The sequence below is a fragment of the Pagrus pagrus genome (assembly GCF_965226575.1).
Source record: "Pagrus pagrus genome assembly, chromosome: 6".
Lineage (NCBI taxonomy): Eukaryota > Metazoa > Chordata > Actinopteri > Spariformes > Sparidae > Pagrus > Pagrus pagrus.
This window is the reverse complement of record NC_140190.1, coordinates 7,900,675-8,189,032: the sequence shown is the minus strand read 5'-3', so window position 1 is coordinate 8,189,032 and position 288,358 is coordinate 7,900,675. Positions and strand designations below refer to the sequence as shown.

General features: G+C 42.7%; 8 protein-coding genes across 16 annotated transcripts in view; 4 read left to right on the top strand and 4 right to left on the bottom strand.

Annotated features, from left to right (window-relative positions):
• Positions 1 to 9,449: 9,449 nt before the first annotated feature.
• pdgfra (platelet-derived growth factor receptor, alpha polypeptide) lies at positions 9,450 to 26,978 on the bottom strand. Of its 3 annotated transcripts, none has more exons than XM_084354801.1 (29): positions 26,805 to 26,978; positions 24,572 to 24,645; positions 24,185 to 24,478; positions 23,339 to 23,599; positions 22,832 to 22,971; positions 21,786 to 21,948; positions 21,188 to 21,380; positions 20,438 to 20,553; positions 20,058 to 20,354; positions 19,702 to 19,968; positions 19,433 to 19,563; positions 19,139 to 19,307; positions 18,841 to 19,030; positions 18,589 to 18,704; positions 18,331 to 18,457; positions 18,021 to 18,217; positions 17,290 to 17,384; positions 16,750 to 16,882; positions 16,331 to 16,435; positions 15,486 to 15,596; positions 14,980 to 15,136; positions 14,181 to 14,341; positions 13,772 to 13,887; positions 13,164 to 13,286; positions 12,949 to 13,060; positions 12,762 to 12,861; positions 12,437 to 12,542; positions 11,459 to 11,694; positions 9,450 to 11,366 (listed from the first exon to the last, which is right to left on the bottom strand). In XM_084354801.1, exons 2-29 carry the CDS (start codon positions 24,627 to 24,629, stop codon positions 11,219 to 11,221), a joined length of 4,422 nt encoding a protein of 1,473 aa, XP_084210927.1. In that variant the 5' UTR covers positions 24,630 to 24,645; positions 26,805 to 26,978; the 3' UTR covers positions 9,450 to 11,218. The 3 variants fall into 3 exon arrangements, with proteins under 3 accessions (XP_084210927.1, XP_084210928.1, XP_084210929.1); XM_084354802.1 differs by lacking the exon at positions 26,805 to 26,978 and adding an exon at positions 26,205 to 26,308; XM_084354803.1 differs by lacking the exon at positions 26,805 to 26,978 and adding an exon at positions 25,475 to 25,494.
• Positions 26,979 to 32,472: 5,494 nt separating this feature from the next.
• On the bottom strand, positions 32,473 to 33,846 carry gsx2 (GS homeobox 2). Its single transcript, XM_084354893.1, has 2 exons — positions 33,366 to 33,846; positions 32,473 to 33,128 (listed from the first exon to the last, which is right to left on the bottom strand). Exons 1-2 carry the CDS (start codon positions 33,739 to 33,741, stop codon positions 32,788 to 32,790), a joined length of 717 nt encoding a protein of 238 aa, XP_084211019.1. The 5' UTR covers positions 33,742 to 33,846; the 3' UTR covers positions 32,473 to 32,787.
• A 66,477-nt stretch (positions 33,847 to 100,323) lies between these two features.
• Positions 100,324 to 122,819, top strand: LOC311258062 (E3 ubiquitin-protein ligase LNX-like; the record flags this gene model as incomplete). Its single annotated transcript, XM_084354110.1, has 4 exons — positions 100,324 to 100,372; positions 115,493 to 115,576; positions 122,015 to 122,529; positions 122,771 to 122,819. The coding sequence occupies exons 3-4, from the start codon at positions 122,075 to 122,077 to the stop codon at positions 122,817 to 122,819; spliced, it is 504 nt and encodes a 167-aa protein (XP_084210236.1). The 5' UTR covers positions 100,324 to 100,372; positions 115,493 to 115,576; positions 122,015 to 122,074.
• A 5,079-nt stretch (positions 122,820 to 127,898) lies between these two features.
• Positions 127,899 to 150,520, top strand: lnx1 (ligand of numb-protein X 1). Of its 2 annotated transcripts, none has more exons than XM_084356047.1 (10): positions 127,899 to 128,684; positions 138,467 to 138,723; positions 140,619 to 140,774; positions 142,751 to 142,959; positions 143,160 to 143,588; positions 144,899 to 145,033; positions 147,027 to 147,204; positions 148,311 to 148,557; positions 149,238 to 149,396; positions 149,489 to 150,520. In XM_084356047.1, exons 1-10 carry the CDS (start codon positions 128,593 to 128,595, stop codon positions 149,622 to 149,624), a joined length of 1,998 nt encoding a protein of 665 aa, XP_084212173.1. In that variant the 5' UTR covers positions 127,899 to 128,592; the 3' UTR covers positions 149,625 to 150,520. The 2 variants fall into 2 exon arrangements, with proteins under 2 accessions (XP_084212173.1, XP_084212174.1); XM_084356048.1 differs by having other exon boundaries at positions 127,901 to 128,684; positions 138,467 to 138,717.
• A 181-nt stretch (positions 150,521 to 150,701) lies between these two features.
• Positions 150,702 to 175,178, bottom strand: fip1l1a (FIP1 like 1a). Of its 6 annotated transcripts, none has more exons than XM_084356053.1 (13): positions 175,086 to 175,178; positions 173,263 to 173,326; positions 171,474 to 171,556; positions 170,998 to 171,096; positions 170,785 to 170,885; positions 170,501 to 170,586; positions 168,530 to 168,629; positions 168,343 to 168,442; positions 164,303 to 164,357; positions 160,384 to 160,430; positions 159,509 to 159,695; positions 150,952 to 151,095; positions 150,702 to 150,849 (listed from the first exon to the last, which is right to left on the bottom strand). In XM_084356053.1, exons 2-13 carry the CDS (start codon positions 173,313 to 173,315, stop codon positions 150,708 to 150,710), a joined length of 1,197 nt encoding a protein of 398 aa, XP_084212179.1. In that variant the 5' UTR covers positions 173,316 to 173,326; positions 175,086 to 175,178; the 3' UTR covers positions 150,702 to 150,707. The 6 variants fall into 6 exon arrangements, with proteins under 6 accessions (XP_084212179.1, XP_084212176.1, XP_084212177.1 ...); XM_084356050.1 differs by lacking the exon at positions 175,086 to 175,178 and adding an exon at positions 173,552 to 174,028 and having other exon boundaries at positions 150,702 to 150,846; XM_084356051.1 differs by lacking the exon at positions 175,086 to 175,178 and adding an exon at positions 173,552 to 174,028 and having other exon boundaries at positions 150,956 to 151,095.
• Positions 174,105 to 266,862, top strand: scfd2 (sec1 family domain containing 2). The gene is made up of 9 exons (XM_084356046.1): positions 174,105 to 175,023; positions 175,221 to 175,389; positions 185,922 to 186,049; positions 191,468 to 191,643; positions 215,646 to 215,940; positions 250,691 to 250,836; positions 256,687 to 256,821; positions 261,698 to 261,817; positions 266,415 to 266,862. The coding sequence occupies exons 1-9, from the start codon at positions 174,210 to 174,212 to the stop codon at positions 266,505 to 266,507; spliced, it is 2,076 nt and encodes a 691-aa protein (XP_084212172.1). The 5' UTR covers positions 174,105 to 174,209; the 3' UTR covers positions 266,508 to 266,862.
• A 901-nt stretch (positions 266,863 to 267,763) lies between these two features.
• rasl11b (RAS-like, family 11, member B) lies at positions 267,764 to 270,148 on the bottom strand. The gene is made up of 4 exons (XM_084354680.1): positions 269,856 to 270,148; positions 269,694 to 269,750; positions 269,507 to 269,583; positions 267,764 to 268,985 (listed from the first exon to the last, which is right to left on the bottom strand). Exons 1-4 carry the CDS (start codon positions 269,968 to 269,970, stop codon positions 268,488 to 268,490), a joined length of 747 nt encoding a protein of 248 aa, XP_084210806.1. The 5' UTR covers positions 269,971 to 270,148; the 3' UTR covers positions 267,764 to 268,487.
• Positions 270,149 to 285,480: 15,332 nt separating this feature from the next.
• Positions 285,481 to 288,358, top strand: part of usp46 (ubiquitin specific peptidase 46) — an 11,677-nt gene continuing 8,799 nt past the window's right edge. Inside the window, exon 1 of the mRNA XM_084356171.1 lies at positions 285,481 to 286,031. Coding sequence (XP_084212297.1) covers positions 285,996 to 286,031 — 36 coding nt within the window. The 5' untranslated portion in view covers positions 285,481 to 285,995. The remainder of the gene's footprint in view (positions 286,032 to 288,358) is intronic.

Sequence of the window (288,358 nt, the reverse complement as noted above, 5' to 3'; positions counted from 1 at the left end):
AGACCCAAAATCAAATACAGAAACACGCAGAAAAGAAAAAAAAAAGTAAAAGAAAGAACTCAAAGCAAACGCTCAGTTTTTTTAATGCTCTCTTGCCTCGTTTCCTTCATCATCTTCCATAAAATAATTAATTTCAGAGTCCTTCTTTATACTGACGAAAAATAACTTCAGGCACCAACTCCCAAAAAAAAGACAAATATGGATGAGGTTGGTTAAGGATGGAGGATTTGTTTATTCATTAGTAGTCTATCTTTGGGGTTTTTTGTTTGATCTCTGATTGCAAAAGTACATTTTATCTCCTATCGTTCGATAGTCATTAATGTGGCTGTTTTCATGTCCTTGCCACTTGCTTAATAGTCGTCACACGTAGCATATCAAAGAGATTTTATAGGAAACTCTCAGTTTGACCAAAACACTAATGGGAGAAATAAGTCTGTATTAAATATGTAAATATCTGGTTTAATTTAGGCATTCAGTTCTGTTTTTTTTCACTCCGACTTTTAAAAACATTTGACAGATTGCGGTTTGGGAGACGGAGCAACTTTCGTGACTGTACGCAGTTTATTTCCATCTCAGTCTGGCATATGAAAAGAGTATATCTCGCCCCCTTGATCCCCCGAGGCTCCTACAAGGCACCAGCCCACTGTCACTGGTCACATGAATGGGAGGGTGTCATCCTCAGGCTACGGCCACAAGTCAGAAAGCACATGACTACTACATTGGTTTTGTTTGCTCACATGCATCCCCACAGACAAGCAAACAGACCAGAGCGAATGCACACGCTCGCTGAAGATACTGTAAGGCGCATAACAGCTCTATCCAAAAACAAGGTTGTAAACAAGTCATAAGCACAATTTCTTTAGCATTGTTGTATTCAGGTCGAACCTCTACAGAGCCACAGGAAGCCAAGACCTATAAAGTACGGGAATGGGGAGGGGGATCAGCAGAAAAAGAAATAAAAAGGCAACAATCATCACTCTGTGCAAAGTTTCTAAGATGCCTGTGTGTGTTTCGAGAAGACGGGGAGGGGTGGTGGGGGGATGCAGATGCCGTGGGTCTTGTTGCTTTGCAGAAGTTTGGAGGCAGCGATCTGCTTGTTTCAATGCATTCAGCCTCAGGGCGGACAAGGCAGAGAACATAATGGAGATTATTTCTCTCCATAAAGCTTCACACAGAGCGAATTCGGTGACACATATTTGATTATTTTCTTCTTAATCTACGAACGACTGTGTGTGCAGAATGGAGGGAATGCTGTAATGTGAGGCGGGCTGGGTGCATTAATGTTTAAATATACAATGTGACTGGAGTGGTGTAGGCAACAGTGGAACTGAATAGCCTGGTGTCTGGTGTCCTCAAGAATCACCGTTATATAGTCCAACACCAAGTGGTGCTTGTCAGACTATTGCATCTCGTCAAATTAGCTTCTCTTCCACGGATAATAACCATGAAAAAATCTATGTTGACATATCCAACAGAAATATATTATCAATATATGTAGATCTAATATATTAGCATTATAGTTAATGAGAATGAAATGACTCATTTCACTTTCAGAATTTGATAAAATGTTGTGACTAAATTATTTTATCCCCATTCCTGTTAGCTGGGCGTTAAACTGGAAGTTAGCCAGCTTGGCCGGCAGAAGTGTCTAGTGTGCATGCTCGCACGACACGGAAGATCTGGGGAGTTTTATACCTGGGAAATCAAGCATTTTTGGCTTCAAAATGCCACTGAGCAGCTCACATAGCAATGAATGGGGGTCTGCTTCCAGGGCTGTGTGCAGATTTAATGTAATGTCCTTGCAAAAATCCTACCCCCACCCTCCAGGCCTCCCTCCACAGCCACCCCTCCAAAACTGCCTGACTACAAAGGCAGACTGCCCTGTAGCTAGCCACGGGGAGCTGTGCAAGTTCACTAGGTTCAACGAGCTCTCTTAGATTTTTTTAGTCTAATGAACACATAATAAACAAACTGCTTCACATGCCACAATCATATAAACCTTAGCAAACACATACCTCAGTGTGAAAAGGATACCTGGCACGACGCTGTAGGTGTAGGTGCAGTTCGGTGGAGACGCTGAAGGAGTCTGTCGCTGCCGCAGCTTTGTTCTTTGTCCCAGGCTCTGTGCACTTATGCTAACTTTAGCAGCTAAAGGAGCGTATTGCTGCCACAGCGGCTCTTTTATTGGGCTCAGGGTCTCTGCTCTGATACACGGTTAGCTGCTGAACGACACCACCACTGCTGTTCCCTCGTTCTTGAGCTCAGGGGCTGTTAATGTGTGCTTAGTGCCTGCTAAGCTAGCTAGCCGCTGAAAAGCAGGCTCAGCGGCTATGTACTGTGAGTGCAGCACATCGCCATCATTGCTAACCAAAAGAGTTACCCAACTACCTCACATGTAAGAAAACACCTAATATTGTCATAATGAACGTAAACAAGGCTATTGTTTTTTACTCACCGCCATCAAAGCTAGTATGTTCGCATTGCGAAATTCACACAGCCAATTGCAGCGCTTCTGGTGGTGGTTTATACTTCCACAGGCCAAGAGATGAAAAACGCTTGAAGAAAAGAAAGAGTCAAAGTGAGCTGCCGCGAAGAAAAGGAAGTCTTGCAGCTGTGGCGATGTAGAGAGAATGGAGGGGATCGCTGACAGCAAAGTAGCAAATATAAGAAAACTTACATACCCTAGCTTTAAAACAGGGCAATAACAATGTTTTCACCTTTGAGTCAGGCCTGAATATCACACTGATTGTTTGTTCATCTTCATATGTAATGAAATATATATATTTAATAATGTGCTTGCAGTGTATTATTGAACATATCAAATTATATATTAAATATATTTTATATATAAATATGCACAATTTTATTATTATTCATACAGCATATGGTAAAAAATATGTTATATATATAATATATTATTTTGTAATATATGCCAAATATTTTAAGTGATCGATTTTTTTTTTAGATTTGTTTTATATTTCTAGTGTTTATCATTAATGTATTATCAAAATGTTCACTTTATTACATTCTTTGAGCAAATATATTGGAATGTATTGTAAAATATATGTGGACTCTTTCTATATATTTGAATGTGTTTCTAATGTATTGCATTATACATTTTATTATATGTTAATATACGCTTATTCGGTATTGATTCATTATTTAATCCAGAGCAGTGAAATAAGATAAACCATGGCTCAATCTGAGTAATTTATGAAATGGGAAAAAACTAATGTATTTTTCACCCAGCAGACAAATATAAAGTAATAGTAAGGCAAATATAATGAATATAGACACAGGACTAATTAAAGTGTTTGTATTACATGCAATTGAATTTCAACCCTGATAATTTACAACACTAATCTCGTCAGAAAACATTTACATTTATGTGGTGATAAAAATAAGAGACAAAATAAAACTCTGTACTGCAACAAATTCGGATTTGTTTACATCTCTCTTCTGCTCTCAGACTCTGATATTTGACGGCTTATTGTTCAAGAGAGAATCATAATAAATATCGTAAGCAAACGGGTAAAGCTCCGATTAGTCATGAGCACAATGTGACCCGACAAAAGTTGGCATGGTAACAAAGTAAATAAAAGGATGTCTTAAAAGTGCTGTTTGGAGTCCTGTACTGCCCCAGCCTCCAGCGCTCTCATATGATTCCTGAGAGTAAACTCTCTTAAGTCATGAGTTAGATGTTTCCTGTCATGCAGCATGTTCCCAAAAACAAGGCCTGTGTGATTACAGCCATAAATCTGAGGCTGAGATCAATGGGTTTCTGCTCTTCCTACAGCGTTTATTTGTCATATGTGTGTGCGTGTCACTTTACAGTTTGAGGTTGGGCTGCAAGAACCGTTTCTGCAATCTGAGGGCTGTTTATTTCCCCATCCAATGTTTTGAATCAATGGCAGTATCTCTTACAGACATGGTGTTTTAATCTGGATATGATGTCCCCCTTGTTAAACAAAAGGCCTGGGAAGCACATGCAGACCCCTCAGAGTAAAAGCTTGAAATGTAACACCGGCCTCGAGGACACACAGCGGCCAATGCGCAAATCTGTTTTCTAACGGATCGGTCTAAACCCTGGACTGCTCCTGGGCCTTCTCCCAGAGGAGCCCAGGATGGAGACCACACGGATGGCAACAAGGTGTCGAGTTTCACCAAGGAGACTGATGTTACATATCAAACAAACCAAAGAGATGCTTAATCTAATTGTCTCACACTCACTCACCCAGCCAAATATATCAAAATCAGATTCCCTCTCACTCTTGCAAAGTAAAACACGATACAATCAAATTTCCCTCCATCTCTTTCATGACTTATGATCTGGCGAGGTCTCGCTGAGTATTTGCATTGTTAAAAGAGATCTTTATTTGTCATTCTAAATCAAATTTAGTGTCAGTTTGATTTTCAAAGCGTTTACATGCACCACATATCATTGGCTTGAGCCTTGTTTGCTGCACAGACTATTTGCTATTCAGCCCCCCCATCAGCAGCTCAAAGCAATGAATTGTTCTTATGGGAAGGAGCGTCAACCAGAATCACATGATTGGTTACATGTGTTACCTCACCCCAGCAGTTTGTTTTTGTATGCAAGGTTCGTTTGATTGTACCCCCTTCGGACAAAAAAACGCTGCAGGGCACTAACTGTCCTGAGCGCCTCGGTGTATTAGCCTGAGAAATGCTGCAAACGGCGTGAAGTGTATCAGCAGCGCACCGAATCACTTTATAAACAAACAAGTGTTGACACAGTAAATAATGTGAGTTTTTGTCTCGCCCCTCTTTTCCCATCAGCAAGATGGCTATCTTTTCACATTTGCACATTTGTTGGATTGATTTGCTTTGCTTCAGCATGTTTGCGTGTCGCTCTGTTAGTCGGTCCCACACTTTGGTCAAGACTGAAATCCAACTGCTGCTGAGAGCTGCAGGAATGTCTCACCACTTTAATGGGTTTTCTGTTAAACGCCCCAAATAAAGTCTATGATTAACACAAGCTTCAAATATTTTCAAAATACGCCGGGTAAATACCTCCACATTTGAATTAAAAAATTAGGAATTAAAAGCATTCAGGTGTCTTTCAAAAGGCGGATACTAACAATGGCTAGCTGAGACTACAGAAGCTGTCGAGGACATTAAACGGAGGCTCGTCTAGCCTACTCACTAGTCACTCTTTACAGGCGGACATGAGTTGAAAACTATCCTAACTAACTTTACAACTTGTATATTGATTGATTTATAGTAAACTGACTCCTGACTGTCACTACTCGTCTGTCCAGTCCTGTGCGAGCTCCCCTAGGCTTTGTAAGTTGCGGTTTGGAGCAATTATTGAGCCTGCTTTGTGCTAACACCTCTCTGCCTTAAGGGTTCAGCACAAACAGAAGATACAAAGGAAAAACCAGCAAAACAAGGCTGAATTAGTAAGACAAATGAGGGAAAAGTGCTTGTTATTGTTCAAGTTGTATAACTGTGAACATGTGGGTAAAGTTATAAAATAAAGCCGTAGGAGCGATAAAATTGCATTCTTCAAGTAACTGTCCTCTTACAGGATGTTATTTATCGCTGTGCGGTTGCAGTTAAATCCACAGTTAAACAGCATGTTGGCAAACATTTATTAGATTAAAGCTCTGGAAATGTCAGCCTCATGGTGTGGTTATCACGTCATCTGTAGTTAACACAAGCTTAAGATATTTTCAGGTTTTGTTCGGCCATAAAATAAGATAGATAGATAGATAGATAGATAGATAGATAGATACTTTATTGATCCAGAGGGAAATTCAAGTTCTCCAGTAGCTTATAAACAATAAAAATAAGGCAGTAAATACCCCACAATTGAATTAATAATCATGAATTAAAGCATTTACAAGTCTTGGATAAAAAGGCGGATGCTAAAAAAAGGCTAGCTGAGACTACAGAAGTTGTCAGGGACATTAAACGTCGTCACGCCGAACACAGAGGCTCATCTATTCTACTCACTAGTCAGCAAACTTAAGTTGCAAACTGTTTTCTGACTTTCTAACTTTGAGACTGATCAATTTAGAGTAAAGTGTGTGCAGCACAGTGTAGTAGGATGCTTAGTGGTGGTGACTTTGAAGTCATGCTACCATGATGTAACTAACCCTAACCCTAAAATTTGCTTTATTCTTCTGGCAGTCCCATATATGCTGTTTATTTTCTGCAATAATCCAAAATCCAATGACAAAATCCCACTGGCTTTTTGAGGAGGGAACTAGGCCGATGCTAACTTGTGGTTTAGCTCACAAAAACATGTCGTCCCTGCTGCGCTCTATTAGATGAATTTCCTTGAAAGTTCACGTCCCACAGATGATGAATCCTAATGACTATGGTGATCCCCTGATGTTGCCTACAACGCCACCAGCAGGTTGATATTTGTGGTTTTTAGGTTAGATGTCTCAACAGCTAGCTTGCTATGAATTTTGCTGCACACATTCAGTCCTTTCTGATTAACTGTAAACACTTTGGTAGTGCCAGGACGTTTCATCAAACACCATCAGGTCAGAATTACATTTCATACCTAGAAAGCTAATGAAATTCCCACCAGCCTCAGCTGTACCTTGTGTTTAGCGCTAATTAGCAATTGTATGACTCCACCTACCTGTTTAGCATGGCTGCATTTTTTTAGTCTTTTAAATTTCTGTAGTTAATTGAAGTCTCTTTTACATGTTTTTGTGACACAGCCTGAAAGAGTTGCGTTGTATTTTATCTGAACTGAAGCTGTGAATATATAGAAGGAAATTAATTCTCATCAGATACGATTGTGTGGGATTCATTTCCATAAATGCAACAGTTCTGCCCAACTTACCGTTATTTTACTGCGGTAAGTTCATCACAACATGCTTTGCATGCATCTCTCATGTAAAGCAAAGTTCAGTGAAGGGCACATTTGTTATCATTATGGGGGGATCTCCCCTCCACCCCACACACCACAACGGACTTCATTTTCCTCTGGAACAAAGCCCCCTATTTGTTGTTCTGGGCACACTTGTTTCTTTTCAGACAAAAATAATACTAGAAAATATTATTCTGACATATTTAGAAGAGAAAAGAAAACTGGTTGTTCCATTTGTGAGCTCTTGCTGACTGGTCCAGTTAATGTCTGACTTTGACAGACTCAGTTATTTCACTAAACCCCAGATGTAAGCATTCTTTCCCTTTTTTTGGCCCAGGTGCAAGTATTCATCAGAGAGATATTTTTAAGTGTTCCCTTTGCGCTAGCAGTTCATTCCTGCTGCAAAACAAACCTGCATATAACTGTCTGTTCTTAGCACACTGATACTGTTTACCAGTGGCCTCAAGTGCATCTCTGCTGACTGTCACTACTTGTCCTTCCAGTCCTGTGCGAGCTCCCCTGGGCTTTGTAAGTTGCAGTTTGAAGCAGATATTGAGCCTGCTTTGTACTAGCACTGCTCTGCCTTAAGGGTTCAGCACTTTGGGCAAACAGAAGATAAAAAAGAGAAACCAGCAAAACAAGGCTGAATTAGTAAGACAAATAAGGGAAAAGTGGCTGTTATTGTTCAAGTTGTATAACTGTGAACATGTGGGTTTTATGAAATAAAGCCGTAGGAGCGATAAAATGCATTCTCAAACAAGTAACTGTCCTCTTAACAAGATGTTATTTATCGCTGTGGTTGCGGTTAAATCTGCACTTAAACAGGATGTTAGAAAAAAACATAATTTAGTATATTGAGGCTCTGGAAATGTTGGCCTCATGGTATTGTTTCCACATCAGCTGCAGGTGAACAGCTGTGGCCTGATGGAACATAAAGCTCCACATGTCACACCTGTCGGGACGCTGTGAGGACGGTTATGTTCAGTGTGAAGGCCCACACGCTCTGCAGGCTCTAATCATCCACATCATGTTTACCTTCATCCTCTCCTGCTGCTAGTACCCACCAAGTCTGCATTATCTAGATGCTACCTCCCTCTAGTGGAAGAAAATGGTCACGACATGTCACGCTCATTGTTAGCAAACACAGTGGGGCTGTCTTTGGGAATTTCAGATGATAAAACAATTTTAAACATCAACTACAAACCACCACTAAAGCAGAGACACTGAGAGAACTAGACACCATCTTTCATGACTGAGTACATATTTGCTATCTGTTGACAGTCATGTAGTGAGATCACTGCCCTCTGATGGTTGTCTTTCAGATTGCAGTTGTAATAGTGGGACAGCTCACTCTACATACTTCACTAGAATATTTCCACTTGGTGCTGCTTTATACCTCCACTTCAGTGCATTTCACAAAGAGGTATTGCACTACATCTGACAGCTGTAGTGCAGTCAGTCAAGATCTTATACAGAAAATGTGTCACTTTTGTTACTATATTTCCTTTAATTGTAACTGGAGAGGCCCCAAAAGGTAAGCACTTCCAATATTTTATAATAAAAGATAAGCATATACAATATTGTATAATAAAAAGGTAAGCATATTCAATATTTTATGATAAAAAAGTAAACATTTCCAATATTTTATAATAAAAAGGTAAGCATATCCAATATTGTATAATAAAAAGGTAAGCATATCCAATATTTTATAATAAAAAAGTAAGCATATCCAATATTTTATAATAAAAAGGTAAGCATTTGCAATATTGTATCATAAAAAGGTAAGCATATATAATATTCTATAATAAAAGGTAAGCATATACAATATTTTATAATAAAAAGGTAAGCATATACAATATTTTATAACCATATCCAATATTTTAGAATGAAAGAATTTGCATATACAGTATTTTGTAATAAAAAGATAAACATATATTTAAAATAAAAGCTCAAAAATTGGAGAAAAAGTCTTTCGAAATTCAAACTGCTTTGTTGTTTTCCTCGTTATAGCCCCAATTAATTATCTCGCGACCCCTCTTTTTTACCTTGTGACCCTTTGGCGAGGGAACAACCCCTGTGTTTGGGATCACTGGACTACTTGTAGAGAAAATTAGTTCCATCTCAATCGCCTCAACACATTACTGCATCAGTATCATGTGATATTTAATAATAGATCCGTTACTAGGGATTTTTTAATTTGAGTACTTTTGCTTTTGATATTTTAAATTTAGCTGATAAACCCTCTATACTTTAACTTTAAATGCAGGGTTTTTAATTGTAATGGAGCAGTTGTACTGTACTGGAACTTTTACTTATGTAAACGATATGGATATTTCTTCCACCTGTGGTTGTTTGTGTGTATAAGACAGTGCTTTACATACAAAGGGCGTTTCCTTTTCCAGTCGCGTGTTATTCATACTTTTTCTTCTTTTGCGTCCAATATCCTTGTGTACAAAAATACACAATACAATTCTTTATTTGTTCATTTTTTTTACCCATCCCACATGACTTGGAGCTCATGAATCTTTTTTGTATTGCTTATGATATTTCTGTGTGGTTTACTTAAAAATCATGGAGACTGAGAGGACATGAATTATTTTACATTATAAATCATTTATTGAAATATAAATCATCTGAATGTACATGATGTAACATAATGAAACAGTATTAAATCATCATATTGGGTGTGATTACCTATAATTACAGATTACTGTACCGTCAACGACACATCACTCACCTGCGGCACAAACATTCACATCCACACTGCTTTAAACACCTAAAGCCAAAGCAAGACTTATTGTTTGCTCTTTTTTTTTTTTTTATCTCACTCAGCCTCGCTTACTCTTCTGCAACATCCAAAACCGAAATGGAAAAAAAGGAAAAGTGCAACAGCTGATTTTCAGATTATATCACAGTTAAGAGAGAGAGAGGAAAAGGCAGTGGCACAGCTGGATTACAAAGAGTTTACACATAACTGATGTATAACATCAGATCAACATGAATCTCTAGTCCATCTAGTGTCTTATAGTCTTATAGTATAACTAGAACCTGCTAATAGACTTCAGGACAGTGGATAAAATACAAAACTGGAGGACACAATGCGCTTTTAAAGCACTGCTATTGGATATAATTCTTCCTTTTTGGACATATTTTTTAATGTTTGCTTCGATGATGAACTTGATTTCTCTTTCACCCCCTCTATGTATACAAGAAAAACATGACAAACTATGAATATTTCTAATGCAACTTTGTGATCCACAAATATTGTCAAACACCAGATGCTGTCCACTTGGATGGCGAATGTTTTCACATTAATTCCTACTGAGGAAAGGGTTAAATTTTCCCTTTGTTTCGATTGGTTCATGGGCCTCACTGGGGAGAATGAGGGTGCAGAAGCTGGATATGTGCTTACATAAAATACTGTCCTCCCAATAACTCTCTCTTATAAAACAACTCTGGAGCTATTTACAATACAATCACACTTCATTTTTTCGAAATGGCAGACATGACTTCAGTCTCTATCCGGGGTGACTTTTCAGCACATTATGTTGTGTTTGGGCGAAAGGTGAGAAGATGCATGCAACTCAGAAGCTCTATTCTCATAACCATTCAAGCAGCTATGGTCAACATCTACTCGGTATTCACATAAAATACATGTTTACATAATGATGAAGTAAAAAAATAAATTTGAATTACTGCACGTATTTAGCCATTGAAAACATAATATGGTCATATACAAATAAAAATGCACACAGTCCAGATTTTGTGCTTTTTAATCCGGGTATTGCTACTGATTGTGCCAGCATCAGGTGCTTCTCTTGCAGCAGGTTGAGTGTGAAGTGAGTCTACCTGCCAATGCTGTTGCTAGTATTGGACTCATATAGTTTAGTGCATCTGTAGTGGTTAAATACATATCATATGTATGATATCCTGTGGTGTTCTTTTAGAGTTGCTGACCAACATGTTGAATTTGTCCCTTCTTGCTTATATTGCTGTTAAAAGAATGCCCGTTAGCATAAAGCTCTGCAAATTTAAAAGTCAATTCTGTTTTATCGCGATTGTCCGACGCGCAGGCTCGGTGGTTCCTTGAGTCCTCAACGCCACTTTTTCATCGATGCTCGGTCACTCCTCCAACCCAACAGGGGGCAGTGTCCAGGGAGAAGTAAAGGGCGTACCGTTCTGTCACCACAGACTCATCTAGACAGCGAAGTGGTTTTGTTCTGTCCTCTGTAGGGGTCAGGGAGGAGGAACGGAGGGGTTACAGGGTAGACAGCAGAGTCTTTGGTTGGTTTACAAGTCTTTCTCCAGTTTCCTGTGTCCCTACACCCCTTTTTCTTTGCAACCTCTGCTCTACAGGCGGGGTAGTTGTCACAGGAAGCTGTCCTCCACCAGGTCACTACAGTCCAAACACATCTCATCCAGCAGTGTGATGTCCTCCAGAGTCTCGCCCTCACGCTTGGCAAAAGTGGAGCTGCTGGAGCCTGTCTCGATGGCGCTCTCCTCGGACGTCTGAGAGCTGCCGGGGACATGAATGACACAGGTTAGCACAATCTGCGGTGTGATATAGACAGTGTAGAGTAGTTGAAGTTAATGTCTGGTTTTATTTACCTGTGTCTGTTTCTCTTTCCATATTCATCGTCAGATATGGGGTCCAGGTCGGGGAGGGGAATGATGTAGCCGCTGTCTGAGCTCAGCCGCTGTTCGTCAAAGCCACTTTCCCGGTCCTTCAGTTTTCCCTGGTTCTTGTAGGTGATGCCGATGTAGGCGTCATCGTTTTCCACACACACCCGAGTCACAGCGGGGTGGTCACTCTTCAGGAACTCGTGGTTCACCCGCTCATAATGCTGCACAAGACAGACAGATACATTAGAATTGACACGACATGTTGCTGCACAGAAATCATGATGATAGAAGTGTGAGCACAGATTAAATGAAGCTCTGCAGTGCCGCAGGAGAAATGTGGCATGAGTGTGATCACTAGTTGTGTTCCCAGCTGGATGGTGCGATCCAAACTGAAAGTCACACAAGCCCGAGGTGCTAAAACAAGAGTGTGTTCCTCCTCTGCCCCCAGCCATTAAAACTCTGTGAAGGAGGCAGAGGTAAAGCTGTTTTGATGTGCCATGTGTGGCGTGGTGTTTAATGGGGTAATTAAGGTTGCGGGATGGAGGCGAGAACTGGGGCTGCGTCATTACCCAGACTGAGGCCAGCCGCTCTGACAACCAGCTGCTGCATTTGCACTCTAATCTCTTGTAGGTTTTCTGTTTTACAGAAACGCAGAGAGCCCACAGAAACTCTCCTAATGCACTCTCAGAGGATGTGGAGGGGGATTTAAATGACCAGCCTGCTACTTTAAGAGTGTATTAAAATTATTTTCAACCTGTACTTTAGTTGGAATAAAGTATAGGTTGAAGCACGAGTGGGGACATTCTGATGACATCCAAAAAAAAAGGCAGAAAATGCAAAGAGAAAGAGAAGAACAGAATGTGCTGGTCCGACCCCGAGGTCAAGAATGAGAGGTGGTAAATTAGAAAACAGGTGTTAAAAATTCAAAGAGGTCCGGGGACGTGAGAGGTCACATAGACTCACCCTCCTGTAGCTGGAGGGCAGCAAGGAAGCAACAGTGTCACTCAGACCAAGGAAAGAAGGCCTCTTCTCCGGCTCGCTGTTCCAGCACTTCATCATCATCTCGTACCTGGAAAAAGCAAAAACAGAAGTCGTTACAGGAGAGAACTGCACAACCTGTCCTGCACTTTGCAATTTCGCTGTGACTCATGTCAGCCGCTGTATATCACAGCCCAGAAAAAAAGTGCTCTGGGTTTACAGCACGAAGCATTCCTCATCTGACAGGATGTTAGGGAAGCTTTATGTCATGCACAGCAACAGTACAGCCATCAGGTGAATGATCACGTACACGTCAGGAGGTGCTTGCTCTGGTTTGGACATCCTGTATCCGCTCTTGATCTTGTTGTAGAAGCTTGAATCCACGACCATCCCGGGGTATGGGGTACCACCTGCAGATCAAAACGGATTCTCATTAGTTTGTCAAAAAACTCCAGTATCAACTATTTCTGTACTCTAACATGTATGCAGGGGCTCACCTAAGGAGAATATCTCCCAGAGCAGGATGCCGTAGGACCAAACATCACTAAGACTGGTGTACAGGTTGTCAAAAATACTCTCTGGTGCCATCCACTTCACCGGCAGGAAAGTCTGTGTGATGACAAAGAGGAAATGTTCAGTCACATATGCAAAAACCATTATGGAGAATAATGATAAAGCTATGTTTCAGGCTTGAAGTGATAAAGTTACTTACACTCCCTTTGGAGACGTAGTTGTTGTCGTGCATGATGTCTCGGGCCAGTCCAAAGTCGCAGATCTTCACGATCTTGCCCTGAGATAGGAGGACGTTCCTAGCTGCGAGGTCCCGATGAACGCACTGCAGAAAGAGAGCAAGCAGGTGATTAGCTGTGCCATCCGCTCCCAAACCAGCACAGTTCGCTCTGAACTACGGACTGCATCTATTTCTGTATGTATTTCATTTCAGCCGAGTTCTTTTTTAATGCCGTTTCATATTGCTTTATAAAGCACTGTCTTTGTGTAAACATTCCAGTTGGAGGGATGGCTGTGACCACTGGATATTTAGGGATAATAACTATGAAGCTGAATGAATAGCCTCTGGCTGCAGCCTGTCCCTGCCTGGTAATTCTAGTCCTGTGCTGCAACTATATTCAGCCCCTGGCCTGTCTCCTGAGTGGGCTCAGCAGCCTTCACGGGACTGCTTATCACACAACTGCTGATTTCCTCAGTCCCCTTTTGGACCCAAGCAGGGGAAAACAGGCAAATAGAAAGGCCTGCTGGAGCTACCTTAGCAGTACGAGTACATCTGTGGAGAAAAGAAAAAGATATGAGGACTAAACTTACATTTTTGGAAGCCAGGAACTCCATGCCTTTGGCCACCTGGTAGGTAAAGCTGAGCAGATCGGTGGTGGTGAGGCCCGCGTTCATGTCGTCTGACAGCAGCTCCTCCATCTCGCCCTCTGGTTTCGAAAACACACACAGAAAACACCATGAGGCGGTCCACCAGTGTATATTCATGTATTGTAAATATAGTTGCTGGCTGCTGAAACCTGCTTTTTGCTAATGGCAGGGAGAAACTGGGCATTATTATGCGTGTGCTACAATTATCCTCTCCATGTAATTATAGGGCTGTACCGGGCTTAAATTCTGACAAGGGTGGACCCCTTCAACCAACACTGACTCAAACACAGCACAGAAGCCAAGCAAATACAACTGAGAGGAGAGAGTGAAAAGGAGGACAAACAGTGCGTACCACTTGATCCTTTCTGAGAGGGCGGGTGGTCATAGTTAGACCCCTGGATGTCTGAGTACTTGGAGGAATTGCTCATCTCCAGCATGGGCACATACTGAGTGTTGTCAGCCTGCTTCATATCCATGTAGTCCCCTTTGCTCTCGAAGGACAGGATCACATAACTGAGACAAGAGAGACACAAGAGGTACTGGTGTGAGTGATGAGGTGAGGACAGGTTGTGAGCCATAAAAAGACTCATGGTGATTATGTTATACATCCTATTTAGTTCCCTTAAACCCTCTCTCTCCCTATGCCTGAGGTCGGAGGAAGATGTGGTTGAGTCTAACATGGTAGCCAGGACTAAATCATGTTATGGTCAATTCGAGGTGTGGTCAACTGTGAGTCATCCATCAGCGCAGATGAGCCTCGGAGGGAGGGAGAGAGAGAGAGGGCTGCTGTTTCACCACGAGCGTCTGGGCGGACAGAATTAACAGGTACCTCCAATGCAATGAAATTAGGCTGAAAGCTGAGACCACTTCAGCCTGCGATTTGATTTGGTGAAGACGCCAGACAATCTCCTCAACCATGGAGAAAATGGCGATAGAGTTACCGATTAGAGGTAGGGGGGAATGTGAGTGAGACAATTGGGCAAATTGCTGTGACAATGGTTGTAATACTTGGGAGTGGCAAAGTGGAAGTAAACTGATGCAAAAGGCAAATGTGTTTTTGTTTTGCTAAACATAAAAAGTGTGAATTACAAGGATAATTCAGCATAAAAATAGAGCATTTGAATGCAAGCTCAGAAACATATATGCAGTACCTCCTGCTGCTCTCATCTGCAGGGTTGATGCCAAAGATGTCCAGCTCTTTCTTATTATTTTTCTCAGGCGTCAGGCTGAGGAAGTTCTCCCTGTTCTTGTGCAGGTAGTTGACGAGGTCCCCGTAGAAGCAGTACTCTGTGATAATGTAGATCGGCCCTGGGAACAAACACAGCAGATAAAGATGTGCATCGGCGTCAGTCTGCAGGCTAATCTTATCAGAGGCTCGTAAAGGCTAAAAGCACAGTCAAGAGGGCAAGCCTCCGCTTTCCCATAAAAAGCCTGTTAAAATACCACACCCACCAAGAGCTGAGGCAGTCAATCTTTTTGGCTGTTAGAGCTGTAAACGTGCACAAATGCCAAATCTGAGTGTTTTTGGGAGCGTTAACGTGGGTGTTACTGTGTGTATCCTTGTAAAGTGCTAAAATTGAAAAGAAGTATTAAGCTGAACTGTTATTTAACAGCATGTGTTTGCTTTATCTCTCAAAACTGTGTGTGCAGTATTCACCTGACTTGGTGCATGCTCCCAGGAGGTTGACGATGTTGAGATGTGGTCCAAGATGAGTCATGATCTTCAGTTCAGACATCAGGGCCTGCTTCTCACTGGAGCGTGCCGTGGCTAAAAGAGGGGACAGCATCCGTGACTATCACACATGATCAAACCAACCAACCAGCCACGCATTCAGCCATCACCACATCTGTCATCTGAATTCGCTCAATCTTGATCTGAATCATCTTTTCTTTGTAAATTCTTTGGTACAGTATCATCACTTAACAGCTGTTGCCAAGTACAATGTTCAGCAGGTCAGGTACTGCTACACTTCCATCTGTCCCTTTTTTCAGTGCTGTTGTGTGCCACTGATTAAATTCATTATTTCAGTGTTTTGTAGGCTTATTAATTGAAGCACCCGTCTTCCTCCTGTTTGGCAATTTGGCACCATTAAATATACTGTATGCTGAATAAGGATTTATAGGATTTCTAAGCTGATTTATTGACATTTGTTTGCAATGGGTATCTGAAATACTGGGAAAGTTTAAGTCACAAAGAATCTAAAGATATGAGTATCCTGTCTGTGTGTTCAGACTGACTGTGATGATTTTTTGGTCTTTAAAGTATCTTATTTGCCTCCATGTCTCTGCTGCTTCACCTGATGTTCATAAGTGGGCCAAATCAGATGACCTGACTACAGTAACTATCGATTAGCATGCACCTGCCTTTTTCACCTCACATACTACGTAGCATCTTTGCCTCTGGTCTCTCCTTCAACCTAACCGGTCCCTATAACTGGCGAGCTTCACTGGTATAGAGCAGCATGGATTCTATGTCTTGTTATTGTAATCTGTTAAACTCACGTTTCAGCATCTTCACTGCCACTTTCATTACAGGTTGGGAGCGGCTGAGTCCATATGCAGTGCCCTCCACCACCTTCCCAAAGGCTCCAGAGCCCAGAATACGACCTGAGAGAAACACAACAGAGGTTCAATTATCAACAAAGTGAAACGGAAGAACCTGCGCAAACACAGGCATACAAACAAATCCATGCACTTTGGATGCCTCTGCTTTCTCATCTGTGACTCTCTGAGTGGCTGAATGTCCCCTTGTTCACTGAGTCAAACCAAACCCCCAGCCAGCGAACCCCTACTGCCAAAGCCACATTAGCTCATAACAGCCTGACTTCAAAGAGGGAGTGAGACATCCTGACCGGAACATCCCTGCAGGGAGGCTGCAGAGCTGACTGGCAAGGGACTGCAGATTAGGACGGGCAGCTCACCGAGCACTAGTCTGTCGCGGGGGAACTCCCATCTGGAGTCATAAGGAAGCTGCATGGGATCCACGTAGATGTACTCATGACCGTCTGGGCTCACAGACTCGATGACCCTCCAGCGGATCTCATACCGTGGTTTCTGGAAGTAAAAGGACACATGAAAGCTAATTAATTATTGTGTCAAGTCAAGCCTGGGGATTGTTGGACCTGCTAGTGGGTCTCATAATCAGCTTTTAGGACAATTTTATGACACTTACAGCATTTTAAAACAAAGATAAACGAAGTTTCATGTATTATCTCAGCTGAATTTTTAACAATTGACATTCAGAGTACAGTGCTGCTTGTTAGGTCCCGAGCCAGTGACAGTAAACCACTAATATCATTCATTTTAAGAATACACTCTAAATCTATAAACATAAGTCTGCAAGTTTAGGTTTTATTTTCCTCATTTGTGAGTTTGTCTGATAACATAAACAGGTGAGAAAGTAGAGGAATAGATGAAAGAATGAATATGTGAGAATGATTGCAGACTGATTGCAGCAATACCTGTTTCCAGATAACAACCAACACAATGAGTGAGATGATGACTATGACCAGCAGCACCAGCACAGCAGCAGCTACTGTCAGCTCTGGGTGAGGCCCTGTTTGGGAGGAGAGCCAGTGGTTAAATATGTTAGATGGAGAGCACATTGATCACATGTGGCAACATGTGTCTGATGTAATGATGTAAAGAGAAATGCTTGCAGTGAAGCACATTCTATATTTTGCATAACAAATGTCGTCTATCAGGCCTATCAGGAGAGAGTTAAACCCCCAGGGTGGACCAAAAGATATACAGGGAAGATAACATGGAAGTGGGGGATGGGGGTGGGGGATGGGGGAGGGGTCCAGGCTGGTTTAAGGGGAATGAGGACGGGGGTGTGTGGCTCATCTGGAAGGAGCAAATGGCCTAACAATCTCTTGCTTCCCTGAATTAACTGTCAGAGCGAGAGTCCCATTCCCATGGCTAAAGCACAGCCCTCTATCAGCTGTCTCACCACAAACTCATAATCTGACAGCTGCTGCAACACTGACAGCACTGACAACACTCTCCACCCCCTGAATACACGGTCACTAACAAAGCCTGTCACACTCTGAGTGTCACAAATGGAAGCAACTTCAGAGGAAACAAGGTGGAAACAACAACATCAAATGTCAATTTAAACACTGGTCACAGAGGAAAGTTACAGTACTTCACAGGAAACAGACATGGATGAAATGTGTGTGTGTGTTCTTACCGTTGGACACCAGTTTGACCTCCCTGCTGACGGCTGCCATTTCATTCTTAGCCAGGCAGCGAACCGCCAGCGTGTTTTCCAGATGACCAAACATGACCTGGCTCTCCAGGTTATCGTCTTCGTCAAAGTGTGCGTCCATTGTGACCTCTGTGGAGTTGGCGGGGAGGGGTGCCCAGGAAGACGAGTCATTGGCACAACTTTATGGGAACAAAGGAGAGAGCGATATATGATCGATTCGAAGTTGTAGTGACGGCATGTAAGTTTGGAAGCATTCCTGTCGGCATGTTGTGCTGAAGAAGACTGAACTTACTGTTTGATGTTCTTGCAGATGAACCACTCCACCACCGGAGTGGGCTGTCCTCTAGTAATGCACACCACAGACTGGCCTGTGGCTGAGCCATGGTGGATGTCCATCAGGTCCACAATGACTGCAGGCACTGTAGGCAGAAGGGGGAAAGCAAAAGTGTGTATAAATACAGTATGTTAGAAAAAGATAGACTGTAACCGGGGCTACAGGATTGTGAGAGGAAATAAAAGTAATGAGGGGCTTGGGGCATTCTTCTCTGACCTTTGACCTCCAGGATCAATCCGGCAGTGCGAACTTGGTCTCCATTCTCCACTCGCATGGTGTAGTTCCCGCTGTCCTCCTCCTTGGCACGGATCAGGGTAAGAACACTCATGTAGCTACACAGAGCAACAGAACAAGAAAATGTTGTAGCTGCACAGTGATAGTCAAAGTTCACAATCGCACTTAAACCCTAATGACAGGCCTGTTAACTTTGAGCTTGTCATTAGCTCAGCTGTTGTGTGGGAGTCTCACCTGGTCTCGCTGAGCTGCCGGAGGCTGGTGGAGATCTCCGCTGTCACATCGCTGAGCGGGATGCCGTCTTTGAGCCAAGTGACACGTGCGCTGGGGAAGGAGCTGATCTCGGCCCTGAACTCCCGGACCTCATCCAGCTCTGCTGATTCATAGTCTCCGAACTCCGGCGAGATGGACATGAACTCGCTCGCTGTTAGAAAAGAGGAGAGACATTCATTGGTCCCCAGAGGAAAGAGCAGAATCTATGAAATAATGCCTCATGTATTTACTCTAAGTACACAAAATACAGCTTTCATACCAAAAACACGAATAGCTAGCTGCTTTGTTTGGCTGTCATTGGTGATAATATCAGTAATGGAGCAGGAGTAGATGCCGCTGTCCTTCGTTGAGGCCTGAGGGATCGTCAGGGTGTAAAGGATCTCCTGATCCCTCTTGTTCTCATGCACGGTTTTGACAGCACGATTAGCCTGTCAAACACAAAGAAACATCAGTTACTTTTGAGTTTCAAACCACCTTGAAAATCAGGCTTAGTGAACAACCGTAACTCTGGTTTGAATTGTTTTTTTGTGCACAGGATGACTTGAGCCCTCACCACTTTGCCAGGGTATTTCCAGTGGTCTTCCAGTATCTCAGATCCCCGAGCCAGACAGGTGACAATGAGGGTGTCTCCCACCAGCAGAGCAGTCCGTTTGGCTGTCAGCTCAACATGCAGCCCGGCGCCCCCTGAGTATCAACAATTGACAAGGTCAGAATGCCTGTGAGTTGACACATATCCACCAAAGGAAACACAGAGCAGACAGACCAGCTTTGATAGGTAGAACACCTCTACTGAAACCTATTTACATGTTGACAGACACACACCTGTCCAGCCGTGGACGATGTATTCCCCGCTATAGTGTTCCTCTCCGTTTATGAGGGCCTTACAGACGTAGGTTCCTGCTGTGAACACTCCCAAAGCGCCCCTCTTGCTGTCATAAACACTAGGCACAGGCTGCTGGGTGTCAACGTTGACCAGCGTCACGTTAGCACTGGGATCAGACACTCGACACTGGATCTCCATCTCCTCGTGGTCGGACAGGACATGGTTGCCGAAAGGAACCGGCGATGGCACAAACGGAACATCGGGATCTGAGTTGGAGTAAAGTAAGTTCCTCAGGCAAGATAATAAAGCCAAATAATAAAAACACACAAGCTCAAAGCTGCTGCGTACCCCATACCTGGCACATAGACATAGATGCTGCTGTCCTCTGTATCCTCAGTGTTATTTCTACTGTAGAAGCAGGTGTAGTAGCCTGTGTGCATTGCAGAGGCGTTGTCCACAGTGATGGTGGTGACAAACAGGCCGCTGTTGTCCTCCTGTGTTATCTCAGGCACATCGAGCGGCGTCTCCCAGGCTAGTTTTGCCTCTCCTCGACAGGTCAAGGTGAAAGGAGAGTGGAGGGGCACAACTATTTCCTCTTCCCGTGGCACCAACACTGGAGCTGAGGATGGTGGGAACATTGCTGCAGTGGGGGCTGAAAGAAAAACAAGTAAAGCGCTTAGTCATAGATCATAAAATACCTATTTGTTTCTGTATCTGTCTGTCCGCTTATCTTACCTTTCACTTTGAGGTTAAAGGAGAATTGAGCAGTGCGAGAGCCGCTGAGGGCAGTGATGGTATAATTTCCGTTGTCTTTCACCAGAGGCTGCCGTAATGTCAGAATGCTTTGATACCTGCGAGAAGAGTAAAAAAAATAAATATATACTTAATGTTGCACATACTTGTGTTATCTAAAGTAAGCGTTTTGGGATTATATCCTTATCTACTTTCTTGCCGAGAGGTAGACGAGAAAATCAATGCCACATTAAATATGAAGCTGGAGCCAGCAGGTGGTTAGCTCAGTTTAGGATAAAGACTGGAAGCAGGGGAAAACAGCAACAGCCTGGCTCTTTCCAAAGGTAACAAAGTACTATTACCAGGACCTCTAAAACCCTCTTATGTCATCTACTTGGATGGAAAGTTTTGAAATGACACACTGGGGCTTTACATGGGGTTATGTGCCGGACTATTCCACCAGGAGGTCACTACCTACTGCCATGCAATAGTCCCTCACATAACTGCCTGTAAAACTATGAATTGCTGTTTTAACATTTTGTTGCTTGTTGATTTAACAAATTAAATAAAGCATGATAATTAGCGAGCCTTAGAGCCTCAGTGCTAGTCGCTAATCCTGTCTCCAGCTTCATATTTACAGTACAGACATGAGAGAGGTATCGATCTCGTCACCTAAGTCTTGCCAATAACGCAAATACAATGTCAAATTATTTCTCGAAATATCTATTAACAAATCACAATCTTTATTCTCACCTATTCCCTTCGAGGTGGCTAGTTTTGGTGAGGACGTAGTAGTTCCCCTGTAAGGCTTTGCCGTCTTTCAGCCACATGACTTTGGGGGCTGGGTAGGCATCAATGAGGATGGTAAACTCTGTCTCCTCTAAAAGGCTGACAAACTCCATAGCTAAAATCCCGCTGTGGTCCAGTGCCACGAAGGAATTCTCCTCTGACGGGACAAACAGAGAAGAAGAGAAGAATTAGCAGGTGATTATGGATGAAAATTGCCAAAGAAATTGATCCAGTGTGTGAAGAAATACAGAGGGACAGTGAAGTGAGGTGAAATGAAGGCCTGACACACATCTGTTGAAGCCATCCCATAAAACACAGCAGCTGATGTTGAAAGCAGAGGTGAAGCTTTACAATCGGATGGTAGAAAATGACTTCCACACACCACCACCAGCATAATGTGCACATATGTGAAACTATGACAATTTCATCTGAATGATGATGAGAATATTAAATTTGGACTAAGTGTGTATAAATCAGCGTCAGGAGCACTTACTCACATTATTACAGTTCTGCTGGAAACTCGATACTAAGATGTCCGGAAAATGTGTCTTGGCAGACTTACCGAAGACGGTGACAGCCACGCTGCTGACTCTGACCTCTCTGCTGAGGGTGTGGGTGACGGAGCACTCGTAGGTGCCGCTGTCCTGAGCAGTCGCTTGTGGGATACTGAGGGTGTAGATAACCCGGTCAGGAAGAATCTGCTTCATCGGAACGGCATCCACAGCCTAAAGGAACAGAAGATGAATTTGAGATCCTGGTAATAAGATATTTGAAATTTTTAACTCTCAGTGTTTTTCCGTTTTAACAGGTACAATGTCTAAGAGTCGCTGTGTCGCGCTCGAGAGGCTAATGTTTAAAACACTTGCTAGGCCACAGGAGATAAATCAGGATCACAGAGCCTTTTAAAGGCCTGTAATTGCAACTGAGACCAAAACCAGGAGTCAAGACTGCAGCGTTCCTACCCTCACCGTCTCTGGAAAAGATCTTAGTGGAATCCCATGCAGAAAAAGAGACAACGTGCTGTAAAGATTAAAAATCCGAATATAAATATAAACAAACATAAATTGCGCATGAAACTCTGTCGGACCCTCGCAGCGAACACTTCAAAAGCATTAAATGTTTAGTTGGCTGTCATGTGCAGACAGCATCTGTCCTACACGTCTCAAGGTCACCAGGGTCAAGTGATTTACTATCCTTGTTTTTCTTCTTCTCCTTTTGAACCGCCTGCTCCCCTCGAGCCATTTGTCCTCAACTTTAACATTCCCACCAGTGTCCTTCACATGGGGTTAACTCCAGCGGGATCTGCTTGGCGGTTGTCCTCATAATGAAGACACAACATCCCGTCGCTGCTTTCCTAACGCATACTTTGCAACCACTAAGGGCCGTCCTCGGAGTTATATTCCACATCCACCGCTGCTACGTTTAGGTCCAAAACCATTATTTGCTAATTTAAGGCTCGGTGCTGCCGGGTAGGAAATGACATGGAAATATGACAAGGAGTTGAATGAAATGGGGCACGAAGGCTGAGAAGTCATGGCTCATTATGGATGAAGCCATAGAGGAGGTCTAAGCTGAAATTACACAGAAAGGAAAATGCTTGCATCTTGCCTGTTTTTTAGGGTGAAGCCATTGCTGCTCCAAGCGCGGGCCGGGTGGAGCCACACAGGTGACGTTAAAAGGCTGCCCTGCTCTCACCGTCTCCTCACTGGCTTTTACTTCGACGTCAAAGTCCTCCATCTCCGCGGGGGCTAGAGGGACCACCAGAGATTAGATATCAGCGCCGTCATCTCACAGGTTCCAACATAGTGACAACTTGATTACCATGAGCTCATTTATCACCGAGTGGTGGCTCACTAGGTCGTCATTACTCACTCACACACACACACAGAGTGAAAACAGGCGTGTTAAGTCATCTCCCCCCTGTGATAATGACATAATATCATGGGTCTCATGCAGTGAGATCACCATGCAGCCCTCTCACGGTAAACAGAGTCGGGGAGTGTTTCCAGCTGTGCAGATTTTAAATTCTTATCCCATCGTTTTATTGCTTTTTGAGAAAAATATAAAAGCTCATTCCAAGTTTACTTCATCAAGAGAGTACAGATCTTGACTTACATACAGCCTCCACAGTGTAAACGGCGCTTCTGAACGTCACGCCGTCCACGTTGGTTTCACACAGGTACTTCCCGGGCGAGAGGCTTCCAAAGAAGCCCATCTTGTTGTCGTAGTAGGCAGGCATCTCCTCTCCACTGAGGACACTCCTCAGGATGACGTGAGTGTAGGGGTCCGACACGCGGCAGGAGATGGGGACTCCAGTGGTGTCCATGGGGACCGCCAAGTTTATAGGCATCTCGGGGACAAATGGAGCCTGGGCATCTGGGTGCATGAGGGAAAGGAGTGGGGTCACACATGGGATTTGGTTTGATTGAAAAGCTTTACTATGATTTTTACTCTACATTCCTTTAAAGGGGCTCAATGTTGCAATTTATAGCAATTTACATGGATTAATCACGTTTTTTTTGGCCGATATGTGAGCCGATTGTAGCGTTGCGTGACCAATGACACCTTCCCCGTCTCTGAACTTAGAAAATGGAGTTCGCTCACATAAACTAACCACTGGCTTCCCGACACAACATAGCGGAGCCACTTTAAAGTGGGACTAACTTTTTTTCCTAAAGAATTAAACAAAACAAATTATTCCTCGTTCAAATGAAAGTTTATGAGCAATAAAACGCACCCTTGCTCAGTTTAACACACGCAGAGGTGTTACAGCCTCACTAGCGTACGGTAGCTAACATTAGCTCCTGTTAGCTAACTTAAAATAATGATGTTTTACTATGAAAATGTGCAAAATTTTATGAATGTATGATTTCTACAACTTATAATTTTTCCTGCTATTACGTGAAAGCTAACCTAGTCTGTCTTTAAACCGCCATACTGTAAAAAAAAACCCATATTCACCTGGGACAAACACATATATTCCCGCCTCATTTTCTTCCTCTTCCGGGTCGTCTTCCGGCTCGCTCTCCGGGTTTTCATATGTACACATGTAGTACCCGGTATTCTCCACTGTCGCGTTGTAAATGAAGAGCGTGGCCGTGTAGTACCCGGGGTACACGAAGGTGTTTTTCGGCAGGGGTTCAGCCCAAACCACGTTTCTTTTCCCGGTGCAGCTGATGTTGAAGACGGAGTTGGGCTGCAGGATGAACTCCTCTTCATTGGACACGATGGTTGGTGGCGACAGTCCGGAGGTAACTGAAGGATAGGATGGAAAACATTGCAGGAAATGTCGAAATAACAATATGTATGTACATAAAACATCTATTACATGCATATTAGTGTCTTTACCTGACACCAGCGCCGCCAAGATACCCCCAAACACGACATACGCCTTTACCCCATCCATGACTGGATGTTTTGTCCTGTAAAGACAGAAAAGACGAGTTATTTAGTCAATTAGCAAAGCAAACATGTGCGTTTTGTTTAGGCCATTCCTGATAAGATATGATACCAACTGTCTCCACATTCTATCCAGTATTTGCTCCATAAATCAATTTGCTTATTGACAAGTACAACTGATCTATGAGCAGTTTAACAGACCCACAAACTACTTAACAGCAACATTTGTGGTCACCCACTTCACTTCATTGCTGATAAAGTAACGCTATAAAGTTTGTCACAGGATTATATAATTGTTATTTAGTGAGATGAGGGTTAGGGCTGTTAAGTCCGGTGCGTAAGGAGAGTCCGCGGGGCGGTGGAGAGGGTGGAGAGGACGGAGCTCCTTTGCGCTGCGCTGCCGCTCCATGTGAACATGAAGACCGCCGCTAGAGGGCGACACAGGCCACGCTTTGGAGGCGCTAAACCTGCTCGGAGCTCATTATCTCCAGTTTTCCCACCCGACTTTCTAAAGTTTTGTTCCTTTTCGTCTGATTGAAGAAAATGCTTTGAATTTATTTGACTTAAATCTGGAATTTCCTTAAAAAAACAACAAAAGTACCGCGTTTCTTGTTTAATCCAGCCATATTTTAAACTAAATGACTAAAGGACGCCCAATTAAGACTTTCTCAAGTTAAGTCCAGACTCCTCACATCTCATCACAAAGATCCTGTCAACTTTTGTCTATAGGAGACATTCCTCTGGTCTGTCTGTCTGTCTGTCTGTCTGTTTTCATCTGGGGCCACACAGTTTGAGGCGCTCACTCAAACAAAACGCTTTAATTTCCACAAATCATAGTCTTCATAAAACAACCATCTAAATCATCCGTTCCTCCTCTCCTGAGCTAACTCGAACAGTCTTTCATTTGACTTTGTAACGCTGTCTTCACTGTGGACATCTTCCATGGACAGTGTCCCCGAACAATGCAGCTTTTGGCCCTTGCAGCGCTTCCTGTGGCTGTCCGCTCTCATCCGAAACGAGCTAAATTATCCATGGGCAACCTTGGTTTGTTTGACTCTATAATTAGTGGGCCCAGTCCACACAAAAGTACATATCGGCGTGGGAATCAGCTGACAAAATGTTTTATCCGTTTTGACGTGTTTGCGCACACGCCTCGGCTCCAGCGTTTACAATAAGGGGATCTTTGCCTCGGCTTGGCGGGGATCCTCCAGCCGCTGCGCGTAAATCTGACTCTGGGTGAGCCTGGAGTGGAGTGGCAGTCAGACTGCTCTTCTTTTATCCCCCCCTTGCTCCCACCAAGAGGCTCAACAAATGTGGCACATAGCAAATGCAACAGCAACAGCTGATAAGGCTTCTCTGCCCCCCGCGGATGGTGATGTGGCTCAGTTTATCTGCGCGTCAAAAAGTTTGATTTCCATGGAAAAGAGCATTTAAAAAGACAACTGTGCACCCCCAAAAAAGCACTTTTTGTCTAATTAAACTAGAAGTTTTGGTCACAAGCTGTATTCCTGTGCAAAATCCCTTGGTGACACAGCAGTGGGTGGTTAATGAGGAATGCGTCGTGGCTCCAAACCGCACTCACTTCTTCTTTTTCTCCCCCTCTTTGAATCTGAACCCTCAGACGGACTCATTCCGGTGCCGATTTTCCCGTTTTAATTCCTCACATTCCTCCTCGACCAGACGAGAAAACAATGTGATGTTCGATTGCCCAAAATGTGGTTCCCATTTATTGCCAGGCAGCATCCCCACAATGGTTGCCTTCAGTCTTCGGGGGTGACACCTCCAGCTGTGAGGCCGAAACCGAGCGCTTCTATCCAGCAGAGTCAGCGACATCTCCCTGCTCGGCGTCCAGCGGTGAGACCATATGGTGCGCAGGGGAACAGAAATGTCATCTAAAAGCATCTGAATGCATTGCCCGGTGCAGAAGTTGCATACAACTCTCAGGGCAACGGATAACTCTCTGATCAGAGGGATAAAAGTTTTTTAAGAAACTTTTCCCGAACGGAAAATGATCTAATAATTGGATTAACTAATTAAATCTGCAATTAAACCCTCAGAAGACCTACAGAATGTGATCTGTCCGCTGGAAAAAACACCCCCAAACTTTTTTTTGTTTGTTTAAAAAAAGACTAAGAAAAATGGGCTTCAATCATCTCTCGGCTGCCTACAACCTTTCAATTACCTTGTAGTAATCCCCTCTTTATATTCCTTTCGTGTAAGTATATCCACAGTGAATTGGCGGCTCCAAAAGGCGCAGTGAGGGTCCTTTGCAGCGGCTGTAATCCTCTGAGGTCCTGCGCTGTGAGAGCATATGTGCGACCCTCTGTCCGCATCCGCGACCGTCCTCACAACTGCGCTCCAGCTAAGCGACCTGTAACTGATTCAATGTTACAGTCCACCCTCCTCCTCCTCGTCCTCCTCCTCCTCCTCCTCCCCCTCCTCCGAAAAAAATCATCTGGCTCAAAGTAAATAACTCTCAGGAAATGACACCCCCCTCTCCTCCCTTCGAGCGCTCGACCCCTTTTTTTTTTTTCAAAGTAAGAGTCCGTTTTATTTAGGGGGGGATTCGGACGAGTAATGTTTGGGAGGAATGGCGTTTTTAATGCGCTTTTATGTGGAGAAGAGAACTTTTGGAGCGCAGAAGAAGGTCTGATGTGTTTTCTTCGTGTTGCATTCACTGTCCTACCGGCTCAAATGTTTAACTGAGTTTTTTTGTTTTGTTTTCTCAAGCGTTAAGACAGAGAAAAATGCGACGGCACAGTACGAATGCGCATTTATTGCTCCTTTTTCTTGCATGACGCGTGACGGCTGAGTGGATGGACCCTCAGCTCCTCTGCAACCGGTCACAAACTGGGAACAGTGGAGCGCCTAGCTCATAGAGGGCGCTCCAACACCATCATATCACAGGCCACAGCTTTGCCTCTCTCCTCTCTCTCTCTCTCTCTCTCTCTCTCTCTCACACACACACACACACACACACACGTATCACTTAATTGTAATGCAGAGAAATTGAACCATCAGAGGTCTGTTTATTCTTTCCTGCACCCTGTTTACTGGCACACGTGCGTCAGCTGTTTACCGAGTCCTAAAACACAGGCCTTTTCTCCTCTGTTCCCCCCGAGGCTCTGCTTCAGGGGCATCACAGGAATAATGAGCCCCTATGAATCACCTATCTCTGGGTAGAGGAGAGAGGGGCAACGGACCGGTGTCTCTCTGTCTGCACGGAGCAGCAGCAGAGCCCCGGGGCTCGATGATCAACCCTCCCCTCACCCTCTCCTCACCCCCCCTCCAGCTCCGTGCAGCCGCTTTGGCGCAATTACTTCCACATGTTGCCGAAAAGAACAGTGTCCTTGTTCTCCAAACAAAGGATCTCAGCTTCATGAGGAACAAAATCACCTCAAAACTGTTTGAGGTGATGGCTTCTCACTTTTTTCTTCCTTTTTTAAAATTTTGAATAAATGCAATATGACAGAAGACACATTTCTACCATCACTAAACTTAAAACAACTATTATTTCTGAGAATAAGTCAGTAAAAGTCCACAGTAAGGTTTGTCTTCTGCACAATATTGCAACTACCTATCAGTGAAAAGTCTGCTGGGTTGTGTTCTTGTCTGCCAAAATGACGATGAGGCACTTTTGAAACATCTTCTTTCAAAATTTGCTCCATTATGTCTTTGCATAAGTGCTGAATTTGGTGTTTGGACGCTCAAAGTGAAGATGGAGCTGGGTGGAGGTGGTTGGAGGTGGAAACCTTCACAGTTCACAGCCTCTCTCATCCTCTTCATGGTGACCTCGCCTGTCATGACTCCAACTGTCCACCAGGGGGCTTTGGTAAAATAGCATTCTGTATCAAAATAAGTGATTTTTTTTTTCACCTTAATTCAAATGGGACTGTAATATAAACTATGATGGATTTCATTTTAAACGAGCAAATCGAGCATGATGAGCATAATGTCGACGCACTGTTGCTGCTCTCTGTGTCAGAACTGTCAAACTAAAACCCGACAGTAACAACAGCCTGCATGCGTCTGAAAACTTCACTTTGCTGTTTAAAATCAAAGAATATGAATATTTAGAGTTCAGCTAATTCCTGCTAATCCACGTTGTTTTCCTCTAAACGTTGTTTTTCAGATTAACTACCACGATTAGTGATTTTCTACTGTCGATATCCGTCTCTCAGGTCTGAAGGGTGAAGTGTACATACAGTATAACATATAACAGGCCTGTAAGCACACCTGGACACAGCACAGGCCGCCCTGCAGTCACACATGTGGTCTGGAGATGACTCCACGGACTGTCTGTCGGTGGCCTCTGGGCGGAGGGCCCTGTCGGAGCTGTCCAGCGTGCTGAAGTGTGTCTTTACCCGCGTCTGTCCCTCAGCCAGGACCTGACCGGCTGTCTGTCTGTTTGAATCATAAATACACAAATATATGAATATACGTTTTATTTTTCAAGAGGTCGGACCTCGTTGAGGCAGCGGGCTGCAGAGAGCCTCACAGGCCTGGCGCAGAGCTCTCCAGGTCCATGAGCGAACCAGGAACTGGAGGTGGAGGTGAGATTGAATAGATTTAAACACAAAGAACAGCGTCCTTGTTCTCCAAACAAAAGATCCCAACTTCATAATGAACAAAATCACATCTGAGCGACTTTCTTCACTTTTGTCTTTAAAGAACTATAATTTACATGGAAAATGACAGGTTCATTGAGTCGAGAGGCGGTTTTAAGGCCAAAATGTGCTGAAAATATATTTTTTAAAATTTGGAATAAATGCAATATGATAGTTGTTTTTTTTTTTACATAAGTCATGAAAAAGCCCAAAGTTATGTCTGTCTTCTGCAAATCGTTGCAACTAAATGTCACTGAAAAATTAGCTGAGTCCTATGAGCCACTTTTTAAATATCTTCTTTCAAAATATGCTCCATCCGGTCACATGCCGCATGCAGTGCTTAGATGGTGTTTGGAGATGGAGCTGGGTGGAGGTGGAAACCTTCACAAAAACAAACAAGCAAACAAAAAATATGACAAAATCCACTCCAGATACATGTCGAATTAATAAATGAAAAAACAAATTTAAAAACATCATTGATATTTTTTTTTAAAAGTACAGAAAAGAAAAAATGAGCCTAATGAAAATAAACTCCACTCTTCCTGTGTGAATGTACCTGATCTTGTTAATGCAAAGTTAGATTTACCCACCGGACTCTAACTTTGACAAGGTCATCAATCTGATTAAAGGGGCAGTATGTAGTTGAAGAGAAGAAACTCAAACTCATAAGTTTAATATTTACAATATTAATGAGGTAACAAAACAAAGTCTGACGTATTTATTTTTTCCATAACCAACTAAACAAGCTGTTCTCAGTGAAGATAAGTTCCCCAGAACAGTGTGAAGCTAGAAAAAGTGGCAGGGTCGGCCAAATATAAACAAAGTAAAACAGTATCAGTTTGTTTATTCAGTCATGAAAACAAAGAGTTTGTTTACTTAGTTTGTTTATGCATAAAAAACAGTATGTGAAGTTCTTTATCTTCTCATTAAAACTACAGACTGCACCTTTAAGTAACAACCCCAACACAGAGATTAGCACTTTGACAACACCATTCACAAATTAGTTAATTATTAATAAGTAATTCACGATCTAAATAAAGTTGTAAATCCAGTAAAAATGAGAACTTTCTCAGTGTAGTCTGGTCAAACTCAGGGGTCTGATAGCAGCAGGTCATCGCCTTTTTTTAACATGCACGTTTAAAAGTACAAAAGTTTGTGAATTGTTGGATTTTCAGAAAATGTTCATGTGCAGCAGTGATGGTTTTCCACGATGTAAAGGAGGAAGTTCTGGTTCCTGGACGTGTCGCAGCTTCAGACTGGAGGCGCACACACTCCTATGTTGCTCTGCCGGCTCGTTATAAAGTGGACGTCTCTTCGCTGGAGGACAACGCGGTTCCCCTGTTTGCCACACCGGCACTTCAGCTTCTCCTCTCCTCTATCTCTCCGCATGAGACAGCAGCTGCAACCGGCTGAAAAGCGCTCTTATTAATTGTCTTTTGTCATGCGTAATTGCCACATTTTCAATGGTGGCCGAGGCCCGACGTCTCTGGAGTGCTCTCGTTTGGTGTGCGCATTAGTAGGTACGCTCGCTTTTCGTCTTGAAATGTACATCACGCACACTCCTGCCTCGCTTGATTTGTTTTAGTGTGATAAAGCGATGTGATCAGAACCTGTGCTGGAGAGATCCAGTCGACCTGGACGAATAGATCGACCATCACAGTGCGCTTCAGCCCATTATATAGCGGCCTTACAGTCCGAGGTCACGTCCTGAGGGGCTGTAAAGGGGACGTCTTTCTGCCAAACTGCGGTTTATTCTATTGTCAGTCGCTTTAAATGCTGCATTGGTCTTTAACACCTGCAAGGGAGCCCTAATTCGATTAATTGGAACTTCAATATATATTCATTAGATGGCTTTCCCCCAATAATATATGATCATCAGCGGGATGTGAAAGGGGACCATTTATTCCCGCTCTGAATGGGCCTGTATGGGACCAAAACTTCACCTGCTTCCCCTCTCAATTAGGAATGTATCCCAAACTCTGACAGAAACGAGTTAAATTAGGCGTCAACTAATTTCCAATGGCCCCTCCCACGTAATCCCCCCTCAGAGTCCTTTTCCATTTGAGCGTGCCCCCTTTAATTCACCATAAGTTGAAAGGTTCAAATAGTGCCTAATGAAACAGTGACTAAATCGCTCTCTGTCGCTCGGAGGAACCCTGTAGCTGTCTCTCAAAGCTCTCTGAGCACACAGCCGTCGGGGGTCTCCGGCTAAATGCGTGAGTCCCAAGGCAGGACAATCTAACCTGTCAAAGCCTTTGCCCGCTTCTATATGTACTTGTTCTGCGGTTGCGCGCAATAGCAGCATAATCAACCAACGTGGGACCGAAAACGCAATTAAACTCGCTTTGGACAAGTGAGAATCTTTTGAAAAGCGAACATTAATGGACTGTGGGCGGCTCCCCGGGGGCGTTATCGGGTACCCTTTTGTGGTCAAATCTAAGGAGAAATTACAGCTACACTTTCATATAAGCTCACTCCATCTATTCTGAATTAAGCAGCGTATATGGTGTGCACGGAGCTCTGCCATACAGGCCTTCCTGCTCCTGTGTAAGGGAAACGCACAGCGAGCATTGGCTCTATGAAACCTGACAGCGTGGTAAAGACAGCTTAATAATAGTAATGGAGGACGACTGCACTTTGTGTAAAACTTTTCCAGAGTGGCCACAAAAATAGAAACACCTGCAGTGAAATCGGATACAAAACTCCCTTTGAGAAATGGTCGTTTTTGGATGACAGATTGGTGCAACTTTTATTTATTTATTTACTTTAAAACAGATTAGAGTTTATACTTTATTGCCTTACATTAGAAGGTGTTTCACATATTATGTCCAGTCATATGTACATCTTTGTACACTTTTATTTCGCACGATATCACACAGGAGATGCATTATTTCCCCCCATTATATCACCACAACTGGAGGACCAGTGCTTCCTGCTCAGGATTCAGTATGTCCTGAAAAATAATAATCATAATTTTATGATATAATCGTAGCATTATAGTGTTTGCAGTGTATTTATATTATCTATATATATTTTGAAATGCAAAAATGAAGGACATGTATTCCTGTGGCCCATTTTAATTGAAGTGTCTCACCTTGTATTGATGCAAAAGTTCATATATTCTTACTAAGAGTGGAAATATTTAATCTGCAGCACGAGCTTCATCATTTTATAAGAGCACACATCATTGATTATAGTAAGTCAACACACTGACAGCCTCTCAGGTCAAGTCGTCATCTTTATTACAATAAATACACATACACATAGTTTACAAATTGTTGCTTACAGGTTCCACACAGGGGCTTTTTCATGACCGCACGACCTCACTGACAGTGATGGGATATGGAAATATTTACTGGAGATAATTAACCAGACAATATTTCACCACAGCGTTAAACATGGATTCACATTTTTATTTTTTATTTTTTTTAAAGTAGGATCAACTGGAAGTGAAGAATAATTTTCTTCTCGGGCTTCATGCGGGAGATGTTTGGCCCAGAGGTTGCGTGATAACCTGTATGAAGTGCCAGCAGTGGGAAGTGGGGAGTCACGTTTCTCTCAAATGGGTGACACCTCTTTCTCCTCCTCGGCAGAGGCCGGAGATAGAGACTCCTCGTCCTCTGACCTTGAATAGTCTGTGTGGCCGGTTGTGCACTTGCAACCGCTGTGCGCGCTCCTCTGGGTGGCTTTGCCCTCCTTCTTGTGCTTCACCCTGCGGTTCTGAAACCAGATTTTCACCTGTTTCTCGGACAGGTTCAAATACGTGGCGATTTCGATTCTTCTGAGTCTCGACAGATACATGTTCGTGGAAAACTCCCTTTCAAGTTCCAGGAGTTGCGTGCTTGTGAACGCCGTGCGCATCCTCTTGCCATTCTGTATGTGGCTGCTCTCAGAGGCGCCTGTTGGAGAAAACAAAAAAAAAAACATTTACGTCAGACTTTTAGCTTTTACATACTACAAGTTTAAACTCAGCCGAGGATGCAAATGGCACAAAACATCGCGCGTAAATCATGTGCGTAAAAGCCGAGTTGACATTCATTTAAACTGCGTGAAAGTTCACCATGAAGTGTAGCGGGACTATCAAACAGGTGCCGAACAGCGATGTGAGTTGAGGGTGAAGCAAACAGGTGTCTTACCAATAGAGAGACAGTGGTATCTCCTGGGATCTGTGACGCTGAAGGTGGGCGTGCAGACCGGTGTATGTCCCGGGTGCGCGAGTGCCGGAGACTGCTGATGCGCTATCCTCTGACAGTACTGCGCCTCCGCTCCTGGAAACTGACTCTTCAGCATGGGAATGCCGCTGCGGGACGAGTGGATGTGGGACGTGACGCACAGCGGGCAAACACAGAAAGTCCCAGTTTTCCTGGACGGGCACACCGGAGCGGTGACCGTCATGACGCTCGGAGAGTGCATGCTGATGGGAATAAGGAAGTCTTGTCCTGGATGCTCAACCGGTCCAGGTCGCACCGTATCCTTGATTATTAAAGAATCGACGTAAAAAGACCTCGACATGGTTGCGCAGCTGAGAAGTGATCGCTCCGTGCACAAGATGATAGCTGTTTCTCATCTGAACCCCTCGGGATCTCCAAAGGTGCTTATGTTTGATGGTTCAACAAAAGGGACCCCGAAGAGGGCTGGCCCTGCAGCGTCACCCACGTGCGCACCCGTCTCCAAGGGTTTATACTGTCAGCGACCCAAACCACGTGATGTCTCCGTGGGCCTCCAATCACAACTTTGAAGAGATTCACTCTTTTTATCCACGAATTTAGAAAAGTCTTGAGCACAAGAATAAATAAGCAACTGCACTGAAATATTTTTTTCTTTATTCTTTTTTCTTTTTTCTTTTTAACTATCTGCACTGATTCTGCACTGGCTTTCTTCAGCAGACTTAAACTGTTCACGACTGAATCATTTTCAACAATGTGAAACAATTAAAGCTTTACAAATATATTGTTCTACAAAGATGCTGCTGAACTAATATTTATTATTTATACATGTTGTGCAACTTGGATTGATAGGATTTCTTTGAGGAACTGGTCAGGATGAAATCTTAAAACCTGATCACCAAGTAACACTTATTAAACACATCAGATGCGTCTGGAGCAGCTGGGAGGAGAAGCTGTTGGAGCAGGTGCAGTGAAAACTGGACCGGAAATAAACCAGCAAGACTAAAAAATGATATCTAAACTGAATATCTATGTGATGGACTTGATCCAGACCTACTTTCACTCCACAGTCAATTTATTTCCCCCCTAAATGCGATTTAAGGAATCGTGCACGCGACTATGCGCGCTAATTGCCTCGCAGCCTAATCAGACTTTGAATCCGGTTGGTCCAGGTTTCACTTCCAGCAATTAAAGAATTATGAACTGATGGCGAGTCTGGGCCGCGGTTATTTGATGGCGATTAGGATTCAATTAGAAAGTGTTTATAATGGCCGGTCTGTGCGGGGGTAAACAGGCAGCTATTTCAGAAATGCGTTAATCCCTCATCTTGTGACAATAATTAGCGAGTTTGATCCCTTAGGCGGGTCACCGGTAGGTTTTAGCTTCTGCTTTCATCTGCCAAGTAACGCCTCGGACCTTCAGACAAGAGGCGAGCCGTCATTATAGGTCCAGGTCCAATACTGTCTGCTGACCTCAGACAGAACTAACACATGCATTCACATACACAACATGCTCAATGGGTCACTTTTTTTCCATTTTTTTTTTTTTGATTTTTATTTTGCTCCTGTTTTTTTCCCACCTCACTGTGGAGCAAACACATGATTGCAGCAACCGAGGCACTTATTGAACTGTGAGATCAAGAATTAGAAAGTCTTTAAAATCCAACCGCAGTAATGATCAAAACAAACATGTCTGTCACACGGACAGTAATTGCTCTAATAAAGTGAATCCAGCGTTTGACGTGAAGACGCGCGGAGTTGTTATGGTACAGATAACAGTCTGAAACAAGAGGGAGAGAGACAGAGAGGGAGAGAGGAGGAGAGGAGGAGAGAGGGAGAGAGAGGAAACCAAGCGGAATGATGCGTGGCGCGCGCCCTCATCACACCATGCGAGCTCTAATATTATTTTTCCATAATTCTGCACGATAAAATTTCATTGTCTATTAAGTAATCCCACAAATGAGATCCTTTATGAGGCTATAATGAGGCCTAATTGCCAGGACTAGTGGAGCCACGTGGAAGGATTTAGGAAGCATTAAGCCGTCGGGTACTGAGCACAGGCTGTTACCTAGCCATTACTTTCATAATTCAAGGAGAAAATTAGTCCATTTAAGGGAAAAATCCTTTGATTCCCTTTATTCTGCTTGGTGTGACAGGGCTGCAGTTTTTTTGTCCGCTTCGGTTAAGAAGAAGCCGGTGCAACAAATGGAGCCCGGTGCAGTATCGCTCACTGTTTAAAACTGTTAGATTATAAAAGAAAAAAGAAAGAAGAAGAAAAAATAAAAAGAATTTCAGAAATGCCTAAAGCTCTCAGGGCCCCACCTCTCAACTTGCCTCCTTTTTCTCTGCAGTGTTGTGCGCCTTTTACTTTATAGTGCTCCACTATTCACCCTCTTTTCAAATCACGCTGATGGGCAATTAATCACCGGACTATTCAACGACAGCAAAATGAAATTCAAACAGGCAATTTTTTGAAAGAAAAGTGAAGTCTCTTCAGACGTTGGTCAGCCTTAGTTGAGTGGAAAACAACATTTCTAGAAAGAGAGTTTTGCAAGTGTGCAAAGAGGAGGAAAAGGTGTGTGAGTGTGAGTGTGTGTGTGTGTGTGTGTGTGTGTGTGTGTGTGTATGTGTGTGTGTGTGTGTTTGAGCTCCTCCCAGTAATAAAAAAACACACAAACTTGTTAAAGTGCACTGCTAAAGTTCCCCCCTCTCATTCACATCGCATCCCATGCCATATTATACCGTGAAGAAGTCCATTAATGTTTTGTTGAACAAGCGTCATTAACTTGTATCAACGCCTTTTTACAAACCTTGCATTGTTGTGCAGGGCCAGTCTGCGGCCCATCTTGGCCAATACAGTGGATGATTTGCCCCTTTATTAGTTACCAGGCAACAGATCCTGAATACCAAAACTCAAAGGAAACACTCTGGTCCTCCATATAGATCTCAATGGCGATGGGGGGAAAATGAACAATGATCCTGCGGACAACATAATGCCACGCAATGACTTTTCATTAACAATTATCTGGTTGATGTGAATAGCAGCTGCAGTGGCTACTCTCCATCTCATGGTTTTGCAGAGAAAAGGGGAGCAGGGGGAGAGAAAGAGGCTCGCCAAGTGAATAGCATCCTGCAGGAGTTTAGGGGGTTCATGGTCTCCATGAATGTGGAATCTAATTTATATCTGGGTGAATAATTAGGTTTCTATGCAAAAATGAGTTGGAAATAATTACGTTTTAAAACGCCGTGACAACTTAGCCCGATAGACAAAGAAAAGCAGCTCCTTTTAATGTCTCACACCGGGAGATTATGAGCTCTTTCAATTAAGATCAATAAGCTAACGTTTAAAGTTTGGTGCAAAAAAAAAAAAAAAAACGAATCAGGAAACAACTTCTCTTTCAGTTGCATCCCTATCCTAGAAAAACATCCACAAACTGTGTCTGCGATTGGGAACAGACAACACAGATAGGGAGCACGGCCCTCGGTCCTATAGAAAAGTAAAGTGACAGCCTCAGTGTAAGAAGAGGCTGCTGAACAAAGCCGGCGAGGGCCCTGTTGATGGCCTATAGAGATGTCCTGCACCAGGCTCCCTCTAATTAGGGAGACGCTTCTCAGTCTCACAGAGCTGCTCAGACCAGACACTCCAGACTGAAGTGTGCCCCTGCGCCAACGAGTGCGTCTGGATGTCCACACTCGAAGCAGCATGTGTATGTGTCTGCGCTTTATGGCAGCACACAATTAACGAGCCTCGAAAATGAGATAAACACCGACTGATAGTGACGCCGATCACGGTTAAGTTCCCGGAGAAACGTCTTTATTAAAGCTTATTGTTGGAGCCCTGATGTGTCCCTCGGCCCTCTCTGTTGTTTCCAAAAGACTAAGCAAATGCCATTACAGAGGCAGCACGGAGCAGCCCTTATCTCAATCTTTTCTTGCTTGAGTTGTCAAATAGTCCTGAGATCCATTCTTTCTGTAATAGGAAGCCATTTCATTGTTGGTCACTTTGTAGTGCACGTTCTCCCTGCAGGAGTTATCAGCTGTAAGGACTCGTTACTGTGCTCCGAGATCAAGATGCTGTTTTATCTTCGTTAATGATTGGCCTTTTACCAGAACGATTTGGGTGCAGAATGATGATTCTAGGCCTTTTCAGAAACGTGCTCATCTCCACAGATCTCATCTACACATTTCTACCATGGACAAAAATTCTTACCCAAATTTACAAATTGAAAACAGCTGTAGTCAAAGATGGAAACCAATCAACTGCCCCCGAAACCAAACCTGAAAGGTTCTCACCCCTCCTCTGCTCACAACATCCTGACTTCCCGTGAAAACCTAAATCAGGAAATGTTTCAAAGAGTGAATGACAGGAGTCCCTCCACCCGGTTACCCCGACCAGTCTCTCCCTCAGTCTAAAGGAGGTGATATTGTAGCCCTTTTTCTCCCTTTGAAAGGGGAAATCCCTGGGATTGAGCTTGTGTGCTGGAGCGGAAGCAGACTGGAATGTGTGCCGGGGCCGCATCTTTTGTCGCCGGCCAGGGACGTGAATAGACATGGGCCGAAATCTCTCTGTCCTCTGTTTATCAGACTGTGAAGAAGCAAATAAACCAAAATGTTTCATCCGCATGTTACCAGCACCTTATACCTGTCAGTCATGTTTTTTTTCCCCTGCCCGATGGGAATAACTTCCACTGAAATGCGTCTCTAATCCAATCAGCGCATAGAACACAAATCCAAGAACCTGTAGCCTTTTAGTTTTAGGCACCTTTACAAAATGTCACAATGTTACTTATGAATAGAAAATGTTCACGTGTGATTGGCTTTTTTCACATGTGAACTTACATTTTAACATGTGGAAAGAAAAGACTGTCACATGAGAACTTGAAATTTACATTTACACCTGTGACATAGATAGATGTCAATTACATGTTTTTCACATGCGATAGGATGTCCTTAGAGGTGAACTAAAATTGTAACGTGAAAATAACTTTCTTTGCATTTGAATGAAATTTCCACATGTTAAGTTTACATTTTCACATGTGAACTACAAAACGTGGGACACTGAATCACGTGAAATGTGGTTCTTCCCGTTTGAATTTCACATTTTACATTTTTTTTCACATGCATTGGCCATTTTCACATGTGAACTAAAATTTTAAAATGATTGTCTTTTGTTTCACACGTGGAAACAAACTATGACACATAAAATGACAAAAAATGTGCTTCTTCACATGCATATTCCACATTTTGACACATTTTCACGTTAAAATTCTGGTTCACATGTGAACTGAAATTTTATTATTGTCACATGTGATTGCGTTTTTTTTTAACATATGAATGAAAATGTCCACATGTACTATTTACATTTTCAAATGTGAATTACATACATTCATGTGTTTTTTTCCCACATCCTCTTTGTTGTACTGCTGATCTCCACAGTTCATGCCAAATGTCAACAAGCAGGACAGATCAAGACTTTCATGGGTCCAAGCTGCTTAAAGGGGGACTTTATTTTTAAATAAATAATATTTCTGATTTATTTTTTCTCTGTGTACCCACTTCAGATTTAATATTGATTAGGAAAAGTGTCATGTTGAGTAAAGTTTGCCATTATGTTGATTTTCACTGTTGCTTGTTAGTGTCTCTCAGGCAGCTCGTCGCTCTAACCTCATCCGAGTTTTCCCAGCTGAAATAGATTCTTCAAACAAATGGGAAAGCCCACACGTTTCTTAATTGAGATGATGCCCACATTTCTCCATCTATTATTGTGGCTGTGGTGTTCCTCTAATGTGATTTATTGGAAGATGTTGAGAAGTTTAAAGGGAGGTGGAGAGTGAGCTGTCAGGATCCAGGCGCACTCTGAGACTCTGTCTCATTCTGCTCATTTGAACAATGAAGAAAGCATCGATCTGAGTTTTCCTCTGTTTTTGTCTTCATCAACGTTACAGCTGTTGGCATTTCAGTGTTCATTTATATTCATTCCACTGTTCTGCAATAACACAAGCCAGCGCAACTGAAATTCTCATGAATGTGTTCCTTCCTTCCCTAACCCTGGCTCTTTTTATGATTGGATTATCAGATTAATGTATGTTAATTGGCAGTAGGCAGCCACAGACAGTCTTTTCTTGACGAGGGAAGCGTCAGTGTTCTCGTGCTACCCTCAGATATAGAGCTACGACAAAGCTCTCAAAACCTGCAGGAAGCCATTTTTAGTAATGTTGACGATCCAACATTATATGGGATACAATTACTTCAATGTAAACGTAACTATTCTGTATATTTTTTCACCCAACTAACAGTAATCATCCATGGAGGGCATGACAAGGTTTAATAGCAGAGAACTCATAACGTGTTGTAAGCCCCGCAGAGCTTATTATACAACAGGCGGCTAATTGTGCGGTGGGTAGTTTGGGGCATCACATGAACTGGCTGGAGTTTGGTGGGCAGCTGCATCCAACCTCCAGCTCAGTGAGTCAGCAGGCGCAGCAGCGGCACAGAGACGCCCTCCACAGGAACACAGCCTGGAGGTCGGCTTTGTTCTGTATGTGTGATCTCTGCTGTAATTCATGTGATTCTGTTTGAATTAGAAAGTGCTGTAATCCCAGTTTGAGACTTTTTTTTTTCACATTTATGTGGAACATGCTAAATAAAACAGGTACAGTATTACTGTCAAATTAGGTTATGGGATATAAGGTGTCTTAAATCTCAACAAATCTTCAAATGCTATATGTTGTATTTGATGGCAACTTCTCCCATTAAAGTTTCAGAGATTGAAAGTAAAACCACAGCAACAAATAAACAATAATTAATAAATAAAGTGGGTTTATCTTAAGACTGTATTAATTAACTAATTAACCTGTCGGTGTATTATTTATACATGGCCCTGTTAGTTCACACATACTCATTTCTTATAATAGAAAAAATAAAATCTAAATATTTAGATAAATCTACACCAATTCGGCTTTTTTTTCGTCAATGTGTTAAAATTCTGAACGAAACATAGACATTTCCACAGGAGACATTTTGACATGTCGCAGTAGTAAAAACCACAGGTGTGAATAATGAAATTCATGAGTTCATTCTGCTTCATTGAAACGCTGTCATGTTTTATGCCTGAATACAACAAAGCCATCGTTCATGTTATAAGTCATACCTGTGCTTTTCCTACTACGACAATTCAAAATGTCTGCTGTGAAAAATTGTTATTGTCCAAGCAAATGAAGAACAGCAAAGTACAGAAAAACACATTTTCAATAATGTTTCATATATTTATATATAAGTAAATCTTAACTTTGGGACAGGAGAATTTCAAAAAATCCCCAAATAATACATTTAAAAGTATATTACTATTATTACTACTATAGTCTGTAGCGTGTGCCATAAACATGGTTTAACACAGGGTTGCCCAAACATTATCCCTTGGCGGGCCAAAACTTATACTTACTGGTGGACTACGGGCCAAATAAAAAAAAAACTAAAAAAAACCTACTGTTATTGTATTTAATTGTATTGTAACAATTCAAAATGGTACTATGGGCCCACATTCCCTTAATTTTCTGACTATCTGTGCAAATTTTACCTCATAAGAAATAAAACAGCAACATTTTTTTTTTTTTTTTTTTCACTAGAAACAACTTTTGCCAACTTTGGTTGAACCAGTGGTGGAAATTCGCAAAGTATTTTTGGTTTAAGTTTTTTTTTTAACTTGTGCTTCACTCAAACTTTTATTTGTTGTGCTACATCACCACATTTCAGAGGGAAATGTTCTTTTTATTACACTACATTTATCTGTCTGCCAGTTTTTATAAAATATATTACGTTATTATAGATAAAACTACCTCACAAAATTCAAAATAGTTAAAAACTAAAAACATTAAAAACACATTAATGCATCAGTAATGATATTTAGATAATGTATATGACAAATGTAATACTGTGCTGTAATTGGTACTTTAACTTGTGATACTTTGATATTTGTATATCGTAGTATTTCTACACTATCATCAATGTAAACTGTATCTGCCTCAGTTTAACAAGACACTAAAAAAATCACGACATATTTAGTGAAGACGAATGTTCAGCACACAGTAAATCTTTCTCCACTCCACAAGCTCGACCCCACATGTCATATTTTATAATACAAACAACAATAAACACTTTTCATACAGCAGTAAAAGTGATTAGAAGCCAACATATAAGAAGTCTGATTTTTCCCGGTAACACATGACCAACACCTTGTTCATGACCTCAATCACCTGTACAGCCTGTTCCATGCAGGCGCTCTACCTTTTATGTAGCGCAGTGATAAGTAGCCGTGCCGCTGTGCTTTTCACCTGGACAACTGATTCCACAATAGCTTGATTGGCAGGAAGTACTTGTTGAGTTGCTTGTGTAATCTGCAGTTTATGAAACCAGGTTTTGAAATAGAAACTGTACATAAAGGTGGTAAGCTTTGAGTACAAGGAGAAATAAGGTTTGTAATTCTCTGCACTATCCTTGTCATTATCAGCCATTCATTGCAGGATACTATTTTTTCCCTTTGAGAGTAAGTTAATTCATAGAATTTAACAAGTGTTTTGCTTCACGCCGTTTGCATTTCCAAGTGCAGCGGGCGTCCTTTTCAACGCATCTAGACGGCGGAGGTCAGGGCCACGAGCTCCTGTCTGCATCGTCCCGGCTCTGCGCCAGCCAGATAAATGGAGCGAGTTGTTTGTAAGCTGGCTGAGCTTTGTGTTTGCACAGAGTCACAACTTTGTATGGGGTTGAAGGGGGAGTTCGGGGCGGCCACTGAGATTTGTATGCAGACTGCGTTGCCCGGGCACCCCCCAGGTCCACTCTATGTCCTCTCACCTGCCTGTTGCAGTAAATCATAGAGCTATCAAGCGAAGCGTGTTGATGGGCCTGCACGTGCAAGAGCTTTGCTGCACCTGTCATGTGTGTGCGTGTGCATGTGGGCGTTTGTTCTGGAGAAAGTGAAGAAAGAAATGTTTTATCTGTTTCTATAGATGTTTACTTCACCTTTTTCACGCCGTGTGATTCTTCTTGCAGGCCTGTGGGTCGCTGATAAGAGATTTTTGGAGATCTGCCTAATGGTTTGGTAAATGTGTCCGTCTGTGTGTATGTGTGTGTGTGTGTGTGTGTGCACGTAGGGATGGAAATCATGGTAGCTGGGTGTCAAACAGGAGGTCTGCAGATGCCTGTCCGACTGAGAGCTGCGAGGTCCCTCCCTTTGACAGAGTATCCATTCAGAGTCAATGAGCTGGGTCAAAGCCTGCACGTCAGGCTGCAGCTCGGCCTAGCACTGGGGCGGTCCAAGAGGTCAGTCTTATTCACATGGCGCTGTCATGCAAATGAACCCACCCACGCTTAAACAACTCTTGGAATTTTTATGTCTGCTCTCTGGCCTTTTTATTCCTCCATTTCCCCCTCTTTTCCTCACTCCCTCTCTCCCTCTCCTCCTCTCCAAATCTCTCTCCGCTGTATTCACGAAGTCATTGACGAGACATTCAAAGCTTTTTAAATTGGCCAGCTTCATTGTGCCGGCACTAAAGTGAGGGGGGACGGAGAGAGGGAGAGTGTAAAGAGGAGTGGGCCTAAATATACTCCGGTCTGAAAGTAGTTAGATCATGTTCTTTTCATGGTCCGATTAGAATCAAATCGATCCCCCCGCCCCTCCTGACACTCCACGGTTTGAAGAGGAGCAGCCGAACAAAGATTTCCTGGCAGAGACAGGGGGAATGAATGACCAAACCTGAATGCTAAACACACTCTTAAAAGTCTCATTCTGAAGCATGACAATGCCCAAGAGAGTAAATTTGTTTTAAGTGTGAGTGAGCGATGTTTGTTTGGAAGGAGAAAAGATATCTCTACAGTGAAGGTACTGTAGGAGCATCTCTGAACGAGACCTGATCTGCATATAAATCAGAAAAACAGACGTCAGTGGAGGATCTTCTCCAAAAAAAAGGCTTTAAGGATTTCAGACAAAGGTCTTTTATCACAAAGAAGTATCTTTTGACGAAAGTGTTATTTTGTTTAATCCATAGTAAGTCTTCTTCAGGAGTGAGGTTACATACACAAAATACAAAGAAGTGGACCGGGGTGAGGAGGCTGGAGGTTTGGCCCGTGGTGTCTGATGAGGGAGAGGACGACCGCTGGACGCCGTGACTCTCCTCCAGCGAGGCCACCGCTGAGGGTGAGGGGAGGGATGGGCAGAGGGGTTTGAACTTGGTGACACCCGTCCTGCACCTGCAGCTGTGGTAATCATCAGCCTATTCTCCCACCGAACGGCCAGAGCGCTCTAGTTTTATTGGTTTCTACTGCGTTTAAAGCAAGCACCTAATGCACTAGTACTGTTTTTTTTATGTTTTTTTACTATGACTACTATTACTAGGGAATTCAGTTGGTTTTAAAAAGGTTTACTTCACTTTAGAAGTGCAAAAAAAGTTCTCAATTAACCCTTCAGATTTTCTGAAAAAAAAAACATAATCACTATTTTTTAAAATTATTTGTACAGTTGTCAACAGGGAGTGACAAACACGATTTTGATCCCGTTTGAATTGTGCCATGAATCACACATATGTTTGACAATTTAAAACATAATTTTTCAAGTCAAGAAAGTCACAGTTTGTCATGAAAAGATAGGAAAATAAAACCCCTCAGTGAACCACAGTTTCCTGCTCAATTTATGTCACTAACACCGACATGGCAGTCGCCTTGGCAGAGAAAAGGTATTAAAAATTAAACATCATATGTGTAATTCATGGTACAATTCCAACGAAATGAAAAAAAAAATTTGTCTCTCACCGTCGACTACCATGCATAATCTTTTCTGAAATAAGGGACCATGTTGGTCCGGGTCTTGACTTCGCCTCTCTATACTGACAGGTGATTTTATTATTTTGTCCGCCCCGTTTATATCAATCATGGTAGGCTAAATAACAGTAACACCTCTCTGTATAATGCACTACATTTCAAGAGCACCACGGACTACTTTCCCCACAATGACCATAAAGTTGAATCAGCAACGAGAGACTTTGGGACTGCTTATATCTTAGCTAGGTACGACTAATAAACTGGCAACTGAGTGTAGTTTCCATAAATATACTGAAAAGCAGAGAGATGCAAATAATCAATATCCTCATTCCTGTAATTAAGATTGAACTGATTCATTGATATGTCACTGTGTGTTATCGGGGCCCCATCTATTCCTTTTAAATAGCCAGTTAAGCTATAGTCCGAGCATACAATTGATTCATACTTCAATAAAACTCCACAGTCGATCTCAACGAGGCTGCATAGCTTTACCCACATTAACTAATATTCTGTTGCTTCCTTCACAGCTCTCACATTGTACCCTGGCATGTTATTTTTTAAAAGCTAATGATAGATCATTTATCCTAAATTGTTTCTGCTCCTGTATTATTGTCTGTATGCATGCCTCCAATTCAACTTTATTGATCTGTCCATTCATGCAAGCAGCAGCCTGTCAGTAGATCACTCATTATAAAGTGTTGTGCAGCCAAACTTTCATTCAAACACACAGAACTTTATTTTAAATTCTACTGGACATCCCAATTCTTCCAGAGATCCCAAATGACACGAGGAACTTTTGGGGAAATGTTTATGGAAATGTGCACAAGACATCTAGAATATTTACACCTGATGGATCGGTTATGCAAACAGTGAGCAAAGTTTGTGGTTTAAATATTTCACTCAGTGTAAACATTGCATACAGTAAACATACAGCAAGAGAGCAGCATAAACATTATTTCAACAGGAAGCACAATACAAACACACACATGCAACCACAAATGATGGAACACAATATCCAGCTGAAATGCAATTCAACATCAGGGAGCAAAAAAAAAAAAACACTCATGAGGCAGAGAAACGAACAATTTTCCAAAACGATAGTATGTTTTCAAATTGGCTTAATTTCAGGTGCTAGATTATTCCAGGAAGAAGAAACAACGTATTTAAAAGCTTTTTTTTTTTTTTTCCAAATCATTATTAACTCTTGGGACCAACACCTGTAGAATATCGCGAGGCTGCTGGCCATGTTGTTTTTGTCTTTTTACACCTGTACACTGATGAAAAGGAACCGGTCCGAGCCGGTTTTTATTAAAAATACAACACATCTGGAAGATATTCAGAGATGGCCATGTAGCAGCAGCATACACGGTGCAGTGGTGTACAAAATCCCTGTGGCCAGTAATCATGGCCAGGAAAATAAAATCACTGTGTTTTAGAATACGACAAAATAAAAGATAATATCTAGATTGTTATTACGTCAGTGACAAAGTTATGCCTTTGATCATGAGGGTAAATGTTGGAAGCAATAAAATTTGACCATTTTACAAACAAACAGGCCAACTGTATCTTGTTTCTGTAGAAATGCAGGTATGTTTTTGCTGAATGGGGAAATGTTTTAAACTGTAAAGACAGAATTATACCGTTAATTTTATGGGTGGTACTTGCTTGTGACATTCACACTTCACCAAAATTGGATATTTTCGAAGTGCGTGCTTGTTTTCTTCATACTATGACTGTAAAGAAAAAGTTTAAATACTGTTTCTTGATTTACGGTAAATTGATGTATACTATGTTGACCTACTATTTTTTATTTTATGGTCTTTGTTGCTATTTAACAGTTTTTTACTGTAATTTCTACCAATTTTCTTTTTTTTAATAGTGTGATTATAGCTAAGCCCCACTGTTGCCTCTTTTACATATAATTTAATACTGGCACATTCAGTTTAAACTGCAAAGATAGATGTCCAGTAATATTGTGCTGTTACTGGAGTGGAGTCATCACTATTATTAGTGGTTCAATGGTGTACTGTGTCCAACTTCTTTAGGCACCAGGTGCATTCAAGAGCAGATCGATGTAAAACAATAAAGCAAAAAAAAAGTCAACGAAATCAATGCCTGGAGGGAGAAACAGGATTTGTTCCTAAAAAAAGTTTCATACAGGCTGATTTTAACGATCTTAAGGGGAAATAAAGGGAAGAAACTAGATGTTCAGAGGTTTTATAACTGAACATCTCTCCTCCTCCTGATGGTGAAACAACCAGGCGAATAGTACACCTCTGTGCACCCCTGTCTGTTCGTCAGTCGCGGGAGCCGTCTCCTCTTGCAGCACGTCGCATGAAGTTGTTTGTGTTCTGAATCCTAAGAGAAGCCAAACAACACTGTAGAGGTGGAGGGACGGAGGGGTGGGACCACCCTGCAGCTGCCCCCTTCTCTCTCTCTCACTCCCACCTCATCCCTTCATTCCCTCTCCTATTCATCCTGCAGCTGCAGTCTTGTGCCCCTCTCTCTCACTCTGTCATACAAAGTTTCTCCCTCACTCTCTCTCTCTCCTACTCTCTCACTCCCTCTCCCTCTCCCTCTCTCTCTCTCTCTCTCCCTCTCTATTTGTCCCCGAGACACAAAGATGGATGGAGAAGCTCCTGGAATGGGGCGCACAATAGGTTGTGCCACAAGGTGAGCAGCCTCAGCTGCATACGGCCCAGTGCTGCAGCCTTTTTTAGCTCCTGCGAGGCTCCTCACCCGGCTTGAGTATGCGTGTGTGTGAAGGGGGGGTCTGAGCGGCACAGTATGGCAACAGATGCTTTTGTTCGGCCAAAAGTCTGAAAGGGGCCTTGGGTGGGGGGCTTAGCAGTGTCAGAGCACAGAGTCATTTTTCTCTCCTTTTTCTCTCACTCTGCCTCTCTTTCTCTGTGGCTCCCTCCACCCAGCTGTGCCTGCCGTGGCGGCTGAGCAAGAGGAAATGTGAGGGCAACGGCGTGATGGAATACGTAAGTGGGGCGCGCGGTTTTGGCCTGTTTTGTGGGCGACTTCATTAAAGGGTCGTTTATCTGGCCTGTGATCCCATTGTCCCGGGCCTTCTTTATCAGCCCCGGTGTGTCAGGGGGGCGTAATTGGCCGATTGGCCACGGTCTGCACATGCTGAGGTGATTTATAAAGCTGTGAATGGAGCTGACTCCTCTCCGGGCAGCGCTCCCTCTCCCATATAGGAGACAGCGCAGTGCAGAATAACACTGACTAAATGCAGAAGAAATGTGAAAAGGATGAAACGTCCCCAAAGCTCTTTGTGCGAGTGTGAAATCAGAGGCTTGAATAAAAGCACTGTGGAATCACTCTTTCTCTTGTCATCTATTTTCTCTCACCTTTATACTCGATCTGACTTTGTTGTTTCTCCTCTTTAGACCCTGTTCTGCTCTCGACTGATCACCCGCCTCTCATACTTTTTACATTTTCATTTCCTCTATATTTCATCCAGTGAAGCATGGCCAGAGAGTAACCTCTTTACCTCTCAGGCAATCACATACAGCGTTTTTCCCCAGAAGTGAAGAAATGAGGGGAAAACTCCTTATTTTTGTCCTTTGATTCTTGAATTTTGTTCTTTTTCTCAATTGTTTTGGGGAAAAGATCTCAAACTAAGCAATTTCACATTGTTGCATGTATAAGATGAACTTACATTTAAATGAATACGAGACGTGTGCAGTTTGGTGACGTGGTGAGCTGCGTCGCCGTGCAGATTTTGTGATTGCAGGTGGGAGTGAGTGCCGGCTTTATGTGGTCTCATGGTGTGTTGAGGTTGGCTCTTAATGACCTCCTAATTAAAGCAGGCCCTCCTCTCAATGGGCTGATCATGTAGTGGAGGTCAGAGGTCATTTACAGGGCTGCTGGTGGCCACAGCTCCTGCTCCGTGCTAATTGCCCTCCAATATACACAAATGAACACGGCATCATAATTCTGGCAGGTTGAAGTTGACGGTATACATGCGTCCTTGTGGCATTACCAGAATAGACTTTTTTATGTTATTACCATAACCTTTTGTTTTTATTTCATCCAGTCTCTCCTCTCTGAGTGCACACAGAGACCAGCAGCCTCTCTCAGGGACTTCTGTATTGTCCTGCCATCAGACTTGGAGCCTGAGTTCATTAAGCCAGACTGAGTGTTTGTCCAAAGGCTAGACGAGACAACTTAAATCTCCAACAAGTGTTTGTGGACCTGCTGATAAGGTCTGCAAACACACACCATTTTCAGGAGGATTCGCAGACACAGACACACACTCACTTTAAGAAAAGAATTACAGACGTGTTTTAATATGAATACAGAAACTAATACAGATTAAAGGTGCACTATGTAGTTTTTGGGGACGAAATTTTAATCAGAAGAGAAATATCTTTGACCGATTTTTTTATGCCTAAACAAACTAAATAAACAAACTCTCTTTGTTTTCACGACTGAATAAATTGAATAAACAAACTGACCTTAAAGGACAACACAGCTTCATACTGTTTTACTTTGTTTATATGTGGCGGACCCTGCCTCCTTTCTAGCTTTAAACAGATTTCTGGGGACCTTATTTTCCTCTGAGAATAGCTTGTTTATTCAGCTATGGCAAATATAGATATTTCTGAGTTTGTATTATTACCTCATTAATATTGGAAAGATAAACATTTTGAGTTTGAATTTCTTCTCAAAAACTACATAGTGCCCCTTTAATAAGGACAAGTCTTTTTCAAAGATGTTGTATTAAGAGAAACTTAATCCAGAAATCCAACATGAAACACGTTAAATGGTGAAGTTGCAAACTCTTAGCTTCGGTTTCTAGCTTCAACAGGGCTGCAGGCGCCTCAGTCCACGGAGGAGGAAAGGCCAGGCGAGGAGGAGGGGCCTGGCTCGGGTTTAATGTAGCTGATTGTGTGCCCATGAAAAAAGGAACAGTTTCTTCTGTGTTAATTTTCAATTTTGTTGCTGTCTGTGTGCCCAGCCTTTGTGTCCAATTCTTCTTCCCTCCCTAAACGGCACCACCGCCCCTCTCCTTTTCTTTTCTTTTCACTCCTCCTCTCGTCAGGCCGTCTAGATTATGTTGCTAAGGAGATTTTTCTCTTTCTCTTTTTTGCTTTTTTCACTGTTTCCCATTGATTTGGTGTTAATGCGTTTTGAATGCCCCTTGGTGTGTGCCGAGCGCTGGGGGAGGAGGGGAGCACAGGGTCTTGCCGAGTGGAGGAATTTCAATCTGAAGCGGTTAGGTGGGGGTCCGTGTGGGTTAAGGCCCAAAGAGAGGCACTCAAGTGAGAACTGAAGTGGTTTGCAGAGCTGAGGAACCTCTCGGGCAGCCACTCCCCCTCTTCTTCCCCCTCTCTTTTTCAGGGTCACTCCTTCATTGGTAGCCCACAGGTGCACTGTCAATCTTTCCTTTTCAGACCCCGAAAACTAAGCCATGAGTAAAACAAACATATTTTTCCCCTCAGTGGGAGAATGGGAAGAAATGTGTCCAGCAGCCTGCGATGCAAATTAGGTGCATAACAGCTTGAAAAATTCAAGTTTCGATACAAGTCATTGTTGGGGGTCACAGTTCAGGAGATTTTTGGAACAGAAATGACATCATTTCATTGAAATAAAGGACTTTCCACTAGTATTCATTGGCCACGTTCCCGCCCTAAATGGGTTGGGTGAATCAGATCATTTGACCGAGTCATTATTGTGCCTAAATTGAACAAAACACCACTAAGGTGGCAGATCTGAAAGCGCCCACAGTACATGATTTTGTAATGAGTTTTGGAAGAATGACAAAATGTGTCTGACAAACAATACACTGACAAAAAGGGGTGGCAAATCGCTCATACGGGCCATTTTGAAAGACAAAATCGAAGCAACTATTTTTAAGTTCTCAGGACAATCGCTGAGTACTACGTAGTGGCCGTTAAAAACATGTTCGGCAACGTGTAAAAGTACACATGAATTCAAGAAGTACACCACAAATAATACAAAAATGACACACCATCAGTATGCGGTGTTGTGCTGCAGTAAGCCTGTGTAACCTCAATAACCCCAATTTGCCCCTCTGAGCTCTGTATCTCCTGCCTGATGATAACAGAATATGGGATGGATCGCAAACGATTCTCTCGGCCTGTTTAATCTCCTCTGGTCAAAGAGAGACTGAAGATTATCGTGATTTTTCATCGCAGTTGGAACCAAATGCGATTGCTTTGATTTTGATAATACAGGATGACTCACAAACCATGTGCTCACACCATACATGATTACTCTCTCCTAAATAGCCTAGTAAAACAATGATATGATGTATTTTAATGACTACATCGTCGGCCCAAGTGAAGACAGACAAAACTTTCACCATTTCCACCACAGGAGTAAGTGCAATACCTCCTGCTTACGGCATCATACCTTCAGATGTTCATTTTCTCCTCCTCTCATGATTGAATCCATTGAACCGTGTAATTTGCTTACTCATCTCTCCCACTCTGTAACTTTCTCTCGGTCTCCCACAGAAGCACAAACACATCTGTCCCTGCCCCGCAGCTGTGTGAGAAGCATCCCCTCATAATGACCTCTCAGACCATTTCATCTGCGTCGGCACTTAACATAATTAGACTATCAGAGATTTGCCTCCAGCAGAGGCTGCTGTTCCTGGTGAAGCTCTGACTTCTACCAGCTGTGCATATTATTTGTTGTGCCTTTAATGAGGCTCAGTGCAACATCACAGAAGCAAACACTGAGTAACCAGAGGAAACTACAACACTTAACCCTAATCATATGTCATCCATCCTCACAGGCTTTCTCAGTTACCTACTATAATACAGGGCTGCTGGACGTCTGCTGGTTCTGTTGTCTTTATCCAATTTAAAATATGAATTGGATCTTTGAATTTAAATGGTCGATAGTGTGTTACATATAGTAAATTAAAGCAGCTATAAACAATATTATCATATTAACAATAGATCATACATCTATGTACGACCCTTAATGGGACCGTGATTTTCTAAATGAACATCATGCTGTATTGAAGAAGCCTTGAAACTAGAGATTGAGACAATGAACACATTAGGGAACTGTTTACTGAGGTAATAAATCAAGTGAGAAGAAGGATCATTTTCTCATAAGCAGCAGGGGGAGTGTTTACAGCCGCTCCTCTGACCGCTAGTCACAGTCATGGACCAGCCCGCCGCTGATGAGCCGAGTCAAACTGAGTCAAGCCAAACTAGCACATGAGGAAATGCCCTGAGTTTAAAGTTAAGCATCTCTCTGACTGCCTTGTCTGACAGTCGGTCCAGTCTTCCTGTTTAGCTCCGTAACAGTTTCCTTGCTGAACCGGTATCTTCATAAAAAATGCAGCAACATCATTAAACTCATTTGGTTCGAGTCCATCACGTTATTTAATTCATGTAAAAAGTTAAACCTTCAAAAGTGTAAGTTTAAAGTTAAGACTGGATCACAGTTTAAATTGGAGTTTGAAGTTTTGGTGCGACAAAATTAAATGTAATTTAATTTTTAAACTAAACTGAGGTTTAAAGAGAGATTTAAATCTAATCTCTCTTAATTTTAAGATAGTTTTAAGGTTTGGGGCAACAGAATGTAAACTTAAACCACGATTCAAACAGGTTTAAACGGTGATCCTTGTTGGTGCAATCCAGCAAAATGTTGGAAAACAGTCAAAATACAGTGTAAAGGTACAATTGCGTGCAGTACTTGTCTTTGACACACAGAATTTCAGTCAGAAATGGCAACTAGAATCAATGATAAGGCAAACTAAGACTATACACAATGTTACCTCTGCAGGTGAGATATATAAATTGGTATTTTTGTCTGTTTTCTCTATAGATTACTTTTTGCAGACTATTTTCCCAATTGAACTTAGAAGGTGAGAATATGTCAGTGTTGTGTTTACAGCTCTTTCTGCTGAACCCAAAGTGCTCAAACAACTTTTCCTCAAAGTTAGTAAGCAAATTGTAACCAACACTCGTAAGCACAGGTCTGCTCATTTTAAAATGTAAAGTAGTTGTCTCCACACACATCTCTTCACTGTACGTCTCGCATCGTTAGTCTTGTAGTGCGACACTAATGCTCCAGGCTGAGGTGGTTGTCTCCGTGTCAATTAAACCTATTCTACACCAGCGCCAGGGTTGACCTCTGACCTGTAACCCGTATTTAACTAACCCTCACCAGTGTACTACAAGGAGACAAACACTCCCAGCTGCTGAGGCTCTCAATGGCCTTTAAGCAAAGGGGAGGAGAGTCTATTTGGTAGCTGCAGTCGAAGTAGGCTCAAGATTCTCGTAGTACACTTAGGAAGTCACTTGAGACTGTTGTGTCAGCACAAATGCACAATGCACTCTCAGGGTGTTTTTCAAGTGAAAATGATGAATTGTATTTTGATTAAGCCATCATATAAGAATGCCTCTGATGAACAGAATAAGATCATTTATTTCAGTTGTTCAAAGTGAGCTCCAGATTTATTCCAGCTCCAAAAAAACAATCTTCATGTTGACATTCCTTGATGTTTGCTCTTCCTCCTGTGTTTATTTTCAGTCTTTGCTGGGAACCTCTCTGTGTGAACACAGTTTATTTATGCCCGGCTTGTTGTGTCAGCATAAATCACATAATGTGTGTACAGAGAAAAGAGAAAGACAAATCACCTGACACATTTCTGATCTACTCCTTTATTTAGATAACGACGCCGGTTTCAGTGGGAGAATAGAGGGAATTACAGATTACCACGTCGCTTCATTGTCAGCTACGGTCGGCCCTGTTTGTTTAGTTGGTCTCCTCTTTGATTGGATAATGACACCCTGAGCTATAACGAGAGACATAGATGAACAAAGAAACATTTCGCTCTCAACATGCACACCAGCAATTATCTCTCCATGCTTTGTGCGTGCTGATGAACTGTAACCTGTCGCCTGAGCAAATATGAGTCTCAGAGGAAGACGCTGATGATAACTGCACGCTAAATGTGATGTTATGAGTTTAAACACATTCGCTGTGATGTAATCTGACTATCGGCTTGAGTAACTGTGTGCAAATCAAAGTATTTGCCTTTTGAAGACTTTAGGTTTGAACCCAGGTTTGCATTACATTACATTACATTAACTTTATTTTTACATGTCAGTTATGGTCCAGGTCAAATCACAAATATATAATAAAACAGTCATATACATCAAAACACTGTGCTTACTCTGATATTGATAGAGTAATCATATGGGAGTTTCATGATCACTCTTATGAGATAAAGACTGAATGAGAGTAATCAAGTTACATTACTTTATTATTATGATACTTGGATTACATTAGACTACCTTTTTTTAACAGGTAAAAAGTAACTGTATCGGATTACATTTATAAAGTAACCCTCCCAACCCTGTTTGACTCCATTATATATATATATATATATATATATATATATATATATATATATATATATATAATGGAGTCATTTGTCATATATATAGTCATATATATATATATATTACATATTTCATGTGTTATCTCAACAACTTAACGCTCATGATTGTATAAAGCAAAGTTGGCCAAACTTGTTGGCCATGGGCCGAAGAAAGAAAACACTTGTACTGTAATGATACGATGCAGATGCAAAATTAATCTAATTAATCTAGGATCCCAAATTCCCCTTAATTGACTGACTTCCTGTGCAAACTCACTCTGCCCAACATGCTCAGATTATTAAAAAAGGAACAATAAGGCTTCCTAAATATTAAAGAACATTTTTATTCAGGAAAAAATAAACCTGTTTAAAGAGCATTTCATATATTCTTCGTCATTTATTTAAAAAGAAATTTCATGAAAAAACATCCCATGGGCCAAAACAAACCCACACTTGGGCAGCCCTGATGTAAAGGATATTAATACACTGGCTCAGGAACAGTTTGTTAAACCGTCGGGAGACACAGTTCATCTGCGAACAATTGCGTTGTGTTTTTATTTACTATGAATAAAATACAATGTATTTTTATTTCATGCAGTGCAATAAGAATTGTATATATTTAACAAATTATCTAATTAAGATATGCTAATGTGACATTGCATCCCAAATTGAATTTAAATACATTCACTTTAATTCTGTTTACCTGAGGATTCACATGTAAAAGGACATGGAACAAGATAGAAGTCTTTAGTTTTAACTTTAATGACTCACAACTCAAGTAGGTGTTATTTCAGTACATACTTTGATGCTCTTATTTAAGTAATTATTTTGATAAATACCTTTAGTTCTAATCAAACTCTGATGTGTATAAAGTAACTGGTGTCTCTGTCTGTATAAAGCAATGCAGGGTTTCATGGGTGGACGGTGTTGACCATAGTGGAGGTTAAACTCAGTGCTGTCCTTTTAAAGTCCTGTGGGAAACTCGACAAACATTTCACTAATGTGGACGCCACTTGTTCAGAGACAAATTCACAGGACCAAAAATGTTTACAGTTCAACACGTTTACAACATATGCATGCACTGACTGCTGATGCCACCTGTTTTTCTTCTTTTCCTATGCATAACACACACGCAGACAAGAACAAGCACACACACATATCGGACACACACACACACACACACACACACACACACACACACACACACATACAGATCCAGCGCAACAGTAGCTACAGCAGCTGCAGTGGGGTGCCATCACTGGTCATGTCTTCATACGTTTGATCCTTTTGGCCGGGAGCTTTACTGCTGGAGGAGAAAAAACAGCAAAACTGAGCTAATGTGTGTCTTTGTCCTCCATGGGAGGGGAGAGCCTTTCTTCTCCCCAAGTACAAATCGCAAGACTTTGGCTGCATTCTCCCGGGACAGAGGGAGGCAATGGCGGAGAGAAAGATCCCAATCAGACATTGATCTGAACCAAACTAATCCCCCATTGGTGCCAATGTGACCTTAAAAAATCGGCTTAGAGCAGCTCGGTTAAACTGGACACGGTTTTCTATTTAAGTGGCCCCAGCGCAGCCCACCCTAATTTTGCCACCCACAGACATTAGTAGAAGAGAATTAAGACACATACATTCATAACACTTTTCATTACAGCGAGGGTGGGGCTGTGGGTGGTGTATCTGCCGCCCTCACACAGCGAAGCAGCTCTACATGCGGGATAAGCCCGCGGGCCTGATGAGAGGAGATGGGATGATATATCTCGTGTTTTATCTGTGAACCTCTGCTAACTGTGTTCATTGTGCAAGTTTTGAGTTAGAGATTTTTTTTTTTTATTTTCTCAAGTATGTAAATTTGAGGTCTTCTTTGGGCTCATGAGCTGCAGACAATGGATTTGGAAGTTTTTCTAAACTATATAGATAGAAATGTATAAATATACTTATTTTTAGCTAGGGTGCCTCACATTGGGTATTAGTCTTTGCTTTGACAAAGGAAGACAAGAGCAAGACATTTGAAGTTAAATTGGAGTCAGAAGTAAAACCGAACCTTGAAGCTCACTGTGATCTGGTATGTTTCTGCCCGTGCTTCAGTGAGTTTTAAACAGGACTCTGATGGACAAACAAGGTAATCCAAGATGGTCTGCTCTAGAGATTGTCCACCACTTGGGTCCAGACTGAAATATCTCAGCAATTATCAGATGGCTTTTCTTGGACATTCATGGTCTCCAGTGGATACATTCTCCCAACTCTGATGATTCCTCCAGTCCCACCATGAGGTCTGAATTTTTGTTTCTTTTTAGTGAAATGTGCCAACGACTATTGGATGGATAGCCATGAAATTTGACTCAGACATTCGTGTCCCCATGTGGATGAATTATAATAATTCCATTATTCATCGGGTCAAAATGACAACGTGTCCATTACTTCAGTTTTTGATCGATTACCTCCAAAACTAATGAAATTCCCATCAGCCTCAGGCATTTAGCAGACGCTTTTTTCCAAAGCAGCTTAGAGTAATTCAAACACTGATGGCGGTGGCTGCCATGCAAGGTGCCCACCAGCACATCAGGAGCAGTTTTGGGTTCAGTATCTTGCCCAAGGACACTTCTTCATGCTGACTAGGGGAATGGAACCAGTGACCTTCTGGTTACAAGGCCCTGGCTCAACCCCTGAGCCACAACAACCATGCTCTTCCCCTCCCGGTCTGAGCTGATATTAATTGAGTGGTACCAAGTGCAGAAAAAATTTCAGGCGTCACATGCCATCAATGGGGGAATTGCAACACTGAAATATGTTACAATGCGGGACTGTCAAACTGTTCAAAAATCAACAATAACAATGTAACGTTATTTAGATAGCTAGTTAGCTACTTAGACATCAGCAAACTAGCAGTTGTTTCATGCTTATTATAAGGAAAAAATCCATAATAGAGTTCTAACAAGCCTTGTTTTTTTGGAAAAACCTCCACTGTGCTGCTCTTATAGTATCAGTTCAAATACACAGTATATAAACATACTTTTTATGATATTAGTTCATTAGTCTAAGCTTCAACACAGATATAGTGTCAGCAGGAAATTTACTGTTAAAAAGAGTCAGAGGTCAAACCCAGCCCTGGTGTTGACTCTTAAATGCACATGCCGCAGAGAGTTTTAAAAGTTAATCATCCTGACAAATTATGCAATACTGACACAGTTTTGAAAGAAATCTCAAACTTTAAAACATTCTGCGACTCTGTTTTGGTCCTCCGATATATAGATCTGGCTGTCGCAGTAAGCTCATGCTGGACTTGGACAACAATAAAACACGTGAACAGCACAAATTCTCCTCGACAAAATGGAAAAAAATCTCTGAACACAAAACATTTGCCATGTTCTGTGTACCAGCCAGTGTCACATAAGCCTCCCTTGGCTGCGACTAACATCTTCACTTCTGCTTCTGATTAGAGAGCGTGAGCCCCAACAGCTATAATCTCAGCTCGTCTGCGTCTGTGCCCGCCTGTCTGTCTGTGAATGTGACTGTGTAGGAGGATAGCGCATGAGTGGAAAAGACGAGGACTTTGTTTCGGGGGGCCGTTATGTGCTCAACAAACATTAAAGAGGCGAAAGAAACGTTAAAGATGGCGATCTGTGTTGTGGTCTGCTGGCTCTCGGGCCTATCTGAAGACGTGAGACTATTTTGAGCGCGGGGTAGAAGTATCTCAGCTTTGTTAGAGAGCCTGAGCCCATTGTAGACATGTAAAATCAACCACAGCAAAACCAACCATATTCTGTGATTTATATGAGCTCCAATACGGCCACGATGCTCCACCGCCACTTCCAGGGATCAACGGCTAAACCAACAGCCAGTAAGAGGCATTTGGGGTTGCTGGCAGTGGGCCAGGGCCCATAGAGAGGGTCCCATTATGAAGCCAGATCCTCCTTTTATACAGCCCACACCACAAAGACTCCACTGACAGACATCGCACTGAACACAGTTACACATGACACACATATCGTGCTTACAGATTCATTTCATGACATTACTCCTGGCTGACACATTTTTTTGTAACTACAGTCGCAGTCCAACCGCACACATGGTTATAAATCCCAATGGGAAAACATTTCATCTTTGAATGTGAAGAGTTTTGATCACGTTGCATCTGGGAAAAATATGAGATTTTTGTTTGTTTCCTTCAGTCTTCAGTTCGGATCACATGGGCAATTATACAAACCCTGACGCTGCCCAGTGAGGTGTCTGTTTACTGTTTAGTCTGCACCATCGGACAACACAGGCCTGGCCCGCGTCCCTTCTACTACTGTGCCTCTCTGCAGGGAGGCAGTGAGTGTGTGTGTGCATTTGTGTGTGTGTGTGTGTGTTCCAGCACCGTCATAAATCACTCTGTGGAGTTCTTCCTAACGTCTGGCGGACACATCAAAAGACTACCCAATCAAGACACGAGCTGTAATCTCACCCACCTACAGCAGGAGAACAGACACACTGACTTCATACACTCGAGCTCCAAACCCTGTCATGTCAGCGGCTGTCACGGTCACACATTTGTCTGAGAAAGAGGCAAGGCGGCACACACCGAGGGGGGATTTGACTGCTAATCTGTTTGCAGGGATGCAGGGGGAGGATTTGGTTGTCAGTTAGGGTCATTCGTAGGTGAAACCCATCGTGTGTTGCCTGAGCCAAGTGACCTCAACTTTACTGAACTTGGAAAATCAGTGTTAACAGTCAGTGTAAGCAGCCCGCCTGTGGACTGGCCCCCAAAACACAGTATTCAATGATTAAATGGTGACAGAATGGCAAAAAACTGAAATTGTGATTGCTTTTTCATGCTGTTATCTGTCAAAAAAACTCCTCGTATTCCACAACAGACGCCATTGTACCTCTACACTGGAGATCCTGAGGTGGCAGCGATTTGATTGATGGCTCATTTGAGCAGATAGGAGCTTCTATGCCCACACTAGACCCCGAACCAGCCAATGAGCGATCGTGTAAACAAGTGGCCCACTCTCTCTTCTTTCTCCTCTCGCCTGAGCCACTTACACACCAAACTGCGGATGGCTGATGCATCATGTAGCCAGTGAGATTTCAAATCTGATGGTATATAGTTTATTAGAGGTTTTAAAGCCATAAAGTTGGAAATTATGCAAATGTGTGTCGTTTTTATGTGTTTTGCTCTTTGAATAGGCTGTTTTTCCACCTACGCACTTATTTTTTCTATGTTATATGCATAAAGTCAGTGTAGATAATGAAATAAAGAACGATGATGATTTTTTTGCCCGTTAGCCAAAAGTTTTTAGCCAGGCACCTGGATATTTCCACAGAAAAGCAAGTGTTTTTCCATTTTCAGTGACATTGTTGTTAAACTGGAACTTGGACCATGTAAGACTATACGATGTGGACCCATTGTGCTTTCCAGCTAATAGCTGCAGTTCCAGGTCATCTGCAGGTTTATTTTTGCATGGAAAAAATTTACTTACAGAGCTTCTGACAGCTTGGGGAAACATTCAGCTTATAACCTTTCCAAAGAGCCCAAAACCATGCCTGAACTCCAAAGGGTTCAAAAACAGCTTGAATTTACTTTGGGCTAGACTGGGATAGGATGTTTTTACATAAATTTCAAGGAATAAGAACAGGTTAAAACTTCAAAACAGCAGTCATAGCTCATCTTGTGCTTACAAATAAACGTCAAACAGAACTTTATATCATTGATCAGTAATACTGTTTGAAGAGAGGTCCAACCTAAATAACCAACCGTCAGTTTTGGCCGAATCATGGCCACATCTGACCCGAACTCGTCAACAGTGACGATCTCAGCGACAAACCTTTCTCTCTGCTTTTTCCATGTTAGTTCCAGATCAAAGTCCAGAGTTGAGCGTTGTTCTTGATTGGGTTGGAGCACAAGCAGAGAGCTCGCCGGAGACGCACACTCTCAGGGTAAATGAGGCAGCTTACAAAAACCACACCACTCTTAACTCCTAGAGAGAGACAGATGCACTCGAGACTATTCTTAAGCAATCTCAGTGCGTCTCTTCAAGGAGACAAAAGTAGAGGAGCACCAATTACGGTACGTTATCATTCTTGGGGTCAACAAAGTACTGTAGAGATGCGAACAACAATAAGAGAAAGGGTGGATACTCGAACCAGCACTGTGCAGTGTAGAGGAGAGATTCAGGACAGGCTGTAAGTTGTTACAGGATATAATAAGGCTTTGCGTGGTGCTTTTTTGTATATTGAAGCTGGTGCACAAGTGGGAACAATTTTTTAATGTTTCATAAGAAAAAAGTGATGACAGCTGTGTCAGAGGAAGGTGCAACTTGGAAACAACGAGGAGAACACACCTCACACTGTCTGACTTACTGCTCAAATATGTATTTGGTCACAATGTTTCAGGTATATTTGCAGCATAACAACACATCCATAAATATAGGGGCTGCCTCCATCGCCCAGTCAGAGGACTGCAGAGATAGATGTGACTGATGATCACCCTGAATGATGAAGATTAGAAGGAATACCTCAATATAATAATAAAGGTAAATCTCAAGCAGCACCCATGTAACTTAAAGCACACCGAAGATCACAAAATAGAGAAGGACAAGTCAGTTTAAAGGGTAACTCATCTCTTAAAGGGTAACTCAACCAATTTACACATTATAGTGTCTTTACAGGTCTTGGGGAGTACTCCTGCATATGTGAAAAACACACTTTAATGGGTAAAGCTGGTGGAGTTACCCTTTAAGAGATGAGTTTCTGTCTGTGTCTGGCCCATCCCACATGGTATAACGAGACACCATCACATTGCAAAAAACAAGCATCATCTTCCGGAAACACAGCAAAAAATAAATAACCACATACAATATTAGTGAAACAGTCTACAGTTTATCTTATAGCCACATTAAAATCTTCTCTTCCTAAATGACTGTATACTAACACATCATGAATCTCACATTGATCCAATGCTATTAATTTACTGTCTTCCACCTCTCTCATCCCTGTGTATCTGTGAGGGACTCATCTCAGTCCTGTGCTCTCTGGCAAAACCCATCTCTACTTGAAAAGACAAACACTGCCCTCTATCTCTGTCCCGTGGAAACGCAGGAACACACTCCCCACCAGTTCAGATAAACAGCATGATGCATCTCAACTGTCACCAATGGCCTGCAATGACTTGCAATTATGTATAAGGCCTCAGATGATTTTATATTTTTGTCGTAATAGAGTTTTGTGCCCGACATTTCCCCTCACTTGTTTATAGCTAAGAGACTTATTGCTGCGGTGCTTTTGTTGACTCGGTGAGGAGTGTGGTCGGTGAATCGATAAATTGTTTCCTGGAGGGAGCCAATAGCATTTCATTTACCAGTCCAATGACAACGTGATGTCTTTTCTAACCTGGGGGTGCGCATGTCTCCGGGGCCCTTCATTCAGCGAGTCCCACTAAAACAACAGCCATTGTGACGCTGTCAGCCTGATCTGCATGTCAGCGCAGTATTGCTTTCTCACAAGCTCCGTTTTTATTAGTGAGGTTTATGTAAGCAAAACAAACATTTTTTCGCAAAGTCCTGCTGGAAACAAAACATTCGACATGTCCGCCAGGCAAATGGGAGGAAGGGTATTAGGTCCAGGATATAACTGAGGATGTTACTGTTGCCTTAAGTTGCAAAAACAAAAAAGAAGGCCTTCAGAGCGAAGCAAGTTAAAACTTTTTCCCCTATTAATGCTGCTTTAGAGCAACTGGCAAACGTCCTAGAAGCAGTGTTAAGCATGAACGGAGGTATGAAATATACATAACCATTAAAATGCTGCTCTGATGTTTAAACAGTAAAGTGAAAGAGCACTCATAAATTACATTATGCATAACCTTATTTATTTTTGTTTCCAGATAACATCTTTTTGTTTGGGTCAGATTTTTTTGTGCTGAAAGAATAGGTTCAAAATTGTCCGTCTCAAAACAGCAGTCTGTGCCCATATTGAAAGAGCTTTTTAATTAAAGGCCCTCCCCTAATGCACTTTCAATAATGGGAGACAAAGTATAGACTCCTGCGAGACTATTATGAAGCGTCAGCCGTCCAAATGAGTCAAATCATGTGGTTATCTTCCAAGCGACAGCCTTTTGAGCACAAATTCTCCCTCTTTGTGACTATCCACCCGCTGCAGCTCAGCAGGGAGAGGCAGTCTGGGGAAACACATGAGGAAATGTCTCTCTAAAAAATGTCAACTTTGGAAGATTTTTACTTGTTATTCTTCTGCTGAAGCCTTATATTAGTTTCAGATGAGTTTTATGCATAATAAGTACTGTGGATTTGTTTTTCTCTCTTCACTTTGAAAGGAAGGGACAAGCGAGCACTTTCCTTGTTCATGTTGGCACCTTTTCTGTTTTATAAAATTTAAAAAAATTTAAAATTTGAACATATCCCTGAACAAAACAGCTGCAACAATTATTGCACAATTGATTTATCTGTTTACTTACTAATATTTATTTTAAGTGGGACAAATGTATAGAACCAAGTCTGCATACTAGCATCTAAAGCCTATGCTCCTGTCTCTAGATAGGCCTTTATACAAATACACACATGTCAACAATGAAAAACACACAAAACACAAAGGAGGATTTACCGAAGGGTTGCTGTCTCCTAAAATATATGATATAAATTGCTGTGTGTGAAGTTTTTGATTGTTGTTTTTTGTGTGTGATAAAAATTCCCTTTAAATAATTAATAATTAGTTTAAATAATCTGAGCATGGCGGACAGATTGACACTTTGCAAAGGAAATCAGTCAATAATGAAAACTTTGGATCTTACATTTTCACAATAAAATACAATACAACAGTTGTTTGCTTTTGGCCCCCTGCCTACCATTAAGTTTCTGTTCCCTGAAGGCCCTTCAAGGATGTAGGTTTTGCTTGTAACCACATCAAATGAATTCAAATGTGAAAAGATCATGGAAGTATTTTCAGTCTCTGTTGCACCAGTTGTACATAATCTTTCCCAAGTTTGTGATAAAAGTCCTACCTAAGTTTTTATGAAATATCCTAGTCGTAAATATTCAATATTAGCCACGTTAGCTTTATCAGTTACTTCAGTTAGCTACGTTACAGTTACATCTGGCACTCTGGCTATGCAACCGATTTTAATTAAAGGGTAACTCCACCAGTTATCCCATTAAAGTGTGTCTACAGGTCTTGGGGAGTACTACTGCATATGTGAAAAAAAGTAGTATTAAGCCTTTTGTGGCTCCAGAGGAAGCTGCATGTAATCTGATAAATTGCCTCCAGCTTCTTCTGGAGGCCAAAAAAAATCTGTACACTACTTTTTTTCCACATATGTAGTAGTATTCCCCAAAACCTCTAAACAAACTTTAAGCTGTTTTTCCAAAAACTTGTTCTGTACATTATCCACTAACATTAAACTTCTGCTGAGTCTGACCGAGTCCTCGAGGAACTGACACAGTTTTCCTAAAGCTGAGTGTAAGACATGAGACATGAGAAAATAATAACAATGTTTTCTGTATGAAAATCATCATAAACCCTCAAAGACGCACGTCAAACTGTAACAACAAACTCGCACTCTCTCCTAATGAGTCTGTCGTCTCACCTGGCCCCCCCGACGACCATTTTCCCCAACCGCTGACGCTCCGCTTTCATATTACCATTGTATTCATTTCAGACGTGACAGCTCATCCTGTCTAATCCTCCTCTGCTGCCGTCTGGTTTCCACGGTGACAGCGTTGAAGCTGTGTGCCTGTGGTGGCTCCTGGGGGAGGTGACCTATTACAGTGGATGGGGACCGGCTACAAATGACAACGACCTGTCAGGCCCTCGTGATAATCTGTGTCATTTCTTCGATCGGCCTGACCTGCCGTTTGGCCTGCGGTGAGATTAAAACCATCGCTCTGGTGGAAAATACTCATCTCCGGTCGTTTTATGACTTCTTCACGCCTTTAGGAGAGTTCAGACATCCGTAAAAATAATCAAATTATAAAGGTCAATTGTTTAAGTTGGATCATTTCGGAGCTCAGACAATAAAATCTGTAGGTGAAGATCCAGGGATTTACAAGTTACGTTTCTTCAGTCGTGAGCACCGCCTCCGCTGTCTGCTGTTTCCATGTGGGAGGTCAGCTTAGTAACCTAACTCCACCTCTCCCCTGTGTGAAGGAGGTGGGCCGAGATAAGGCACTTTAATGGACACATGCTGGGGAATTTGACATGGTTGTCGGGGGGCTAACATTATCCACGGATAAAGCGATTTCTGCTGGGGCTGAGCCTGTCACTTCCTGTTCTCACTTTATCTCCTTACTAGACTGATAATTTTTTCTACGCCTAAACAAACTAAATAAACAAACTCTTTTTGTTTTCAGGACTAGAATAGACAAACTAACCTTAAAGGACAACACGATATCAAGTTGTTTTGTCCTTTTTACCTTTCTAGCTTCAAACAGTGTCCCTGGGACCTTATTGTCCTCTGAGAACAGCTTGTTTATTCAGTTATGGAAAAGATAAATATTGTATTATTATGTCATTAATATTGTAAATAATAAAATTCTGAGTCTGCAGCTGCATTGTGCCCTTTAAGCCTTTTCTTGCCACCTCTCATCTACTAACTCCTCAATTAAATGAGGTGTCACTGACGCTCGGTTGTTCTCTGTCTCCTGATTCGGTAAACTAACCCTTTCTTTAGCCTCTGCGGGTTAGAGGTTAAAGGTCAGGAGGACTGGTCTGTTGGTATGACCTGCTGTAAACGCCGTCACTTACACCGCTCTATGAATCATTCAGTATCATGACTCTCTGGATCATCACTCTGCACCCTGAGACAAATCTCACGTTATGATCTATGTGTATTGTTTTGCAGAGATATCTACTGAAGTTAGCATGCTAACCAGCTAGCCCCATCCCGCTCCAAAGCTCCTGCGCTAGCGGTATAAACACCGACACTTCTCCGGCTCTCTGAGCTCCAGGTCTTGTCCGCTAGCTGCATGGCTAACTGAGCTAACTAGCTAACAGCAGCTACAGTTAGCAGCAGTTTGGAGTTATTCAAGTGATATGCGGCACCTGATTTGTTTTGAGGATGAACGAGACAGGTGGCCAATTCTTACATATTGCACCTTTAAAATGGTGGCTCGTGGTGTAAAGCCGTGTGTGTGATCTGTGTTGCTGTTTCTCCGTGTCCTGCATTCCAAACATGCAGTGTTTTATGGCCGTTGGTGTCGGCGGTGGGGAAAAGCCAAAATCCAGGCCGCGTCTGCTGAAGTCATTAGGTTTGTGACGGACAGCCTCTGAAATGTTTTACTGTCAAAGGCTCGGTGCCCGGGAACCCCCGCCCTCTCCCATGTGGACCCCCACAGCCAGCCATACACACACACACACGCACATACACATTTTTCGTGCTCAAAATGTACACCCAAGAGCAGTCGACTGCGCACACATTCTCCTCGTTGCATAAGCTGACACGAAACACAACTCGAAGCATAACACATCAGGCATTTTGGCACACACATGGCACACGTATGCCTCATATGAGCTCAATAATACATTTTATGGTTGTCAGCACCCCCAAATCTTAAAGGAGCACGATGCAGTTTTAGGGGAAGAAACTTTAATCAGAAGTGAAAGCTCTTCATTGCCTGATGTTCATGCTTAAACTGTCTTTGTTTTCATGAGTGAATGAACTGAAGAAACAAACTGGCCTTAATGGGACAATACAATTTCATACTGTTTTACTTTGTTTATATCTGGCGGACCCTGCCTCCTTTCTAGCTTCACACAGTGTTCTGGGGACCTTATTTTCCTCTGAGAACAGCTTGTTTATTCACTTGTGGAAACATTAACATTTCTGAGTTTGTATTATTACCTCATTAATGCTGTAGATATTAAAAATCTGACTTTGAATTACTTCTCCAAAGCTACATCCACCCAGCCCCCCCATGCCTCTGTTTTTAGAGCATCTCCGCTTTGAGCTGTTGACCAGAACACAGACTCCCTCAGACCTCGTTGTCTTTCCCATGAGCGGGGATGACCACAGAGGTCGTCTCTCTGACAACAGAAGATGAATGGTGCGCTCGTCTGCCGACTGACCAGCGTGAATATCCGTCATCGCGGCCCTGATGTCAACCACTTTCACAGAGGTGTTTGCTAACCTCTAATCCTTTGGCCACGGTGGGACTGTGACGGCTCTGCGTAAACACTGAACATACCCTCACACGGACACATGCATACCTACAAATAGGCCGCGGCTTACGGCTTATGTTTAACCTCCTAATTAAACATGACTCATTTACAGTGTTGTCAGGAAAGACTAGAGACAACAAGCGGGAGTTGAGCCTCGGTATCGCTGCATCTGTAAACACTTGGATGTTGTAGTAAATTGAGCATCTTCAAAGCGTCCGAGGATGAGCTGTAAAGCGAGAGATTTTCTTCTGATTAAAATGTCGAGGCATTTAGTCAGACATGGTTTAGCAGCTTGAGGTTGTAATAAATGCAACGAGGACAAATGAAGGCTTTTATAGGGTGAAACCACAGGAAAGAGAGGGAGTTTCAGATGGTACACGGTGCAAGAATACACCCTCCTCTCTCGTCGGACTGTTTACTCCTTCAGCCCTGCGAAAAAGTCCTGATCCTAGGCATTTTTAAGAGAGGTGTCATGGCAGGGGCTCTGGCGTTGATGATGCTAAACAGACTCCAGATGTTGAAGGAGAGCAGAGGACAAGAGTGCAAGAGGCCTGACAGAGAGAGAACGAGGAGGGAGAAGCCAGCGAGAGACGCCGCCGGCCCCTACCAGGACCCCACAGGGGACGTGACTAACCGCCGGGTCACATCCGTCTCCTTCTTTCAACATAAAGTCGTTCCTGTCTTTCCTCCTTTCCCCTTCGCAACACAGCAATACGTGTCAAAGCCTTTCCTGGCAGCATTCCTCACATCCAATCCTCCTCTCTCTTATCAATACCATATCTGCTAAATTTACTATTTCCGCTGCCAATTTGGTCCTAATCTGGTCCTTTATTCTATGTTTCATCCCTTTCCTGCACCCCTCTCTTTGCTTGTGAGCATACTTCATGCTTCTTCACAGTGATGTCTCTGTCTGCCGAACACAGAGGAATATATTTACTGGAAAACATGAATGCAAATGAATGCAGGACTTGGGTTTATTCTTGCTCAAAGAGCTGGCTTGTTTTCCTGACAGCCCTGTGAAGCGGATGAGGAGGAATCTGCAGTTTCCATCAATCGACCCTCTGAAACATACACACTCGTGCACAAAACGCTCCTGTATTTCTGCTACATTTGTACCAAAGCTCTTAACTTAATAGGACAATTCAGTTTGCAAGGACAGAAATCAAATCAGGTTGAGTGATTTATCTGCATGAGCATTCTGCATTTGTACGTTTATGTAAAAGTGAGCTGAATATGAGCAGATAGAGTGCTGCTATTTCAGGAATATGTGGAATTGTTCCATTAAAAGGATTTATCTTGGTTATCAGGGGCTTGGTAATGCAGAGGCACACACACACACAGAGCGAGAGTGCTGCAGGAAATCTGTGCGACAGTGCCATCTACAGAAACACACAGCCATTTCCTGCAGCATTTCATGGGCACAATATCCACCTCTCTCTCTCTCTCTCTCTCTCTCTCTCTCTTTCTATTAAGCATCTTTTTATGCTGTCTTCACTGTTAAACAGTTCAAGCTGGTTCAGTTTAGAAACCCTCCATGCTGCCTCAAAATATGAAACTTTCACAGTTAAGTTGAATAGTGAAAGTTCAATAATCCAGTATTTTTAAAAAACAGTGTTGACAATCCTTGACAGATGGCTTCAAGCTGGCTTATTTTTCTCCTTTTCCAAATACATAAGTCCAAATCTTATCATTCAGACGCTCAAGTACAACATAACGTGTAAAAACATTCATTTTGCAGGGTTTTTTTGCTGTTTATTCCATTTTTAGACTCGTTTCGGTGTCAGAGTTTTTGTCGGTGAACGCATTTCCTTCAATTTATTGTTTGATCAGTGAAAATATGCGTATCTTTGGTCTTTCCTCCTCTCTTTAATATCTTGCCAAAATCCCTGCATTATTGGAAAGTCACAGAGGATGTGAGTACGTGAATGATCCCCGGATCAGTTCTCTGCTTCAAAAGTCAGTTAACATACAGCTGTGTGGACGCTGTTCAAGCCAACTAAGTGTAGTTTAAATACGTCTCATCAGGCTTTTCCCACTTAATTCAACACTAACCTTCATCATGGTTCGCCTGCGTTTTGTCATTATGAAAAGAAACAACTGTGACTAAGCTGAATAAATATTAAAGACACGCAACAAACTTCTATCACAAATGTTTTCTTCAAGGTATAAAAAGAGGGCTCTCTGGAGAGACGATGCATGCTGGCAAGTCTGTTAATATGCTGATCATCTTTCTTTAGAAACTTTATTTAATGAGTTATGTAAACTATCATCTGCAAATTAATTCAACTCAAAAGTAGAAAAAGCAAAACTTCATTTTTCAGGTCCCCAAATTTCACAATAATTACAAGAAACAGTTGGTTCTTTGAAATCATCCCCAAATTACCATAATAATTAAGTATTTGATGATGATATTCTTAATAAATACCTAGCCAGTAAATATTTTTAATACATTGCCAGGAAATCTCCTTAACTTTTCGCTGATCATTCCACTTTAAATTCTTACTGGTTTGTCTAACTTCCCCGCAGCAGGCCCCTTAACTGAAGTGAGCTGTTGCAGCTTAAGTTAAGCAGAAACCAGCTGATAGTTTCTCGGAAATGTATTGAAGAAATTACCAACTATTTATTAACTGCTTATTGGAAGATATCAGAATCATGTTGCGATAATTATCAAAACATTTTGAGGTAATTACTGTGGTCATTTGTGGGTAATTTCAAAGACATTTCTAATATGTGACTTAGTAATTACCAACTACAATATGCAGTATTCTAAAATACCAGAACTACATTTGAAAGATAACATATTTAAGATTTCTGCATTAAAAAAACACCTTTGTTATATATTTTATTGAGTTGTGCACTTTTCCCACAGTGTTCAAACTCTGAGAAATCCACAGGTTTATTCCAGGAGAGAGACTGATTGAGCTGGAGAAATGACATGTTGTGAGTCCAAATGAATTAACCTCAAATAAATAGACTGTACACTGTAAACCCAGATTTAGTTTAAATTAAACTTTTGCTTGTTAATTATTCTTTAATGTTTTGTGAAAGCCCTCTGCCTTTGCAAAATCAAATTAGTTGTTTGCACTAATCAGATGAATTATGCAGTATAATGATCATGTTAACTGAGTATGTTAAGTTTATGTAAGGGAAGGGAGGGGCCTGACCTGCAGCAAATTAGCAGACTTCCCAGCATGCATTGTAAAATGAGAGTTAAAACTCTCCCTCTCCCATAGTTTAAAGAAAACATGACTGAAACTTGATGTGGGTCCTTAATACATTTCAATATAAGTCATGTTATTTTTTTAAACTTTTTTTGGTGTCTTTTTTTGTACAAGAATGAAGACATCGCTAACCAGGATGAAGGTTATTATTGAAGCACATTTTCTTAATTAGTTGAAAATGTGGAAAAATTGGTTTTATTTACTTATTTTATGTCATGTTTATTTAACTTAAGTTTGCTATTTTGTACAACTTAGACTCCTGAAAAGAAATAATTTATGTGAAGTTATGATTTTGAGTTTGTACATCTAAACCTGTTTAGTTTCACCTTGTCTAACAACTGAAGTGGTTTAAGGAAACCGGTTTCCACGCAGTTTTCTAGTAAAGCCGACGCATTCGGGATAAGAGTGTACGGTTTTTAGTACAGTGCATGTGTGTCTGTGACTGACACCAGTCTTCACACATGGAGCTGCTCATGAAATTCACCGTCTCATGACCTGCAGAGCGGAGCTGGAAGGTGCCTGATTGAACACATCTTCCCTCCTGAATCCCACCTGATTACTGAGCCGCCTTCCGCTGACCCTGCCTCAGACGGAGTCACACCGGCCCATTGTGACTAAAAGACTTCAATCAGAGCAGTGAGCCCGAGCTGTAATGACTTCCATCACACGGAGAAAATTGGACCAAACTCCGGGCTGTATGACTTGTGACATGTAGAAAACGCACAGCCGTACCACAGAACCTCAGACAGGTACGGATGGACTCGGATACAGATTGACAGTACGAGCACGTTTGCAACCAGCTCAAGCTTATTTCTGTTCTCCCTCTTCATTTCTCTTATCACTGCCTCAGCCCCGTAAGCAGTACAGCAGCAATGAAGATGCTGCAAAATAAAAAGCGCAGGTGTGTCATTAATTATAAATTAATTAATTTCCTCCTGACTGCTCACACCTATCTGATTATACCTGAGGGCCACACACACATCAACCTCCCGCAGACCATCGATCAAAAAATCAAGGGATGAAGCTTCCAACTGCAAAGAAAACCTTTAAGAATCAGACTACCCACTGAGCGAGTCGGAGGATTTATTGATCTACCTGATAACCTGAGATTGAATGCAATCAAACCTTTCACCACTAGAATTACCCCCCTCTCCTGTGTATTTTACACACTGACTTTTCTCAGACATTTTGGGCAGATCTTCCAGTTTCAAAACTGCAGCTCCATGTCATGATAAATGGAACCTGTCCATAATACATCACAATACCAGACTTGTCATTGCCTTGTCAGTGGTTTTAGTTAAACGACCAGAAAGCTTCAGATTGTTTAACTCTGTTTCAATCAGTGAAATTCCCACTATAAATACATGTCGCACTGCCACACCACAACAGCAAGAGTGCCTCATCTCCCTCTGCTAAATATTGCAATTGACAAAAAATCACTAGTCAGCTGAGCGGCCATGTGTTGGTGGCCAGAGGGGAATGTTTACGGTCAGGGTAAACTATGGACGGTTATGTATGCAATCATCAAAAGATACGAAAGGCTCGCCAAGGAAGTTTGTGTTCCTGCAAAGCTCCAGTCCAGATGTTCAGAGAGAGGGAGGAGGTGGAAAGACAAATATTAGTCTACTGGAAAGCTCAGAGGAGTGGGCTCTGGGTTGGAAAACATCAACAATGGAGAAACAGAACACAAAAATTTGGTGTGGAGACGAAGGGAACAAGACACAAGATCGGGGCATATCTTCGTCACTTGGTTGAAATTCTTTGTTCAAAATATATAAACTGTAAAAGAAAAAAGTACATCAACATGGGTGTTTGGAAAGACAAAACTGTTTCTAAGCACGCTGACTCTCTACATATTTATGCTGCAGGACCAAGAATGACATAGCAAGTAATTTGTGGTGGGAAAAACAGAGTCAGCAGCCAGTGAGAGAACATCTCTATTTTAATCAACCCCGCGGAAAATGTAAATGGAGAGTTGTCTTAGATCACTGCCTTGAGGATATCTGTGTCAAAGGGATGACTTATATTGAGGTCTGAAGGTATATATAGACCTTTCATCATGGTCGTGTCTTAAGTAATCAAACGCTGCACAATACCACTGAGAAAAGAGGGCGAGGCAGTGAAGGAAGCCTTAGTTCTTCAACCCAGCGGGGATCATGAACTACATTTTAAGAACTATCGTGTCGATGCATGTGTGTAGGTGTTCATGTGCATGTGTATTTTTATGTTCATGTGTGATGTTGTGAACTGTTTTCATGCTGTGAGACAACCCAGTCACAAGAATAATGTTGGCACTTAATTGCAAAACCATGGGCATGTTGAAGCTTTACATTTTTCTCTATTTTGGGACTTTACGTTTCTTTAGGTCTTATTTTTCTATTTATATTTAGTGTACACACTGTGGTTGTGCTCGGTGGGGGGGTTGTAGCCAAAAACACAGCAGGAAATTTCCCGACTTTTTATCACAAATATCCTTTTTTTGTTGTTGTTTTTGTTGTTGTTGTTGTTGTTGTTGTTGTGCCAAAAACATGCCACAAGATTTCCTGACTTCTCGTCAAAAATATAAATTTTTTTATTGACAAGTATTTGCACAAATGTCAATATGGTAAGAAGCCTCTGACACACGCAGATGGTTTGCAGAAATATTAACTGCCAACATTTTAGCACTTCAACTGGGCTGCGTGACTTGAAATCAGCGTGTATTGTGGCAGAGATTTTCTCCATGTCAAGGTCGTCGCTGGTCAGAGATGTTTATAAAGTTCAGAGGCCGACCAACTCAACTCACCCTCGTCATCTCCACGCACACCAGCTCAGGGAAGTACCTGCAGTACAGTATACCAGCGTCTCCGTGCCTCTGGGGCCCTGTCGAAGGCAGGGCTCTGGGTGTTAAGTGACACCGAATTGAATTAGCAAATAAAATGGACAGGCTGTCGCAGGGTAATTTACCATGTCAGGGCAAATCAAATTATCCCTGAGGTGCAGATGGCAGCGTATCCATTACCACAGCTGAACTGGTAAACGCAGGCTGCTGTTATCTTTAGATTCCCAATTTCCTTTTGCTTTGCTTTGTGTGGGAGGGAGCATGTTAAACAGCGATGATCAAATAATCAGTGGCTGATTAAACAAGATTACCACAGAGGTATTTAAGACACTGAAGGAAGGCAAGACAGACAATCTCTGCCGCGTTTTACGTCAGCGCTTACGCAGTATTCGCAGTGGTGCCAAATCACGGCTGTCACAGTGCTCGTTAAGACTGTAAACATGTGGAAGTTAATCACTGGGACACAGTTGATTGATAAGGACATTCTGTGACTCTTGCAAATCAAATACCATCCATGGCACAATCCAGCTCTGATGATTTGTTGGATTAGATATATAGGACTAGCCATTCAATCACAAGACGATAAAACACACGATGAAAGGAGTAATACGATTCATAAAGCAATTAAATCGGGTTATCTAGAAGCACATAGGTCTACAGTAGATAAAAGAGACAGCGTGATATGTTGAATGATTTCTGAATGATGAAATTTGAAGGGTGGAATATATTTCTCAGAATGTATTTATCTTGACTTGTTTCAGATATGCGATATTATTCTTTTCAGTCCGATCAAGAAGCAGAGATAATGTAATATCAAGCGGTAACCATCTGTGGAAGTTCTGCCACAACTTTGTTGAGTTTGGACATGAATAATAATATTCAGGCTGAATCCAGCATATAAACTTAAACTGTCTGTCGTAAAATATAAAAAAAAAAACAGCCTCTGGGTGCATTACTGCCATGAACTGGACTGGCGAGACTGAGGGGAATGTCATTACCTTTGCAGGCATTTGGCCATAATAAGTATTGGACAAATTTAAAATTTACGGCTGGGGGGCCATTAAAGTCATTACAGATTATCATAAGAGACACCGGCACCGTAATAGAGCGGACAACAAGACTTTGTGTCCACCCTTTCTGGTGTTTTGCTACAAAGTGGTAACGTCTAAGCCAGGTATTATGGTTATAGTAGTTATAATGTCTGTTACCGGCCACGCTATCCCTTTAAAGACAGTGGACTGGTAACCTCTGTGTGTGTGTGTGTCTCCCAGTGTGTAAGAGAGGCAGCAGCCTGTTTCTGCAGTCACAGAATAGATCATGCTGTTATTACTTAAGTCAGCCATAAAGTCTGACTGTGTGTTTGCTGCCACAGAAGAAGAGAAATAAAGACTAAAGTCCCTGTTTATGCAACGCTGCCACAGCGTCTGGTGAAAAGCTAGTTACCAGCTATGAGCCAGGCTGTAGTAAATCACAATAGCAGGTCAAAGAACAAAAAGCAAGCTTGAAAACTAAACTAGGTACAAACCAGGAAAAACGTGAGGACACAGGCAGCAAACTCAGGTAAAACACGAGGAGAAGACAGGACCAGGGAACCAGCGAGAGACACTGGAGACACAGAAGACGCACTGACAGACTTAAATACACAACAAAGGGAAGACTAATAAGACAAAGGTGAAACTAAGAGGACAAAAACAGGAAGTGGAAAGTCACAACGAGACACATGAAGCTCAGCGTTAGTTCGGTACGCATTCGTGCGACCTTCCTCCACCCAGTGGCTAGGTTCTACTCACCAGAAGCAACACCCCCATCATCAGATCTCCAGGATCCTTTTCCATCTCCATCTCCATCACCATCACCAGTGTCTAGACTCCATCAGGGGGTTTCCTATTCTACGCACAGCTTCATCACCTCCCTAAATATTACTTCATCACAATGGAGTCTGACCGCCAAATACTTGGCTTCAATCTTTGGTACACATTACAATAAATCTTTCATGTTCACTCAAAAATGTACCAGCCTCTCCTGATTGAAATGATGATAGATAAAACAAGAAACACCCACACGTTGAAAACATATGCAATCATGTTAATCAGCGGATCAGATAATTGATCGCAGAAGGTTTTATTTTTATTATTTTGCTGCATTTGGTGGAAAACGCTACCAGCAGTAACAGTGAACTGTTCCCTGCATTTGCAAGCCATAGTAATTACCCAAAACCACCCAAACAACACACAGTTTCCTCACAAGCGTACCTCATCAAATGTTGTTTACATGTTTTGTCCCCCTACTGTTTAAACCAAGTTGTCTCTGGTTAGAGGGACCTGAAGGCATGCACCAAATGTTTCATTTGTCAACCTAATGGTGACAACCTTATCAGGATTCTTCCTCTGGGAACCATGAATGCATGTACAACATTTTATGGCAAGCCATCCAATAGTTGTTGAGACATTTCACTCTAGCTATGACTGTCAGCTGTGAATGTCAACCTCATGGTGGCGCAGGAGGAAAGCAAACTCATTAGGATCCATCCTCTGGGAACCATGAATGTCCCGAAAAAAATTTCATGGCAGTCCATTCAAAAGTTGTTGAAATATTTCTGGACCAAAGTGGTGGACGCTCCATTGACATTGCCATCCACAGGGCCTAAAAACATTATTATTTCAAGTGTTTCAAATAGCCTAAGATGTCAGCGAAGAGAGCGTAAGAGTCAAAATGTTGATCTAGTGAATTTCATTTTTGTGCCCTCCGCAGGCTTCTTCCTAGAATGATACACCGGCCTCTCGCCCGTCCCCTTACCCAAATATTTAGGTTCCCCTGATACATCTAATAAAACTGTTTAGAGTGTTTCCCCAGTGTTTCACCTCAGAGGAAGGACGTAAACTCTTTCACAGTGCGGGGAAAAAGAGAGGAAGCGAGGAGCAAAGAGAGATTGAATGTCCGCGCACACCTTATGTAAATATTTGAGACATCTGCAGATTCTGGGTAACCTTTTCTGTCTCGGAGAAGATTAACTGTTTCCTGAGATACGCTCTCGGCCTCACCTTTCCAATAAATAGAGTCTCATTTGCCATCGTTATCTCTACGCCGTGTATCTGCTCGTCCTTGTCCAATCGTATAACTCATAAACCTCACAGACTGTTAGGGGAAATTGTCATTTACTGACTTTTGCCTTTTAAAATACACATTATAATAAGTGGATAAAGTAAAAAAAAGTGAGATAGAGAGATGAATGGGAGCGATCTGGCACTCTACTGATCGTTACTGTCTTTTCAAACTAGGAGAGAATATATAACAGCTCTTGTACAATCAAATGTCTGCTACCCTCCTCGTGCACACGTGTCTGCCTCCTTCCCACTGGTGCTGAGGCACTTACATAAGTGGCATCACTGATATTAATATTTAAGGTTTGTTTTGGGGATGGCACTCCTTGTTTTTTTGATGCTTGGCTTTCTCCCGTGATGATATTTCAATTGAGCTGTTACATCATCTAGATCAGGGCCACAGCTGAGATAAAAGAGCCCTGTGAGCCATTAGTGCAGGAAGCATGCTGCAGTATGGTCCATGTGATATGCATTAGGAGCTAACTGGGGTGGCTGCTCATTAATATCAATGTTCCCCTCAGATGTGTTTCCAATAACAGAGCGATGGACTAATCATTAATCGGCTGAGGTTATTCATCATCAGTGGATTTGTGCACCCATCTGAGTAAAACAGCGAGCCTGCGCAAGTGTTAAACTGAGGTCTGATATCTTTTTTTGAATCAAATCTCTGCTTTGCTTCCGATGCTCCTGTAGATGTGAGGAATCGAAGATAGATGGGGACCTCAGGTGGTCGGCTGGCCGGTGGCTGTGACAATACAATCCTCGCCTCACATCACAACCTTAGAGTCTGTTCTCAGGCCACGGCTGACTGAGCGCGCTCCTCCCTGTCTCCGAAGACGACGCCGCTCGGACGAGGGAGACGCTGCAGGCTCAGTCCACCTTTCGGCTCATTGCACAGGCCTCGCCATGAACACACCATCCTTGAATAAAAAGAGCTCGGAGATTCATCGCAGTTTGAGGCAGAGCTGAATGTCTAGGTAGATGTTTCTGTTTTCTGTCGTTATGTGTGTTGGCTCGTGGTATGTGTGCACCAGTGGATACTTACTCTAGCGTCTGTGCCAGGCGGAGTACTAGATTTAAGATTTGGGACTTCAGTCAGGCTTATGACACAAAAATAAAGTAGACTCGCAAGACTCACATATTGATATTCTGGAGCTGACAACACATTATGGAGCAAAGTGCGACAGTAACATCACATTGCTAATCTCAGTAAGAAGGGATTAAGACCAACAGGAGACCTGATTTAAAACAACTCAGGGGTCCGCTGCGTTGGGGATGTGTTTAAGGTAATAGGATCCAGGAAGTCCAGTCGGAGCGAGACGTTAATGACTCTCAGATGCCACAACGCTGTATAATGGTTTGTAATACTCACAGGACACATTTGAGAACTTAAGTTATCATGCAAATCTTTGTTCTTTCAACACAGTGATAGCAAGGTAAATAGTAGATAAATGGTGTTTTTGGTGATAACAGAGGTGCTTGCATGTGTTTGCCAGCCAGATGAGGTTGGTTCCCTTGACCAGACCAAGGTTTATTCGTTGTTTGAGAGTTTAATGAAATAGCCGCACGATTTAATGATTTTATCCCCATTCAAGTTAGTCGGGCGCTAAACTGGGTTCGAGGTTGTGTGAACCCCGCAGCTGAACTGTTACCGTCTCTCACCATGTTAAGCTAGCTGTAGATGCCCAGTAAAAGCATTTGAAATGTAGGCTGGCTGCTCGCGACATCACAACGTCCTGTTTTGTATTTCTACTTGTGTTACAGGATATGTACGCATACGTGTGCAAAGATCTGGAGTTGTTTAAAGGCACCTTTAATCAAGATAGCTTCGCTGAGTAAAAGCAACACAACAAAGCAACTTGCCTAAAACCCCATTTTAATGGTCAGCAATACATTTTTATCAAGGATCTGAGGCCTGACTCAAGACTTGTTTTCATAAAACATGACACTTGGCTTGCACTTGCCACAAAAGACTCGCAAAAACAGCTCTAGTGCCAGGCATGCCAACTCGTATTTACTCCTGATGGGGTCTTTAAGCAGTGAGCATAACTGAAGATATCACCACCCCTTCTTTCTGCCCAAAAAAAGAAGCAGTTATGTTTTTTTGTTAAATTATGAAAATCATATTCCACAGCCTTGAAAATTGCCTGAGCTAGATAATCTGTCACACTGACAATGTGGCTGTAAATTTTGGTTTCGTCAAATTGTGTCTCTGTAATCATTACTCCGCTCTCTGGGTTGAATATTTTAACATCAGCCTGCTCATTATGTCGGTCTGGTTATTGTGAGTTACCTGACAACCTCAGGAGGTAATGAGAGTTCTGCCAAAATGTAATCCCTCTAAAAAATATGTCGCCTCCCAAACTGTATTATCTCTATCGTGTCTTTTTATTTAGCAGGTTTTTGTGGCCAGAACAGCAGTTAATTTCAAGCTTGGTTTACCGCCATAAATTTTGTGCCTTAAGAATGACAAAAAATAAGTTAATGTCCACAGATCTAATTACTATTGGAATACATTACAATGGCAGGAAGAAATATAAAGCTGAGCTGTAGAGTAAAGCCCTATAGAGGGAATTTAAAATGATGCTGGTATTCTCCATTGGAAGTCTTTAAGGATGATGGTCGCCGTTATTAACGTCTTTAGTGTGTCTATAAAACATGAGCTATCGTGAGCGACTTAATCAAACACATTCCACCAGTCGTTCGTGCAGATGGAGCTGAAGCAGTAACGTCTGGCGAAACACCCAGACTCACATATTTCATGTCACTAGTTAGTCTCTTTGTCTCTTTGTCATGTGCTCTTCATTACACCGGTGTCCTACTATTCTGTCAGCTCTGGTCAGGACTATGAGTAAGATGGCTGCCATGTCTGTCTTCAGTACCCTGAGGGGTTCTTTCCTGTTTTTACATTTTTTAACACTGAGCCCTTTTTATACCTACAAGCCTCAATATCTCCGTCACCTGTCTGAGCCCAGAGTCAGAGGACAGGATAGAGAGTGGGTCCGTGAGAGAAAGAGAGAAGAAAGACTTTCTTTTGTGATCAAATTTTTATTTTTCAATACTGGAGGTTACATCAAGCATGACAGATTATGCTTTTGTATATCTACATACACTATGCAGCCCATTCTCACTCCCAATCCATCAAATACAGCAGCCTCGTCAGTGGCCCTATGCTTGTAAGTTAGGCTCTGTAGGTACATCTCTAGTGTCACTTCTTGAAGTGACCCTCAAGTGCAGTAGTATAAACGGCAAGAGAAGTCCGGGTCGGGGGATGGATGGGTCCTGGTTGTTTGGTTAGTTACCAAGAGGCAAGAGTGATTTATTTTTAAATGATGTTACTTAAGTAAGGTAACGGACATTAATGATGTAATTTACCTAAGTTACATGAGTTACAAGATAGAATGCAGTATTTTTGTGCCTAAACCTAATCAAGTATCTTGTATCCTAAACCTCATCTAGCAGTTTTGTAAGCTAAACCTAAGCAAGTAGTTTTTGTGCCTAAACCTCATGTAAAAACAATGAAAAAATAATATGTCCTAATATGTTAAGTGTTTGTCAGTTTGTCAGTTTTATTTTGAAAGTCTCACCACATTTTGCATATGTTGATTAGTGCTTACTTGAGCCTGGAGCCCCTTTACATGCAAAACTGACAGTAAGCAGGTAGATAAAGCATCATATTTTGAAGCTTAAGGCCACTGATCAAGCTGCCGTATTTAACGAGTTGGGAGTGCGAAGATGTCGATAGTATGACCTTCATCCGCTTCCCAAAAAAGGGCTCTTATTTGCCGCTCCAGTCTTGAACGTTCCCCCTCCTTCCCTCCCTCACCGTCAAGGGCGTATGGGTAACGCAACCACGAAACAAGCCTGAAAAAAGTAAATACATCTTTGAAATAGAATAAATTAATGAAGAAGAAAGATGAAAGGCCATTTTTGTGACAAATTATTAGAATACCGCAGCTGTGTTCTCTCTTTTTTCCTCGATTGATTGAAGTAATTTCCCTCCTTTGATCTGCATATTGAACCGTGTTGATGCATAATTTTTTACATTATTAATATGCTGCCGAAAGCGAGGACGTGTGATACACTGCAGAACACGTAGTTCCATCAATCTGGCTTCTTCCTCACGTGCTGGATTAACTCGCGGGAGCAACACAATCTTCTCCGTACCAGTTGCATTTATAACATGCTGATTCTTTTCCTCACCGAGCGAAGAAATAAATGTAAACATTTTAATCTAAACTATGAAAACACAACACGTGTATGTGAAGTTATTACATGAGACATTCTGCATGTTGTGTAACATTTGTTCATCAATTATTGAAGCGTGAGAGTTACAGCACTCTGGACCTTATTACGCAATGCAGCAATCCCAAGATCACTGGTGCTATATTCAGACATCAGGTCACAGGACACCACTGAGGAAAAAAGAGGAATGAATACTTGACATGTCTTTAAGATATGGACCTTTACACTCTGCTGTCTCAGCTTTACTGCTCGGTTCTAGCTGAAAAAAAGTCCAAATTATTAATCATTAAAAGGATTGCTTTTACCCGGTCGAGGCTGGCCGGCCATGTGAAATGTGGAAGGTGTGCAAAGGTATGAAGGAAATTACACAATCCAGTCGACTACCCAAGTTAATCGATTCTGACAGATTGTCAATTTCGTTTATGAGAGAAACTTTAAGGTTAACAATTGCAATTAGGTCTGACATGCGGTGGGTGAAGGCAATCAGCAGGGTTAGACAGTGGATCTATAGAAGTGTATATGTAATTAATGCTTTCAGCTGTGCCCAGGGCCCTCCGCCGAACAGAACAAGCAAATTGCAAAGGCTGCTTTAAGGCTGGGATAAGCACAGCTGCAGATGTGGGTATATTTTATTGAGTGTGCAATTTCCCAAGTCAGCCCCCTTCCCCTGCCTTTCCCATTGCGCATTTGAGTGCACTGCCAGTAGAGGAATATACACAGAAGGTGAGTACATGCGTTAATAAACTCACAATCCCTTCCTCAGTTGGTATTCTTGCATGTGTATCACTGTGCACATACAGTTACCCGTCAGGCCGTGTGTGGCAGACGTGACAAGCCATCAGAGCCGCTGTGGCAAATGAAAGTGATGCTCAGGAGGAGAGATGCCTGGAGGAAGGCTGGGAATAAACAGCCGGATCTGTGACGCACTTTGAAGCGCACATCTGAGAGGAAAGAGGGAGGAAGGAGAGGGGAAAAGAGCAAGTGGTGAGGGGACATCACGGAGTAGGAAGGAGCTGGTTTTCAAGCCCTTATAGAGATGAATCTGTAACTGACCAGACAGCAGGTCATCTTTCAAATGCAGAGTAGCTGAACTCTGAGGACTTTCACGTGCTGCGGGGAAAACCCTTCATATATATACACATAAGAGAGAGCCTAGAGCTTGACCTGCAGAGCACAGTTTCAAGCTGTTCTCTGATGTCAAAAATGTTCTGAACTCAACGTATTTCCTTGTAACACTGATGAGTAAGGTGGGTTAAGGTAGAAGATGATCAAGATGATGAAATGTCAGATAAGACGCCCAACGCCCAGAGGCAGAGGATGACACGGTGACTACAAGTTGTTGTCACATGAAAAAGAAAGAAACGGAGGTCCTCATGTGGCAGATGTGATGTGATAAGAGAGCTCGATAGTTCAAAGATAAACTGCAGTACAAATATAGGTTTTAAAGAATGTATTTACTGCAGTGTAGGATTAGGGTCATGTTATTGTGCCAGCATGATAAGAAGAGCTGAGATTACTGACATTCTTATCTAAAGCCCACCACCACTACAGGCAGGGCTAGTCCACTACACACAGAGGAGTTTGTCGTATGTGTGCACACTGTTATCAGCGTATGCACGCACATGTTGTGTCATTGGAGACTCATGTTTTTTTTTATACAATTAATTTTCTGAAAGTTTTAAATCTTAGTATCAGAAAAGTTGCTGCGGAAAGATTAACTTGACCCCCACGTAAAGATAAAACACGTCCACTGAACATCAGAAATGCAGGACCGTTTCAAAGGATAAAGAGGCAGGGGCAATGTGCCATGAGAGGTAAACAACAGTTTGCAGGTGGTTGGGTAATTTCACTAATATTCTCATTGCATGCCATCTAGAAAGGAGGACTCATAATTGAAATCATCTGGTGCAGTGGGTCAGAATAAAAACCAGCTTTCCAGGCTCTCTTGCACATGGTTGACCCTACCTGCGAATGCTAAAGATCACAATGTCACAGAGAAACACTCTCCTCGAAATTACATTTATATACTATATATTCATTGGGCCAATTATGTTTTGAAAGAAAATGTAAGTGCTGCCTGCATTTAGCATAATGTTGTGTTTGTATCCATGTTTACTAGCCTGTAATCTCCACTGCTTGGTTGTCAATCAGCCGAATTGCAGGATACCAAGTGCGGGATGTGAATTGCGCCACCCACTTGCTTACACTCGTGCGCATGGACTATACAAACAAAATGGGAACCCACTCGTACAGTTTTCATCCGTGTCCATTTGTTAGTGGGTTGGTTGGTTGGTCATTTTTGGAGATCCGGGTTAAGGGACAGATCCACAACTTTTTTGCATTCCTTAACAAAGCGAGATAGGGTGTAAAAAAAAAAGGTATATTTAGGTGGCTGGTATCTGCGTGAGTACTATTTGATGTGGGTCTATCGAGTTTGCATGATGGCATGATTGAAGTAAAGGTGGGGAAGGCGATTCTGGAGAAAGACTTGTTGATTGTTTAGTCTCCTTCCAAGGTCGTCAAATACTGATGCTTAACCCAAAGCGTTCACGTGCATCATGTTTTGCTCACGGAATAAATTGATTTGTTTTTGCATCTGAGAAGCCTCCTACTAACATTGTGCTTCTTGTGCACCATTTTTTACTCCTTCGAGACCATGATCATTACCGAACCCTAACCAGGTGCTGTGAGTGCCTGCATCAGATATCATGTTACACAGGCAAATATTGTATGAAAACAAATAAAACACTCAACAAACACTTGTGAACACGTTCGGCGTCACCATTTTGAAACATGCAGATTGTGGTAATTAACAACGTTTCCTCATTATGATGACAGAAATTGTAAGCTATACTGCATTACGTTCTTTACAAAACAGATGTTCTGTTGAAAATAGTGTTCTCTTATATAAACATAATTTCTGGGAGACAGGGTGTTGATTTAGCATTTATTTACCTTTGACAATGGAGTTTGGGCAGGGCAATTTATTTTCTGTTCCAGACACTTTCGAATGATCTAATATACAGTATGATGTCATCTAATCTGTATGAGCTCATGTAACTTAAGATAATAGCCTATATAAACCAACATGGTGTCGATCTCGGGGAAGTTTTCAACTGTATTCACATATCAGAAACGAGTGATAATTCACCAACGTGACGTGAATGCAGCATTGTATTGGTAAAAAAGTACGACAATGGAATAAAGTACACACAACTTTCCTCTAACTTTCACAGTTTATGTAATAGTCTGAATCATGCCCAGCCTTAATGTGTGTGTGTATGTGTGTATCACGCCTCTCAGGTCTATGGGTTGTAGTAATTAGGTGGCTGCTGGCTGCGGACTACATTATTAATAACTTTGCTGAAAACACAGCACACACACACACACACACACACACACACACACACGCACATCCACCCTGCATAGAATAATGGGCAAATGAGCAGGCAGAGACCCGCCGAGTCTCTGCGACAGATCAGACGATCTTGATCCTTTTAGGGATGAGAATGCTCTGAATGCAGGTCTCCCATTATCGGACGGCCGAGTGATGCAGAGCACAACCCCATATTAACACTAATCGTTTAAATGTATTCGCCTGCACAGTCTGAATGACTAAGCCAGGGAGCATTTGTCGCCATCCTCGACGCATTTAATGCCGTTAAAACAAGATGCTGGATGGTTCGGTAAACACCGGCGTGATGAAAGAGTGTCATTCAACAGGAATTATAAGTAGGAGAAGTATTAGTGTGTGTGTGTGTGTGACTGACTTAGTTTATACAAGTGTGCATGTGGCCCTCTGAGAAGCCATCTGTGTGTGTTTGAAGTGTTTATGTGTCTGTGTGTGTATGCCCGGACCAGGCTGGTGATAAGTGATAAAGGTCATGGGGAGTGACAGGGTGGACAGCCAGCGGGAGTGTGTCAGTAGTCGGGCAGGGTGAACTCTGGGTTATCTGCCAGGGACTTCAGCTGGCACTCAGGACACAGCTGCTCCTTAAAGACCAACTGCAAGGTGGCAAGCTGTGGGGATACCATGAAAACTGTGGGAGCCATGTGGACTTTAATGTGACTACAAACTTACTAAAACAACAGGACTGCACATAAAGGGTAATTGTTGTGTCCCCCGACATGAGTGACACCTGCGACACCCAGTCTAAATTAGAGCCAAGGGGACCTTTCATTTTATCGCTTGATCACAATACGTGTTATGTCTCATTTTTCCATTTGAACAAGAAAACTAAAGAACAATACGTGTGGTGTTATGAACAACACAATCGGCAGAAAAAATGTTACCACAAAGAAGTTAAAATGTAACTTTTCTTTATATTGCTACATTTAGTTAGGTTACATCTATCCTGACTTAGTTTGGGGTTTGTTGGTGGAGTGCTGCTTGGCGAAAAGGCTTTTTTTGCAAAAAAAAAATCTTTTCCGAACCCTTACAAAGTGTTTTTTTGCCTAAACCGTGCCAGGCTATAAGCACAGCATTATTGTCACAACCTAAAATTGAAAATTGAACCTAAAGAAATAAAGTAAAGTTTCAACATATCCCCGGTTTGCAGAAACATATGCACACACATGCACATGCACACACACACACACACACACCCACACACACACACACACACACACACACTCACACAGACTCACAATGTCAAAACAACACCAACCACGCTGTAGCGGCTTGTACTTATCTTACCTCTGTTACTATTCACTGGTACATGTAGGCATAATGTTTGAATCTCCTCCTTAGTCCTTACAAAAGTACTGCTTTTGTCTTGCGCTCTTAAAAATTGTCATTGCATCGAGTTGCATCATCTCTTACCTTCAAAGATCGGGATCGGTAAAGTACATTACCTGTGTGCCTTTGTGCGAATGACGAACAAAGCGTTGCTGATGTCCAATGTTTTTGTCATTGCTCGATAAAGTGCCCACAGGGAATACTTTCATTTGCAGAAAGTTAACTTTAGTCACTTTTTATCACTCTTTCCCATTCAAGTCAGAGAGCTCAGTGGAGCTCACAGCATGCCTGCGTCAGTTGAACCGATTATGATGAAACCTACGTGGCTTTGATTATCATCAGAGTTTTTTGATAATTTGATGTTTCTCTGGTATTAAAGTAGTGGTGATAAGAAAACTGCTTTGCCTTTTTCAATATAATAAAACAAAACTTAAAAATCAGACAGTAATAAAATATAGCAAAAATACCTCCTATTATCTAAACATGTAAAGGCGAGTGAGCTGATGTAGTTGAATGTATAAAGTCACATGCATTAAATGGAATTAAAATACTAGGTTACTCTAGTCTGTCTCATTACTGAAAATAAACAAGTGAGCCAGGCTCATGATTGCAAACATGCACATGGCTCGCTCCTGAACCGCATGTTTCCACATCCAGTATGTGTGTTTGTACTATATTTAGCTCAGTGTGCTGTCTCCACATTTAAACTGGATTTAATCATGTAAACACGCTGAGATCATAACAGCAGTCATATAGGTTATTATGTGGAAGAGGCTCAGCTGTACACTGACCTCTCCTCCTCCAACATACGTCCCCTTCTCGACCCTTCATTGTGGGTTGAAGTCCTTTATTTCACTCCACTCTCTCTCTGCTTATCTCTGTATGTACCTTTCAGCTTTCAGTGATACTCAAGCTCTCCAATAATCCAATCAAACTGTGCTCCACATCTCACAACATACCGTTACTTTTATTACTCCTGATTTTCCTCGCTTTAGATGGGACTAAGAATACCTTTTAGAGTCAGCTTTGAAAGTAGAATGATAAATGCACATGCTGTACACAGTCATCTATGTCCTATTATTGCTTTCAAAGATTGGTGGCTGCTTAGGAGGTAGAGCAGGTCATCCATTAATCAGGAAGCAGTGACTCGATCCCCAGCCTCTGCAGTCTACTGTACATGTCCAAGTGTCTTTGGGCAAGATGCTGAACCCAAAATTGTGTCCAGTGGGTCTTCCATCAGTGTGTGTGTCAAATGAATAAAACCTAACCAAGTATTTTGTTCCCTAACCCTAACCAAGTATTATTGTTCCCTAAACCAAACCAAGTATTTTTGTTCCCTAACCCTAACGAAGTATTATTGTTCCCTAAACCAAACCAAGTATTTTTCGATCCCTAAACATAACCAAGTATTGTTGTTCCCTAAACCAAATGACATATTTTTGTTCCCTAAACATAACCTTGTATTTTTGTTCCCTAAACATAGCCATGTAGTTTTGCTCCCTAAACATAACCAAGTATTTTTGTTCCCTAACCCTAACGAAGTATTATTGTTCCCTAAACCAAACCAAGTATTTTTCGATCCCTAAACATAACCAAGTATTGTTGTTCCCTAAACCAAATGACATATTTTTGTTCCCTAAACATAACCTTGTATTTTTGTTCCCTAAACATAACCAAGTATTTTTGTTCCCTAAACATAACCAAGTATTTTTGTTCCCTAACCCTAACCAAGTATTATTGTTCCCTAAACCAAACGACATATTTTTGTTCCCTAAAGATAACCATGTATTTTTGTTCCCTAAACACAACCAAGTATTTTTGTTCCCTAAACACAACTACACACATACACAAAGACTTTCCTGACCATCTTTTTGCAAATGGATCCGACCAGAGGCTCCATTACAAGGATTTGTTTCCCAATGCTGTGATTTATTAGGCTCTAGAGGAGAACCTCAATAAGCAGTGGCCCCTGGGTGTATTAGTTCTGTGTTGTATGGTTAATCTTGGACCCAAAAAGAGGACTCACAAGGAAAAATGCAGCCGTGATCAGAATGCAGCTCACGCTATAAAATGTCAGGTTTACAGCTGGTCAAATTGAGTACGACAGGATCGGGCATACAACAGAAATCAGAACAGACATCATCGGCAACAGGCAGCCAGAACAGGCAACAGGTACAGCGAAGGGAGAATGACTCAAACCCTGAAGCAGCAACACAACATAAACAATCTGGCAAACTACAATGCTAACTGCCCCCTATATATCCTGGGGAGCTAATGAGCAAACGAGCAGCAGCTGTGCAGGCAGGTGGCTGATCACAAGAGCAGTCAGGTGATTTAACAGAGGCAGGGAACTTCTGACAATGCCTACTGGGCAAGTATGGCATGACTGAGTCTGAAAAATAACAGAGCACACAGGCACAGGCTGGGTCACGACTCAGTGGCCGAATCTTCAGAAGTTTAAAGATGGAAAACATCATAATGTGGCAGTCGGAGGAGGAGAAGAGATGCAGCCTCATTTTGTCTGAATTCAGAGGACGCAGCCAGCGAATTCTTTGCATCTGTTAGTTTCCCCATAATCCTTTTTCACAGCATATATTTTGGCTTGTCATAAAAAGCAGGTGTTGCGAATATCATTAACCATGGATATGTTCTATTCAAGTGTCTAAGTGAGATATGGAAGTGTGACTGAGCCAGAATGAACGATGCCAGGACCCTGACACTGAAGCAGCTAAATGGAATTCATCCATTATTCATTTGACTATTTACATGTGCACTTTTCAGACTGTGACAATGGCCGTGGAGAAATAGGCTGACTGTTTGATGGAGCATTTAGGTGATCCACCACAAAATCATGGAAATGGGAAGAAATCAAATGACAGTGTGTCAGTGGTCTGAAAATTGTCTTTAGGTGCCAGTATGACAAAATTAGCTAGTTAGGCAGCTTGTTTTTGGTTTAACTCTGGTTTTCCGGTACCATAAATCTGGCTCACTTAAACGAGGTGCACAATGGTAACAAATGCATGTTGACAGGGCAGCCTCACCAAATACACAGTTCTTTAGTTTTGCAGATCGAGCAGCTCCAAACGACCCATATTCATGTTCGTTATGAAGTGGCACCTCTAGTGGCAGTAGTAATTACGAAGACGGGACGGAAGGATGGGTCGAACAAAGGCAGAATTTGTTCTGATTCCCATGTGAAACCAAGCATCAACATTGAGTTATTTTATGTGCATCACTTTCAAACATACGTATTTTAACCCAAACCATGATCTTTTCCAAAACCTAGCCAAGTAGTTATGTTGCCTATACATCAACAAACTGCAACCATGTCACAATGTAAACTACCTGATGGCAGAGGTCCAATAAGCCTGTCGCTGATTTATTCAACAGGTACTACTGACCAATCATCCCACTGGAAAAAATGAGTTGTCATTCAGTTGGGATCCTGACACAACATAAGGAGAAAGATCTATTTCGGTGGGGGCTTTGGGTACCCGTGTGACATGAGATACAACCCAGGAAGTCTAGGTTGAGTGACAGATTGAAGGCTTCTCAGACACAAAGAAGAGAGTTTTTTTTTACACTTCGAGACAGGATTTTACAACTCTGGAGACATGTCATGGCTGCAGTTACTTTATCTTTCGTCCCTACGGTTGGACCCCCTGCACTGGACCCCTGCCGTGCCACCAGACTGGGTCTATTAAAAAATATGAGGTGGCTCCATGAGTTTAAGTTTCTCTGATCCCACCCTAATAGATATTTTTATTGATCAGTAGTCATCCTTGCCTCAGAGGTAGTTGAGGACACAAACAGCCTAATGAATGGTGATTGAGGCTGCAAATTAATTATGCACGCTGTTAATTAGCTCAGTGAATACATGCCGCACTTTGGCCAGATTATTCATTTACGGATGATACATTTATTTTCCATCCCCGTCTTCGCCTTACTTTTAGTGCTTGGATATTGGATTTTGATTGGCTGGCAGGAGTCCATTTAATTCACAAAACAGAAAGTAGCTTTGGTAAGGGACCCTGACATAAGCATGAGTCTACAATTCAACACATGCTGGAATAAAATCCAAAATCCAGGTATTTTCAAGACTGTCATTAGGCACTGACACCCGACTCATGGAGACCTGTACTCAAACTACAGAGTGGAAAAATTCTCGCTCCAGTAGAAGGACACTGGTCCCACCTCACCTTCACACCGACCTCTGTTCACCTCCAAAAGCTGTTGATACTAACGCTGCTGGTTTATGGAGAGTGGAAGCTGTTGACAGGCAGCTCCCCAGAGCGCTGTTAGCGCTGTCAGCAGCCGCTCAGCAGGAAATGCCCAGGCTTCGGGCCTATCAATGGGCTCTTTCAACAGGCACACACCAGCTCTGTTCATGCCAGGTAAACACAACGTGATCCCCACCTCCCGTTGAAACCAGAATGTATTACCGAGTCTCTGATATGCCACAAATCTTCTATCAAAAATCCTCCAATAACAATAATTATGGTTCCATATACAGTCGTTTATATGAGTGCACCAGACGAGGATTTGCTGCGTCAGGTAAACAAAACCATCTCCAAACACGGATGAAAACACTCTTGCTTGTTAGGAATTATGTGATTTGAAAGTCATTTTTGCTCACACCTGTATGCAGAATCATCTGGGTAATTATAATGAAGTGAGCTCTGAATTAAATGAGGCGAGGGACGCAGAGGGAAGGAGAAGAAGGGAAAGCGTCTGATGAGGGAGAGAGGATGAATAAGAGCATTAATTGAGGACCTGCACTGACGGGGATAGAGGTAGACGAATAAATGGATTTAGAAGTAAAGACGGGATTGAAATCATGATAATCATGAAGATTAATTCACTGCAATTCCAATTCATGTGTGTGTTTTTATTTGATTTCTGAGGATACATTAACACATTTTTCACAAGGGGGGCTTTGAAGTTAGTATTGATGAAGGGGGGGTTGTGTATGTGTGTGTCTGGGTGTGTTTACGAGACGGAGACAAGACGCAGACGGAGATAAAGGGAGAAAGGAACGGGAGGGCTACATCTCCCTCAGACAGCTGTTTTTCGTCGTTCTGCTTCACGCTCGGTCCATCTTCCTCGTTAGTGGCGACTCGCGCTGCTTTCATCAGGATTTCTCACACATCTCAGAGTTTGGAAAAGCAGTTTCTCCCCTGTGTGTGTGCGTATGCGTGTGTGTGTGTGTGTGTGTGTGTGTGTGCCTCCCGCCTTTTCGTAAGTCACCTTCCGGCAATCGCTCTGATTGCATTTGAGCCGGCTGATGTGATCCGGAGCCAAAAAAAAAACAGCGCAGAGCTGCCTTAATGAAGGCTTTGCATCACGTAAAATATGAAACCAAACACATACAGGTAGACTCTGAGTGTTGCATAATGTGGCTAACCTGGTGAGTGGGAGAGCTTAATGATATGAAGCAGGGCTTTCAGATGATCTGATTATCATACTGAGTCATTCCCCTGTAGGCTGTGAGCCTTTCACATAACCTTGTCTAATCACTGATCTCCCACATCAGAAGTGTCAAGCGGCTCACATGAATTCCGGCAAATCAAAAGGCGGCACACGGGCTGCACGCTGAATTATAAGTAAAAGTTGTTGCTTGGACTGGAACAAGGTGTTCTCCCCTTCCCTTCCTTTTTTTTTTCTCTCTCTCTCCCTGTCAGTCTGCCTCCTTCTCCTCCTGTATCACTCCCTCACCCCTCTCTCCCCACCTCTCCTTGCCGCTCTGATAAGAAGACAAAAGATAAACAACCCCTCCAGCATCTGCCATCGATCGCTCCGGGGTAAAGGCTTAATGGCTTGGCTCAAAGTAATAACACTCCTGGAGTTCTCTCAACTGATGGGAAAGATAGATCCTCTCCCCTCGGTTTGTACGCAGAGAGAGAGTTTGTATGTGGAAGAGGAGGTGAAAGCAGGAGCACGGAGAGGAGGGGAAAAAAAAGAAATATGCACCCCGAAGAAATACTAAAATGAACAAAGGGAAAGTTCTTTTGGTGATGCAGGGAGTGTGTCGTTAGCCGTGCCCTCCCTGGCCCAACACTTGTCACTCATCTTGATGAGCTGTCCACGCTGAAATAGTGTCTGGCTTGTTGTGGCTGAGGCAGCAGACATCCCTGTAGCCACTGTTCTTATCTAGTTTGTTTTCTTCGTCGCTGATTTCCAATTTCCTTTTTATTACAACTTCCCGGCTTCTGATTACCACAACCCGGCAGCAACCCCTGAGAAACAGATATTCTCTGTTCCCAAAAAGAAAAATGTCCCAAATACAAATTCAAAAACCCAATTTTCGGGCAAACAAGGAAACTGAGGCAACACACATGCTGATAATGTTTAATAGGATTTCATGGTCACTTTAATACAATGCGGTACATCACTGTAATACAATAAAGGATGTGCGGGGACTCACTAGTGAAGACAAGCATATCTTTTAATTCAGAAAAACAATTCACTAAAAAATGACTAGTGTTATCAGACACGTTATTAAAACCTTTTCTCTAATGTGGATTGGGCTTTGGAAACGGAGGGTTGCAATTCAGATGTTACAGCTACACTTTGCTAAGCTGTGATGATGAGGACAGGAAGAGGAGGAGCGTAAATGGGGAACAGAAATAAAAAGCACTACAGCAAGTCCCATCCTCTTTAATGCCTCTGTCTTTTAGATTGGTTTCCCTCAACATTGGCTCTGACACTTTCTATAGCTTAGCTCTCCAGACTGTCCCACGAGACAGTGACTCCTGCTGCTTTCCCCAGTCAGCGGCAGCAGCTTTCTCTCCTCTAGAGTATTTAAAACATTAACTGGGGTCCCGACTCACTGCAAACATGTGTCAGACTCTATCACCCTCACATCACAATTCCCAGGTGCTGGTCCAGAGTTAGAGCAGCACCAGGAGGACTGTGAGGGCTTGAAGTTTTGCTGGAGTGACACCACCTTCTTTGCTCTAGGAAAGCTCAGTAACACAGAGTTCTGGTAATTTGGACAATTAGGGAACTAATTAGCCACTCAGTCATTACAGTGACTTAGATTTCAGTGGTGTCAGAGATTGAAACAGTGTCAACCTCTTACTAAAAATAACGTTTGCACTTCTGGTGACTTCAGTAATTCATGTGGGTTTAGAGCTGCCACGGCACGCACTGTAGCAATTCTCAAATTGGCATTAATCCGCTTAGAAAATTGTGTTTACAAGACTTTCTTCCATTTACTTTTATTGAAGGGATTACTCGGCCTCAATCGTTCACTGGGGTCAAACGCCATGAGTTCGTTGATGAGGTGACAGTGAGCAGAGACAAGCCCCCTCTGCTACTGTGGGAACAGGCGCGACCTCCGACCCCCGACCTCACCGCTGAGGCTCTCTCCGGTTGGCTGTCTCAGCGGCTCTGCGGGCCGCCTGATCACAAACACTCACCTTGGGCAGGATGGGCTGTGATGGATGGTTCCCCGTGAGCCACGAGGTCAGCCCAGTCAGCCTCACGCGGAGTCAACCGGCTGACCTCGCGTTGGTGTGTTTATGTGGATGCGCGTCTAGATAATTCATGCAGCAGTTCTGAGGGTTTTGTTTGGACCAGATGGAATAAGAGGCGGCTGAAACTTGAAGGGATTGAGAGCTTAAATCTGCAGGTGTCAGGTGGGCATTGCTTAGCAACAAGCAGAGACTGCATACTGCTTTTGTTTCACTTCTTTCTCGATGATTTAGGAAATTGAAGCGAGACAAAACTTGTCAATATTCAGCCATGAACACACAGCCACGTGCGCGTCTCTGTGTGCGCTGATTATTCAGCTGATGGCCTTGAGTTCCTCCTGCCGAGTCGCACTGCGGTAGCTCCAGTCTCCGTGATGATATCTCCCCTCTTAATCTTCAAAGTGAGTCCTGACACTCATGAGAATGTCCCCCGGCGTCAGCCCCGACACCCTTCCTCCACCCCGCTCCGTCACGAGCGCGTAGATGCGCATATACATATGGGAGGTGGGGGGCGTTACATAAGTGTTCTCTGATAAATGGGAGCGCTAGCCGGCTAACACGTCCTATCTCTGAGATCAGCAGGAGGTGGCTTAAAGATGATGCAGAGATGAAGAGGAGTTCAAAGAGAGAAGCTACACCTGGTGTATAACCGCTGATTACTGCATTATTAGGCAGACCACTTTGTAAATGACGTTTTCTGGAACATGGTTCTGTGTAACAGGGATCTAGCCTTTGATTTTACAGCTGCAGCAACGTAGAGGAAAAACAGCTGCTCCTGAGCACGGTAGTGTCCTCACATGATGGAGGTGTGATACTATGATTCATTAATGACACACTAATGAAGAGGAAGCAATGGGAGGTATGCATGGCATTCACACACACTGCCCTTTTAAAAAATCAACCGGCGACAACGCCCACATCAGTGGCTCCCGGTGTCACACACAGGGCAGGCTTGATTGCAACTTTGCGAACACAATGCCACAGAAACTGAGAGTAGTCCACCTTTCATCATGAAGGGCGTCATGAAGGTAATTGCTGATATTTCCAGAGGTAAAATTAGACAGTAGGCTGCTCTAAAAGCCCTATAAATGGAAGCAGTCCTTTTGTTCTCCCTCCAGAGAGAAAGTCACACAGTCAGACAGGAAGGCAGATGAATCGGTTTTACAGCCAGAGTGGAAAGGCTTTTAACAGAGCCCTTTAACAAACTCTCATTGATGGCTTCCTGTCATGCAGCCATCACACAGGAGCTCACTCGAACGATATTTACCTACAGTGAGCTTAGCTTTGCGGCAGATAAGGCACATTCTGTTTTTATTTCGACTAGCTGTCTCGTAAAATGAAAGACAAGTTACTGTGGTCTCCTGTGTGCCGGCTGGCAGAGGAGGGGTTCTGGGTAGGAGAGTATCGCTGGAGTTAATTATGAGAAAGGTCTGTTCTCTGTTTGGAGGGAGAGACAACAGGCCAACAATACACTGCGAAGATAAAAGCACGAGTAAAAGGAGCAGGCGTAAAACAGAGAAGCAAACAGACAGAGATGTTTCTCCTCTTCAACCTGCAGTGTACCAGAAACAATCAAAGACTTGCTGTAAGTGGAGCCAGAACTGAAATATCACGCAGAGATGGAGACAAAAGAATAAGACGAATCCTTGGATGAAGTAGTGCGAGTGCAGAGTGATACAGACAGAGAGAGAGAAGAGACTGACATGAATAGTGACTGTACAGGCTGCAGAAAATTCGATTTTCCCCTCAGTTGACGACCGATGAAGTGTCCACACTGAAGCGGTGAGTTGTCTTTAAGTTTTAGCCCTCATGATTACAGTCCTGAATGACCCTGCCTTGTTTGGTACATGCACTTTTGAATGAACGGTCGCTGACAAGCTCATGATGTTTCCTGGGGCTTCTTTACAATAAAAGCCATCTCGGGATTTTGCTATTTAAACACACTCAAAGTGAAGCACAGTCACATGACATGTTAGACTTAAAGGTGCAATATGTAAGAATTTTAGTTTAAAGATCAAGGTTTAAAATTATCAACATGATATCAAGAAATAACAGTTTTGATTATTATTGTGTGTTATGGCTATGGCGAGGCCGTCTAGCAGTGTGTTGCAGAGAAATATGTTGAAGTTAGCATGCTAACCAGCTATCTCTTAGTCATTTTGTACCACAAGAGGTGATAGGCTGTAAGTATATAACTGGGCAGAGTGAGCTAATTTGATCGCTAGCTGCGCTGTTAGCTGAACATACGAGCTGCTACAGTTAGCAGCATTTAGGGGCTATGGTTTCAACCACCACTACCAAAAAAGAAAAGAACAGAAATAACAGAAGTAATGAAGACTATGCATAATAAACTAAAATAGGGTTTGATTTTATGAAAATTTTAAGGTCAGTAAGGAGAATAATCTTTTATTCAAAGGCAAAAGCAGGACTAGGTGTTCAGATATTGGAAAATAAATAGTGGGAGAAACTGGAAGATTTTAATCACAAAACTAATCTGAGTTATGGGAGGATGATTCATGCATGAGTTGGGGGGGAAAGCAAGCCTATGTTCAGCTTTTTGGGTCGTTTTCAAAGAAATATGTTTAGGAACTCAAGTATGCCAAAAAAAATAAAAATGTAAAAATGTTCAGTGGAGCAGAAGAGCAGAGCAGAGTTTGTGTCTTTTGTTCATTTTATGCAGGTAAATAAGGCCAGAAACAGACACAGGCATCAGCGCACACTTGTACAAACTCTCACGCATTCACACACATGTACGCCCATCCTGAAGCACCGGGAGAATAATCTGCAGTTCAGGGGTCTGACTTGGTTCAAAGGTCACATATTGAGTCTGTCCTCGCAGCGACGTTCATCTCTGACACCTTTGAAGAGCGGTCGTACATCATGGTGGGGAGTCCTGCGTGTCAAACGAAGACCTTGTGTAACAAGGACCATCCTTCCTGTTTGTGTGTGTGTGTGTGTGTGTGTGTGTGTGTGTGTGCACTGTTGGTGAGAGGGGGTGGACATCATCATCTACGATCTAGGTCCTTCCCACATCCTGGATTATTTCACCATGTCACGGGTGTATTTGACTCGCATCATGTTATTTAATAATGTGTTTACATGTGTGTCTGCCAGTGGATGCACAGAGGAGATACATTGAATGTGCCTCAGGTTGGCTACCATAGTGGCCACTCATGAATCACTTTAGTGTTGGTGATCGCTTTGGTGTTGAGTATTTGCATTGTGATGTTTTAAATGTCTTTTATCTGTACAGAACTGTATTTTATTTCACTGTGCAAGCACCTGTAACCTTGTTTAGAAAGGTGTTATATATATATAACCAAAGAGGTTCATCAGGAGGTTCCTTGCTCCAAAACACTCTGTCCACAAGAGGTGGTGATTGAGGTTCTTCCTCAACGCCTCCTCTTGAACATTTCATCCAGCAGACATCCTCCTACATGTATGTTGGAGTTACAATGGCCGCCTTGGACCAGGTATCCTCTGCTCTGTCACCTGTGGAACATCAGGCCACTTTCTCTCACTCCATCAGGGATGACATGGTCCTGTCCTGTCTATCCTGGCAAAGATCAGACACACCCGCGTCATGTTCTTCTAGACAGAATCAAGACCTCTGCTACAGTGCTGCTGAGCAAGATTGTTGATGTTGCAGCTGGACAGCTTTGTGAGCTGTTTCAGCTCCGGCTCATCTGTCACCAGCTGTTGAACCTCCTGTCACCACTCCAGTCCAGGATGGTTTCAACTTGCCTGTACCTGAGGAGCAGGCCTCTCCTGTGGTTCCACCAAATCCCCCTGCTGAACCTACCTCGATTGAGGTTGAGGCCAGGGTGGATGAAATGCCCCACCTGGAGATCCCAGAATCCTCCACAGCACCAGCCATTGGAGCAATTCCAGCTCCAAAAATGTTTCTTTTTTGGCTATAGAAAAGCTTAGACATTATCAGTCTTCCCGTGCTTACGAGCAGCTTTACTTTCCCATCAGCATGTAAGTTTGGACGAGGCCAGGGATTGTGGAGCCAGCACTAAACCTCGTTTGAAACAATAAACTCTCAACTGTCAAATTATTGATTCTTTCTGTTGTTCTCTGCTGCACTTGTGGTAAATAAAAAGCTTTTTATCCCTCTGAGAACCATAGCCCACTTTCTTTTTCCCCATCTCTTTCTGCAAGTAAATCTGCTCTACTTCTGTGTCTCGGTGCAACATATGAAGAACCTCCCATGATAAGACACAACAACAATGATGAAGTAGAGCTACCTTCCTTCACCGGCCCATTTTCAGCTGCTTGATCTATGACCCTCGTTTGCAGTTGTCCGGGTTTCTAACATTTTCTGATGGACGATCTGCAGATTCAGATATTTCCTTCCTCTCATCCACAGCTGACACATCTCTCCCCCTCTGCTGCAGCGCCTCCACTCTCAATCCCTCAATCTCATTTTCCTTCGTCCATCTCTTTTGTGCTCCCTTGCAGTTTTCTCCTTCCCTCTCGGCTATTCCTCTATCTCCCTTCACGCTCTCTCCCTGTCCCTCCCTCACAGTGACTTTGTGGATTTTTGCATCTCTGTTACGTAATGGCACTCAGGGGACGAGGGCACTTCAATCAATACTTCAAACAACCCGGCCCACCCGGAGGACTCGCTCCAAATGCCACGTGACAACATGACAGGATGACATTTGAAGAAGGAGGGGAGAGACAGCCCCGAAATACCTACTGCTACCAGCGGTGCTCAGACTTAGGGGAGGGATGGCTACGACTGGGAGGAAGAAACGGAGCGAGAACACTGATGAGAGAGATTAGAGACCACTGGAGAGAGGAAGAAATTTTTGGGAAAGTAAGAACAACGGGCTGATAAAAACACACTCGCTTGGGGACACGAGCCCAGGGTGATTCATGTGTCTCACTGAGATAAAAGCCAGATGAATAAACAGAAATAGAATTATTCATACTGTGGCGTCAGAGGGGCAATGAAACTTAACTTTAAAAGGGTAGTAAAGTGGCACACACTTTGTTTGGTAAAAATACAGACACGTGTGCGTATCCCCCTCTGCAACCCAACCCAATAAGGATTTCCATATACATGATATATACATGGTAATTATGGCCTACAGCCTGAAGAATCACTGTTGTCTGGTATTCCTGTTGATGCTGAGCATCATCCCAGCGTCGAGCCCTCCGTCCGGGAATCGCTCCATGCTCCCAGCCCGGAGGAAGGTGAAGACTCCGGGCTACATAAATCTCCCACTGCTGCCTTGCTCATTCTATTTCAGGCCTAAGTGGCCGCAGAGACCTGACTGTAATTGTGCATTCTCATTGTATAAGTCTATATTTATTTGAACCACCCCCCCCCTTGTGAAGGCACAGTGTCCTCCAGTCAGGGTTAATCAAGTGAATCAAACACTGGGAGAGAGTTTGTGTGGAGGACGCAAAGAGAGAGGGAAGGAAACGCACAGAGGCGAACTCATCCATCCACAGTTATTACAGTAATACGTTTAACTGTTATTTATTACACTAAAGCAGAGAGAGGCCTTTTGCGCTTTAGTTTAAATGTCATGATAATTACAGGATAACGGATCGCTCGTGCAGTCGAGCAGAGGAAGTAGGCGGAGCTCATGTGTGCATGTGTCATATACACAGAACGTGCATGCGAGTATGAGTGAGTGAGACGTCACAAAGTGTGTGATATGTGGAAGATATGTACATTTTGTGGGGGAAAACAAAACGAATAAGGTTTCGCAGTCAGGATGACTTGACTGGTTTATTTCAGGAGAGCACAGCCTGATGGTGTCTCTCTGTTGTTTGAGGCCAGTGTGTTTCAGATTCAGACCTCCTTGTTCAGACCCGACCTGAATCTCTCAGCCTCTGGACAGGGTTTTTGTTGTTGTGTCCCCAAAGTTGTAGATCATCCTGACAGAGGAGGTTTACAATGCCAGAACAGTAGTGTACTGTGTCATAGCATCTGGGTCATACATGAACATGTGTTTGTGTGATGAATACCTGCTGTTAGATGAAGGTAACATCAGTAATTAGGGTAATGAAGATACAATTAAACCGTACTGATTTCACTGGCAAAGTCATGTTCATATTCTTGGATCAGAGAGGTGATCATTTATTTCAGACCAAGTATTAAGTCAGATGGAGTCACACATGGACAACATTTACAACAGCTGTAGAGTCCCAAAGGCCTCAGGTTCACTGTTTGTGCCTTTGTTTTGTGGTAATTTGATTTATTGTTATTTTCGTTGGTAGTTTACTCCACTAAAGCACAAACTGAAACAGTAAGATCTGTTTTAATCAGCATGGCTCGCCTGCCCAGACTGGAAAAGCTCAACAGCTAATGTATGGAATTATTGGACTGGTGGATTGTACCAATCAAATTTGGTACACACATCCATGATCCCCACAGGATTAACTGTAATAACTTCAGTGATGCCCTGACTTTTAAAAATGAACACTCTCCCATCAGCCTAAACTTTACTTTGCGCTAATTAGCAATTGTTAGCTCGCTAATACTCTGAACTAAGCTGCTGAACACTGATGACAATGACTGTACAGAAATGATTTGATTCATTTTCACATCTTTGTGCACACATTATGATATAAAATCTCACAAGTGACTTCGCATGATGACATTTCTGCGTACACCGTCCTCATACAAATGTGCTGTTATCCTGCCACACACACCTCTGAACACTTCCACGCTTACAACATGATGAAACACTTCAATACAGATGACCGAAGACCTTGATTCTGACACCAGCCTCTAGCCACATTCTTAAATAAATTCACATTTAATTAAATTATCACTAAACTAACTTTCATAGTGCAGGTGGGCCTGAATCGGTGGCCATGGCTCATTTAAGCCCCAGGGCCCCCTCATTGGTTACACCGGCCCTTTGCAGAGAAAACCACAATGAGACATGCTATCTGAGTATATCTGCATTTTCTTGTTTGAGATTGTTTAAGTAACTATTTTCTCTTTTCAATCTCCAATCAATTTACCAGTGCAGAGACTTCATAAAACTGCATTATCTAATCTAAAGTGTGTTAAGTGTAATTTGATTGCTTTTTTTTATCCGGCAGTTGCATTTTTGGTGTTTGTCACTCAGTGAAACGATTGAGTTAAATCGAATTAAATTATATATCATCCTCTTGCAATTTGCCAGAAACTCATGGTTACACCTGAGAATAAATCCCAAACTCAAAGCCTCTTATATTTCCATTCACTCTAAGTCACCTCCAGCAGTTTGAGCCTTGTCCAACAACACACACTCATTTGGTGCCATTTTCCACAGCTCCTAACTTAATGTATTGTATTTAAGATTAATATTGCCATCAAAGCCACATCATTACTTTTGTGTCCATTCATTCACAGCCAGGAGGTGCTCCGAGAGACTGTGTAGGTGTTCAGCTGTTAATACAGCAACAGTACATATCACAGTGGGGTGCTGTTCAATCAGAGACAAAAACTTGTTCCGGCTCTGATTCATGAATTACTCACCGAGATTTTCCAGAAACAAGTCTGAACCAACATTAAATTGTAAGTGCTTTTGGAGCAAAAAAAAACATCGACCGCAGCAGGGTTGCCATTTCCAGAACTCTGAATGGAGCAATTTTATCCTATTTTCACAAACACCACAAAGCTGACAATTAGTGAGTCATGGTTGGCGAGTGCTTCAGGTTCTTAGTCACCATGGTAAAGAGCTCAGGCGGGCGAGAGTGAAAATATGAAGCTCTTCAACAGCTCACTGTGGAGGTAACTACCTGCTCCATCACCCTCTGGAATATTAAAATCTGATTCACTGTCAAAAAAGTTTGAAAATGATTGTTGTCTTGTTTCGTAGATGCATGTTTGATGAAAGAAAGCGGTCAGTGCTAACATCAGTGACAGATACACTTCGCTTCCTGTGATAATAAAAGCCATTCCATGTTTCGCCACTAGCAGCGGTAAGAAATGTTCGGTTTAGTTCAGCAGTAGCGCTGAGGCACACATGCATGTATTGTTTCATGCGACTCTCTCATGCATGTGAAGGCAACTTAAATCCTGCGTGGGAATGGTGGACTCCGCCACTACAGCTGACAAAGCAACACAGAGATGTCCAGTAAAAGAGCTGCTGAGTTGACTGATCAAATGCATGCAAGTGCAAATTGCTGAACATTTTATTTCCACTGTTTACCCCTCAAATGTCACCACAAAAGTTTTACTGTGTTTTGACATCTGGTAAACCTTCACTGGTCTCCCTGGCACTGGTTTCAACACAGGGCTTTTTTCATTCTGAATCCCTGCAAACAATGAAACGTACTGTAAATAAACAAACGGCTTATTACTGAATAGAAATACATTGAATGATGATGTTACCAATAACTGTATCAACTGTGGGTTTTCATGGAAATATTAAAGGACACCTATTATGCGTTTTCATTTTGTCCTTCAGTGTGTTATCTAGGTTCTGCATGTAAAAGATTTCGAGAGTTCAAAAGCTCAAAGTCAGCACCAACGAGAGCTCTTTTCTCCCACAGAAAACACTGCTCCTGAAACACCTCATCAGTAGTCCCACCTTTAATTCTGTGACTTCTTGACATCACACTACACCACCATGTCAGACATTTGCATAATTTATGCCTATTTTCACAGTAGAAGTGAAGGTCATAGCCGACTGGAGACACAGTGAGTGGTGCTGGCTCATGCTTGTGTGAGCTGACCAATCAGAGCAGACCAGGGATTCAGGAGGGGGGGCCTTAAAGACACAGGAGCTACATCCCGAATCCCGTATAAACAAATGTTACTGTGAATCTATTCCCTTAAGCTGTTGTTAACAGGAGCGAAGGCCACTGACATGATGTTCTGGTTGTGTGTAATCAATTTGGATAAAGCCACTTGGTCACACAGTTGCATTTATGGGAGCACTGTGTGCTTGTTTCTGCAACTTTGTGACTTTGGCGGTAGTTTATTCGGCTGCAGTGCAGCCCTGAAGCAATACAAACTGCACTCGCCAGTCATGAGCGCTGTAAAATGTCTCCTCAACAGGCCAGCATTCAGCAGAGGTAAGTAATGTCTTTGCAGTGAGGTATACTTTAAAGGCCAGCAGAAGTCTGTAATACTGTACATTGGGTGAGTTGTGTACAAGCAGAGTAATTTAGATAGCTGTTTTGCTGCCACACTTTTGTTAAATTATCTTATTTGACCTTCATTTAATCCGGATGGTTTCCTGCAACTGAAATCTCATATTTCAGAGAGTTCTGGTTAAAATTGGACCGTCACAACAACACAGAGCAGGAATAAAAATGGAGGAAAAACATTAAAAACCCACATTTCTATGTGACTTCTGCATGATGAATGCTCTGTCGTGCACCTCTCAGGCTCTGGCACATACGTCTCCCCATCTCTGTCACATTGGCTGTGACTCCGACCGTCGACTTCACAGGCTGATCCATCAGCATCAGCGCTGACCTGTACGCGTGCCATCCATCATGGCTACTTCGAAGGCGTTAGTGATGGCCTCGTCAGCGCCGTATGCCCGTGTTCAAACTCTGGGAGGCGCAGACAAGTTCCTGGAATTCATTTCATTTGGATCAGGACTGTTAGGATAATGATGATAAACATTGCTAATCCCCCTGTGTGCTTTGTTCGGGGTATTAGAATTGCAGAGTTGATCCATTGATCATTTCCCAGAGGATTTGGAGAGAGTGTGCGACAAAGCACTGAATTTATTTCGGGATCCACAGGGCATTGGACAGAAGTTGTATGTTGTGTAAGATAATTTTTTTAATTGCTGCGTGTTTGATTAATCCAGACTTTGTCTCCCACAAGTCTTCTGTCAAATTATTCTTTCTTGTTTCTTGAATCCTCGGCTTGATTGTGAGATGCAATCAGTCGTTTCTTACTCACAGGCATAACAGGAAGGGAAGGGAAGATTTTTGCTTGGATTTTTCTTTATAATGTAACTCTTTCTATCTCAGTTCGACTCAAAGGCCATGGTCAAAACGGGAGATGGAAAAGATTGTTATCTGCTAACCTAATTTGACTGCGTCAGATGTTCATGTGTTACCGGCCCACGTGTATCTCTCTGTGTCTGCTAAGCTACCTACAGTATGATTATACCTCTCTGGATTTTTAGCTGTGTGGTTAATTATCACAGTCGATGCTCGCAGAGCTGAGGGAGCAGGCTAAACTGTTTGCCTGCATTCGGTCCCAGTTCATTTAGCTGCTGCCCGCGGGACTGAAGCTCTTTATTATGAATGAGGCGCCTCATTGATGTGCCTCAAAGTCAGAGGCTCATTAGAGCTAAATACTGTGTGCTGGCTGTAGTTGCATCTTGATGACTCCAGCAGCAGTAACAGTGGCACTCTGTCCAAACTCCATCACTTTGAAGACAAGTCAGGCCTCTGACATGGCTGCATTAAACAGCCCAAACTGCATTTTTAACTCGAACTGCTATAGAGAGATTTATTTGGAATTCTGCACCACGTGTGTTATCAAAAAATCAGCAGCTGGTTCATTTAAAATGTGTATATGATTGGATTTAAGTTATCAAATATGCAGAGCCAGCATTGAATGCACAGTACGCCGTCTGCAAGCTAATCCGAGCTCCATCCATTAAGTTTCTACTGCAGCTGCTGTTAATGTTGCCATTTTCAGATCACACTTAGACAAATTGTGCTGGAGAGTTCAGTCTTTGCTGAGGTTTTAAAACTATACAGCTGTTATATCTACACAGTGTAAACACCACGTGCAAGTTGTGCATGTGTCAGTGCACATGTGCTTAATCAGCTCTTATATATTTAATTTTTTTGCATCTTAAAGGAATAGGTTGACATTTCGGAAAATATACTTTTAATTAGTTTATTCGATGAGAGGATTGTCAACACTCTCATATCAGTCCGTGCCCTGTGGCTCTCACCCCCATCCTGATGAAGTGTTTTGAGAAACTGGTTCTGCAGCACATAAAAGATAACATCCCTCCATTCAGTCGTCATGCACCTTGGGAATAAAAATGGCTACATCAGAATGCTGTTTCAGCTCGGCATTCAATATAATCTCACCCATGAAGCTGAACATAAAGTTCTAGGCTTGTGTGCGACACTCTGCAATTGGATATTGGACAAACGCAGACAGTTCAGATTGGCAGTCACACCTTCTCTATGTTAGTGCTCAACACCGGTGCAGGTGAACAGTTTTTCCCCCTGCCGCATCAAGCTGCACAGAGCAGATCGGGCCAGACAGGAAGTTAGATAGCGGAACGGCATAGTGCATCCCATCAATTTTCAAAATAAACCACCTGGTGCAGACTTTGGATCTACAGCACACGAAATGAACACAACTCTATAATATCAGGGAGGCACGACGTTCCTCTTCTGAAACACGTTGCATGGAGGACGGAACAAAACCATGTCGTACACGCAGGCTAACAGAGACGAGCCCAGAGGAATCAAGGGGCTGGGTTCCTGGGAATCAACATCGCAGAGAACCTATCATGGTCAAACAAAATGTGTTGACTATTTTGCCATGTCATGCTGTCAGATTTTGTTAGTTCTGGACAGAGCCAGGCTTACTGTTTCCCCTGTCTCCAGTATGTATGTCAGGCTAAGCTAACTGCTCCCAAATATACAAAGAGTATCAAATGAAAGTGCTGAACCTTTTCATCAAAGGTAAATACGGTAAAATCCATGCCGTGTATTAGCTGAGCGGTTGACGCAGTGACATCCAGGCTGCGCCATTAGGCTCATAGGAACTCAAATCCATTTTTACAGCATACATAAAGCCTCAGCAAAGCTTTGCTTACAGCAGTGCAACACAGATCAATAGCAAAACATGACGGTGTGAACCCTCTAACGAACCACATGCTGTGCTACGACTGTGTGTGATGTGTTACCTCTTAGCCACAAACACTCTTACATAATCGTTTTGTTGTCACAGTTTGACTGGAATAACACCATCGATAACACTCCACTTTCAAATGAGCGAAGCCGAGTACTACACGGGACAAACTGGAGCTGCTTTCATTAAAATAACTTAGCATAATGTGCATAATGACTGAACACAGATGCTTATTTTATTCTATTAAAAATGACAAAAGAGATTGAAATGAATTCAGTCTGTACATAATTTCCTACCTCACCAGTTCGCTGCTTCCCTTTTATTGGTCGGAGGCCACTTTGCTGCTCCTTCTCGTGTTGCTATGAGCAGCCGGCGAATATTAAGCCGCAAATTAACACAACCTTCATTTGTGGCCCGCTCGTTGCATAATACTAATAAGCAGGGAGTCCTGCATAATGTTTGTTTTCATTTCTGTGTGTGTGAGAGAGAGGGGAGGGGGTGAACGTGATGAAAAGAGAGTACATGCACAAAGCTCCCTTGGGGGTTGTTAACATGTTTATATGTGGGCTATGTCACTGTTCCTCTTTCTCCTTCAATTGACTTATTGATCCGCTCTTAATTATGTAACAATTTCAGTTTAAAAATAGGCCCTCGCCACAGTCAATAAGCATCTAGCCGCCCAACTCATTCCATCTATACCATGGGATTAGAGGTCACATAAATGGGATTACCACCAGTCCAAGGACCCCCTTTTTTTATTCACTCTTTCACCTCCTCTGAAATAAACAAACCACTTTGAATTTAATTTCAAGACAGGCGGGTTTAAGACGAACGAAACTTCTGAGAACCTGCTCTTCAGTTATCCATTAGGGTCTGTGTGAGAGTGTGTGTCCTCCCTTGTCGTGTCAGCCAGCGGTTCGGCTAAATGGCTTTGTTCTGTACCAACCTTGCTCTGTCACCGTGCAGCACAGGAGCGCTGGCAGATAAAGCAGAGCACAGTCACGCTCGGCGAACCTGAGATGTCTGATTACGCCTCGACTTGTCGAAGAGACAGAGAGAGAGAGGGGGACTGGCAAGAAACATCTGAGGAGGGGACATGAGCTCTCTGAATCACCAGGGACATCCTACTCTGCGAGGCCTACAGTAGTTGGCATTTTATTTTAATCCTCCTACAAAAATACACAGAGAAGAGATTACGTTAATGCAGTATGTAACCTTTGCTAAATCCAGAAATGTGTGCGTTTACGGCGGCTATATTCAGTCTGCCGGCGCGTTAATGTTTGGTAACTGCCTGTGTTTGTACATGATAGGTCAGTTTCTATTTATGTCCGAGCCCCCTCCCACTCTAAGCCCCGTCCCCTCCATCCTCTCAGTGATGCTAACCTCCACGTCTGCTCGACGTCACAGGACAGCCACAGGGGAGGTCGAGGGAGGGAGGGAACGAGGGGTAGAGGGATGAGGAGGAGTGGGATGAAAGGAGCTGGTGTTGGAAAGAGCGCAGGAGAGGGAGGAGACAGGGAAGAGGGGGAGGAGAGGAAGAGGCAAAGCTCCAAGTGTGACCTAAGTGTCACTCCTGGCCTTCCCTGCAGGTGGAAGAGAGTCATTTTACACAATTAATCTGGCTTTGTTTTCCTCACGTCCATCTGACCATCTCCTCCCTCTATCGCACTTAAAAGCCTCCGGTCTCCGTCATCTCCGCCTCCCTTTATCAGCCATGTCGGCTTTCTCCCTGCTTCCACTTCAACACAGCAGCTCTCCTCCCTCCGTCTCCCCCGCATCATAATAACTTAAGATTCAAACAGTGTTATTCTTTATCTGACTCTGACCCTGTTTCTGCTAAGCCTTTCTCAGAAGCTCCGGCAGTGAATATCTTATGTCACCCTCAGGTTATGAAAACCGTATCTGCCTTGTGTGTCTTGCAGATATTTGTAACAGGGCACACGCTGTATGGGACACACAAGAAGACAAAGATATACTGTTGAAAAAGACTGTGAAAGAAAAGTCTTACTAAAGAAGAAGAGGGCGAGATTCTCAAGATGGATTAAACATTCAGGAATAAAGTTATAGATTATCTTTAGATGGGTCTGTGTGTGTGAGAGATTTACAGGGGGGAGGACATGAAGACACAATATCAGAGCATGGCATGAATATTAGATTTTGTCATTTTAGAGTGGTGTTGATTCGTTGCTTATTTTTGAATGCAGAATTGAATCCAATCTACAAACTACAGCCACAAAAATGAACTAGTGGAATGTAACTAAGAAGATTTAGTCAGTTTTTGTTCCACTCCACTACCTTCATTTGACAGCTACAGGAAACAGTGACTTTGCACGAACACAAAACAGATGATGAGTTAAAATAATTCAAGCTTAAATTCCCAAACATGACATAAAGTAGCTGGCATTAGCTCCATCTCAACCAGCTACAACAATAAAATGCTGTTAAAGCTGCCATAATCAAAGTTTCTACATTAACAGTGAATCACATGACTACTTGTACGTGGAAGGAGTCACTCCTAGTAGCAAAAACAAAAATAACTATCAACCAATTCTGCATCTTAGAGTCTTTAAGCTATTTGTTATGGTTTGGTTCATACTCATTGCTATGACTTGAGCTGCTATTTTCAGCAAAAAAAAAAGCTCAGCTCTGGATGCTAATTGTCCAGCACCAAACAGCAGGCAAAGTTAGCTATTAGATGGTAAACATACTGGAGCCTTTAGTGGCTAAGGGGCTAATGTATTCAAGCTAATATTTCCTTCAGTAGGTGGTGGAGACCAAAAACAGTTAAAAGAGTTAAAAGGAGAGTGGACTTACTAGCAAGACATTAGCAAGGAGGCCATAATTTCAAATTAATTATAATATTTAAGTCCTTTTAACACTTTGGTCTTATATTTGTCAAACAGTTAAGATAGTTGTACCTATCCTCTCATCATCTCTTAACAAGAGCAAATATATTTTCATATTTCCCAAAATGAAACTATTTCCTTAAAGTGGCCAGAATTTAGCGTCATCTATTGATGAGGCTTCAGATTGCAACCAATAAAATACCCTTTCTATCTTTCTACTGTATCGCTGTCTACAACAGTCTGCTGTATAACTGCTGTATAACGCGGTGCAGCAAGGACTGGTACCAACCTCTGTAGATATAAAAGGCTCATTTTTAGGGATTGAAAACACAAGAATTCTTATTTTCAGGCAATTACACACGCATGAAAATGTAATTATACATTTTGTATTTCACTTCAGCCTTTACATGATGGATCTGAAAAGCCAACCACTGCAAAAATTATTTGTGGTTCTGTTGAATTACTCATATACTGTAGGATTATAGTAAGAGCAGCAGTAGTGCAGTAATACAGGTATAGGTGCTGCTCTCTTATAAACAAAGGTACGATATCTCTCCTCCTGCAGTATTTCTTTGACACGGCTGTTGTCCGGGTCAATGTGAAGCTGTAAAGCTCAACCCCGAGGCTGAATGAGAGCCATCAAGATGCTTCACATCAAAGACCGAGTTACCCACTGGTGGCCGGCTTAAGAGCAGAGCAGCTGCTGTGACTGGAGCAGGAAGGACGATGGCCAGAGCGACACATCAGACTCTACTATAGCAACACGGAGAGACAAGCCGTGTACAGTGAAAATCAATACAGCACAGAAATACTGCAGCAGTGGCAAGAGGCTTCACAGACAGTCAGAAAATAAACCTGCACCAGGTTTCAATGTGTCACCGACAGGCATGTGCTGTGACAAGAGGCATGAAATTAGAAATAGATTTCCATGGCAACAAAAAGGCAAAAATAATGGCTGTCAAAAAGTCAACAGAACAATCACACTGATCACATGAATGTGATTCTGCGCAGTGTGTTTTCATGTCCCGTTCTGAATACATGAATATTTCCTCCCAACAAATAAACATGTTGCATCTCGCTGCACTAATACGTTTTCTAGAATCCCTCTGGAAGTTAGCGCCCGCAAAGATCTAAGGCTGTTTGGACGTACAGCTAAGCGATCACAGTAGGGTAGAGCGAGAGGAGGAGAGATCTGTGAATATTTATAAAGCTTAATTCATCCGGCGCTCGGCAGTCCTCCCCGAAATGATGTTTGCTTTCAGAAACACTAAACAGAAACAGGCCCTCTCATGCCTCCCGTCCTTTTATGCAGGTTTTTGTCCTCGCTGACCGTGTGTGCTGTGTCCATGCGAGGTGCTCATGCATGTGGATTGAGGGTTGCATGGCAGCAGAGTGGACTGACTGTCTAATAAAAGGATGAGAGGATTACGGCTGTGATGAATGACTCCGTCTGTTCACATTCTTGTAAGTCCTGGTCATCTGGACTGTTGCATCATAAGCCCAATTTAATCACTCCAAAATACTATGAAACGATTGGACTAAGACCATCGCGGGCCCTAACAGGCCTCTTTTTACTGTATGCTGCAACCTTCCCCGACTTTTTTACATAACCGTCACTAACATTATGAAAGATGGACGGAGTGGGATGAAATGACATTTCTCAGGTGAGGGTTACGCTGATAGGAGAAGACGTTCAGGCGATACGGGGGAGCAGCCTCCACACAGATCCTGATGCAAATGTCATGGACAATTAGACTGTGGATGCTCTCCACTTGTCATCTATCCTCAGACGGTTGAGTAGGTTTTCACAGCTCTACAGAGGAAAAGGAGGTCCTGCTGGGAGATGGAGGACTCATCGGGGAATGGGAGATGAGAAGGGTTATGGTGGATTCAGCAAATGGAGCGACTGATCTTTGCAGTTTATCTGCAGTTGTTAAGAAACGCTGGAAGATCAAAGGGACTTTTGAATCCTGCTCCATATTTCTGCACGTTATTGCTTCTGGATCAAATCCAAGCCGGTTGTATTTAAAGGGGCACTATGTAGTTTTGGAAGAAGAAATACAAACTCAGAATTTTAATGTTTACAATATTTATTACGTAATAATGCAAACTCAGAAATATTTATCTTTTCCATTAATGAATAAACAAGCTGTTCTCAGAGGAAAATCTGTTTGAAGCTGGAGAGGTGCCAGGGTCCGCCAAATGTAAACAAAGTAAAACAGTATGAAGTTGTGTTGTCATTTGAGGTCAGTTTGTTTATTCAGTCATGAAAACAAAGAGAGTTTGTTTATTTAGTTTGTTTAGGAATTAAAGAAGAATCAGTCAATGAAGATCTTTCTCTTCTGCGTAAAAAATTCTTCCCCAAAACTGCGTAGTGCACCTTTAATTGCACATATCCCCTGTGCTACTTCTCACACTACGAGACATTTTAATCAGCCCTCTCTCTCCTGTCACAGCACCCGCAGCCAATCAGGCTAATCTGTCGTTACCAACGGCAACGTCTGAGTGACATACGGAGTTGGCAGGGGTCGCTGGTAGCCTCTCACACTGGACCGGGATAATGAGACTGTCCCGCTGTCAAGCATCTGTGGCCCTGCTCTAGTTTTCCTTCGATAGACACTCTTCAGTACACACATACTCATACAAACACACAGTCGCAGTCACTCGTCCAGGCTTTTATGAGCAGTGACAAACACATTTTTATTCACTCAGAGGCAGAAATATTGAAATTAATGTAAAAAGTAAACATTTCGGCTGCATGTGAAGCCTGCGTTAGATTGATGGCTAGTGTGTGTGTGTGTGTGTGTGTGTTTGTGTGTGTGTGAGGGCCTTTAGTGTGTGTCTCAATGCCAAGGTGTAGTTTTGGCAGCAGAGAGATTAAGTGCATTCATCTTCATTTGCTGGCTGGCGTGAGCTCTGTTACCTGCTGGAACAGCAACGCTCTGCTTCCCCCCCGAGACTCAGACCACCAATACGACGCTGAAAACTGAGCCAGACGCGCCGCTCGCTTCCTATCTCTCTCCCTCTCTCTCCACCCTCTTTCATTTCCCTCGCTTCTCGCTCTGCATTCAGCTCAGCATCTGTCCCTCTTGTCCCACATGTACAAATGTCTCCCTCTTTTGTTACAGTCTGGCTCGGAGTCACTGTGACATTTGACAAATAGCATGACAAATAACACCATCCAGCCCGTGCACTTTGAATGATGATGTTCACACCAGTGATTACTGCTTGTAGAGCGGCTGACAGATCAGGCATGCATGTTCCTCACCCCGTTTTTCTCCATGTCAAAAGTGGAGCCCTCTTTTTGACACCAGACTAATGACTTATTGAATACATCATTATTCCCCCATAATATTTTGTCAGAGCTGGAAAAATGAATATCGACTGGCCTACTTTGTCACCATGGCCGCCTTTTTGTGCAAATAAGACTAGCTGCAATAAAAGAGTAGATGAAAATGCTGCAGACCTCTTCCCTTCTGATGTCTTGTCTCAGTGTGTGGCTCCAGACTGAAGTGTGCTGGAGGAGGGTGGGGTTTGAGTAGGTGGCAGTGGGCCAGAGGTGTCAAGGCAGGCGGTAATGGATAAGCCCCCGTCTGACGTGTGACGTTTTTCGTGCGTATCTATGTGAAAGCAAAGTGTTTGTATGTGCGACTCTGGGAGTGATGGAAAGCCACAATCTATTACTGCGGAGAGCGAAAGAGCAAAGGGAAACAATATGAGACAGGGAAACGATCTGAGACAGATTTGTGTATTTCAGATGCCACCTTGAATTAGGCGGCTGAAGATTACCAGGAGAAATTGAAAATGTTTTACTCGGAAAATGTATTCATGAGAAAAAGGGAAAAAAAACACAGCTGTGGTGAAATGGCACTGCTTGTATTTCTTAGATTGAATAAAATGAGAAGAGGTACAATAGAAAGAAGAGAAGAAGACAGTTCAGAAGTTTTCTGAGGCTGTACCACAAGACGGGTGGCCAAATGGGATTGCAGGAGAGAGGGCTGCTTCTTTTTTCGGCGATGTATGAATGTGCGTCATTTGCCTGCAGTGCAAAGAGGGTGACGTGCCGAGTGTTCTTCATTCGGGTTGTTGAATAATTACACAGGGACCAAGTCTAAAAGCATTATCTACTGTACCAGCCCAGTTGGGCTAAAGTTCTCCAACAAACTACATCTAAAAATAGACAGGTCTTGTCACATAGATGAGGAAAGTCTGAACTCAGAGCCGTTGTAGAGGCCCGGTCTCATCAGATTAATGTAAAGGTAAAATCTGGTGTTTTTCTAACCTGGATGATGCTCGTATATTTTTGCCCAATATAAGTTTGGTTATGATGAGCGGTGGAAGAACCATTCAGATCCTTTACTTCGAAACCAATACAACAATATAAAATACCCCATTACAAGCAAAAGTCCTGCAGGAGAAATCCTGCTCGAGTAAAATTATTAGCAGAATGCAGTGAAGTAAAAGTACAAAACATTTGAACATGTACTAAATTGAAGAAGTTCAGAGGAAGAAAAATCCCTAACAGCTCATAGACATCTGATATATGACCCGCAAATACAAACTGCTTCCTGTAAGACGTCGAAGGCCAAATAGGTTGGAGAAATGAGAATGCTCTCCAACACTGTGTTTTTATTTTAAAAGCTTGTTATATAACCCACCGTGTGAAATTTCCATCTTAAAAGTAACTCTTAACTAAAGCTGTCAGATAAATCTAGTAGAGTAGAAAATAGAATATTTCCCTCTGAAGCATGAAGTAAACATAACACGGAAATACTCAGGTACAGCAGGTGAGTAAATGTGTTCGCTTGCTGTCCAACACTGATCACTATAATCTTTTACTCACAACTTGATATGTAAAGACACTGACTCGAGAACAACACTGATCTGTTCAGGGAGAAACCCAGGAAGAAACCACCTCACTTATCTTTGAGTCAGAGCTAAAGGAAGCACAGAAAGATCCATGGAGCTATTAGAGTTAACGTGCACCGCAGTGTAACAACCGGCCACAGCCGAGTCCGTCTTTCTCATACAGTATATCAGTCGATAAGAAGACCAAGAGTCTGCAGTCCTGCTAGTGATGTTGTGAAGCTGCACTTAGAATACAAAGCAGTGTTTTGACCAAACGTGTGTGAAAAACTTCAGTAAACTAACGTGCACAAAAGCAAAGCTAGCATGCTGATGGTTTGCATGTTTGCCATCTTCATTTAGTGTGTTTAGCATGCTAACAAAGTATAACGCAGGCTGATAGTAATGTCATCAATTAAGTATGTGACACTAAAAATGTTTAACCTGAGGGGGAGCAAGAGGAAAAGTAGGGGGATCATTGAGTTTCATCTTCTAGGGACCATGAATGTCTGTACAAGATGTAAGAAAATTCAGTTTGAGCCAGAGTATAGTGGACATGTTGCTAAAATAAAAGCCCATTGTAGAACTGATCATTGTATCTTCTGACAAACACACAAGCTGTATCGAAAGTGAGCCACACCCTCACAATAATCAACCAAACGAACCAGCATGTACGTGTGAATAGAGCCGGTATGTCAGCCTGCAAGTTAACCAGGAAGTGGCTGCTGTGCTGTGCAGTTTGCTACAGTAGCTACAGGGATTTCCAGGGCATTTTTTTTTTTTCGATTGGATTTACAGTAAACGCAACTGGGTGTTTATCTGCTCGATCACAGTAAACTTTTTCTTTCTTTTTAGAAAGGCTCATCTTGATCATTGCTGCTCCTGCCGCAGTCGGCATTTCTCAAATCTCTACAACAGAGATCGCAAAAAAGTGAAAAAAGTTGTATGAGGACTTTTGAGGCTCCACAGGAAGTTGCAGGTAATCTCATAAGTTGCCTCCAGATATGTCACTCAGAAGCTAAGGTGCATTGTGGGTAATGTAGGTGCCAAGTGTTTGAAAAACACTCCACTGGTCTAGCATTGCACTCCTATAACACTGCTGAAAACATTATGGACAGTTTTATTTCCACGCATTCTTCTTCCTACATTACCCACAATGCAACTTAACCACTGAGCCACACCACTGGAGGCAATTTATCAGATTGCATGCAGCTTCCTCTGGAGCCACAAAAGGCTTCATATTACATGTTTCAATATGCAGTAGGTCTTTAACGTATCAAATCAGTGGAGTTAATCTTTAAAAATATGACAACAACACCCAGGCTGGCCGATACTGGAATTTCCCTTTCGATGTGGACTGCACAAATCCATGAAACATTCACTCGTTCGGTATCATACATTCAGACTAACACAGCATTGCAAATCATTTTCATTTTCAACAGAACTGCAGGGTAGAATTAATAAATGAAATACAGCAACCATAAGGGCTCAGTGGAGATAGGGGGCCATAAATATATTATAAATGTAGTTATACTCTAGTTCAATATCATTTTTGAGCGAAGAGCCGTCTCAAGGTAGCTTTTTTATCTAAATACATCAGTTGAAGGCTGGTTTGGGCTGAATTGTTGCCCCTTTTTAAACAGACGAAGGCTGAAAAGGCTGAGCATGTCTGTCTTTTGTTGGACAAACTTTGCCTTTTTCTCGGTTCGACCCCTAAATTTATGCTCACAACACCAGAGCACATGCATCTGCACACACTCACACCTGCACCCACACACGGTCAGTGTTCACAGATCGCATGAGAAGGACGTGAAGGAGGCCATCTCCGTGGTGATGGTGGAGCCGGCTCGGTTGCTTCTATTTGATGACCTTCTGTCCCCTGCTCCCCTCTTCTATATTCAAGCTACGAAGAGCATTTGCATTGGTGCCATGAAATATGGATGCTGTGTGGAGGGAAGAGAGGCGGGCGACCTTTCACTGCCACATGAGAACTGTTAGAAAGAGAAGCTGATGAAGGGTATTTCAAAATTTGAGTTAAAAGGGAAATGTTCGATGTCTTTGTATCAGCCGTTTCTTTTACATCCTCATCTGCCATCTGAATTCAAGTCACTGCCGGGGACTTAGAGGAAAGTGTGTCAGAGGAATGTGAAGCACGGCTAAGCCGGGAAGAGATGAAGGCAGCAGAAGAGTGTCTTCAGTGTGTGTGTGTGAGAGAGAGAGAGAGAGAAAGGGCTAAGACAGAGGAGAGAAGGTGTCCTAGAGAGGCAGGAGGAGATTGGTTTCACCTGCATCACAGTGTTTAGATAAACTCCAGCAGCAGGGAGCTGAGGACTCAGCAGAAAATGAAACAGGATGCAGGTTCAACTCAGCACTTCAAAGAAAACTTAAGAGTTCATGAAACTCAGAATCTTTGAATCACTGTAGCAAAACACACCATATCATTCGGTAAAAGAGCTATTTCATGGGCATTTCCTACCAAGTGGCACATCCTGCTGTAGTATATTACTGTTGTTCATCAGATAAAATACCTTTATCTCTCTACATCCATCAAAGTATCACAATCAAGAGTTTCTGTTCCTGTAAACACACCTGTTGCATGAGGGTTGTGAGTGATATGTGAACTCACACTGAAACCGGGCTGCATGTGTAGTGCGACTTCAAAGAATGTAAAATTTGAAAACCGCAGGCAAATAAAACAATTTGCCTTCATGCTCAACAGGTCTCTCCTGTTCATTTTGATCACAGCAAAAAGCCCCATTTGGATTAGATATTATTCTCCAAAGGAGGTAGGGTTTTTAACATCACTTGCTTTGGTCTGTGATTTTAACCCCCTGGAGCACGGATGTGAGTAATTTTTCACCCCCGCACAAGTAATAATTACAGCCGCAATTGCCTACTGTTTTTCAGCAAACTCAATGGCCCTCCTGGTCCCCCTCCATCCAGTGCAATCTCCTTATATTTCATTTTTTTTTCCCGTGGGAAGAGTTTCTTTGTCGTTCCAATTAAAAAGAAAATACACTGAGTTTGTAATTTAACTTGAAAATTGAAAACAGAATCAGAGGTGGGACTACTGACGAGGCGTGTTTTCTGTGGGAGAGAGGAGCTTCTGTTGGTGCAGACTTTGACCTTAAAACTTTCAAGATCTTTACATGCACAGGAACATAAATAAAACACTGAAGAAACGGGGGGGGGAAATGTCTTTCCTTTGAGGAATTTGGTCTAAAACCAAACCAAGTATGAAACAAATTGAAATTTTGACCTGGTGATGGTGCTCGATGAAAGGGTAAGGGCTCTATAATGTTATTACAGGTAATCCCAAGGGGAAAATTTCACAGCAATCCAATAGTTCTTGAGATATTTCAGTCTGAACCAAAGAGGAATGCTAACGGCTGGACCGACATTGTCACACTGTTAGCATGACTAAAAAGATGGTGTAAAATACAATACACTTAAACCCTTCCTTTGACAAGTAATAAACTAAAATATGGTGGGTTTTATTTCATTTCCATGTATTTTCCAGCGTTTCAGATACAGTGCTACTTTCACTGCACTAAAGTCACTGATATTCTGTGGCAGCCTGAACGCAGATGATAAAAAAGCATTAAAGTGTCGTGTACATCACAGTCTATGTTAATATGTGACTAGCAAAGTGGGCAAAACTGCAAGTGCTTTGAGAATATTCATCACATATTGGATAAGTCGTGATTCAGCCCTGCTCGCGTAACAGAGTGACTCATGAAGAACCGTCATTTTGTGTCTGCAGTTGTGTTTGTCTGGAGCACCTGTGGCTCACAGTCTCATGGTTTAAAGAGCAGCGTGGGGTAGGAAAAGCCGAGAGGGAAACCACATCTGAAAACCAGGTTAACAACTGTGTTTGTACAAAGCCGGAGTCACACGCACGGCTTAACAAAAGCAGCTATTGTCATAGAGAAGCAAAACCACAACAAACAAAAAAATAGGCCCTATACAAGCAAAGTATTGTAGAGTCTGTATTGTACACAGGTTTGAAATACTCGCAGTATTTACATGGCAGCGTTAGCTAAGCCTGAGACGTGCTGTCATTTACTCAGATTATGGGCTTCCTGTTTAAAGAGCAGAGCACGGTCCTTCTGTTTACGCAAATGGTCTGCAGGAAATCAATCATGTCGCTGTATAAAATGTTGTGTGGGTTATAAAGTTTTTATTGTGTTATAGAAGAGGTCCTGTCAGAACTTGTAGCTCAATCTGCTGGTGCCCTTTTGCGAGACATTTTAATATTTCATCACAGAAAGAAAAATGTTTGTCAGCGGTTCTGCAGCACTTTTAAAAAATGTCTCTCAACCCCCTCAGTCTCCTGTTTCCCATGTCCACTCGGCTTTATAGGAAATTCCAGCTACTCCCAAACTCCCAGAGCAGGTTTGGGCAGTACTCTTATTTACCTTTTCTCATGCTCCGCCCCCTCTGCTCTGCCACTTCCTGATCACCTTGGCCTGTTGGAGGTGAGCAGGTTCTGAGCTCACACAGGAGCACTATTTCCCGCTTTGAGAGAATTCCCCTGAGACCCCAAGTCGGATAAAGTTTCTCCACTCGAGGACCGGCAGCCAATCGGCCGACTCCGTGACTGGGACAAAGTCCTCTTCACTGAGTCATTTAACTCTCCTTTGCCCTCCCCTCTAGGTGGTTTAATGTTACACCCTGTGCGAGGCTTTACCTGTCCAGGTGAACTGCACTACTGAAAGTGAACGTTGCTCAGGAAGTCATGTAAGTAAACTTTCCCTAATCCAGCTACATTTCTTTTATTAGAAGTTCTTGTCTTTGCGAAACTCTGACTTTGTTAACAGTTACAAGACATTGTTCCAGTGCCTGTTACTGGTCTGTGTAATTTGCATTGGATCCCTGTGGTGTGAGTGTGTTTCCACCTTCACTTTACACGCCTGTCAGAGCTACAATGGGTCTATAATTATGCTGTACATGGAGATTTACTGTTACCTATGTATGCCACTGCTAATCTCGCCGTCTCAGTCAGACTTCAGTACTGTCTGTGCCGATCCAGTCAGCCATTCTCGCATTAGAGACACTTCACAGAGCCTCACATCTGCCTGCAGCTGTTCTCCCAGACTGAGGTGTCAGGTCTGGCTCAGACTCACCGCCGAGATTGCTATGAACTCTGCATTCACAAACATACACACGCAAGAGCTGTATGTAGAGGTTGTTGTGCAGGAATTACATCACTCGGTCGCTCCACATCCCATATGTTCATGGTAAATGGGACGAGATGTGCTTGATTTGAAAAAAAAAAGGCTAAACATATTAAGTTATGTTATGTAAGAAAATCTGTCTGGCTGAAGCCAGACAACTTAATTTCTATATTAAAGGGGCCCTATGCTGTTCTGGAGAGGAAATTCAAACACATCATTTTAATTTTACAAACTCAGACATATTTATCTTTTCCATAACTGAATAAACAAGCTGTTCTCAGAGGAAAATAAGGTCCCCAGAACACTGTTTGAAGCTAGAAAGGTGGCAGGGTCCGCCAAATGTAAACAAAGTAAAACAGTATGAAATTGTGTTGTCCTCTAAGGTCAGTTTGTTTATTCAGTCATGAAAACAAAGCGAGCTTGTTTTATTTAGTTTGTTTAGATCTTTCTCTTTTGATTAAAATTTCTTCCCCAGAACTACATAGTGCACCTTTAAGACTCATGTTTTATCTTTGTTTATGCTACTTGATCACTATTACTCTCATCGGGTGCAGAGAAGAGAGATTCCCACAATACATGTAGTGATATGATTAAGTGAGTCATGATGAGAGTCTTGGGTGTGTTTTGTCTAACCCGTCCTAGTTATACAGTTTCAGTTGCATGTTTTTCTGTTACGAACTGCAGAAATGACACTTGATGTGTCAGTTTTTCCGCTGCTTGGTTTTATGATGTGAATGGTCGGGGAGCAGATGTCTGCAGAAAGTTAAGAGATAATGTCTTACTGGAATTTTCAGGGGCACGTCTGAACACAACAGCCTGCGCTGGAGCCCGTGTTTGACACACTCTTTGTACTTCAGGCTGCTTCATGTTCATTTGTGCGTCCATGTTTACTGAGCTGCTTGGAACAGCGGTCTGGTATCAGCACGCAATTCAGATTTGGATATTTTTTTCAGGATTTGACGAAGAACTGGCATGAGCAACTTGTTGTTCAGCACTCCCACTCTGTGCTGTACTCGTGTCAGTGAGTGTGTGGGCCCTGTGATTGAGTTTCTTTCTGACATGAATCACAGAGCAGTCTGTGGTCCTGATAACATGAGACCACACCCGCTACAACTCCAACGACCAGGTGTGTCAGTAAGAATACACACAAACACGAATTTCAGTACAGCACAGATGACGGTAGGAAAGCTGTGTTACATTTCATCCAGCTATGCTCGCACACTTTGTCCGATTTGGCTGACTGTGCCTTTAGCTCCGAGGGTGTGTTTGTTGTGATTGATACAGATATGGTTTGATCTCTCTCGATGTTGGCTATAAGGAGTGGATATGTACATAGCAACACGCTAGTTCAAGTGTGGACAGCGAGAATGCTGCTGACACAGACACAGTCACTCTGTCACTGAGTTGTTTTTTCACACTCAATCGTTAGGAAAAGCAGCTGACTCGGCGCGGCCTTGTATCATTATTAACCTCGTCAAGTCATTTCAGATCGCAGGAGAGTTACCCAAGAGTGAATCAACTGCTCTATTTGCATACAACTAACAATGAGTCAGGAAGAAGGTGGAGGCTATCTTAAACAAACAACTCTCTCAGCTCTCGATCGTTGAGATGGGACAGCCTATTGAGCCAAAGCTCAACATGACTTTGGTTCAAAGGCTAGAAAACACAACCTTTGTGTTGAATTTACAATCCAAACACAGCTTTTTCTTTCGCTTTGAGGTCGAAAGTGACATGTGGACTGAAAGCAGCATGCTTGTCTGGATGTTGGATTGCAGTTGTGGTTAATAATAAAACATCTATGTAGTTAAGGTTCAGCCTATCGGCTCTCTGTTTTTGTCTCTTAAAATGTGTGACGTAAAAATGAAGCCGATGCCGAAGTGCCAGCAACTGTAGTGCTTCAAAGTCCTTGACTTGAGTCTGGCTCCAAAAGCAAGTCAATTCCCACAGAACCCCATATGAAAATGCCCAATTTTGTCGCAGAAATAAACATGCTTACAGCCCGGTACAAAACACTGTTTTGGTCTCAGCACTTTGCTTGACAGCTAGCCACTAGCTGTCAAACTAGCCTAAAGATAGCTGGAGCCGCCCCATTGAGCTTCAGAATGAAACTTAGGTGACGTCACAGATACTGCGTCCAGGTTTTGTACAGTTAATGATCTTGTCACTTGAGGAATCAGGAAGGAGCCTGAGAGAGCTGATGCTCCTCAGGCACGGGTGTGTCCTGTCACTGTGCCCTAATGTATGAGTGGGTGTAGAGGCAGGCATGTATCCACCTCCATGTCTCTGCATGTAGGTACATGTATTTGTGAGCGGTAAAAGCATTATTATTGTGTGATCTTCATTCCAAACATGGCTAATGGGTTTCAGTCATGCTGTACATTGTGAATCTGTGCGCTGAAGGTGTCATCCATTTTGTTTCAGACTAAATAGGAGCTCATTCTCATCCATTCACTATGTTCTTATTGTCAGTGTGAAGTTATTGCTTCCCTTTTGATAGCAAAGTTTCCCAGGAGAGTTCAAACGTAGAGGAGATCATGATATCTTGTTCGGCTCAGGAGTAGGGGGCAAATATGAAAGCCCCTTCATCTTTCATTTTCTGAATCACTTTTTTTAATTTTCAGCTCCCGCTGGCGGGTAGTTGTTCTCGCTCTCTCTCTCGATCTCTGTCTCTCGCTTTTTCCTGCATAGCGATGAAAGTGCTCTGCTCCGTAGATCAGGCATGACCTCAGACACAGCAGGTGCCACAGCATGTGATGAATCAACCATGTTACCGCGAGCTCCCAGTGGGAAAGTTCATCTGTGTTAAGGCCGCTCAGCCTCTTCTTATTAGCCTTACCCCTCTCACAGAAACACCAAAGACACTGAGCTTTAATGGCTGTCAGAACTTGCCCTGAGCTGTCGTCATACTGTTTATGTGCAAAGAAATGCAGAGGGCCTGTTTGTTTTGACAGCTTGGTGGTTACTTAACAGATTTGTATGTACTTGTACTTCATATTTGTCTGCATTAGCACATTGGGGTTGCACATCAAAGTCTACTGTTCTGATTATTTAAACTATTCAGCACACCAGAATGGCGCTGAGCACTATTTTGTCGACTCCAAACACAAGTTGTTGTCGGTATTTTTTTTTTTAACAAGATCTAGTGTCTCATTAAGCAGCCAAGACCCAACGGTGGGTCCAGAAATAAAGCTAGTGGTGGGCCAACACGATGGCTGTTGCCAAGGTGACGTGTTTCTGACTGAGCCCATCTGTTAGTGTCCATGTGCTCGAGGAGCCTGCCTGTTTTGGATATGACGTGTGCGCTGGCACGCTCGCAGCGTCGGGCACAATATAAACCTGTCCAGCAGTGAGAAAAAGTGAATTAACAATGATGTGTGTTTGTCATGCAGTGCAGCGAGTGAGCGTTGCAGCGTTATCTGTGTCTATCTGTGTCTACACTTGCTGCTGAGATGAGTGGTATTGATGTTCCTGCACCCAGAGAAGAAGTCTCACTATTCAATATCCCTTCTCTGTGCCAGCAGAGAAAATCAAACAAACTGAGCAGAGGACAGTTGGGGGGACTGTCGCACGCACCCTCTGCTGCTGTTGTTCATGTGTGTGTGAAAGAGAAAGAAATCATCTTCTGATCCGGCAACACAGCTTATGAATAATTTCACACACTGTTTACTTGACATGATAACTCTGACTGCTGTCTGCCTTCAGTTGTGGAAGGTACCTGAGTAGACTGACACAAGTACTGTAGCCTACTCAAGAACAGTTGGTAACACTTTAAAATAATGGTAAATTTAATTAACATTTAATGCTGTTAAAACAGTTATTTTACATTTAACTTATGTACCTAGTAATTATTTACTTGTAACTAAGGTATTTATTTAGCTGATATAGTAATAAACATGAATTTACACTCACTGTTAAAATAAGTATTAAGTACAGATACCACGTGATACCAACTGCGCTCTACTATTGGCTCACAAGCCTAGAAGACACAGACATAAACAAAACAATCATTTTGTTCCTGACAAACATTTTCAAATTATTAATTCACAATCATGATGTTTTTGAAGGAGCTATTTGTAATTTCCAGCCACCTGCATCAAACGAATAGGGGGCAGTATTTCCCCGTTTCTCAAGGTTTAGTTCAAACCCTTTTTGCCGTTTATCTTTCTATATTTCATTTGTTTCTATGCAAATCCATTACTATTTATATATTTATGTACCCATATATTCACCATGGAAATATATGGGAATTTGTCTTGGTGTCTGGTGCATAAAATATGAAGGCTAATGACTTCAGCAGTCTTGAGTATGAATATAGGACACAAAAATTACAATTAAAAAAATGTATGTTTTAAACCCATAACGCTGTGCAGTTTTGTGCAAACCTCTTCATCATGGGATGTGCGAATGTTCACAGTATACAGAATATGAGATATGGGGTGATGGTCAAAGATGTCAGCTGATGTAATGTATGATAATGATGAGACAGACGTCCTCTGGGGGTTTGTTGATGAGACCAGCCGCAGATGAAAATAAAGGGCAGGGTGGTAATTAATCACTGTGGCTGGACTTGAATTCTGCTCCTATAAAGACAAAGTTCTGCCGGGCCAGTTTAGTTTAGTTCAGACACATTGTTTTTATAAGAACATGTTAGGACTGTGTTTATTAAACAGTGATGTGATCAGGCTCAGATATATACAGTGTGAACTCTGTAGTGTTCTGAATGTTTTTTGTAAAGCCCTCTGTACATGTAAGATATGATTAGTAAGATCTTTAATGTTAATATTACAGACAGGATTAATTATTTAATTCATTTTCACTCTGATGATGTCAGTCAGATGTCGGTAGAAGCCGGAGCTGCTCCTCTTTCTTTCCTGGAGCAAGATTTTCTTGATTTACTGACTGTACACAATATCTAACAGAGTCATTACTGCTGTTAGCCACGCATTATAAACCTTGTAATGTGCTCAAAAATGTATAGTGAAGTTACATAACAGTCTCACAACCATAATGCCAAGTCATTACAATATAATGAATTGAAGAAGATATTGGATCTACTACTGGGTCCATACAGTCGCAATTTACAGTCTGCTGTTATCAATAAAGCCAACTCATAACTGACAGCAGAGCAAGAACGCAGCTGGTCATAATAAGACTGCTATCTTATGATCTTCATGTGAAGCGTTTGTGTGTCCAGTACATTTACAGTCCACTTAGCTCAGCTTTAGCAACGCCACAGTTCCTAGAAAACAGTCACATCACGCTGACTGTTACAGTTTGTGTTTCAGACAACTTACCGGTCTAAAGAAACATTACGAGTTCAGCTCTTTACTCGTCCACAGCTGTCTCCAGTGTTAGAAAGCCTCGACAAAATGTACTCCTGCTTAGCTTCTTTTTACATTGTTTCTTTTAGTTTGAGATGATGATAAAAGTCGTTTTTCCTAAAGCTTCTGCATCTACACTATGTGTTTACTGAGTAACTTACTGAGAATATTAACTTCTCCATGGTTGTACCTCCGGCCGGCTCGACTTCTTCATCCTCTCCTGCGGCACACTAGACGCTACAGTGACTCACTATCGTCCCTCAGCCCAGGAGGCATTATTACATGAAGGGACAGCTTGAGAGGCTATAGTGACTCACTATCGCCCCTCGGGACAGACAGACTTATTACAAGGAGAGACAGCTCGTCCTCGGCTTCTTAGCAGTGGATATCCCTGCAATATAGTACATAGGCATCTTGGACACAACAATGTTAATCGAAGTACTGTATCGTAGGCAACTGGACTTGTTTCAGTTGCCTACGATACAGCACTTAGATTTACCATGACCTGGATGACTGAGAGCCTTCGTCAACATATTTCATTAACATGTACCTTTAGGTTTTTTCCTGTAATGAACACTGTTGCGTTGGTCATTTTGCTCTATGAAAGCATCTTATTACTTCTGCCTATTTCCGCTGCTTTTCTCACACTATACTCCCTCTACTCACACTGTTCCCCACAGGTCTCTGCTGCTAATGACCTCTCACCGGATTAAACACACATCCCGAGGCCTGCCCTCTCAATGAGTTTCCAGGAGGAGAGCGTACACTCTGAACTCCCCGCCGTGATGGCCGAAGCATCGGCTCCGCCTCTCTCCCCCTCAGACTATGGACTGCTGTCTCCGCCTCCTGACCTGTGCGCCTCGTGCGGCCACAGTCACCAGCTGGAGGAGAACCACGAGTACCTTTACACAGACGAGGTGGACGACGACCTGGTCTGTCACATCTGCCTGCAGGCGCTCATCAGGCCCCTGGACACGCCCTGCGGACACACCTACTGCCAGGAGTGTCTCACCAGCTTCCTGCTGGAGAGCGACTTCTGCCCCGTGTGCCGCACGCCGCTAATGCTGCAGAGCTGCAGGAAGCCCAGCCTGCTGGTGCACAAGCTGCTGGACAAGCTGACTGTGGCCTGCCCCTTCACTGACCATTGCACTGAAACACTGCCCCGCGGTGAACTGGAAGACCACATCAAGAGCAGGTAGGATGGAAGAAGCACAGTTTAGTTTGTGTCTCGAAGCATCTACAGGCCGTTTACTGCGTATTTTACATTAAAGTAAACAAGATATAATCAGTGCTATTATTAAACACATCAGCGAGCACTTGAGCAGCTTCCTTTCTCTCCTGTTTACCCTTGCTCTGTGGTAAAAACTTCAATGACCTGCAGTAAACAGACACTCTAAGTTTCCCACCCTCTTCTGCCCATCGTCATTAACCCACAGCTCCGTCTCCAAAGGGAAGAGATCCTCCTCCAACCAGGCTTTCATCTAAACTCGGCCCAGCTCCTCTGTTTATATCATTAAAAGACAGTACTTTGGTTTCTCTCAGTCTGGGTGTGTTTTCATTAATGCTCATTAACACTCCCCTAGCCCAAAGGCCTCTGGGATAATTAGTGCATCTCGCCACACATCACACACGAGCAGCAGAGTGTGTCCCATTCATTTGCACTTCAAGTTGTATAAAACTGTATAAACTCTTAAAAAGTTATGCCCTTTTTTCCTCTGCTCCTTTCCCTCCGCCTACACATACACCCATTCCCTCTCTTCCTTCTTCTCCTTTAAAAAACGTCTTTTCAACTCCATCCTTTCCTCTATCTTTTCCTCCACACCGCTCCATGGTCTCTCAGTCTTTTCCATCATGTAGTTTGAATCACATAATGAGGTGTGGAGAGCTGAGGCCGACTCCCAGAAGGATTCAGCTGCCCTCTCATAGTTACAAGGTGTTATCTGTGGAGGTGAGAGGCCACGTCCAGGGGGACGACTTCACACATAGTGGGCGAGGATGAAAAGATTCATTGAAAGACCCACTTCAACATTTCTATTCTGTTTTCTCTACAATGGTCCGGTGATTGGAGTTTAAACAGTGGAGTAAATGTGTCTTTTGCTGAACAGTTTTTTTGTTGTTGTTGAAGAAAACCGGTTGTTCTTGTTGGCCAAACTTGGTTGTTTTAATTAGATGTTGGTTCGGCCACCATGAACCGCCAAAATGACCAGAGAATGAGACTCGAACATCAACTATCTTTCTGTAGAACCACTTAAAAAGTTTGCCTACATTACAAAGAGTTGCTTTAATGATCCACCTTGATGCACACCGGCTTACAATGCTCTTCTTCTTTCTCTCTCTCAGCAACGTTATCTGCTTTCTTCGTAAGTTTTATTAAGTCACACAGAAAAGAAAAAAAAACATATAGAAAACTACTCAGATTGATTTCCCCTCCCTAGAGCAGAATGCTAATAGGTTTCACCAGGCTATTCTCCAGCCCTGGCACTGCGCTGTGGAGATAAGTCCGGCTATGCAAGACTAAGTTCAACCAAATGTCAGACTTTTACACGGGTCAGAAGGAATCAATTCCCATTTCTCATTTAAAGTCAGCGTTGGTTTCTTATAACCGTGGCTACAAACGTCCCCTAAAAACAACCAAGTGGTTATTATATCAACCATGACCCCACAGACCATAACAGAGTAGTAATTTTACGCCGAGCCGTGATCTTTCCTTCAGCCTAACCAAATCATTTTTGTGCCTTATCTTAATTAAACTGCAACCAGAGTGGTGTCAGATCAGAAAATGGTTTTATGCTGCTCAGTGAGGTTGGACAGACACAGGGAGGAGGAACGACACACAGAATTAATTTTGTAATTTATTATCTTTTGGAAGAATTAGACTTGTTGGGCGACTGTAAAGGCCGTAGCATATCAAACCACTCACACTCCCTTTATGTCTTGTGTGGATGTAGCTGCATTATATTTCCTTGTTGGTACATTATGTCACAGTCAATAGACAGAAAATGAAAGCTCATATCCACATTTTTTCAGGTGCATGCAACTCTAAATTGCTTTCTGTGGCAGAATTCACGTTTTATTTAGTTTTGTTTATCCCAGACATAACTGGGCTGTGCTTGCAGGTCGAGATAGATTTTTCAAGCCTAAACATAATGGAAGTCTAAAAACAGGTATCATGGGAATAAAGACAATAAGATAAACAAGAGCAAAACATCTCCTCTGTATCGAGACACTGATATATGTTTTCGAGACCTGAGTGTAATGTAACATCACTCTTCCCTGACCATATATGTCTGTGGGTTTTTTGCGCCCACGATGGCAGCGTACACCGTCTCTGGCCGTTCTGCCCCAGAACCTGGCAGCGGGTCAGGAGCCATAATGACTGAGACAGCCATGCCATCTGGTCGGAGCTGATTTCATACTCATCTAATCATTCATGACCTTTATTGGCCTTTGGTTGGATAAATTATCATTCTGGACACAACCAGTGCAATCAAGAGTGAAATCTTAATCGTTCGATCTGTGGTATACTCTCCTGCTGCTTTTGTTATTTATCCTGTATGGGCTTGCTGAGAATTCAGGCAGGAAGGGCCTGCCCACCCGCTCAGGTATTTTCTTGTTTTTTTGCCAGTTACAGTGCATGTAGCTGCATGTACTTGTACCGCAGGTAATGCTTAAAGCAGGTTTGCTCTGCTCTGAATGTCTCTCGCTCTCATGTATTTTGTATTAGTCGAGATAATTTACCCTGAGTTCCATGTGTATGTTTTACTGATGATCTGCCTTCAGCGTGTTGTTTCTTTTCTTTTTTCTTCTTCTTCTTTTTTGGGGGGGAAAATGTTTTGGCTTTGGCTTACAAAGCCCACAGAGGAATTCTTCAAAGCTTGTGTGAACGTTTGGAAAAGAAAGGAGAATTTCTGGCGGTTAATATTGTTTTGTTTTGTTACTTTTGCAAGCGACCTTGAGAGACAAAGACAAAGACCGTGAAAGAGAAAAACGCGAGGCCACATGGTACAAATTTAGCCGTGGTACCAGGTGGGTAAGCTTACCTGTTTTGCAATCCACAGTCTCCCTGTCTGCTGGGTGCTTGTTTTAGCTCTTGTTAGAGTTTTTGTAACAAATCATACTTTAAATGGGATAATGTCATCGTACCTCTCCCTCATACTACCAAGGAGGTGGGAGGACACCTTCCAGAAGTGGCCTTGGATAGCAGTAACAAATTAAGATAGCTTAATGTTAGCAAAAACATGAAAGTAGGGGCTTAGTTGCTCTGTGTGCAGCAGGACCAACTATCAAGCTAAACTAAATTTGTGGTATTAAGAAGTGTGTTTCGAACACAAACTACAAAAAAAAGTTACGGTTCCTGTCAGCAATAGTTACTTTCAATAGCCTACCAATATATCACCAACTGCTAACTGCCGCTAACTGTATTCTGTTCCATGACAGCTACTGTTAGCTTGTTAGCTCATTTAGCCTTGCAGCTAGCCAGGGAGTGTTGGTGTTTACATTTGCTCATTTGCTGCATGCTAGCACAGGAGCTTTGGCCCACTGGGATAAAAAGGGGTTTTCAGGCAAGGGGCTAGCTAGATAGCATGCTATAACTTTAGTAAATATCCCAGTACATAAATGTCTTAAAAACTCATATATCTTCATTTTCTGTTGATAATTTTGGTTAATTTCTGAATGTTTTGACTAAAATTAATGCATTTTAAGCTCCACCTTTAATTGTCTGTAGCAACGGAATTGATAAAGTAGCAAATAACAACACAACTTATCCCTCAACTTCGTAAGGTTTTCAGCTAACATACATTCCTCAGTAGTGAGACCGCCCGTTTAAGGTGTGACAGGTTGTGTTCTCGCATCATTTATTCCCTACAAGCTCCAAGAAAAGAGAACAGACAGCTGTAGCATACTGTCAACTCTCACGGACGCTGGATAGCCACTATATTTATTGTTTCTCGTGCCATCTGGTGATTTCCGAAGCATCGATAGGCAATCCTCAATATAACATGTACATATAGAGAGGTTATTTGGTTTATTATTCTGATTCCAAACCCAAAATATACTGTGTCTTTGAACACACCCACTTTATCTTGACATCAGTATGAAAAATTGTCTGCTTGCCAATGAAAAGGAATAATGGGGGGAGAGTATGTGTATATGTGCATGTTATGATGGTGTTGTTGTGTGGTGTGAGTTAATGTGCGAGTGTATGAAACGACTCCTGTGGGGCAGACTGGTTTCTGTTCACAAACTGCATCCTGTCACAATCCAATTACATTTCCATTTCCTGCGTGCCCTGTGGTCTTGTTGCCGTGCGCACTGTTCAAATACCACAGGAAAACTTATACTCCGTATGCACGCATGCATGCATTAACACGCGCACACACACACACAAACAGATGCGCGCACGCACACAAATTCAGCCTGTAACCACATTATACCTCCATCCATGAAATATTCATTCAGACAGGGTATTTACACCAGTTAAGTGTCTTCCTAGAGGGTAGCAGACAGCTCAGCGCTATGAAAATCGGATAAGAGCGGGAAAAAAAGGTAAAGAGAGGGAAAACAAGCAAAAGGATACAGGAAAGGTAAAGGAAAAGATGACAGGAAAGGTCACGTAAAATGTGAGCTTTATAAATAAACTCGACTCCGCCTAGAATAAAAGAGCTGAATAAATAACACTGGGAAGGGATTGAGGGTGAGATTTGACAGGTTGGGATGAAAATAGATTATAAACGCTGCCGTATTTCACATTCAAAGTAGCTTCTCTCCCTCTCGCTGTGTGTTTACTACAGAAGGAGACAGAGTGAGAGCAGAGGCTGGATGAAAGAAATAAGAAAGGGATGCTAGGGGAGAGAAAAACACACCTCCAATAACCTTTAAATGGATCTCAAAACCAGCAGCACAGTCCATCAACAAACACCCCCCCCCCCCCCCAGTCACTTCCAGGCTGTAAGTGCCTCCCAAGGTCCCTGCACGGCCTATCAGAACAGGTGGTGATGACAGACAGGCTTAACCTTTGTTATTGTGTACTTCCTGCTTTATCTTTCCCTTTTTTTTGTATATTCAGAAATGGAACGATTGTATGAATGGATGAGTGAATGAATGAAACGTGCACTCTGGATGGATCTATTCCAGATCTTCTTATTTTTTCTCTTTCATGTCACTCACAATAACAAGCTCCCATCACCGCTGAGAATATTGATTGGCCGGTGTGTTTTGGTCACGCTCTGTCTTTTTTTTTTTTTTTCCACACATGTAGGCAGATTCTTTTGAGCGATCAGACCAATCTGCTGCACAGGGAGCGGTCCATCGTTGGAGAGGAGGGGTGAGGGTTTGGAGGCGACACAATCCCTTCCTCTCCTCTCCATCCTCCCCTTCACAGACCAACATATGTGCAGGCTGGGGGGGGAGGGTGGGGGGAGGTGAATGCAGAGGTTGTACGTGTGTGTGTGTGTGTGTGTGTGTGTGTGTGTACGCGTGTGAGGAGGGCAGAGCCAATCAGAGCAGCACCAGGTACCTTCCCCCCCTCCTCCTGTCTTTGTTTGGTCTGCTCCATCTCCCCCCCTCAGTGGTTTCTGCTGCAGTATAAGTCACAGCCTGCGCCGTTCTCTCTGACATACACACGCGCACGCACGCACACACACCGAGGGACACAGGCAGACATGCACACACACGCATACGAGCGCAAATCCTCTTACAACTCACCAGTGCCCAGAGCAGATTAAGGGGCTGCACATCTCAAATTGTATTCCAAATGTGCCACCTTTGCATGGGTCTCCTTCCTCTTCTTCTTGCACTTTCTCCTCTTCCTCCTGTGCCACAACGGGACTTCTCCTCTGCACCTGCTCCTGCTGCTGCTGCTGCTGCTTCTTCCTCCTCCTCCGCTCCGTCTTCAACCTCTGGCAACTGGCCCGCTTGCCTCTGCAGCTGAGATGACCAGGCAGCCAGCCTGAGGCACAGGAAGAAACTGCCCCGGCTCACACAGACAAACACAGAGGTAGAGAAGCTGAGGGGGGAAGAGAGAAAAGAGGCTGAAAAAGGTAGGAAGTGGAGGATTAATTCTGATACCGAAAGCGCCTCTGGAAAAGGAAGGCAGGCGACGGGGTGGGTGGGGGGTCAGCACGGCCAGGTTCGGAGGATTGGAGGTGGAGGAGGAGGAGGGGGAGGAGGGAGGAATAGAAGAAGAGGAGAGAGCTTCAGCGCAGAGAGGGGAGAGGAAGAGGGGGGAAAAGAGAGGAGAAAGAGCCGAGCGTTGACCATGAAGGCTCTGTTGCTCCTGGTCCTGCCCTGGCTCAGCCCGGCCAACTACACAGACAATTTGGGCAACCTGCACATCCTCTATTCTGAGCTGTGAGTACAACACTCAGCCTCCTCCTGCATCCTTTTCATCAACATCACCCCCATCGCTCCTCTCCATCAACAGTCCATGCAGCTGCTCGTGTGTTATTGTCACTTTTACCAGCCATTTGTGTTTTGCGTACATGCATGTGTGTGTGTGTGTAACTTCTGATGTTTACATTTTTTTTTATCATCACTCCAAGAGTTCAAGTGTGCCTTTATGATCGTAGAATTGATTTCTTATGCCTTGGTCACTGGTTGCTGTTGCACTGGGATGCAGTAGAGCCAGCAGGTAGGGCTGTGTGCTGTCCAGGACAGTGTGGATGCTACAGCACTGCAGCATGCTCTCTCTCTCTCACACACACACACACACATCAGTGGCATGTGTTAGTGTGTCTGTGAACGCTGTATTGATCGGAGAAAAATGTCAGCCGCGTGTTTGCTTACAGTTGTAAGCTGTGTGTGCCGTGTGTGCGCGACTTCCTGCTGACCATATGGATCGCTGTTGTTATGGTGTGTTTGTTTGTGGAGCAGACTCTCACCTCAGCATTAAAAATTCATAGCTGGCTACTCTCGCATCACATCTGTTCAATATACAGTTAGTTTACATCTACTGTAGGTACACATTATCTTTAATCTATTTAACGAGAACATAAAATAAGACCTAATGTAAAGCACACCTGTTTAAATTAATATTTAATCAGTAGTTATATCATCGTAAACACAGGTGGGCAGCACGTTGGCTGTTGTTGTTGAATTTTGACACAATGGAAAGAAAACGTCTCATCAGGTGTGTCAACATCAGCAGGCTTATTCTCCTTATCGACTGATCTATTAGCAGTTTTTGGCAATTCATTTTAATTGTTTTATTTAAAAGATGTCACAGAGGTCCTTTATATTGCTTGTTTTGTTTTGACCAACAGTCCAAAACCCAGACAGATTCAGTTCACACTGAGACGAAACAGAGACAGACATTTTTTAAAGCTTGAACCAGCGAATGTTTGGCATTTTTGGACTTGAATGAACAACTGATTCTCACATTTGTTGTCTGACTGAGCAGAAACGTCACACTCTCCTCTTCTTGGCTCCTCTCTCGCTGAACGTGTTCTCTGCTCCGTATTGGCCCTCAGACTCTCTTTGTGTGGGAGTTAATGTTGAGCAGCACCGTGTGAAGCCAGGGCTCTCTGATCCCAGAGCTGGGCTACCGCTCCTCTCTCCAGCCTGACGGAAATGTCCCATTATGCTGCATGAATACATGGAACAATGGAGCGCCTCGCAAATCCCCTCATTTCATTGTATGCTCTCTCCACTGAGTGGGGCTTTAGCTCCTGCAGACACCACGAGCCCATGTTGGCCGGCGATGGATGCCAAAGAGGAGAGGAGAAGGGAGATGTGAGCAGAAGAGTTGGAGGAAGAGACGAAATCCTTACATGTGACTATATACAGGAAAGAATGGGAGGAGGAGGAGGATGGAAATGAAGTGGATGAGCAGTTCAGGGAACAGAGAGGAGAGGGGAGATGAGAGAAGACAGGAGGGTATAAGGTCACTTCCTGTGCCTGCCTTCCATCTGGCCATACATACGGCTGCCATGGCGATGGTATGTGGGTCATTTCTAAAAACAATAATCAGATTTCCCTCGCACAGCCAAGTGAGACATATTGACAGTGAGTGTCTGAATCTGTTGCTGTGCCTGTGACAGCTTTTTTGCTGATTATGACATGACAAGAGAGAGAAAGCAGGAGCAGACAAACGCGGACGTGGTGTTTTTCTGCCTGGCTGGAGAGCAGTGGCACACCATTTGTCTTTATCCACGCCGTTGACAGGAGCAGCCTCCAGCGCCTCCTGTGTGACCACCGTCTCTGCCTCGCTCCCTCTCGCCACCTCTCTTTCTTCTCCGATTTCTTTCAATTTACCTGATTACCACGGCGACTTTGCATCGCGTGGGAAAAATGAGAGTGGCTGTCAGTCTTACTCACGCATAAACGTGCGTGCACGGGCTCGTATACGGGTTATATTGGGGCCGTGGATGAGGCAAACAATGCAGGCGGAGAGTAAATGTTTCTCTGTGATGAAATGCTTAATGTGGTTACTGCCGTTTGACTCTGTCAGCAGCAGCCAATAAAAAAGCAGCACTGACACACACAGGGGAGCGCCTAGATGTGATTCTTTTCTTCCTCTCTCTCTCACACACACACGCACATACACAAACGCACACACACACACACACACACACACACATCAGACCTTGCCTGTTCCCTCCCCCAGCCCACATGGCCTCCCCTGATAATCACAGTGCAGTGCTGTAGAGCATTAATGATTAATCTATGTTCATTTCTGGGCCTGTGCTGAGATGTCTTAAACACTGTGATTAGCTTAGCTTCCGTCCTTTCAGCCCTCATCTCGGAGGTGTTTGATCACCAGGAGCCGCGCGCACTTCCCAGTGTTCCGGACATCTTCGGCATGGACGCTTTCTAACAGGATTAGCTGCCCGGCCGCCACACACTCACTGGTTCTGAGCAATGCGAGTGGTTTTTGTTTATGCCGGGTCCATCTCGAGTCGAAGGGAAGCGCACCACGCCATGCCCTCTTCGCCTCGGAGTGTGCGTCAGGCTCTGCTAATTAGACGTTTGTTTGGATTAAATATTAATCCCTGATCTGTAGTGAGAACGCTCTCCCTGTCTTAGTGTATCTAGCAGGCCAAAAATACAAAGAAGGCCAGGGGGAGAGCGGCTGAGAGATAGAAATCATACGAACTTGCACGGCTCTCTAAAAGGAGATAACATTAAGTCATCGTAATTATTTCTCTGCGTGAGGTTTACAACATGAAGCACATTCAGTGAATCCACCACGAGAGCATTTATATGCATGGGTGGACAAAGTCTACAAGCTACAACAGTGTTGAGCCGTGTGCGCTGCATACACAAAAAAAACATGAGAGGAGAGGACACATGTAGAGGATATGCCAAAATTGTAAAAACAAACAAACGGATAAATCTCATATTACACAAAACAAATATGCGTGAAAATCTGCACACCGAAACACATATTTGACCATATATAATTGAACTGCGCACGCTTCATGTGTGCATGCACAGTCACAAAAGAAGAGATGAATTATGTATGTATTCATTTATTCATGGACAAAGTGAGTAGCAGGTCAACTTGTTTATTCTAACAGAGGCCTTCCTGTCAGATGTGCCTCTGCTCATGCAAAACATACAGCACAGCAGCACCAAGGTGAACAGGTATTAGTGTCAGAGAGGGTTTAAAGCCGCACTGTGTAGTTTTGGAGACAAAATTCAAATGCAAAATTGTTATAGTTACAATATCAATGAGGTAATAATACAACTCAGAAATATTTATTTTTCCGTAACTGAATAAACAAGCTGTTCTCAGAGGAAAATAAGGTCTCCAGCACACTGTATGAAGCTAGAAAGGTGGCAGGGTCCGCCACATATAAACAAAGTAAAACAGAATGAAAGTGTGTTGTCCTTCGTCATGGAAACCAAGAGTTTGTTTATTAAGTTTGTTTAGGCATAAAAAATAAAAATAAAAATCAGTCAATGAAGATCTTTCTCTTCTGATTAAAATGTCTTTCCCAAAACTACATACTGCTCCTTTAAAGCTTGGGATTAAGTTTACTAAACCTAAATGTACACTATTTTGGTTTCCGCAGTGCAGTGCACTTTCAAATCTGTGCTGAATCATTTACAACGAGCGCCCTACTTTCCTAGCCATGTCACTGAAGATGTCAGTTAACCTCTGCCTCACAGTCTGATGGGTGTTCAGGGTCTTCGAGGCTTGACGTGTTAAACATGCATTATTTGCTCTGGTCTCTTGTCTGCGGCCGGCTAATCTGTAGGAGGGGTTCCATATGAGCGACCTGAGCCGGCAGAGTGTGACTGTCAGAGACGAGAGCAGCGGAGAGTTAATCTCTCACGTGAACGGTGCCCCACTGAGTGCCAGGGCTCCGGGTCGGGCTGATCGCTGCTGGCCCTGTTTCAGCCAGTTGTACCATGGCACGTGGAGGTAGAGAAAACAGGGCACTGCCAAAAGCTGTTGTGGCACAGACTGAGAAATATAGGCCAAAAGGTACCAAGAGCAATGTGGGACAACAGCATGGTGGGGATTCTCTATGATCATGTACTGTACTGTAGTGTGGAGGGAGATACAGTAAGGGTTGTGTGCACAGAAATGTATACAATATGTCAGTCACTGTTGAGGTGGACATACGTGAGGTGAATTATCCAGCTCAGCCAGAGCGCGGAGGATAAATCGGTGGCAGTCCTTACTGTGCTCCTCTTCTTCTGCTCTGCTGACAAAGAGTGAGATCGACCTCTTGGTTGAAACCAGATACTGACACAATGAATGCTGCATAAACGTCCTCCCAGCCCGATCATGAGGTCAGGGCTCGACTGATGATCGCGCCTATTGATCGGCTGAAAAGGCATGACTAAAGAGTTTGGGCCATTTCTAACAGGCTGACTCGGGCAGGGCTCTGCACAACGGATGAATCCAGCATGCCAAACCTGCTGAGCCACCCCTGGCGCGCAGGAAGACGCACAAAGGAAAGTTGAAACACAAAGACGGGATTTATGTGCTGTGTGGGCCGCTGTACACATTCACTCTTGGTTTTTGTCTGCAGTCGTCTTCAAAGGGTGCAAGAAGTCGCACCCAGCTAAAACCTCGCCTCCCACTTCGATTTAGCAGATCCGTCTTTGGGCACGAGCTTAGCTGAAAATTTCCTCCCACAGTGGCGTCCGTCCCCTCTAGCTGCGATCTCACCCCCTCCTCGCGCAGCAGATGGGATTACCCCTCACAACAGGCGGATCCAATCAACACACCAGCGCAGCCTCTGATTAACACTCCTCTAGTTCATCATTAACTGGATTACTCTGTCTGTCTTTACGTCTCTCTCTCCTCTCTCCATCCCTCTATGTATCTATCTATCATTCTGTCCATCCACCCCCCAATCAAACTTTACTTTATGTGTTTGGCGCCTGGCCTGATGTTTGAGAAACAAGTAATTGATATACTAATCTTAATCAAGTAAAAATGTTCAAGTCAAGCCTTTAGCAACATAAATTCGATTAATGACCAGCACCCCTTCACATTCTTGTTTGGCTACTTTGTGCATGTGTGTGTGTGTGTTACAGGTGCTTCCCAGAGCTTTGCATGTTTTTCCTGCTCGGTCTGGTCTGAGGCGAGGTACTCCTTGATGAGTCTTAGCCAGCAGCTGTTTTGGACAGAGTTTGCTCTCAAGAGGCTCATCCCTGAATCAGCTGCAATAGATGTTGAGCAAAGCAGAAATCCTTATTACATAAAAATCCATGAAACATTTCTGGATTTTAAAGATGATTTCTAAGCAATGTTTGCCTTTATTAAAGGTGCCTACGTAAGAATTAGTCACCTTGAGTAACTGCTAACTACTGCTAACTGTATTCTGTTATACATCCATGACTGTAGCTACTGTTAGCTTGTTAGCTCAGTTAGCGGTGCAGCTCAGTGATGTTTTGTGCTCTAAACTAATCAGTAGGACTAAGCAGTCGCTAAATATTGTGCAAACAGCTTATGTGCATTCCCGCATTCATTAGCGCTCCAAAAATAAACCCAACACACACATGCTGTCACTCTTAAGCTTCTCTCACATTCCCCCGTATATTTCACATTTACTGTATTCCTCACATTCCTCGGCGAGAAAAACCCGCGGGCTGCCTCCGGGCTCACAGAGCGACTGGAGATTCCTTCCTTTTCTCTTGGGTTCTTACATGTCAGGTGTATTTTCAAGCGCGTCACAAAGTTGGGTGCAGCGTCAGAGTCAGAAGTCGTCAGGAACAGCTGCCTGTTGCTGTTTTCAGACTAATATGGAGGCAAGAAGAAGAGATAGAGCTCAACTTAGCAAAGTTTGTAAACTTGTGGGTCAAACGCAGGGCAGCACAACAGACGCAGGACGAGTTTATGAATAAACTAATAAGTCAGCTGCATGATTAGGTGTCGGCAGCATGTCTACATATGCACTGAGACACATCTCAGTTTGTGTATCTGACTGTCTGACCTGGAATTGTCACCTCAGTGGAGGTAATTTGCGCTGCATGCGCCGTGTGGCCCAACACGATTGTCCGTGGCAGTCAGGGAGCGGAGAGAGTATTTGGGTTAGGAAGGATAATCCACTCACCCCTAAAGAGGATTGGAGAATCTCACAGGCTTTGATGAGTTGTGAGCTGGTGTTTATTTCACATCACAAGAACGGGGCTGTTTGTGTCACAGCCAGGGCGCTTCAGCACGACCACAGTGCCACCGAAAGCATCATGGGTAATTGATAACGGAGAGGGCGGAAGGAGAGAAAAAAGGGAGTAGGAGGTGGAGGAGGATAAGGGAGGACGGGAGTGCTGAGGATGTTTTGGTGTCTTCGCTCCTTATCTCACCAGAGATCCCGGGGTTTAGAGAGATGATGTGATAACTGAGGCTGTGCTGACCGAGACACGGATACTGCAGCGCTAATGAGCATCCTCTAAGCTCAGTGATCATCCCCCTGAAAAATGATGAGAAAAAGGGTAGCTCTGCGTGAGCACTCATCATTTTCATACATAAAGGATGTTTGTTTACATGAGGAAGAAAAGAAGAGCGAAAAATAAAGATGAAAAGTGAAGAGATCTTTGCAGGCATACCTCCCTCGATGCACAGCACCTCACGCTTAATTGGCCCGCTTAGCTGGGCTCTGAAACTCCGGGACCACCCCGGTGAGAGTTACAAGGGGTTTCTGTCATGCGTCCCTGCCTTTAACCTCAGACAGCACAGACGGCGGCCTTAACATTAAAAGTCAGACATTCAAAGTCTAGGCAGCTGAGATATGGCTACGCTTTTAAGGCAACTTGTGCCCTGGAGGAAGGAGATTTTAATTAACGGGAGACAAAGCCTGTAATAAACCAATAGCACTCTAAACAAAGGCTGCTGTCTCAGACTCTCTGTAATAATGGCCTCTATGTTTCTGGGACTCATCAGACACTACAACTTGTATCTGTTGTTCCTGGTGACAGCTCTAAATATATTTTTCTTTGGTTTGTATCCTCTGTGTCTGAGAATCACAGACTATATATGCATGCACTAGAAATGAACCCCTTAAGATCTCCCGTTCTCAAAGTTTATGTGTAGCGTGCATTCATTACTACTTGGACAGACATTTTGCAAAGATTTGGGTGGTCTGCAAGATTTATGTAACTGAATGAACCTGTATTCAAAGGTATTCTCCACTGACTGACTGTGGTTTCCCATTTTCCACTAGCCGCGCTGAAAAAGGGGAATGTTGTCTACGACTTCAATTCCATACAGTCAGCTTGGACCAGACGTCCTATAAGAGCCTATCAAAAGTATGTGTGTGTTTGTGTGTGTGCATGTGTGTAAATCAAAAGGAAGCAATTGTTCAGCCAAGCGTCTGAAGTCGGTGCTGCTACACAAGACTTTGGAAGGCAGTGAATCTATATATAGATGAAGATATTAACAGCAGCTGGGAGGAATTAAACTTAATGAGGACAATGTTGCACAGGAATGGTCACAGCAGCTCTAATTTGTGTAACAGTAAGGACAATTAAAGCTGGAATCTGTAATGTTTTTCACTTAGTTTGTTTATGTGTAAGTCGGAGTGGGGTGAAATTTCCACAGGACAGAGTCTGCAGCCAGGCTAGCGAGTTTGTGAGGCTGCACCTCGGCACAATGGTGGTTTGAGCTCAGTGCTAACGTCAACATGTTAACAATGCTAATGACGTTCACCACTTTTGTTTAGCACATTAGCATGCTAGCGTTTATAATTAACTAAACACAAAGTAGTGGGTATTTGGTCACAAACCAAAGAAGTAAACAAATGAAAATTTAGATGGTGTTAAATGAAGCGGCAAAGGAACAGCAAGGTTAAAATGTAGCCAACAGGGAACTCTAATATCTGTAGCAAATTTCTTGGCAATTCGTCAAATAGCTGAGCGCTACATGCACACATTTGCCTTTCTGTACTCAGGCACAAAGGTATTTGTTTGAGGAGCTACCTTTCCTGTCCTGAAGACAGTTGTGCGAGTACCAGTGGTGTTTCGAGCTGCGTACAACTTTAATTCTTCTAATTGATCGTGAGCGACACGAGGAAAGCTTCTGCCCCCTCAAGAGTGCAGCACGGCCCTCTCCTCTGCGGCTGATTGAAATATTGCTCTTTTCAACCACTTCACTCAGTTAAGTGCTATGTTGCTGTGCAGACATGCTTGATAGCATTCAATTTACTAACTGAATGAACAGGAATAACTGCCAGTGGCACTTCCCACACACAGGTATATCGATATGCACACATGCAGAGACACATGCGCTGTACTGTAGTGTTATGTCAGAGCTCAGAGTGAGATCAATAGGTACTTCAGCTCTGTGTAATGCTGTATCTAACAGTGAGTCCCATGGATACAAGTGAGATATAGAACCCACTTCAGGTTGAAATGATTTTCCCTGTGAAATATGGACAGAGTGCACGACCCACTCTGACAGCTGTGTTATTGAGACAAAATGCTGCTTCTACTGATGTGGTGCCCCGAGGGGGGCAGTGGCCTCTCTGGGCTCAAATGGCTCACCAGCATGTAATCTTGTTTCTTCTGTGTCTCTGCAATCATGGCCACCATTTGCTTTTCCATAACCTTTCATTCATGGCTTAACATCCCGCATGTTAGATCCAGCGGTACCCGCACAGGAGAGCGATGCCGCTCCTCGTTTTCTGAGCTACTGTTGAAGTGGAGCCTGGGTTTGATCCAGCTCATTAAAACCCAGTTAATGTTTGTGCTGATGGCTCCGCAGAGACAGCCGGAGAGACAAGCCAGTGTTATTCCTGCCTCTGATGAAGCGTCAGCTTAGAGCCTTTATGGCTTACAGATGGAGGAAAATTCTCCAACAATACAACACCCAACTCTGTAGGGATATCTTTAATTCACACACACAAACATTCCCAATTTAATAATGTCAGTGTGAAAAGCCTTTTATGGCGTGCAGCATAATAAGTGCAGAAGTGTGTACATGTGTGTATCTCTGTGTGTGTGTGAGAGAGAGAGAGACTGTGAATGTGTCGTGGTTGTTGACAGGGAAGAGACATCTGGAACTTGAGAATTTGCTTTGTTTTTTACAAAAACAACATGGAGACGATCTCTGTTTTATATTCAAATGTTGTGTCAGTTACCCGCCCTCTCTGCTCTCTAACGGGTGTCTTCTTACATTTGTATTCAATCATCTGTCAGGGATGCCAACACTCACACCCACAGAGAAAACCCATCCCACATGTGATTACAGATACCGTCACTGACGGTGTGCAGGCAACAGGATTTTTTTCTTCATTGTGAGAGTAAATATGACATTTCTGGTACATTCTCCGAGAGGTGCCGCATAATTTTAAGTGAGAGCGCCAGGAAATATATTCACGTTGTTGTGGCTTATTGCACAGGCTGTGTGGTATCTCACAGAAGTGCTGTTTGAGTGCCGAGGTCAGATAAGAAGTCTTTGTGTGAGGCAGTCCCATAGAGGTCAGTGTGCAGAAAGCCTCCGGCTGGCGGAGATGCTGAAATCTGCTCGCATTAGTCTTGAGAATGTGACCTTTCCGTTAGACGTTAACATGAATTTGTTGACTTTCACTTTACTGTGATAATAAGAGAGAATAACAGAATCTGAACAACCTTTGTGAAATCATCAGTCATCATTTCATCAACATGTCCAGCATTAATCGCACCATGCTGACTGTGTAATGTGAGTTTGAGATTGACCTTTAAACCCCTGTGTGCAGGTGTAAAGGAGCCTCTCACTATGGGCTCTCAGCGGACAGGAAGCGGCGCTCACAGGAGGGAGAATGCACCGACAGCACGTCAGAACTCACCATCGCCACGCTGCCCAATGACGGCCCCACCTCAGCCGCCGTGGCCCTTCTGTCGGACGAGCCCGGTCTGGTCAACCCCGCCTTCGACCCCAGCATGGAGGACCCCAACAGTCAGTCAGGCAGCACAACCAGCCTGGCCGCCCGCAGCAGCTCCAAGAAGAGTGAGTGTGAGTGGGCGAACGGATGTTTGTGTTCGTGTGTGGTCATGTTCAGTCCTGCATGACGTTACCCTGATGTTACCCGACCGGGGACGGGGAGCTGGAGGGAGCGTTTGCCAGAATGACAGATTGAAAATCAATACAGAGCAGAGAGCCTTCCAGTTCCACAGTTACATAGTCTCCCAGTCAAAACCAGATGCCAGCGACCTATGTTCAAACATACATTTACACCTGCGGACTTATAACCGGGGCGCTCGTTCAACCTCGAATACAGTCTTTGTTCTCCCTAACGGTCTCTGATAGAAATCCTATTAGCCAATTAGCACCACTGGCTTGTTTTTTTTCAGCAATCCATAAAATCTCTCTTTGAGAGTGAGAGGGCAGTTACATTATGCAGTCAAGGAGAAACAGAAGGAGAGCTGGGTTAAATATAGCTGATGAAGGTGTGTGTTAATGCCCAGTGATGTGAACGCCCCTCTCACTCCATGTCTCCCACCTGTGAAACCAGGAAGCAGTCACGAGTGTTCCTCTCTGCCCCCCACCCCCCACCCCCACACATGCAGTGGGGACACCAAATGACGCTGCACCAGCACTTTCAGCCTGGCCGGCTGAGCGCCCACCACCACCACGAGCGCCGCTACTGCTGAACAAGCTGTCAGCTCCAGAAGCGGCTGGTGCTTTTAAAGAATAATGTGGCTGTCAGGAGCCCTCGCATCTCCCCGAGCCCGCAGAGGGAGGGAGGGAGTGAGGGAGGGGCGCTGCAGAGGCTTGCTGCCCCGTGCTCTGTGCAGCCAGGCTGGGGCTGCTGCCTCTCCACCGCAGCCTCCTCCAACGTGTCTGTCTTCTTCTACGTTCCAAGAAAAGCAAAGTACTAGACAACGGTCTCTCGGGGAGGGTCCGTTTTGGATGTTGTCAAGTCCAGGGTGTGTTACATCACTGCTGCAGTTATGCAACCCTGTTACTATACTCAGCACAGATTGAGTTTATTAATTAAAGAGTCGCAAGTTGAAAGCTTTCATCCATCCGCAAATAAAAGACACGATATCTGAGCGTGTTGGAAGTAGCTTCAACAAATACACCTCAGAAGAAAAAGGACTAGAGGCAAAAACACAGTCTCTCTGTTCCTCTCAGTGAGACCACTGCAGCAGCACAGCAGGTGTCCCAGTACACAGGGCTCAAAAAAGGCTGCCTGGCTCAAGTTTTGCCTTGATGGTGCACTGTGTTTTCTCCTAAACAGAGTTATGTTTACATCCAATGTCTCCAGTACACTGCAACGGTATTGCAGATACTGGCCTTATAAGGCACATCAGGTATCGGCCGTGACATAACTTTCCGCCAGCACTTACACGGCACTGTGGAGGTCTCGCTACGTGAGACGCTGACATGACCGATCCGCATTAGATGCAGTTTCTTTGTCATTATGAAATTCAGTGTTTTCAGCATTTACAGCAAAATGTATTAAGTTGCTGACTCATGTAACTTTCATAGAATGAGATCCAAACGTTGAGGTACCGTATTGGTGCTCGTTATTGACATGATACCCTGAATTTAAATATTGGAGTCACATCTGGAAACCCATCGCACATGCACATCCTTGTTTGTGTGCACGATACCACACTTACCACAGTTGTAGTTGACTATCATAAATCACTGTTCACTGTTTTGGCATCTGGTAATCCTTGAATATTATAGTTTATTGTTCAAACTGGACCTGCTGGATCACAGGTATTTTGTCTTCTCACTATTACCTATGGCAACACACCAACACAGATCTCAAACATTCACTACAAGGCAGGAGAAGGCATTTGATTGGCTGTGAGGAGGCAGATTCAGACATGTCCGGGCATGTTGAGGGTGAGCTAATCTATAAAGTGCCTCTCTTTCTCCCCCTGTCTCCTCTGCAGTCAGAAACTTTGACCGTTCTTCAGTGAGGAGCCGCTCCTTCAGGAGGTTGAACCGGGCGTTCAGTGTCCTTAGGAGGACCAAGAGTGGCAACGCGGTGAGCAATGAGACGTCCGAGGAGAGAGACAACGCCAGGAATTCCAACGTGCCGCAGGAAGGTATGGATCAGGGCTTGCGTGTCTTGGCTTGGCTCCTGTGACGTGGATATTTTTGTGCTTGTTTTGTGCTTTCTGTGTTGTGTCTTGATTGTATTATGTCACTGCTGCATTTGCACTTTGTGATTCCCTGAAGAGGGTTCCAGAGAGAGGGCGTGCTTCCAAATGTGTGTATCTGCGTTGTTCCCTCAGCTGTACGAGGAGGGTGACACGGCTGGGAGCCCACAGTGTAACAGTAGCATATGTTTCTTTAATAATTCAGCTGCAGATTGCATAAGTCCGCCGGTGCATCACTAGAGACGGATCAGGAGGGAAGAGCGGTAGCCTGAGGCACTTTGGACAGGGGTGGAATAGGGGAGGTCAGGGGAGACGTCCTCCCTCCCTTCTCCACCTCCTCTCCCTCTTCATCTCCTCGTGCATCCCCCTCCTCCTCTCCTTCTCCCTCCCAATACAGCCAGGGTCAACAGGTTTGCACCAACTTGATGGAGTAGTCTCCAGAGAGAGCAGTGTTCTTGACATGGCAGTGACACAGCACGTTATGTCATAAAGAAAATGCGCCCCAGAGGTATTTAATGTAAAATCCACTGCCCAACATTTGTGCTATTTAAGTGGAGGAAATACAGTTAACCATAAGAGAGCGTTATGTTGAAGTAGAAGCGTGGCGTGATGGGAAGAGGAGAATGGATGTGGTATTGCGTAAGAAAGAAGGATGACGAATGATCAGGGACTAGATTATTCTCTGAGGCCATCACCAAGGAGGCTGAGAGAATAGATTAAATATTCATTGCCTGCCGCTGGAGAGACAAAGATAGAAGGAGAGGATGGAAGCCTGAAGTAGAGATAGATCCATACAGAACAAATGGAGGGAGGAGAGGATGCAGAAAATACAACAGAGTTAATAAATAAAGGCAGAGGAATGTCCACATGGATGGATGACAAAAAGAGAGAAATGACGAGATGAACAAAGACAGAGGCTGAAAGAGTGTGATGGAGAGGAGGAAGGGTTACATAATAGCCGCAGGTCCCTGTGTTAATGTGGTCTCCACCCTGGAAGCAATCTGCTGCGATAACGACAAAATATTGACTTTGGAACGGAGAAAGTGCAGCGTGAGTAGAACGAACGACTGAGGCCACGGAGCCAGAGACACAGAGGGAGACGGCCCATTGAGGGATAAGAGAGAGAGACATTTCTCATAAAGCAAGAAAAAGAAATACGGCGAGGAGTACATCTTCCCTGTCATTTATTGGCCGAGGGCTGTTGGCCAAAATAGTCACAGAAGATCCACACCCACCTCCACAAGGTCCGGCTCAGGATGTGTCATTCTGCTGTGGAGTGTAGTTCACGACTGGGCATGAGGGGGAGTGAATGAAATAAAGCTAGCAAGTACACATCTTTCATAAATGTTGAATGAGGATGAATGCATTACTATTGAGAAGAACATATTTCTATGGCAGAATCCTGTATACTGGTTGAGTCAGAGGTAAAAACAGGTCGAGAATGTGCTACAAATGCACATTAAAAATGTCTTGTGCAAAGCTTGGGCAGATTTCGTTCACTTCTTTAAAGAAAAATGAATAAGATATGTGCCCTTTTGAGTTAACATCAACGTGCAAGTATAACTGTACTCGCATCCTCGCCCATGTAATAACCTTGTGGAAATTAGAAATCGAGGGTTTTCCCAAGCATACTTTCTACAGATGTAAGTGACTAATGATACAAACATCGAGCAGGATGATCAGCCAAGTCAATTTTCCCTCTTGGCTTGTACAAGTTTGTTTTAGTAACCTGAGGGAGTAGAGACAGCTGGTTCCACTGCTGAACCTCTCCACCACGGTCCTCCACTCTTTCTCCCTCCATGCGTCTCTCTTCCTCCCACTTCCTATCCTGTTTTTTTTGGCTATTTGTCAAATTTTTCTTGTTGTACAGTAAAATTCAGAGCTAAGCTCAGCCCTTTTCTCTTCTGTACCTTCTCCCTTAGTGCTGGCTCTTCCTCAGCTGCATCACCTGATCCCTGATGGTGAACTTACCAGTATTAAGATCACACGGGCGGATCCCTCAGAACCGCTGGCCATCAGCATTGTCGGCGGCAATGAGACTCCCCTCGTTCGCATCCTCATCCAGGATATCTACAGAGAGGGCGTCATTGCTCGGGATGGACGCTTGCTGCCTGGGGACATGATCCTGAAGGTATCACAGTCGAAATTATTTCACAAATCAGTTAAAAGCAAACAAAGCTGTATATCTAAGTGCTATACAGAGGAGACTGGACTTGAGTTTCTTGACTTCTTGCTTGAGTTTCCTTCGTATAGCACTTAGATTAAACCATGACAGAGTCCATCTCTATCTCTAAGTCCTACCTTTAAACTGCATCTTTGTTGCCCCTTCAGGTAAACGGCATTGACATCAGCAACGTACCCCACTGCTACGCCGTGACGACCCTGAAACAGCCCTGCCAACTCCTCCGGCTAACCGTGCTCAGAGAACAGCGCCATCGCTACCGCTCACATTCGCACAGCCACCCACACGGCCATGGGCACGGCCACGACATCGCAGGGGGCCACCCGTCTCACGGCCTACCCCACCATCCCCTGAGGGATGACAGCATCCACGTGGTCCTGAATAAAACCACTCCAGAGGAACAGCTGGGCATTAAGCTAGTGAGGCGGCCAGAGGAGCATGGAGTCTTCATCTTTCACCTGCTGGAGGGCGGCCTGGCGGCACGCGATGGACAGCTGTGTGTTGGTGACCGCGTGCTGGCCATCAACGGGCACGATCTACGTTATGGAGCGCCGGAACACGCAGCTCTGCTTATCCAGGTCAGTCGGCAGGTCTTTCTATTAAAGTATTTATTTAACTAAGACAGCGGGTTTAGCATAGTTGTGACGGTAAAATGAGTCCACATGTTGTTACACACCATAAACAACAGTGTTTTGTTCTGACTCCAGGTCCCTGAGGTATTAAAGATAATTGTGGTGATTCAGTCTAATTGTGTTGTGCTGTGCTGTTGTGTCTGCACTCACTGCAGTTAATAGTATTTAATTGTGGTTAGTCCCCGATGGACCGAGCCATGCGGCTGTCTCTGGTTCCTGGTTGATGCCAGTCAATGGTGGTGTGTTTGTGGTTAATCGTGGTTAATTGCAGTGTGTTTGCGGCTGCCTCTGCGGGGTCTCCGGGCCCGGAGTTCCTGTCTGCACAGTCTGACTGGCTCTTCTGGGTCTCTGTGGAGCACAACATGCTCTCTCAGAGCAGGCACTTTCTGTCAGAGATCAAGAACTGGCAGGGAAGAAATTAAATTAGTCCAATTAAGGCAATAATGGGCTGGACTGGGTAATTCAGGAGTCAGCTCTGTGCTGCAGAGACCACTTGAACTCTCAGAGGAATGACAGAGTGGAGGGAGAGGGAAGCAGCCAGACAGTCTGCGTGTCCCCTGGACCCACTTACATGTAAATGTGTGAATGAGTGTAGCTGGACTGGCATTCAGCAGTAGAAGTTTGAGTCACAGAGAGGAGACTTAAATGGATTATTACCGGGTGGCAGTGAATTTTAAACGATGACTAACTGGTTTTCCTACTACTTTCTTCTTAAAGGGTGCTATCTATCAACTGAAAATAGGGCTCCGGCCAGCAGCAGGTTAGCTTACTTTAGCCTAAAGACTGGAAACAGCTAGCCAGGCTCTATCTGAGGGTAAGGTAACAAAATCTACATACCAGCTCATCTAAAGCTAATTACCATGTTAAATCTTGTGTTTTTAATCTGCACAAAACCCACAGCGTACAAACAATTCACCTTTTTGCAGGTGATTATGTGCCCAACTATTTCTACCGACTTATGGAGTCTTCGCTGGCTGATATCTTATTATTGTTTTTCCACACATTTTGCAGGAATTAAACAAACAAGATATAAAATGATAATTAGACATGCTGGTGTGCATATTTTGACACCGTATAATGAATCCAGGCTTGCTGTTCTCCCGCTAAGCTAAGGTAGCTTGCTGTTGGCTATTGCTTAAATCTAACCAGCATGAAAGTAATATCAGTCAAGTCAATCTCTCGTTACAAATGTCTGCTGCCTTAGTATCATTTGCAACTCGTGTCTGAACTACGTGTTTACTCTGAATGTTCTCCAGGCAAGCGAGGAGGGTGTCCACTTCATAGTGTCCCGTCAGATCTGCCTACCGACCCCAGACATCTTACAAGAAGCCCCGTGGGGCATGGACGGGCCCCCACCATATTCCCCTGTGGATATAGAACAAACACTCCTGGTGAGCAGCACACACACACACACACACATACACACGTACACGAGACAAGAACAGTACCAATACACGGAGAGGATCTTTGTTCCTCCGTCTCCCCTTCCCATGATAAATATTCCCTTTCAGGTGCAAATGATCCGTGGAGGTATTATTCTCCCATCAAAGCTGAGCATGTCATTTCAGAAGTACATCAGGCTCTCTTCACCACTCAGAGAAGTGCTGCTGCATCCACATCAGCCTTTTTTTTTTTTCCACTTTACAAAAAACAGCAGCTCACCCCTCAGGATATCTTCCCCCATCCTTCCCTAAAAGAGTTCTCCCAGATCCCTAATGAACCTTGTGATATCTATTATTCCAACAATGATCCATTTGACAGTTTGTACTTATTTTTTGATTAACAGAGTAAATTTTTTTTAGTGTCACTGTTTGAAGCGGAAAATGTACGATTTCAAATTGGGTTTGAAAGCAGTCAGCGAAGCAGGCCTCTGTAGATTACTTTCCTTAAAAAATGCATCGTACCACCTTTTAAACCACACACGATTTGGGCTAAATATCCTGTAAAAGAAGTAGGTCGACACTTTGGGAAAGTTAATTATTCACTTTCTTGCAGAAAGTTAGATTAGTAGATTGATACTGTAAAGTAAATATCGACGGTACAGGCAGCAGCCAATTAGTTTAGCTCAGCATAGAGGCTAGGGACCAGGGAAAACTGTGTCCTTGGCTCTGTCTGAAGGCAAGAAATCCTACCAGCACCTCTAAATCTGACTAAATAACTAAAGTCACTGTGCACAGGCAACAAATAAGCCCAGAAAAAAACACAACTTGTCCTTTACACTAGTTACACTAGTTTTATACAGCATGCACTAGAAACATATAATGTGTTAAAGGTGCAATATGTAACAACACCTTTCAAATTTACACTCAAAACAAATGGTGGGGACTGCTGCTAGCTGCAGCTGACCATAGCTAGTTAGCTCAGTTAGCTGGGCAGCTAGCGGTTCTGACTGGGAGCTCAGGGACAAGCTGTCTTCCCTATACACTCATTCCTCTTCATGAAGGTGCATTATGCATGTATGTTTACAAACGCAGTACATCACACAGCCGTGTACAGTAAACAATTTACTCAACCTACAGTGTGTTGTGTATGTAGGCAGTGAGTGTGTTCACACAGCCATAGTCAGTGCCGTGCCCCGGGGTCAGACATGTGACCGCGAGTGATCTCCTCCTGTGAGCGCAGCAGAAATGTGTGAATGCAGCACATTAGTGAAGCAGCACAGGCTCCATCCCATCAACCTCAATGTGTCCATGTGTTATTCATTACTACTCCACTCTCCCTCGCTCTCCCTCATCTGACACACAGACACACTCGCCATAAATAAAACCTCACGCAATTCATCCCACACACAGCCTCACAGCTCACCGAAACCAAATTGTGCATCACGACGTCTATGAATAAATCAGTCTCTCTGTGTCCAGCGTGCACGCGAAACGAAGAGGCGTTCGAGCTGCTTGATGTCCTATATTAATAACCGCCATATATTATACATGACCAGTTATGCTAATGAGGTCATTCATTAATTAGCAACTATGTCTATGTCACTGGACTCTTGTTCCCATAGCACAACATGGATGGTATTCATATGAACTCTCCCATCATTAAGAGTCTATCGCTGCTCCCAGAGACAACAGTCCTTATTAATATGCAAATGTGCAGCTCCAAAACCCAATTAGATTATGTAGTCTATAGAAGGTGCCCTTGGTGCAACAATTAAGTTCATATCATGTTTGTTTTTTGGGTTATTGTGTTTATAAGAATGTGGATACACAAAGAAAGACACCCGTTGACAACTTCAATTATGAATATCCTGCATGTTTTTCCCATAAACATAAATTAGAACATGGTGTTGGGGCTAAAAACAGCCCTGTTGCTTTTGGATCTCCATTATTAATCTACACTCCACTGAAACTTCTTTCTCCCCGTCTTTTATCGCCTGTGAAGGACTCTTGTCAGAAGCCTGCATGCTACGAGAAGACAGTCACTCTGACGAAGGAGCCATACGACTCCCTGGGTATGACGGTGGCGGGCGGCATGTCCAGCCGAGGGTGGGACCTCCCCATTTATGTCACGAACGTGGACTGTGACGGAGTGGTGGGACAGGAGGGCTCCATTCGCAAAGGTAATAATGAAATACTAATGAACTCTTTGATGTCTCATTTCATTACACACCTGCATGCTCAATCTTTTAATTATCAGACTATTACTCCCAAGTTTTATTACAAGGAATGTCACGTTCAGTGCTTCTGTGCAAATAATTTTTCATTTAGTGGATGGAGTGTTTGTTTGGCGAGGTTGTCGCCTGCTGGAGCTCACATTGTGTCACGTAGACTGTCATGGATTTGGCTTTGATGATGAATACTTTGTATATAACAGACTGAGTGATTGATGAACACTTAAGACTCATGTTTCATTATGAAGTTCATTCATCCAGCAGAAAAACTCTGCTGTGGTTCAGCGCTCCGCAAATTGGCTTTGACACACTTAGACAAAAACACAAACAAACATTAGCACAGCAGCACTAAGGACTTTTTGTGTTCCAGAGAAGAATTTGTGGAGTACGTAATTATTTCGTTATATGAAGTCAGTCAGCTCTGAAATAGAGCAAAACATGGAGCTGCACACAAATAACTGGATGTAACAGCAGCAGGTTGTAGCCTAAAATGCAGCTGAAGTCAGGGGAGGGAGAGTTTTTTGCAAGTGCTGATTCCAGTATCTTACAACATGAACATATTAAGTCTGTCATTATGTTCATTCCTTCCTGCCTGAGGATCTGTCTGTGAGAGGAATTGGAGAAATGCTGCGATGGAGCATATAAAGTTAATAAAAACCCAAGTAAATTGAGTGTGTTTGTCCTGTGCATGGCTCAAGATGCACATTACTGTACTCATAGGGGACATAGCAGCAGCAGCTGTCTATGTCTGTGCAGTTATGAGACATGTTTGTGTATTGGAATAGACTATTCTTGTGCATTTGCATATCCACGCAGAGCTTACTAGCAAGCTAGACCGTGCCGTCTGTTTTTCTTTGCACCACTTTCATCACTGGGAAGCCTTTTAGAGCACAGGTGGCACTTGGTTTCCTGCCTTTGTGTTGTAGCGGGAAGGTTACTGAATATTAAACAGGCAGATGATAAGTCCCTGTTCTGCGAGGTCTTTTGAAAAGCGTTCAACAGGGCAACAACCGTGGGCAGAGGATGAGCTGTGCTGTCCACTTCCTTCCCTGCAGGCGACATCTTGCTAAACGTGAACGGGGTGGACTTGACGGGGGTGACACGAGGCGAAGCTGTTGCCAACTTGAAGAACACCTCCTCTCCCGTCGTGCTAAAGGTCTTGGAGATGCGTCCCCCGGAGGAAAGCATGCAGGAGTGCGCGTTGCCGCCCTGTCTCACACCCTCACCCACAGACAGCACCAAGAGCCCACTGCCCAATGACGACTACTCCCCACTGTGGGTGTCATGGCTGCAGCTACCCAGGTGAGCACCCATTGATGTCTCTGTTTTCACTATATATACATTTTTATACTTTCTCCCCTCCAGTATAATTCACATCCCCCACCACACTGGGCCTTGTGACCTCTGCCAGCTGGTGCCAACTGCAATTTTGACGGAGCCAGCTGGAGAGAAAGAGCTCATTATACTTTCAAACTAACTTTTCAGCTTTAATATTCACCGCTATTATATCAGCTGAACTTGTGAGAATGGAAAACTTTTCCTCAGAGCGTAACATGTGAATTTATCTTACTACAATGCACTGTCAGGGAGACAACGGTGCGCTGACAGCAATAAACAACTGCTGCCGCTGCTACTTAAAAGTGAAATAAAAATGTGTTTCTCCACAAACAGTGAATTGATTGGGAGTCAGAAAGCAGTTCTGAGTCACCATGGAAATGTCTACACCAGTGGTGCATCCAAAAAGATTTTAATATCATTTCCATTCAGCCCTGGGCTATCTTTATGAGACTGATATAAAGGTCCAACTATTTTTATTCTTTCACATCTCCTGGGAGAAATAAATCACACCTTCTTTCAAAGAGCCTTTGTCTTCAGCACGTGGCTGGTTTCAACAATCCAGCTAAGAATGGATATACAGTATATATAATTAAAAGATGCAGTTGAGAGATTAGTGTTTTTAATCTCTCTCTTGGCTCATGCAGGCATCTCTACTGCTGCAAAGACATTGTCCTGCGGCGGAGCACTTCGGGCAGCTTGGGCTTCAGTATCGTGGGAGGTCAGGAGGAGGTCAACTGCAATCAATCCTTTTTTATCCGCTCCATCGTGGAGGGGACGCCGGCCTACAACGATGGCAGGATAAGGTATTCAGCACATCACTTAATACTGCCCGTGAACAAAATGTTTTATTTATATCGATCGAACGTTTTTTTGATTGCCTTCTCGTTCTGTGCAGGTGTGGGGACATCTTGCTCGAGGTGAACGGGAAGAGCACATGGGGGATGACCCACACAGCCTTGGTGCGCCTTCTGAAGGAGCTCCGAGGCAGAATCACCCTGACCATCGTCTCCTGGCCGGGCAGCCTGCTGTAGCAGTGCTCCAAGCCATCCAGCGATGCTTCAGCGGCACTGACCAAGGAATGTGGAAGGCAGAGCTTTAGACTGGCTGACCACCCTAAGCTTGCTGTGTGGGAGAAGCTTAGTATAGTGCTGTAGCTGTTATGGATATCTCACTTCTGATGGACAGCTGAGACTTTGCCAGGAGTTTGGAGAAGGACAAACATGAGACTGGATTGTTACCAGAGGGTTGACTTGCCCCTCTAAGAATGCTGAACTGGGAGGACGCAGGACTGAGCCACTTCTAACTAGAATGGTGGGCTTCATCGGTTTAGAGGACATGGTCATTCTCCGGCACAGCACCCAGTGAACGGGGTGGGTGGATCGAGAGGAGACACAACACGTTGCCAATTCCAGTAGTTATATATTAGGGTATGCGTTAAGTTGGACTCACATTTCTTTACTGTAAATGTTGGGTGTCTAAAAAAGTACTGATCCAAGCACTTGTAATACGTTTCTTTTGTTCGTTTGTGGTATGGCCTTCAACTATAGGCTTCATTCTGTTTGTACTGACAGTGGTTGTCATCTTCATCCGTTGACCTGAGGACACGTTGCCAAGTAGTAGTCTGTGTTGAGGTTTTGTTTTCTTTTTATTTCAAAAGCTATGGCTAAATTATCAAACCACTGGCAATAAAAATATATGAAAAAAAAAGGATCAGTGTGTTCATAACATGTTAAAAAATATTTAATTAGGTGACATTGTGGAGGCCTTACTAATTTTCTTACTTTTAAGAAAAAAACTGACTTGGTTTCTGTGTATCAGCGGACGGTCTGGGGACCGTCTGCTGTGGTTCTGTCTGTCACGCTTCGGCCTGTGTAGTATATCTGATGGTACATTTGGTTAAATGATCAATAAAGTCATTTGAAAAAGAGAGCTGTGAGAAAACTCATACTTAAAAGCCTCAACCACACTAAAAGCTTATGCAACATAAACATTTTGTATGCAATATATACATCAAATTATCTGTCTCTAATAAAATTCTAATTAAATTCACATTTCAAGTACAGTAAGATGCCACAGGGCAGTTCTTCTCATTAAATAGACTGTCAGACTGAAAGTTAGTCACATTTTAATTTCCTCTCCTGCTCAGCAGAGGACACCTTGCTGGTCTCCTTGTCCTTCCTGTTCCTTTTGGCCTTTTTGTTTTTGTGTCTACTCTGACTGTCTCTGTCCTCACCACCATTACTCTTACTCCTGCTGCTGTTGAGGACATAGATGACAATCACGTTAGAAATCTGTCATCTTTCATTCTTTTTTCATTAGGAGCATGTGTATGTGTGTGAGTGTGTGTCGCTGTTAGACCTGCATGAGGATCTTGGCTCTCCTCTTTTGTCTCTGTGTCTCCTCTCTCCTTGCCATTCTTCTTCTTTTCCATTGAATCTTACAAAGGTTTGGTGTTTGTGCCCTCGCTCTGTGGTGTCCCTGGGCCTTATGTGCTTCTCCCGACTGAAAAATACCATACAAGTATGCAGTGTATTTTTTCCATTGGCTATTGATGAGACTTGAGTTTTCTTCCCTTGGAAATAATACAAAGGGAAAAAGAGCTTATGGCCCACAGGAATGAGACTGGTGGCCTTTCTCCCTCTTCTCAACTGGGACAGAGATAAGTCAGAACTCAAGGGACCAAAACCTTAACCACAGTGCCTGCTGCTTGCCTGCCTGAGCCCTTACAGCTTCCCCTCTGGCCAAGACTTGGAGTAACAAAGAGCCAAACACTAGTGCCAAAGCATGCCCTTTACATTAAAGCCAAGCAGCCTTGCTGCAGTATCCTCAAAACTGAAAAAGTCTATTTTTCACCGTAGGACTTGCAGTCCTGCGAGACCACAGGACTGATCATTACTTTACAACTTCTCTCTCCTCCTATGACCTCTGGAAACTCACATGCTAAAACATATTCATGCAAAGGGCACAGTGACAGTGGATGTATGCTGATTCAGCTACACCTACACATTTAATCATAGAGAAGGAACTAATAACCGATGTCACATGATGATTGGAATATACACTATGAGTTTTCAACTAAAGACTATAGAACATAACTTACATACAATTCAGTTTTATTTTATCATGTATATGCATCCCATTAATCTAAAATACACATTTGATGTTTTCATATAATAACGTGTAACACTTTCACTAATATTAAGTTGGAGACCTAATGCTCTTGTTGGGCAACAGACTAAGAAAAAGACAGCTTGAGTTTACCCAAAAATAGCAGTTTGTTCAACTGGCGGCGAGATGTCACTGTTGGGTAGATTTGGTTCATCAAAGACTCAAGCAAAGCAACACAGTACATAAAATAAGCACAAGAGAAACGTCAGATATGTTGGACGACTGTGTTTAACTATCCTTAAACCTTACAGATAGGGCCGAAAGTGACGACAAAAATAAGGAAGTTTGCTGATTTGACATATCACCGCAATGAAAATCAACAGCCAGTTGTCTACCAAGAAGTGACTGTTCAGGGATTCGATCTATTGTGCAGTGATAAAAAAATAAAATAAGACTGGTGACAACAGATCAGCTGTCATAGTAACCAACAATATGCTCATTTGACACAGGTTTTCAGCTGCACAGCGGTCAGAAAAAGTGACTGTCAGAGCATGCATTTTAAATATCTGACAGTGTAAATGTCAATACATCTCACAGCAAAAGCTATGTTGGCTCACGACTTACCACTGAGTGAGCAAGCTAGCTGGCACGCACTCGAATGCCTCATCTGCAGGGAAACACTGTCAAATGCATAATAAAAGTATGATCAAACGACACCTCTTGATCAAGTATGATCAAGAGACCTATTAGCTCATTTAATTTTTATTCACTCTTGCTTCTTGTAAGTGGCATCGGAGAGTGCCATGAAAATCACTATGAAGAGGTACCATCATTAAAACATGTTTGGGAACCACTGGCATATTGTCCCCTGTCAGTAGCTGCCTCATTTGAAGGATGCAGTATATTACAGCGTGACCTTCAGAGGGCGTCTCTAGAAATCAGAGGCTGATTGGCTGAAATGAGATCCACTATAACATAATTGCACGTTTCCGCCACTAGACTTGATTATGTTTTAGTTAATCAGCCATGTAAACGTTTGCACAGTTAGTATATAAGACAAGAAACTCGTTGAAGAAGGCATCGTCAGCTGCATTTTGCCTGCTTCTACCTAATGGGGATTAATGCCATACAGAATACACTGAATACAGATGATACTGCGGATTGTTTGTGAGATTAAAGAGAAAACCTTACAGTCTGCTTAAAGGGAATTTGTGGTGTATGCATACATTTAAAAATGCCTCACTCTCTGCCATCTTAACACCAGATACATTGGCATAGCTTGCAGTTTCTAGTTTCAGAATAATCAACTTGACCTTTAAGAATCATAACACTGAAGGCATTTCTCTGAGCCACTATAGTACTATCATCCTGCTCGAAAGGGAGAAGTACAGATACTGCACTGCAAAAGCAAACAGCTCACACATGGCCAGAGTAATTATTACCATTCACTCACTCAACACAGAAGAGAGAGAGAAACAGAGAGCCTTTAGGGGCAGAGATGTTGCAAGTACAAAGCTAAATATATTCAATATTTGGAGACAGCTCTTCTGTTAGCAGTGGGGATTAGGACCCAAGGCCCACATTTGTTCTTGCTCAGAGCCATTAGCTTTAACACAGAAACTACCACCTCACATAACACCAAGAACACAGTCAAACAGATCCCAAAGAGACCGTGTTAGAAAGAGTAAATTATAGCTTAGAAGCCTCAGGATTTGTTTTCACATTTCATGATTTTATTCATTACTAGTGCCCAGGCCTGTCTGGGCGGGCAGTAGCACAGATTTCATAAGATGCCTGAGCCCGCAGCCGTGTAATTTCATCCACTCAATCCCTGCAGTAATTTCACTGAGAAGCGCAGATGATTAAGTGAGCCACACTGCGGATATGAAACTTGTGATTGACACAATTAAAGGTCCAGTGTGTAGGATTTAGGGGGATTTAGGGACAGAAATTGAATGATAATGTTGGCAGAAATGGATTATGATGTTTTCATAATCACCGGAAATGGACAAACCAAACACTGGCTCTCGAGACGGCCTTTGCGTTTAAGTGGCCACTGTAGAGGACGGTGAGAAGAGAGAAACTTTCTGCAGAAACAACAAACTTTCTGCAGAAAGTTAATACTGTAGCGTTCCATTAATGCAACCTCATTTGGCTTTAATGTCTCTCCCTCATCTCTCTTCTCTCCTGTTTCTATGTACTGATCTATTCTGTGATAATCATGCTTGATATTTACATGTTAGAGCCAATTAATATGTAGATTTTACTAATGTGACCTTATTTGTACACATTAACACACCCTATGGTGCTACGTGTCAAATGCAGGCCCACTTAGAAAATTTCAGCCTCGCCTTGTTTACATCTCTCTACGTTTGCATCTGAAGCCAAATGGTATGTGAAGAAGACGGTATTGTTTATCAAAGATTTGACTTAAGCTAAATCTTTATGTTAGTGTCCCAAACAAGATCCACAGATGTAGCACAAACACAAGTTCAGTGATCCAGCTATGAGCATATTCATGTGAAAGATGCAAGCAGCAGAATCAGAAACATGAATGAAGTACTTAATTGGAAAAGAGATGAAGCAGTGAAGCACATGAGACAATTTGGTTGAGGCAAAAGCAAAAAGTGATATTGGACGAGGTAAAATTTATACAATCCAATCACATAATTGAACAGAATAAGAAGCTGTAGAAACCTGACAAATAATTGTATTAAAAGTAGGGCTAAAGCTTTGAACAAATGTGGGAATTATTATATATGTCTTAGGTAAAGAGTGAGCAATTTTGTTCTTTTGTCTGATGATGAGTAATCTATGATGAATATGTGATGCCCATAAAATAGTTAAAAGTATTGTCAGAACCCTTTCTGCCGCCAAAGCGGGGAGGAGAAGAAAAGTAGTCGATGCCTTTTATTTCCAATTATCATCACAAAGTCACCTTATGTTATTCTGAGCTGCACTGATGGAGTAAGAGTGTGAAAGCATCGACTACATCAGGGATTTTGTCAGGATGAAAGAAACTTTGCGAAATTAAAAATATATCTATCATTGCCATTACCTATTTATAGCGTCGAAAACCATCTCTCCCTGATACCACAGTGGAGCAGCAAAATGACTCTCTGATCTATGAAAAAATCTAATGCTCTTTAATATTTGTTCCTTTAATATGTTTGCTACGTTCAATGAGCTGTCGTAGCTTTTTTCGTCTAATAAATAATAACTCTGTCAAATGATGAATGCCACAATCATGTAAACAAAAGCAAAATAGCTGTCATGAACATACCTCAGTCTGGAAAGGCTACCCAACAGTACATTACTGCCGTAGGTGTGGGCTTTTCTACTAACAAACTGTAGCTTGACTTAGGGGAGCCAGAATGTTTGTACAGAAAAGATTTTGGCTGCTCTTTCTCTGACATTTTTGTGCCACTAGCTCGCTAATAGCTTTAGCAATATATCCACCTTGCCTTGTGGAAGACTCCGGTCATGCTCTGCAAAAGTAGAAGCAGGTAGGCAGGTACTGTACGTAGGTAGATAGACAGCTAGCCTGTGATGATGAGACGATTGGATGGGCTTATTACAGGCCTGCAGCAGCCACAGTAAAAGGATTTTTTCCTTTTATTTGTTAGAGCATTTGTTTTATAAATTGTGATGGTGAGAGATTTTATACAAATGCACTGAACTCTGTGAAACTAAAATGTTGTATTCCATTTTACAGTGATCTGGGTTTGTAAGGAAGGAACAATGCTCTTAGTAGTGCTGTATTTTTTGTGTTTGTTTATCCCAAGGGCTTCACTTGTTTTCTTAGCAGATTATTTGATTTTACCAAATGCAGAACCATTGAATTACTGTAGGTATTTGTGTGAACCACGCTTTTGGAAAGACACAATCGGTTTGCTCCAGACAGAACAAATATAAAAAAATACTACTTGGAAGCCAAAATCTTTGTAGGGGGGGTGATTGTAAAATTGAATAAAATTGGGGGCTCGGGTCAATGTAACCAACAAAACAATAGAGTTTGTGGCAAGAGTTTGTGAGAAACAAACATGTTTTGTAAAAGATAACCAGAGCACAGTGCCCTTGGGATGAGAGCTTTAATCCATACAAAGCAAACAAGTGAGCAAGTGTGTTTGGCTGTTTTTGGAAGGAAAAGAAGATGAAGAGCAAGAAGTAAATAAAGAGCAATGTATGGCAGCTATTTATGTAAAGGTAAGACAAGAAGTATGTTTAATAATAAAGACAGAAAGTATTGCTGAATGCAAGGGTAAGCAAGCACAGTAGAGAGAACATCAAAATTGATTTCATATAGACCATGGGACTGGCTCTGGAAAGAAATGAGTTTCATGCCTGAAGTTGAGTCAGAAAGACAAAAAGTATGTCACATTGAGGGATAAGTAAGTTGAGTAGTGGGGAAAATAAAAACAGATGTAGATGGAAGAATATACAGGCCCCAAGACAGAGCCTGAAGCCAGGATAAAAGTGGCATCAGGCACAAAAGCAGCTGAGGAAAATCAAGTCAAAGACGGGTTTTACTGTACCCCTCTCTGCCTACGGTGGAAGGAAAGAGGCAATTTGGGATCTGGCTATGCCTCCTAAATCTGAGACAAAAACCTGGAAGAGAGACAGGGCTGTTCCTCCGAATCACAAGGCTGCCATCAAAGCTGCACTGAGGAGTCTACAGGCAAGATTTATGAAACTTATGAAAAACTAACTCCAAATGTTTCAACTAAGGAAGGAATCGCTCTTTCATACATTGATGCAAATTGGATGAAGCTGTTGTTGTTGACAGATGCAAATTTGTTTTAAGTCTGTAAAATGTCATTGCCATGCTTTTGCTGTTCTGAATTAGCAGTGTCCTAATTTGGTTTCAGTGCTATGCATTACAGCTGCCTTTTTTCAATTATCACTTCCTGCTCCATATTCGCAGCCCTTTGTTAACAGTGAAACTAGCCTTACAGCATTTTCTAATAAAGCTTTTAGTGCAAGTTTAAGCAGGGAGACAATTATCATTTTAATTTCCTCATCACACCGGGACCTCTCCACTCAATTATTATCCAATGAACTCACTGACTTACGTGTGCAAGCGCTTCTGTCAGCCAGTGATCAAACTAGCCGAAGGGTATTTAAATTAGATTTAAGTCTCTTTGAACGGTTTAAGCAATGCCATGTGTAAGTAATGGACCAAGACATAAAAGTGGATGCTGCGTGTTGCCATTGTCTTGTGCAAGTGTGTGCATACGTACACATGAAAGAGATAATGACAGCGACTGAGGCAGTGCCAGCTGGAAAGATGAGAGCCACATTTATCACCCAGAGATGTGATTTGTAGTCAGTGTTGACCAAAAAGCCGAGCAGCTCCTCAGCCTACACCCATTGGTGAAAAGGTAGAGGGTGTCGGAGACAAGAAGAAGAGACATAAACAAAGTATATCACTCTTTGGATAAATGCATGGGTGAAAATGTGAGTGTTAAGCTCATGGAATCTATTAGTGGTAGTGGTAAATCTAAGGCATGTGGTCACAACCACAGCTGATAACCAGTAGCTGATGCCTCGAGGGCTGCCCTGCCACACTCCGCCTTGTGTGTGACTCAGCACAGGACATGTGGGCTACCAAGCACACCTCCTGCATCAGCAGCACCGAATGAACAATGTAACAGTCACACTGACCTCACCAATGAACAATAAGGGTGGCTGGCAACAGAGCCGTGGTAGGCTCCATCTGTTTCACTCTGCTCCACACACACGCACACGCACAAACAATGAATCCCTCTGGTTCCAGTCTAAAAATAGCTCAGGGCACAGTCATAAATCAATGTAACATAAAACACACAACCTGTACATATGAGCGTGCGCGTGTGTGTGTGACAAACACACACACAGTGTGATCATGTGACCAGAATGTAGGGCATCAACAGAGCGCAGAAGGTGAGAGCAGCACACATAGGACTGTGGGCCACAGGAACAGTCGTCTGTGACTGTGACATTAGAGCAAATCTTATGGCATAAATACCCAAATCTCCTGTGCATTCCCTGTGCGTCTGTCACGCACATGTGAATCACGTACTTCCGATCTTCTGCAGTTTGCCTACAGCTTCCCAGCTGTCCCCATGTCCCATTTCCCTCATTTGACCCACAAGACTGTTCTGAGCTTTTCATACCAAACCTGATTCCAGTCATCTAATGCACACAAATACTCCAGCAAGAGCTCACCACTTTAAGTAGGGGAAGTGCTGAAAAGCAGAACAGCTTATGTGGATATTTCAACGGAGTGCGGTACAGTTAGAGATACAGTTTGTCATTTTTGTTATTTTGCACTTATTTCCAAGTTCATTAACAGTGAAGCTCTTGCTGACATAGGACTTTATTGATATCAACAGCATAACAGCTTTTGCAACCACAGCCGCAGACTTAGAAATTAGTCCAAATTTCAGTTGTACCCCATGTATTTATAGATTTAACCATGTAGGGGCAATAGACAGTCACCGACTCTAGATCTGAGGCCTGTGCCTCGGTCAAGGGCAATGTCAGGAGTATCCCTGATCCCTAACATGTACATGTTTTAGTAAGTAGTAGTCAATCACCGCGCAAATGTCACACTCACTCACCATACAGTATGAGCCTTAGGTCAGCTGAGGGAGTATGTGAGAAGGAGGGAAGATGTGCCTGTGTGTGTATTACAGTTGGCAGCTGCCTCAGTTGATAATAATTAAATAGACATCTGGCTACCGGTCAAAACTGAGTGTGCAGAGAAAATGTAGGGCAGGATTTGGCTCGTGCATGCATGTGAGCATGAGTACACATACGGCAACGCTCTGGCTGTCAGACTGTGGGGTAGTAGGGCACTATGCAAAAAGTTGGAGTGGAAATCAGATTGGCTCTTATCATCCATGAGCCATAGGGAGGACGGGCTCAAACTCCATGCGGAAGAGCATCGATCAATTATTTCCTGGCAGTAGCCGGCGAATACAGGGAGTTGTTCCCTCATCGAGCCTGCACTCTCATTGCACCAGAACAAAAAACAAATAGAAAAAAAAAAAAGTGTGCATATGTTGGCAATAATTTCTCCTTGCCTTGCAATAATCTTGATTCCTGTCACAATAGTCTTGCGCTCTTTTGCAATAGTGTGCATTTTCTCACAACAGTCATAGCTGGTTATATTATAGCTATCAGCTGGAGAAACGAGGAGCCACTCACAGAGTCAGAGCACAGTTCCAGCTGCAGCTCTCCTTCCTCTGCAAGAATGGACACTAAGAACATACTCTGACTTTTCAGTGCCACATAAGGCTACATATTAAAAAAATTAAAACTCATTCTGGGAACTATACAATTAGTGCAAAGCAACACAAAAGCCACATATTTGCCATTTGCCATTCTAGAAGTCTTCGGTTCAGGCTCCTACAACAATTGCCATCACATACTACTATGGTTTCATACTGAAATATTACCCAGCACGGATACCAGCACCATACTCTGTACTGTCCCACCTGGCAAACAGACTGCTTCCTCCTCCTCCTCTTCCTCCTCGTTCTTTGGTCTGTTTTTGTCTTTCCTCAGAACTTTTCAATCAATCTACAGCACACATATTGAAGGAGGCCAAAAAAGACTGGATATCTGGACCAGAACCAATATACTATATGTTGGCCAAACCAGAAGGCTGCAGGTGCTGAGCAGACATTTGCATTCATTCACTACAGAGGCACGAGAGAGTGGATAGAGAGTGCAGTGTCTTGCACTTGTTCAATGTGATACATCAAGGGAAACAGACTTGAAAATTAAATAAACTAAATATGTGCAACTCATTGAGACCCACCTGTTGTATGAAAAGGAACAGTCCTCCCTGTCTCTTTCTCTGCCTCTTTTACTCTCTTTGTCATGACCATACTGTCTGGTTCTGCCTCTGTATCTGTCACACATTTCCTGCCTTATGTAGCACTCCCAGGCCTTGGCAGTTTCAATCGCTCCAGTGGAAATCCCCCCAGGGATTAAGGATGGCACACCTAAGAGAAAGAACAGAGCAATGCCAGGCAGCTGGTTGGAGAGGTCCAGAAACAGCAACAGTTGGCAAACGCATCAGTTTTCATTTGCTAAATTTACAAACTGAGCATTCGCCAATTCATTGTATTCACAGCAGCACCTGACCCCTTTACAGAATGCCATTTTCTGTTGACCTTCTTCAAAACAATACTGATGTTTAATTCATGTAACTTCTGAGGGTAGGACAACAATAACGGTCTTTCAGAGAGCATATTTAGGACGTACACTCACTGGAAGTTCAAACAGAATATATAGGGCAGGTACTAAAAGTGTTTTGTACAGAAAATAAAAAGAATACATTAAATGCTGTGCTGAAAACAATCCAAGCAAATTTTCAAGTGGCTGTAACTGTGCATCGATCTGTCTAAAAGGCTTCCTGGGCCGAAATCCCATATTTTCATTGTCCTCATGGAAATGTCTCTGTATTCAAAGACAGTTGAGAGCATGAAGTGAGTAAGTTCCAAGAGCAGTTCACTCCTCTAAAGGGATCCATTAACACAGTACAGCCAGAATACCATGGGCTACACTCATCTTCGATCTTGGTTGTTAGACTGTATGTAAGTACATCATGCCATAGTATGTACAGGAACTAGCCCGAATTCAGTGTTATGAAGCATTATGTATTATGGAGTTTTACAAAAGTAGACATACCTGATGAAGTTGCTGTTGAGGGTTTATCAAAGTCTTTAGAGTATCCACTGAAAATAAAAGTGAACATACTGTCAAGTGACCCATATAAACTTTACACGACCCCACATTCACATTTGCAACATACATTTTTATTGAAATGTTTAAGAGCTGGTTTTTCTATTTGTGGTTACATCTGAAGTCCACATTTTACAGTACTAGCCTTTATCTCCATGTTAACTACCTTTTCCTGGCAGGCATGCATTGCCATCATTCAGCTCGATATAGTATGTCAGGTTATTCATTCTGAAACTGCCAAAAATAACAAATACATTTACAGATGAATCAATGAATGAAAAAAAAAACAAGTGGATGGGTCTGCAACATGATCAAAGTAGTTTTCCAAATGCGCAGCTGTGTTTTCCAAGTGTTTGAAGTGACTGGCTCATTGTCAAAACGCAGTGTGTGCTTGCCAGCCCATGAGGAACGGATGGAGGGCATATTGCTGATACTATCTGGATCTTCTGCCCCAGCCACGTGGCACAGGCCCACACCCGCTTCCAATTGATCACTTCCTAATGTGCTGAAGGTGTGTATGAAGCTCATCCAATAGAAATGCTCCCTACCAGGTGTGAGTTCAAACACAGTGCGCCTTATATCTCAAAGCTCAATCATTCCATTTGCTACGTTTGCACTGGCCTGGGCAGTTTTCTCTCTCTAATATTTCTATTATATTGGCGATGTAGAGATATAGAGAGGCTTGTTTGTGAATGGAGACAGTGAGTGAATGGAGGAGTGAGTCTGGCTGAGTGAGCATGTGGCTGCTGGCAAGACTCTAACACAAGGATAATAACTGTATGTGTAATGGTTCTTCAAAGCACTCTGCACTACACCTCTTACTTTGTGGCCTCTGGGTTTCATCAACACTCAGCTGATGAGTCTAACGTCATCTAAAATGCAACACGAGTTCCTCTAATGGTCAGTAATATATATTATGCTTATGACACATCAGTCCAAGAGGAGTATGGCCCTGTTGCTGCATCACAGAAGAATAAAAACATAGATAACAGATGCAAAATTAGCAGTAGGTGATATGGCAACCATGTTAGGATTTTTTTAGGCAGTGTCACAGTCAATATTGCTGTAGATGTTACTATCTCTGATCGAATATGGCCATTTTACTGAAAAAAAGATCTAAACTGGCATCCATACAGCTATCAGTTTGGCCTATTTAAAGCATTGGTAACCCTACTTTTACCATATACACAATACATCGGTCTTGCTATCTCTTTTCAGAGCACTGCCTGTGCTTATAAAATCCATTCTGTTTGCGTTTTGAGGGAATGCCTAAATTATGAAAAATTCCATACCATGTTTTCACTGCGACACATAGCACGCACACACATACACATGAGCATGCCGCAAACATTAGCTAGTCATTGACGACTGGATGCCACAACACTGTCACCATAAAAGCCTCAAGAAAAGAGATTATACTTGACAGGAAGAAGGGAAACATGACAGGATGATGGCAAATGAAACTAATTGGGAGGGAATGAATGAAAGGGATGAAGTAAGCAGAGATAAAGCAAACACGTGTCAATTTTTTCAGGCAGTGTCACGTCAATATTGCTCTAGATGTTACAATCTCCTGTTTAATAAGTCTATTTTACTGAAAAATACATCCCAACTGGCATCTATGCAGCATGAAGTTTATTGGTCCGTCAATTCCACACCATGTTTTCACTGCTTCCTTCCATCCAGGCAGTTTGACACAAAGCATGCACACACACACACACACACACACACACACACACACACACAGACAAGCGCGTCGCAAACCTCAGCTCTTCATCGATGACTGGATGCCACCCCACTGTCACCATGAAAATCCTTGAGCAAAGTGATTATACTAGACAGGAAGAAGGGAAACATGACAGGAAGATGGCAAATGAGACTAATCGAGCGGGAGGGAAAGAAAGGGATGAAATGAAGAGGCAAAGAAGGAAGTAAGGGAAGTAAACAAAAAGGGATGAAGGGTATCAAGGCAGGGTGGAGCTTTAGCTGTAAGCTTTAATCTTTTTATTATTATCTCAAAATCTTTAAATTGCTCATGCAGTACCACCATTACATTACCTGATACACCTGGTCACCTGACCAGTCAAATCACATAACTAGATGAGAGTTATTAAAATCAGCTCGAGATGAATTTCATTATGTTTCTGGTTTGTAGTTGTTTACAGCATTGTACTGTAATAACTGACTGACTGTAGTGAATGTCTGTTGTCGGACTGTTTTTAGTTATTCCAATTTTGTTTCTGCAAAGACATGTTAGACTGTGACAATAAGAGAAGCTTCCTTTTAGGAACTTTTTTAACAGTTGTATGATAATCAATCAGTCCCCCCTCTAATCCACAAAAACATGTCCAATAATACATTTTTAAACATGAATCCTGAAAAAAAAAAACACCCTACTCCCAGTGATTATCATTCAACACGCCCTGGGTTTATGTCACTATAAAAGCCACACACAATTATTTTTACTGGAAAGCTTTTTCTGTGAAATCCATTTACAGGCACAGTAGTGTTGGGTTTGGATTAAACAGTATTATAACATCTAGTGTTTTCCATGGTATTACTTGTTCAGCAGTGCTTTTCCCAGTGATGGTTGTGCTCAATTTGACTTTTCATTCATCAAATACATTAGAAATAGATTTAGACTGAATGTGAGAATGTGAAATACTGGAAACCATGAATGTTCATTATACAACTAATCCTCCTATAAATATCACCATCAGCGTATCATTTGGAAATTAACACAACTCTTGTTTACAAAACTAAATATGGAAATTGGGAGTCCTTTGGGCACTTGGCCCTCTACATGGCACGAGAAGCCAGGGCCCAGATCATGCCAAGAATACCTGCTGTTCCTACTATCCTCGAGGAAAAGGCTGAGCACCAACTGTGAGGCAGGGACTATCTGTGTAAACACTACACATGTGTGTGTAAGAGAAAAGTTAAAAAGGAAATGATTCATAAAGCGTACGGGAGATGGTTGGCAGAGTTCATTGGAACAGTAAGTCCCTGAAGGATGTGAGGATTTGGCAGATGGACTGAGATGTGAGAAAAGCCTTCTTTTAGGACAGAGTGAATTCAGGCACACGTAGACACAGCAAATTAGGAGAAAAAGGGAGAGAGTGGGATCGAGAAAAGAGAAAAAAGATGAAGGAACAGGAAGCTAGAGAGACAGACAAACATAGAGATGGAATGAGACAGGCTGGATACAGAAAACATCCCAGGAAAAACAAGCCGTGCAGCACACAAAACTGGAGTGGAGCTGCATTTAGGGGCCTGTAAGAAAATACAGGAGCGCCTAGGGTATAACGTGGCCCACTTGTGAACTAAGCAGTGTAAATTAGAGCTGAAATGTTAGCAGACAGGTTGTGACATAGATCGGAAGAGGGGAGTGGGGAGATGCCTTGGATACTGATAAACAGGCACAAACAAGGTTGCTGTTTTGCTTTCTACCTTATTTGGCCATTCGTCCAGCTGTACAGTGATAACACTGATCCAGCTTAGAATGAAAAGCAGTAATGTCAGAAAACCTAAATATGGGTTGTCCTTTGGTGTCACATAAGAGACACCAGGTCTGCCTCACAAATTAGGAAACTGCTTCTAACAGCAATTATTGCAGCACTAATGCACCTTTTATTAATGATCTCCAGTCCAATCTCTGACTGTTTTCTTCTCTTCTTCCCACATTTTTGCTGAATTTGTTTCTCACCTGTTCCTGCACCTGAGTCTGCCTCCCCGAATAGAGATCAGTGTACTGCTTCCTTTTCTCCATCCCACCTGCATTTTCTTCCTGCTCTTATACTGCACCAAATACATACACCTCTGTGTACTACACATACAGTACATAATGACAAATTCATAGACTCACCTGTCAAAAGTAGCATGGGAGGAGGAAGGAGGGCGTCTTTGTCGGTAAAGGAAAGCTGCGTGGAGAAAAAGACAATGTCATGACTATTGAGTCATGGTCCTGACAGATTCAGATAGGATTTTACATGAAATTATATTAAGATTTCCTATTACATGACTACACCCAGCCTGAAAATGTAGACAATGAAATATCCACATCATGCTCTTTAAAAAAGAGATCCTGTATTCATTCATGTGTGTCTTCCGTCTATTTTACTTGAACTACACCGAAAATACAATATGCCTCATTGCAATGTTTTTTGGATTTCTCCCGAATATTGAGCGGTCAGTTCCCAATGCACATTACATAACATTTTATTACAAGCAATTTTCACTGCCACCTCCACTGTTAGCCTGGAGAGGGAGTAGATTGCATCAGCGACACACAACATCACTTTGGTATTATTAGCTATCTTCACTTGCTCTATAACCATATTTCTGGTTTTGCTAAAGATGAGTTTGCTTCACAGTTTTAGAAAAAAAGCAGACAGTTCAGGTCACAGTAGGGTTGCAGCGATACACTGATTTCAAGGTACGCCACAGTATGAAACCTGACAGTATTTGTACCCTGTACATTTGCTTAGAGGCTTACAGTAAAGGGCCAATATGTAAAAAAAAAAAAAAAAAAAAAAGTTGTTCCTAGTAGTTGCTTTTAGTATCATTCTAACTAATAATAATAATCATCACAATAATAAAAATAATAATAATTACATAATACCATATACTGTGACTTATACCATGGCAAACCTAGGTCACAGTAATACAAAGAAATAGGCAATTATGCTTAGGTATTTACCTTCAAATGGCTAATATTACTAAATTTTCTGTTTAAATTACTTGCAAATCTGTAAGATAAACTATTTTGATTATGCTTTAAAAGTTCATGCCCCTGTTTTTCATTTAAAACATATTCTTGAACCAGATAAAATGTTTTCATAACACAAAGGTTTCAATCATTTGCCTTTTACTTTACTTCGTGAAGACCTAAAAAATCCAATATAAAACTATACTTATTTGGGAATGACAGCGATTACTGTAAAACACAGTCAACATGAGAAATAACAGACAGCTACCACAGAGGATATGGAAATTGTTCAGCAAATCGTGTTCAAGACAGAGCAGATATTTCATATGGAAATCTGCACTTTCAGCGGGGGAGGATCAATGTGTCAGAATTAATAAGTGAAAGAAACAAAGAGCAGAAAAACAAGTTACAAATTCAAAAGAATCGCCGATTACCAACAACATCGCCTCATAATTTATGGTGCTACTCCATTTAAGGTAGAGAAATTAGATCAGCCTCAAAATGTCAGAGCAACAAAATGTGGCAGGTCCTACTTGCCTTTTCCTCCATCAATAAAATGGAATGAGTCAAACGCTTGGGTGCACAGTTAATGGCCCCACTTGTTATAATGCTCAAATTTTACGTGACCAAGCAACACAATCAGTTCTGAGTCACACACTCAGGCCTGCACACACATACACACACATATAGAGATTCCTTTGAAGCGCCAAGGCAAAAAACACACATTCACATCTGGATACCATCCCCTTCTTTCTTCCGTAAAGACCCCTAACGTGAGAGGGGCTCAGAGCAGTGTTCAACAACATAAAGGGAAAAAAATGGCTGAAACAGGAGGAAGAATAATAAGAGCTGTTGGAAGTTCAAGCTTGAATATGAAGAAAGGACACAGGGCTCCCCTGCTTTGTAAGTGAAATGTAGAACATCTTCCTTCCCTTTCAAATACAAGTCCCACAGAGTTGAGAGGGCCTGAACTGCTCACTATGGAAAACTGACCGAGCGAGGCCTTTGATACCTCAGACACCTGGATGCCCAAGGGAATAGACACACAAATACAAACTTCCAACAGTTTAAGAGAGGAAGAGCTGAAGTGTAGTGCTGAGAGCTGACCTGAGGCAATGCCATTCAAGGAAACAAACCAAAAGACAATAGCGTGATTCATCAGCATGCAGACAAACCGCGGAGATAAGGTTTCACTACGACTAATGGATTCAGAGTTTAATATGTATTTAAAGTGATCAAAAAACTGGCAAATCTGTGTGCGTACTGCACACACAGACCGACACACATGCACTCACAGTAAACACCAATGCCACACATGCCATGAATGTTAGCGTGAGTGAGTAATTGCTTCTACCTGTGGTGATCTCAAATGAGTGTTTGATGAGGCCTGGAGTTCCATGCTTGGCAGCGTATGAGAGAGCTAATGGCTGAGGGCTAATTGCCGCCAATTGTGCTTGCGTGGCATACTCTCTCATGCTAATGTTTCACAGAGCTACAGGCCAGAGGGTTTTAGATGGGGTTGATATTTCACATTGAAACACATGCTGCCGTTCTGCACTACAGTAGAGGTCTTAATGTGCTTTGCTTGGGTAAAGGCTACTGACTCAGACAGATGCGCACAATTCTTTTTGCTGGGACAGTGTCCTGTCATTGAGCACAGCCATTAGCTGCTGGTCAAATGCTTCCTGAAAAAAGGTTGGCTTTCTTAACTTTAAATCTAAAAATCAATACTGGGTGCAGGCTTTTCATTAAATCGATCAAAAAAAGGAATTGCTGCAAGGCTATATGCTGTGTTCTTAGAAATTTGACCTGAGCCTGAACATAAATCATATTGGTATTTTAACATAGTATGTGACTGCTGAGCTTACATGTTCTCATTCAAATGATCCATTCAATGACAAAGCTATATATAGACCTATAGCTATATATAGCTATAGGTCAGTAGTTCTTATCAATAACCATGATCTCAGGGGATATGGTAATGGTATGATCAATTCAGAAAGAACTGAACATCAGCTGAGCATCAGCTATGTATCAATGGCAAATGGAAGGACACTCACATACAGGCTGTGCTGCTACACTCACTGTAGTGACCCACTAACCGGTAGCTGCAGCGCAGAGCAGCAGACAGCCTCACCTTGGCAGTGCTGCACTGATAGATGAACAAGAACAACCCTGCAATGACACAGTTCTGCTCCAAAATCTGCACCTATCAAACACATTTGGCATCTAATGTGACCTGAATGAAAAACAAACAACAAATTTAAGAAACAACTCCTTCTTTCCCTCTGCCCTATTCCCTCATGAATAGTAGTTCTGTTCAGCACATTTCCCATGCCAGAATATGCTGGCCCAGCACTTTTTCAGCGAGGCTATTTTTATCATGTTACACATTTGCATCACAAAAGAAGGTCGGGTCTATTACTTAAAGAAAGGGGAGTGGCCTAGATAAAAAGCTACGCAAATACATTTCAAAGCTGGAGTTGACTGTTCAAAGCTGCAGGATGTTTGATATTTTGGCTCTGGCACAGGTTTACCAGGCAGTATGGGGCTCAATGGGGGAGTGTGCGGGGTTAGAAGGGGGCCTGAACTGGCGCATCTATTTTGGAACCTTTGAAGATGAAGATATGGCATGTGACAAGCTGTGTGCTGAAGCCAGGGAGTCTTCCTGGATTTCTATCTGATTCACTACAAAGGCCAAGAGGAAGTGTAAAGACTGAGAGCACCTGGATGGTACTACAGACACCTGCCTGGAAGGCATATATCCAGTCAATGTCTTCAAACGCATGCGTGTGCATACACACACTCAAGAATGTTCACCTCTGTCCTTCAACTCCGCAGGATCATTTATTATGACACGTGTTGCAGCTTTACAAACACGCGCGCACACACACACACGGTCAGATTGCCATTAGTCATTTGTGCAGCTGCATGCTGCGTGATGTGTCCCAATGGGGGTTCTGATGGGGCCCCTTCCACCTGAAATATTCCACTTAAATCTACTCACCCAGCTTCTTAAAGGGGCCCCATGTAGTTATTGAGAAGAAATTTGTAGTTGGAATTTTAATATGTACAATATTAATGAGGTAATAATTCAAACTCAGAAATATCTATTTTTTCCATAACTGAATAAACAAGCTGTTCTCAGAGCACGTATATAAATAAGAGGTTTTTTTTCCAGTGATGGGGTGACTTACCTGGTGGAGTGGTATATGCAAAGAGAGAATTGACTTTGGACGGAGGGGGCAGATCATTAGAAGTAATTCTATCCTCCTCGGGGGACATCTTAGTAACTACCTGCAATGTAAACAAACAATTAAACGCTTCAGTGTGTGTGTCTCTGTTTCTAATTCTCACTAACACACACATACACACACACGGTACCCGAGTGTTGTTTCCTTTGACTCTAAGACGTGGATGCCCCTCCACTCTGCTGCTGGGCCCAGGTCGCTCTCCAATCACATCAAGAGCAGCACTTGACTGTCTGTTGATCAGATCATAAGATAAACAGGATAAACTGGCATGCAGTTTATTGATACAGTGCCAAAAGAAGCAGATGAGCCATAGAACTCAATTTTAACGCCTACATGTGGTTATGATGCGCACTCATCATATAACATTTTTAAAAACAGGATATTACTTTGTCCTAATCTCACCCCCCAAGCCTCTACACTACAACCCCCTGCAGGTCCATTAACGCATTAAACCTTCTTATCTGGGTCATCTCGCCTTCTTCACAAAACAGCCCTTTACAGTCCTAAACCCCCCCACCCCCCCATCGAGCATGCACACACACACACACACACAGATGGGACACTAACCCCTTTCTGTCACTAGGACTTAATCATCAGTAGAGACAAACATACAGGAAAACAAGAATAACAAGTACATGTAATGGTAACTCAATAGGGAAAGTGCTTGGAGCTCCTTAATGTCTCTGCTGCTCGCTTCAGCTTTGAAATACACACTGAATAAAAATTTTAAGACAATGGCTTTGTAGAGAGGGAACACGCCGTTTCTTTTACATTCTGATACAACATGAATTTAAAATTCAAAATAGGGGGAAAATTGAGACTGTATCTCATCACATCCCATGGGACAGTTATATTGCATGGTAGGCGACACCAGTTAAGAAAATCACACACAAATCCACTAATACAGCAAGAGCATCCTTAAGCAAGCATCATATTTTCACAATCTCAGATAATGAGACGGCTGCTGTATCAAAGCCTCATTGAGAACATCATCCTCTAGATAATAGACTGCAAGTATTTGTCTCTGGCTTGATACAGACATCCTTGTTTCCCTCTGGTCCAGCTCTGTCACTGAAGAACAGGGAGATTCATGACAGTGCTCAGATCCACATGACCTCTCCTGAGGGGTAACCTTGCCGTCGGAGGAGAACATCATCAAGGGACAAATCTTTAATTAAGTAGCCAGTCCTGCCAGTCAGCTTCTTTGACAACCCTTTAACTGACTAGGAGGGGAAAAGATGCTGGTGTGTATTGGCAAAAGCACTCACATGCATACAGCACCTGGTCCATAAATAACAGCAAAATGCATACCGAGACTGGATGATATTTACTAACATGACAAGCATCTGCTGCTCATGAGCGTTTACATAAATGATGGGAGGCTGTAACTGGGTTGTAAAGCACCATGGGCCTAGTCTAACAGCACTGTCTCCCACAGGCTTCAGCCAGCTCTGGTGCTCCAAACTTCCCCTTAAAAGCTGGCCCATTCAATTTAGACGGGCTGGGTTTTTCTATTACGATATTACTCTTATTTTTCAATAGAAATCCACCGTACTTCTAGAAATGGAACATAATGTTGGCAGAAATGGAATATAATATTGATAATCATGTTTTTTATAGTAATGTATAATCACCTGAAACTAAGATTTACTGTGTTTTTGTTACCTTAGAATGTGCCTTTAAGTGGGCCTTTCATGTTTTTTGCATTTTAACTGGCCATACAAAAAAATGAATACAAAAAACAAAACAAATATTGTTCACCTTGAAGCTCTAAATATAAATATGTTCACAGTACTCTGCGTGTGTCTGCATAACTTCTATGAAATCTCACTTCAGCCTTTAACAGATGAACATTAGGCCTTTAGTCTCTGTTTACCTCAACACTTTGGGATCCCTTGCCAATAGAACCCTAATATGCTGAGCCCATCTTAGGATCAGAGAAAACAGATGGCACCAGCCTGATAGCTGTTGTGTCACAAACAAACACAAACAACCAGCTGCCAGCCTCTCCGGGCTCTGAGCTCGGAGTTTAGAGCGAGGAATGAGATATGTGGTTGAGCACTGAAAACACGGACAGTACGTAGAAGACGTGTTTACCAACCTGGAGGCATGTGTAGGTTGGCTGTCTGAAGAAGCATAAGCAGAACAAGAGTCTTTTTTTCCATGTATATTTTTCCACTTCTCAACCTGAGTAGAATAAGAACAATTTCAAACTCTACTCTGCTTTCTCATCTACTTATAATTCATTCCTAGTTAAAATGAAACCAAGAGCCTTACTATCTGTTGTGAATTATGTTTTCAGATTAAATTCTTCCTATTGGGTTTATGGTCTCTTCAAAAATTGAAGACTGTTAACTAAATCCCATCAGTAACATTTTGTCTTACCGTGATTTGAGTGTATAGCTTTTGACTGTACTGTTTCTTACAGTAAGCTTTCCAGCTTTCTTCATCAAAGCCATAGTTAAAGTAATCTGAGATGTCAGCACCTAAAAGGAAATAGTTATCAACAAGTCTGCATATAATTACTTACATATTTAATTAATTGCTGCACACTTTTGCACAGAAAGATTTACATGAGGCTCAAAGACCACAACTGACCAGGTCTCATCCATGGCTTTTCCTCTACTTTTGCCTTCAGAACTGAGATTTGTTGTGTATTGTTCAATGCATCCATGTCTGATCCCATTGTATTATCACCTGTAAAACATTTTACAGGAAATATGCCTGAAATAGATACCTCATAATTGTGACAGGCATATTAGCCAAGGACTTTAATATAGAAGATTATTTATTCATTTTTAATAGGGCCATGGGACATTTTTTAGCATAAAGACATCATTAAAGTGAGCTGATGTACAGTAATGAAGCCGATGATGAAGATTTTTTAAGGTCAGATATTCCCTGGGTTGTCTGCACAGTCAACTTGCTGTTTCATAAAAGAGCTATTCTAAAACTAGGCTGTATTATGAACAAGCTAAAAGTATGCTGTTCTGTGGCTTTTTTAACAATAAGAAATACATTAACGCTGCATTTTTGGGTGCTGAATGCTCATCAGGTTCAGTTTTTCATCAGACCTTGTGTTGTGTTATGTGTTGCCTTGTCTTCTGAGTCACCCCCTTCAGCATTATTTTTCAGGTGCACAGGTGAGGTCCCGGAGCTGCAAGAAAACAAGTGGCATAAACATTATCAACACAGTTATCTCCATCATCATGACAATAACTTGAACAATGAGAAACACGCCGCACTGGGTCGAGAGCTGATAACCTAATTTCGAATGAAATCTCCAAATGCAAGCTTAATATATCACAAAAACAAAACCCAAAAAAACAAACATTGAAAATATCTCAAAGCTACATTTTGACAGAAGTGGGTTCCTGACAAATAATGCACAATCATATTATGCCCAACAGGCAAACACACACAATAAAAGGCAGAAACATTCTGCATTTTTTTGCCACAAGATGGATAGTAAACAGTTACACTCTCATACGAACTGAATATGAGAGTGTAAGTGGTTGCACACAAATCATTGTATTCATCAGCTCTTTCATTGTCACTGTTTTCATTATCTGGGATGGTTTTCAAATTACCCAATAAAACAAAAGAAAAACAAGAAAAACTATAATATCCACCTGCAGGTCAAAACGCAGTTTATTTGGCAGGTTCTGTGACAAAAACACAAAATAACATGCATAGAACAAAATAATGACCGCTGGAGGGTTCAGTGTTCCTATTTTTAGCGGAGTACTTCAATCAAACAAGTATTGTCCAGCCCAATCACAGGCTAAGTGCCCGTTTTTACAGATTTGTTAGGGAATGATATTATGTTATTATTTAAAAAAAACAACATATCAGTTCAGCAGCCAGTTACTAGGTGGCACAAAGGCAAACATGATAGAATCATCCAAGAAGAGGCACACCTTTATTTTCAGCGATGGCTTACAATCTGTTGGAAAAGTCTAAAAAAAAAAAAAAGGTCTTAGCTTTTTAAATACAACAATCAACCACTGCTCAAGTTTTGTTTCGGTTTTTGAGGTGGGTCATTCTAACCATCTGGCATCAGAACGTTAAGTGAACTGGGGCTGTCATAATATCCGATTTTAACTACATGAAGAAAAAAAAAATAATAATAATAACAATCAGCACCAAAAACCAAGACACTTGACTGTTATCCTTTGAATTGGTTTTACATTCACATTTAGTCACAAATGCAAACACATAAATAAACTCACACACAAAAAGACTATTGTTGAAGCTTTGGCGTTCATTATAATATATTCCTGTAATTGGCAGGTTATGCTACATTTACTCTGAGACAAAGAGGCTGGAGAATGCAGACAACAAATATTGTCAGTGATCCAGTTGTGTGATTGCTTACAATAAACACTTCTCAGCTCAAAAATAAACACTGCTCCCCTGGCAGCAGATTAAATGAGCATCATAATGCTTCTTCATGTTCCACATGACTGGCTGCACAGGGTGCCATCACTCACATACTGTACAACTATAATGATCACTGTCATTATTGTACTGTAAAAAGTGTATTATCTGCTTCAGTGCTGTAATATGGCACTTCTGATTGAAAATAAGCATTGCCAGTACAGTTTACTCTGGTAAGGTGAATTTGCTCACCTGTCATTGTCACTATGGACTTTGACTGGCCTATCTAACCTGTGGTTTAATCTTCTCAAGACTTAATTCAAAGTAAGAGAGGTATTGGAGCATTAAGGTGAAATGACTGTATTGTAACAGCCTCATATACTCTGTTTAGGATTTGTGTCATGGTTGTGAAACATTATTTGTGACAGGTAATAGCATATTGAAAGTAAAGCGTTAACATGCTAACAAATACAGTATACACACCTGAGTAGGATTTGATCCTCCTCGTTCTCCTGCTTGTCATATGTAGTCATCATGCCATAAATCCCTGAAACAGGATACACAAGACAAACTTCAAAGTCCAAGTTGGGGACCTTATTTTGACACTTATTTCGTATAGTGTGCTAAGTACACTTTTGGATATTATAACGTTTAGCAGTTGTGATTTTAGTCATGTTTCATTTCAGTTTATCATACTATTGTTAGCTAATGCAGAAGAATTAAAGAACAAATAATAACATTAGCATACAGCGGTTGGCCAGCTCAAACATACATTGATAAATTTGTTCCTCTTCATCTTCATCTTCATCTTTGGTAAAAACTTCCGACATTTTAACACGGAAAAGGACGTTTTAGACAAGGGAAAGTAGCTAAAAACGTCGTGGAAAACAGGAATGTCGGATTATCAGCCAGTATGTCAGTTAGGCAGTTCAAGGTGTTTCTATTGCAATTAAGAGAAGTGAAAGCTCGTGGCATGAACCGAGCCCTGCCATTGGTCAGAAACCGTCTCGTGCCTTCACCAACTGCAATTAACAGTTGGCTTACTTGCTAATATCAAAGAAACGGTTGCTATATTTCTGACGTTTTTAAGACTTCAGTCCAGCATTTGGATTCATTTGTCCCCCTTTTAGCCGTTAAACTGCCGTTGCTGATAATGTTAATGCATTAAGAGACTCAGTAATGATATTAAAACACGAAAACTCATTGATAACTCTGTAACATTAACCAGCACTTCATGCAAGTCGGTCCCTGGATGCTGCTTATTGCCATAGCAACGAGTTGAAGCTTGTGTGACGTTTTTATGCTGCGACGCGCCTGTGCCACGTCACCTTTGAGAGACTCGTGTGTTTGTTTTGCTGGAGCTACTTCAGCTGACATTTCTGATGTTTCTTCGATTTCACAGCATTTAGCTAACGCTGACAATTGCCAAAATGCTGACGACGGAGGACTTCACGCGCTTCCCGCAGCAGATGTGGGAGAAGGTGCTGTCGAAGGTAAAGAAAGCCGTTGTTTTTATGGATGACAAGTGCGCAGAGGCTCTACATTGGAGCGGAGGTGCTGCTGTCTTGTTGGACGCTGGAGCCAGAAATTTAAAGGAGTTTTCGAGCTTCGAAGCCTGCGGTGCGAATGAACCGAAAGCCGTGTTTGTGGTGAGCACTTTGTTGAAAGGCAGGACGGTCGACATCATTAAAGACATCATATCTCTCAGTCACTTCCAGTACTGTGTCGTCATCACCACCGTTGCTCACTCCGTGCACCTGCTCGCCAACAATGTCACGACAGAAATGGAGGGGAACCCTGTGTTCGACCAGTTTGAAGAAAAGCTGTGCGAGTGGATGGGGAACATGAACTACACAGCAGAAGTCATGCACGTCCCAGTGGTCTTCGCCCCTGTGTCACAGCAGCTGATCCTCACACCCACGTTTGCACACCTCTTCCCCCTGCTCTCACCTGACCTGGAGTCAATAAACGCAAAACGACCCGAGAAGAAGAGGTTTGGAAGCCTGGTTGACATAGACATGCACTCTCTCCCTGTTGAACTGCAGCTTGAAATCAAATCCTTAGCTTCAGCGTTAAATTCAGTGTTTGAAGCGACAGGCACCAGGGAAGAGAGTTTTGCTGTGGGTCCCATGAGCCGCATCATAGCAGGAGAACTGGCCAATCATCCTCAAGCCAAAAACAGAAGGAAGACAGCCCCCAATAAAGCATCAATCATTTTTGTAGACCGAACAATGGACCTAACAGGTAGAATCTCTTAATCACATTACAACTATGACCCTGTCTTATGTTCTTTAAAATACTCTTACCTTAAACTACAAAATGAGTGTTCTCTGCTCACTATCAAGTATTGATAGTATATTGATAATGATGTCTCGCTGACAACTGCTATTAATATCAATAGATAGTTGGTCATTTTTGTTCTCTATCATTTTGATTCTTAGGAGCTGTTGGTCACCATGGCGACAACCTGGTGGAGAAGATCCTGACAGTGCTGGAACCCTTACCTGGTCATGTGACAGACGTACAGGTGGACATGCTGGAGCTCACAAGTCTGCAGCGAACCCCTCACTCCCAGACCACCCTTGCCCCCGGCTGTCTTGCACAGACCCAGTGAGTGCCTCTTACTGATAACAGTTTACCATAGTTCTTTTATAACAATATTCATTTTCTTGTTAACTGGTGTCATATACACACACGGCTATTACCATCCCCTACTTTTAGAGACTTTTTAGCGTTTTAGTTTTCTTAGTAGTGATCATTCATCACATCTCTTTATAGCCATCATTTTAATCTATTTTATAGTTTGAAACCTGACCCATTAAACAGATGACAAGTGACTATTAAGAAAATGAGTGTACATGACCAATGAAAAGGAAAATGACACAATAAGAAAAAGATTGTAAAGTAATAAGGAGGTAATGGGTTGCCAACAAATGTTCAAGGATTTCGCTGGGTAGAGAAGTTGGCAGTTTGTACACCTATACATGCTGTACCTATATCTATACATTTTTTAATGAAGTGCTTAAGTTTCAGATAATTTGGCTATGCATGTATTGAATTTGTCAAGAGTTCTGGTTGTTCAGCTCCCTGTAATGTCAAAGACCCAATATGACATTTAACAGATGTTCAAATGGCAAATTTTAAGGTCATCTTTTTGCAGCCTCATATTTTGCAAGCATGAGCCTGACTTGTTTATCGAGGGGTGGTTGAATGATTTTAATATTCCCTGCACTGATCCGTGATGTCGGTCCCGTCTGGAGCACATGGAATGTCGGATTTTTATCCCTAAGAGCTGCAACGATTAGTCAATTAACTGATTAGTCGGCAACAATTGATTAATAATTCAAATCAAGTTTCAAACAACAAGGACTGTTTGTCACACAAAACAAGACATTCAAAGACATCACCTTGGGCTTTAGAAAATTGTGACATTTTTCACTATTTCTGATGTTTATGGACCAAATGATGAATCAAGAAGATAAACAGCTGTAAATCTATTTATGAAAATGTGTGTTATAGGTAAAATGCCCTCTAGAATGATGAGTTTGGTTACGAAGGAGCATGGCGAATATTTTTTCTTACCTATCTCCCCATGCAATATTTATCACATCTTAATGGCTGACTGAGGATGGGGTTTGATAGCTTTTTAGGGAATCTTTACTCAGTATTATACATATACAAATGGAACTTGCTATTGGCACTCACCCATACCACAGACACCACTACAATATACATTTTTACATACATTTCCCACCTGACCAAACATACATATGCTCTAAAACACACTCACCAGCCTTAAGCCAGCCCCCACTGAGTGAGTTGAGTGGCACATGACCAGCATTGGGTGCCAGTTGCTCAGTGAAGCTTGCCTCCAGTCCTGGCTGTGCAGATGCACGTGTTGGGCGCCTGCGGTGGGGCTGTTGTACATGGCAGGGATTAGTCCTACATCATGTGTTCCACTCCCGCTTCGGCCCTTCATGTGGTTGCAGGAGGAAAAGGCTTTGACTGAAAAGAAGAGTTTTGTGGCTGGAGCTGTCATGCAGTTTGTCTCTTCTTGAACGGGGCTTACACATACACTGAATTCAGCAGGGAAAGTTCTGAGCTAGGTGGGAGGTTCTGTTGTAATGGAACCGGTCTTAGATCTTTGTAGTCAGGGCTGTTTAGACAGTGTGTACTGTAGCAGATAATATGAGCACAGCGGGAGCAGGTTACACCGACCCTCAGATGCAGGGCTCTCAAGTCTGGGGCAAACGTCAAACAGATACCTACAATACACCCACAAATTATGTCTCAAATCACTGGAGTTGTTCTGACTGTCTTGGTTGCACAAACACAGCTGAGTAGAACTGCAAACAGATGAAAGCTTTCATATTGTATGCATGGTGCGGCCGGCAGCAACAAGCTTACCCTCTCACATCGACTACATTTACATGCATAATAATATTCAACTATTTTTCCAAAAAAAACAATATTTCTGATTTTATACTGGTTATGTAAACAGCATATTCCATTTTATTATTCACGAGAAGGTCTTATTCCAAATAAAGCATTTAATGGATTCAGACATGCAGGATATGCCGATATTATTCAGGTTTTTAAAGCATTCTTTGGACATTTATAAAGTGTAATCAGAATATGCATCTTAATTGGGGGTTTTTGTCACAGTTTGTGGCACACAGTCTCTTGCCTCTTGCCTGTGTATGGTCAGTGTGTTGTCGAGCCAACAGCTTGTAAGCCTGGGGTAAAGACGCATGCACAAAAGATAAGCGCACATATCTGCTTGGAAGGGGAAACACACCTACTTTTAAACAATATGAAAGTTTGATATCAACAGATTTTTGGATATATGCCCCTTGTCAAAAATATTGTGATATTTGACTTTGCCACCCAGTTCTCGCATTTATGAGGTACTTTTGAAGAGATTTAAAAATATCAAGAAATATATCGCTTATCGCAATATAACCTACTTTATATTACTAAAAAGGCCATATCGCAACACTGACCTTTTTGTAAAGGTGGCATGAAAGAGGAAGCCGTATGCACAGCTGCATGTAAACAGGATTATTGTAGAATATTTATTATATGTAAACAACTGAATAGGAATATTGTCTTTTTCAGAATAAGGGAAAAACCTAAATATTTCGTACATGTTATTATTGTCTTTCTTTCTGTACTAACCCATTTAAACTGCACGAAAAAAAGAAAAAACACTAACACCCACTAACAAACAGCGTGGCTTTTGTCTTTAATGGTAATAGGTACATCCACAGTCATTACTGTGTCAGATGACTCTGCAGTTGCCACTTGTGTTTTGGCTCCAGCTGTGATGAAAACACAACACTTGGGCAGACACGCACATTTTCAGCTCTTTCTGGCACAATGCTATGACAATTTGAAGTTAAGGGCCTGTTAATAATTTCCCATCCTTTCTACTTTTTCCTGTTTTTCCCGTTTGGGTTTGTGACGTTAAATGTGACGTTTTTGTTTTTCTGCATTTAAAAAACCTGCATATACAAGCAATTTTTTGTGTAAAAATCGTATAAAGGAAAAATTTAAGTGATGGTGACAAAGCACCCCAAGGAGGGATTGGTGGCTGTGGTCCCAGTGGCGGTATTTGCAATCGTTGTCCCAGATCTTTTCACCAAATATGGGTCTCAGCCAAACACTTTTATCTCAAAGCGTTTGGATGGCCGATTCGGATGTTGTATACAAGTTCCAGCAGGCGTTCAGACACAAACACTCAGACCACGTAGAAGTGTTGCTGACAGTAATAAGTCATGTGGCGGGGATTGTGTCTGTATGGAGTATGTGTCTGATCGGGGCCAGCGGGATCAGCAGGGTGTGTTATTGCCCGTGCTATCTCTGAGCAGATGGCCCAGTTGAGCCTTATCACAGATGTTGAGGAGATTGAAGTGCTGCCGAGGCACAGCAAGAAAGAAGCCTAGACTTCCCCACTTTATTGAATTGCCTTCAAGTGCGCAGCTCAGCATAGGCCGAGTTTATGTCAATCACTGCACAGAACGGCGCTCTGCGACTGCATGTTTTTAGAGGTGTACTGCTCTTAGACCTTAATCTCTCCAAAGTCTACGAAAGATACAAAAGCACACATTTCTTAAACAGATTGTTTTCTTTGAATGATGTGAACTGTGCAAAGCGCCAGACTCCACTGGCTCTGTGTGGTTTGATTGTCTATATAATAAGTTCCCTCCTACTGTATGTTTATACACCTATGATTTGTTAAGCTATTTTTAGCTTTCTACCGCAGTGTGTTTTGATTGGTTTTGTTGTGTAGACCAGCTCAAGCCTTTAAATATTAGGTGCAGGCCTAATTTGGACCTTTTGTACAATATTTCCCTCAGTAATTCCAGGATATTTTTATAGATTACTGTGTCTTAAACATTCTGTGGGTGGTTGTTGATTCTAGCCCTGCTGGCAAGACCCCACGCACTTACTGCAATTACTGTCGTATTGTCTTTCATAACCTGGTGTGAATTTTCCTGATCCTGCAACCTGACTTTCACTCTGTGGTTCTCGTAGTCATGGCAGAGAGAAAGAGAGTATACTTTGTGTGGGTGTGTACGCCTACGCACACTGGTACTGACTGTTTTTTTGTTACTCCATTCTTAAACTATGGCATTCTTCAGCCAGTTAAAAGTGCCAGGATGCACAGTTTGCAGTATATGGAAGGATGTTGAGTGAAAGTGGCAGTGGGAGTGGTGTTCTGTGTGTGTGTGTTTGTGTGTGTTTGTGGTCAGGTACCTTCCAGCCCAGTCTGTGTAATTTGCTGTGCTTGGCTGCACGGCCCTTGTGATCCTGAGTAGAACATATGAACCCCATTGGCAGAGGGCACCAAGTTTCCCTCAGTCTCAGGCTGAACCCTGCACCCCCGTCATCTGGCCGCCTCCGACCTTGATCCTGTGGTGGGTGTGTGTGCATGTGGGCAAAACTGAGTACGGGTGGCCAAGGTGCTCTGGGCCTGCCTCAGGAGCTGCTGAGCTCCAGCCAGGCAGAGTAACCGACCGCACCCTGCCACGAGAAAACACTGAGAAGCTTGCCATCTCCTCAAATCTGGCCAGCAGCTCCTGCATGAGCACCACCAAGGATTGAAGGAAAACACCTATTTCTGTCCCAGCTGGGAAATATGAGCATGAATAAAAAGCCATGCACGCTTATTCCAGCGCAGGCAGTATGGGAAAAGCAACGAAAAAAAGCAGAGATAGTGGAGTGTGGAGCGGAGAGAGAAAATGACAGACGGCTGAGGATAGCTAACCCTGTTTTTACCTCACCAAGAATAAAGAAAGGGTTTGGAAACTGGCCACATTCATTCTATGGTGGTTCCTTACAGAGCAAAGATTGTTTTGCTTTTCTATACTTACTTATTCTTTTAGTTTAAAGTGATTTATAGCCCAAACAACAACTCTCCTCCATCATTACTTATAGTATAGTATGAGTTTCCATACAAGCGTGCCTAGTGAGTGTGTTTTGAGGATAACAAGGTCTGTTTGAGCCGTGGTACACAGGATATTAGTTCTGGACATTGTATTTTGGTACAACTTAAAGGTGCAATATGTAAGAATTGGCCACCCCATACACATACTTCATACTCAAAACAAATAGGAGGCAGGATATCAAAGTAAAACGCTAACTGCTGCCATTACCTTAGCTCAGTTAGCTGTGCAGCTAGCAGTCTGGACTGTGAGCTCAGAGAAGTTTAGGTGTTTACACTGCCAGCTCATGGTATTTCAACCAGGAGAGGTTTTGGCTAGCTGGTTAGCATGCTAACATGCTTTGTAATGCAATACATGGATATCATAACATTACAACTTTTATATATTCACATTATGGTGATAATTTAAGTTGAGTTTTGACTTTTTTTAAACCGATCTGCCGACAGATACATGCTTTTTCTTTTCAAGAATAAAACTTGCACTTGAAAGAAATCGCAGCTATGCTCTATCCATACCAAAGTGAGAAACAATCTGTGCCTGTTTTGGTCATTGCTGCAATATACAGTGACGATCAAATTAAAGTTGTCTGACTTTTAATATTTTGAAGCCTTCTCTCTCGACTTAAAAGAGGGGAGCCAATTCGCCCTCTGAGCCATTTGCGTCACAAAGATTGGTTGCTTTCATCTAATCATTTATCTCACTGATTTTATCAACTCCCCTAAAGGTCAATGATAACAGAATTGTTAGCAAAATAGAGTTCATATCTGTCGTTTTTAAAGATGCAGGGATTTAGCCATATCCTAGGATTCAGTGAGCTGACATGTCCCCCGCTTTATTTCAGATGTCTGTTTCTTCCACTACCTACATGTAATTCTGTTTTCCTCTACTGTGTAGAAGGTATCTCGTTCTGAAACCCTCACTACATCAATCACATAGATTACTTTCACCTGAACAACTTGTACTCCGTGTTTCCATCAAGACTGAGATAACAAACCTATTCTGTCTTGTATGCTCTCATCTACTCTGTCATTTGTTTTTCACTACAGAACAGACTTGAGTGTGCAGGCATTTATTCAGTAAGAGGATAAAACGCCCCCAAAGATGGCACTTTACATCCTTCAGCAGCACTTCTAAAAAGAGCCCCTGCTGCTGGGTTTCATTTGAACTGGTAAATTAGCCAAATGACGGAGGAAGAGACTTCAACATCACTCTTGTACAGATCCTTTCATTTCTCCTAAAATTTTCAGAATAATTGACATGATTTCACATTTGGATTTTAAAAATACAACCAACATCAAATATTTTACATTTTTGCATATGTTAATATGAGATTTTTCAACTTTCCACCATAAATTGACATAATTCTGCTGCATCAATGATACATGATTTTTTTCTGTTACCTCAGCATTGTTGGCAAAAACCGATTCTTTTCATTCGAAAACATAAATTGTAATCACAGAGAATGTTAACAACAATGTATTTTACTAGAAGTGTTTGTGGAGTCTCAAAACCGACCAATGAGAGCTCCTGCTCCTTCTGCGTCGGTGTGTTTAATTTTCGTCTGTATCTCCCCTCCTCTCCGCGCTTCCTGCGGAACTCCTCTCCCTCTTCTTCTCTCCATAAATCCGCCGGGTCATTTGTCCCTCCTGCCAGGACACACAGACACTCAAGGCCAGGTCTGGTTTTGGTCCTTCTCTCTCTCTCATGTACATGAGGATGTTTACAGGAAACGGACAGTGTGTTTTGCCCCATTAAAAACACTCCATAAATTATCTCACTGAGCCTGACCTTGCACAATTCTGTTAGACTGGATATGTAACATGCAGACCTGTTGGAAAGTACACAGATCATCTGAATCATCTGTACCGGGAAACAGATTACAGTCTGCTTGTGTAGTCTGCTGACTGTGAAGTTTCGATGCCCTTGATCGCATTAAAGATAGTAACATTAATATACGTTGGAGGACAGTGTAGTTTTTAGATGTGACTTGTTGTACAGAAGCTGACAAACTCCAAAAGTTATTTCAGATATTGATGAGCTGTGATCAGTGGTCTGAAACTTCTCAGCTGTCAAAGTGATACCTTGTTTAGAAGTATCAAGTTGAAGACATCCAGATTTGCTGTTTAACATTTTCTGGTGTCTTAAAAGAATGTTTTATTAAAGTATACTGCCTGATAATCATGTTAATACTTAATGCCATTATTTATCTCTGGTTGAAATAAATATATATTCCTTCTGTGCATGTTTCCCTCACATGTGGGAACATTAAGTGAATGAATGAGTTTCCAGGAGGGACAGAAACATGGCGAATGTAAAACACAACACCACTTTAAGACCTTTTTCAAATCACCCAGAGTTATACATTAGTTGGGCATGAATCCCACAGAAGACGTAACACTTACAACAATAAAATATCAGCTTTTATAATGGGTTTTTCTGTTGTTGCCATGATCATTTTCACTCAAGAGACGTTCCTCTTTGAGAGGCTCTCACTGGTAAACTGCCGATAAAAGCTGAAATTTTGTTAAAAGAATTGCTGCCTAGTCAGTAAGACATACAGTATGCTGCATTTACAAGAAAAGGCTGTCATGTTTCTGGCAGATTAGATGCTTCACAGCGGGCAGATCCACTTTGCGTACGTCAAAGAAGTTAAATTCTTATCAGATGCCTTAGGGCATGAAAACTGGATACGGACTGACTTACTGGACGACTTTATTTAGCGTTCATGTAAACAATCAAGTTGGAATCTCTTATCAGTATGAATTCAGTAGTGTTGAAGTAATACTATCTATGTAACCGCAGCTTTTTTGTTTTGTTTTCTGCCATTACACTTATACCACATGAAACCTATTGACAACATCTTTAGATCTTAATTATACAGAATGATGGGACACTTTTTTTTAATTTCAAAGCTTTTCAGTACCGCAAAAAGATTTCATTCACTTCTATTGCGCTGTAGCAGAGATCTCAGAGACATATACAGTACATTATCTAAAAAAAAACTAGAGGTAAGTGAGAAAATGTGGGTTTTTGTGCAATTTGGGCAAGCTGACCCTTTAATGACATTTCATCAATCGTATGACTCACTTCTGAATCATGTCATGAATACTATATTTTGCGGTAAATGCTTGATTATGTTAGGTAGCGTCAGAGTAAAGACATAAACATTTCAATCTGCGTGCACACGTACACATACATGTTCGACCCAGTGATGAGGGGCCCACAAGATGGGGAGTAGATTTAAGAAATCCTGAGTCAGAACAGTTGGAGTCATTCTTTTCTGCTGTATCACAAGCTTCCAGGAATACAATCCCCCTCCTCACCCCCACAGCCATTAATGACTTGGACTGGGTCAGAGGTATTTCATCACTTTTAATGGCGCCATATGTGTTCATTCTTTCACGTAGTACGCACGTCTTCCTTTGAGCTACAGTATTTGATGCTCAACTGCCTTTTTAATGGAACGCCACTCATTACACATCCAGTGGAATTTAGTTTGGGCACAAACACCCACACTCTCCAAACACACCCACTCATCCTGTCCAAGTTGGCCAAAGAGGACTTCCACTGTGATGTGTGTGTACACAAGTCAAGAGCAAGAGTGCCCCCTTCAGTCTGCATCCGAGCATCCTCTTCAACAGAAACAGCCACACTGCACTTAACGCCCCCAGATGGCCAAACACACCATACCCACCCACCCCCCACTCTCTCTCTCTCTTCCAGAGTAGAGTAGTTACTCAAGGTTCCTGGCTGGTTATGGAGCCTGTCTCACACCTTGCCAGTATAAACTTCACCCCTGAGCCCAACTCCGGTCCCCGCCTCCGTCTGACCAAATGGCCGAGGGAAAGCAGTCCACTCCGAGGGGAGTGGGCCGGCGGTGGGGGGCTGGGTGGGCAAAAAGCCAAATTAGAACCATATTTCATCCACACTCCACCAAGGCCCTCCGTCAGCCAAGAACACACACGGATGCACGGGGGTTGTGTGCAAGCATATACAGATGCATGAACACACAGACACACACATGGCTGCTCACATATGGCCTGGTCAAGTCACACTGTTGGTATTCCAGCCATGACAAGTATGCGGGACTTCACGGTTTGCGTAATCGTAGCAGTTCTGATACTTCATCAAGTGTTTTTGTGAAGGATTAAGCGTTTTCCAGAAATGACACCACGTCACAGCTCTAGACAAATAACTACGGTGTATTTTGTATTCATGTCTGAAATCGCAACTTAAGCAAACCAAGACATTATCATCAAATATGCATTCTTTTTTTCTTTTTTTTTTTTTTGACTGTTTTAGTTTCTACATCAGACTCTTGCCCTGGGCTGAGTCGTGTTTGCCGGTCTTTGTGTCTGGTTCTGGTGTGAAGATGGCGGCCGCCCCAGTGTGAGCCCCTCTCCTCCCCATCCAGCCCCAGCCCAAGGTCTGGAACAGATTACATCTGATATTAAACACATGGCAGCAGTTAGAAAGGAGAAAAGGCGAGAGGAGAAAAAAGTTTTTAAAAAAAAGAAAGAGAAAAGAAAGGAAAAACAGAGTGGATTTGTCAACGAGCTCCCTCCTACCTTCCCTCTCTCCGTCCATCCCTCGCCCCTTTTATCTCTTTGTCTTGGTCTCTCTTCAGTTTCTGGTCAGTCCTGAGAGGACGGAGAAGATCATGTCCACGCGTGTCAGCCCAGCTATCAAAGGCAAAGACATGGAGGTGTAGGCTGTAGATGTAGGCTGTTAATGCCATTATATCCAGCCAACAAAGTGTCAGTGCCTTTTAACAGGACAATCTGAGAGAAGACCAATGGAGACAGAAATGTAAAATATGCTCACAGCTTGAGTTCAGATATAGGATCTGATTCATAAGAAAAAGTGTCACTTAATGATGAAGGCTCTTTTGATTCCTTCATGGAAGGATTGAAGCCGTTTCCACCGCTCGTGGCAGATGGTAATAGTCTTACCAACGTGCCTTGTCCTCAGTCTGCCATTAGAGATGTGGATCAGCGTGTTTCATAACCTAGCGGATAATGAGACGAGGGACTGAGATGGTATCAGGAGGAGTCTCTGTCTCCAGGCTCTGTTGTTTTTGCCACTGATGTAAGGACAGCACCGATCAGTTTAGAGGAATGTTTGCATACACACGTTTAAGGTGGATTGAGAACATTCCTGATGTTCCCTCTGCTAATTTCAGCTTTTTCCTGTGAGGGGTCCCATAGGGGAGTCACCAGCAGGCTCTTTATCACTGAAACGAGCATTCAATCACGTCCATGTTGTCCTTTTGTGTTTATACTCGGAGTCCTGCATGCTCTGAACAAACAGCAGGAGCAGAACCGGTTGCTCAGCTTGTTAGTGCTGACAACCGCTGCACAACCTCTAAGACAGGGCTGCGACTAATGATTATTTTCCTTATTAATCGATTAAAGTTTAAGATCACCCAAAAATGAAAATTCAGTCATTATCCACTCACCCCCATGCCAATGGAAAGTCAGGTGAAGTTTTGTAGTCCACAAAAGATTTCTGGAGCTTCACAACAAAACACAGTTGCAGCGTTCTCCCAAACAACTGAAGTAGATGGGGACTTGTTTTAAAATGTAAAAAAAAAACAACTGGAGAAAAAAAACGTCTCCGTACATTCCTGATGTCTACGAAAGTGTTTTTATTTTCTCTTTACTAAATGACCTGTTGGATTGTTTTACCTTCCAGGTCACCTGCAGCACAGTCACTATGGGAGGCCATGCTGACCAATAAACATAAAGAGGCAGTGATGGAGGTCCGTCGGCATCTAGTGGAAACAGCCAGCAAGGAGAAGCTGCCAATCAAGATGAGCATGGGTAAGAAACATGATGCTACTAATGCAACAAAGAACACACTTTGTTTCTCATGAAATAAAAGACATATTTAGACCAAATGCTTTTAATAAAATTGAATAAACATAAGAATTCAAATAAAGTAAAAGCATCACGAGTAAAGGTCGTGTTGCTGTAGTGTTTTGTAGCAGAACCATAGCGCCTCCTACTGAGCTCCAACTTCTCTGCCTTTGCCGTGCATTTGCCCATGTGGCCACAGAGGAAATCTGAACCACATGTTGGCTCTATGACACACACTCACACACAAACACACACACACATGCTCGCTCGCACACACGCTGCTTTTGAAAACTTTTGTTGTTTGTCAATGAAGCAAAAGGGGGCCGAAGCGAGGGGTAAAAATATGTGGAGGCACGCAAAAATAAAGTAATTACATGCACAAGTATACAGTGCCCTCGTGCAAGTTCACCTTTATGCTACCCCTTGATTTACATAGGTAATGAATGTACTACACACAAACACACACACACACACACACACACACACACATCCACACACACAGAGCTAATATGCATGCTAGCATCTGGCAGAAAGGGGTCTGGGTTAAAAGGGAGGGGCAGTGTGGTCCCTTGGCTCCTATAATCTGTGAGGTAAAGAAGGTCTTGTCACTCGTAACAAGCAGGTTGTAATATGTTGGAGGTCACACACACACGTGCACACACACTCTGCCAAGCATCTGCGTACACATAGTGGTTTTCCTTCACACATTTGTGCTAAACAGCAGTCCTTCTAATTCTGGATGGCTGCTGGGATGTATTTAGACAAATGCACCAATAACAAGAGTGAGAAGAAAGAGATCAGGAGTGACAGTATACACAAGAAAGTGTGAAGAAGGTGTAACATTAAAGCTGCTCCCGCCTGCAGACTGACAGTCTGTTGACTTAATGTCTTCCCTGTGAGAGAGAATGAGAGAGAAGGGGGCACTGTCAGACTCCTCACACACTGAACCTTTATACCCCACTGGCAGAGGACCAGATTCCACGAAGCCCCCTGAGCTTCACCCCCGCACAGTTCCCATCCTACCCACCAGCACCACCACCAGCGTTCTGCTCCGCTCCTATGAGGCCGAGCTAAACCCCAGGAACATAAAAAAGCTTAGCATTAATACCTATCTGCTCTCTCAGTGCCCACTCACTCGCCAGGAGAGGAGAATTTTCCACTCGCACCGCAACACATTCTCACTCCGGTAGGTTTATGCAGATCAGTGGAGAAAAATACAGTATCAGGATCCTCCAGCCAGGCCCCGCATTCTCACATCCACTTCAACCCAACTTGGCTTCTTTTCATCTCAACAGGATAAGATCATCCAGAGAGAGACAGAGAAAATAATCCATTTCTCAGAGCCTGAGTATGACCCGTCAGGTTTCTCAGAGCACCAATGGGATGATGAAATTCCCTCGCTGTGTGTGTGTGTGTGTGTGTGTGTGTGTGTGTGTGTGTGTGTGCATGTGTGTGTAGATATGTACGTGGTTCTGCAAAATCCAGTGTTTGTCTTGGGTGTTTTTGCTCTTAGCAGGGAATTAGTGAGACAGCTTTGGTTTCATCGTCCGTAAACGTGCGTCCATCCTATCTGTTCATCTGTATGTATGTGTGCGTGCATGTGTGTGTGTGCATGCATATGCGTGCGTCACAAGGGCATGTAGTTTGTGTAAATATCGTGTGCATTGATACCACGGTGTAAATGAGATGTGTTGACAGGACCGTTCTTCCTGTGGTGCAGTTTGGGGATTTTAACAGCAGAGAGAAGCGAGACTCAAACAGGCAATTTATGGCATTCATCATTTCATTTGGGAGCGTGTAATATCACAATAGCTCAATTAAGTGTTCATATTTTACAGTATCATCGCTCCTTTTTCAATCTTTGTTGAAGTGACAATCACAGTGCCTTTGTTAATGGCAAAAAAGGCTTAGTACTTCATCAACCAATTGATTTATGGCTTCCATTTGTTAATGAATATCAGTCTGTAATTTATTAGAACAAAAGAAAAGAATACTTTGAGACATAAAAGGCTTTATCTCAACTGTGTATGAGCAAATGAAATGAAAATATCATCATAGAACTTAGTTATTATTTGCCACATTATTTACAGTCATAGCTATCAGTCATAGAAACCGTTATCATATGTCTTGGTTGGATCTTGTAAATCGTGCAACATATTGAAGGGCTTCAGTTGCAGTATGCTACTATAAAACAAAACAACAGTAAAGATATAAGAACATGAAAAGTAACTGCATTTTTGCTCTCTGTGTTCATCTTTTCTCTCCATGAAGTGAAGTTGTAAAAGAATTGCCTGTGTGCATGCTTTTCTTCCTCCATCAGATAATTGGTAAATGGCATTGTGATAATACCAGGGTTGCCACAGTAACACAAGAGAAATAACCAGCTGAATGCTGAAGACAGCATATTGGAAATGTCCAGTCTGTTAACATGAACGGCATCGACGACTACTGATGACGCATTAGTCTTGTTGAAGTATACATAAACACATGAACATGGTCCTAATAAGATCAGATTTTGTGATAAACAAAGCTAAGGCCAGTGACTGGAAACATTAAAGAAGGTCTGAGTAATGTGGCGGTGAATCTGCCTCTTCGTAGCCTGTGCTCTCCTCTCCGGTACTGCAGAGTTTTGAAAGGGGCCCCAACGTGCATCCACAAATAAAAGATCCAGGGCTTTCCTCCTCTTGGAGTGCATAAATAAAAATCATCCAGCCTTCCTGTGTCCCCCATCCATGTAGAATTACTTATGAGGCTGTCCAGCTGCTGAGGCCGGCCACCACTCAGCTCCAAGCTGACATCAGACATCACTTAGCCTCCGAGTAACCCTACAACCCTGTACACCTAGAATACAAGTCATCTTCCAGTAACGGGACTAAATCATTGTTGGCCCCTTTTTTTTTTTGCATTGTTCGGGACTTTGATCATGGCCGAGCCTCAATTGCCACTTATGCACATCAGGCTAAAATGGGCAGCGGTTCAAACTGTTTATAGCGTGGGGCTGAAAATGTGATTTGTTTTATGGCCAGTCCTGCAATAAATGTACCCAGAAGAAACATTAAAATGGCCAAAAGGTTCAGGTTTCTTCCGCCATCTTAGGTGATCTCCCCAAGAGTGACACAAGCTGGAGTATTGTGTATCCCAACAAAACATGCTGATTGACTTAACCACAGTTTAAACTGTGAAAAGAATAATGTGCTGATGTCTTTCAAAGCGTTGAAATGAACTACAAAACACAATAAGCCTTCAAGGTATAATTTGCCAAATATAAACAGCTGGAATGAAAAAGTCAACTCAATGCGCCAGTGCAGTGTCTTCTTACATGTACAGTCTTATTTATTAGAGGCTGAAAATGAGAGTTCTGCTGTTTCTGCAGAAACACCCCAGTTTGAAACCATAGCTCAGTTGACAGATCATCTCCCTGAGATTCATTCTGCATCTGGCAACAAGATGCTTGAGGAATCACAGAGCTGTTTTGAGGGAAGTTTAGTGGCATAGATAAGAGCTGAGGCTCAGCCAGCGCGGTTTGATTGTGTAATGGAGAACATGCTTTTGTGTGGCTTTCTTGTCTCGAGTACTTTTGTCTGTTTTTTCCAATGTCTTACATTTTCTCACTCAGTCTCATGTGATCTACCCGAGCTGTAATGGCTGATTACATTTGGCCTACAGTGTGCCATTCTTTGGTTGCCTATTCTCCGTCGGAATTATGCTTGGCTCTGGCTTTGGACGTATTTCCTGGTTCTGTGCTGAATTATGGTTGGCACATCAAGCTTAGCGAAACCTGGTTTTACTGCCAGGCTTTTATGGCTATGGATATGTTCACAATAGAGCTTTTCAGGATTTTGAATATGTCTGGACTGAAGTTAATACTTAAAAAAAAAACTACTTTTCAACAAAAAGAAACTTAGTTCCCTTTTGTAGACACTTCCGTAATGCTCAGTAAATGCCACACAACAGACTGACTCTTTAAAGGGGCTATATGTAAGGATTTTAGTGTAACTTTCCAAAATTGACTACAAAAATTAAGAGAATTTGAAGAAATAACAGTTTTGACGTTATGTCAAAGACATCTTTGTATCACGGCTAACTGAGCCAACGGTAGCTACAGTCACAACAGAAGCAGTTAGCTACTCTAGTGATATACTGCCCCTATTTGTTTGGAGTGCATAAGGTGCCCAATTCTTACATATTGCACCTTTCAAGTTCAGCTTGTAAAGTATGTTTCCCAACAGGCAGACTTGCAGGAATCTATTTTGCTGTCACGTTTACTTATCAGCTACCCTGAAATTAGTTTTTTGTCCCTGGGTGATTCTTGCCACTTTTCTTTCTAAAAAATATTTCACATCCATAGATTTTGTCATCCAGCTTAACAGGGTCAAAAAAGAAGTTGTCGTGAGTGCCATGACTCTATATTGTTTTTAGTATTCTTGAGCTTTCTGCTCCATTTTTCGCCCTGCCTGTCTGTTTCTCTTCTAGTCATGTGTTTGGCCCCACTAAAGAAAACACTGGCCATGTAGCCCAACAGGAAATACTCCCACATCTGGTGCTGGTTCAGAACATCAACATGAAGAAGTAGGCTTTATGGGGAGTTAATGTGTGCCCCCTCTCTATCCCAGCCCCTCATACCTCCAGGCCACCCTGCGCACCCCCCTTCTAGCCCTTACACCCTTTACGTAGCTCTTCCTGTGTCTCTGTGAATCTTCGCGGGAGTGGTGGAGGGAGGCAGGAGTCTCCTCACTCCGCTGCCTACGTATAAATGTTAAGAGAAAACTTCTGACTTAGACGTATTCATCGCTAAAAGACAAGCTCAAAGGGGCTCTTATCAGTGTTCCTGCACCTCTGTTATATGCAGACATGCTCAAGCGCACGCACGTCCTTACTGATGTTTAGTCATATACTCTGACTCATGTACCATCATCACTGACGGTAACTCTCCACCTGAAGCTTGTACATATAAAGAACATCTTCCTGACTGGCACAGCTTCACATACACACTTCTTCACGGTTCTTGCTTTCTCCCAGCCTGCAGACTTTTTGCTCATTAAGATAATATTATGGTCTGTTTTGGTATCAGTCATTCCCCTCTGCCCTAAGCCGAGTGTATGATAGTTAATAAAGAGGCTGTTATGCTTGGAAAAAGGCTGTGTATTTATGCAGTTTCCACGCTCCGGTCTTTCAATCAGGAGGAATAACTGTGTGTGTGCGTCCCTTTCAACCTTGTACAGTTTAATTTGTTTATAGCAGATGGCACACAAAAGACCATCATGCCAGCAGAGTACAGTTGTGGATATCATATACAGTGTGATGTCCAATATTAATTGATGAGTCTGTAACGGCTCCAAATCTCTCCCCAGATAATAACTGTATCTTCTTCGCTCCTCTCAGGCCGTGTGACCCCCGAGCAGCTGTGCTCCTACATGCAGCTGTTCCGGAGCAGTTGGGGGGCGCTAGAGAGTCACTGCGGGGCGCTCCAGCTGGGCTTGGCCACGGCCCAGACGCTCCGCCACCCCAGCCTGCCCCGCTGGGATGCCTGCTTGGCCTTCGAGAGGCTGCTGCTGCAGGTCAGAACTCATCTTACAGAAACGTATTATCCATATGTACAGGAAAAGTGAAAAGTCTCCTTTCAGAATGGGATATATATGAAAAAAATAAAAAACAAGTGATATCAGCTATGTTTTAAGGAATGTGGTTCAAATAACTTAAAGAACGCAGACATGTTGTTTTTCCGTTATGTCCTAAACAACGTTACATTGAGAGAGTTAAGGAGAAAAACAGCACATTCACTGGCAATTTGTAATTAACTTGGTAATTATTCCTTCACATCTTCCCCTTCGGGTAAATATTTTATTACCAATGCTCTGCAGGTAAGTGGGTGCTTGTGGTTTGCTAGATGGTGGCCAGAATGTTGTGTTAAACTGACAGAGACAGGAAAAAACGCAGATTCCTCTCCTCCACGAACAAGGTCAGTTTGTGTTTGTAGGGAAAACATTCTGGATCCAGTAAACACTGCGACAACGCCAGATTTCCATCATGTTGTTTAGAGGCTTTTTAGTTCAGAGGAGGAAGAGGTCTAGTTTACGGGGGCGAACAGAGGCGGATGCACACGTGTGTTTGACTGTAGAAAGGTCAGAGTGCAAGTCTGATGAGACGGAGGGGAGGGTGTAGGAATGAATCAAAAGCCCGAGCATACACTCATTCACTTCAACTCTTTAGCAGTTTTCAATTGATGTTTTTGTAAATTTCTGAATGGCGCCGTACTCTGCATCGAAAGCTAATACTACAGCCGTTTCCTCCTTCTCTTACCTTGCTATTTTCATTGAGTCTCTTTATATTCCTGAAGCTGTAAAGCAAGCAGTAGGACAGCCGAGTATTTAGGAACTTATTAAACTAAATCACGGAAAAATAAAACAAGCTCGCAGCAGTGCCCCATGCCAAATTGGAATTTTAAAACAACCTCATAAACCTTGGTCCTCAGCTGGGGCCATCCCCGCTTTATTAAATAAAGGAAGAAGACTTTAGGGCTTACGGTTCCAGTATCCATTTGCTTCATGACTCCACTTTGATCCACCCCCCCGTGGTTGTCTGCTATACCTGGATAATTCAAAGTACAACTTTCTCACAACTCTTTTTTTAGTTTCAGTCTCATAACTAGCAGGCTTTTAGGTGACTGTGTCCACAGGTGGAACTGGGCCTCGTTAAAGTGGCGATGACTATGTTAATAACAGGCTGTTGTTGTTTTCGGCATCAGGAAAGTATATATAGCGCTGGGCCCAGGTTCAAAATGACATTCTTCAAGAATCAAATCTCACAATCGAGCCTTGAGGATGATGTGAGGGTCGGTGTTTGCAATCAAAACGGGCTGGAGTTTTATTGAGGTATTAAGGGAAATGAGTTGTGTGTCCTCTGTGCCCCCTCTGTTTATTTAATTTCCATGCAAGGTTTTTGCTTTGGCTCAACATGGACAGAGGGAATTTAATTACATTACAAAATGGCGGCATGAAATGCCTTTCAGCTCGGCCTGGCGGTTGGGCCGTGTTTGCTCTGCCTGAGTGTGTGAGGGCTGCTGTGGGTACGCCTGGGCAGAGCTGGACACTTCATTGCCCGTGGACAGTGTGAGTTCATTCAGGCCGACTCCTCCGTGGTGCACTGGGGCCGTAGAGTGGGCAGTGAGGCAAAGGGCCATTGAGTTCAGGGCCTAGCCTAGTTCATGCCTTTCCCAACAGCTACACACACACTTTGTATAAAATACTGTGTGATAGCTACTTTTTGACCGAGAGTTTTGCTCAAGAGGTAATGCTTGAAGTTTCATAGCATGCAAAACATTTCTGGAGCTTCAGAGCAAAACAGTGATGCAGCATTCTCTTAAACGACTGAAGTAGCCGGGGACTCGTTTTCAAACGCAAAAAAACCAAACATAAAATGGCTCCATAAAACTCGTCCAGCGTAATCCAAGTCTCCAGAACAGAGATCCCAAACTGACTGAAAGGTGAAATCTTCTCTGTGATGCTAAGCTAAAAGTCCCCAGCGCTTTCAGTTGTTTAGGAGAATGATGCCACACTGTTTTTTCACAGCTGTGAAGCTCCAGAAATGTTTTGTGGACTACAACCTGACTGTCCCTCTGTAAAAGGGTGAGCAATGTAGGTAATGACTGAATTTTCATTTTTGCATGAAATGTTCCTTTAAACGTGCTACTCTTCAGAATGACCTGTGCAGATTTTTCTTTTTACCTGAAATGCAATATGTCTGTGAGGGCCTTGCAGCTGGGAGGTTAATAAGATTGCGGCACATATGCGGTTATGTAGGTTGACATATTAGTTTGATTTTGATATAAATGCGGTCAGTGTGATGCTAAATATTTATACTGCATTTAAGGAGACTGCAGGATTTATTAGCTACCCAATATAGTACTTGTGTTTGTATTAGATGGAGAGATATCATCTTGGCTGGCATTGCCACCCTGCCTGCACCTATACCCCCCCTCTCCCCTGCTGCTTCAGGCCTTAGCTGTCTGGCATGTAACTGGGTTTTTGGTCTGAATGGCTCAGATTGAGCAGACTTGGTCCGGCTCCAGCCCGCAGTTACAGAATGTGTATGCTAGACGTGTTTCTGCGCTGGACACGGGTGGTGCAGCCAAGGCAAAACTCAACAGACTCCCTCTTTCACCACTTCCCAGAACATCACAGGCACTCTACCTTCCCATCAACGGCCCAGCCAGAGCCTCCACCTCACCAAACTAAACATGTATGCTACTACTGTACATCCCTCCCAGAGAGAGCTAAAGTAGCAACTACATTTTTTTGGTAATGACTTTTTAAAGCTACTATTGTGTTTGAGTGTGCTGCCCAGCCTACTGTTGATTCGCGTGACACATCACTGCACATGGTAGTGATGACAGCGGTGCAGTAGAGTCGAGCTCACCTCTCTCACCCCGGCCTGTTGCTTTACTCTGCTGGGATTAGCAGGGCATGCCTCTGCAAACATTCAAGCTCCGAGTTATTACTGGTCACAGCACTGCTCAGACAGAAAGCTGCACAAGGCTGTACGTCCCGTTCTCCCATGAGTCACTCAAACTGCCCGCCTGGTCCTTATCTCTGTCTCTGCTGTATGTTTGTGTTTTTCTCTGAAATACTTGTCAAAAACAAGCTATGAGCCTAAACACCTTAACATAAATTAACAGAAGTAGATAAAGACTGTATACAGTAAAAATGAGTCATCTGCCCTGATTATTTCACATCACCCAATAAAAAAAAAAAATTAAATGTCAGCCTCTATGGGAACATGAAAAAAATAGTTTAGTTGCCAGGACAGCTGATTTAAGATCGCAGATACACTTGTTTCTCATTATCTAAGATGTGACAACAGATGTGAGGCGGTCTGTATCCAAATGACTAATCGGATTGGTTTAGGTCCCACTGTGTTGTCACGATCTCGGGTCTGGGTGTCAATACTACAGCCTAAACTAGATTTTTGAAGGTGAAATTAATTCAAACGAGAGACTAATTAAAGGAAAAGCTAATGTTAAGTGTCTCAGTGAGCCTTGACGTTGATTCTGCAAGTCTCTGCAACACTACTGAGGCGATGGAACACCATTCTTCCAAAAGATATTCCCTGATTTGGTGTTTGGATGATGGTGATGGAAACTGCTGTCTAATGCAATCAACCACAATTTGTGACGCTATTTACGGATGTCTTTCCCCCTGAACTAAATGCAGACGTCACTTTACTCACTGTTCCTGTGGAAACACGAGCCAGTTGAGCAGTCGGTGTGACTGAAGCTCCTGCCATCCGTAACCAATAATGAATGAATGTCAATTTGATCTTTTCCCCTCACCATTTTGATACGAAATCACAATCAATCAACTGGATTGGATGTACGTAACTGCTAAATTGTACCATGTAGTGCACCTGTGTGGAGGCATTTGTAAAGTTACTCCACTCATTTATTCAGGTTTTTCCTTTAATTTGACAGCCAATAGTGTCTTTTAAATTAATTTATACTTTTAAACCTACAAGTCTTTCTTTTTTTCCCCGACTGTTGTTTTGCTCTGCTGCTGTGTGTGTCCATGTCTGTTTTTTTCAGTGAGTATGTAGCCAGGTTGGAGCCTGGAGACCCACATACTCCATTAACCCCCCCAGTACAGTGTCAGTGCGTGCATGACCCTTCACCTCTATTCCTTGACCTCTCCTGGACAGAGACTGACTTGTAGATGCTTAAACCTTCAGGTCTGTAGTATGTCAGTAGCCTAACAATAAAACCTGTGTCACTCTCCTCTTATGTAAAGCCATAAGGCAGCACGCCAATTCCCAGAGTACTTAAAATGCAGTCATATATGTAACATCTGGATTGTATCATTTCTTATGGCGACAGAAGGAAAAATGTAGATATTGGTCCTCAGTAACTTTCATCTTATCTGAGCTGCATGCCACAGACAAGGGGGCTGTAAGCCTGTAATTGGCCTTTCCCCAGGGTATGGAGCCTGTCCCCACATCCCAGACATTCTCCATATTCTCCATCTCCGCTGTGTCCCCGCTGCCCCCACAGTCGGAGGTTGTTGTGTTTTGCTGCAGATCGTAACAAAGGGGTGTGAATGACTCGGGGGCACTGCCCCGAGATGTCCAGCACTGACCTTCTCCAGTTCCCCCACTGTTTAACAGCCTCACATCTGCACTGACCTGGACTGACTGTCTCCCCATCCATCTACTTCCAGTACCACATTCTCCCTCATCCAGCCCCCTTGTATCCTCTCTGAAACAACGCAGATCCTCTCACAGACTGATTAACTCCTGACTGTCTCCTGACAGACTCTCTCTCCTATTGTTGTCTGTTCGATCTTTTTCTCCACTCTTTATCCTGCACTTCCTGTTAAATATGATTTATGTTTATAACGTGCTGCAACATACAGACACGTACAGCATGAGCTTCTGTGCTCAGCTGAAGTCTGCTGTATTTTATAGCATAACAAGCCCACTAAAAACTGAAAGAAAGTTGGGTTTATCGGAAGACTGGGTTATTTACCTATCTCTTCCTTCCTGTGTTTAGTTGGAGAGGATTACAGTGGGAGAGAGGAGCAGTGATGGAGTTCACTCCCAGGAAGACCCAGGAATAGCCCCCATCTGAAGCTCTCTTCCGCTTTCTCCCCCCACCCCCCTCTCTCAGCGCCGGTACCCTGAGACGGCTGTGTTTACATTGTTCTGCACAGCTCAGGCCCTAATGTACTATCTGTTTAATAGGCAGAGAGAGGCCTGTTTATAGAGAGGGGACTTTTTAACAGAGGTGATGCGCTGCTAGGCCAGAGGGCAAGACCAACTCATCTCACTTCCTGTTATCATTACCTCTCTTCGCTCAGACAGAAAGGTGTTGGCTCGCTCTCCTTTCTGCATTACTTATCCCCAACGGCCTCGCCATCCTTCTGGCTATGATTGTGCTCAATCTGTCGAGGAACACAAGAAGGCTCAATCAAGTTGCCTCATATTAAACCTCAGTGGCTCCACTTCTCAACTCAATAGTAATTTGCATGTGCTGCATTTTAAATGTTCTGCTAAGCGTCTTTTTTACTAAATCTATATCTCAGCCCACTGAACTGAAACTTAATAGGAATTGCTTTGGTGTTAATAGCTGTAGAATTATAAAGCTACAGCTCTCTGAATGTTATAGCTGAGGGAGTAAGATGGGCTCATAAGGGTTTAATGCACTAAACATTTTCTCTTTTACTTAAAGCTGCCTGTTTCTTTTGGTGTTGTGTTCTGTATCGAGTTGCATGTGTGCATCTGCGGATATTTTTTGTAATGGTCTCTATTGTTTACTGCGGCTGTTAAACTGTGGAGTCAAAACCCTTCACATCAGGAGGATTTTTCATGTGGCCTGGAGTTTTTTTTCCTCACGAATGTGTTTTTGAGGGTTCTGAAGGATTTAAACTGACAGTCTTTCACAGCCTTGGCCAAAGGTTTTTCTCACACTTGCTCAGACCGAATCTGCAGAATGAACCGGTTGATCTTTCTTGGAGATCATCCACACTTCTCTATCCACTTAAGCACACTTTGGGTAATTCAGACCTCTGTTGTACTAAACTCCATTGTCGTCTTGCACTGTTTGGGTGAGGTGGTCTAGGGAACATGATCAGAAGGGGCTCTTAGAGCGCCCACTAACACTCTCCATCCCTGGTGAATCAGGTCAGTGTGGTCTGCTGACTTGGCCTGCTGGCGTCAGACTTGATTTTGAGCATGCTCCAACAAGACACCACAGACTGGGGAAAATCCCACAATGCCCAGCATTCACCCTTAGATTGTTAATAAGGAAGACCATAGAAAAAGCTGACCATTTGGTTCGATGGCGGGGGTTGCAAAAGACCCAACAATGACCCAGTATCCCAGACGGAGCTGGCCAACGAACCACTTCTTACCTTTATGTTCCTTTGACTGGCACACGACCCCTTCCTTCATTTGAACATGTCACTGTTTACATCGCATTTTTTCCATAATGAACTCATCTGAAACTACATCCAGATGTGCATGCAAGCAAGTGTGTACGGCCATGTGTGTAAGCATGCATTCATGCATGTGCATCCTTGAATGTGCTTACTCTGGTAACAGTGTCTTAACTTCCTGTTGTCACAAACAGGCTCTCTGTTCCTTGTAGAAAAGCTCCACCTCAGGACAGATTAACTATCAGGTCATTTGTCACTACCTGCTGAGCCCAGGCCGGGGGAGGTCACGGCCCACAGGACATGCGTCTTTGTGTCTGTGTGTCTGATCTGAAATGGAGACAGAGAAACATTCCAGGACCTTTGCGTATCTTCTTTAGATACCGTTTGACCCCTTCGTGCCAGATTACAGATTTTTAGCCGGGCTGAAGATTTTACCGTGATTGATCAGTAAAGGGTGAAGAGTCTATACAAGTATACCACTAGTCCTTGTAGGATTAGCATGTTTTAATGCTGCAGATGGACCATGAACAGTACTGAAGAGAAAAATTCCCCTGCAGCCCAAACAGCATTATAAAAGAGATGTCCTTAAAACTGTTGACAGGACACCTCAACTGCAAATGTCAATTACTGTATGTCTCTTTCTACTATGAATTTTTGATCCATGGTTTCATATTTGTAAAACTTTCATCGAGCCAAGAAAAGCAATCTGAAAATCTTTGACATAATCACAATGTAAAGTTTATAGGCCGAGCTGGAACCAGCAAGAGAAACACTTCTGCGCATATTCAGTGGGTCAGGCCAGAGACACAACAACATTGACCTAACTACAAATCTTTAAAACCTATGTCATACATGTCTTGCTTTACAGATCTGAAACTGGGTTCGCACTACAAAGATATAGATATTAGGGCAGAAGGTTAAACCTGGAGTAGACTCAAGAAGGTGGTCCATAATCACGTACAATGGAAACAAGCAATTGATGGCCTAGGCTCCACCTCGGATTGAAACTGCGATGAGTGAGAGTGAGAAACCCGGATGCTAGAATTTCTTCCGGTGTAGGTACCAGGCCAGCAATTCTAATTGACCAAACAGGCGCCATCTTTTGGTTCGGCATTTGGTTTTATAAAATATCTATGAGATGGACAAGGACAGTAAAGTTCCTCTGATGAATGCTCATCCTTGATCTCTCAGAACCTGCTGGCCTACACGTTGGGGCACAGCAGATCAGTAGTGCCTCCTACTGCCAAGGATGGGCAAAGACTTAATCCTGTAAACAGAGATGAATGGGACAAGGTGGGGGAGGTAGGAGTGACCCCCCTAGGTCGTGGAGCAAAAGGTGGGACAAGGACTCCTCTTTGCTATAACATGTAATTATACCCATCTGAAACCCCAGTCGGCACCTCCTCCTCTTCTCCACCCCCAGCCCTCTGTTCACTCATGCCCACTCTACAGACCACCTTGTCGCCCCAGGGATTCGCCCAGTCACCCAAAGGGAACGAGGCTGACCGATCACTATGGTAACTAAGCAGTGAGGGTCAAACCGGGTCAATCAGAGACAGACTCTTGCCACCCTTGCTCTGTCATTAATTACCCATAGTTCCCTGGGGCTCTGCTCCACTTGTAACCACATAGCTCAACAGGCTGGATCCAAGTGGTTAGATGTGTGATCAGGTGGAGCAGACCATTTGTTTCATATGTGGCTCTATGGCAGGGTCAGTGCGGTTTAAGTGAGTGTACCACCTCTGACAGTGGTGTGTCAAATAGATATGTCATGTTTGCAATAATAACTCAAATCTTTCCTATGACCTGTGTGGCGTTCGAGACCTCTGAGCTTCATTTGATTTAATGTTTGAAAAATTTGTGGTAGACCAATCTAGGACAAGTCCATCAGCATTTCAGTGATTGATTCGAGCAGCCAGAGCGTACAGACCCCAGTCCACCCTAACTTTAAACGCTTCGATGTTTATAGGTCGTGACAACATTTGCTGTATCTGGTTTTGAGCTCAGCTTTCAACTTGAGCTGGTATTTGCATTTGTTAGGAGCTATGTGGATGAAAAAAAATCCATAGAGCTTCCCTTCTTTTTTTGTGTTTGGCAAGGTTGCCTCTTGTTGTTCTTGGAATCATGTTGTATGAGCTAGAAATTAAAATCATCTGTCGGGGGACAGATCGTTAAGTGATTGACATCAGGGTGCAGAGAATAGGGAGATGCCCCCAAGGCTCTCTGCTGGGGTCTGGAGGTAGTTAAGAGCCCCTCTGTGTTTTTCTGTCTTGGTTTTAAATGCCTTTTTTCTCATTTCTTTTCCTCCTCTGATTGTCTGTCCTTCTCCTCCCCTAACTCTTTTATTTTTATTTTTAACATGATATCATTATATCTACATAGCCTTAATATTGGGCAGAAGGGCGTATCCAAAGGACTGTAGCGACACGCTGAAACATCCTGTAGGAGACTGAAACCAGAGCAACCGTAAATGGATTTGTACGAAATGCGTCAGAACAGATGCCAAAATACTGGATATGTTTAGTGCAATTATGACTAACAGAGACCGATTGCCCACATGTTTGCTGGATACAGTGTACAGAAAGATGCATAGTAGAGCCTGTTCAACGAGCTACACATGACATGAATACATAGAATGTGTTGGAAAAACTAAAAAATGTGGGCTATCCTGCAGCAGTGAATTTCAATAGGCCTAGGGAGCTTTTTTGAAAAGTTTCCACCGCCTGTCAGCGTGTATACACTCGAAGCCAAATCTAAGCTGTTCCAGCCTTCCACACAACAGTTTATCCAATAGGAAAACTTGATTTAAAAACATGCAAGGGAAAACCTCACTGATTCCTGTGTTTTCCCGCTCTAGCTTTCATCTGGAGTGAACTCACATGCCCCACTTTTCTTCTTCTATTGTTCTAAGCTTGGTGTACTTGGAGACACATGTTGGCCTGTTTGTCCCGCTGTTGTTTTCATGGAAATGGGAAAAGGAATGAAAGTAACCCCAAAACGAGCCCCGACGCCGAGCCGCTAATTATGAGTGGGAGGTGGGATGGAGGGGCTGGAGGAGGAGGAGACTGGTTTCTCATACGCCCGCCATGTGCTCCCCTCACCCCCTACTCCCAGTCTCAGCTCTCCATCTTCCCCACCCCATTGTTTTTTTTCTTCTGTTCTGAGTTATTTAAGATGCTCTGTGTTCTCTCTTTCATGTTTCTAGTTGTGATGTTTCTGTTTGTCTAAACCTCACAGGGGTGATATCTGCTCCTCTTCTCGTATAACTCATGGCATGGGGGGCCTTATTGACGGTAACAATGTTTATGGCTTTTTAAATGCTTTGTATTGTTCATTTGAGAGGCATGATAAATTATTCTGGGTATGATTTGATAAATATGTGTTCGCTTTTGGCGGTCATGTTTGCGTTGACACAAGCCTTCAACTAATTTTCAGCTGCTTGTTGTGGCTATTAGGATCATTGTCGAGAAAATGAAGCCTGGACTCATCTTACTGCACATCTGGCTGCGAGGATCACAAGTTCAGATGTCCTCGTTCACACTGCACTAACCACCGCTCCACATCCTGCCTAAAGCATAACAATTCAGAGGTTAAACTGCAGAATCAAATTTTCATTTTTGCAAGTTCGCTTTACTGCAGTCTACAGTTGGCTGACTCTGCTCATACTGCCATGTTTGTTTTTCCTTTCTCTGAATAGACGAAACTTAATTTGTTCAAATGTGTCATCATATGTTAGAAAATAAAACAATTTTGTGCAGGACTGTGATAAACACAAATTCCCTCAGCCACAATGATATGCAATGCAGACGACCTGCAATAAATCCTACATTTATAAAGCTCATCATATTCAGTTTGTGTTGAGAGGCGCTGACTCAGCTCTTTGGTGATCTTCGCAGGCTGTAGCGTGTGAAAATGTCCCACTGCGTGAAATTATGGTGGAAGTTCTTTGCAATATTTTGTCCAATAACATTAACTTCAGTAGCGGCCGCCAAACTATTACAAACACCTAGTTTATTGAGTTTTAGCTCTTCATGCCAAATCGTTCTCAGCTGTCTTTTATATAAAGTAAATGAATCCACATATGTTTCAAAATCAATTACATGTCTTTAATCTGAAAACATTAAACAACAATTAAGCTATTGTTCCACAGATGTTGCCTTGTTTATAACATGTTTTATGTCGATAAAAAAAAAAAAAATTAAAGGGTATAACTTCACATCACTAATATGTGGTGAATTTATATTTGCTGTTGGGTAATATAGTAACTAAGTGGTATACTTTGGATACTTGAACACTTAAGACCATTAAGCACACAGTGACACTGTAATTCTCACGGTCTTAGTGGTGTTTGGAGAAGTGGTGCCTCTCTGCCACTGTGATGTGTTTAGTCGTTGTTTAGCTGCTAGGCTCTGCGCTGCATCACAGGATAGACAGACAGACAAGGCATTAGTGATGTGTTTACCATCTGTTCAGGAAGGACAGACATGATGGGAGAGGATGAGGAAGAGAGACATTTTCACGGTGTTCGAAGGCAAGGGTGAGGGGCGGCTGAGGATTTACTGCCAGACATCAGCCATTATTTATCAGGAGAGGACAGTCAAACATTGGTGTACACACTGTGGCACGCTGTCATCCCTAACTTGGAAGACAGGCATGGGATTGTCAATGATGCTGTCTTTATTATACAAGACCCACCTGGGATATGGACCCCAAAGGTGACAGGGAGATAATCACATTGGAAACAGCTGCCAACATTTTGACACCCGCTCCTGACCGAAAATATAACACCAAGCAACAACTGTGAGAATTTTACCTCTTCAAAGTAAGCACACTGGCTAAGAAATTATCCATGAAAACAGTCAGAAAGTAACCTGAGGCGCCATATGGTTTGTTAAAGGAGACCTGTTATGCTTTTCTTGCTTTTTTCCTTTCCTTCCTATCTAGGTTCTTGTGCATGTAAAAGATCTTGAAAGTTAAAAAGGTCAAAGTCCAGACCAACAGAAGCTCCTCTTTCCCACAGAAAACACTGCTCCTGAAACATCTCATCAGTAGTCCCACCCCTAACTCCATGACTTTGTGACATCATGCTACTTCACCATGTCACACATTTGAAAAACTTCTGCCTAGCAGTTAGTTTTTTGAGCACTAAAGCATGTAAACCTATTCTAGCAGTTGTCTGAAATACAATTTTGAATCTAAAAATTAGCATAATATGTCTCCTTTAAACACAAAACAACTGGTAATCTCCCCTAGAAACTGTGTGGAAAAGGGCCGGTACTTTCAAATGATACTTGGCAGGTGATTGGACAACCATCTGTATATCACCGTCTCTCATAGGGTAACTTGAACCAATCAGATCAACAGTAGGGGAGAGTTAGCACTAGGGCCCATTGGTTAATCTCAACTCTTGCCAAAGCAATTCGAGAGGAGACAAAACATCTTTTCCATCGAGAAAAGACTTCACAGCGGCTCTTTGCTCTTCTTTCATGAAATACATTCCGGGTTCTGATTCAGACGCAGTACAGCATCGACACTGACCTCCTAAAGAGCCGCCATTGTTGTTTTCAAATGAACAGTTGCTTTCCTGCTGGTCGTCACACCTAAACCACACTCTAGGAGGCTGTTTAGTCTGAACTATGGCTTGAAGCCTGGAAAGATGGATTCTGAGAACACACGATTTAGCAAATCCATCTGCTTTCGCAAGGTCAGTCAGGAAGTGCGTAACTGTTCAGTCATTGAGGAGGATAATTTGTGTGGGTAACCCATTTTGTGATCCGAGAATTCAGCGAAGTGAAGGTAGTCAGACCCAGGGGAGATAAGGAAATGGCTAAAGCTGGATGGAACAGGGTGAAGAAATGGAGTTTACTCTCGCCTGAATTTGGTGTTGCAATCCATCTACACCTCCACTCCCTCTCCAACACTATCTCAGCCCCCTGGTCTCATAAAAGACCCACAGTGGAGCCATTATTTGATTTCAAACATGCTATCGTGCTTGTGAGTTCTAGCAGTTTTGATTTTGTCAAAGATAAAATTTATGATTTCTCAGAGTTATGACAGTCTTGGGGGATTTTTTGTTATCGCGTCAGAAGAGTTTAGTGTGATTTGGCCGGAGCAGAGTTTAATGTTTTCACAAGCAAGGCAATGAGAAGAAGAGAGAGGGATGCATTGGGGAAAGGCTGAAGAAATCTGGGAAAAAGGGAGACAATAATAGAGAGTTATGTATTCAGTCAAAAAAAGAGGTGTTAGAGTGTATTAATGGTTGGAGCTTGTCTTGTTGCCCCTCCTGGTTGTGTTTTTAGCTGAGCTGTGGGCTTAAGGCTCTGGGAATGTTTGTGCAGTAGAAACCCTGGGTGATGTTGTTTGTATTGTTCTATTTCAGCCTGTGTGTCGAACCAGTGTCAGCACACCAGCGCTGTTTTGTTTTCACACACATATAAAGACAAATCAGCCACTCACTCATCGCTCTCTCTGTGTCCATCCTGACCCTAACTCCTAACTAACTCCTTGTTCGCAGCTTTGCCCTTTTCATGAAATGTGGGTCAATGCTCAAATGAATTGCCATACAGAGATCCTGGTAAACCCTGCTGATAGTCAAAGTGTTATAACAGATGGAATTCATGCAGGGCGATGGGTGTTAGTGTGCAGACATGTAGTCTGCAGAAGGATCGCTGTGTGTGCTTTCTTTCACTCGAGCCTGTGTGTTGTGTCCAACCCTCCCCATGACACTTCAGTAAACACGAACTTAACACATACACCTCCTGTTGCCTGTATGTCTGCATGTGCGTGTATGTATGTGTGTGTGTGTGTGTGTGTGTGTTGTCCAATCGGACTGGGTTCTTAGTGTTTTGGTGGGGATCAGGGTGCTTCCATACAACCTGTGTTAGCAATGGCACGTTAGTATATGTGTGTGACAGAGGACTGCTGTGTGTGCAGAATGCCACCCTGTCTCAGGTCTTAGATTACTCACAGAAAGAGCGTTTTCTTCACGGTCCACTGTTCTGATACACTGTGTTAGAATAATATATTTAATCTTAGAGCGAGGCTTTCTGTGTGAGTCAGACATTGAAAACTCTGATGAGTAAAACTTTTCTCCTCTGACCTTTATTTTGAAAGTTTCCTCCCTCTGCCACAGCTACCCCTCACTGTGACTACCATTATTTCCTAATTCTATTTTCTGTCTCTTTTTTGTGTGAAAAGAGGTTTCCAGTAAAAAAAATTAATGGGGGAGAACATGCCTGTAACTGATTATTATGCGGTTTCTACCCAACGATGCTTTGATTTCATTGTGTGTGTGTGCATTTATGTGTGGTTGTGTGCGTGCTACAGATCCATAATTGATCCTTTTTTTAAGTCTTTAGATATAGAGGCCTGTAATGTCAGCCAAAGCAGCAAATAACCAATACTGATCATAATTGACTGATAAATAGACCATATTCACACGCACATATGTCACGCTCAGGGTGGGAAGCTTAAACTTGGGATGTTATGCTGCTGTGTCACAGGTTGCAAGGCATTGTAAAGTAGGCAATATGTAAATGTGTTATGCTTAAACAAATGTGACCAGGATGTGCGTTGATATTTTAGAATGAATTTCAGCCTTTCCTATCGCATCGTGTAACACTTTCGAGCAGTAATGGTAACCAGGTAGTGGTTGTCTAACAGAAGCTAATGGGTTATCAAATATGTTGTTGTCCCTCTGGATTTTCACTATCTATTGTCATTTCAGATGCTTCTGTAACACAGTATGTATGGGATTCCACTTGCTTTGTATTGGAAATGTATTTTTGGGAGTTTAGTGGCTCAACAGCGCCCTCTTTCAATGGCAGTTTATGAATGCCAAGTGCATGTTAGAAACGCCAGTTAATGAGAGGTGCAATCGAGGTGAGTTGTAAAGTGCAGCACGGTATACAATTATTGTGTATTTATGTCAATATTCTCTCTTGTATGAATATAGACGTACTGTGGTTATTGAAGATGTTAATGTGCAAGCTAGGAGTGAGTCGCGGCACTTGTAGGTGCTGGAATGTTCATTTAATGGTGTAAACGCAATTTTTCAGTTAGCTTGTTAGCCTCGGTGCTAACATTAGCTTTCGGTTCTGTTGTAGTGTGCTGTACGTGAGCTGCCTGTCGAGCCTGTATGTGACCAGTACATATTCTGTTCCTGTCCAGGTACATTATCCACATTCTGTATTTGTGTATTATATTGTATTATGTTATTGGGCCAGTTAATGAGAGGTGCAATCGAGTGTGCTGTACGTGAGCTGCCTGTCGAGCCTGTATGTGACCAGTACATATTCTGTTCCTGTCCAGTTGCCCAGAATAAATGGTCTCACGAACCGCAACGCAAGCCTCCTGGCCATCATTAAACACAACGCAGAGTCGAGGGGTTAAGCCAGCCAGCTACAACAAAGTGTAGTTGAACCTGGTTACACTTCCCACCCTGACCGTGATGTCAGAGGAAAATGGCTGCCGTGTGAATACGGTCTATAGAGAACTGGTCTGAGTCACCTCATAAGTGTGCTCATTGGAGCGCCATGGGACCTTGCACACTCACACTGCTGATAAGATCTCTTACTGGAGGTCTTACTACATCTCCTTCCCATCAATCCCAGCTTAATTCCCATCTTTTTCCTTCTTTCCATGTTCTCTTATCTTTTTTCTTCTTGTTTGTCTTGTCTTGTTTATAAAATGTTCCAGCGTGTTCTCATTTTGAGCATAACTCATCTCTACATCCACCCAGGTGTGTGTACAAGTGTGCGCTTGCGGGGAAACGAAGGGAGATTAGTTGTTTTCCATTTCCCGTGCCTGTAATGAGTGTTCTATAAATGTTTAGGGAAGAGCAGCCGTGTGTAGGCGTGTTTGTCAGTGTCTATGAGCGAGATGCACACAGGTTGGCGGGACGGGCGCAGAATATGATGTAGACCTTATTTATACAAAAAAAAAAACAACACACAAACACTCTCACAAATACACATCTGAATACACAATCCACTCTTGCTTAAGCTTATTCCTCAAAAACAGATGTGGGCATTACGTCTTAAATAAGGCTACCACCGTGACCTCTGTGTTAAAGGTGCATTATGTAGTTTTGGGGAAGACTTTTTAATCAGAACAGAAACATCTTCATTGATTTATTTTTTTATGCCTAAACAAACTGGATAAACAAACTGACCTTAAAGGACAACACAGTTTCATACTGTTTTACTTTGTTTACATTTGGCGGACCCCGCCACCTTTCTTCAAACAGAGTTCTGGGGACCCTATTTTCCTCTGAGAACAGCTTGTTTATCAGTTACGGAGTTTGTATTATTACTTCATTAATATTGTAAATATTAAAATTATAAGTTTGAATTTCTTCTCCAAAAACTACATAGAGCAACTTTAATGTGGGGTTCAGAAAAGTAGCCCTGCAACTGGCACATGCACATCCAGTACACAACCTCCGTCATGGGAGAGAACATACCAGCTGTACCTCAGAGTAATGACTCACAACACAGTAAACCAGTCAGTGACACAGCTCTCAAGAGGTATTTAATGTTTTATTCCAACCTCACTACAGAAGCAGACCCATGACCGAGCTCTGCATCCACCACAGCAGCCTCTGATGACACCCTGCCAGGTTAGAGATGACGGCATGCATAGAGCTGAGGTCAGCGATTCAGAATACAGCCATGATCCAGCTAACATGGAGCTAATAGTTTAAAAATACCAAATACTTTGACTGCAGTCCATTTCCTGTCTATTGAAGACTTCTCCAAGACGAAGGGATGGCGTTTTGGAGGGAAAGACACAGGCAGACTCAGTTCAATTTGTGCAGGCTTAGAGCAACCGTTCTGGGGCTCGACGTGGTGCAACAGTGCCCCCTGATGTCTGAAAGTCTCCACAAGCCCTGGGACTGAACTCGAGACTTTCAAAACTTGATCTCCCTCTTATGCAAACATGCTCATATGAGCTCAAAAATGTGTTTTCTTCACATAAATCAGGCGCAAAAGCAGAAAAGGATCACACGCTATGTTGCCACTACACTTTTGCAAATTTGCAGTTAGCAGTCAAGCCAAACTCTTATTTTGAAATAACCTCTTATGTGCTCGTTAAACTTATTCACCCCCCCCCCCACCCTCCATCTCAGCGCCCTCCTTTCCATATGTGCGCTTGAAACTGGAATCAGATGGGCTGCTTCAATCTTACACACTACATGTTTCTTCATTAAAAATCAAAAAGAAAAAAAAAAAGTGAATAAAATGGATTTTTTGTATCATATCACGTTTCAGATTGCCTGCAGTGGAAAATGTAGTTGAGCAACTGCAAAATGTCAAAGCCAGTTGTTTTGCTTAGAATTCCATCGGATAAATTGTGGTCGTTTCATTCTGCTTTGTCTAGAAACCGTCTGTTTACCTCAGGATGTTTTCTCCCTGCAGGAGCCTCCTTAGTCAATTAGTAGTGGATGTAATGTACTGTCCTTGGCAGTATTGGGGTGTTTGTGTGTGTGTGTGTGTGTCTGTGTGTGTCTGTGTGTGTCTGTGTGTCTGTGTGTGCGTGCGTGCGTGCCTGTGTCTACTCAGGGGTGCATATCATTCAGTTTCTCACAGTGTGAGAAAAGTGCGGGAGGTTTAACATGGCTTCGGGCTTTTTTGTGGCTGCGGAGCAACTCTCATCTGGTGAATTACGCCATAATCTTTTGCAGCCGATGTGGCGAAAATAAAGCCTCATTAATTCCCTTACGTTTCTAAACACTTGATTCCTGATACACTTGAGTATACCGCCTGGATGCACGTTTTCACATTAAAAGCTATTGGCGATTTCTATCTCGCTTATTTTTATGAGCACCGAGGGAGCTGCAGGTCACAGGAGTGTGATAAGCAGGCAGGGCTGTCGTGTGCCAGGCAGACAGAGTCCAGCCACAGTGACCAGCATGTGGCTGACTGGCGGTGACAGGGCGGCGTGCGGGGACTGTGTGTTTGTGTCTGTGATTGGGTCCCACGTCTCGTCTAAATTACAGCCCTCATGTCTCTGAGCCAAGCCAACCTTTGACACACCGAGCAGAATAGAAAAAAATGCAGATAAAAGACAGAGAGATGCATGTGGAGAAGGTGGCTAAAAGAGGATGAAAGGTGCAAGGGAGGAGGACTGATGTGAAAGCTATTGAGAGCTTTCGCCTGTATTGACAGAGAAGCAGCTGCCCATCCGTCCCTCCTCCGTCGAGCTGACCTTCAGCTGTGTGCAGGACTCCATTGAGCAGCAGTCCAGCATGCAAGTCTGCGACGGGCCGCTCGGTTGGACAGAAACAAAACAGACTCACCTCGCACACTGTGTGGTAATTCAGGCCTCATTTAAAGCGAAAGATTTATGTCTCAGTGTTCCCACAAACATAACAGGCATCAGGCTGATGGAGCCAGACCAGGGGTCACCTTACCTTTAAGAGCTTTTCCATCCACTGCGCCATCTATCATCCCATCTCTCACTTTACAACAGTCTGCCCAGTCAATCAATTTAATTGTCTTATCTTTTGCTATTTCTTGCTTTCTTTTTAGTTTATTCTAACTTGGCTCTTCAGGTGTCTGTGTGTATGTTTTGAGTTAACTGGCTGATGGCGAAGCCACAGAGTGGTGGTCAGGCTGTCGAGTACATTCAGTACATTCCATATTTACGGAGTATTAATAGATTTGTTATAAAGAAAATCCCGCTCTGTTTTCCTTTTGCATTCAAGCAGCATTTGGCTTAGTCATCAAAACACCCAGATGATGATCACTGTTGAGAGCAGCGTAGTGAAAGACTTTTAAGATGAAAGATTTCAGACCTGGTTTATTTGCCGATACCTGTGATTAAATGGTGTTAAGAACAAGTGCCATTTAATTCTACAGAAATACAAGCACAGAGCCTGTAGCAAATACAACTATGTTTTTTACTATATTTAAGTAGTATCTGTACTTGGAGTATTCATTTTTCTAACTTTTTCCTTTTACTACCTATATTTTAACCCAAACATCTGCACTTTCTATTCCTTGTATTTTCAAAACAGGCTTGGTACTTAAGTTTTAATGCATTTGAGTGGAATTATTGATTATTGATTATTGATTATTTACGACGCGTGGGAGTTTTCCACGCAGGCCACAGTACAGTCGGTTACCTTGCAGAGGAGTTAGAGCTCTTCATCTAACAGCTCACTGTGGCTGTCCCCGCTTAAATTGTTACTCAGTGCAAAAATTAAAGACTGATTCACTGTCAAAAAATGCAAAAATTAACTGTTTACTTGTTGTGGAGCTGTATTTTTGATAAATCATTTGAGTCAGCGCTAACCTCAGGGAATAACACATTACGTTTTCTGTTACTGCTTCACAAAAACATCTCTTGTTTTGCCAGTAAAACGCTTTTAATGTGAAGCAGCAGCAGTAGGAAATTTTAGGCGTGCATCAGCTTTAACAGCGAGCCAAATCATACTTTGATGCATTGTTTCCTGTGAATCCCTCATGCGTATTCAGGATCCTTGAATCTAAAACTTGAATGGCAGGCTCGGCCACTGACAGAAAGTCCATTTCATTCATTTAAAGGATTGTTGAATAAAAATGGCAACCATAAATAAAATAATAAATTACCTTTGATTTCATTAAATCTTCGATATTATAACTTTTAAGCTGAGCTACACCAAAGGGTATAAGAGAGTGCAGGTAACCACTGACATTTCGCAGATGTTATCATCTCTTATCTTGTGTTTGAGCCTCAGGAAAATCACAATCGTCTCATTCCTAGCAACAATGATGTGTCAATATTGTCAAATCAGAATGTTTTTCTGTTGTTTAAGCCGGTTACCAACAGAAAAGATGAGGAAGACAAAGAGAAATGTGGATATAAAAGGATGATATTCATATTAGTGCTGCACAAAGTTGGGTGATTTGATGAATATCTGATCTTCCGATGTTTGGTATATCTATGATCCTGTGTGCAGACCAGCTCCTCTTTGTGTTTACAGTCACGTTTCCGCTCTCCTTGTTAAGCACCTGATCCGTCGTCCACACCTTTCACACAAGGCAGAATAATAGCTATAAAAAGAGAGCCAGAGATAAACTTTAATTTTCCATTCCTGCTCAACTTAAAGCAAGTTTCCGTCTTTTAATAAACAGAAATTTTCCGGTGAAACCGTTCAAGGATTCATCATTGTCATTGCCGCAGCTCACAATGAGCATATGTCCCTGCTGGGATGCTCTACGTGTGTGAGTGCGCCAGCAAGTTCTCATAAGGCACACTCATCCACAAAATTACTGCATTTGTGTGTGTGATCTGAGTTTTGGTGTTGTTTACGTGTTCAAAAATCCTGCCAGTCTCTGAGGGTGAAAACATACTTGTTTGTTTTCCAGCTCTTCTACTAAAAATCAATCGTAAGCTTGCTGTACATAATTTAGAGTCAACGTTTAGTTGCTGTCTTCTGACTTCAAGATTTATGTATTTTGTTTTTAAGAAGTTTGCTTGTATCCCTTCCAGCCTTGCGTGTTGTTATTTGTGAATGCAAATTGGATGTGATTACACATTTGCAAATGAAGCACATGTGTGCATTTCCAAAAGAATGCAAAAGAGTTTTTTTCTTGTCGCTATAGTTATGATGAGCTGTCTGACGTCCATGTAAGGGGACTCCTGTCCAGTGTGTCTTTTGTTGACTAGAACAACTGACCTGTAGCCAACTTTGTTCATGCTCCCACAAGGACCCCCAACTCCAAACCGCCCCTCCCCCCTAGCCCTCGGGCCCAGAAAAAGGTTCATTGTGCAGGCAGGGAGCAAGCCAAGCGAGGCCTGGTTCTGGTTAGTGCGATGTGCTGCATCTGAAACACTCACCTTCCTCCAGGGTTTGCATCTGGAGCTGGTTTCCTGTTCAGGCTGTGCCGGGCAGGGGCGGAGTTTGGCCCGGCTCTGTGATTGGGTGAGATTGAGCGTTTATGGACCCCAGGATGGTTGCAATTGCCAAACAGTAATCTGTCAATCACTGATATACCGTTTCGAACCCGAGCATAATGCAAGAGAGAGCCTATGATTGGTGCAAAGGCGTGAGCGAGAAGCCGGGGATGTCTCAGGCATTTACTAATAATCGAGCAGCAAATTTAGGCATCGGCCAATCGGCTGCTGAGCTATTTTCAGAGAACAAAGAAGTGTTATGTTCTGTATTTTTATCCAAAGTCAGTTTTTCTTTGGGAAATATGGTGTCATGATAAGAAAATCTCAAGTAATTTAAAGTAATGGCATTATTTTAGTAATCGCAGGCTCTAAAATTAGTGTTGTTTTGACAGAGCCATGCCATTGTTATTCTATAATTGTGTGTAATAGTCACATTAGAGCGTGGCAGCAGGACAAGTGCATTCAGTAATGGTGTGTAATAATAACGTTCGCTTCCTGTTATTACTGCAGTAATGCTGGTAGTTCAGGCCACGAGCACTGCCCCTAAATCTGAACTGCGGACCTTGAACGCCACATGAATTTAACAGCATTCTTTTAGAGTCTGTCATTGAGAGGATTTTATAGGGTTTGCTGCAGAAGATCTTAGATTAGTTTTTGAAAGCTAGATGAATGCTGTGGTGGGAAGATATTCTTAATGAATTCATATTTGAATGGGCTTTTTTATGCATTTAATTATTTATGAATTAACGCATTAACCTGTAAAATAATATTGATGCTACTTCAAGTTCCAAATGAATCTGATGAAATAGAAGGCATAATATCTGAGTGTAATACTCTGATTGCATTACTCTAAGTGCTTTGGAAAGTTTGCTCCATTCTGTTCCCAAAGGGGTACGCTACGGTTCCTTTCCATTGAGCCCGTGTGCCAGTGCTCTGAGTCGGGCATTGTTGAGTTCAGCTTCAGCGCTGGAAAGAGCTTTAGTCAGTCTTCCCACTCAGCTTCACTCAGTTCAGTCTCAGTTCTGTACCAAAGAACTCCATTTCCTGCTCTGGCGCCACGGCACGTAGCTGACAGCAGCTTTTATAGATCTCCTGAAGAGACCCAGTTACAGTGCATGCTTGCTGTCACACGTAAAAACATATACACACACTGCACAGTCCACTCAGGTTTGCACTGAGAGCTAAGGAACGTGTACAGTGGTGCACAGATGAAAATTATGTGAAAAAAGTGAGAACGCATACTGTTGGTGAGCTCAGGGCCCAGGAGGTAACACTCAGTCAGGTTTGGGTGAAGTTCTTCTTGACAAATGATGTCGGGGCCTCCTGAGCTCCTCTTTCAGCTCCTCCTCTCTCCATCGACCCATGCTGAGAGTCTCTGGTGCCAAAGTTGCATGACAGCAGTTACCTCTCAGGCCAGCTGTGGTCAAAATGAAAATGTAAGTTGCTGACAGTGGGCACGCTTCTCTGAAAGCCCAGGGATCATATGAATGTCCTGCTGCACATGTCTAGACAAATGTGTAGGCGATCAATAATTCTAAAGTGAGAGTTGAAAGAGAAAGTGCTTTAGCTGTTTGCGTTTCAACAAGAAACCCATAACGTCCGTTGTCTTTCTCTACTCACTGCCAGCGAAATGAGCGAGGGAAAAATCCCTTAACATTGTTTGGCAGTTTGGACGAGTGCAACTTGGAGAGGTATTTGATTTCACAATGTTTAAGAAGAAAAATGTGTGATGTGATTGTGTTTGAACGGTCCAGAGGGGCGAGTGGTTGGCTGGGGTCTGAGGCCGGGAGGAGCTGTTGGAATAGAGTGGGATCTCCTGAGACCTTGGATGTTGGGAGGATGTGACTGATGCAGTTGTCACCTTCAGTAATGACTGTAACTGCGATGTTAAATTTAACTTAATATTTATGATCAAGGAAATCCCCAACATCCACAGATGTTGACCTTTTATTGTGAACACTCCAGGAGGGACAGTCATTTTCCACAGTCTTCTCCTCAGCTACTTCTTCATGGGGACAGTCAGTCAGTCCTGTGGCTTTGGCTCACCCTCTCTGGGTCCGATTGTGTTGCGCATTTGGCTCAGTGAAGAGTTCTTCTGGGTCAGACACAGGATCCCCCCAGTGGGCCCACCACAAGGTCCAAAGCACTTCGTTCTCAGAGCCTGTTTGTCTTGGTAAGAGGAATACAAAGGTCTTCACAGAGGAATCCCTCGTTAAAATGAAATATATCCACAAGGGGCATTTGTAGCTCTATCCGGCACAAACATACTGTCCTCTGTCAACAATCATTCCCTTTACACTATCATATGAAACTAAACTCCTCTTGTAATGTCTCAGTATCTTTCTCTCCTCGCTTTATTTTTCACCATCTCCCTGTTGCCTCCATTTCCCCTTTCGGGACTATATTTCATTCAATTTTCATGCTGTTCGTCGGACAGAATAGCTCCACACCCTTTATTTTTTATAGCTCTATGAGCTCACCCTTGTTGTGAGAGTGGCCAGTGTTCTGTAAACGGTCCGGTGATCGACGGCATGTTGGACCGGAGTGCAACCGTCGTGAGCGGCTGTTCAGACCTGCTCAGACAGGCTCACAAAAACAGGTCACTGCACCTAAACATTGCCCCAAATGTTGGATTTGTGAATGTGTGTGTTGGTGTGGGTGTGTAGAAAGAGAGAGAGGGAGAGAGAGAGAGCAGTTCAGTGCCCATGCAAATCCAACAAAAGAATGAAACAAAATTAAGTGTTACCTCAGCCACTCACAGAGCTGTAAAATTAGCAAATGGAACGATGAGCTCACTCACACTGTGCTTTTAATTTTAACGCTAACAGTATTTCTTCCGACAGACACAAGGACGCCAACTAATGAGAATGTGACTAATGCGTAGGTAATATCTGATGATGTAAATACAGCGGGACTCAACAGGGGGCACAGCTAATTCATCAATTAATCAACACGTTGTTTGTGCAGTTCAGTCGACTAAACACACAAGATAAAACTTGTTTATCGGCAAGAGACTGTGTTAATTTTCTGATCTAACTCAGGCAATAAAGCCAATAAGCAGTTTCCCCAAAATGTTGATAATGCATTGCACTGCTATTAGGGGTGTCATGATTTGGATTTACAATCGCAAATTGATCGAAATGCCGATCGCCTTTAATTGAAATTAAATGCAGTATCGACGATTCGTAGATTCATCTCTGCTTCTCTCCTCTGCTGTCTCACTGGGCTGGAGTTTGACACACTCAGAGGGACGTCATGATGCATTCAGGTGCACATCTTAAACGCTGAAATCCTCCTTAGCTTCATGCGACAAAGGATATGTGCACTGACAGGGATGTCATGGTGCATGGTTCACCTCATAAAAAAATGTGGATTTGGAGAATTGTGATACCCCCTACTGCTATAACACTGCAAGACTCACAATGGGCAGTTCTTTAAAACTTGGATCAAAACAAGCAGCGATTATATATTTTTATTCCACACATCTTCTTCTGAAAACCTGGCCCCTACACTACCTACATGCAACTTGACTGCTGAAAGGGTTGTAGATTTGGGTGTCTTATGTTAGTATCAGCTAATACAACCTCTAGCCTCTAGCAGAGATGAGGAGGTGACAGAGATCTGTGACTACGATGTGTAAATTCAGTCAACTTTCCCTTTATCAACATCCATATTGTCTCTACAAGGCACAAAAAATGTTGTCTCCTGATTAACCGCCTTTTTTCTGTGCATGTCTGTGTGTTGTGTGATTGTCTCAGGCTCTCGGAGACTCTGACTTCCCTGCTGTGCTGCGGCAGCTGCTGCCCTTGATGAAGCCCCGTGGAGGCGAGGACAGCACTGCCTCGGGGTCAAGGTCCAGGGAGGATGAATGCGGGGCTGACGAGCTGGTCCTCCTGCTGGTTTACCTGTACTCCCTGGCCGACGAGGCGCAGCCCGCAGACCAGGATTCCGAGGAGGAGGAGCTGGAGAAGCTGGAGAGGGAGCTGATGGGAGCGCTCACCCTGGTCATCACCCGAGAGCCCGAACTGAGTCCTTTGATCCAGAAACTCACCGGTGAGTGAGAGAGTTAATGTGACCACAATTTTTATGATTATTTCCAGGAGCTTGGCCAGTTTGCCAAATTTGCTGATGTGCTAAAAGGAATGGGAACAGTTTATTTCCTTTGTCTGCCTCCACTGATGTTAATGGGAGGATTTTTATCAAAGTCTTCACACCCCATCCCTCTCTTTCTATCCTCGCATTCACACTCTTTCATGCACACACACATTCTGGTCAGTTTGGCCAGCAGCTACGCAAACAGTGAAGTGTGGGAATGTCTGAACTTGGAGTGTGAGGGAGAAATGACCGTTTACTTTCACATCTACAGCTCGTCTGCAATGGCAGTTAGAATTACCTGTACAGCATACACGTATAGAAATAACTTAGGCGCCAGTGTGCTTGTGTCTACTGGTTTCTTTGGTTCCTCTATGCAGCACGATAGCCTTTGCCAATTTAGCTGAGCTGGTAACTGTGTGGTAGAGCAGATCAAGGCCAGCCATGAAGATGAATTAACCGTCTACCTCCATCACCACAGCTAGCCGTACCTCCCAGAGTAATAGCGTCTTTAACCTTGAGCCTGTACACACACACGGTCTCCTCCCCTGCCACATACTTCATAATTAGAGCTACTTTTAGTCTCAGCCTGCTCCCTACCTTAGCACACACCCTGAAATAATACACTGCTGTTGGGGTTTTTCATCTCATATCACACACAGGCTTATATAGTATATATAGGGTTGGTAAATCTATGTAAAGCACTAATAAAGAAAGTTGAGCCCTCTTGCTCTTTTTCACTCTATTCCTTCTCGTACTCCGTCTCTCTCTCTTCCTGTTCTACTTGGCTAAGTGCAGCCTGGATTTGAGGGGCCTCTTGGCAGGCACATGCCGAGAGATGTGGCTCATGTTAAAACCTGACTCTCTCTTATAAACACTTCATTGGAAATTAGCCTGTCATAGTGTGCCAGGTGTGTTATAGACAGAAAAAAAACTATGTGCGTCTTGCCCATTCAGAGGAATTCAGCCGTGTGTAGTGTTGTGCACCCCACTTTTGAGCCTGTGTGTGTGTATGCACACGCACAAATGTCTGTGTGAGAGGTTTTATGGCAGTCGATGAAGTGCTTGGCTGGGGTAACATGAGGCGGGAGGTGGTCTCTCTCTGCATCCAGAGCAAAACACTGATTGTGACATTCTCCCCAATTAAAGGAGTCAAATGGAAACCAGACGTTGAATGAAACCTGGTCGCCATGAGAGCAATGTTTTTACAAATTCTTCTATTTTGTTCCTTGGCTACAGTGCATGTACAAACAGGGCGCAGAAACACAAGAACAATACACATGCACAAGAAAGCCAGAACCACAGAGAAAAGAAGTGGACGAGTGAGTTTAGGACAAGCGAATGCAGCACACCCCCTACCCCGCTAACTGCCTCCTCCTGGGAACTTAATTAAAGAGCATCTTCAGGAAATGGTGTTCCTCAGATTACTGTACACTGTAGATTTGTTGTCTGTTCCATGTTTCCTGTCTACCCTGGTAGACCCGAGTTGTCTGTGATGTGGCATCAAACTTTTAATAACAAAGCAGACAGCTGGTTTGGTTTGTTGCGCAACTTATTAAGTGGACATTTACCTTCACTTAGGGTAAATAAAGGCCTTGTCCCATGAGCATTTAAGACACCAATACTTCATGGCAAAACAGTTCATTCCAGTCTAAAACCTGACCAATACACAATTTTGGGGGGCAATATTGATGCCAATATTAGGGAATGCAAAAAACATTGATATGTCAGGCCAATATTGGCAGACCATTACATTGGCCGTAGTCTATCGCAGTTAAATTGCTGCAATCTAAGCAATCCTGGGCAAAAAGTAAATCTGATTTTGATTTGGGTGTATTTTGAGCTGCCAGTTCACATCGGTGACCAAAAGCAAGTCATCTTGACAGTGCTGACATTTTAGGGATCGGAGAGCTTAACAGTCAAAAATGGAGGATTATTCACTTTAAAGTTACCTCCACTGTCAGAGAATAAACTTTTCCATAAAAGTGCAATGGTTAGCAGACATGGGGATCTCTTCTCTGTGGCTCTTCCTGATTTGTTGCGGAGTGTTAGCAGCAGATTTGGTGTGTTAGTAAGGATTCACAGCCACTGGACAGTGTTTGTGGGAGTGACTCAAAATAAACTACAGTGCCCATATTGGTGGTTATTAAGAAATATATCACTCTGTGCAACAATGGTGCTTGTTTAAAGGATTACGTTGTCGTTTGTTTTGTGTTTTTATGGGATGTGTTGACAATGAGAAAAATTAGAATATGCTTTATCTTGCAGCTTCACACCAGAGGGAGGACAGTAGAAGTGCCTCAACAGACTCCCCCGTATGTCCTGATATAAAGTGTTAACTTGAGTTTTTGCTAGTTTTGCTGTCTGCATGTTTGCATTGGTCATCACTGCATTTGAAAAAGCATGTGAAACAAATTGATGGCATACCAGCACAGTGCATTATGCCTGCATTGTTGTCTTAGGGTATGGCTTTCATTAAAGGCTTAAACAGTATTTATCCAAGAAAATGGTTCCGCTTATTGCAGCCTGGGAAATGAGCTCTTAAACCGAACGCTCCACAGCCAACACCACATGTGGAAAGAGCCGGATTGGTCATGGGCACCGCCGCAAATGCTGTACAAACGCTCTGATTGGATAAGGAACCTACAGCTCTCCTGAAACCTCGACACTGATTGGCTGCTGCCAGACAGTCTGTGGTGCGCAGGGCGGTGTGTGTGATGTGTGCAGGTTGTAAATAGCTCCGAGCAGTTACTGTTAATCCCCCCGTTCAGTTGTGGCAAAAAGTACATTGATGCTGGTGAGGGAGTGAAAATGAGTATTCCTCAGACTTCTTTATGGATTTGTTTCCTGTCAGCCTTGGTGGATCTCGGTTTTCTTTGGTGCAGAATCAAACCTCCTCCCTCTCATTTCTCATTTCTTCTTCTCAGCTCTCAGCATTGGGATACAGTGGGCCAAAAGAGAGCGAGCAGGCCAATCCAAATGTTCCTAATTCTTCAGCTGAGGACATCCAGCTAGTTGATGGATCATAGTTTGTCTGCACTTATGTCAGTGTGTGGGTGTGCAGCTCCAGTAGTGAGAATGTGAAATCCCAGTTCCCAGATGGTGATGATGGTGATTTACTGGCAGCAGTGACAGAAGAAGCGAAGAAGGTCGCAAACTTAACATTTTAGAGAATTTTAACTGAATTTGTGGCAGTTTAACGTCCACGCTCCTCTCTCTCTCTCCTTCAGACACACATTGGGTTTGTTATTCATCCTGTCAGTGGGGTGTGCATGGGGCAAGGAAGAGGGGAGCAGTGGGAGAGTCGGACCTCCCCTACGCCGCTGTTTGGGTTGGCACGGCAACACGGGCCAGTCGAGGGACATGAAAGGGATCATACATAACTCTGGCCACCAACTCTCCGTCCCGTCTGCCTACTTCTTAAACTTTTCTTCTCTTTGTTTTTTTTAATTTCCTTCTCCATTTCGCTCTCTTTCTCCGTCTTTTCCTCTTTTTACCACCCTGTATTTCTTCCTCCTTCCCTCTCTCTCAGGCCTTAAAAGCACCAGGCTGGTTGCAGGGGGAAATGGAGCATAAGTTAGCCTAATGACTGCGCCTGATTAAACATATTTCCCCTGTTGCACTTTGTTTATGAAATTAGCCCCCAATTATTTTTAATTGGTGGTCTTCCTATACTTCCTCCTCAGTTACACAAGCACACATACACACACATACAGTACATGTATGGCGTGAAGACTGTAGACCCCAGGGTGAGCACAGCAGCCGGTGGCGTTGTTCTCTCCAGTTCACTTCATCAGATAAGCTGATGATATGGAGCTCAGGCTTTAATTAACAGAGGCTCATCAGCTCCTCACTGCCGGGCCAGACAGGCCTGGTTAACAGGCAGGGCCACACACACAGCCACAATCAGACCCCCAGACTCTCACCCCACCAAGTCTGCTCCCAAATCGGCACTGTGGTTGGGTCTCCATACTGGGTCTCTTGTATTCTTGTCTACAACTCACTTCCGACTTTGTGCTCTTCTGGGTTGATTTAGACCAACAGCAGGACGGTGTGATCGTTTTGGTAGAAGCTGAAAGGGATGAAAAGAACCAAATGGCTGCAAGTCTGGGTTCAAATGGCAACATGGCAATATAGATGAAGTGTAGAAGCAGGGTAGGTGTTTCTGGCACAACTTCATCTACTTCTAAGATGCATGGAGAAGAGTCTAAAGAGGTCAAAACTCCAGCACCTGTTGTATAAGTGTAAGTGTTCTGACCTCAGAATAGATGAAATTTGGAAAATTACCCTCTAATGAAGGCATAGGGAGACTCAGGGTTCGTATAGGTGCTGGAAATTCTTGAAAATACTTGAATTTTAATGTTGTGTTTTCAAGGTTTGGTTAAAATGCTATAAACTGCTTGAAATTGTGATTGCATGACTTTTATAGTTAATTGTTTTATATTGGCCCAGTCAGATTACGTAGGAGCCCACTTACCGACAGCAGACACATTTTGAAACATGAAACCTTTCTGTGTTTTACTTAAATGTCACTTTGACTTTTTGTCACCCTCCTGTGGAATGCTTTCATGAAACATAATGTGGTTTTCTATAGCCCAATTTTGAGTGTATATGTGTATATAAGCTGCTGGATAGGCTTGAAAATGTTCCTTTAAAGTGCTTGAATTTGACTATGAAAAGGGGAGGAAGAGACTGTAGGTGTCAATATGACTAGTCACCCTTTTGAATGAAGAGACTATAATTCTGATCCTCCATCACAGATGTGCGTACTGCAGAGTGATGAATACTTGTTTTGTGTTATAATTGGCTTGGAGACTGCAGACTATTTTATTACTTTGCAATGAAAAATGTTAGATCATTTTTATAGAATTTGCCTTTTCTCTATGTGGAGCACATCTTCAAACTTTTTAGCCCTTGTACCTTGATTTTGTGCTACGTTAGAATCGCAAGCAAATAGATGCATCATATCCACCAGTAATGATGGAAGTATTTGTCTTACTGGAGATGAATCAGTATATAATTTCTGTCAAGGATCATTGTCATTTGATGTAATCTCTTGAGTGATAAAGAAAGTATTCGCATTGTGCAAACAACTCTTTCTTTAAGAGTATTTGTTGCCCTTAACAACTGAGATACTGACCTGAAGTTAGTTGGGAAGTTTTAACCTGTTACGATGGCACGATACATACAGTAGATTCATTGATCTGTTGCATCAGGCTGTGTGTCCCATCATTGCAACGTAAAACAGTGTGATGTAGTTACTGACTGGAGCACTTACCTTCACACTGTTTCAATAATAACAAAGGAAACAACCACAACCTATCTTAATATACACTCACTGGCCACTTCATTAGGTACTCTTGTACAATCTACTGTGATCCAATACAAAAGTTCTACTATACATTTTGACTTAACAAGATAATAATATTCATTTTTGAGTGAAAATGTCATAGACACATTAATTTAACTGCATGTTTATTATTGAGGTTAGAGTTTGCAGTGGTGTCAAACTGGACTGCATTATACTGAGAGGTGTTTTATTATTTTGGCCATCTCACTTATATACATGAGATATATTAGGAACACCTTTTCATTATAATGCTCTCCAGTGCAACACCGCTACCCACAGCGGCCTCAATAATAAACATAAAGTAGAGTTATTACCCCTCTGACAGTGTCAACAAAAGCTGAAAAATTATAAGCTCCATAAATTTCATGGAACTGCTGTTGTGTTGGATCACATTAGATTGTGCAAGAGTGCCTTAAGAAGTGGCCTGTGTGCGTATATTAACAACACACAGCGAGTTTCCATCATGTCTATTTCGTCTCTAGAGATTTTACCCTTAAAACAAAGCATGCTGGGAGGTCTGCTTATATGCTGATCATGTGTCTTTAGGAAATACATTTTATAAGTTAAATGAACTCTGAGCAGTTTATTCATTCATGCATTCAAATTTTAAGTTGACTAAGCTTAAAATTTAAAAAACATATGTATGTACATTAAGTTAATGGTAAACGATTTGTTGATTCTTCTAAATCCCTTTATGGTCTACAGTATATTAATCAAAAACCACGAGATGTCACCCACGTCTTAAAACAGCAATAAATTACTAATTAGCGTAGGACTGTAATCCGATGTGATATCACATCTGTTAGTAACTGTGTGGGTTCATCTTTTAAGTTTGACTCGTTAGTGAGACAATATGGATCAAAGGAGACTTCTGTGTGTTCGGAGATATAGACTACTTTTATATTTATTGTTTAAAAGACATTTCTGTCCTGAGAGTGTTATTGACGATGCACTTTTTCCAGTAATGAAAAGTGATATCTGCAGTATTATCACACAGAAGCAAACCATCATCTGTTGAAACGGTGCAGTCAGTAGTATCCTTGGTTTTTCAGGCAAATTTCACAGATCTGGCCTGGAGTGTAGTTTACACCTCTGTTTGTTTTATGGAGTGTGTTAGCGCTCAGCGGAGAATTCCTCTGCTTCTTATTTATGACAGGAAATGCACATCATAAAAGACTCGTAAGAACTTATATCTCCGCTGGGAATTGGGGCCTGTAGAATGAAAAAGGACACTATTAGATCCCACACAGACTCGCGAATAGATAAACACACGCTCGAACATACCAGACACACATACAGGCGGGCTCCAGAGGGACTCGGCGGCCCCTGGCCCCTGCACACGCGTCAGTGCAGGCGGGGGTCAGTCTGTGACACTGTGACGGAGGGTCAGCGGAGGATTCCAGCCAAGTTTCTTTACCCGCTCGCCTGTCTTGTCTTCTGCAGGGAAGCTCGTTGGCTCCTTTGGGAAGACATCCCTTTTGATCTGCATGCATACGTTTCTGCTTAAAGTCTGGGTTTGTGTACGTATGGGCCTTTTCTATAGTCCGATAACAAATGTCTCGGCTCAAATAACATTCAAGAGTAAGTGTGTGTGTTTGGTAGACTGTGTGTGTCTGTTTTTTACCAGAGCCACTTGGTTTTACAGTATATCTGCGTTTTATCTGTTGGTGCGGAAGAAGTTGTTTACGTTTAGGATTCCAGTCAGCAGTGAAAGATGACCTGTCCTAATTTACCAGCTTTCCTCCCCAAGCTGTCCCCTCGCTCTCTCTCCAGCCCCTCCCTCCTCCAAACAGTGCAACATCCTCCATATTTTGACTCTGAAGGAACTCTCCAACCCATTTCCACCCTCACACCCCGCGATTCACGTCCAGCTGTAACTCTTGGCGACATTGACTGTCAATAAAAGGGATGTGGTCACGACTTTTGCTTTCGGCGACTACGCCCTCAAACAACAGCAGGAAAGGAGCGATGCTTTCTGCGTTAGCTTCCTGCACAAGCAGTTGGACCGATCTCGCTCTCCTGGAAGTGAAACGTGTCCGTTCAGTTCCGAGTCATCCTGCCCGGTTCTGAGTCCTCCTGGGTGGAGAATTCCACCACGGCCTCGACACCAGATGGAAGCTCTCCTGGCGCTATGAGCTGGCCGGGTCATTTCCTGTCAGGAGGCCTGGTGTTAATCAAAGCCTGAGCCAGCGGGAACGCCCCCTACTCCCCAACCTCCTCCTCCTTTTTTTTTTTTTTTTTTTTTTTAGCAACCCCTCTCCTCTTACACCCCCTCATCTAGCAGAGAGGCAAAGAAATACACATTTTCCTCCCCATTCTCCCCGCTTAGTTTCTGTTCTTTTGTCTTCCATACCATATCCCTGCTTTGTTTAGTACATGTCATAATCGTCTCTGAGGGTCTTTAGGTGGTCGTAAATCATGAGGAGGTAATGGTCTGTGTTATCAAAGTGTCCCTATAGAGGACTGCAGGTCCAGCCAATAGATAGGATGCGATAATAGATAATGAGGAGGAGAAAGGAGTCTTTCTTTACTTTTGGTCTGGTGTCTGGTCACTTTCTGTTGTAGTGTGATGGACACAGCGGGAGATAGGCTTATCTCCTCGCTCCTCCTGCTCAGCTGACCCCCTCACTGACCAGACACAGGCCTGTAAACTAAAGGGGGGCAGTCAGAGGGAATGTTTGGACCGAGTTCTCCTGCTATGTCTACGTGCCTCATCGCCAGTGTTCAATGGTGAAACGTTGCCTCAGCTGTGGACCTCCGTAGGGACATCTACATGCTTGTAGCTCATGTACCCTAGTTTCAGGTTGATGCGTAAAAACATAATATAGTTAAGGAAAATTCAGTTAAGCTAAGCATGAAAAATACTCTCAGTACGCAACTGGGACTCATACTTGAGAATACTTTGGCTTGAAAACATGATGTTCCATCAGTTCTCGCTGTTGCTGTATTATCAGATTTGTGATTTAATTTTGAGGACCATGAGCAGTCCAAACTATTGCTGTTTTTGGAGAACATGTCTTTCTTGTCTAGTGGAGGTCACAACCTAAGAAATTATTCTTGTTGTGAATTCTTAGAATAAACCTTTCAGTAGGATAAATCTCTACAAGTGCCAATTTTCATTAGTGAAACAGCAGAAAAACAACAGATCTCAGAAGCAATGAGCAAGCAGAGCAGGAGATTGCTAGCGCCTTCTTAGCACCCTCTGCTCTGGAGGCCAAAACTGGTCTCATCTATCATCTACTGCTGAAGACACTTTTATTTATTTTTTATTTCACCTTTATATTATCAGGAAGTCCAATTGAGATCAAGATCTCTTTTACAAGAGACACCTGGCCAAGCGAGCTGCTCTATCAAAGTCATAACATAATAAAATGCCTCACATAAAACAAGATATACAGACATCCACAATCATACAGAAGAACGGGTATTCAATCGCAGTGGCCTTCTAAGAAAACTAAGACTAAGAAAGAAAATACAAAAGATGGATCCCCATTTATTCCTATGTAGGTTGCTCACTGGGTGCATACACTGCAAAAGCCTCTGGATTTTTTATCCATGCAGCAGGTGCACTAGTCTCCCCCCACGGCCGAGGATTTTGATAGCATGCACACCCATCTGACTCCCTGTAGCCTCCTCGCACACATAAATGTGACAAAACAATTCAAGTTAATGACAGGCTCTTTCCAGATGTTATTGAACCGAATGGATCAAATTCTGATGGTAAAAAGATATCAGAAAGTCATTTTGTTGAGCTCAGAAAAGCATATGAGTCTCCCTTTTAAAAGATTGTTTTTGGGCAGTGCATCACATGATGTTCCCAGAAGTTGAATACCCAGAGTGGCCACAACGCCAAAATCGTTTTACAGTCCAGCATCGTTCCGGTGACTTGCAATAACAAATTAGCTGTCCAAAATGTCTGGGTTATGTATTTATCATCGTTCACAATGGACTTAGATCACCGTTATTCTTTCAAAAGAAGGACTTTTGTGTTCAGAGTCCTCGCTGCAAGGTTTTGTTTCCAGCCTGTGGCCCTCTCCCTTTTTCCTGTCACTTACCTCTGCCAAGGCCAAACAGTCTCCTTTTGTACTCACTCAACATATCCAATCACTTTCCACATCTTCATTGTCCGCACTTGTCATGTGGTACTTAATTCTCGAGCAGCAGCATCATTTCTCTCTCGCTTGGTATGTATGGTATTTGTACTGTGTTTCCACTTCTGCCAATTTCTGATCATTTAATCCCTCTTTACATGTCTTAAATATATTGCATTGTTGTTGATATTAGAACAGTGGAATGAAGGTATTACGGATTTCACACAAATTAAATCAACTTTTAAAAAACACATTAACCAAAGGTTAATGGAGTCTATTCTTGGCCGTGACCCATCCTCAATCAAAGCTTCATGGAAATCCGTTTAGCAGATTTTTTGTAATCCTGTTGACAAACCAACCAACAGACAAAGGAGAAAACATCAGCTCCAGAGGTAATAAGAAGGACTTATAAGTAATTAATCTTCAATCTTTCCTCTGATTACTTATTTCACTGATGCTGTGTTTTTAATAGCCTCACACCTACCTGATATGCATGTAACACCACTTCAAAATCCAAAGAAGTTTACCACAAGTAAACAGGAGATAGAGGGGATACTTGTCAATATAGTGCAATCACATGCAGCAATGTTCCAATAAATACTTTAGATAATAATTTTAGAATATCCTAAAAATAAATTTTCCCTCAATAACAGCCTCAAAAACCACCGCTTCAACGCAAATCTGTTGGTGTTGTTCCAGAACTGGTCGATAAGAACTTTGAAATGAAAACCAGTACTAGTGAATGTCTTCGTGTTTAATTTTCTCTTAACACTAAGCAGCTCTAAGAGCACTTTTCCTAAACAGAATGCAGTCTGCAGAGGTTCGATACCAAGTCTGTCCAGCCGTGTTGTAGCTGTGCTGAGTAGCCTCAGTCTGATGAAGCACAGACTGTTGCGGAAGATGCTCGCTATCATTTAAATCCCATTATCAATTGAACCTATTTCTCCATCGCACTTTCTGTCTGCCTCTCCATCATTTTCATCTTATCTTCTCTTGTAGCTCTGTCTGCTTCTTGGTCCTCTCAAGCTGCCTCTCTATCACACACACACACACACACACACTTGACTGCTCTTTGATGCTGACAGCTGCTCGCCGTCTGCACCGTGTCTGTGAGCTCAGCACTATCACATCCGACTCAGCCCACTCTCGGTCCAGGTAAACGTCTCTCTCTGATGGGCAGAGATGGAGGCATGAATGAACTGGCTGCAGTAACATTTCCTCTGCTGTCTCGCAGATGGCGAGGAACGTTTTGGCGAGGAGGAACGTCGGCTGCCGTTATCGCCGGCATCCACACAGCGCAGGCGTATATACGGTGATAATGACTGTCTGCGGCGAGGATCGCTGCTGTGAGGCCAGTGTAAACTCAGCCCCCCAGAAAATAAACACATTAGAACGCACACATATACACACACACACACACACACACACACACACACACACCTCCCCTTATAACTGTCGCCTCTTTCCCTCAGGCCAGAGCGACCCCCCCGCCCCTATTGTATACTCCCCCAGTATATCAGCTTCTTCTCTGTCGCCCCTGACCCAGAACACACAAACTCAAGTCTCCACATTGAAAACACTCACTATTTTTGGCCCTGCTTTAATTTCCCTCTCCGTACTGTAGCGATAGCAAATCCTAAGGAAAATCCACTGTAGGGGATGTGTTATTTCCAGGATGGGGATGTATGGTTTTAATTTTCTCTTTTTCCTGCTCTCTTCACCACGCCTCCCGTCCTGTTTTTAGACTCTCCTCACATATTGCTGCTGGAAGTGATCACAAATCCTCTGTTACATCCCTCCAGAGTTTCACAGTTGTACACAACCTCTCTGCTTTAATGATACTCTCGCTTATTTATCGAGTGTTGACAAAGCGACAATATTGCCGCGTTGTCTGACTCAGTTCTTGGAGAGGGATCACACAGTCAAACACACGGAGAATTAAATTGACAAAACGTATGAATTATGACCAGATTCTTTTAAAATAATCATATAATCAGAAGATGTAAGTGCTTGCGGAGTGTTGCGTCTTGCTGAAGTGCTGTTAGACACACTAATGTGCATTTTATAGCATGGCTGTGGCAGCTCTGAGCCTCCACTGTCTGACACTCGTGCACACATAACGCTAACATCTGTCTCTCAGGTGGGAGCAGCCGCCCTCTGGTAGGCCTCCTCGCATCACTGCACCAGTCAAGAGGCTGAGCACTAACACACACACACACACACATTAGCAGCTGCCTCACACTTTCACTTGAACTTGATCTTAATAGTTCTAAAACTAGCAAACTTTGGAGTCCAAGTGTTTGCAGTTGTGATACACTGCGCTGATGTCCCTGACCCATCCGTGACAGCCCTCCGTTTCAGTGTGTGGGAGCGGATTAGCCCGTTGTGTATTTTGAATGACGGGATTATGAAGTTGTGTGTTGCTGTAAGGCTGGTGTGTTTGGAGAGTGTGCGTTAGTAGGAGTCCAGTGTGTTATTTGTGTTACGCTAACCCAGTTTTGTAAGCAGTGCATCTTTTCTGCCGAGGGTACAGCGGTGCCCTCAGGCCAGGACTGTGACAGACACACACACATTCCTCAATTAAAAGCCATGTCAGTGTTAGATAGTTGTTTGTGACCAAAGTGAAAAAGAGAAGCACATAGTTCAGAGACCTTCCCTAACCCATGGGTGGCGTCAGCATCTCAAGGTCAGAAATAATAAGTGGTGTGTCTGCCAGTGCTCACTGTAGCGCTGGCCTCATCCACCCTATAATCCACTTTGATGTGGACCTCAACCCCACCAGGATGTGATGTTTGTGTAGGATGCCTGCCTGGACGGGTAAGTATATGTATGATCCTGTTGGGTCGTGGGTACCGTAGTGAGGGCTTGTGTGATGTTGTCCAGCTTAGGGGGACTGGGACAGGAAGCGAAGCGGCGATTAGGAGGATCTGACATTTGCAAGAGGAGCTTCCTGTGATAGAAGGCTTCCTCTGTGTCTGTGGGACTCCGCACCTTATCTCACCCCCTCCTCACTATCTGCCAATGACTTCTCTTACAGTCCACTCTGCTTTCATTCATTGCTGCCGGCACATACCAGCTGCGTATGTCACACATATTCATTTCTAGGTTAAAGGGCCAGTACACATGAATTACAGAAACATGATTCTCTCACTTACTGTCTCTGCCTCCACCCCAGTACAATTCAATTTAATTTAGTTTGGGATGCAGCTACATGTTTTCAGAATCAAGATATTAGAATTATTATGTTTTCACGGACACAAGATATCTGGTTACTCTGGACAATGCATTTGGCCCTCCGAGGTAAAAATGTGCTGCTCCGAAGAATCAACCTAGGACTAGTCTTCACTGAGAGTGAAGAACAATAAATTCATATCGTGTGGTTGGTTTGATGGTTGGTTGGTTGCTTGGTTTCTTGGTTGGTTTGTTAGCAGGATTATACAAAAACTACTGAATAGATTTCCATGAAACCTGGATGGAAGATGGGTCTCGGCCCAGAATAAGACCCCATTGTCATTTGATACAGATCCAGGAATTTGTTCCTCACTTTCTTTGACGTTGTGAGACATTTTTTGATGTTAATTAATTTCTCAGGGAATAATGCACTGTTTTTTGGTGGCTGTTATCTATGAGTGAGTATAAAGGGACGGAGGTTGGCACTCTACTAAGTGCCTTCTTTGTTTGTTTGTTTTTTTTGTGATCAACTATTTATTTTATTGAAAAACTTAGAAAGGTACAAGTCAATATTACAACAACAAGTCATAAGCCATGTATTCATATATACCCATACCTATAAACGTATATAAATACATAATAGTAAACAATAAAACTAAAATAATAAATGTGTATATAGGAATAATTAAATAATAATGAAAAAGCTTTGTTTGTTTTTTTGTAAGTTAATTTAATTTGTGTGAAATCCCTAAAACCGTAACAATAATACAGTATATTTATGATATATAAATGGGGATAAGATTGTAAGAATTATAAGAAATTGGCAGAAATGAAACAAAATACAAACACCATACATACCAAGCAGAGAGAAGTGATGCTGCTGATAGAGGAAGTGAATCAAAGAATTTTTTTTATGTCTTGTGAATGTAAAAGGTCTTAAAAGTTAAAAAAGGTGAAAGTCACTACATCACCATGTCACTCATTTGCATCATTTATGTTTTAATGTTGTTTTTGAGGATGATCTTTGATTTCATCCTGCTGCTGTGCTGCTCTGCTGTCTGAAGTCTGTGTCCATCACATGAATGCATGTACAATAAAACGCCCACTACAGACTTGATTACACATGTAAAGGGCTACAGTCAGATTCCCCAGAAACTGCTAAGTTTCCATGTTTGAGAAATCAGGTTACTGCAGAAGTTTAGCGGTAAGCGCTCTGCGTGTCCTCATTACTCTGGAAAAACCTCAGAACGTTCTTGCTCGGAACTACAATCTACTAAGGAAATAGTCCTTGTTAACAGTTTTTCTCTGTGGTAGATTTTATATTTTCCCAAGTATGCCATAGTGTTTTCAGTTCCCTCCTTTTACTTCCCATGATGCCCATTACCAGCTGTGATCTCTTTGAAAAGGTGAAGTGAAAGGAGAAGTGAGCGGTCTGAAAAATAAGTTTTATTTGGAACGTCATTCTAACAAAGGAAAGGCAACTATTAAAACTCTGCACTGTGCTTGCTGAGGCATATTTTAAGTTTTCACGAGCGTGACCCAGTACGCCACTGTGTTTTAATTCCCATAATGCCCCTCACGACCTGTAAAATCATTCCCTTTTCCCCCTTTACTTCACAGTAAAACTCTCATCTGTCTGCAGCCTCATCCTCCTCCTCACTGTGGGATTACACTCTGTTACAACCCGTTCTTCTTGCTGTGTGCTGCCGTCACATTAGAGCAACATCAGAAAGACTGCGCTCTTAAAAGCGAAGATCATACGTTTTTTGTGGGGCAACCTCTCATGTAGAAGGGGGGCTTTGTCGGCGAGCGACACAAGATGTGAGTCATCCCGCAGCACAATAGTGCATGTCTGAATAAGTAGATGAGTCACAGAAAAGTGTATGCATGAGTGTACGACGAAGAAACAGACAAAGTGGGGAAAATAATTGTGCTACAGTAAGGGAGCAGCGCATTGTCATCTGCTCTGGCTTTGCTGTGGAACTTTTACGCGTTTAGAGGGAAAAGAAAAACATTCCAGATTAATCAATCAATCTGCGTGCGTGTGTATGATGTGCACTGCGCCTCAACATGTGGCTTCAATCTCTGTTTTCTGTTGCGTCCCACCCCTCTTCTACCCTTCACAGAGACTCGTGACCATCGAAGACATCTTCGTGGTCGAAAACAAGTCTGGATTTCACAGAGTTTTGTCCTCTACAGCAAAAAAGTCCGATCTTATGCAACAGTGTCCTTTAGTACGATTATTATAAGAGCGTCCAGGTTAAGATGTGTCCATGTGTGTGTATGTGCCCTTGTGGTGTGTTGACTGATGAGCTGGTAAACACACCCAGCGTCTCAAATATCGGTGGAGTTTATTGCTCCGGGTTCAGATCGGGCAGGACTCAGTTTGTTTATTTGGCTTTCAGGTATCAAATGAAACCCACAACTCTCTCTCACAATCACACAATGTGTATCCACTCGGTCTGACCGTGCAGTAATAGCTTTACAGAGTCAATAAACAGTCATGCATGAACTTGTTCGCACAAATACACAACTCATTGTCCGGCACATATAGGAACTAATCTCTCTCTTCTGCTTTCCCACAGACACACACTCACATTGTCTCTCTTCCCCTCATCGTTGCTCACTTTTTCTGCCTCTCTCGCCCTCACTTTGAACGTACACACAACATACGTGCGTATACAAGGCTACTGCTTTCTCATGCTTTGTGCCAGGTCAGCTTGGTTTCGGAGGTCAAACACAAATTCTCCTGTCCCCTCGGCACATAATTCAGACCAGCAGCACCCAGGGACCACTGGAGGCTAGAGGCTACACAACCACCCCAACCAACATGTCACCCGCTCATCAAACACACACAAACATATACACTCACATATTGAAGCATACACATCCACCGCTACCAGTCTCCTCCTCCTCTATCCCTGCAGCCTTTATCAAAGGATCTGAACAGCGTCAACATTATCTATCTCCGTCTCCCATGGGAGCAGCAGAGCACATAGCACAGTTATCACACGGCAAACACAGACACACACACTCTCTCTCTCTTTCTCCTCTCTCTTCACACACACTCGCTCATTCGCTCATACATGCGTGCACACACACTCACATGCACTTAGCATACGGAGTGAAGATCAAAGGTTAATCATGTCTTATCATCAGCTGCACCACCCTCTCCTCTGTCTGTCCTCCTCCTGTCTAATGGTTGTGTGTGTGTGATGTGTGTGTGAGGTTGTGGGTACATGTGGACGAGCAGACGACGTCTGTCTGCGGTTGTGGGAGCATTTCTGTCCTCACTAGTGGACTCTTTGAAAGTTTTTTCCCCCTCTCACACGGTAAATAAACGGTCCTGTCCTCCTCTTCCATTGTTTTCTTCCATCTTTCTTCATCTCGTAGATGTTTTTTCTTCTCCTACGAAACCAAATTTCTGTGTTTACATTAGCTGATTTAATGGGAACCAAGTGTTTCTGTTGTAGTTGTAAAATTGGCTATTAATTTGATGTACGCTCCAATAAAGTCCGTGTAACAGAGCCTTTCTATAATTTGATAAGTATGTGAGATTTTAGCTCCATGTTTAAGAGTCTGCAAGTGAACTGAAAATCCTGCTCAAGACTAAGTAGTTTGTTTTTTTCTTAGAGTTGGGAAAGAAAGAAAGGGAGAGAACGGGACATTTCAGAGTCTAACCCCCCTGCGTGAACCCCAACCCTGTCTGAAACAGGAAGTGCTTATTCATTCAGGAGGTGTACATTTACAGAAAACCCTCTCCTGCACCCTCAAATGGAGGTTGTGGAGGCACGAAATGGCCGTGAACAACTGCAGTGTTCAAAACTAATGCGTGATATTCAAAAATCAGTCTGGGCCATGAATGAAATTAACGGAGTAGCACACGTGAAATACAGCGCTGCATATGTGTGATGTGTGTTTGTGTTATATAATTTTTGTTTGTGTGTGCATAAATAACGTGCTGAAAGTCTCTCTCTGTCTCTTGCTGTCCATGCTTTCTGCATAAATGATAATAATAAATAGGTAAAAATCAGGGGTGCCAGAAATTGATTAAATTGAGCGTCACATTTCAGCAATCTAAATCAAATGTAGGATGGACTCCGTGGTGTTGTAAATCTCTGTAGATTTATCTCTGCTTCTCTCCTCTACTGTCTGTGACATACTCTGTATGTAGTCTGTATGTTTGACATACTCAGGTGGCTTCATGGAGCATTCAGGTGGCTTCATGGAGCATTCAGGTGGCTTCATGGAGCACTCAGGTGGCTTCATGGAGCATTCAGGTGGCTTCATGGAGCATTCAGGTGGCTTCATGGAGCACTCAGGTGGCTTCATGGAGCATTCAGGTGCGCCGACCATGAGCACCAACAGGGACATCATGTTGCATTCTAGTGCACCTCATAAGAAATATATAACAAAGGTTAGTTGTTTTTCAGACGTTTTAATGTGGAAAAGTTGCATATTATATCTTTAAAAGCAGATTGAATATGAGTTACTCTCTGGTATTCTTGAATTGTATTAGTGCATTGTAAGTGCTGCACTCCTCTCATGACAGTTGTTTTCAAACATCATAATGAGTCTTTATTCAGAAATATACTACTGTGAGTGAGTTTCCAGATCAGCACTTCAGACAGTGTGCTTGTCAAACAAATTACATAAATTATGCATTATTTTGAAAGTAGTTGAGAGTTTGCAACCAAGTATTAATTCAAGCAGTGGATGAATTTATCAAGAGTGTTATATAATTATCTAGATTTGATTTTAATGTTTAAAAACTAATGATTAACTGATACCAAATGTACTTCATTCTATTTAATTTTTGTTTTTATAGACATTATGTGCTCAGACTCTGGAAATGATACTTGATTGATGTCTCACACAAACCACAAGGAGTCACATCCAAGACTGTTTGTTGTATTGAGGTTTCTCAGTGCATCTGGCTGATTTTCGCTGGGAAGTCAAGCAGCCTTGGCAGAAGAAATGATATTCTGTCATGAGTTACGGCACCCTTGCTCCATAGTTCGTTAATGATAACCCCGGCCGTGAGCTTGGCCCGGAGCTCTGCCTCTCCTCGAGCTCTTCATCAGCACGGTGGTGTGGGCTCGGAGCAGCCGGGCTACACTCGGGGGCAGTCAGAGGCTGCCATGCACATTATCACATTACCATGCTTCCTGGTGTGTGGGATTGAACATTTGCCATCAGGCTTCTAAAGCACTTTCACCCACTGATCTGACACACGCTTCGAGTGCCTCTGATGACTTTGGAAGCAACATGATTATAGTCTCATGAATAAAGCAGCATGAATCTCTTTGAGCCTGTTATGTTGGATATGTTATGGTCTGTCTGGTTGGACTTTCAAACAGTTTCAATGTTTTCTTGGAGTATTTACAGTGTTTATAATGGCAGATTTATTGATAAGTACGTTGAGCAAATAACCAAGTACAACCAGACCGTGTCAGTGGGCCCACAATGGATCATTTCGTACACTGTGTACATTTGCAGCAAGTTTCATTTCATGTATTGAGACTAACCTTGCAAGTGTTCAGAATCCAGCAAGTCAAACAAGGAACGCTTGTTTCTATTAAAAAAATCTATTACTTCTTTCAAAAATGCCCCCAAAAAGACTTTAACGCTATTAACAATAATAGTGTGTATTTATGTAACTAACTCAATGCAACAAAACAAGCCAAAGAAAAAACTTTCTATAGAAGCTAATAATACTCTTTTTCCCCATTTCCTTCTCCCAGAGGATGCTATCAAGTACTCTCCTGTGGGTGTCTGCTCATTCTCTCTATTAGAAATGATATGTAGTTTCTGTAACAGAGCCACAGCTCCTCCGGCTCAGCCATATGTTGGAATAGTAGATTTTTGCAGCAACTGTTTTAATTATGTCTCTTGATAGTATAAGTGTGATTAAATAGAAGCTTTGGAGGATGCTTACCCCGACTTGTGGAGGTTTCATTTTGCCACTTACAAACATGGAAGAAGTTTCGAGGAGTAGTTCAACGTTTTGGGAAATTTGCGTCCTTGTTGAGAATGAGTTGAGGAGATTAATATCACTCTAATGTCCATGCAGGTAATGTGAAGCTACAGCTAGCAACCAGTTAGCTTAGCAAAGTGTAAACACTAGAAATAGGGTAAAACAGATAGATTGACTCCGTCCACAGCTAAGTCGCACTTTATCTTGTTGACTTTATTGTTTTGAGGGGGATTACTTCATGGCCCACACCAGTTACTTCCTGGAGTCTCAGCTGGTTGCCTGGAGACTGACAGGCGAAGCTAAGCTACCTGGCTTTGTATCTATATTTACCCTTCCAAAGCCTGTTTCCCAAAATGTTGAAGTAAACCTTTAAAAGGTGCGTTGTGGAGTTTCCTTGTAAACAAAGGTGTGATACATTCAACGATCCTACCATCCTGAAGGCCTGACAAGCGTCTAAAATTGTGCATCCTTAACATCCATGTTTGCTGGCTTGCAGCCTTTCTCACTGCATTTGTTGGCGCCTTGCTGTGTTTCTTTGCAACTCTCGATCAGCAGAATGGCGTGGAATCGTTAGCAACACACAGGAGCTAAATCATAAACTCGTTGCTCCCCAACACTACTAGTGGTCAAAAACAACACCGAGTGACTTTAAAGTGCAAGAGCCGACCTTTTTCAACCCTGATAAATCATCTACAGCTGACTTCATTGAACAGTTTATCAGTAGCTTTTCCATCTCCTTTTCTGCATCAGTCTCACACATGCTACACTAGAAACTAGTTACCTCTCCATGTTCACCATCCTGTCAGTGATCAGAAGCTCCAGCTCCTCTGCAGAGTTTCGTATCCTTCGTATCTTAAAACTATCTGACATCTTATAGTGAAGTCTGTTTTCTTGTCACCTGAATGCCTCTTGCAGACGTCTGTCACTGAGATATATCAGGCAGCATGCTCACTTTCTTCGTGGATGTGTGCACTGATACTCATAACATGATGTTTAATTCACTAATTTTGATGACTCGCAGCAGTATTTTGGCTTTTGAGATTCATCTCAGTATTTTACTGGAAACAAACTATAAAGCATCCAATAAGGTGAACAAATGTATGTATGACTGTGTAGGTCTTAATCCTTCATGTTATGTTTTCTAAGAATTCCTTTACTTTGTCTTCATCTCAGAGGGTTGGGTCCAGCTGTTATGCCTCAGTGTCTCCCTTAAATACCAACCTGTGTCTGCTATGATAGTCTAATAGCGCCGTATGTGCTATTTCAAAGCAGGACAAGCCTCCATTTTCAACCACTATTGCCAGTTTACAGGTCACAATTTCTACGTGAGGCGCCACTCCTCCCAGATGTGGTTAGAAAAGTGCTGTACTTTGATATTCCTACATGTCACACCCAAGTGTTGGACCAGTGTTTTTAGTTTTCTGATAAGCACAAGTCTGGTGTAATAAAAGAGAAGACCCAGGAGGTTAAATCCAATCATTGTACCCTGCACTGTACACTTCAGCTTTACTGGTGTTGTTTTTTTTGCTCTGTTCCTACTTAAATTGGAATTACTGGTACTTGCATACACAGTGTGTGTGTGTGTGTGTGTGTGTGTGTGTGTGTGTTTGGGCTAACATTAGCTCCACACAATGTTTTGCTTCTGTTTTTGTGGTTCTTTCAATTTGTAATTGGGTTCACAAGACAGCAGAGGAGTTGCCACCAAAAAGTCAGGAGAAGAAGTTAAAAATGGTGAAAAAGCACATCAGGATCAGAGGAGGAGGGAAAGTGACTGTTTTTTTTAGCAGGTTTGGAGTTGGTGCCTCACATCTGGGCCACAACCCGCTGTATTATCTGAGATGGAGAAGTTGGACCAAAAAAAAAAGACGTTCCCTGAGGAGAACGAGAGAAAACAGCTCAGTCGTGGCAGCAGTGCGCTCAGGAGTGGGGGCTGATGTGTGTGTGTTTGTGTTTGTAGTGTGTAAGGGCTCTCTGAGTAGTGTAACAGTGCACCCTAGTGACAGTGACGAGAACTGCATCGGCTGAGATTGAGTGAAACTGAATAGAGAGAAGATAAGCCCACATCTCCTCTGTGTGATCAAAGTCTTCCTCTGAGAACACCAGTTCTTAGAGCGCCATCATCGCTGTTCTCCACTGAACTCTTATCAGCAGAAAAAAAGGCCTGAAGGGAACTTTTTTTTATTGAGAAAGGAGGCCTGTGACAAAGGCCAGATGTTCTTACCAAGTAAAATATGTTAGCGCTTACACGATATTTGGTTAAGAGTTGTTTTTGAGCCTTGGATTTGTTCTTTCAATACGTTGTAAGGCAATACAACCTCTCGCCACTGCTAGAGGACAATGAAGTTGTCCATCGAGCTATAGGTATATACAGTAGGTACACTTACATCGACATAAAGTAAAGAGGTACCCAAAAACTTTTAACTTTCAAGATCTTTTACATGCACAAGAACATGTGACACACTTAAGGAAAGGGAACAAATGTAAAAGCATAAAGGTCTCCTTTAAATTAAAAATGAGTTACTTTGGCTCCAATGCAGCATGTAATCTGCAAAGTATCTAGTAACTAAAGTTTTCAAATAAATGTAGTGGAAGTAAAATAGTACATCAAAGTTTTACTTAAGTAGTGTACTTGAGTAAATGTACACAATCCTGACATACACATTCACAGAAGTCAGAGTGCCACCACAGTCCCGACATTAGGCGACATTCCTCAGGCTGCCTTTGAAGTTGTCTGGTATTTCCACAACATCTGTAAGTAAAACTTGGATTTTACATTCAAAATAAGAGCAATGATGTGATTCAGCAGACATACAGTACATCATCTTCAGATTAATATTAGAGCTACATTTGTGTATGTCTCCCTCCTAATGTGTGTGTGTGTGTGTGTGTGTGCATCTTTATGTGTCCGACGGTGCACATGTGTTTATGCGTTTTTGTGCAGCTTGTAACTCTAGCCCAGCGTGTTGCCCCGAGGAACACCACAGATGTTCAGATGTTCCTCCTCGGAAAACAAACACAACAGAGGCCATTTTCTCCAGGACAGAGGGACTGTCAAAATAAGAGCTGCCCCCACCTCCCTTTGGATCTCTCCTCCAACAGTGACTCTCTTATTCACAGGCAGATCTCTACTTGTTCCCTTTAAAAAACTGTATTCCAGGATGTTTATGTGCCTGCATTTGGATATATTGGGTTTATGTGCAGGATGTGTGTTTGTGCATGCGTCTGGGTCATCCATTACTCTTCAAGAGTGCAGGGGAGGGGCTTTGAGGGCGATCATTCTCAGAAGTGAGAGATTTAAAATCCTCGAAAACTGAGGGAAGGATTGGAGAAAACATGGTGGGAGAGCCGGCCACCCTCTCCTCCCCCTCCTGACTCACCTTTGATTAATGCCTCGCTCCCCACAGTGTATGGCAGAGCTCCACAGGGCCTCACAGGGCCCCAGGTGAAGACCTCAGGGAGACAAGAGTGGAGAAAAAGAGGCAAAACACATGAAGAAAGAGTTTCATTATCGCATAATCGACCAGTTATTTTTCTTTTGGCTTTATAATGATGATAACATGGGTTATTTTAACCTGACACGTGCATCCGTCTTGCACATAAAAGCCTGATACGACATGAAGACATGAAGACATGAAGCGAAAGCACATACCGGCACAGTCATTTGTATCTGCGCCGATGGCAGGAGATGAATGTGACAGAGTCGGAGCAGAGGGGAAGCAAACAAGCTGTTTGAGCTGTGAAATTGAAGAGGATCAAAGTGTCAGTGAGTCATAAATAAATCCTCGTCCCTCCCTGTGGATAGATGGAGCGAACGTTGTATTACACTGATGTGAACACCACTGAGACAGCTCTGCAAGCATCAGGAAAACAAGACAACCAGCTATTTCCTCTGTGTGTGTGTGCGTGTGTGTGCAGCTGTGTAGCTGTGTGTGGATTTTTGTTATCACTCTCAATACTTCAACAGGAGATCAATGCCACGGTGGTTACTCATGAAAACTGGGGAGCTTGGTCCATTGAACCCCTATTGGCCGACACATTTTCCCAGAACTCTGTGTGTCTGTGTGTTTGTGTGTGTGTATGTTTGATGCAATGTTGGAGACTAGCATTGCTATGAGCTTGTTTCCTCTGGGCCACATGTGCTCTTTGGTGCTGAGCCGGCTCAGAGCGCAGCAGTAACGAGAAGTCCAGGTGCAGATTTTACCCTCAGGGAGGAAGTCCTTGTTTACTCATTTTGAACCTTGTTCCTGACCTCCCTTTTCTTTAGGCTTTCTGACCCCGTTATTGAAGTCACATTGGTTCAGAAACTGTTCAACTGGTTACCACCATGTCGATTTTTCTATTACACAGAGATTAAAACATTGGGGGGTTACTGGCGTGTTTGTAATCTCATCATCTCCAGATGACGTCTGAAAGAAAACCCAAAAATCACATTTTCACTCTGTTCACAGGCGAGGACACCAACACAGCAGAATGACATCAACGCAGGTGTCTCAGCAGTGTTTTCTTTAGTGATTACATAATGTGGGATAAAGAATCGATGTGTGTTCACATGGAGATCATCATATTAAATGTGAGGGAAGTTGAGAAAGTTATGCGTGAAAGTAATAAAAACTGAGTGACTTCTAACTATTTTTGTGCCATAAAATAGTTTAGATTGCTCGCTAGGGCTGTGCATACAGGGAAAACTGCTCAGTGACGGGATCCTAAATCCAAAGACTCTTTATTTATCTCCATAAATGACAAAGGAAGCAAATCGTTGTGTGCGCTCGCTCGAAAACAATCGATTATTAAAGTAATTGCCAACTTTTTTTTTTTGTCGATCGACTGATCTATTGAACGACTTCTTGTTGCAGCTCAAATTACTCAAAAAAACATGTTCTGCTCTTTTTCTCTCAAACTACCATGAGGTCTCATCATGCAGTGGCAGTATTAATATGCTCCTAATTATTAAAGTTGAAGACCGTAACTTTCTGCATGTTGTAGCTTTCATCAACACTGACAGATACTGTTTTTTTTTTTGTGTTAGTTTGTCAGGACAAGTCAGTTTTACTCATAGAGCCCAAAATCACAATCACATTGCCTCAGGGGGCTTTGCAATCTATACAGTGAAACACATCTCCTGTTCTTAGACCCTCAATTCGATTAAGGAAAAACTCCCCAGACAAAAAAAACCCTTGTAGCAGAGGGGAAAATGAAGGAAACCTCAGAAATAGCCACAGAGAAAGAATACCAGATACAATTTCATTTCATACAATATCAGTGAGGAATGGAGTCGTTCCAGGAGGACGACTGAGTAGGCCGAGGCAGCGCCAAGTGGTGCCTGAGCCACACAACGTCCTCTCCACCACAAGAAACTGACTGACAAACTGTCTGTTGCTTTAGCATCTGTGTTGTTGTTTCAACATCCATTGATTTAAACTGATTTAAGCTCACTTGAATAATCATCATCATAGCAAAGCCACACAACATTAATTTGGCACATGCTTTTGTGCAAAACAACTTACTTTTTCTCTACAATTTGGGGCTCATGCACAGACACAAGCAGCGTTTAGCTGCAGTTCAAGTTCTGTTGAACACTGTGCAGTGGTAGATGAGACAGAGCGTTTGCTTTGTGCTTGTCTGTCTTTGGCCAACAGAGGGCTCTCTGTCTGTGGAAAAAAAGATTGACTAGTCTCCCAGGCATTCCCCTCTGCCCTAATAAAGGTTTGCCTAAAACAGATATACTGTAATAAAGTTTAATACTGTTGAAGGAGCTGCAGCTGTGCTATACACGACTCATTCAGCTGCATTCTGACAGCAAAACAAGCTGCTTTTTATTCCATCCTAACTGTGGTGCTGATCGTTCTCCGTCTGCACTGTCACAGCTGTCCATAAGGGGGCAGGATAACCTAACTTTGGCTCACAGCGTTTCTCCACTGAAGTTCACCAAAAGCTCCTAATGGCCCTCCGCCTTTCCCTGTGAGCACCGTGTCTGTGGAATGGCCCGTTGTCTCAGGAATGATCTCGAATTGAGGAGTGATGAAAACCTCTCAGGACACACACACAGACGCACACATTAGCACTTGTGCCGAGAGTGTGCGCACCGCTTAATCATGCGTGCGCAGACAAGCGCAGCATTTTTGGCCAAATTAAAAAACACTCTGTCTGTCCTGGCCTGGCACATGCACACACTCAGTCATCACAGTGCTAATGACATTCTTTCACATACATGCAGATATGATTGGGGATCAGTGCAGTGCAGGTTCAGCTGGGTTCAGTGCCTGACCTACTGGGGAGAGGTGTTTGTCCTGAGTGCATGGATGCTGGATATTTACAACATGTATATTTTAAATGATTAGTTACATTATTTGATTAGGGTATTGGTTGATTAAAAAGCTACGCTAAAAAAGTTTGTATTTCCGGCAGTTTTTTCTAAGACTCTCAGAACACTGTGGGTTTGTCTGTAATTAAACTGACGTTTCTGCACTTCATATGTGACAGATTTCCTTTTCAAGTGAATAAAAAGAGATGGAGGTTCAATCTCTTGAAAGTCTCACTTTTGTAGACCAGCTCACATTCAGTGGTCTCATTTAATTCTTCTATACTTACGTAACAGCTGCTGTGTAAAAAGGTGTTATCTTTTTTTTCCTCATTACATAACCTTTTCATTTCCAGCCAATCGCATGATAAAATACCTTGGCTCCTAAAAGGTAATGAAATCTCCCTCGACGTTCACTCTTAATTAAAACTCTCTTATTTCACACTGCGGGTAATGCAAAACATGCCAGATGCTCATGCACACATGCATGTGTGTGTATATGCACAGGTAGACCACGTACTGACACACTTTTTACTGCACGCGGACACAAAAAAAGAGAGAGATCCTGAGATTTTATGAGCTATATTGTGCTTATTCAATGCAAACGGTATTGTTAGCGGATGTGAAGGTTTTAGGTTGCCATGTCGACGAGGCTCTCAACCACAGTAGCATAAATCCTGCAGACTGGCAACATAAGCACCTTGTGACACACTACATGACCTCAGACACCCTAAGTACACAAGAGCACATACACTTTTTCAGAGCTTTGCTTTAGGAACTTTAGCTCCTTAACTACAAAACAGTTGTTCTATACACTTCAGAGAGCATTATCGGGCGCATGCTACTGTTTCAGATTCTGTGCAGATTTTTTCCTCCCATTATCTTACTTATATTTCATTTTTGTTGGATTGATTCACTGTATTTAAAGCACTGGATTACCTTTTGATGATAGTGCTTATTTTTGACCACTCTTATCAGTATTTTTATATTAACAGTGGATTAAAAAATGACTGTATAATGTGAAATTGTTGCACTTGGTGACGAGCCTCCATATTAGGCATATTAGTCATTGTTATTTTTATTTGCTAGAAACATCTGGTGGGCCAAATTGAATCTTATGTCGAGCCCACTTTGGGCAGCCCTGCTCCTGCATCTCTCATCTGATTGCTTCAGTTTTCCGGCCCACAACTTTACTGTTTTTGCTCAGTTTCACCGCTCTTTAGCATTGTTTTTGGCCAGATGTTATAGCTAATGTTAGCCTGATACCCGATTTGAGTAGCTGCCCGATCTGAATAGCGCATTAGCGAACACATACGCCATCTTGGACAGCAGGACACCACTTTGACAAACCGCATGCTGCATATTTTAGCACATTTTAGCATATTTTTCTATATTCATGTTGCTTTCATTGTGTATCGTCCAAAAATTTGGACAAATTGAAATTACTTGAATGCTTTGGCAATATTCTTGTTAAAAAATGTCCCTGTCAATAATTGAATTGAACTGAAAAATGCTATGCTACAGGCAATCACGCACCGCCAAGATAATCCTTAGCAGATGTGCTCTTAATCATAAATTACCATAGTTCTGTGTGTGGTTTGTAGTTGTGTCTCTGTACCTACCAGATCAGGCGGTTACTCACATTGGGTAGTAACTACTAAGGACAGCCTTGCATAGCTGCTAGCATGGCTGCAGACTCCTACCCTTGTTTTTCATTGATAGCACCATCACACGAAGGGACTCTAAGTGCCATGTTTTTCTCAAGCACCATTCAGACCATCATTTTCGATATGCGCACACACACATTGTAAGAATACATTTGTATGCATGACTTGTGTAGTGTCTCCAATCAATCTGCTGCAGAATATTTTGCAGATGTGAATAAGCACCTGGTGTTCCTCCGGGTTGCAGTTATGTAACTACATGGAAATTTATAAGACGGGAGAGTGAAAACATACCAGTCAGCCAGACAGCCACAGTAGTACTGATGAGGAAAAAGGGTTTCTTTAACATCTCACCATTGTACACACTTTTACACTCACACACTCCTCTCTCCTACTCCCCCCTCGTCATCCTATGGGAAGGAGGGGACTCATGTTGCATTGCGTGCAGAGTTGTAATTTTGTCTTTGTCTGGAGTCGGTGGCATTCTCTGCACCTCGCCAGATCTCACTGATATACCTTGAAACCATGCTTGAAACACTGTAACTGCCGTGATTATGATACACACCGCCATTCACACACAATAAAACACACTCACAGCACTGTAATTACAGAAGATCAAAGCCAAATGCAGCGAGTCTGATAGTCCAACTAATAGTAGACGACAGTGAGGTGAAACACAAATCATGAGGAACAATATCAAAGAGCGAGCTCTGGGTCAGCATCAGGACACGCATCAGGAGTTTCTTTTACAGCGATGAAGGTTTTTCATTTCTGCAGTCATGAATCACCTTTTGTCTGGGAGAATTTAAGTGTTTGAATGAAAATCTGCAAAAATGTGGCCCCTTAATGACTAATAACCATTAGAAGTGGTATGAAAAACTTTATTGTGCCTTGTTTGCATTGTTGCAAAGGTTAATGTAGGTGAAGGTTTGTCTCAGTCTCCTGCTTCTTTCTGGTGAAGAGTTATTCTTTCAAATCATCGAATATCTGCAAAGTATAGCAATTTGCATCAGCTTGCTTAACACAAATGGCCGTCTACGCATGAGTGTGTGTGCGTGTGTGTGTGTGTAATCTGCTTTAAAAGACCTTATGTCAGACGGGGAAATTAGAGGCTGCCACTCTCTAATTGAGCAGATCATTACCCTGTGATTTAAGCCACTGTCCCCGCCTTCTATTTTACACCCACATGCAAACACACATGCAGACCCCCTGATCCACCTATAGCAATCCACACATCTACCCTCATTCTTGTTAGTCATATGTCATACCCACGCACAGGCAGATATTCCCTTTGGCGGCGACAAGGTGTTTCCCCCTTCACTTGGTGAGTCCTAGACGGTTGCTGTTTGATGTCCTCACGCCTGCTTGCAGACAGGACAACATCTGAGGGCCTTGTTGCCCAGCCACTGTGTAGCCCACATGCCCATCCACTAACACAACCACCCAGCTGACATGAAAGCACTCAGGAGGTAGTGTTTGACATGCAGATCCCTCTGTTCTCCACAGCTATGCTGCCTGTGGTCCACTCTAACCATGAAAGGTTTTCTCGGTAAGTGGCGCGGGTGCGACCGCACCCTCCTCAGCATGTGATTAATCACATCCACTGTGAGTACACAGACTCCTGCAGCAGGGAAAGCTTAGGATGCCGTGGCTACTGTATGCGCCTGTGTGTGCCCTTCATTCTCTAATGAAAAACACATCCACACTTGGCCCCACACTGTGTTCCCCTGTGGGGCTCGGTGAAGTGTCATATCATTGAAGGAGGCTGGGGTTTAAAGTGACTGTTATGCCCCACACACACTGAACAAAACACTTTAGAAAAGCTACAATCAGCATTCATTCTGAGGTGAAATGACTCTGCAGTAGTCATGGGTTTTTACCAGCATCTGCTCTAACCGGTGGTGATAAAAAATGTCACTTGAGTCATTTTAACCCCGTTTTCTGGCGCGTTGCTATGACACTCATCGAAGTTAAGGAGATTGGCACAAAAATACTTCTCCATCCATTTCAGTTCAAGCAGTGCTTACTCTTACTGCTATTTCCACCATGAGCTCTATATTTTTAGCAGGTTTACCTGTGTTTAAAAACCTGATATATATGTGCTAATTCTGTTTAAAAATGGTATTAGAGGCCCTGAGGTGTGTGTGACCATGTGTAAATCAGTATGGTTATGCACTTCCTAAAGAGTGTATAAAGCAGCCCAGATTAACAGGTCTTGTGTTTTCTCTAAAGCAGGCCACTCTGGAGGGGATTAAGGCTTAATACCGGAATTCAGACAACTGTGGGACCCAACTTGTAGGGCGCAGCCACAGCCAGCTAACTGTCGGCTGCCATTTGCCTGTAGTGAGGGTCTAGCAGCGTCCCCTTTAGCTCTAGTTGGCCTTCATCGCTAGTCTTTTGGCCAATGAAGACGTTGAAGGGTTGTTATGAGCATTCTTTGAGAAGTGTTTAGTGCAGTTACTTTCACTGCTGCCTCTTCTTTTCTTCTTAAAGGAGACCTATCATGCATTTTGTTTTTTTTCCCTTTTGTTCAGTGTTTTATAGAGGTTCTTGTGCATGCAGTCCACACAGAAGCTCCTCTCTCCCACAGAAAACCCTGCTCCTGAAACGCCTCGTCAGTAGTCCCGCCTTTCATTCTGTTACCTCATGACATCACACTACGTCACCATGTCACACATTTGCTGAAGTTACGCCTATTGGCTAATTTGACACGTAAGAAATGATTTAGCACAGCTGCTCTGTTGTTGTTAGCTGTGCTGGCTCAGGCCTGTGTGAGCTGACCAATCAGAGCAGACTGGGTATTAGGGAAGGGGGGCCTTAAAGAGACAGGAGCTAAATATATTAGCAGAAGTAGTAGTATTTATACATTATGTTTGTTTTGTAATTTTTCCATTCACTTATGTGGTTTAGTTCTCAAGGCTCAGAAGAATACCTTCAGCCAAGTGCTTTGTAGCTTCTCATGACCATATAGGTGCACATTTCCTCCGGTACCTGTACTTTCCGTGTGTCAGTCTCATGATAGCACCACGTGGGAGTGACTTCCTCCTGACCTAGAAATGACATGGTTGCCATGATAACAGCTAGCATCATGTAAGGAGAAGGCGGGCATGACAAGCTCGTAGTTTTTGTAAGCCCACCAGCTCTGTGTCTCCTCTTTCATCCTGAGATACAGTAGCAGGGAGATTTTCCTTCCTAGCATTCCTCACAGGATCACCTCGTCTGATATAAACTCTTTGTGAAAATCCCCTCTCTGTCTCTGCCTCGCTCTCCCTCTGAAAATCACGTACTCTCATTCTTTTCTCAGACCAGAATAGAATTTTTGATCAGGTTTCAAAATAAGCCGGGATATTTATAAGTAGTCTCATTGTCTACATTCCACTGATAAGTACAGAGCGATTAGTTTTGATTGTGGTGTCAGGAGTAGATGGTGAGTTGTTGCAGTCTTTCAAAGGTTGTTGAGGAAACAGACCGTGTTTTTCTAATTTAATGTTCCCCGTGTTATTTAAGGCCATATTTCCCGTAAGCACAACATTGTGACGCTGGTAATGGACACAAATGCCCTCGTACTTCCACGTTTATTCAATTTTTTTTTCAACTTATTTACATCCATGATTCCAAAAACGGATGCTGTGTAAAGCATAAATAAAACAGAATGTGATAATACCCAATTGAAAACAGTACAAAGACAATAGATTTAATGTTTAATCTCATGAACTTTTGTGGCTTTTGTAAATATATGCTTATGCTGGATTTGATGTCAGCAACATCAAAACAAAAGACTGAGAAAGTTATCCGGGTTAACAGGTTCAAAGTTCCATATTTGTCCTAAAACTATTAAAAACCCTTCAGTGACATGTTTCCTTCTTACCAGTAGCATTTGAGTCAGTCCCACATACCATCCTGCTGTCGTAAATACTCAGCACACACTTAATGTTTATTCATCCATGGTTGAAAATAGTTCTGAACCAAATGCACCATTTACACCTGCTTGAGTAACATTTACTAAAGCCTACAATGCCAAGCTGTTTCAGGAAGTGTTTCTTTTATGAAAGAAAAGTTTGGATTCATTTTAATGACTTGCAACTTGGAACGAGTGGGCTTTTGGCTGAGAGTCTACAGAGGGAAAGTATTGAGGAATTACGCATTCTTGGTTTGGTTTTTGGATCATTTCATGGAATTTGTTTACAATAACAAAACACTTGTGGCCATAATCACAAAAACAAACAGATAATAAAAATATATATTTATTTATATGTATTAATGGTGAAGTGTGAAGGATGAGGTCAGAGGTCTCACAGCCTCAGGAAAGAAACTGCTCTGTGGTCTGGTGGTATGTCAGCAGATACTTCTGTATCGCTTGCCAGACAGCATCAAGGTGAACAGGCTGAGGTCGGGGTGGGTGTTTAGTATCTGTTGGGCTCTGCGCAGACCCCTCACTGATGCTCAGATGACCAATGATGTTCTGGGCTGTGCACAAACCATGTGTAACTGCCAATCCAAACTGTCTGGGGTCTTTGTGAGGAAGTCCAATATCCAGCTGCAGAGTGTATTTAGTTTTCTTAATGCACATTCCAACCCTTTGCTGTGTTTTGTTCGAAGGCTCACTTGACTAGCTAGTAATCTACACATTATGTATTCTGAAAAGTCAGACCAGAAGCAAGATGGCCCTTGTTTTTGTAACGTCACTTCAGGGATGAACATAAGTTTTTACTGTCACAGGTTTGAGATGGCTGACTCTTCTTTGATTGCATTACCTCTCTCTCTGTGCAGTTCTTTATTTTGTTATTTGATTTAATCCCCATGCAGCTCCATTCATTAGTGATACATTCCTCTGGGCATTCTGGTTGGTAGCTTCCACCTTTTGAGCGTCACAGGTTGCGCTCACACCCCTCTTAGTAACAACTGCTCACCTCCGGCTCTGTTAAATCTAATAAAAGAAACCTTCAATCAAGCGTTTCCTGCCTCTTATTGCTCTCGGTAACAACCCTAAACTACATTTTCTCTCTGCTTTCTCACTTCCACTAATCCGTCTCTTAGCAGCACAGTGATGAGTCAGTCTCAGAAATGACTATGCAATTTTCGAGACAAGCTGTTGGCTGGCAAACTCTGTTGTTTCGGGAAGTAAATGTGTATAGACAAGGATGTCATTTGGACTCCAATGACATGTATTTACTCATCATTTCTCTTAAGTTTCACAAAAGATGTAATCATCTATAAACAAGAAATGATGCTCAATCATCCAGGTGGTTATTTAAAAAGCATATCATATTGCCAGGAATTCAGCTCACACATTTGCGTGAGAGACATCAGACAGTGCGTGGTGTTGTGGTTCTGGTGTGGTGTTGTTACGGTTGGTGGCATGGCTGCATCGCCCCGAGATAAACGGAGATGCAGGTGTTCATCCTCATAGCCAGGCTGGATGTTCCCCAGATCAACACCTGGTCCTGCTCCTGCTTGGGATCTGCAGTGCCACGATCAACATCTAAACCACAGATTGCCTCAGAGGAGGGTAGGAGGCCCTGCATCCAACAGTCTAGCCCTGGGCCTGCACTGTATGCTTTGGCAGCAAGTCAACCGGCTCTCTCACGGCAGACACGCAAGCACTCGTACAGATTTACACACCTCCTCCTTTCCGAGCCCATATAATATATCCGGCCTGCTCCCATTCCTGCGCTCACAACCTCGGGAGTAGGTCAGATCATTTAACTTAATTTAGAGCATATTTGTATGTTCTGTTTACTGTTTTCTTGCATTTATGACGTTAGTCCTGCTCAGAGACAAACATCAGACGCAGTTTGTTTTGCCTTTCTCCTCTGCGGGCGTCTGGAAAGATAAGACCCTCATCTGACTGAGTCTTCACGCCGAGCTCCGTCAAACAGCCCTGCTGTTTCTCCTAACAGTTTACCTCTCTGCCAGGGCAGTGCAGGAGAGCCGACCACAGGGCCAGACGCTTTACATTCCTCAAGACAGCAACTCAAAACAAAGACCCGCCATGCTAAATTTGATATCATGTATATGGGAAGGAAAAAAGGAACAAATAACAGAGATTAAAGCCTGACAAAGTCGAGCTGTGCGGTGTATGTTATCTAACTGTGCTGACATTGATGTATTCCTCAACATATAGGATGTGCCAAACAAAATGAAGCGAAGGCCAGTGTTCGGCCATATGAAAGTTATATCTTGTCTTTACAGCGAGACGGGGAGGGGATGGAGTGACATCGTTTTTCCAACATCCCATTAATTTAACCTGCGTTAAAGGCAAAGTCAATGTTTCAGTGTAAATAAAGGGAGATTTATACCACATGTTCTCTAAATGTTAGATCTTATCTGCACACGTATTTTACTCACATATTTGTGTCCATCTTTGCTTTCATTTCCAAACTGGGGCTAGGGCTGCAATATGTGAGCTCATACGTTGTTATATAATCTCCAAGTAAGAGCTTTAATTGAGTTTCCGGGGTTTGATGGTGACCCTGTGGTGGCAGAAGTCATGCATAACCTTCTGAGTCAAGCCTAATTAGTCTAATCAAAGCTGGAAGGCCTGGTGGATCTAGCTGCGTTTTGCTGAGAGCAAAGCATACAGGGTTCTGGGGCGGCTGTGGCTCGGGATGTAGAGCAGGTCGCTCACTGATCACAGGTTCAATCCCACCTCTCCCTTTCTACTTGTTGAAGTGTCCTTGGGCAACCAAACCCAAAATTGCTCCTGATGGTTTTGCCGAGCCTCCTGTATGTTCGGTTCGGACTAAAATATCTCAACAGCTGTTAGCAGGAATCATTTTTTTCAGATTTTCATGGTCTTCAGAGGATGAATGTTTGGATGTGTGATCCCCTTGCTTTTCCTTTAGCACCAAGATTAGCTTGACTTTTAATAAAATGCCTCGACAGCTATAGGATGGATTGATTTAAAATTTGGTACAATTCTAGACTGATTTGCACTTTATTTGTTGTGATCTTTTCATACAACACCACCTGATCAAATTCTGATTTCTCCGGTGCTTGGGTTCAAAAACAAAAACCTGCAAAACTAATTACATTTCACCCACAGCTGTTGAGTGCTGATTTCCAAATATTAGCATGCTGACTGATGCTAAATTAAGAGGGAGATTGTGGTATAAATTCTGCCTGAAACACATTAGCATGTTATGTTGACGAATATCATGTATTACTCCTTAATGCCTTACAAATAGATAAACATAGAGGCCAGCGTAAAGAGGTACCATATGCTTTATGTATGACAGAGTGGACCAACAGAGCCCTGAGACGAAGAAGACTTGAAGTGGCCCCTGTTGCTTAATCTTCTTATCCCAGCACCCAGTTCACAGCATGACAGTCTGTCATAGGCTGAACTGCTGGAATTATTTTTTTGAGATTGGCCGAGAAGATATTCTACATTTCTGTGGGGAAAAAAACCCACAAATGTTATGTAAATTAGCTTAACTGCAGCACTGATGGGGGAGTCATCGGTTTCTCTGTTAGTTGTTCTGAGCCTCTCAGCGCGAGCTGTGCTGATGCAGCTTTCAGGTGTGCTTTTATATCTTTTATAACACAGCTGACCGTGTTGTAAACATGAGGCAGCCACATTCCTGAGCAGCGCCAGGGGGAAGTGCAGGTGCCAGTCGACCTACTTTGCCAACAGCGGCTGTAAACTTGGCTCCCATCCTCTGTCGTCCTCCATGATCTCTTTTCTCTCTTTTCTTACTTCACTTTCACATTTGTGCGCTCTTGTACCTGCAACTCCCCACCACTCTCTGTCTGCCTCAGCCTCTCTGTTTCACTGGTTTTATCTTGTGCTCTGTCATTTGGGGTATTTTTCACAGCAGGTCTTTGCTTCCCCACGCACTTCTTCAGAAAGGAGGGAACATTAGCTTTTCATTAGACAGCAGCGTTTTCTGCCTGAATAAAGGAGCTCTTGTCCGCTCGTTGCCATGTGTTACCTTGATAATTGGTTTCAGTGTACACCCAGCTGGGAAAATTACCCACAAAAAGCGACGTGTTGCATCTTAGAGGCCGTTTTTCGCATGTTTGCAGAAGTTTTTATGCATGTTTAGCGTTCTTCTCGGGTCAGTTTTAAAGGAACATGGGTTTTTTCTTCCTGCATTGAGCCTAACCCCAAACCCTTTCTTTTCATTTAATAAGTGTGTGTGTCCTTTTGTGTGTTAGGCTGTGCAAACCCAGAGGAGCTGACCACAGAGCGAGCCCACTCTGCTGTGGAGGAGATGTTCGACACCCTCCGAGGTTTGAGCCACACCAGAGACCACCTGAAGCAGCTGCGCTCCGTCTACACCGCCAGTGATGGAGTCCACCAGGTCTACACACACTGTCAACATCGAAACACAGGGTTACAGGGTGGATTGTAATAGTGCTTGTCTATCAGTCACACACATTCCCTAGCACACAGAACATTAAGTTAACATTGTTCATCACACTCAGCTGGTGTCTCTCATGTTTAATTTACCTGTATTTGCACTCTTGCTGCGGCAGATATACAGGCCCAGATTGAGCAGAGGGGACCTCTGGCCTTCGATGCTCTAGTGCCTCTCCAGCTTGCGTCACACAGTTCACCGTGAAAGCCTCTTCACAAACTGTCTGCTTCTTACAGCTTATGTAACTCAGAAGGGCCTCTTTGTGTGTGCATCTGCAAGCTTTGTCCTCATGTAAGGCTCTTACCTTTTCTTGGACAGTCAACAGTGCAGCTTCATTGTCGCTGTCCTTCGCTGTGATTGGGTAGCTCGTTCAGAGAATTATGTCAGCAGGAGAAAAGGTTAACCGATGAAAGTTCAAATCATTTTTTTTTTCCTTCAAGGTCAGTATTTATCTGAGCCAAATACATGGACATGACAATCAGAGGAAGTATTCATGGGGCTAGAGGTTCAGTTGAGCTTGAAAAAACATATATGTCTGACTCTGTTGATCTCTTATTGCCTGTGTCACGTTAACCTCTTTGAACTGTGTCGATTGAGGCATTTATCACTGACCCAATCGTGAAGCTGTGAGCTACAAAGCATCTTCTTATTGAAGGAGCTGGAGCTCCAGTGTTCAGCAGGAGTTACTTCATCCACTTTTATGCCATTGCAGATATTTTAACCACATACAGTATATTGCATTTTGAATTCAGCAGAGTAATCGTTAAAGGCAAAGCATTTTAGGACACACATGTAAGTGTATTGGCTTTTTTGCCGAGAGACAAGAAGATTGGTACCGTATTGTTTGTATGCTTAATATGAAGCTACAGCTAACAGCCAGCTAGCTTAGCTTAGCTTAGCTTAAAGATTGGGACCAGTATCTTCCTGGAGTATGTGTTGGTTGCCAGGCACAACTGCTCTCAACCAAGATATTCACCTTATTCCTAGCACCCGTGATCAGGCTTGGGGAGTTACGGAATACACAGGATTGTGTAATTAGAATACAAAAGGAAAAGTAACTGTATTCTGGTAAAGTTACAGGAAAAAAAAGATGTAATTAGATTACATAAACATTCAGTAAAGGGGATACAATTTTTAAAAAAAGATAATATACAAGTCTTTAACCATGCGCACACATGACAATGCTTCACAACATCACTCATGTCTGAGTGTGTATTCTCTAAGATCCTAAAAGAATATTATAAAGATTAAATAAAAGTCATCTTATAGATTTTCCTTTTCTCTCTCTTTATTTTCATATGTTTGGTATTGAGGTAATCCAAAAGTAATGGAAAGTAATCAGGTTACATTACTCTAATATTATGATACTTGGATTAAGTTACAGACTACACTGTATCCGAATACATTTTTAAAGTAACCCCCCCACCCTGCCCATGATACCTTGAATGAATGATGACGATGAATGAATTGTTTCCCCGGTAGCCTCCTCAGGAAGCTCTGATCTGAGTGATGTATCTCTAACCATCGACACGTTTTAATGCTGAATGTCATTACTCCATCCCAATGCAACTGAATGAGCTTTATAGTAAATAGTAATAGTGCATAATAAAACATGAGCTTTGTCAGAAGGTGTCAGTATCTTTGTTAGTGATAGGTGTCTGTGTATGCCTGTGAGCAGCAGTGTAATTATGTTAGGACAGAACTGTCTGTCCCTGCTCCGGCTGCATTATGAAAATTACTTCATATAAAAGGAGAACAGCGTGATATCTTCCAGCTACTGGGTGTTCCTGAGAATCATCAGTAATTTGACAGCTTCTCTCAGCACGCATCCTCTCCACCACAAAGTCAATACCTGCCGGTCATGATGTCCTCACGTTGAAGGGCTCCTTGAAATGCAGAGCTCCGGTCCCCCCGGGTTCACAAGTAGCCTTCATATGCCCTTACTGTCACATGTATACCCCGTCATTGTAGAGCTGCATGAAAATTGCACATTTCCTGAGTACATGTCGTGCTGTGAGTACCTGAACACTGTAGAATTTCCTGGAAAAAACACATCAATGAAGTCGGAGTGACGGAGCCTTTCACAGCTGGAGTCCAATGTTGTATATTGACCTTATCGGAGGGGAATATAAAGCGTACAGACACACGAACAGTGGCAGTTTTAATGTGCAGAGCATATGAACTGTTATTAAAATCTTTTGAATTGTGCAGCAACGACACGAAGGGAGAGTTACAAGCCAATGTAACAAAAAAGTGATTTATCCACAGAGAGATAGCGGCACATGGACGAGCATACACACCCATGACTGTAGACATACTGAATGCACTTTTAAACAAATACATTTTATATAATCGTTTCTGTTTATTTTACAGATTTTCCCTGTATTGTACAAAATATGCATTAAAATACAAAAATAGACTGTAAATTGAGCTGCCTGATATAGAATAACGTGAAAAATACAGGTATACAATTCTTGTCCATGTTTTTTTTTACTGAAAATGTTAAATTCATGTGAAATTGCAGATAAAAATCCAATTAAAAACAGCAGTTTTCAGAAATGTAAAGTGTTTTGACAGTGTTTGACCATATTTAAAGCTCATTTCATTGTACTTCGATGCTTGTGCGGTACACAAACAAACTAGCTTTAGAGAAGAACACGATGTACCATGTTTGAGAAAGAGCACAGCTTGTGTTCGTGAAGTAAGAAAGAGTACAGAGCACGTGCTGATGAGAAATTAGCTCTATGTTTCTGAGGGATTTAAATAAGATGCATAGTACAACTTCATCAGTTTGACATGTCTTTTCCTCCACGGACATTCCAGTCTGTTGTGTTCTGGGCTCCGCGTGTGTTTTTGATGTTGTCACCGATGTTGTTTTGGAGCATTAATTCATTCATCCACCTCTACGCCAAGAAAACCTGCAGGGAAACCGATACTCACATGCGAGGCTGTGTGTCTGTGTGTATAGGGATGAATATTTAACCACTGGCATTATCATATGACTAATTCTAATATTGTTTTTCATCATGTGGGTGTTTGTGCCGGTGATTTAATGGGATTGCTTTTAGCTTTTTTTTCGATGGCAGATGAAAATGGATTGTGCGTGACTGTGGGTCAGATTGTTTATACCCGTGTCGCTGCTTGTTGTGTATGTGCGTGCGCAAGTGTGATATTTATTCGGAGGTGAATCATTAATGTGTTTACTCCCGGCTTACTTTGTGCAGGCTGACCCATGCTGCAATGTCATGTTGGTAGAGGTAAATATTGGTTTATATAATTCATGTTTTTATACAACATGGACAGCAGGATTTCCCCAGCCCTAATTTGGCCGCTCTTCGGGGAGGGGAGGAGTGGGAGGCTGTGAGACATCAGTTAAGAGTGATACATACTGATGCAGTAGGCAGAAAACACCTGGATGCATTAGTATTTGGATATTTGGTGTGTGTAGGTGTGTGTTTATGCTTGAATCAACAGTTTGGTAGGCGGAGTCCTTCATGAGCGCTCAGATGTTCCTTTGAAAACATCCGAAGGAAAAGTTATGCTCCTTACCTCGCTCACATTTTGGCGTGCCGCCTTGATGTGTCACTGGCCTCTTGTAAAATGAGGGAAGTTATCCAGAACTGGAAGACATACAGCCGGTTTCTATTTTAAGTCTATTAGCACTCAAATAAAGCTGTGCCAAATCTTATCTGGGTCTTTATTGGTCTCAGAGACAGCAAACCTCAGTCCCATGAAAAAAAAGAAAAATCTTTCGTCTTGAATTCCTGATCTGCGAGCTTTGAGGTCTATAAATGGTACATTCTGTTCTGGGTAGCCGGGCAGAAAAAGCTGCGTCCCTGATACTGTTAAAGACTTTTCTCTTTTTCATGGTTAGCCTTTCCGAATATTAGGAGGTATTTTATGAAGCTTTAGTTGAGGCTCTGCAGTGCAGCTCCTTCAGGGACATCAATATTTTATTGAAAAACACTGTCGATGCAACTGGAAAAACTGATGAAATATTGTGCTCTTGAAGGCTTATGACTATGTAACAGTGAGCCAGGTGCTGTTGACTGTGAGATGAAGGTTATCTCATTTGGTGTTGTCAATACATTTATTTTTGTGGGAACTATTACTGGTTTTCATCAGCACGGACACAAACAGTTCATTTAAGCTCGGTGCTTTATCGAAAAATATGCTGTTGTCCTTCAGTATTCAAGCGTGCTTCTCTCAGACGTCAACATGGTCTCACCTCCTGTCCTCTGCTGCTAGGAAAACAAAAGTCTGTAGCCTTGCTAGCAGCTCTGTAATAGGTACTTGAAGTCCTCGTCGGATTGGAAATGTGTTTATCTTTTGTTCCTACAGTTGAATGTTTGAGCTTCACTGTGTCGAATGATGTCTGAGCAGAGTTTGACACGTGGAGCCTGTTTTCACATTCATCTCCTAAAAGTGTAAATTTTCTCTGATCTCAGTGAAAATTGAGTATTTGTGACATCTCAAACAGTTTGGAAGCCGATCCTGATCCAGTATTGTGCAAACACAGGTGTGATGTTGATACTCGAAGGCTCCAGTGCACACACACTGTGATGGAGCAGACAGCAGTTAAACATGTGAAATTGAGAATATTATATATATTCTGGATTTTTTGATGTGGGAGATGGATTAGATGCCATTTTAAGGGTTGTAATGTAGAAATGATACTTTTTCACATATTGGAGAGTTTTTATGTGTGTATGCCTGAAAGGCACTGTGAGATAAATCCTAATGTCACCCTGCTAACATGGTGACATTTAGAAGGCATGTTTAGCATAGTCGCCATCTCAGGTCGCCATCAACAGTTGCTAATCAGCACAAAACTTGTACAAGATCGGGCACATGGTAAACTTTACACATTTTTAAATTCACTCATTCAACAGTATACACAAAAGCGGTGCACAGCATTTATTCCTAACTCAGTGTGTAAATAAAATAACAGATAAACCAGAGACCATCTCCAGGATCACACCAGCTGCAACGCCCTTTGACATGTTTACATTCTGACCCAAGACACAGTAGTCATTACTGCATTATTAAGTGTATACTCAGTACTCATAGGTCAGACCACAGCCATTTCAAACTGATACATTCAGTTGTTTATGAGACATTTCATAAAAGAACACAAATGTGACCCTCATGGTGGCACTTTCGGAAAAGTCAGTAGGAAATATTATGTCATAACCGTGAATGTCTGTATAAAATTCAAGTGAACTCATCTTTATATTTGATGAGATACTTCAGTCTGGGAGGCCTAAAGTTTAGAAGTAGCATCTCTTCCAAGAAATGATATCCGTCGTAGTCTAAATATTGATAGTATAGAATATTTTATTTTACCACTGACAGAAGTGCCAAGTGGTCATTCTTGATTTTTCTTCCACAACAATCGCTCAGTTTAGACCAAAGTACTATTTTTAGCCGAGTCCAACAGTGCAGACAGATTTTCATGCTAACTGCAGCAGTGTTTCAGCTCCTCTTCCTGAAGTGACTCATAAGTTAGCCGCTTGTTTGCTCGACCTGAGCTGTTTTTAACTCCACTGTCTCCTGCACCCACGTCCATTTACATAACATGCAGAGGCTAAAAGACGGACACTCATAGCACAAAACACAGACACTAATAGCTCTACAGTCACATTTATACACACATATTCACATACCGATTATTTATACTCAGTCACATTGACTCATTTATATATGAAAACAAAACAGTGCTGTCACTGCTGGTGTTTATGGGTGTAAACTATCGTGTTCAAGTGTGTTATTTGGTGTTGGTGTGTTTTGCAGGCGACCTATCGTCCATTCCTGCGGCAGATCCTGGAGGAAGTCTTCCACCCTGACAGACTTGAATGTCCCGACATCGAGCACATGTCTGGAGGCCTCACAGACCTGCTCAAAACTGGCTTCAGCATGTTCATGAAGGTCAGACATCGCTCACCATCACGGACACACACACACACGTTTGTATGTAATGGGGTCAGCTCCGTCACATCCTCTTAAGCCTACCTGCTGCAGACAATAAAGTGCCTTCTTCCATTGCTTGAGCTTGACCTGATTTAATAATTTGCTGAGTAAACTTCTCATGTCCGCACATATACAGTGTTTACCCGAGCAGGCCAATTAAGCCATCAAAAGCAGCGCTATGTAGCTCGTGTTTACCCACCACTCTGCTCTTTACTCTTTTGATTTACAGCACTATTTACAGTAATATCACCAACAGATCAAAGGCCTGAACATTCGGTCTGTTTTTTAATCATCATTACACACATTCAGTAGCTGCAAAAGTTGTTGCATACTATAATTTCTGATTCTCCGGTCAGGAAAGAAAAACACAATACGGGCACCATTTGTGCAAGGATCACATTTTATAGGTCAAACAGCAACGTGTCTCCACATGGAGTCACCAGCTGCCACTTTACAAAGCACGGTTTACTTGACTGCTTCGGAATAATATACCCACCACTGCACCCCACTTTGATCTACCACCATCTTTCCACCGTCGATCACTTCAATTGGGCATCCAGCCAAGAGTCATGGCAGCTGGAAATTGAACCCTGCATGTCATGGCCAAGAGCATTTTACACCTGTATCTCCTAGTTGACCCCCCAACAGATCAGTTCATCAGCTCAACAGAAGGTCTAACAAGGAAAGGTCAAATTTCTAGGTGTGCTTGTACCAATGCTGGCCTTTTTGTCTGCCGAACGCTCCGTCTCTCCTTCGTTTGCCCACACCTGCTAAATTCCTCACAATTTTTGAGGCTGCTTCACCATTACCGTGTTTTATAACTGGCCAAGTCATGGTGCTGTTGGTAGAGAAGAGCAGGTGGTTAGACTGCAGCCAGGACTTTATGTAACCGAGAACAGACTGGGCACCACATGTGCTCCAGATAACCCTAAGAAATTACCTACAGAGCAAGCAAAAATACAGGTTGTGCAGCAATCCACTGCGAGTCAGAAATCCATACAGTAGTACCGAGTTAGTATTCCCATAGTCCAATCTGAATTGAGTCCCAGTGTATCTGCTTGGAAAAACGCGGACACAGGTAGCTGGTGGATCTCGAGTTTCCGACTTGGATGACTGCTCCATTGTACTTCTGAATACAATGCAGCACTAGTATCCAATCAAACCCCAAGACGACACCACAGATCATCACAGCAGCAAGTGTGAATTATTTTACTTTCGTGCCAGCTATGGGTGAAATGCCATTACATTTTACAGACCGGTTCTGACTACATATGTATCAAACTTCAGATTTTGTTGCAATCAGATGTTACAATGCATTTAAAAGGTGCTGTTTGTAACTTGTTTTCAGGCCATGCCTCTAAAACATTGGTAACCAATCGATGAACAAATGGGTGCAGTGATCCAAATATGATACGTACCAAGTTTGGTAAAGACTGGATGGTGTTACTTGCCCAAAAAATGGCATTACTCTGAAAACAGAACAACAAGATGTGCTCTTGCTCATTTCATTTAGTGCAAGCATACCTAGCTACTAAACATATAGACTATTAGTTTATCTTATTGAGCCTGAAAAGTTTATTAAAGGCAAACCAGTAGTTAGACCAGCACACTTCAGTGCTGATCATCGAAGCCTTTTGACATATTGGGGTTGCAGCATCAAATCCAAGTGTTTCCGTTGGATCTACATTCCTTCAGTAGGTCCAAGAGTCAATTCAGTTTCATTTGTTTAGTTGATTAACTCATTATTAATCCCTTTTAATCCAAAATTTTAGCCTTTTTGAAAAGTTCAGTTGGATATGCAGAGCAAGCGTCACAGGGAGACACAAAGACATGATTTTTTGCGTGACATTAATATTTCATCCGCATGTTTTTCCCCAACAGTCATGTAGTTTGAGGCTTTCGGGTAATGTATATCCACCACAGACCAGATCACTATCCACGCTCTGATTATCCCACATCTGGGCTTGCTTAAACTGATGATTACCCAGGGGGGAGGAATTAGACTGGTTGTGTAACCGTGGCCTGGTTTTACACAAATTAAGAGACTTGGCCCACGAATCACAGACTCCGACATACTAAACCTATAAACCTGAACTCGGAGTGTTCCATAGGAGCACGGTGCACACCCTTCATGCAGTTAAACAACCCAATAAAAGTTCTATTTTTAACCACAGAGCCTACTGTGTCGAACACACCGGACCCTGTAGTCTGGATTATGACCGAGTGAGAGCCTGGTGTTTAAACTGTCATCTTTAACTCTCGGTTTCGCAGTCTGATGTCCCACATTTAGTCTTTCTTTAGACAGAGTCCAGGTTGGGCAAGAAATCTGGTTCCTGCTCCTTCATACGTTTTTTTAGAGTGCAGAGTCTCCATCTCACGGACACCAACACCTAGCTATGAGTTTTAAGTCCTAAAGTCACAGGATATCTCATATTTATAGTGCACAACTTGCTATTTCCCTACAAGGACTATTGATCCACAAAGTTCCAGCATTTTCTCTCCAGCGACTTTCTTATGAGAGCAAGTTTCTCACATTTGCAACAGGCACTCGAAGTGTGGCGCACTGCTTTGTAGTCTCGAGCAAGGATAAAATGATTGGGAGACCTGCTAACCTTCTCACACTGTTTCATGATATATCTCTCTGAGGTGCCTAAATCAGCTGTGATATCGCATAGAGCATTAGGTTTTCAAGTTGTCCGTCCCATTCTTGTGAACACAATATCTCAGGAACACCCTGAAGATATTACTTCAAATTAAGCTCAAGAATGAACTGATTAGAAATAGTTTTTCAAAGGTTGGTTTGTCCTCTCATTTTTGGCCTTCACTCAAGAAGACATAAGATAATTAGGCTACAACATTTTTTTTACACAAATGTCGAAAAGGATAAAATGATAAAGTGATGACATTTTATGTTGAAAAAGTCAAAGGTCAACTTCAGTGAGACCTCTCAGTGTAATGCAGAAATGTTCTAGCCACTAACAGGAACAGAAACTTGACTGGTGTGCAGAGGCATACAAACACAAGGCGGTTTTCCAGTGGTACAGTGGCGGCTATGCACTTTTACGCTGGGTGCCACCCGCCTTAAAGGTGCTCCATGTTACAATTTGTATTACTATATGCATTAATCACTTCATATCACAATCATATGTATTAACGTGACATGAAAAATTAGACTTTCTTCATCTCTCTCGGTTTCCTATATGAGCCTGTGGACGATTGGGTTGAATTTTCCGCAACAGTCTAAAGGATGTGACTTCATACATGTTCTCAAGTGCCTCGTTGCGTCTATCCACTCTGCTAACAGAGAGCAACAGTGGCTAACACTAGTTTAGAAATGGAGTCCCCAAACAAAAACTAATGACCGGCTTCCAGCACAACACAGAAGCTCCACAAAGCCCCTTTAATACTGAACAATGATTTAAGTGTAATTGTTCTCTCTCCACCTCCCTACACTTGCATGTTGAGTGTAATCCATTTGTCAAAAAGAGACAAAACACACAATAAACAAAATGAAAGTGGAATTTGACTGAGCATACTTTTGATAAAATTTTTTTACTGATAAATGCAATATTATTTTTCGTTATCATGATTTTTTAAAAGCACATGGAAGTTAAAAACACTCTCAGCTTATCAGTGCAAGGCATGGGGTCGCACCGCTTTTCTTTGAGTTACATTTCATAGTTGGTTGCCCACAGGTGCACCACCCTTTTTTGCCTCATGAGCTTCTGTAAGGTGTTTAAAGAGTCCACGTCTGTGAGAAAATCTACACCCTGGTATATTGGATGTCTCGCCTAAGACAAAGGCAGCTCACTGCCAGCAGCTTGATATTTTAAAGAATTTAAATCAATGAAACTGAGTGAGCGGCGTCTCTAAGACAGCCTGGCTGTATTTTATTATCAGGACATGGAATAACATTTTCTTTCCCTCACACACACAGGCACATTTCACACCTCATCTCCTCACATTTTCATGAGCCCCGTCCTACCTGTCAGTCCCATGGCCGTACACATGGTTCAGACACTCCAAGCTGCTCTCTGTCTGCGGATCATGCATAAATGCATGTGGGGGTCTACTTGCACATGGAGTTGGTGTGTCTGCGATAAAGCAGGAACCCGCCTCCAAACATAAAACATGAGGAGAATACACTAGAAATCATTCGCGCTCACATTTCTTTGCAAATCACATGTTGAATCATCCTTGACACGCTCCACCCATGCCTGCTGGTGCTTCACGTGTACAGCCACTCTCACCTCAGGTCCGCCCCCTGCAGCTCTGATTTCTCAGTTAGCATTCACAGGCGGCAGATGTGCCCTGACTGAAGCTCGCCAACCAACACTTATTATTCCCCCGGCAGCCAATCACGCTCAGCAGAAACAGCGGACTTGCTGTTAAAATTCATCCTTAAGTGACAGTTTATCATGTTTTTGGTGCACCAGCATGTCTCAGTCTGTGAGAGCTCTCCGACACAGGTGATGTGGGATGGGTTGTTTGTGTGTGCGCATGTGTTGCATGACAGCGTATGTGTGTACACCTGCTTTCATGTCCACGTGTCGGGGTGTGAAGACATCGCTCATTGTTTGGAGTAGTGGCGGCCGTCCTGGCGGAGTCCACTCTCATCAGTATCAGCACAATATCCCAGGTGTCCAGCTGAGCAGTGACTCAGCACCAACACACAGATAGACACAGTTAGTAATATGAAGAGGAAATAATTAAGTGTTCCCTGGACAAAGTGGGTTGTTTATCACAGGCTGTTCTATAATAAGAAAAAAATAATCAACACCTCAGATCGCCTAAAAATATGCCGACCAATCACAGTGTCCCGTCTTAACTGCAGGTGAGCCGTCCACATCCCAGCGACAACCCTGTGCTCTTCCTCTTCCTGGTTGGTGGAGTCGCGCCCTCAGAGCTGCGTCTCATCAAAGAGATTGTCACCACACACAAACCGGGGACACAGGTGAGTCGGTACATTTTTGAGTCCTATTAAGCTCCTTTTTTAGCAGCATCGCGGCAGATAATAAAAACAGGATCAACAGAATGGTCGGACAGGATGCTCAGCGGCTGGCCTTACCCCAGACTCACTTGAGGTCAGTGTTGAAAAGAAAGCAAGAACTGAAAATGGTTCTTTATTCTGAAGGCCATCGATCACTCAGTGTTTTCAACAGTCCCAGAAGCTCTTTTGTTCAGTTTTAGACGTGGTCTGGATCCATACCACCTTTCTTCAAATGGCTTTCTATAGTGTTATTTACTTGTTATGTACTGCAAATGTCCTTATTGTTTGTGTTCTGTATTTGATTTGGCAAATTTCCCCACTGGGGATTAATAAAGCTGTGTAATCTAATACTCTCACTCCTCCAATTCAAATAAACAGTGTTTACTAAAAGGCCCATGGGGATGGTGTAACAGAGGAAATTAAGAATTAATTTTACTGAATCTGTTTAAGACTTATCTGCACTTTAGGTCCCTCTGAAAGCAAATAAAGGGTCACTCCACCAACTTTAACCATTAAAGTGTGTGTACAGGTCTTGGGGGGGTACTGCATGTGTGAAAAAGTAAAGCTTTTTGTGACTGCAAATGAGAAAGCTGCATTTAATCTAATAAATGCCTCAAGTGATGTCATGCAGTAGCTCAGTTGCATTTCGGGTAATGTAAATACACAAGAGAATGTAAAATGACTAATATTAACACCGCCTTGACCAGCAATAGTAATAACTAGAATGGCACCCCCACCGAGGCCAGCACTCTCCTTTAATTCAAAATATGCCTGTTTTTTTCTTCATCAAGATCTCTCATCTCATCTCATTTTCTTGTCGGCTATATCCCTATTTGGGGTCGCGGGGTGTTGCTGCTTTATCCCCCCTTTTTGGGGGGTTGCGGGGCTACTGGGGCCAAATCCAGTTCTCAAGGGGCGAAGGCCAGGGTACACCCCTGGATGAGACGCCAGCTCATCGCAGGGTCCTCTGATGGCAGAGGCTGCCTCGCAAGGTGCCAACTTAGGGGTTCAGCATCTTGCTCAAGGATGCTTCTGCATGTAGCTCAGTTCCGCCCACCAGGGGAGCTGGGGTTCGAACCTTCTGATCGCTGGTCACCTGCTCTACCCACTGAGCTACAGCCGCCCCTCTTCATTAAGATGCATGCATTATTCTGAAATCCTGAAACGTCACATTATCTGGATCCTCACCAAAAGGGCAGAGACCCATCAGCCATCCAAGTTTCATGGAAATCTACTCAGTAGTTTCTGTGTAATCTTACTTACCATCCAACCAAAGGACACATCCATCCATCCATCCATCAAGTTGGATGGCAAGTTATAAACTCCTTGGTGGTAAAAATCTTATACTTTTAAAGGTTTCAGTACATTTTTACAGATAACAGAGTTATACTTGATAGTATTTAATGTACTTCTAACTTATCATTATGAGGTACATGTTTTAAATACACAGTAAAATGGCTATAGAATAATGACACCATCAACTTTAGATTGGTCGTTGCTAAGCTTTGCTTTAACTATGCTATTCGTCTGCCACCGGGCACAAAATATCCCAGGAAAATGAAGGCTTACTGGCACCATTTTATCTGCTCTCGTGTCTAAATGCATGGCTAAACTCACATTTTGTCCTCTGTTGCTGGTAGTTGCAAAAACGGAAATGATATCCAGTTGTTTTTGCAACGGCGGCGCCAACAATAATACCACTCGGAAACACTGTTAAAGTTTCCATTTGAAGTTAAAGATCTGAATATTTCTCCTGCCACGGACAAAAAGCTCTTGTGGACGCTGACGTGTAAGGCTAACGTTTGTTAGAATCTGTTGAAAAAGGGCTTTAGGCTTTGATTTAAATGAATAAATACTCATACACGTAGAGATTTTGTGTGTATGAATCATAAACATCCACTTCATGAACCTCTGTTGTACTCTCATCGCCATAAAACATCCAATAATCGTAGATAAAGATGAGACACTGTTGCTGACACATTGAGGCGACTCTCACGGGGCAGGTTTACAATCCGACTCCCCTCAGACAGATTTCAGACCGAGTGAAATAAAATAATCGCTGACCTACATACACGCAGGTGACTCAGATCAGGTGTAGAGGCTAGAGATCTGATATTCACACGCATTTAGACGGTAACTGCACACAGGAGACAGGAGATGTTATGTCTGTGTGTTCGGGTGGTTTAAGTGCTGATTACATATGCAGACCACAGTGACATGCGAAACATGCAGATGAATGTGTTTTCTCTGTGTGAGAGGGAGGAGAGGAGGGAGATCAGGCCGGGTGATGTGGGCTTATCTTAATAAAAGGCTTTAAGAAGAAGGCCAGAGACAATGAAAGGCCTCGCAATGATCAAAGCCTCCCGTCTGTAATCAGGAAAACTGAATAAAGACGAGCTTCTACAATAACCTGCTGGCCCACACACATACTGGCCTCAGCACACAGCCCTGAGCCTTCCCACGTACGTGCATTATATACTGTATACAGGCAAGCAAATGATGGCTGTGGAGCAGACGTTGAGGAGCAGCTCCACTGAAAACAAACTGCAGTTTTTGGTCTTGCTTTCAAAACTAAATTCCTCTGAAACAGACTGACTGTGCCACTACAAACAGGCCTGTTGCCAATTTTAGGGTGCTGACCCAGAGTTAAAGCAACAGTGCTGCATGGAAACAGAGCAGCTCTGTTATACAACACAAGAGGACTGGGGTTGTTATGTGAACTAGAAAGCACTCAGAGGGGGCAGAGGTCCTTTAGGTTTTTTTTGAGCAGCATCTGCATCAAAACATACATAACGATAGAACATTTTGGAAATATATCATATCTATGATGGTTTTTTCTTTCAGGTTAAGTGCAGGGGTTAAAAAGAATAAAATATTCCTAGATCCACACCAAATGTAATCAATAATTCCTTGGATCAGTGCATGACTTTTCACCTTTCTTCGTTAAGATAGTGATACTCCAAAACCTTCACTCCCTGTAGACTTGCAAGGTGAAGCGTTTGTGCCAGTAGTTTGCTTCTTTACATACAAAAAGACTGCACGGCTTGAATTCCCAGTGGTTACAGATATACTGTATTCTAAAGACCCCTTTTAGATGTGCGCCTTATTATGTAGATGCGATGGAAATCTTACATGTCGGTCTCATGTCTGAATAAGCACCCAAGTCATTTTAACATTGTTTTGTTTCTTTGATAACCTTACCCAGGACTACCTGGAGAGCAGTTTTGATTCTGGTTGTAATATCCTGAAACAAACAAAAAACACAAGGACGGACTGGGCGGAAGAGTTAGAATGAAAATCCAACAAAATCCTAATGCCTGTGCACTATAAGGTAGACGTTTTTAAATAGGCAGCAGTAGAATCTGTTTAGAATACTGAATGATGAAATCGATAGAGCTTTTATTTTGGGATTGTTGTTATGGTCAAAATGTAAGGCACCAACGGCAGAGACGCTTTTAAAATCCATCAGTGATGCAGAGTGAACACTCCTCTGTATTTTTCAACCTGTATCCAATTTCCCATGTTCTTGCGTCTAAGTGACTAATGGGGACAAATATGTTTGGAAATTGGTCCAGTAGTGAGCGAGCCACTGATATGCTCAGATTATAGTGCCAAGTGTCTGACAACATGATGGAAAGGATCCCTACAGACGTGCTTTAACAGTTTTTGTTGAAGAATAAGATCCTCTTTGTTGAACCAAAAAATGGCCGCTATCACTCTCGCCAAAGCCACCAGACTCCAATTGCCTAAAATTTATGTTCCTGTAAATGGAGTCTGTTGGCAGCTGTTTTTCCTTAAACAAAAAGGATCTTATTCTTTAACAACAAGGCCAGTCTCTGTAAGGATCTTTTCCATGATGTTGTCAGACATTTAAAATCGCTATCGGAGTCTGTCAGTGACAAGTGATGCGCACAATTGCCAGCAGGATTACATCGCAGCCTGTTTCACGACTGCCGGCTGACGTTGTCTCGCTCAGTGCTGGACCAAATTCAAAAGTCGTTGTCCCCATTAGTCATCTCAAAACAAAAACATGGGAAAATAGGGTTCAGGCTGAAAAATACTCAAGTAAACATCAGGTACTAAAGCTTAGCTGTCCTATCTCACATACAGTTTGTCTGAATGATGAGCAGTCGTCAGTGAAGCCAGCAATATTACACTTTACATGTTTGAAAAAAAAGAAATTAATAGCAACTACTTCCTCTGAGTTCTTCCCAAAATTGGGTCAATCCACAGTTTCTGTCCATTGTTGACACATGACCACCTCTTCAAAGAGAGCTTCACACTCAAAAGACAGACTTTGGTCGGAGTATCTCTGAGATGAGACATCACCTGAACAACACGAGAAAACAAGCAGGGCCAGCAGCGCAGCCTCCTTGGCGGAAGTAATTAAATCAAATTAAGAAAAACAAACCAGCTGCCAAGGCACCTTATTCGTGCACTTGTTGATTGCCAATTTGCACATTACTCACCCTGCCACTCATGTCTGCTTCATTTATTTAAGTGTGGGGTTCGACACTGTGACCTGTTTTAACCTTAACGGGCGTGTTGTTCTCCGCTCCAGGTGCTGGTGCTGTCCACCAGACTACTGAGGCCGACGGATATCCCCGAGCTGCTCTTCGCCACCCAACGACTGCTCCCTGATATCGGTATCTGAAGAGGATGTTACATGGAAACACACGTGGAAGGACACGTGTGCGACGTCTTGACGCCTCTTCAAGTGAAAGTGTAGTGAGATCGGAAGCCGCGATTGGTTATCAAGGAGGCGAGGAGCAAAGCAGCACTCCTATCCTGGCGTGTTCTGTCGGATTTAATTAAAAAAGTAAACTGTAAAATAATTGTTAAAGCAGCTTATAGCTTCATTTTTCATTAAATTTACATATTTGTGTGTGACTGACAATATCCCTGTTCTTCTGCTAAACAGAAATCTGTCAAAAGCCACAAAAGGTTTACTTCTGGTGCTGCTTCCTTTAAATGTCAATTCAATAAAATCAATGACTTTTCAAATAGAGTGTTGTGATGCTGTCCTTTGTTTGCACACAGTATCAGCCTCGGTTTCAACAAGGCTGCATGTGTGTGTGATGTTGTGTTGGTGTGTGATGACACTACACACTCTGTTAGCGGCCGTTCACACCTCACCACATCATATGGTGAGCAATGAGAGCAGAATAATTAAGTCGTTTCTAACCGTTTGCTCAGGCTAATTTATTTGCACCTGGCACTCACCTACACCTTCCTGAGCCCCTACATCTCCCTCCCCTACGCTCTCTTTATTCTCTCCAATATGAATCACCCCAGCTAGAGCTCAGCAATTTCACCCACCTACACACACCTGAATAGATTGTGACTACACACATTTTGTCACACAAAGAAAGAGACAGAGAAGGAGTGTAGTAATCCAGTAAACCCTGAGCTTTGACGCACTTTTCAGAGATTGGAACATGATAGTCGGGATTCACTAATTAGGTTTTGTATTGTAAATAAATCATTCGCTAACATCATAACACACATCAGGTTTTATTGGAAAAGTGCTTAATATCATTTTCCCCTTATCTTCTGGGAGCCGACGATTCTCTGGAGAGTCCCTCTAAAGAAAAACATGAACTCTTCTGCTTTTTTTTTTCCTTGTTTGTCAAATTGATTTTCTGGGGTCGAGGACTGTGCCAGGTTTTGAGACGGATCTCAAAACCTGAGAAGCTGCTGTACAGTCATGCCTCTTTTTCAGTTCAATGCCAGTCATTAATGCTGAAATGGTTTATTCATAAGTCATCTTTTTTCAGCGTGAGTCATCCCCCCTCACAATAGCAGGTACGTCTCAGTCTTACGAAGCCAAGGTCATCATACAGATGTTCTGAGGTTTTGTTTCCGCTGTAAAAGCCTCTATGCAACTGATATATGACACCAGAGACAGAATCAAATTCATCATAATTTTATTGTGAACAAAACAGGAATTTGTAACAAATAAATAACAAAAAAGGCCCTTTGGATTATTCCTTTTTTATAAAGTGCATCAGTGATAACCGCCACATGCTACATACTGTGTCTGCTGCCCCTATACAGCCCCCACCCACCTCCCCTCATCAGTCTGTCATGCACAATGATGGTTCAGGATGCTGCAAATATAAAATACACCGCAGGTATTGACATTAAAAGAGACTGAGCACACACACATTGTTGCACAGAGCCCTGGCTCAAGTAGCTGCTCTAATAATACCAGCGTTTAACAGTGCCGTGGAGTGGCAGTCTGACTAAAACGCTGCCACAAAAGGGCAGCGCAGCTAAAAATAAGCTGCAGAGTCCTTCGGAGCTGCTGTTGCCAGGAGAGATGATTTATAGTTTTGATTTTATATGCAGAGAGTCTGTGGTTCAGTCAGCCTCACACGGCTGCGCCTGTGTCCTCAGGTCCCACTTCTGAACCGCCTCGATGCTTCTCCTCACGCATGGCATCTGACAGGACAGACACAGGACTGCCCACTCAGAGGTCATCACCTCTGTAAAGAGTCAGCCTACCACTGTTTAATTCACACCTGCCCTCAGACAGACTGGACTCCAGTGGTGAAGCATGAATCTTGTCCTCTCTTCCACCTTCAATGCTTTCTTTCTCTGTGGCCACTCTGGACCACTTTTCAACTTCTTCTCACACAGAGGTGACAGTCCTGACTTTGGCCGACAGCGCTTGCTTGAAGCGCCTCTTCAGGTCTTGCATGTTGGGAGATTTTGGCCTAGGGATGAGGGGAGAGCGCCTCTTCTCCGTGGCAGCGCTGGCAGTGGAGTTGTTAGAGGAGGTGGGAGGAGGTGGCTGCTTGGCGAGCTGGCAGCAGAGCCGGTGGAAAGCCATGTGCACCTGGCTGTAGTCCTCGCTGGCTGATACTTCGTAGAAAGAGCAGCCCAGCGTCCCCGCCAGCAGAGGACCCTGCTGGGAGTCGACCCGCCTCAGATGCAGCAGGTCTGCCTTGTTTGCCAGCAGGATCACGGGGGGCATATTGGCGGCGCCGGTACGGACGACCAGCTGGTGCAGCTGATCGATCAGATCGAAGCTGCGGCGGTCCGTCACAGAGTACACCAGCACCACGGCGTCGGCCCACTGGATGGAGCAGGTCACATGATCAGGTAGACTGATGCCATTATCAGTCATCTGAAGGAAAGAAGAGGAAAAAAAAGGACATTAAAACAAAAGTCAAAACTACACAAAAATGAACAGTTCTGATTAAACGCGCCCGGACTTTATGCAACTGATCTGTAGTCATGACTGGAATGCTGACTGAGGCAGACAAGAGCGATAGGGTTACTCCGCCAGAACAGAGAGGTGTGGGTGATTGAGGAGTCTGGATGTGGATCAGGGTATCATTTACTCTGGCCTCAGACATCCATTAGGCTAAATGGGAGATTAGACAGCCAGACTGAAAGGCTCTACTTCAGGAGAAAATATACATACACACACACACACACACACACACACACATCTCTGGTTTTGGACTTGTGCCCAGTCAAGAGAGGCTTAAATGACCTTAACAGCCAGACAGTGAATTGGATTATATCATCTTTGTACTGGACTAGCCTCAAGTAATTTTCATGTGTTGAACCCTGTCTGTCGACTCAGTTTGCCTTACAGTCAAGCACAGGGGAGGTAAACTGTCCGTTTCCTGTGGATCTTACCTCCACACCAGGAGTGTCTTGAACCTGGATGGTCACTTGTTCTCCATCCACCTGGACTTCTCTGGAGTAGAGATTACCTGCACGCACAGAAAGGAAACAAACACAGCTTAACACCAAGAGTTTCACCATCTTACAAAGTCAACTGAAATCATTTCATCTGTGAAACGTGTCCTGCTCAGTTTCTCACCAGCATTTCTCTCGTAGTCTCCGATGAAGCGCCTCGTTAGGAATCTCACCACGAGCGCTGTAAATAAAAACAACACAATATTAGAAGATCACATGACAGGATAAAAGACAAAATAAATCACTATAACACCAGAAGAGAAAGGGGTTTCAGTCGTTTTCTTACCTGTTTTGCCTACTCCGCTGCCTCCTATCACAGCCATTTTAATGGCCCGGTTGGGGACCGAGTATTCAGGTGCAGGATACTCCGCAATGGTCGTCATGTTGTGGATAAGACGCATTTTTCTTCCCGTTTTTTCAGTTCCGTCCGAGAAAAAACAAACTCTTTGCACGCTCGCGGACGAAGTCTTCAGATAAACCGGTTGAAGTAAATCCCGTATCGCTCCTGAAGTGTCTCAGCAGAAGTGAAATGCACGGATACGAGTCTGAGAGCACGAAGAAAGGAGCAGCGAGCTGACTGAATGCTGCTGCGGAGGAGCGGACGCAGCTTTTATACCCCCAGAACGGCGGTGACATCTGATTGGCCCGCTGGTGATCACCCCCCTCCTCCCTCCCTCGTGCGCCCCCCGCCTACACGTGGATAAGCAGCGATACACGAAGAAGAAACGCTGCTGCTGCAACAGGTGGGACCTCCGGCTGGGTGTCCTGACTACACAGCCTCCCTTTCACGGGGGGGAAAATGTGAGTTATTGACTGTTGTTAGAGAATGTAATGCGATAGAAAACAGCGTAAATGTCACAATTATGTTACAGTGAAACATCATAATATCTACATTGTTTTAAGCATCGGTGACGTCCTCAAAATAGAGCTGTTTTTAAACTATAATCACAAGGCGGCCATTTTTCTTCTGAGAGTGTTGGAGGCTCCAATGTCGTACTGCTGTATTTTAGGTTACATGTGCCATAAACAAAGGACACATTTTTTATAATTTCACAATCCAGAGGACCTTCTGGCCATCTTTAAAGGCAAAACAACATATAACACATTAAATGATAATAATTAGCTTCTATTAGACATCAGCTAACGATAGCGTTCAACCACTTCCTAGCTAGCATTACCGTTGACAGTGTTACACGATACGAGGCATTATTTATCTCACAAATGTGCCTCGATGTTAGCAAGTGGAAATATTAGCTAGGAAGTGGTTGAATGCTAACAATAGCTAATGGGGTATCAAATATGTTGTTTTACCTTGAAATATGGGAAAATGTCCCTCCAGATTTTCACTGTCAGTCATATTTACAGTTGCTGGTCAATCAGGAAGTGGTGAAACGATAGTAGATCGTATTCAATCAGCGGCTATTTTCCCCTGACGTCACGCTCGGGGTGGGAACCTCTAATGCTTGGATGGTGTATGCTGAGGTTGCAAGTCCTATGAATGTAAGGAATCTAACAAAATTTTATAATTTCACCACTTCCCATTAATCAGCAACTGATAAGATGACGGATGGTGAAAATCAGGAAGAACATCTGGCCATCTTTAACCATCTTAATTAGCTTCCATTAGACATCAGCTAACATTAGCATAAATAACAACGTATATCTTGGACACATTTATTCAGTATTGTTAAGAGTAGCCACAATTCATACTTGAGTAAAAGTAAATATATCATGTTAAAATATTACTTTGGTAACAGTGAAAGTGACCCATAGGAAAAGTAGTATACATGAGTAAAAGTCATATAATATCTGTTATTGAATGTACTTAAGTTACCAAAGTATATTTCTGTCAATAAATGTACTGTACTTAAGTATCAGAAGTGCAACTAAAAGTACATTATACATATATTTACATGTAAAGTTTATTGGTTTATTTAGCCTTAATATGATTATTGGAATATTTTTTTTTTTTTTTTTTTTACACTTATTTAACCAGGACAATGCTAACTCAGGGTTGGCCTACAAAAATACATCATCCCTGCAGCATTATATTGCTCTTGAGAAAATTTCATGTAGTTGTCTCCTCCGAAGTTGATTTCACCACTCTGTCAGCCATAACACCACTGTGAGGAATTATGGGATGCAGATGGATCCTGCTCAACTTCCCAGTGTTGTGCTGCAGCTGGTAACCCGTTCAGACATGCCCCTGCACTTGTGAGTCCTCCACACAGGGGGTTAATGGCTGCTGATGTTGTAGGCTGCAAATACACACATCCTCCCCGCATACACACACACACGCACTCACACATACCTTACAAGAACTCGTGCAAGCATTCATGCCATGGATGTGAAAGCTTACCAACCCTCAACATCCAGAAACGACACAATATTTCAGCCAGTTATCTAAGAGTGGTAACAGAGCAGTAACATCTTTTTTCAAGAGTCTGCTGCAACATAATAAAACATTTGTTGATATTTCACACAGCAAATCAAATCAGCAGCTGCTCTCGGCTCTGATTTAACCTGTATCATCTCTTTGTCCCATTTTCTTCCGCCTCCCCCCACAGGTCTCCCTCCCTCCCTCCCTCCCTCATCTTTCATTTGTGCTCATGTGCTCTGAGGTATTTTGGCTTGCAGTCCGTCTGTGATTATGGTCTGGTATGTATTTTTGATAAGAGTCCTGATGACAGGCGGTTGCGCTGAAATATGAAATTAGTGCCCAGGATTCGTGAGCAGACATGGTTGCTAGGTGTGTACACATGCACACACACAATAACCACATCACAGCCGGCACAGTGAACTCCACCCCGGTGGCATTATGGCAAGATTGGGCCTATTTTTTCCTTTAATTGTGTGTAAATAGTGTACATACTTGCATTTGATGACATGTAATATGAATTCCCTCAGTGCCTCTGAGTACAAATGAAGCTCCTGCCTTTTCAAATGAATGATGTAGGTGAGGTGTCATGGTTTTGTAATCTAAGCCCACGCTGCAGCATATTTGTAACACAGAAAGATAAAAGGCATCACGGTTGTTCCCTCCTCTAACAACCCAGGGAGAAGGCTAATGATGACAGATAATATAGGACACTGTGGAGGTGTTTTTTAGCCTTTGTAGAAATGGTGAGTGAGTCACGCCGGAGGTCAAAGCAGCAGAGTGTCAACATGGTGACTTTAAAGCAAAGTGTTTAAAATGTGAAGAACAATGTGTATGTGATGATAATAAATCTCACAAAGCAGTGTAGTAACTGTCTGTGTTGTCGTGCCTTAGGTCGGTGTTGCCTTCACTTTCCCTGAGGGAGGGCTGGAGGTAAATTAAAATACCTTTGACTTTGGGGATCAGAGTGTCACACGTGGGTGACAATAGATGGTTAGAGAGGATAAAATGGGGGTTAATCTTACAGCCGGGGTGTGGACAATTACCAGGGAGAATTCAGGGTATTCACTGCAAACAGAGGAATGTTGAGTTAATTGAGGGTTGGTGGAGGGGACGAGGGGCAGGTGAAATCTGGAGGAGGAGGAGGAGGAGGTGTTCTCCAAAGGATGTCCTTGTTGACACATAAGTGAGGACAGTTGAGCCGAGAAGAGGCATACTGCCGTCACTCGCCCCCAGGCCTGATCCCACAAAGGACGGTCATTTGGGATATCAGAGAAACTGGGGCAGTTTGGAGCTGCCCTGGGGGCAAACCTCATGAGCCACGGTCATATATTTATTAGTATCGTGATAGATGTTTATCATTCTCATTGCCTTTCATCATTGCATGCAAAGGTGATAATTAGGAGGCAGTTATTTTACACTAAATCCTCTTCTTAAATGTTGTAATTTTGTTCTCTAAAGCTGTGTGAGTGCTACAAAAAACATTGCTTAATACTTCCAATTTGGACTCTGAAAGACACAAAGTTTCCATATTTTCATTCATAGTTTAAGGAATAATTTAATGCAATGGCCACTTTCTTGCAGGATTTCACTGCAGGTGCACAAACTCAAGCGTTACACTGAAGAGCAGATCTATTCACACCTCTTTTGCTAGATCTTTTCATTTATTTGTTTATATCTGCAGGCACATTTGCATTTCCAATGACCAATGGAAATTGTGTTGGCCTGCCGGCACAAGCAGCTCTGCCCACACAAAGGAAGAGAGGTTGTTTTTTCTTATTGAAATGTAAACCTTCCAACGTGTTCACCCATTTGCATTCCTCTGAATGTCAACAGTAGTAGGGGGGAGGTATGGTGGTGTTTAGGGGGTTGTGTGTACTATGGCACTGGTTCTGAATGACAAAAGTCTCCACACACACACACACACACACACCATATCCTCCTCCCGTTTAAGGAATGCCACCTCAAGTTTTTACACCGTGACTGACTGGCCAACTTCTTAAGACACATGATGAAAAATATCTAAATCTTCAATCTCCATCTCTCATTCATGCTCCCCTTCTCCTGTTTGCATTCCACAGCTGATCTCTGGCGTAACATTGGATAATTGGTTTCCACTGTCAGTTCAGAGGATTGACGTGCACGTGTCAGTCGCCCGACTGTTTATGTGCGCCAACATGTGTGGCTCTGTGCGTGTAGAAGAGACAGACGGACGAAGAGAAGGAGGCGTTTCAGCAATAACACAGGATCGGGGTGTTTTCGTCTGGCGTGCATGTGACCGTAGACATGTATTTAAGGTAAGACTTTAAACTGCTGGATTATCCTGTTTTTACCGATTGAGAAGTTGTTTTTCTTCTCACGTGCAAAACCTGTGAGTGGAATCATAGTGAAACTACACCTGATCTATAGAAAATGTTTGTTTGTTTTTTAACCATGTTAAGTGAAGGAGGAAGAGGAAGTTGCGATGTGAGAGAGGAAGTAATTGTTTTATTGTTTTAATATTGTTAAACACCACTGCTATGTTGCAAAACTAATCATACTTAGAGATGTTTCTTCAATGATTTTGATATTACTATTTTGATAATACTAATACTATTTTTTCAGTCTAATGGAGAAAAACATGTCAACACATGAATGAAATGCAGAGATAATTAACCCATACCACCAATAATTTTGCTGCAACATCCTCTCCAAATATTCTATACTGTCATTAGCACACATGTATAGGTTAAACAATAAAGGGCCTGAGATTGACCCTTGAAGTACACCAATTGACACCAAAAAGGGTGTAGTGGATTTCCAGGTATGTTTGAGACAAACCATTTTGCCTTTCGCCTCATTTTTGTGAATCATTATTGTTCAGGCATCCATGGCAACTAATGGACAGACACATATTTCTGTTACAATTTCTACATAATAAACCACTGGAGCTTGCTGTAATGACATAAAATCATCATCAGTATGACAGAGGCACACAGACAGACAGGAACACTCTGCTCTGGACAGATCATGTTGGGACAAGGGGCTCAGTGGTTGAGATTTATGGTTTTGAGGCTCTGTCGGTAATTCAGATTTTCCCTCTGGGCCCTGTCTGTGTGTCTAGCCTGCTTTACTGCCCAGACTGAACGGAGCTGGAGCCCATGCTGGAGGCAGAGCGAGATTCAGAGTAGGGTCTCTACGGTGGTTTAATGTAGACAGACAACTCCCTCGAGGGCTGATTCTGGGCCAGGGCTGGAGCTCTGATCTGTGGATGTGGTTAGTGAGTGGCCATAATGATGCCACTGCCAGGAAGTGCTTTCCCATACTGGAAATTATACAAACAGCATGAGAAAGTTTTATGCATAGTGGCACTGTGTACCCTGTGCAACAAACAGGAAAATGAGACGGCTCTATCTATGCCAGCACTGATGCGATTATTATCACTACTCTGGCCTCTTTACAGCCCTCAGCGGGACACAGTGACCCGTTGTCAGCTCATAAGTAACAAGAGCGCAGTGTTGAATAGGGATAAAGATGCTGCTGTGCACGTGCAGCCTGATACAGGTTCAGGTGTAGAGCTCATGCAGGTAAACCCATAGAAGAGAGGATCAGCGTGTGCAAATGGAAAATAATCACCCAAATGTTAATTCTGTAATTATGTTTTCAGTCAGACCTTTAGCAGACATCTATTATCATCATTACCATTTCATCAATATCATCAAATTAAATCGATAACCTTAAAGGATAAGTTTGAAAATGAGAGGTCAGACATTTCTGGAGAGTCACAGCAAAACAGTGTTGCAGCATTCTCTAAAACAGCTGAAGTCCATGAGGTGTTTTAAGTCGTTTAAAATGTGAAAAACAGCCGGAAAAAAACAACATAAAAATGGCTCCACAAAGCTCGTCTATCCGACTGATTTGAAAAGATGTTATTTACACCTTATTTGTTCCAATCATCTGCCCCTTCATTGTCATGTCATTTCTTTACATTTTAGTCCACATCTACTTCAGTTGTTTCAGAGAATGCTGCAACATCGACATGGCAGTAGATAATGATTGAATTGTCATAATTGCGTGAACTTATCCTTTAATTGCCTTGTTATTTTCACAGTTTACCCACATATCTGTCGTCTTCTGTCATCCCAGAGGCAGCTCTCCTGTCAGTCCAATGTCTTCAAGACTAAATACAGTTTTGCGTGCTAACTGACAGACAGGCTCAGTCCTGTCACTACCTCTCACAGGAAGAGTGAACCTGAATACAGGTGGATTAGACACCTGTGAGCACTAAAATGGATGGGCTAAATAGGCACACCTAAACCAATAGAAAACAGTGGAAAAACATGACAACACTATATGTTAACAGCCTGTTTTAGTCCGTGACCTGAAGGACTTTCCCTCAAAACACTGCAGACAGAGAGATGAGAGAAGCGTCTTTAAATACAACAACACAGAGGTGGTTTAAGGTCCTGTGATTTGATGTGGAGTCAGGTTAAACAAGGTGAAGAACGGCACACCTGAAAGCTGAATACAACAACAAAGGAACCTTTTCACCAGCCCAGTTTTGAAATGTTAATATCTGCTTTGACTTTTTCATTTGTCCTGGTAAAAAGTGTCTTTTTGTGATAAAGCCCGAGGTGCTTTCTTCAGAGGGCTTAGAGCTCATTAATCCCTTGATGAATAACTTCTCGCCTCCTTTCCTTCAGGTGAGCGCTCTGACTCCTAAAGGCGTAGAAGCCGGGAAGTAACTGCACATGTGTGCTCACTGATAAGAGTGGTTGTCTTCATCTTGTTGCTGAGATGAACACTTAATCACTGATGCTGTTCTGTCAAGTCCGTCACTCTGTGACCTGTAATTGACCTGCACCTCATTTTATCTGTATCTAGTTGGCAACGCTGCACAATACAGAACGCAAAAATGTGCGCAGGTACAAAGTGAGTGATGGGGAGGGGAAGTGATTGAGAAGGAACAAAGAAATAGATAAGCTTTTATTTTCGTAGAGCTAAATATGAAAATCTCTTAAGCTCTTGAGCGCTCTATAAAGAACCAATCACATGTCTGTTCCTCGATTCCTTAGTAACTACTTATATTTTTGTCTACCATATTGTAAAGTGGGTTAATTTCTGTCCTTCCTAAAACTGTCCTCCAAACCCTTTGGTCTCTGCACATGCAGACAGACTGAGGAACAGTGGACTCCTCCATTATGACAGCATGACTGACATTCATTCATATGCACATACACACCCACACGGACTCACATGTTTTGGCGTAATCTCAGTAATTATGCAGCACGCTCACAGACGCTGCACAAAGAACTCAAACATTTTCAGATGAGTGTGGCCACCAGATTCAGAGGCGGACTGAAATGAAGCTCGCTCGAGATTCTCAAGGTCACCTCTCTGTGCAGCGTCTGTCCTTTGTGAGGGCGCTTAACAGGAAGTGAGTGTACAAGAGAATAGATGCTGAGTGTTTTAATCTGTGTGTGGGTTAGCGGAAGGGCAAAGGAAAACCTCACAATATTCTTTCAACTCACCTGTCGACAGGAGATTGCTAAACTGAAAGACAACGGAACGGAAGTCATGACGTATATTCATGATTATGTGGCTGTTGTTCATATTTTATGCAAAATCCTACACATTCAAATGGCATTAAAGCAGTTAACTCTGCCTCTGCCTCGGCTCCACCATAGATGATACTACCACACACTCTTTTTTTTTTTTTTTACCCCCCAGCCTGGCTTTCAGAAACACATTATGTCTGCTGCAGGGAAGAGTTGTGGTGTAGCTGGGCCATTAGGTTGCTGCAGAGTGAGTAAAAGAAAACAGACGGTCTAAACTGCTCGGGGGAATAATGGAGGGTACGTGTCGGTGTTCCTGAAGGGTACGAACTGTACTATCCGTGACAATTGGCACCAAGTACAATGAAAGAAGAGAAAGATGTGCGTCAGACTGCCTGAAGGAGGGGGTACTACAGCATCACGTGCCACCCGACCCTCCTTTCATTAAGCCACAACAGAAAGAGCTGTCCCCTCCTAATGTCTCACACATCATGGACCGGGGTACATGCTGTGACTGAAAATGACACTTCAGGACCTTTTAAAGTCAAAGCTGAAAATTGTGCTGTGCTAGTATGAGATTTTAGTTATATCACCAATATTGCCGGTACTTAAAATTGCCCCCCAGGGACAAATAAGTAAAGTATTTTGAATTGAATTGAACTTCAGTAGACATGGTTTAATTCGTACACGCTCTGTCTATGTTGCATATTCTGAGGGACAGTCTCTGCATGAATATTTTCAGTGAAGCCAGTCGCCTCTGTGGCAGATTCCACTGGTGTGACGCAAGAAGAAGCTCAAGGTGAGCGTGGTGTTTATTTTCTGAGGAATGTTTTTCACTTAAAGCTGATAAAAAAGGAAAATTCACATAATATTTCCTATGTAGCTGCGTCAGAGAAGCGCTCAGACAATCTCATAGAAAAGAAAATTCCTGCTCACCATATTGAGTGAAAAATGTTATTTTTTTATGTAACAAATGCATTGGTCCTTGCAGACCAGAAAGAATGTGCTCACGGAGGTACACTCCCAGATTTTGTTAAAGCGCCCCCAAATCCCCAAATTTCCTTTCTTTTAAACCGCACAGTTCACTGTTGAGATTCAAAACATCAACACTGAGCCAAGAGGAAATGTTTTGGATTTGAGGCCAGTATTGGCCAGTGATGCATTAGCCTACTTTGAAATGCGGGTACAGTTATGTGATTACTTTTTTCACTGACGTTTTGTTTTTCATCAGAAAAACAACCATAGAGGTCAACAAAACGAAGTTAATCAAGAACTATATTTATGTGTCTTGTTAATGCGACCTCTTGTGCCTGTAGTTATTTATTACAGCAGTAAAGTAGGAAGTAAGGCGAAGTAGTATAATGAGCAACAAAGGGAGGGGTCAGAGATGGATAGCTCATTTAAACAACCACAGGACTTACTTCGCATGTCCAGTATGTATGCAAGAGTCAACAGTGAGTTATTTAAAGGTGCTTTATATAAAAATTGGCCACCTGTCGAATTCATACTCAAACAAATAGGGGACCGCATATCCACAGAGTAACTGCATACCGCTGCTAACTAGCTAATTAGCTCAGTTTGCCATGCAACTAGCAGTTGGGACTGGACACTTGAGGACACCACTAGCACAGGAGCTTTGGACCAGGATGTGCGAGGACAAGCTAGTTAGCATGCCAACTGCAGTAGTTATCGCTGCAACACAATTCATAGACACCCTCACATCAGAACTGCTAATTCTTAACATAATGTTTCATCTCTTCAGTGAAGGGGAAGCTTCAGAGGGCATTTGAAGGTGCAGAAGTTGATTCATGGAGAAAGAAAGAAAGTTGATTGATATTTAACAACCTGAGAATGAAACTCTACATTGTTTGTTATTGTTTGGTCTGAACACCATTGTATAACCCTTTATAATCACATTTTTCTCGCACATCATGATTTACACACTAGAGTCTGTTTCTGTTGCATTTAGCTTTTATTGATACACCAGCTTACTCACCTCAGACAAGCGTGGCTTCTCTGTTTCCACCAACGTTGATGGTAATTCTCTAGTGTCTCGCTTTCTCATTTTAAACATATTACATTTGGAGTATGACGCACAAGTGTGGATTTGTAGTCGTACAAAGACACATTTTATGGAGCTGGGCTGAGTAATGCATGTCAAGTGACTGATTATTGATTAAATTTTGCGACTAACTTCGCTGACACTGTTGTCGAGAAAGTCCTGCATTTCTGTATCCATAGAAACTCTTTGTTTCTGTATATTTCTGCCGAGACACAGCTACACAACGAAACCTGTGTCAAGGTGTTCCCTGCTGCTTCAAAATCTCCAGCCTGAGCCTCTGCTGTGTAAAGGGCAGATAAAGGCTTCAGTACGTTCATTCAGCAGACCCCCGGGCTCTCAAGCACCTGGAAGGGTGAATTAATGCGGTTCACGGGACTGGAAAGTGGGTCAAGCTCCAGTGCTTTTTGCAGCCATCTCAGCTCACTGTAGACATCCAGTTATACAAGCAGATCTATTGTTATTGACCATGATGAGGACAAGATGCTGCCGAGCTTCCAGAGGAGAAGAGGGGCAGCCCAGGAATCTGGAGCTGCTGTAGAAATGAGGAAAATATGCAGGGGGATATGATATGTGTGTGTATATATGTATGTGTGTGACTGTGTGTGGTAGGGGGTTGATTTCCAGTGGCATGCAGATTTCTGATACCCGTTAGGCCACTTAAATGCTTGTGCTAATAAGTTTGTAGCACGACATCTTGTTCTTCCTGTATCTTCCTTTCTTTCCTCCGAAAAGCCACTGTTGAGTCACCTTTTATTATCCTATGAAGAACAGTTACAGACACCTACGATCACACGTGACCCGATAGCATAACCAACCTGGGAATGATGAAAGTTATAAAAACTAGGTCAGTGCTTTAAATAGCCTGACACTATTATCCACTGACACTCTGACCTGTCGGGAACGTCAGTGTTTGAATAAACACTTGTCACGCTTTCCATTAAGGCGCTGTACAATAATTTGACCGCATTATGAGTGGGCCACGTGATGATGTGCACTCACAAAATGCACACATGCAGATATAATTTCCAGGGCTGCCTGTATTAGATGGCCACGGCGAACTCTTCCACTCCCCGCTTTGTTTAATGAGAACAATGTGGCTATTGTGCCGTTGTCGCCGTCTCTACTTAAAGTGACTAAAAGTGTTTGCCGAACAGAGCAGGTGCATTTAAGGTTTAAACAGGGCCAGGGTCACCTTAATTAACATTTCTGTGCATATTTTGGATTCGGTTATTGTGAAATATATTGTCTGAGTTTCTGTTCAGACATGAAGTCCTCAGCATCATGAAATGGCACAGTATGAGTAGCATGGATAACAGAGATATGGGGCACTGAGCTTGATGAATTTGATTACTGTGCAGCACACAATTTAATAACTTGTACTGAGACACAATTTTATGACTTTATTCACTTATTTTGATTAAGTTTGACCTGTATGGGAAAAAAATCTCGGAGGTTTAACAACAAAGTTTCCTGATGGACAGACAGCTTTGGCGTTAGCCCTCACTTAACAACTAGTTATGATGATGATGATGATGATGATGAAAAGCATAAAGCTGCCATCCACGGTGCCATCTGAAGTATGCAAATTAATAAGCAATTTTGATAATCCATTAAGTAATTTAAAGAGCAAAAATGTCAAACATCAACAACAACAACAACTACTTCCACCTTTTTAAATGTGAGGATTTTATGTTTTGCATCATTTTAAACTGTAAAACCTTTTGTTTTTTGACTGTTGGTTGGACAAAACAAGCACTTTAAAGACAGTTTCATCTACTACAGAAACATATTAACCTTGGAAGCTGTTTTACGGCATTAAATCAAAGAAGTTTTTAACACTGTGTCAGGTTGCACAATCACAACTTGGACAGTTTTGACGAGCAGGGGGGAAATTACAGCTCCCAGATGTACAAAGCTGATAAAGGCGAATCCATGCTGGCTGACTCGAGGCTGCCAAGGTTTCATCAGCTGAATATTGTTTTGGAGGTGTTGTAAGAAATATGTTCTATTTTATATTTGGATTTCATATTGATCTCTTTGTTGGGACCTGTTTCCACTTTCACATGAAAAGGTCTTTTGTCAAAAGGGCTTCAATAAATCAGTTTTGTTAGACTTCAAAAACTTCCAAGGAGGGTCCATCCCTTTCATAGGCTCTGTATTTTCTGAGCTTTTTTAAACAATAAATCAACTCATCTGAAAATAATAGAATAAATAATAATGAACATACATCATTTCTTTGTGTTTACTTGTGTTTTTGACAAAATGAAAGGCTTCCAAAGTGTGTCTCCTCTTGTATAATTTCTTAAACCACAGATGACAGAAAGCAGACGTCCAGCGTGCCAATGTGTCGGCACAGCGGTGAACAAAAACAAAGTGCCAGTACCCAGCATGCCCTGTTCATCTGTTTACAGAATCATCTCACACGTAAACTAGAGTCCAGATGAGTGCGTCTGGAACAGTTTGTACCAGGAACCAATAAGCATGCCAACGCTTGTTCGTGCAATAATTCAGTCCCCCCCCTTCTCTTCCATCCAGCTCTCTCTGTTCTGGCCAAGTTCACAGTGTTGTTATGCTGTTGATAAAACACAGGAAGTCTTTATTATATTAGATTTGAGTGTTCAGGGAGCCCCGTGAGTGCAAAATGAGAGGTAACTGCACTAGGATGGTACCTCTAAAAGGTTTCATGTGATTGGGCAAGTTAATCGTGATTACAGCAATAAAGTTTAATTATTCAGAGCATCCGTATGCTGGAGGCCTGTGGTACTGACTGGCATGAAATGTGTTTCGCACTCAACAAATCTGCTCTAATGACCACACACCTGTTTTTTTTAACACAATACTTCCCTGAAGTGCTATTTTTCTCCATAAGTCTTTGACTGGCAGTAGTTTAGCTCACCCAACACATCTTCCTGTTTGGCTCTGAAACCTCTTTTCACTATTATTCAGACAAAGGCTTCGTCATGCTATTGATACAAGATTCAAAAATCAGGTAGGAGCGCAGCAGAATCTGCCTTTCCCTTTGAAAGGCAGAAGAAAGACACTGTCATGCTTAATTTTCATAAAAGCAGTCACATCCCAGAAACTAAAAGAAACAACAAGTTACTTGGATGATAAACTAAATATCACAAAATAATGACTAAATTCAGTGGCGATTATAGAGTCTGTTGGGGCCCAAGGCAACAAATCCCAGGGAGCTCCTTCAACCAGCGTTCATCACCATGATGTTTTAAAGAATTATAATGAAGAGACCAACAAAAAATGTTTTGTTATAGTGTCTTCTTGTTACAAATTACCTTTCATATCAGTATTTTGATTGTTTTTAAATATATTTGATGAGCAAGTATTTGAACTTTGTCGATAATGATTGATTTAACTGAACCTTGGGCCAATATCAGATTACCAGTATAACCATCAGCAACTTCCAGTAGCATGAGCAGCGACTGATACTGTCACTGTTTTTTCCTGACTCATACAAAAACATATAATACACAAAAGCGTAGGGACTGTAATTATTAGTTTACACGTTTTGTAAGTAAAGTTATAACAACTTTTGTGAAAATGTGACAAACCAAAAGTTAATTAAATGGTGCAATACTCTTTCACTGGTGGCTTTATATAACACAACTTGATAAAGACAAGCTGTGACACATTTTTTATAAGTTGCCATCACAATACACAGAGTGCCTGGAACAAACGGTACATTTTTTCAGTTTTCAGTACACTCCGATAAAACAATCTTAATAGACTGTTCCTAACCTTGATGCCTCATAAGCCTGCGCCGAAGGTTTGTTTTCTCTGCAGTACGCAAATTATGCATAATTCATGTGCCTCTCTTTGTAGCAGCTGGAGCAACTGGAAGGTCATCAGTGCTTTTAGTCTAACAGCCAGCGTCGTTTACTGGAAACATTTTCTGAGTGCAGCACTCTTATTCCTCTCTCTGTGTGTCTGCATGTAGTGCACGTGCACCCGCATGAAAATCCTACAAATCAGCTCCAGTTTTGATCTCAGCCAAGGCGAGCAGGGGAGGTCCTCTGAGGTTCACCTGCTGCCTGAGAAACGTGTCGTGGATACAAAAGTCCTGTCAGCCCCGTCCAAACATGAGGAGGCAACCGTGTACTGGATGAGAGAGATTAAGTCTAGATAAACACAGACTGAATTCAGCCACATCATCTGAAGCCTCGTGTCAACACATAAGATGACCTGCACGGCTTGGAAAATACTGTGCTGGAGCTGTTTTCATGCCTCAATGGATGTCAAATGTTTTATTACAGTGAGAACATCATCCATAGCCACACATACCTTCGTAGAGCAGCTATAATGACAATAAAAGCAGTGCGAGTCAGGAAAAGGGCAGCTGCATCTTTAATTGCTCTCAATCCAATGAATACAGACGGGACTGAAATAGAAAGTAAGTCTGAGAACATTTTCATCAAGAGCCCACAAGCTACCACCACATATAATCATTTCCCGTCAGTCAAGAAGTATCCATAAATAAACCAAAGGGAACACGTCAATCAAATAATTTCTCAATAAACACAAATAACAAAACTCTCCCATCCTCCACGGCTCAAACCGACAGCTCTGTTATTCTGTCAGATGTATTTTTCTCTGTTTATTCCTCTCTTTTTTCCCCTGTGTCTTTTAAAGTCAAGAAACATAATTATATGTTGTTTTCCTTTCTTTTTGTTCACATGTAAATGCTAAGGAGATAATTGCTGGGGGAGTGTTGTGAAAGCTCAAACAAAGCTGCAGGGAATGAGAGCGTCCTGAGGGCCCAGGAGGACTCCTGCAGGGATCTACAGAGAGGACACTTACCTCTTATGGTCAGGTAATTGATTATTTAGTCTACAAAATGTCAAGAACGATGACAAGTGTTTAGATTTGTCTCTCAGGATTAAAGGGCCAATCTACTGACTGAAGTCTTCTGAGGTTATGAGGGTTGAGGGTTATCTTAATTGGACTGGACACATTTCTAACAGAAAACCAGGATTACAAAGTGCTGAGTTTAAAACAAGGTGAGTTTTGATTATTGTTTTTTTTAAATGTTTTGTAAGTGCAATGCTAAATTGCTAAAGCCCACCTTTGATTCAAATGATGAATTGTTTTCTTATGGATGAAACAGTTAATTGACTATTAGCAATTAATCAGTTAAGCTATTTATCAAAAACAAATTATGCTGTTTCCTGGTCTTGGGAGAAAGGGGCATGCATTTTGTAAAATCTGCCATGTTGATTTTTCTGTCCATCGTCAGGGGTCACAACGACATCAGTCACCATCAAGAGGCTGACAAACATAGGGCAGGGGCGTGCACAGACTCTGTAAGGGGCAGGGGCAAGAAATGAATGAAAGAATGAAAACTAAAGAATATTAGTTATTATTTATGTCGGAGGGAAGAATTATTCTGCATTCTTTCCAGAGAATTCAAAGTGAAATTAAAAAGTATTTAACATAAAAAATGCTGTTGCAGTGCGCTCATTATTTTGACACCAGAATGCAGGAAACAAAATCTTTGAAATTTAAGTTTTTCTGGGGGAGGACCCTCACGTTAAGATCCACAATTTAGTTTAAAAATGCTCCTTATTTTTGTGGTCTGAAGGTTAGCGAAGAGTGAAAACAGGCAATTTGAAGACCACGCTCTAAATGGCTTTTTTTTTTTTTTTACCAGCCTCTTTACTCACATTATAGACTTAATGAATCATTTCAATTATTTTAAGTCATGTACATTTTTATTCATATAGTCCAAAATCATAATCACATTGCCTCAGTGGGCTTTACAGTCTGTACAGTGAAGGACATCCTCTTAGACCCTTGATTCAAGTAAGGAAAGAAAAAATATATAAATAGACTCATCAGTTGCAAAAACTAAATTAATTTATTAATTAAAAAAGATATCACAGTTTTACATAAAGCCTACAAAATCTCTTACACTGCGTCCCAGATATGAACTACAACTCCCCAATACCGCTGTGCCACACACTCGCTGTTGATTGGCTACAGGTCACCTAACCTTCATCATCCCCGCCCGTCACTGGCCTTCCACTCCTGTCAATCAAACAGCGTAAATCTAACCCAATCAGCTCCGGAGTTCTTCTCTTGTGGGCGGGGCTTGACCTCTTCTTCGGCGCATCACGCTTGTTTCCTGGTCGCTGCTAACAACCTGCTGCCTGTAACTTGTCCCGTCCACCGTGCACTCATGCAGCGACGCTTTCCAGCCGTGTGTGTTTCTGAAATGCGTGTGAAGATGAAGCCGTGTCGACGCTGAGCTCAGCCCGACCCTCAGCTCCGCGCCGGCCGCATGGTGCTCCGTGTCTCTCCGGCCGCTTTCTGACGCTTGGAGTCTTGCAGTCTGGCCTCCAGCCGCGGCTGCGAATTAACTTCATTTCTCAGCGTCGCCTTGCTCCGAAATCATGTTTATTTTATAAAGATGGCGGTGAGGGGGACACTGTAAACTAAATGACTGTCAGAAACATCGCCTCCATTTGTAATATGGTGAGTATCTCGCTGCTTGTGTGTGTATGTGTGTGTGTGTGTGTTGCTATCGATTTGCCTGCAGCCTCTGTGTTAGGACCTGGTGTGTAATGATGTTCATGGGTGAGTCTCCTCCTCCTCCTCCTCCCCCCTGTGCACCCAGACCCATTGAGCAGGGGGGGGGGGAGGCTCTTGATAACGAGGATGCTCAGTGAGGGTAACGGTGGTTCTGGTCACCGTTGAGGAGGATGTGCAGTGTCTCTCGGTGCTCGGACAGGCCTGCGTCCAAACCTTCATGTCATCAGGAGCGTTGACATTGTGTGTTGCAGAGATGACACAGTGTGATATTTGTACATCTGTCACAGGTGAATGTGCTGCTGCTGCAGAGACACTGGCCTCCTCTCTGTTTAGACTGGATATGCCTGCAGTGTGTGTCTCCTCTGGGTGCTGCTGGCCTGCACCAATGACACCCAGTGCATTGAGTTACTACACTGTGTTTGATTCAGAATAACAGTGTTACAGACATGCTGGTGAAGAAAGACCTCCTGAACAAGTGTTACAGCAGCTGCTACTGAAGAGTCAAGTTTGAATGGACTCAGCTGGACAGTAGTTGACAGTCAGGTGTCGGTGTAGCTAGATAAGCTTCTCTGGTTCGCTGTTGACTTAAAAAAAAAGCCGAGGTCATGCTCCCCCGTCCCGACCCATCCATCGAGAAAGATCTGTGCATTTCGCTGCATTTTTGAAGTAATATAAGTGCCAGCAAATAGATGGAGATTGTACTCAAATTCTGACAGAAGACGAAGCAGAAAAGCATCAAATATGGCTATTTTTGACGTAAATGTGTTAAACTTATTTCTTTGCTAACAAATAACGTATTGACATGGGTAACAGTTTATAATAACCATCGTTATTTGACGTATTTAAGTCATTTCACTGATAAGAAACAACAAAATGGTTCATTAAACGTTTATTAAGCAGTTGTAAATGTTTAAAAACATCAGTTGCAACTCTCTAATGGCCATCCACATAATGTTTATAAATGACCTACACAGTATTCATTAACCATTTACAAATTATTATGAACAATTACAACTTTCCTATAAATAATTTATCAAGCATTTCATTGCTTCTAAACAGTGAAATAACTCAAGTTTAGTTAACTATTCATTCGCTTTTTTTATTATATATAACAGTTTATTTTAATTATATGACAGATATTATAAAATGTTACCAAATATATTTATCAAGATATCATAGACCCAGAAAAAAATACCAATCAGATAGTGTCGTGGACAGGACGTTGTGTGAGAGGATGCTGCATCAGTCAAAGTAGCACATTTTTAAGTTAGTTTATTTTATCGGCAATCTGACAGAAAACTCACCCACACCGATAATGGGAAAAATGCAGAATATTGGCAGAGCCTGTTTGCCTTGTCACTAACAAGCAACAAACTTGCCCTTTTCCCAGAAGTTGTACTAAATCATGTAATGTCAAACAGACTTCTCTTGTCCATTAGTCAAGGAAAAATAAGAATCATGTGAGTTTTGCTATTGCATCAAGCAGCAAAAAAGTTGTAGCATGGAGTGTTTGAGTTCATTTGCCTTACATGACATTGCATTTCCTGCCATGTGACTATTGCAGATGCGTAGATTGCATTGTCGATGCTGAAACGATAAATTGTGGGGACCCAATTAAGATGTTTTGTTTGGCCAGAAGTCCAAAAACCCAAAGATATTCAGTTTGATATTACACATGACAAAGAAAAGCACAATTTTAAGCTTTGAAAAGCTGGAACCAGCAAATGTTTTAACATTTTTGCTTGGAAAATGCTCATTACAGTTTCTTAGAGCCCATAATGATGTATTTTAATTGATTGTTTTGCCCGACCAACAGTCCAAAACCCAAAGATATTCATAGACAGGGCTTCAGGGTACGATTTTGGTCGCACATGAGCCCAGAAATGTAAAACGTTTTCATCGGTTGCACCAGTGCGTCTTTTACTCAGCAGGTCAGATTGAAAATGAAACCTGTAAAAGTATTTTTTAACAAGCACCACCTTTTTGTGTACAACCTTCAGTGAAAAATGAAAAATGTGGTGCAAAAATAGTCATTCGTGTATTATTAATAAGTTATTCTGGAGCCTTGATGGACGATGGATTTACACCAAATGTTCACGTTTACGCAGGAACAAATCTAGCTCTGTTTCCACCATCAATAAACCACAACAATAGGGCAAACCGCAAGAAAAAAGGGCTGTACAATGTGGTAAAAACAAACAAAACATTGCCATTATTTTTGGCAGATCATACGATTAATTGTGTATGATTCACAATTAGTTGGAGTGATC

What these genes read in the sequence shown, in the direction of transcription:
- pdgfra (XM_084354801.1), bottom strand. Translation starts at nt 24,629, where the DNA reads ATGGATGGGGTAAAGGCGTATGTCGTGTTTGGGGGTATCTTGGCGGCG. An exon ending in TTACACTGTGGAGGCTGTAT is followed by an intron (nt 22,972 to 23,338) that starts GTAAGTCAAGAT and finishes TGGTCCCTCTAG; the next exon opens with CCCCCGCGGAGATGGAGGAC. An exon ending in TGCCCTCCAGCTACAGGAGG is followed by an intron (nt 11,695 to 12,436) that starts GTGAGTCTATGT and finishes TGTCTTGTGCAG; the next exon opens with CATTATGAGCGGGTGAACCA.
- gsx2 (XM_084354893.1), bottom strand. Translation starts at nt 33,741, where the DNA reads ATGTCGAGGTCTTTTTACGTCGATTCTTTAATAATCAAGGATACGGTG. An exon ending in ATACCACTGTCTCTCTATTG is followed by an intron (nt 33,129 to 33,365) that starts GTAAGACACCTG and finishes TTTCTCCAACAG; the next exon opens with GCGCCTCTGAGAGCAGCCAC.
- lnx1 (XM_084356047.1), top strand. Translation starts at nt 128,593, where the DNA reads ATGAAGGCTCTGTTGCTCCTGGTCCTGCCCTGGCTCAGCCCGGCCAAC. An exon ending in CACATCCTCTATTCTGAGCT is followed by an intron (nt 128,685 to 138,466) that starts GTGAGTACAACA and finishes CCCTGTGTGCAG; the next exon opens with GTGTAAAGGAGCCTCTCACT. An exon ending in CTGGGGACATGATCCTGAAG is followed by an intron (nt 142,960 to 143,159) that starts GTATCACAGTCG and finishes TTGCCCCTTCAG; the next exon opens with GTAAACGGCATTGACATCAG.
- fip1l1a (XM_084356049.1), bottom strand. Translation starts at nt 173,609, where the DNA reads ATGTCGGAAGTTTTTACCAAAGATGAAGATGAAGATGAAGAGGAACAA. An exon ending in AACACATAACACAACACAAG is followed by an intron (nt 171,097 to 171,473) that starts GTCTGATGAAAA and finishes AATGTTTTACAG; the next exon opens with GTGATAATACAATGGGATCA. An exon ending in TGCATATACCACTCCACCAG is followed by an intron (nt 164,358 to 168,342) that starts GTAAGTCACCCC and finishes TTCTCCACGCAG; the next exon opens with CTTTCCTTTACCGACAAAGA.
- scfd2 (XM_084356046.1), top strand. Translation starts at nt 174,210, where the DNA reads ATGCTGACGACGGAGGACTTCACGCGCTTCCCGCAGCAGATGTGGGAG. An exon ending in GGCTGTCTTGCACAGACCCA is followed by an intron (nt 175,390 to 185,921) that starts GTGAGTGCCTCT and finishes TTTACCTTCCAG; the next exon opens with GTCACCTGCAGCACAGTCAC. An exon ending in GCTTCAGCATGTTCATGAAG is followed by an intron (nt 256,822 to 261,697) that starts GTCAGACATCGC and finishes TCTTAACTGCAG; the next exon opens with GTGAGCCGTCCACATCCCAG.
- rasl11b (XM_084354680.1), bottom strand. Translation starts at nt 269,970, where the DNA reads ATGCGTCTTATCCACAACATGACGACCATTGCGGAGTATCCTGCACCT. An exon ending in AGACTACGAGAGAAATGCTG is followed by an intron (nt 269,584 to 269,693) that starts GTGAGAAACTGA and finishes CTGTGCGTGCAG; the next exon opens with GTAATCTCTACTCCAGAGAA. An exon ending in AAGACACTCCTGGTGTGGAG is followed by an intron (nt 268,986 to 269,506) that starts GTAAGATCCACA and finishes TCTTTCCTTCAG; the next exon opens with ATGACTGATAATGGCATCAG.